General features: G+C 39.9%; 3 long non-coding RNA genes across 3 annotated transcripts; 2 read left to right on the top strand and 1 right to left on the bottom strand.

Annotated features, from left to right (window-relative positions):
• Nucleotides 1-18,683: 18,683 nt before the first annotated feature.
• On the bottom strand, nucleotides 18,684-32,212 carry LOC103098488 (uncharacterized). Its single transcript, XR_472189.2, has 3 exons — nucleotides 32,165-32,212; nucleotides 24,047-24,217; nucleotides 18,684-19,713 (listed from the first exon to the last, which is right to left on the bottom strand). It is a non-coding gene; the product is annotated as an uncharacterized LOC103098488 (long non-coding RNA).
• Nucleotides 32,213-57,543: 25,331 nt separating this feature from the next.
• LOC103098708 (uncharacterized) lies at nucleotides 57,544-60,296 on the top strand. Its single transcript, XR_472192.3, has 3 exons — nucleotides 57,544-57,658; nucleotides 59,365-59,450; nucleotides 59,905-60,296. It is a non-coding gene; the product is annotated as an uncharacterized LOC103098708 (long non-coding RNA).
• A 78,103-nt stretch (nucleotides 60,297-138,399) lies between these two features.
• LOC103098891 (uncharacterized) lies at nucleotides 138,400-262,885 on the top strand. The gene is made up of 4 exons (XR_472194.2): nucleotides 138,400-138,511; nucleotides 172,855-172,928; nucleotides 257,048-257,302; nucleotides 261,213-262,885. It is a non-coding gene; the product is annotated as an uncharacterized LOC103098891 (long non-coding RNA).
• The last annotated feature ends 25,473 nt before the right edge of the window (nucleotides 262,886-288,358 follow it).

Raw genomic sequence — 288,358 nt, 5'->3', positions numbered from 1 at the left:
CACAGTTTATTAAATGCAAAACACTTATTTTATTATTAGAAAATTTGGATAGGAAATAGGGAGGAAAGTGAAAATAATTTACTAATAGTTTATATCTCTACCCAAGATCCCAATCTTAACTAAAATTTTCTAAAAAAAAAAACCCTAAATCCATCTGCCTCAGAGGGCAGTATCTTCTGTTAGGGTGAAGCCCTCACCTACTCTCCTACTCTTTCTATCTAATAATATAATCACTATCTATCTACCTATCTATCCAAGTTCATGATCAATAAGGCTGATAAGGCCTTAAATTCCATTTCTCTGTCTCCAACTAGGGGGATCAAGTCACATACTACTCTCCCCAGGAGACCCAGAGACAAAAACCCCTTCCAACAGTCTGCAATTTACCAAATCACACTCAGCCACACCCTTCTAACTGTCACCAACTGTCAACCTGCACAGAAGAGGGTCTTCTACTGAAAAAACTTATTACTCATAAATATAAAAAGTAGAAATTAATAAAAACTATCCTATCAATGACATGTAAAACCCAGGGAAATGCTCATTTGCTATGGGATGGGGGAAAAGGGGGAAAGAACATGAATCATGTAACCATGATTCTAAATTAATTAGATAAAATTTTTCAATAAAAAATAAAAAGTATCTTAACACAATATGTACACAAGTAAGGAAATACAAGCTAATTTGAAGATAGCAAAGAGAAGTGGCGTTGCCTTCAAGAAGAAAAGTCTTTCTCCCTTTCCCCTGGACTCTGTGTAGACAATGTGGGAAGGCAAAATTAACCCTGGCTACTGAGTCAGTGTTTCTAAACTTGGCCTCATACTGTAGAGCTGATGATGCTGATTGGAAGGACAGTCAGGCAGCCCAAGAGCCAGGACAAAGCACAGCGGATCTGGGGAGATCAAGTTCCCCAAATGGCTTTCTTTGGAGATTTGTATCCACATTCCCTTCCACTGTTTGGGTCTATGAAGTGTATCTCATTCAATAGACTATTCTGTTTCATTTATTTTAAAAATGTAAGTTTAAATGAATTTTTATTTATTTCTAGATTTAAATTTACTTATTTATTTATCTTAAAATACCTAGGTAACTCCTTTCTCCCTTCCTCCTCTCCCCCCAGTAAAGAAGGCATCATTTGGCAAAAAGATGTCTATAAAAAACTCTGGCTTGCTTATTTATATTCATCAGTTCTTTCTCTGGAGGTGGTCTGAGATTTTAGAGATCCTAAGTTACAGAAACCCAAGAGCTGGGCAAGAATGCCTGTGTGTCACAGGGGCAACAAGGAGGTCCAATATGACCATGTCAATAGGAAGGAGCTTGTAGGGGGGAGATCAGGAGACTTGGGTCCATATACTGATTCTGTCATCCAGTAACTGTAATATTAGGTTAACTAATTTGCCTTTCTGGATTTTGATTTTCTAATCTGTTAAATGGGAACTTTATTTTGAATGATTGATAAAGTCTCTTGGATCTCTTTGGAAAGGATCCCCTATTCTCCAGAGCTTTCCTATGTGAAGGGTCACAAGAACCCTTAAAGTCAGAGATCCTGGGAACTTGATACCAGCTTTGTCAAAATTAAAAAAAATCTTTCTAAAAAATAAAAAAAAGCCAAAAGTCAGGGATTACTAGGCTCAGAATGAAGGAAAAAGCAAGAGGTCTTTTTCAAAAGGAATTTTCAATCAGGGTTGAGTAAATTCATAGGAACCAGCTGGTACCAGTTGGATGCTTAGGTGCACATAGAAACATGCAGTTCCAGTGATTAAGGGAGAAAAAAAATGAGTCATGCCCTGAGGCAGCCCAGTGAAGTAGAAAGAATGAAGGAGACTGTGTTTAGTAATCAGTGAAGTGCTCTACAGATGGGAGCTAATATTATTTTGGTGATGTGTCCTTTACAGAACATGTCAACAAACTTAGCAGGACTTCTCCCTTCTTATTTCAGCAGAAAAAGGTGGGAAGTGAGGAATTTTATGATTGTACCCCCCATTCCCAATAAACATTCGAATGGAAAGCTCTGACCTTTAAAGAGTTAGGCCACTGGTCTGATAGAGACAAAGGGAGGCCATGGCATAAGGTGTTTTCCTCTAGCACTCTCAATATACCTCCCTATGGGACTTAGGAGAAAGAATGCTATCCACATCCAGAGAAAGAACTGTGGGAGCAGAAACTCAGAAGAAAACCAACTGCTTGATCACATGGGTTGATGGAGATATGATTGGGGATGTAGACTAAATGATCACCCTAGTGCAAATATCAATAATATGGAAATAGGTAACAAAGCATGTAAAACTCAGTGGAATTGTGTGTTGTATGTAGGAGGGGGAGGAGGAGAGGGAAAGAACATGAATCATATAACCATGAAAAATTTTCTTAATCAATAAAAATTAAAAAAATACATCTCCCTATCTTCAGAGGAATTCTTGAGCTTCTACAAGGTCCATCACCATGGCCCCTGCTCAAAGTCCATTGAGCATTCCAGAGCTTTTTCCACCCTTAAGCTAGGCTTTGACACCACTGAGGCTCAGCCATCTTGATTCCTGGAGCCCCTGCTCTGCATCCACTCAGCTTCCTTTCTTGAAGCTTTGGACTCCCCCGCCCCCCCAATGGCTCTCTCAATCTCCATGAGACACATTTTAGTGATATTTTAGTATAGCAAATTACAGGTTCAGTGTTCTTGGACTATCTGGAATGCTATCACATGGAAGACAGATTAGGAATATTTTCCTTGGCTTCAGAGGTCCAAACTAGGAAACATTGGTTGATGTTATAGAGAGGTAGATTTTGACTTCACATAAGGAGACATTTCCTAACAATTGGAACAGTCTCAAAGTGGAATGGACTGCCTGGGGAAGGGGCTAGTAATGGACCTCCACTAGCAATAATTAGGTGCTGTCCCTGGGTAAATTTAATTGAACAGGGTAGGAAATAGGCATCTGAAGTCTGACCACTCTTATGTGTGGCTTAAGTAGCTCATGGAAGTTGAGAAGGTAGAGATTAAACTATAGGAGAAAACTATGAGTCAGGTACTGAACTATTTGGTATGGGGTAGAGAAATTGATTTGAAGGCCAACAGATGATAGGAACAAGGAACTATACAGAGCGGAGGGAAATTTTTTTTTGAGGTTGCAACTGCTTTATTTTTTAAAAAATTTAATTTTATTGATTAATTAAGAAATTTCCATGGTTACATGATTCATGTTCTTTCCCTCCCTTCCTCCTACCCCCTCCCATAGCCAACACACAATTAGAGTGGAGGGAATTTGAAGGAAAAGAGGTGGTGGTTACCAGAAGGTAATAGGAGAACCTGAAAGTGGTAGTAGAGAGCAAGGGTTATGCCCTTTCCTGTTCCTGGTGCTGAAAGTACATGAAGGTATGTGGTTATAATTTTTTTCTAATTTAATAAAAAAGTTTCTTGGTAGTTTTGTTAAAATTGAAATTATGGATAGGTATGGCACTGAATAAATAAATTAATTTGGGTAGGAGTATCATTTTTATTATGTTAGCTCATCTTACCCATGAGCAATTAATTTTTTCCAATTATTTAGATCTAGTTTTAATTGTGTGGAAAGTGGTTTGTAGTTGTGTTCATGTAATTCCTCTGTTTGTCTTGGAAAATAGATTCCTAAGTATTTTATGTTGTCTAGGGTGATTTTAAATGGAATTTCTCTTTCTAACTCTTGCTGCTGAGATGTGTTAGAGATATATAGAAATGCTGATGACTTATGTGGGTTTATTTTGTATCCTGCAACTTTGCTAACTTTGTTGATTATTTCTACTAGCTTTTTAGTTGATTCTCTAGGATTCTTTAAGTAGAACATCATATCATCTGCAAAGAGTGATAGTTTAGTCTCTTCTTCATGAAGGTATGTGGGAAAGGAGAAGCCAATCCTTGTAGAAGGTGACAAGAGATGGGATGGGTTTAGAAGAAAAAGTTCAGTGATCTTTAGAAGATGTTCATTGATTATAGGTGAACTTGAGAAGGAGGAAGGAATGGAGTAATTCAGTCAGAAAGGTTGTTCTCCAGGGTCCTGATTAAAATTTGAAGGATTCTTGTGTGCTTCTTCCACCATTACACTTGCCTCTTCCTGCTCCTTGTTTGTCAAAATTTCTTGTGTTACTCTTGGTCAAAAGACATCAAAAGCTCATTGAGGGCAGGCACTTTGTCTTTTTTTCCCTTTATCAAGGCACTCTGGGCCCAGTTCAGCAAAGGAGCTTTAGAACAACTATGAATTAGCTTCTCTGTGCTTCTAAGAACTTACACCTCAGGATTGTTTAAGGGTTCACAGTTTACAAGGCACCTTCACAAACAATACTCATTTACTTCTCACAACAGCTAACAGTTAAGGTAGAAAATAAAGATGTCAGAAATAAAGAATCAAAAGCAAAAGAGGTGGAAAGAGCTATAAAGGCACCTAGACCAGATTCTACACAATACAAGGATCCCTTTTATATAGCATCCCTCACAAGGATAGCCACCAGTCTCTTCTTGATTATGTCCAATGTTGGGAAACTTTCATTCCTCATCCTGTGGGCTGCCTTCCTCCCTACTTTCCTAGGCATCTAATTCCATTTTTGTATAGTTCTGTTTATTAAAAAGTTGTCTTTTTTGTTAAGCCCAAATCTGTCTTCCTATAATTGCCACCACTGTTCCTTGCCCTGGTCTTGGGGGCCAAGCAGAAGAAGGCTAATTCCTCCTCCATATAGTAGTCCTTCAAATACTTGGACAATTATCATGCTTCCTTCCAACCCAAGTTTTCTTTTCTCAACTAAATATGTCCAATTCTTTTACCTGAATGGCTCTAACTTTGTACATTTGAAGTTCTATATTCTATGCCCTCCCCCCACTCCAGCTCTGACATTTTATGCGCTGTGTCTCAGGTTCCACTCTGATACTCCATTTTCTATCATCTAATTATAATTTTAGATGAATAGTTGCTTCCATGTCAGGAAGTTACTCTGAAATGAGATGAGGGAGGGCAGCTGAGAGTTGGGGAGAAGAGTGGGACACTGAGGAACAAAGGGGCTGCTCTGCTGGGGAGGATATACAAATACTTTAGCAGTGCTGTTGCTGCTAATTAGAGATGATTGGTATTTCACAGGAAGTCCCCGGCAGGAAAATGCAGATCAGTAGAAGGCCTGGAGGGACACAATTTTTAGCAAACAACTGATTTCAGACAAGATTCTCTCCTGACACAGAATTTCTCTGTTTCACCTGGGGCCAGGAGCAAAGATACTTTTACCATGTGACCTTTGGCAGGATACCCCCCTTTCTGGGCCCCCATTCTTTCTTTTTACAATGAGGGAGGGCCTCACGTGTGATGATTTCTCAGATTTGAATTTCTATTTTCTAAGGGCTCTTTAATTTCTGGCATTCCCTATTCTAAGCCCCTCTGAGCTCTGGCATCTTATCACTTTATGAACACATTGGAACAGGACAAAAAAATGGATGTGCAATAGGATAGTATAATTAATGTTCAGCCAGATGTGGTCCCTGGCTGGTACCTTGAGTCCGATTCACCAGGTAATTGTGCCCTTCCAATGTCCTTGGGTGTCCTCCTGCCCTTTCTCTCTCCCCAACAGACCCTTCCTCTACCAGGAGCCATCACAACCTCAGACTAGTCCCATCTACCCTCTCCCAAGGACACTGGCTTTTAAGCTAGGGGGTTTTAGCCAAATAGAGGAAATCTCTGGTCCTTAAGAGGCCAGACATCCTTCACTTGCTCATTGGTGAGGATCAGGACCTGAAAAAGATCAGAGCACACCCCTTAAGGGGACATATATCATCTATATATGAGGAAAACCGAGTCACCTGATAAGGTATCCAAGGTAGAATGGGACAGAGGTAGAGATGAGGGTAAAGAGCCTGAAATCAGGAAAACTTGAATCCAGCTGCTAGAGCCAGACCCCCTCACTAGTCATTCCCCTTCCTCTTTTGTAAAATGAGGAACTTGGATTGATTTCCTTTTAGTTCTCTCCCAACTCTAGGACTCTCAAGACATCAAAATTCTCATGTATAGCTTGAAGTCAAAAAGCTCCCTTTAAGTTGGGGGCATCCAGGCAGACTTCCTGGAGGAGGTAGCACACACTACCTCTGTACTGTGGAAGTGGATAAATATTTATATAGGCACGATAAGGTAGGTGTGACTTTGAATCACTCTGTTGCCAGTCTCCAGACTCCTTATCAAGAGTTTTTGGCACCATTGGCTCTCAGTAGTCCTGAGAGAAATCCTTTTTGTCTGGAAGAGAGAACTAGAAATGTGAAGGGTCTGCTGGGGTCCATAGCCCAGGGAGACTTGGTAATCAGTCTAGAAGCAGCTCCTGGATAATGAGGATGGGCTCAGGGAGGTGTTACAAACTCTCCAAAATCCTCACTTAGGAATGATGTTGAAACTTCAATGAATCTGACCTGTCTAGGTGGAGGGGGCTGGGAGGTGGCAGCAGCCAGCCTGGATGGGGGAGGCAAAAAGGTCAGCTTCCTGTATCACCCCTTCATTTTTCAGAGCAGGAAATGAGTTGCTTCAGATCACACAGAATACTGATTCCCAAGTCTAATGATTTCTCCACCATAAAATATGGCCTCAGTTGATTGGAAAATAGCATCATGGGGATCACTTCCAGCTCTAACCTGAGATGCTTGATGAATGGACACACTGGAGACATCATGAAAAAGCTGTCTACACCTGTTACTTCCCTTTTACCATTCCCTCCCCAAATCTTAGCCAATTGTCCTGTGTAAAGGCACGTGATAAGTACGTGTAGCATCATCGCTCTGGGGCCACTCTCCTCTCTCAGATCTCTAAAAACCGTAGTTCTCCTCCCTAGATCCTGGTTTACCTCTATGATGCTTCTGCTGCCTTTGACTTCGGCTAACTGCTCCTACCAGACGGACACTGGCTTTCTCATGATACAGATGTTATTTGAAAATACATAATTCTCTCTTGGATAATCATCGAAATTCTTCCCAACAAAGAACACTGTGCTTTGAGGATCACTAGCTGAGGGCTTGCCTAGCAAGCTAAAGAGAGATTTCAAGCTGTGCTGGTGGAAAGAACTCCCCCACCTGAAGGTCTCCCAAGCTGATGAAAACTCAGCTCCCTGGCCTATTTGCATGCTCATACATTTACGACATGGCTCATTAAGTCATCCTATAAGAAAGGAGCTCGATGCTGTCTGTGGTCCAGTGTATGGCCACAAGAGGAGCTCCAGGGAGTGGCGCCACTATGTAAAAGGAAAGTGCATCAGGCAGGGTGAAGTGCTGACAAGAGAGTTGGATTTAGGCTTCCCATCCTGCCTCTTGTGGTCCAGTTTTTTGCTGTATTGCCTTTGGGGAGTCTCTGAATCTTGTTTTCTGTGTCTGTCAAATAGTTTTGGTGTAGAATTTTTTCTAAGCACAGGTAAGGAAATGATAAGCAAAATATCCAATATCCAAGCCATAAAGAAAGGGGTTTATTATGGGAAGTCCAATCCCACCACAAAGCTGGACCCCTGGGCATGACCCCGAGCACTGGGAGAGACCTTCCTTTATACCCCAAAGTACAAAAATACCAGTACAAACATAGTACAAAATAGTCATTTTTCCTGATGGGTGGGATGCGAGCCCACTGACTCAAAATGAAAAGACAAAAAGAAAAGAGATTACAAAGAAGCAAGCCTATTTCATTTCTCCTCCGGAAGAGGGCAAACACAAAGGAGAAGCAACTCAGTTGAGAGGCACCTGCTGAACTTGAAGCAGGTGTTTAAGTATAGTTTCAAGGGTGTGTGTGGGGGTTCTCTTTGTGCAGTGGAGGGGCTCCCAATCTAACAACCACTCCTGCCCTCCTCCTAGTGTGTGATCCTCCTCCTAAACCCAGTCCCCACTCTCTTACGTCCTCATGGACATCTGGTTCTGTTGCAGAGCAGACAGCCAGTGTGGCAGGGTAGGAGGGGGAGAAATAAGGATTGTACCCATTCTGTTAGGGACTTTCTGCCCTGTTCTAGCTAGCATGTGTCCCCTTCACTGGGGGGGGGGGGCATCAAACTTCATGAAGGCAGAAGAGAAGCTGATTAGAGACAGCATTTACCTCCTGGAGAAAGATAAACCAGATCTCCAAAAAAGTTGTGGTAAGGGAGACGAGCAACTGTTTTCTGGTCTCTCTGAATGGCTGACTTGATCTTGTCCCAAATTAAGTCCCTAGTTAAGTGTTTTCCTCCTGATGACTTCAGATGGGATTGAACTCTGCTCCAAATATTTGCATTTCTTTCTTTCTCTCTCTCTCTCTCTCTCTCTCTCTCTCTCTCTCTCTCTCTCTCTCTCTCTCTCTCTCTTCTCTGTCTCTTTCCCTTTCTTTCTTCCTCTTTCTTTTCTCTCTCTCTTCTCCTTTTCTCTCTTCTCTCTCTTTCCCTCTTTCTTTCTCCCACTCTCTCTTCTCCCTCCCTCTCTCTTCTCCTTTCTTCTCTCTCTCTTTCTGTCTCTCTCTGTCTCTCTCCCTCTCTCTTCTCCTTTTCTCTCTTCTCCCTCCCTCCCTTTCTCTTCTTTTCTCTCTTCTCTCTCTCTTTTTTCCCCTCTCTCTCCCCCCATCTGTCTCTCCATATATGTAGATATTTATTTCTATATGTATAAGCTATCTCCCTTACTGGGATGCTATTGCAGGGAGAGAACGTTTCTTTTTTCTTCCTAGAATGCCAAATATCTAGCATAGTGCCTGGCTTGTGGTAGATGCTTAATAAAGATGTGTTGATTGACTAAGTGATGACATTATTATTAACTAATATTTATATAGTGCTTACTATATGCCAGGCACTGTGCTAAAGCACTCTGCAATTATTATTTCATTAATGTCATAATAGGGAGAAAGTTCACAGATTGACAGCCAGCCTTGGATAAGACTTTGAAGAGAATTGTCTCCATTCAGCAAGATTAGGTGGCATCCCTCTGTTGGCATGTACTCTCCAAGAGACAGAAGAAATGCAATACAAAAAGACTTAGTCATTGGGCCTAGGTTTGAATCCCAAGTCTGCCCTTGACTGTGACCTGGGAGAAGTCACTTCCTCTTTCTCAATTTTCTTCTGTGAAATCAACAGTTTAGATGAGATGATCTCTAAGGCTTATGTGGGCCACTGAGTGATTAGTGGATAGAGCACCCAGCATGTAGTCAGGAAGACCCAAGTTCCTGAGTTCAAATCTGCCCTCAGACACTTAGCTGTGTGATCCAGGACAACTCAGTTTCCTCATCTGTAAAATGACCTAGAGAAGGGAATGACAAACCTCTTTAGGATCTTTTGCCAAGAAAACCCCAAATGGGGTCATGAAGAGTCGGACATAACTGAAATAACAACAAGGCTTATTCTAGTACTAAATCTCTGTTCCTCAGTTTCTTTTTGTAAATCAGATCATAATCCCTTCCTTTCCTGCCCCCTGGGGGTGTTATTGAAATAAGGAACTGGGGAGATGATGGATATAAAATAATACTTAAATATCAGCTGCTACCACCACCATCACCACCACACCATTATTTCACCAGAGGTAACTAACTTAAAAAAAACCCCAGAATTGATAAAAGTATCAGTTCCAAGGCAGAAGAGCAGTAAAGGCCAAGAAAGTGTCTGAGGCCAGATTTGATTCTGAGAACTCTTGTCTACAGAGTTGGTGCTGTATCCATGAAGCCACCTAGCTGCCCCCCCCCATCCTTTTAAATGTACCTGTTGTTGTTGCAAATGAAGGGGAAAATGATGAACACGTCCACTGGATTCTTTAAGACAAAGGGGAATACGTTTCTGAGCACTGCTGAGCTTTGAAAAAGATTCATTTTAATCAGAAAAAAACGCATAAGGCCTCTTGGATGTGCATTAGGAAGGCTGAGGCACGCAGGATGTGGTGGGAAGATTAGCACCCAGTTGTGAAGGACCTCATGGGACAGGCAGAAGAGTTGGATTTGTGACTTCTTTGATTCTGTCTATGTCTGAATGTGTATCTGTGGGTGAGTCACTCATCCTCTCTGTTCTGTGGTTTTTCCAATCCATAGGAATGAATTTCTGGCCTCCTCTTGTTCTGACTTTCTCATAGCAGGGACGTGAGGACAAAGAAACCCTAACTGAGCTTTCTTGGGAAAGATGAACCCTTCTTTCTTCAATACAGACTTATCTTAGTTCTCAGAAAGGCATCCAGTGTTGGGTAAAGGAGCAGGAAATGGGAAAACATCTGCCTAAAAAAGCCAGAGACAAATTCAATATTTGAGACTCCAGGCTGCTCAGACAGTTCAATGGGGACCCTGAGAAGCATGAGGGGGCTTAGAGGGAATCATTTGATCTTACCCACACCTGAGAAGGGGAAGGATCCCACCAAAGAATCCCTGAGGACTCCATACCTCAAGGACCTCAAACTCCATCTGTGTTGGAAAATATTCCAATGAGCAGCTCACTATCAACTTTAGAATTGGCCTGGTGCTATGAGAGGTGAAAGGACTTCTACATGATCTCATGGCTAGAAAGTACCTGAAGGAGATTTGAACTCAAACCTCCCTGACTCCAAGGCAAGTACCCTATCAGTCATGTTCTATTGCCTTTCCTCCTGGGCAAGGAATGAAAATGTTATTTTAGTTACTAAAAATGTCTTATTATCAACCACAGAGCCTAGCTGCTGTCATTGTCTCCTTAGAGCGCTCTTGGGAGGGCCAGGACAATCCCTGTGCCTAGAGTGTGGGGTTCAGAGTCAGAAGAGATGAGTTTGAAGCTCAGTTTGGCCATTGACCACCTGGATGATTTGGGACAAGATGCCTCCACTCTGGGGGGGGGGGGGCTTGGTTTCATCTATAAACTGCGGGAGTTGGGCAAGTTTCCCCTTTTGCATGTCCTCCCATTCCTCTACCATCCCCTGAATAACTCTAAATCTAGGATCCAAGAACCACGAGACACTGCTCATGGCCCTGTTGGGGGCTATGTTCTTTCATCCATCCATTCAGCACATTAAACATCTATTGGTGTGCCATGTTTTCTGCTCTGGCCAGCTGCTACAAAGAAACTGGATAAGACAATGATCATCTGCTCTTGGGCTGGAAGGACTCAGAGGTCATTTGAACAGGGAGCAATGAATGCAGCTCTACCTCCGGGATTAGAGGAAATGGGTTTATGTGCTTGCCTGGCTTCCTTTCTTGTTGGATCTGGAACACCTCAATTCATCCCAAACTGTCAAAGGAGAGGATTGGAGTAGGTGACCTCCCTGCTCCCTTGCAGCTTTAAATCAATGAGGATCCCATGCCAGTGATTATCCAGCTTTTGCTTCAAGATCCCTTTAGTCCAAAGCCTCTGGAGGAAGCTCATTCCACATCCCTCCCCTCAGGGAGCTTAGACTTTATTTTGAAGGTGATGGGGAACTACAGCAGGCTTTGGAGCAGGGAGATGACAAAAATGACTCTTGTAAGTGCAAAATAAAATGCGTTGCCTCCAGGCCTAGGGAGTCCCATATCACTGTTTGCCACCTGGAGACTGACCATTTGTTGGTAATGGCAAAGAGAGGACTCCTGCTTAAACACAGGGGAACCAGATGATTTCTGAGGTCCTTTCCACAACTGAAATTTAAGAGGTGAATGAAAGAAAGATTACCCATTAAAGCCTGTGTTCCTAAGACTGTGTTAGATGCTATGGATACAAATAGAAAAGCCCTGCTCTCAAGGAGCTCACATTCTAATAGGAGATAATACATATAGATTTGTAAGATTAAAAATTAATATCCAATTACATCAAGTATTATATTTAATAAGATTTATTAATAATAATAACTTGAAGAAAAGGAAAATAAAAGCTAGAACAAAGAGGGAGCTAACACAGCCATGGTCACAGGAAAACATCCAACTATATACAAAATATCAGCATGCCACGTGGTGGAGAGAGGAAAGGAATTCGGGGGAACGTAGTCCTGGGGTACAACATTCTAACTACACAGATTTCAGGGCTAAAGTCTTGTGGATGGGTCCCATAGACCATAGGGAGCAGCAGTAAAGGGAAGGACAAGGGAAGCAACACTGATAAACTGCCCACTATGTGCCAGAACCCTTGCTGAGTATTTTACAAATATATCTCATTGGATCCTCATAGTATTTGTATGAGGCATATGTTCTTGTTGTTCCCATTTTACAGTTGAGGAAACTGAGGAAAACAGAGGTCAAGTGAATTCATATGGTCACAGAACTACATAGTGTGATGCCTTAGGGGGGTGAGAAGTCAGCTCTTGGGGGAGAGGGAGGTGGCTGAGGCCTAAAAGCATTGAGAGACCCCTTTGGGAAGTAGAACTGGTGGCTCAGGCTAATTCTTTGGTTCCTAGGAGCCACGAGGAAGAATTTTGTCCAAGGTAAACATCTTTTCAGGAGCTGTCTATAAGACATACTTAAATAAAACAAATATTTTCACTGTAAGTAAAACCTCTAACACGTTGCTTAATAAATAGGCATTTAAGTCTCTAATGGTAACAGAAAATGTGACTCTCTTAGTCAAGTCTCAGCCATAATTCAGGCCCATCTCTGAACCTTGCATGCTGACAATTCTCCATGGATTCTGCTGGCATAATCTGTTCGCTCTACTTGTTAGGAGGGGTCTTTAAACCTGAGTTATTCCTGGAGAACTTGGGAAATGGGAGCTCTTCGTCTCGCCAATTATGAAATACTGTAGACACCGGGGCTCTTGGAGAGGGAGATTTATCACCCGAGATAACGGTGGGATGCCTCCTCCTCTCTCTCCCTACGATCCATCTTACAAGTTTTTCATCACTTTGCAAGTAACATTTGAGGAGGATTTAACTATCGAGTGTTGTAGGAAATGATGCTGATTGGGCTGGAGGTGTCCCTGAGGTGGCATTTCTCACCCTTAACTCAATGGAGAGGGTAGTCTTTATGTCGAGGATAGGGCACTGGGGTTGACCTTGAGGACTGCTTATATTTTAAATATTTTGCTTTTTTATTATAAATCTAATTGTTGACAAATGCATTTCAAAATACAAAGAATAAAAAAGCATTTTATTACATATGGTTTTAAAAATACATACTAAATTAAACAAAGTCGTAATAACATTGCCTTGTTTATGTTGTCTTCTAAACTTTTCATATTCTTCTGCATTTTTAACATGTTTGATTCTCCAGGTCTTTTCATTTGGGAAGAGAGGCCTTTTTATTTCAGTGGGATAGGAGAGATGGCTTGGATTCGGAGGACTGGCCTCCATGACTCTGAGCACCATGACTCTGAGCTGTGGTGCTAAGTTGTCCTACTTAAATACTCTATCTCTGAGCCTTCATTGGTCTATTATGTTATATATACCCCACCTCATCCCAGAGGTTATTCCCCCAATTTCCAATCCCACTGGCAGATTGGACCCCAGAAAATGGCTGGTTATTACTAGCACTATGTGTTCTAGGGGTTACTCTGAGGGGTTTGGTTTCTAGTATTGTCACTCACAAGTTTCTGCCCGTGTTTCCCATTAATTATCCACAAATCACCTCAACTAGTTTTTAAGAAAGGTATTTAATAAAAAGATAAAATGAGAACACTAGAAATTCTACTGGGTTCCTATGACATGGCCATATGTCTTGGTATATGATTTGATCTCAACCAATTACAAGATTTATCCTGGGTGGCATCTGCTTTTGATCCTTTGGTCCAAAGTACCAAGATCCTGTTATTAATTTCTCCCTTTTTTCCATATAGGAGGAAGAGGAACAATGAAATTTTTGAGTAAGAGACCCTCTGCTGTGTTGCTTGTTAGTGACATTTTGAAGGATGTGACCCAGGGGAGTTAGTCAGTTGGAGAGAGTTGCAAAGGGCGTTTTGTCTCTGGGTCTCCTGGGGAGAGGGTGTGCTGCTAACACTCTCTGGTTGGAGACAGAGAAACAAAATTTAGTTCTTAATAGCCTTATTGATTATTAATAACTTGAGTAGATAGGTAGATAGATAGATTATTAGATTAGATTAGATTAGTAGGAGAATAAGCTAGGATTTTGACCTAACAGAAGATATCTGAGGCAGATAGATTTAGGGCTTTTTAGAGAAATTTTAGTTAGGATTGGGGTTTTAGGTATAGTTATAAGCTATTATAAGATTACACTTTCCTCCTTCCTATTTCCTGTCCATATTTCCTAATAATAAACTAAGTGTTTTGCATTTAATAAACTATACACTGGCTTTTGTTCAAACTCCTACCTCCCAAATTTAACCCTTCACAATCCTTTCAGATTTGTTAAAGGCTTGTCCAAACATGGAGATAAGATTATGGCTAACTTACTTTTATCAAGATTGATTCAACTAAGGTGATTAGGCCTTTTTGATGACATGAATTAGGGTGTGGAGTGGGCAGAAGACCTCTATTTACATTGGGATTCATTGGATATTCTTAGATGTATTAGCATTTCCTAAATGAGACAGTTTTTAGAATGATTATGCGATTTCTTTAGAGTGGAAATACCCACTGACTAATATTCTCTTTCTTTTCAATACCCTCCCTTCTTCAAGATATGATATCCAGAACCGCATATAATATTTCAGATAGGATTAGACTAGGTTGAGGGTCAGGATGACCACCTCTCTGATCATAGTCATTCTTTCCTAATCTAGCCTAAGATCTTGCCACACTGTTGACTATTATTGAGAGTTCAGGTTTCTAAAACTTCCAAACTTTTTCACATGAATTGCTTAGGCAGTCGTGCTTCCCCTAATTTATAAAGGTGAAGCTGATTATTTGAGTCTTATTATATGTAGAGTTGGCATTTGTCTATTTTAAGGAGGCATACATTATATTGAATTACAGTGAATTTTGAATGAAAACTAGAAGAATCTAAACCTGATGATTAAAAGGTGCTGATCTTTGCCCTTATCTAAAGCTCCTGTGTTGACTGAAAGTCCATTCAGCTCAAGACTCCTTGAAAAAGCAACAGAATTCATATTTTAAAGTTGCTTGAACTTTAAAGTCCCATTTAGGAATTAATTGACTTTGTTCAACAGATTTTTATTTTTCTCCTCAGTGAGATCAAATGAGACATGTATAAAAACTTGTCAGTGTTACAGAGTGAACTTCCACAGGCTGGTGGGCTGGTGTGAAATTAATAGAAACCATTTGGTTTTGTGGGGAATAAAGCATCCATCTTCCAAGCATTTCCAAAGAATTAACAGAAGGAGCCAGATGATTTTTCTGGCTTAATGGGAAAGTCATGAATTAGAGGAAGAGAGGCCAAAAACACACTGTGAGAGGCAATTGGGTATAATAGGGAGAACAGTAGAGTCAGGAGATGTGGATTTGATTCCCTAAACCAGGATGACTTGGGCAAGTATTTCTACCTTCTTTAAGCCTCAGTTTTTTTCTCTGTAAATCAGAGATTCAATTCAATAAACCTTTATTAACGGCATGCTATATGCTAGGCACTGTGCTAAGCATCAGAGAAACCAAGTTAAAAAGCACTAATCCCTGTTCTCACAGAGTTCACAGTTTACTAGTTTACCTGATATTCATAAGAATTTTTGTTGTTCAGACATTTTAGTCATGGCTGACTCTTCATGATGCCATTTGGGACTTTCTTGGCAAAGATATGGGAGTAGTTTGCCATTTCCTTCTCAACCTCATTTTACAGATGAAGAAATGAAGGCAAATAGGGTTAAATAACTTGCCCAGGGTCACACAGCTAGTAAATGTTTGAGTCCAGATTTGAAATCAAGAAGATGAGCCTTCCTAATGCCAAGCCCAGTGTTCTATCCACTGTGTCACCTAGCTACCCAACATGAGAATAGCTGTAATTAATAAGTTAGATAATTCAAATATAGGAAAGTTCATATGAGCTCAGAAATTCAAAAGGAGAGAGGCCAAGAACACTTGCATTGTCTATTTCACAAATCTGTGCAATCTATGAGAAAAGGATGAGTTATAGTCACTGGCTTGATTCTATAGAATACCAGATCACCTGAAATCTCATCACCACAAAGAATGTCCATTTTTGATTCTCTATACTTTTTCATTTGGGCAGCTAGGTTGAATTTGGAGTCAAGAAGACTCATCTTCCTGAGTTAAATCTGGCCTCAGACATTTACTAGCTATGTAACCCTGGGTTAAACACTTAACTCTGCCTCAGTTTCTTTTTCTGTCAAATAAGCAGGAGAAGGAAATGGTAAACCACTCCAGGATCTTTACTGAGAAAACCTTAAAGGAGACATGATGAGTCAGATATAACTGAAAAAATTACTAAATGACAATAAATGTTTACTGAATTGAATTGAAAATCATAGCCTCAGAGGAAGCCAGTGTTAGGAATGCAATTTTCATTTGTCCATTGAAATAATTGAAAAGATTTTTATATGTCAGGTGACACTTCTACCTAGCCAAATAAACTTCATTTCTATAGCTGGAGTCCATGTCATAATTAGTTTGGAGTTCATTGATTAGTTTGGAGAAGAGAACTTGGATGATAATTGTCTATAATTATTGGAAGGGATATCAAGTGCAAAAGATATTAGATTTGTTGTTCTATTCGACCCTTAATGAGTAGAACTCTCTGCATTAGGAAGGGAAGAGGGTGTCACAAGGAAGCAATTTTAGCTTCCTTTAGCAAATTTCGCAAATTTCCTGATTTAACATCAGGAAAAGCTTCCTAACTATTAGAGATTCTCCAAAGGGAATTTGTTACCTCAAAAGGTGGTTTCCTTCTTTGGAGGTCTTCAAGCAGTGATTAGGCAACTTCTCTTCAAATACTATGGAAAGTACTAGTAGCTGCTGACATTCTTTTCAGTTCTCAACATCTAGGATTCTGAGGTCACCTCATGGCCACCACTCTCCTCGGTCAGACTGAACCTCTGGTGGCAGATGGTTAGTCACAAAGGACATCTATAAAGCTTTTTTCACTTGATAGGATCTGGCAGAAACTTCATGCCAATGATATGGCGCTTAAGAGCACAGGGTCACCCAAGATCATCAATGGAAGATTGTCATGTATTAGAGCTATTTCTATCTCCAACCTTCTCCAGCCACCCATGGCTAAGATCAGCTTCTCTACAGAGTCTATTTCAAAGTTCAAGGAGTGAACCACACACTCCATAAAAACCAAGTTCGACATTATGAGACCTAGAGACTCTAGATTCCTTGTTTCATGGGTGACGCTATTTAAATTGCCACTGATTTATCACTAACCCAATGAGCATTGTCATATTTAAGTCATTACAGAAAATATTGTAATCTGAGTGTTATTACATCAGGAGCACAATGACAAATAAATACTACTGCTGTAGGCAGGCAGGCAGCTGTGTACCGTAAATCGATAACACTAATTTTTAAAAGTGGAAATATGTTGAGAAGTCCTCAGACCCTGATTACTGTGTTCTGAGCATAAATTCTTCTTTATTAGGGATATAGTGAGGACCCCAGGGAGGTTGGTGGACTGAGTACAATCATATGAAGTTCTGTGGGGCTATGCACTGACACATGCTCCAATCAGCCATTGGCAATCAAGGATGGATTCAAGAGAAAAGATCCTAGTGCTTTCATTTTGAAATTAGAACAAGTGCTAAATTTAGAGACTTAGATTTGAATTCCATCTCTAGGGCAAATCCTTCTCTCTCTCTCTCTCTCTCTCTCTCTCTCTCTTTCTCTCTCTCTCTCTCTTTGGGCCTCAACTTCCCCATTTGTAAAATGAAGGGATTAGACTAAAATATCCAGAAGATCCCTCCTAGTTTGGACATTCAGTGATCATTCCTTCCCAGGTGATTCAGAAATCTCTGCTGGTGGCTACAGAGGAAAATACATAGGCATGAGAGTAGCTATGTTTTTTTAATGTTTGTTTATTCCCTGCTTGAGCTGTTGCTGGGAAGCTATCTTATCCTTTTGAAAGGAACTCTAACTGTCAAAATCAGTCCCCCAAACCCTTCGGTCTGGTTATACAAACTAGCTCCTTTCTCACCTACTGTGGATTGTTTGCGGATCTGTGCCCCTGAAGGAGAATGCAGTAGTGGAGGTCTGCTTTGGATGAGTTTGATTGTGGAATTTCCTTTACCTCCTCTGATTCTGGTGTCTAAAGTCTCTTCCTTTATAGTGTGAGTCCATATATTCTTTTCTGGGCCCGATTCCTGGGCACTAGACTAGGAGAGACCTGTCATATTTTTGAGTGTGCACGAATGAAGAACTTTTGCCTATTTGAGTGTATTTTTGAGGACGTTGAGAAATTTGGAAGTCAGACCTAGACCTTGGTTGCCTAAGTTACCAGGTTTCAATGGTTTGATATTGTGCTCTGTAGTCCCACCTGTGAGGGTACTATCTAACTTTGACCCAGGTATAACTGAAAGAATAGGGAAATCCACCTAACTTGTCAAGAACTCAGTTGTCACTGACTTTGTGATGGAATTATTGCTCAAACCCTTCAGGGTTCTCTGAGCCTAGGACCTCAGACATTTTACAGGATGGTCCAGAAAATAAGGCATCTCTAGGGTATATGAAGATGACAACAAGGGAATACAGAGAAGCATAGAGCAGACTAAAGATCTCAGGCCCCCTTGGATGCACTATTCATTTGCAGATATGTCTCACTGTCTTTCCTAGTTTTCAATACACATACTCTGCCACTTCTGTATAATGGGACCCCAAAGAACAAATACTAGCTAAGAGAATCAGAAAATTCCTGCCATAATTTTCTGCCTAGTCAGATTCATAATGACAGAGTGAGTGGTCTTTTCAGGGCTCCCTGAAGTTCATTTTCTCTTTCTCCCTGGTTATGTCCATATAATCTGGATCTGACAATCAAAGAAGCCAACCAGGAAAGAAATGAATGGATAGAAGCAGAAGATGAATGATTTATTGAAGAAGGGATAGGGGTGGGACCCTCTACTAAGATGGTAACAGTGGCAACATGGAGGATGGAATCAATATAAGATGTTCTGAAGCTGGATTGAAGTAGAGAACACTTGGTGAGAGAATGTTTCCTACTCTTAATTTCCTTTTCTTCTGAGTGCATCAACTTCCTCATGGTCATCTAGCCATGTGATATGCATCATCCTTGACTCCTTTTTCCTCACTACCCCTATCCTGTCCATTAATTGTTTAGTCCCATCTAATCTTTCATTCACTGTATCTTGAATGTATAGCCTCATGAAAGAAAAAAAAACACTGCAAGACTTACTTCTGTGATGAAAAATTTGCTAAGGATGTTTTGGCGTGAGGGTGGGGGATTCACATTTAGAGCAAGAACTAAAATGAATGACCAAAGAATGATTTATTCTGGTCACAGAAAATAGATACTTTTCTTTCTTCTCAACCCACACTTGAAGTCATCCAACAAATGAACTTTACTGAGACTATTTGAACTCTCAAAGATTTTCACCAAATGATCTTGGTCTGGGACTCGCCTCATGGTTGTTGTGTAATGGAAATACCATGTAATAAGGAGCCCAGCGACTTGTGAGCTTAGAGCTGGGGGGGGTACTTGAACTCAAACTAGTAAAGGATCTTGTGGAAAGATTGACCTCCAATATTTCAAGGACTGTGTGCAAAAAGGGAATGGAACTTCCTTGAAAGCTGGGATTGTTTCACTCTTTGTATTCTGAGCACCCAGTGTAGTGCTCAACACATGGTATTCCTTTAATGGATGCTTGAGGATTGATGTTTCTCCTGGAGTCCCAAGGGTGGAACTAGCAGCAAGGAGAAGTCACATGGGAGCCAGTTGTGAAAGAACCTCCTTTCCAGCAGAGATGTCCAACAATGGAATAAGCTGCAAACTTTTGTTTCCTTATCTGTGAATGAGAAGAATAGTGCATTGCTTATTGCAACTGTCCTAAAGGACCTGTGATTTCTCTCTTCACTTCCACCTTTTGGTACCTATGATTACCTTCACGGATCACCTTCCTGCAGGAGGCCTTACCTGTCCCTCACCAGCTCAGTGATGAGGGTCTCTCCCTCATCAAGATTATCTTTGTAATGAACACCTGAGGATGATATCCCCGTCTGCCCTTTACCTGGCATGTGGATACTTACTCTTTGAGTTGGCTGGCTTATTCCAACCCACCCTAGTACCACTTGGTTTGGGATTTCAAGAAGACCCACCATTACATGACTTCAATTTTCTTACAGTTCTAGAGAAAATCCTGTTGAGAGGAAATCCATTGTTCCCAAATGCCATTCTAGCTCTTGTGCCACTCATAGTAGTGCTACTTTGAGATACTTACTAAACAGCCAATTGCATGACAGTAAAGAAAATTATATGTGTTCATAAAGAGGCAAATATATAAATAATAGTGATAATCCATATGTAAACCTGGGTTACACTCTTGTACCTACTACTGTATTTAGTGTCTGTGGGAAAGAGTAGGTACACACTTAGAGAATCAAGCCAGGAATGCACAAGAGTGAGGACCAGCCCACTCCCCATCATTCACAAGCCCCTCATTCTAAACTTCAGGCTCTTCTTTTGGTCTCAGGGATCGCTCATCAATATTCATGGGTGACTAGAACGTCTGTGTTGAAGTGGAAACTTTAGGTGTTAAGCTGAGTTGATGCATACTGTGTTGACTAACACCTCACTGGGCAGGAGGTCTCTGCCAAACCAGCAGAGGTCTTGAATGACTTCTTTTTTCTGCTTCCAGTCTTTTCTCTGCTCAGCTAGACTTCTTCCTTGGCAGTCACCACAGAATCTGTTATTTCTAGCTTCCACTTTAGCTGCTATAATTTGGAAGTCCATCCTTTCCCTTCTTTTGATCTTCTCTTCTCTTTCCTGAGAGAGACACTAACCAGCTGTGCTATGTTGTCTCCAAATCCACCAGAGATCTGGGGTCTGAACCTTCCCAGTTCCAATGAACTTATTGCATTCAAAATCCATTCCAGACTCTCGTTCTCTGTTCCTGCCATTCAAGGTCATGGTTTATCTTAGAACTTTGAGAAGTCTTACCAAAATGACCCATATAGAAATATGTTGGACATGATAATACGTGTAAAACCCAGATCAAGTTGCTTGCCACCTCTGAGAGAGGAGAGGAAAGGGAGAGAGGGAGACAATTTGGAACATATAACTTCAGAAAACTTGTGGAAATTTGCTCTTACATGTGATTGGTAAAATAAAATAGCTTTGTAATTGGCAATAAATAAATACATTTAAAAATAAAATATCTTTAATAATAATAATAACTCCCTGTATCCAAGTTGTTTGTGTTTAGTATTGTAATGATTAGAGTGTGTGGTCGCCAAAGTTGTAATTAACCCTTAAGTCTGTTAATAGTTAGTAATAATTAGTAAGGAAAAGAAAATAAGAGAGAACTATAGAAAGGAGGTGAAGAATTTCCCAGCCTTATAATCTGGAGCCTAACAACTCAGCCTCAGAAAATACACCCCCTCCCCGCCCAGTCCAGATTCCTACTGGGTCTTATCTTATAAATCTTTACTACACTCTTACATCACTCCCCCAGGAACCAATCACAACTCCTCAATTAGCCTGGCACCACCCAGAGGGGCAGTGCCTGTGGGATCAATTCCCTGGTTGCTGGTTGACCCAAATTAAAAACAAATGGAAGGGAAGTCTAAATCCCTGATTGATCAAATCAAAATACAAATTCCCTTCTCACAGGATAGACCTATAGATGGACAAGTTGACTTCTCCACAGAAATAGAAAGTTCCTGGGTAGCCAGGTTACTCAGTGGACAGAGAGCCAGGCCTAGAAATGGGAGGTCTTGGGTTCAAACCTGGCCTCAGACATTTCCTAGATGTGTGATGCTGGGGAAGTCTGAAGTGACTTCCCCATTGCCTAGCCCTTTCTGATTTTCTGCCTTTGAATCTGTACTTAGTATTGATTCTAAGTTAGAAGGTAAGGATTCCTTTAAAAAAGGAGAGAAAAGAAACTTCCTGGGGCAGGGACTATTTGCACTTGTCTCTTTGTGCTTAGTACATGACAGGCACTCAATAAGTGCTTGTGGAATAGAATTTAAATAAAATTAATTTGAATTTAAATTAATTTAAATAAGTTAAGTTAAATGAGGGGTCAAGAGACTCATGTCTTGTCTTGGCATCCTATAGTAGGTACTGGGTAAAGACACTGATTTTATCAGCTTTGGAAAGCTATTTGACACTCCCTCCACTAATGTAGATTGTAACCCATCTATAATCTTGTCTATGGTAGGATCATATGGTCCGGGGATAGGACCATAGAGGCATCTAGTCCAACTCCTTCACTTTATCAGGGTAAGATCTGGTCCCTCAGAGGAAAGAGGCATCTTGTTTGGCTTCACAAAGGTGCTAAACGTGGGAGATGGGATCTGAATCCAGGTCTCAGGATTTCAAGCCCAGAAGTCTACCTATTTCACTGCATGGTAGCGCCTCATTACCTGCCTCAATTCGAGACACTTAATCAATGCTTTCTGTGTGCACAGAGCATTGGGCTAGGCATCAGTGGCGATATAATATTTCAGTAAGACCTCGTTCTCTGCCTTCATGGAATTAAATGTTGAAGGGAGATGAGACACGGGCACAGAAAAAGCGAATACTCAATATTATGTGATAATATTCATGACAAGTGCAAAATCCAGTGCTCTTCTGAGAGGTTTCGGGACAAAGGCTGTTTTGAGCTTCCAATGAGAGGCTGAGAATCTCTCCTTTGGAACCATAAACTGCTCAGTAAATTTGGCCTCTTCTTATTATTTTCTCTGAGGCAATCAATGCTCTTTCTCTTGCTGATGATAGTAAGGACTGTCCTTGGGGGCCCGTGGGAGAAATGGGAAAAGCATTGCCATGGTCAGCAGACCTTGAGGCTGGAGGACAGTCTGCCCTACTCCAGGGCTCTAAGGAAGGCAGGGAAGGGCCATCTTGGATGAGAGAACCACACAATCATGGAATACCAAGCAGGCTGGGGAAGAGGACACAGAGCTTAGGGAATCTTAACACAGGCAAGATTTATCTGTTTGTCACTCACCAAATGCACTTACAATAAAACTTGACATCACAAGAGTTTCTAGAACAAATATTTATTTGTTTGTGTCTTGGCTTTGGGGCCCATCCATCTCTAAGAGACACTGTGTGCATAGTAAGAGGTAAGTGACAACAGGCCAGGCCAGGGAGTGGGGAGTCTGAGGGAGTGGGTGGTGAAGGCCCATATGGTCCCACAAGAGAGGCTACATCACTCATGGCGTGCATTAGGCTGGCTTTACAGCACCCTGCTTCATACCTCAGTTGGACTACCTGCTTGCTGTCTGGTTTGGGGCAAGTCACTTTCTCTCTCTCTCAATTTCTGCAAATTTATGCTTCATGTTCTTTGAAGTCTGATTTTCGGTGCCTTATCTTCCAAGTCCCCTCCTTGCTCTGACATTCCACATTCTCTGTCCAAAGGCTTCTCCCTGCTCTGATATTCCATGTTTAAAAGTTCTTCACATTCTGTGCACAAAAGCCCCTCTCTGCTCAGATGTTCTGCTCTAAGATCCCTTCCAGGTCTGACATTCCCTGTCCTAAGGTTCTCCCTACATTGAAAGGTTTCTTCTAGCTCAGACCTTCTGTGTTCTAAGATTCCAGGCACAAGAGATAGATGTCTTCACATGTCTGAAGGACTGTTAGTTGGAGAGTCATCAGACTTGTTCAGGAAAAACCTCCTAACTTTGAGGACTACTCAAGTAGACTAGGCTAGAATCAAGAAGTGGTGGGTTCCCTTTGTGGGAAGTCTTTAAACAAGAAGGGCATACAGTCCATGCCAGGTGATCAAGTGGTTGCAAAATCTCTTGGCCCACTCCCTGGACATAGATCCCAAGGCATGCTCTGGCTTCACATCGCATCCAACCATCTCGTCATCTGCCAGGAGGCCCTGACTTCCTTCCTGCCTGGACCATCATCCGCCATCCCTCCTTCACACCCCGCTTTTGTTTCCTTAGAAAAAAACTCCTTTCCCAGGTCATCTCTCCCTAATGTTCATTGTGTTCCTCTGTTAAAATGTAGTCCTTTGAGCACAGGATTGTATCTTTTAAAATATTTGCATCTCCAGCACTTAGCACAGTCCCTGGCATAGAATAAACATTGAATCCATGCTCATCCATCCATCCATCCATCCATCCATCCATCCATCCATCCATCCATTGATTCTTTCACTTTTCAGATACCTTTTAGTGGAGACTCATTTCAAGGATGGGTTATTCTTGGGAGCCATGAAGGTCTGGTTCTGTGATTTCTCTTCAGCTGTGGCATTCTCTGTATGGATCATAGGATCTTGGGTCATAGCTTTAAAGCTAGCAGGGATCTGAAAGCCTATCTAGTCTGAAGTTCTCAGAGTACTGATGAGGAAACGGAGACAAAAGGGTTAGGTGGATTCCCCAGATCACATGGCCAATATGTGTTTCAACATTCACTATATAGCTTATTGTCTTTCTAAGTGAGATAGTTTCAGAAATACCATTGAAGTCCAAGTCTCCTTCCTTTATGATACCTTCCTATGATATTATGAAGATCCTCTCTTAGGGGGATGGTTTGGGCTCCTTGAAGAAAGAAGGGAAGGCTTGGACCAGCTGCTTCAGGGAGTGGGTTCAATGGTTAATCAGTGGAGAATAAATGGCTTGCCTGGAGCAGTGAGGGACCAGCCCAGGTACAATGAGATTATATCAGGTTGTAGTGGAGCAAACCTCCAGTCCTATTTAGTAGCTCCTGAGAAGGAATGGAGAAGATGGAAGATGAAGAAATCCCAGGGAAGGAGCATGACAAGGCACGAACAGCAGAGAGGATATGGGGTTGGAGGACCAGATAGAAGGAGACCTCTATTTTGGACTGGTTACCTGCAAGGTCAAGACTGGGCAGGCTGAACATTTAATTCCATTTAATTCAGCAAACATTTATTAAACAACTCCTCTTTGGAGAGGGTTAATGCTCTGAAATCTCTTCTAGCACAGTCAAATTAGGGCTTCATCCCTCGATGTTTTAGGGTGCTATGATTCTATGACTTTTTTTTTGTCATCAGTCATTCCAGACTGAATCTCCCAACAGAATCTACTATGTGCCAGATCCTGCAGAGAGAGATAAACAAAGAAACAAGTTCTGGCTTCAAGGGGTTTACATTTTGTGGGGAGAGAAAGAGAAAAAGGGCAAAATCTGTATAAAGTGAATAAGGTTACAGATTGAGGGGCAGAAGGGATCTCAGGCCATCCCGTTGGACCTTCTCATTTCACAGCTGAGGGAAGTTAATTTGAGGAGGTTTGTGGGGCACAATTGTTTTCAAGATGGGCTGGCAGAAATAATAGCAGAGAGAAGCTAGGAGAAGGCTGAAAGGAGGGCAAAGGCTAGAAGGGTAGAAGCATGGGATAATATGATCAGAGAGGGGGAATATCAGAATGTACTACCATGGAGTTAGAACAGTTCTGCTCATCCCAGACCCATTTACCCTAAGCTTTAATGCTACATTGACAATTATAGGATATCCAACAGGGTGATCAAAGACCTTAAGAATTGCTAATGGGGGGGGCAGCTGGGAGGCTCAGTGGATTGAGAGCCAGACCCAGAGATGGGAGGTCCTGGGTTCAAATCTGGCCTCAGACTGACCTTGGGTAAGTAACTGAACCCCAATGGCCTAGCCCTTACCACTCATGTGCCTTAGAAACAATACACAGTATTGATTCTAAGATGGAAGGTAAGGATTAAAAAAAAAAGAATCGCTATGTAGGGACAATGTGGTCATAATGGATTGAGAGTCAGATCTAGAATTGGGAGGTCTTGGGTTCAAATCTAAACTCAAACCTTTCCTCATTGTGTTACCCTGGGCAAACGACTTAATCCCAATTGCCTAGTCCTTACTGCTCTTCTGTCTTGGAACAATTTTAAGACAGAAAATATAGGTTTAAATAAAAAGAATATGCTGTGAATGGGCTCCTTCCTACCTCATGTGCTTGGGCTGCTCTCAGGACCAGTGGAAAGCTCATTCTGACCAAAGGGATTGTTTTTCCCTGGAGAACATGGTCTGTGGCATTGTGCTGGGGCTTGCTTTAGGCACCAAGAGATTTAGGTAGGAAGGGACCTTCACAGAGCTCCTCTAATCCAGTCTCACATTTTACAGATGAAGAAACTGAGGCCAAGAGAGCTGCTCAAAGTCATATGGCCAGCCAAAGGGATCTGAATGCAGGTCCTGACTCTAGTTCCCATACTTTCTCTTCCCTGCTATGCTTTGGAATGGGAAAGGCCATTAGTCACTATCTAGTCCTATCACATTATTTTAAAGAAGAAATGGAGACAGCCTCTGGGTCCCAAGTGGTTTTCCTGAAGTTGTAAGTCCCAGAGATTAAACCCAGGTCTTTAGACTCGCTTTGCTCCTTTGCACACGAGCAGTTATCTAGAGATTTCTGGGCCTTGTGCATCACATATCTCCAAGCTCTTTCTTCAGATGAGGACCAAAGCGGCTGCGGGTGAGGGAGAAATTTATAGCAGAGTGTTTTTTAATTAGGAGAGCTAGAAGTGCTGAATGACAAGGGAGCCTTTCTTGAATAATAGACCTCGGACTCTCTCCTGTTGGCTGGGTGTTGATTTATACAAGTACACTGAACTGATTTTTCAGTAAATTAAGTCCAGCAAGAAACCCAGAACTCCTTTAGCTGAGATGTAATAGATAGGACCAACCCAATGTGGCACAGTTTTATGTGGGATATTAGTATTTGTCTGGAAAATTGGGTTATGTAGACAGCCAAGCCAGGTAATTAATTACTGCCTCCACAAAGTAGAATATAAGGTACTCAGTTCCCTATCCATGAAGGTGTTTAAACAAAGGCCAGAATGACTGGTAGTGAGAGCCCCATCCCTGAGGATGTACCATTAAAGACATGAGCTCCACATCTGTGATGGTGAGAGACTGGATGACAACTTTTTAGGGATGTGGTTGAGAAGGTTCATGCTTTAGGTAGCTTAGATAACTTTGGAAGTCCTTTCAAACCCCAAGATTTTGTGACAATGATCCAAACACTGCCCATTTCTATATGGTTCACTGAAGACTTTCCTTACAATATTTCTGTGAGGTAGGGCATGTGAGGGGATCATATCTCCATTTTGCAGATGAGGAAGATGAAGCCTAGAGAAGGAGAGGGCCTAGCTAGCCCAAAGTAACCCAGGTGTGAGCTGGGACTTTTTTTTTTAAACTTTCTATCTTAGAATTAATAGTGTGTATTAGTTCCAAGGCAGAAGAGCTTTGAGGGCTAGGCAATGGAGGTTAAGTGACTTGCCCAGGGTCAAACAGCTAGGAAGTGTTGGAAGTCAGATTTGAGCCCAGGAATTCCCCTATCTCTAGACCTTGCTCTACAAAGGAGTTTAAAAACCACCTGCATAATAATGAAATAGGGAAATCCTGGAGAGATAGTATTTGCTTTGAAAAGAGAACAGAGGGTCTTAGGGCACTGCTAATTCAGCATATGCCAGCAGTGTAACATGGTGGGCAAATATAGCTCCTGAGATTTCAGGCTGCCTGAAAAGAAGATGGTGGCCAGGTGGCCGAAGTTCAAAGCCACTTTGATCACTTACTAACTGTGTGGAAAGTGATATAATCTTCCCTCAATTTTCCTCATCTGTAAAATGGGAATAATAGCACCTAGATCACATAGGATTTGTGAAAATCACACAAATGAAAATAAATGAAATGATTTGCAGACCTTATAGTGCTATTGAAATGGTGATGGTGAGGAGGATGCTGATGGTTATCATTGCTAATAATATCCAGAACAAGGAAGCTTTCAGGACCATCAGGAGGATTTTAATCAGTTCTGGGTATCTCACTGGAGGTAGTCTACTGACCACAGGTTAGGGGAGCAGCCAAGATAATAAATAAGATCATACCTCGTGACTACTGGGTGAGGGAACTGGGAAAATTTGGGAGGAGAAAAAGACTCAGTGTGTGCCATGAGAGCATCCTTTAAGTATCTGTGGGTTGCTCTGGAGAAGGTGGCTTCCTTGTGTCCCACTTATCTCAGAGGGAGGGGGGAGTTAATGTTACTCACAGAACTGCTAACTAGTGGCTGTCCTGTGATGGGCCACTTTAGGATGTCATGGCTTCCCTCTCATTGGAGACCAAGTGGAAGCTACTCAAACACCAGTCAAGGATGTCATGGAGGAGGACTTTGGTTTCCATGTGGGTTTGCCTCAGTGGAGCTCAAAATCCCCTTTAGCTTTTGGGATTCAGTTTTCTGTCTAAAAAAGAAAGATTTGGGCTCTATCAGAGTACCAGCAGCAGCCCCATCTGCAGTGACAAAGTTTTCTCTGGCGATAAACACTAGGAGAAAGTTTTTCTAAGTGATCGTACAGTGAACACTTGGCCATATACTGGCTTGGCTCATCAAGCTGAGGTTTTACAGCAGACAGATACAACTTGGCTGCTCAAATGGGCAGTTCTTAGATCGACTCCCCATAAAGGCCAAGGACATAAAGTGAAGTCGTAACACAGTGAGGCTATTCTTATGGAGCTGAAGATAATATGACCCAGGGACTTAGATGTCCCATTATCTAATAGCTTAAAGGGGCAGAGCTTGGGAGGACCTGCAGCAGTGAAGAGAGGTGGCTGAGGATAATAGAATAAGCAGCCAGTCTGGTATCAGGAGGTAGGCTTAGGTCCTGGCCCTGCCATTTACAGTGTGACTTTGGGTAAGTCATTTCCCTACCTCTGTACCTCAACTTCTTCATCTCTAAAATTATGATAGGAATTGTGACGTCACTTCAGAAGACTGTTGTACATTCAATATGCATTTATTAAACACATACTATGGGATGAGTGCTGATGAAACAGATAAAAATGAGAGTGTTCTCAACAATTTACTAGGGAAACAAAATGGGCACAGAAAAGCTGGAACTTCCTACCCCTTAAAATGAGGTTTTGAGAAGAGAAGTCATTAGCTAGAGAGCTGAGTAAGGAGTTGTAGAAGTCTGTGGCAGAAAGAAAAATATAATTTCTCTAAATATATGTTTTCCTCAATCCTCAGAGAGCCGAAACTCTTTGCACAGACCAGATCAAGTTGTCTCCTCAACATAGCCAATTAAAGTAGAGAATGCAAGCAGGGGACACAGGCGAGACCTGGAGAATACTTTGGGACAGGATCACATAAAAAGTTTATATCAGATTTGGGGCTAAAACCCAGGTCTCTTGACTATGAGTCAGCAAACATTCCATTCCAGTCCACTGCCTTTTCCTTTTTTCTAAAACCCTTATCTCCTGTTCTAGTATCAATTTTAGGAGAGAAGAGCAGCTAGAGGTAGGCAAATGGGATTAAATGAGTAGCCCAGGGTCACATAGCTAGGAAGTGTCTGAGGACAGATTTGAACCCAGGTCCTCTCTATTTCAGAATGGTATTTTATCCACCGAGTCACCTAGATGCCCCCACTTTATTGTCTTAATGGAGGAATAAAAGTGGCCAGGTTAAATTCTTGGGTTCCAACCAGTTAGGGGTGGACTGAGACTTGAATCCAGGTTTGCTCCTTTATCTAGGAAGGTAGGCTGTGGACCTGGAGACAGATATTCAGCTCCTATTGTAAATATCTGTCTAAGAAGTGACAAGCTTTTCTTAGCATTCTTCCCACCTACCCAAAAAAGATCTCTGTTACTTGCTGCCTGCCTGACCTTGGTCACATCATATTCTTTTTTGAGTGAAGGGTTTGCACTGGATGACCCTCAGGGTCTCCCTGGTTCTGAATCTAGAGTTCCCTGCCCCAGCAATGCCTCTTTCAGAAAGGGGATGGAATCTGATGATTTCTAAGTTCCTTTGAGCTCTAAGAGTCTATGATTCTTTGATCTCAGAGCAGCATTTAACCTTTTAAAATGTAATGGAGCAATTTTCCACGATGGTTAAATTCCAGAGATAGTGCCTAGTGGAAACAGGGAGAGGGACTGCATCAATTGGCAATATCTGAGGGCAGCTTCTCCCAGAGCACAGGGTGAAAAGAGAGGACACTCACCCAGAATCCCCAAGTAAGATTTCCCAGCTATGGGCTTGAAGGCAGGTCAGAGTGTATGTGTATTCAGTGTGCATGCATCCCCCTGCCATATCTTATTTCTTTAGCCTTTGATGATTTCCAAAGCATGTTCTTCACAATAGCACTGTGAGGCAGGGAGTTCAAATGATTATCATCTTGACTTTTCAGAAGAGGAATTTGATCGTTTAATAATTTGAAGTATGTTGTTGACAATGTGGTAGAAAGTACCAAGAGATTTAGACTTGGAATCAGAATTCCCACCTGTCGGTGGGAATATTGATTCTTCCATTCCATTCCAAGTTCACATGTGTGAACTTGAGTTAATCAATGCTTCCCTTCCCCTCTACTTAAATGACAAGGGTGGATTTTTTTTTAACCACCAGGTGGTGCTGCTTACCATTATCCTGATCCTCTTAATGTTTGGTAGGTTTTTTTTGTAATTGAAGAGGACCAAAATGATATCAGGTGATGTGTTTTGATTCACATATAAGTTGGATTTTAGTGAGGCAGAGTTACACAAAGGTATTGATTTTCTAGAATCAAGTCCAGTGGCAAAAGAAAAATAAAAAATCTGGTGATGGCTCAGGATGCAGTGGCTTCTTGAATGTCTAAGCAATCTCTACATGCTCTATAATGCCTGCCCCTTCTGTATCATCTTTACTCACTGATGGGTTGTTGATTACCCTCAATTTGGTTTAGCCAGGCTGCTGAGATGGTTTACCAGGGTGTGGATGATGTATGTGTTTTAACTTTTTGGAACCACTTGTGAGAGATGGTGGCAAAGGAAGAAAGCAGCCCTAAAAAGGTCTGGCATACCAGGGCTACTAATCTTTTCTGAATACTCCATAAGCCTATGACTCTGCCCCTAATCCTAAATTTAATAGAAAGGATCTGCAGCATCCTATGCTTATGTGGTGCTAGGGAGATGTTGACTTTTCCATGGTACTTAGAGAGTGAATGGCCTTCTATCTCTTAGTCTGTCTCTCTTCATGGGGCATATGCAACACTATCTGTATGTGGTATGTGTGTGTAAGTGAATGCACAAGCATATGGATCATTGTATATTTACCTAATCTGGATCAGTTCTTGAGCTGTTACCTATGGCAAATCTTACATCTTTCTAGAATATTCTTTGTTCAGTGAGCTTAGTCATTTGTCTTTGACTGAAAGGAGTTGACTCTCTATTGGGCATATATGATCAGGTCTTTCATATTCAATTTTACTCTAGCATAAAATCAAGAAAAGAATAAGATGATGCAAAATAGTGGCATAGCAATGAATAATAAAATATCTAAAGCTTGGCAATTCCCCTCCCTTTACCATAACTTTAGCTACTCTGAATTTGGGAATTTTAGGGAATATACAGCTTGATTTGCTTATACTTCATGGCTTCTCCTTCTTTGAGTTAGAGAAAAAAATATTTGGACATATACACATCTAGGAGGACCAGACATCAGGTGACATTTTAGGAACCATGTAGAAACTCTGAATCTGGTATCTTTCCCAGCTTTGGACAAGATGTTGAGATCTGGTCTGAATGATAACTTGGAAGTCAGTGCTTTTCCATTCAATTACCTATCTTTGGCAGGAATTTCCAATTTATAGTCTTGTCATGGAAACTCCTTTGCAGAAAAAATAAGTGGATTCTATGGCCAGACCTGGCAAGGGACAATTCTGATATTCCACCCATGAATTTCTCTGACCTTTTACTCTGAGATGCTCAGGTAGATGTCATGTCACTTCTTGTGCCACCCTTTTCCTAATTCCCTCTTCTTGATGCTGAATCCCTGCCACCTGATGCAGCAGGGGGATAGAGCCTATAGAAAAAGAAGTATTTGACATTCCCACAGAGAAAAGTTTTCCAATCCTTACAAATGAGAGGAGTACATGTGAATCGCTGTGGACATACAGCAATAAGCATCCTGACTTAGAATAGTCGAGTCTCTCAACTTCAAAGCAAAATGCATTCATTCAGGTGTCTAGTACATGATATTTACACTAGGATTACCTGAAGGACATTCAACTAATGTGAACAAATGCAAAGAGCATGCATAGAAACATACTATATCCACAAATAGCATGACATAACATAGAATACTCTCAGAAGTAGCAAAGAAACACATTACAGTGATGCTAAGATACTTCATAGTGTAAAAATTAAAATTAAATCTCAAATATAAAAATTGTATATTTTAAGGGATTAATGATCATTAGAAATCAAGGAATAAAGAGGATACAAATAAAGACCACATGCCCATGGCTGATTAGTCCATTTAAAATCCCAGAGCTTAGCTTACCACCACCGCCATGCTGGCTGCAAGCCCAAGAAAGAGGCCCAATAGGACTACCCACTCACTAATATCCTCTGTCTACAGGAAGTACATCATGACAGGAAGTCAGTGGGCTCCTGGGAAATGTAGTTCTTTTTTAGGGTAACAGAATTTCGATTATACAATAGCACATATAGATCTCATGTATTAGTCATAATAACATTTGTTACCATTGCACACAAAATATCCATTTTATCTACTACATTTCATTTTTATTAAATAATTTAGTTTATATTATATTTCTATATTAGTTTTTATTATTATGTAATCATTTATCATATTATTATGTCATATAAGAAAAATAAATTTTCACTCTTCACTCACTTCTCCTATGACTTTTAGATGCTTAATAAATGTCAGCTGATGGCTTCAGAGTCTGTTGATGGGCCAAGCTGATTCCTTAATACCCCACACCTAGAACCTCCAAACCAAAACCTGAGGTTAGCCAATGGATGGGCACCTCTTCTGGGAATTATTCTTTAGTCTTCCTTTCAAAAGAGAGTCTTCTCTCTTCCAACATTTTTTTTGCCTTCTCCTATGATCTCATCATTACATATCTCATTCTGCTTCTCCAGCCAGATTGTGATGGACAGGGACTATGTCTATTTTTAGCATTGTATCCTTCCCCTTGCCTTACCATATGTATGGAATGTAGGACCTCCTATAGAGCAGGTGATTAATAATTGTATGTTGAATTGAAATTGATTGAATAAATAGTACATAAGACCTTCAGCTGAAAAAGATCATAGAGAAAACCTGATCAGATTCTCATATCTTACAAATGAGGCAACTGAGGTCCTTGGAAGGGAAGAGATAATCGAATCCTCCTTCTGGAGCTCAAAGAAAGCTCAGGCACCATCTAGCCCAGCCCCTTCCTTTTACAGAGAAGGAAGCTAAGGTCCAAAAAGCATCTTGCTTCAGGCCATTGGGGAAGTGCAGGTGTACCAGGTCCTTTGCTGCCCAGAGCAGGCTTCTTTCTATTAGATTCCATTGCTTACTGAGCTTTCAGCCCAGTTCTGCTTCTGCCTTCCTGCCACTGCAGGTTTGTGCAGGGCAATGATGAGCCCAGCAGGGGAGAGACAGCAATCAGTTCAGTCTCCTGTTCTTTCCACTCTTGATAGAGGTGTGTGGTCTGACTTCCATTCCTTCTCGGCAGGGAGTGCGCTGCCAAGGCAAGCTTACACATCGCCTGGTAGATGCTTTGCAGACAGGAATGGCTTTTGCTGCAAAGGCAGAATTGGACTGAGTCACTTTGGGTCAACAGAATAAAATGGTTCCTTGCAGCTCAATTAGTCTTTTCTTAAACCTGGCTCAGGTTTCAGCTGTTGACATAAAACAGAAGTGATGCTAGACTTGTTAGACTCCCCTCCCCGTCACAATATGGAGTATTGTGCCTTGTTCTGGGCACCATATTTTAAGGAAGATGCTGACAAATTGGAGCACATCCAGAGTACGGTGGGGCAACAGGGGCAATAGCAAGGAGGCCCTGCCATCCAAGGAACTGTGGGCACTAAACTTGAAGAAAAGAAGACTAATGGGGTAGGAATAATAACTGTCTTGGGATATTTTAAATGTAATGGTTTTCCTCCTTGACCCCATAGCAATGGGTGAAGGTGATGGAGAGGTAGATTTTTGTTAGATGCATAGACAAACTCCCAATGATGCAGAGATCTCCAAAAGTGAGCCAACTGTCTTCTAGAGAGAGAAGGGGATCAGTTTTTTTTTCCATATCTAAAAACCAATGCTAGATGAACACTTTGGGGTTCTGCTGTAGCTGAGATTCCTGCTCAGTTATGAGGTGGATTAGATGGCTTCAAAGGTCCTTTTTGAGCTTTTAACATTTAATGTTAAAGAATTATGACAGCTTCCCTGTGTTCTGGATTGAGTAGCTAATAAAATGGATGCCTTTTAAGGTCTATAACTGTCATAGAATATGAGAAACAAAAGACACCTTAGAGATCATTTCTTTCAACTCCCTCATTTCACAGATGAGTTTAGGATCCAGAATATTAGAGTTGAAAGGGGAATTAGGGATCATTTAGTTACATAGTCATAGATTTAGAAGTGAATGGACTCTCAGAAGCTATCAAGGCCAAGTCCCTTCTTTTCCACACAGAGAAACTCAGGCCCAGGGAAGTTAAGAATACTAGAGATCACAAAGCAAGTTGGTAGCAAAGCCAACTCCTGATCCCAGGTCTTTCGCTTCTCAATTTAGGGCTTCATCCCCCATACCAGACTGCCTGTATGTCTCCATAGATACAGATGCAAAAACTACTCAATGCTGGTGGAGAGAATTAGTATCAATAAAAGCATTGTCCCCCCCCAACCATAAAAAAATATTTTTGATGTCTCCTAATTTTATATTACATTTATTTATAAATATATGCACTCTCCCTGTAGAGTATCATTCCCTGTGATCAAGAATAATTGTTATATCATTATATATTGATATAGTCTGACAGTATCAATCAATCAGTCCATATACATTTAAAAATACCTACTAAGTGCCAGGTGCCTGAGAATATAAAAACAAAAGTTAAATGTTACCTTTCCTTAAGAAACTTCCATTGTAGCCAGGGGGAGACATAATGCACAATGTACTTACAAAATAAATGGAAGATAATTTTAGGGAAAAGACTGGCACCTTGAGGAAGGAAGGAAAAGTTTCATATAAAAGAAAGCACTTGAGGTGATGTTTGAAGGAAATCAGGGCTTTCAGGAGTCATAGGTAAGGAAGGAAGTCTATGGGTTGGGAAATGGAAGCTAGAAGGTAGATTGCTGTGTCTGGAGAATAGTCAAGCTAGTAAGATTAGATCATAGTGTTTGAGGAGAGTCATGTGGGATAAGACTGGAGAAGTAGGTTGAGAGCAGCCTGAAAAGGACTTGAAGTACCAAATAGGATATGTAATACCACATAAAGAAGGTTGAGGGGGGAAGGTTTTCCCCCCAATCTCTTTTTTAAGCTTAAGCTTGGTAACCAAAATTACAGGGTACATTTACAGTGGATATGTAAGTTGTTTCCTTGCTTCTGTTTACTTAGCATTGGATCATATTTGTCTTTGCATGTCTCTCTGATTCTTCATATTTGCTAGCTTTGAAAGAAATAGAGATATATTTTGATTTCATATCACCTGATTTTCCTAACATATCTCATCCCTTCTCCATCCTAAAGAATCATCTTTTATGCTGAAGAACATAAAAGAGAAAAAAACCCTAGATTGGCAAAACTCACAATAAGAGCCACTACTGGTCTCTCTTTCCCTCGACTATGTGACTGAATTCACTCATCGTGCACATGTGCTGGGCTCAGCCCAAGATGATATTAACTCATAAGAAATCTCAGATGACTTTTCATATTTTTTGGCTTTTTATGCCCCAGATCCCTGGGAGAAATTACTTAAAGCTTTAGTTTGGGCTCATGTCTAGAGTGTCCCCAAAACAGAAGAGAATAGATATTTATTTGGAACTCATTATATACTGGGCAAAGTGCTTTACAGATATCTCATTTGAAAAAATTCTGTGAATTAGATGCTGTTATTATCCCAATTTTACATTTGAGGAAACTGAGACAACCAGAGGTTAAATGACTTGCCCAAGATCACACAGCTGGTAAGTTTCTGATGTCATATATGGAGTTTTGCTGACTCTAGGTCCACCATTCTATCCTTTGGTCCACTTAGCTGCTTCAGGGAGTAGGAAGAGACTCAGGATACATTTTATATCAGTTATTGAACAGCTATTTATTTCTTTACCCAAAAGAGATGCTGGACACAATTTTAGACTTCAGGTGGAGCCAAGAATGGAAAATCAGGGAAAGCTTTAACCACTTTGAGAATCCTCTCTAACCAACCTTAAAATAAGACTTAAAAACAAATATTAGAGTTACAGAACCAACAAAGGGTTGGAGTGAAGCAATTTTCTTGCAGAAAACAACTTGGAAGGCAAACTGAGAAAGTAAGAGCTGAGGGTAAGAGCAAGGAAAAACTGAAGTTTTCAAGTGCCTTCTCTACCCTCAGAACAGAGCCAATAAAAGTTGACAAAAAGGCTAGGAAAATGAATAATCATTTAAAAACCCCTAACCATAGAAAATTATTATAGAAAGAAAGAAGAGTAAGGCATTGACTGAGGAGGGGACAGTGAGATCAAAGCAGCTATGTGCAAAACTGCAAAGAAAACTGGGAATTGCTCTCAGGCTCTGGAATAGCCCAAAAAGGATTTCAAAAACTAAATAAAGGAGGCAGAAGAAAAATGATAGGAGAAATGAAAGCAATGACAAGCAGAATTGTCCAAATGGAAAAAAGGGTATAAAAATCTATTGAAAAAAAAAAGAATTTCTTAAAAGTAGAACTGACCAATTGGAAAAGTATGTTCAAAAGCTCATGGAAGAAAATAATTACTTAAAAATTAGAAATAGGCAAGTAGAAGTTAATGACTTCACAGGACATCCAGAAACAATAAAACAAAATGAAAAGAATGAAAAAAAAATAGAAGAAAACAAGCAATATCTTATTGAAAAAACAATGTATTTGGAAAATAGATCCAGGAGAGACAATTTAAAAAGTACTGGGCTTCCTAAAAGTCACGAACAGGGAAAAAAAAAAGCCTAGATATCATATTACAAGCAATTATCAAAGAAAACTGCCTTAATATTCTTGAACAAGAGTGTAAAATAGAAATTTAAGGAATTGATTGGCCACCTCCTGAAATAAATCATCACATGTCAACTCCAAGGAATATTATAGCCAAATTCCAAAGCTCTCAGACCAATGAGGAAATGCTGCCAACAGCCAGAAAGAAATAATTCAAATATCATGGGGCCATAGTCAGTATTACATAGGACTTAGTAGCTTCCACATTGAAGGACCAGAAGGCTTAGCATATGATGTTCCAGAAGGCAAAGAAACCCATCAAAACTGATTATATTCTTTCAGGGGGAAAATGATCATTTAATAAAACAAAATATAAGATTTCTAAGCATTCCTGATGAAAAGGCCAGACCTAAACAGAAAACTTGATATTCAAATACAAGACTCAAGAGAAGTACAAAAAGGTAAATAAGAAAAAGAAAATTTAACGAATTCAATAAGGTCAAACTGTTCATATTCTTACATGGAAAAATATTTATAAATTTCAAAATATTTACTAGGAGTGAGCAGTTAGAAGGAGTATACACAGACAGAGGGTGTTAGGAATGTGTTTATTAGCCTGACATGATATGCAAAAAAAAAATAAAGGAGTGAAAAAGAGGATTGCACCAAGAGAAAAGGAAAGGGGGATGTAGAAATCTAAAGAGGCGTGAAAAAACTGTTACAGTGGAGGGAAGGATGTGTGGAGATGGGCAATGCTTAAAATTTACTGTCATGGCTCTGAGAGGGAATAATAATCATTCATTTGGGAATAGAATCCTATCCTACCCAAAGAGAAGTAGGGGAGGAATAAAACATGGGGGAGGGCAATAGAAGGGAAGGGAAATGTGGGGATTAATTAAAAGCAAAATGTCCATGAGGAGGGACAGAATGAAAGGAGGAAGAGCAGTATCAAAAGGGGAAAAAAGACCAGAAGCGAGGTTGGGGTATATACAGTTGTTAATCATTACTGTAAATGTGAATGGGATGAACTCACCCATAAAATAGAAGTGGATATAAGAATGAATTAAAAACCAGAATCCTTTGATATGTTGTTTCAAAGATTCACATTTGAGGCAGGGTGACACACGCAGACAGAATAGAGGTAAGGGATTGGAGCAGAATTTATCGTGCATCATCTGAAGTAAAAAGAGCAGATATAGCAATCATGATCTCAGACAAAACTAAAGTATCCTTTTCAGAAAACAATGCAATAAAATTATAATCAATAAATATCTTTGGAAATACAAATTAAAAATAATTGAAAATTAAATAATATGATTCTAAAAAAGGGGTAGATCAAATAACAAATTATAGCATCAGTGAAAACAATGGACTTTAATGTAACATAGCACAAAAAAATTCCTTGACCTGGTTTCAGATTCTACATTGCAGCTAACCATTAAGAAACTCCCATTTGAGTTTTGGTGTAATATTAAGGAAGACTCTTTGCAAAAATCTGAAAAGACTTTTATAATATTCCTCCTTTTTCCAACTACATAACTGTGTGAGGCCAGATTTTATTCATGTACTTGGGAAAATTTTTTTATAGAAAATTTCTCTGATAAAGGGCTAATATCTCAAATATATAGAGAACTAAGTCAAATTTGTAAGAATACAAATCATTTCCCAGTTAACAAATGGTCAAATCATTTTTTCAGATGAAAAAAATTAAAGCTATAAATAATCAAATGAAAAAATGTTCTAAATCCCTCTTGCTTAGAGGAATGTAAATGAAAACGACTCCTAGGTAACTCCTCACACCAATCATAATGGCCAATATAATAGTAATTGAAAGTGATATATGTTAAAGGGGATGTGACAAAATTGGTACACTAATGCATTGTTGGTGGAGTTGTAAAATGATCCAACCATTTTTAAGGGCAATTTGGAACTATGTCCAAAGTGGTATAAAACTGTGCCCACCTTTTGATCCTGCAATACTACAGCTAGGTCTGCATCTCAACGAGATTTTAAAAAATGGGAAAAGGCCCCATTTGTATAAAAAATAGAAAGTTCTTTTTGTAATTGCAAACAATTGGAAATTAAAGGGATGCCCACTAGAGAATGGATGAACAAATTGTGGTATATGATGGTGATAGAATAGTATTGTCCCATAGGAAATGATGAACAAGATAATTTCAGAAAAAGCTGGAAAAGACCTACATGAATGGATACAAAGTAAAAGAAGCAGGACTAGGAGAACAATATACACAATATCAGCAATATTGTACAATGATCATCTGTGAAAGACTTAGCTACTGTTATCAATACTGATTATCTAGGACAATTCTGAAGGACATATGACAAAGAATGTTATCTGCTTCCAAAGAATGGTTGGAGTCAGAATGCAGATTAAAGCATATTATTTTTCATATTAGTTTATTTGTGTTTTTATTTCATAATTTTGGTTTTATATAAATATCCTTTTACCACAGTGACCAATATGGAAGTATGTTTTGCATGATAATAGATGTATATCACCCCCCTCCCCCCCAAGACATAAGGATTATAGTAGCATACTTGTTTTAATCTTTCAGGAGCCTGGGACTAATGACTTATTGTCTATCTTACTTATTGCATGCAAAAAAAGTCATTAACAGGAAACTAATATTTCTGAACAGATATTCTCTAACTACTGACATTTTCTTTATTTCTCTTTTTCCTATTTTTCCAAACATAAACTAAAATGAGCACTTCTATATACATAATATAACAGAAAGAGTTGTACATGAAGCTCTGGATCCCTATTATGTAAAAGCTTACTATCCTCAAGTTTATAATAAATTCAGCATGTTACTTTCAAAGTTGGTCTTGCTTGTTAGTAATCCCTTCTGGTCCTTCTGTTCTGTGCAAATGAAAAACATTTCAACAATACTTTTTCTTTCTTTCATTTTTTTTTGGCAACTACCTCATCCCTAGTTTCCTTTATGCTCCCTACTTACCACCCCCTTCCATTGGAAAAAAAAAGACAAACAAAACCTTTGTAACTCATTTGCTTGGTGAAAAGAACCAGATTCTCACACTGACTGTGCCCCCAAAAGCTGATTTGTTCTGCTACTTCGGTTCATCATTTCTGATCTTTTTTTTTTTGGGGGGGGGCGAGGTAAGTCTAGTATTTATATAGTTGGGCTAAAAGATATGTCCTAAAAGTTTAGGGCATATTTCCAAATTGCTTTCTGGAGTGTCTGGACCAACAGTGCATTTGTATGCTTGTTTTCCTTCAGCCTTTCCAACAACTAACATCCTTTTTTTTTTGTCATCTTTGACAATATGATAGGTGTGAGGTAGAACCTTGGCATGATTTAGGATTTATTTTTCTAATTATTACTTATTTGGGTAATATTTTTCATATAATCACTGAAAACTTGTTCCGCACCCATCACCCCACTAATAACTGCTTGTTCTTACCATTTGACCATTTATTTACTGCAGAATGTATTTTGTTCTCAGGTCCTTAATAAATGTTTGTCTGAAAACAAAAAGAATTTGAATCAGTTCCTTATATATTCTGGATATGAGGTTTTCATCAGAAAAACTTGTCTGGAAATATTTTTCCAATTTCCTGCTTTGCTTCTAATTTTAACTATATTCTTTTGTTTGTGCAAACATTTTAAATAGTCAATTTAGTTTTATATCCACATTGTCTTCCATGATTCTTTTCATTCTTTGGTCATGAACTCTTATCAATAGTTACAAGAGTTATATTTTAACTTGATCTTCTAATTTGGTGATGATGTGCCTCTTTATATCTAAGTTATATATCCACACAGAGGTAATTTTTGTATATGGTGTGTTAGTATTCAAAACACAACTTTTGCCAACCTGTTAATCAGTTTTTCAAATAGTTTTTGGCCAGTACTGAGTTTTTGAGTTGTGGTCTTTGAATTGATCCAATTTATGTTCGCTTCTGTATGTTAGGAACTAATCTGTTTCCCCGATCAACTTGTCTCTTTTAAAAGCAGTACTAACTAATTTTGATGATTGTTGCAGTCTTATATCATTTGAGATTCGTTATTGCCAGTCCTTTTCCCTAGCCATCTTTTTTTCCCCATAATTTTCTTGATGGTCTTTACTTTTTGTTCTTTTGGATCAGTTTTAGCATTGTTTATAACTTTAAAACAAACCCTCAGTCATTTGTTTGCTGTGGCATGAATAAATAATTTAAACAGCATGCAAATTTTAAAGAATCTTGATTCTATCTAACAATATCAAATGACAATTCCTCCAATTTTTGAGAATTCTGCTTTTGTTTTTCTGAAGATTTTAGTGGAGTATGCATAAAATCCCTGTGCAAGTCCTGGAAGGAAGATTCTCAAATATTTTATACTTTCCAGAGTTATTTATGCCAAATTTCACTCTTTTCTTGCTGAGTTTTATTGCCAAGATATAAAAATGCTAATGATTTATGTTGGCTTGTTTTATATTTCACAACTTTGAAAAATATATTTATAGAATATAATAATAACATTTATTTAATATTTTAATTAATTTTAGTTGACTGTGTTGGGTTTCCTACATAGACCCTTATCATCTGCACAAAAAGTATGATTTGGTTTTTTCTTTTTCTCTGCTTATTCCCTTAATTTATTTTTCTTATTGTATTGATATAGCCAACATTTCAGAACTATTTAAAATAATAGTTATGATAATAGACATCTTAGTTTATGATTGGCCATAGTGGGCCTTTATTTCAGGTAATGTTAACCTAACAGTTTTATATGGATACTACTTATACTAAATGAGGAACAATATATAAAGTTCTATGCTTTCTAGAATTTTTGACAGAATCTCGGATTGGGTTTTTGGGATAATAGCAGTTTTATGATTTTTGTTTTTAATATGATCTACTGTGCTTATTATTTTCCTATGATCTAAACTGGTCATCGTGTATAATCATTATATATATGCTATTGTAAACTCTTTGATAATATTTTCTTTATTTTTTTTTGCAGCAATGTATATTCAGGAAATCAATCAATAGTGGGGGAGGAGGAATCTGAATTTTTTTTTTTAATGCATCATGGACTCTTCCACAGAAAAGTGAAGCCTAATGGTATCTTCTCACAATAATACTTTTAAATACTTAAGCTAAAATACCAAATGTTACAAATGACATTTTATATTGTAACACATATATCAAAATATTAAACTAATGAACAAATCAAGTTCATGGCCACTAAATTAAGAACACTTAGTCTATAGTTTTCTTTCTCTGCTTTTTTGCTTCCTGACTTTGGTATCAAGACAATATTTTAGTCATAGAGTTTAGAAGTATCTCTTCTCTTATTTTTGCAAATAGTTTATGTAGTGTAAGAATTATTCGTTCTTTGAATGTTTGACAAAATTCACTTGTTCACATGGTCCAGAATTTTTTTCCTTCAGGAATTCATCTTCCACATCTATTTTTAAACTGGGTTATTTAAATAATTTATTCTTATTTTGTAAATATGATTTTCAAAATAAAAATTTCATTTCAATTTATAACAAAAAGTTCATTTCCATATAAAAATATTTATCTTTGGGCAAAAAAAAGTTTCAGATTAAAAAAAAATTTAAACCCTTACCTTCTGTCTTGGAATCAATACTGTGTATTGGTTCCAAGGCAGAGAGTGATAAGGGCTAGGCAATGGGGGTTAAGTGACTTGCCCAGGGTCACATAACTGGGAAGGGTCTGAGGCCAGATTTGAATGTAGAACCTCCCCTCTCTAGGCCTGACTTTCAATCCACTGAGCTACCTAGCTGCCCCCATCAGATTTAAAAAAAATCATATTCAATTTTTTGATTTTTCCTTTCCCATTTTAACACAATTTGGCTTTCCTCTCTTTTATAAACAAGACTATTATTGTCAATTTTATTATTTTTAAAAAGCTGTTTAATTTTTTGGCTTTTAATTTTGTTCATCTCTTTTTGATTTTCAAAATATTTATTTTGGAAGTCAGTTAGTATTTGTTTCATTTGTTGTTTTTCTAGCTTTTCAAACTACACTTCCAATTCATTGATATATACTTTCTAAATTTTATTGAGGAATACATTTTAAAATATGTTTCTTCAAGAACTTTTTTAGCTATGTGCAGGACTTGATCATGTGTGAGACTCAAGGTTGTGGCTGTTTAACATGTGTTAAATGCAGGACTTCCTTATACCATACTCTTTATCAAGTATATAACATCGATTGTTTTGGCTCTATTATCCTTAAAACCAAACAACAGGGTCAAACCAGGGAATGCTATTTCCCATTTGTTTTGAGACCTAGTCTTTTTTTTTTCTATTTTCTTTCATGAAGTGACAACTTACTATAGTCCAGACTGCTAAATTGAGTTAGTGATTGATTGTCATTTCAGGCTTATGAGACATGGATTGCTACAAGAACCTAATTATCAATTCCTTATCTGCCACTTCTGTGGAAAGAAAGGTCACATAATGAAAAATCATAGGAATTTCTTTCAAGCAATTAGAAATAACATTCAATGGAACAATAGATACAGAAACAATTATTGAAATAATAATTACAAACATGATTTTAGGAATCAAAACTTTAGAATTGATTCATAAGCCTTATGACTTGACCATATATCCCTGTATGATCCCTATGTGTATCCCTGCTTCCTTTTCAGGAGGGGAATGTGTTGCTATCTTCCTCAGGAAGGTATGTGTTTTTATTTTGTAATGAAAAGTTTTAAGTTCCTTTTGAGAAATTTTTTAAAGGATAATAAATTTTTTGCCTCCTGGAATTCAGAGATTGAATTCCTTGTGGAAGATGCCATGGAGAGCCAGCGGAGAGTACATTACTGTTCCAGGAGTTCCTGAGCAAAACTGAATGCGCAGAATTAAACTTTGGGGGGTTGAATACATTTGTTTATATGTAATTTGTTGTACCAAAGGGGTCTGCTCCCTAATTGATTTTCTTATTGATTCCTTTTTGTCTCCTTCTTCCCAAGTTGTTATATTTTCCCTGTGTAAAATTTTATGTACCTTAGTTAATTATGTTAAAAATGATTCATTAGGGAGACTAGTCTCCCAAAGGATCACAGGGGCTTTGTGCAGTTTTGCACATTTGCCACATCTGAATGACATTCCCAGCCTCCTTTTAAATTGTATCTTCATTTTACATAAGGGGGCTTGGGAGATAAATCTGGTTGACTCATGTTGTAGGACTTGTAAACCTTAAAATTCTCAGACCCTACTTCAGAACGCTTGGTTAAGACCATTCCCCATTTTAAACAATGAAGGAACTTAGATCAGGAATGTGAGACCTCTACTCCACCCCTACTTAAGCATGCTTTAGGGGAAGAAACTTCTTGCTGAACAATGAAAAATACTTAAACCCATACTTATAGTAAGGCAAAAGTTCTTAAGCTGTGCCTATTTTTAGATCTAATACAAAAGGGTGCTAAGTACCTATAAAGGTCAGGCAACTTGTGAATTTACAAGGAGCAAAGAGGTGAGAACTTACTCAGAGGTTTTTCAGGTGTGAACTTAATCAAAAGTTTAAGTCTACTTAGGTGTGAATTAAGAATGGTCTGTCCTTTGGAGAATGTCTACTGTGATTGGTAGATGTGAGAACTTAGGGGAGGTGACATAGGAGAAAATTCCCTTTAAAAGGAGATGAAAAGCTGAGAGAAGGGACTGTCTCAGAAGAACTCTCTCTGGAGAGATTCAGCTGGGAAAAGCTGAATTGGAGGAGGCAGCTGGTGTCTCTCTGAACACTAGAATCTTGCTTGGACAAATCTTGTGGTGAGTGGATAAAAGACTGACTGATCTCTCTCTTAGGGTTTTCAGCCTAGGCTGGTCTAGCCTCTTTTCTCATTACTTCCTTTCTCTCTCTCTCTCTCTCTCTCTCTCTCTCTCTCTCATTAATTCCTCATTTGTATTAATTAAAATCTCTATAAAACTCAGCTGACTTGGGTATATTTAATATTTGGGAATTTTTCCCTGGTGACCACCTTATATTTGATTCAAAACAAGACATTGTCTTGAAACCATATTTTCTGTGGTCACAATTTAAGCCAAACACTCTTTTATCTGTAACAGTTTATGACTCCCACTATTTTAATCATCACAGCTTTTTTTGGGAGAGCTTGTGCTTTTGGTAAAGTGTTGCAGGTGTGAGTCTCTGACTCTTTTTGTTTTGCTCACTTGATTGAAAGAACCCATTTTCTTTTTTCTTCTCTTGTGACTTATTATTAAAAAATTCTATATTTTTAAATACTAGGAGTATTTATTCATTTTTACTCCTATAGCTACATCCCAAAAGTTTAGGTAGATATTTCATTGGCATTTTGTTTGATGCAATTTTCTGTTGTTTCTATGATTTTCTCTTACACTTAGCAATTCTTTAAAGTTAGTTTCCAATTAATTTTAATACTTTCTCCAAAAGTTCCTTATTGACTGCAATTTTTTGAACATTATGGCCAGTAAATGATATGTGATATTTTTGTTTTTCCTTATTTTTTTGTGATATTTTTATGTGTCTTTGTAAAGAAGAAAAGAGAAGAAAATAGTGCAAGAATTAAGTAATTGCACAGAATTAAGGAAATATACAACTAATCATAGCTGAATGTGAATGGAATGAAACCACTCACTAAATAGAAGAAGAGAACAGACTGGATAAGAATCTAAATATACATCAATAAATATTAAGTGCCTACTATGGAGCAGGTACTGTGTTAAGTGTTAAGTTAAATTAACCCTTGAAACAAAAAGATTCCCATAAAGTTAGAATAAATGCTTAGCAAATAGTCATTTGCTTGTATAGATAGTCAGTTTTCATAAAGATATCAAGCCCAGTTGAGAAATATGTTTTTGTCTGCCAGGCAAATAATATACTTCTACCTTTATTATATTTTTTTTCATTAAAAATTCTTGGAAACTTTATTTTATTAAAAAGCAGTGACTATCCTTTCTATTCCCCTACTCTAACCCTGGATCATACTCAGTTTTGCCAAGGAAGTTATTTATCTTTTGCCATTTGGAATATTATAATTTAAGCTCTCTTTAGAGGAGTAGCTGCCAACTCTTGTGTGATTTTGACTGTGGCTCTTCAGTTCTTTTCCTCGCCTCTCACTTTTTCCCCCTTTTTCCCTCTTTCCTTCTCTTTCTCCCTTTCTTCCTATTCCTCTTTCCCTTTGTATACTTTCCTTTCTCCCTTCACTATCTTCTTCTTTCTTTCTCCATTCCTCCCTCCCTCTTTCTCTTAGTCTCATAATTTGAGAGCTAGATATGCTATTTTAACCTCCATTCCTATTTTTATTTCTTATGGTTCCTCTTGAGGTGCAATATCTTTTGTTCCTTTAAACAAGTTGATTTTTTTTATAGCTCTATTAAATATCAGTTTCATGGTTTATTGCTATAGCACTGTCTGTAAATCAAGTTTGGTAGTATCATTTTAAAAATTGTTGAGATGATACAACCATGAACAAATCATTTTTTTCAATTATTTAAGTTGTTCACCTAGGCAGTGGAATGAATAGAATGCTGACTTGGAGTCGGGGGGACCTTATTTCAAATACTTCCTCTAAGGAATGATAACTTATTATCTATGAGATCCTGGGCAAATAAATCCATTAACCTTTTTCACACTCAGTTTGTTAATCTGTAAAATTAAAATAAATATTTAAGAGTCATTGTGATGATAGTAGTAGTGATAGTAGTAGTCTCTCGGTAACCGAGGATGATGATTGTTTTTGTGCATTTTTATCTATGGTGTATAGATGAGTGTGCACAAAGACACTTTTGCGTGAAGGAGATTTAAGTGGAAGAGTCGATACACAGAGACAGTCCCACTCTCTCGGCGTTGGAAGCCTGGGTCCAGTGGCACAAAAAGTCGTTACACCTGTAGACTTCCTCAGCTGCATTGGATGGCCGTGTTGTCTTTTGTTCTCCAACATGCCCTAAGCACTCCACAGTGCTTTGCTGCGTCGCCCTCTCAGCTGTTGAACCGTCTTGTTGGTTTCTTCCACCTGTTCTGCCGAAGCAGTCTTCACATGCTGGGTGAGCAAAGCCCTAGTTCACCAGGGGTCCACGACGACCCGATGGCTACCCTCACAAGGTTTAGCCGGCCTGTCGAAGCCGTTGCCTGGGGTGTGGCTGCTGCCACATGCTAGCAGCTATTAAAATTATATATGCAAAACATTTGTACACCTTAAAAATAATGTATAAATGTTGACTATTACATCTTATTTCTATAAAGAGTATTTTGTAATTGTACTTCAGTCTTGATTACATTATAGTGATTGACTTAAAGATATTTTGCGAATTTTTAGTTTTATCAAATGAGACATCCCTAGTTATTATTTCCTCCTGAATTTTGTACTGTTGTTAAACCAAATATTGTTAATTTGTGTGGATTTATTTTGATTTTTGATGCTGCACTAAAATTATTTATTGTCTCACTTTCTCACTGGGGTTTTCTAAACATCCATCATGTCACTAGCAAATAAGGATAATTTTGTTTCCTCTTTGCCCATGATTATGCCTTGAGCTCATTTTTACTGCCATATTACTATTGATTGCATTTCTAGAAATACAGGAAATTTTCAAAGGTGCTAGGAGAGATCAATTTAGAACACCCTTGGTATGGAAATTTTCAGCTGCAAACCACTATGGTACAGTCAGCAGGGCCTTCAGTTTGGAGCATGATGATGGACAAACCATCTCTCCTCTCTGGACCTCAGTTTATACATGCACCAAGTGGGAATACCATATTGGATGATTGGTAAGGTGCCTTCTGGCTCTGATTTATATTCCAAAAACTCTTCCTTCTCTGAAATTTTACATTGTATTTCATTTGTAAAATGATAAGGATGAAAAAGATGATTCTAGAAGATTCTGCCAGCTTGTATACATTATGGTTCCATGTTTATGAGCTACATTGCTCAGCTTCCTAAAACTTAGAGCCACAAAAAGGAACTCAGAAGTCTTATTCAACCCATATATGTGTAGAAATCTTTTGCTTTGGATAAAAAACAGTTCCTATCAGTGGCAGTGAGGTGGTTTCTTGGTGGATAGAGAGCCAGGCCTAGAAATTGGAGGTCCTAGGTCCAAATCTGGCCTCAGACACTTCCTAGTTGTGTGACTCTGGGCAAGTCACTTAACCCCATTGCCTAGCCCTTACTGCTCTTGTGCCTTAGAACAAATACATTGTGTTTATTCTAAGATGGAAGGTAAGTGTTATAAAAATAGAATTCCTTTCCAGATATTATATTTACTTATGTGAGTCTGGCTGTTATCCTTTACAGCTTACTCCCACACCCTTTGTCTATATATACTTCTTTTACTACTATGATAAGGATAAATGTTTTAAGAATTACGAATATCTTTCCATGTAGGAATATAGACAATTTGATCTTAAGTCCCTTAAATTTTCTCTTTCTTATTTACCTTTTTACGCTTCTCTTGAATCTTGGATTTGGACATCAGAATTTCTTTTTAGGTCTGGTCTTTTAATCCAGAATGCTTAGAAATCTTCTATTTTATTAAATGATCATTTTCCCTTCTGAAAAAATATAGTCATTCTTGGTTGTAAACTCAGTTCCCTTGTCTTCCAGAATATCAAATTCCAAGGCTCCCAATCCTTTATTGTCGAAGCTACCAAATCCTGTGTAATCCTGACTGTGGCACCATGATAACTGAATTGTGTTTTTGGCTGCTTGCAGTATTTTCTTTTTGACTTGGGAGCTCTTGAATTTGGTTATAATATTCCTGGGAATTGTCATTTGGGGATTTATTGCAGGAGGTGATCAGAGGGTTCTTTTTCTATTTTACCTTCTTATTCAAGCATACAAGGGGAGTTTTCTTTGATATGTCTTGTGTATTAGCAAGGGGGACTTTGAAAAGGAGGAAATCAAAGTTTAGCTGTTTGGGGATTGAATATTACATGGCACTTTCTACCTCCCCTCCCCCATCCCCAAGCTGAGATGTTACCAATGGAGTCAGTCAGGCTAGACTAAAGAGTAAGTCAGATTTTCCTTCATCCTCCTTATTGTAATGATGGAATTTGAAGCTCCCTTCCTAACACATAGACTCTGATTAAACTTCTATTATAAATCATATTTAATTTATTTGGACATAAAAGATTGAAAAAAGTAATGAAAGGGGGGATGGAGTCAAGATGGCAGCTTAGAAGCAGCAAAAGTTCAGACCTCTGAAAACCCTTCCTTACCAATCACAAACTGAATGCTCCTAGGGCACTGAAATTCAAACTGAACAATGGGACAGAGGCGGGGAACCCTCCTTCTGGACTCAAATCGAAAGGTACACCCCCAAAAAACCAGAATCTGAGAACACTCAGGTTTAAGGGGAAGGCAGAGGGAAGGTCTCAGGACCCCTCCCCCCCAACCCAGAGGGCTGAGCCCCCAGCAGCAGCGGGAACCTCTGGGCGGGCAAAGGTGCTGGTTTGGAGGGTCTACCTTGTGAGCAGTGGGGCACCAGGCTCAGAGCATCCAGCGTGGACAGTGGGGAGGAAGCCAGGGAGAGACAGGCCCGTGGCTGGATCCTTCCATCTGGCTCCAGTCTCACTATTGCCTCGGGGCACATCCAGACCAATCCAGTTGAACATAATCCCATCAGGACTCCTCAGAGCTCAGGGAAGCCAGGACCCCTCCCCTACCTAGAGTGCATGGCCTCAGGCAAGGACAGGAACCTGGGGTGGGCAAAGGCACTGGGGAACCTTGTGGACAGCGGAGAAGCAGCTAGAGAGAACTGGAGAGAGCCTGGGTGGCCCAGCCTTCCAGGAGTCTTTGTCCTCAGAGCACATACAGCCCAACCCAGTTGAACTTAATCTGATCAAAAGCCTCCAGAGGACAGGAAAGCTACCATTCCTCCCCTAGAGACTGTACCAAGAGATCTGACAAAGCTCCAACAGGAGAGACTGACAGCCCCCAAACCAAAAAAAAATGAGAGGAGCAAGAGCACAGACAAATATGGGGAGCAAAGAAGTGGTAAAGTCAAGCAAACAACAGAAAAAGAATAAAGAAATTACAATAGGCAGCTTCTGCACAGGTAATGAGCAAAGAGCAAACGAAACAGAGGGGGAGAGATCAGCAAAGGAAAAATCAGAAATCCCAGTGAATTGGATACAGGCTTTGGAAGAATTCAAAATGCAATTCAAAACACAATTAAGAGAGGCTGAAGACAATTGGGAAAAGAACTTAAAAACTAAGATAAGTCATCTGGAAACAGAGGCACTTGAATTAAAACATAACAAACTTCACTTGGAAGAACAAAAGATCAAGGATATCCAGGGAAATCATGAAAAAAAATGCAAAGGAAGGAGGACTTGCAGTCCCAGATCTCAAACTATACTATGAAGCAGTGGTTATCAAAACAATTTGGTACTGGCTAAGAGACAGAAAGGAGGATCAGTGGAATAGACTTGGTGTAAATGATCTCAGCAAGACAGTTTATGACAAAACCAAAGACACCAGATTTTGGGACAAAAATCCATTATTTGATAAAAACTTCTGGGAAAATTGGAAGACAGTGTGGGAGAGATTAGGTTTGGATCAACACCTCACACCCTACACCAAGATAAATTCAGAATGGGTGAATGACTTGAACATAAAGAAGGAAACTATAAGTAAATTAGGTGAACACAGAATAGTATACATGCCAGACCTTTGGGAAGGGAAAGATTTTAAAACCAAGCAAGACCTAGAAAGAATCACAAAATGTAAAATAAATAATTTTGACTACAGCAAATTAAAAAGTTTTTGTACAAATAAAACCAATGTAACTAAAATCAGAAGGGAAGCAACAAATTGGGAAAAAATCTTCATAAAAACCTCTGACAAAAGTTTAATTACTCAAATTTACAAAAAGCTAAATCAATTGTACAAAAAATCAAGCCATTCTCCAATTGATAAATGGGCAAGGGACATGAACAGGCAGTTTTCAGCCAAAGAAACCAAAACTATTAATAAGCACATGAAAAAGTGTTCTAAATCTCTGATAATCAGAGAGATGCAAATCAAAACAACTCTGAGGTATCCCTTCACACCTAGAACATTGGCTAACATGACAGCTATGGAAAGTAATGAATGCTGGAGGGGATGCAGCAAAGTAGGGATTCATTGCTGGTGGAGTTGTGAATTGATCCAATCATTCTGAAGGGCAATTTGGAACTATGCCCAAAGGGCGATGAAAGACTGTCTGCCCTTTGATCCAGCCATAGCACTGTTGGGTTTGTACCCCAAAGAGATAATAAGGAAAAAGACTTGTACAAGAATATTCATAGCTGCACTCTTTGTGGTGGCCAAAAATTGGAAAATGAGGGGATGCCCTTCAATTGGGGAATGGCTGAACAAATTGTGGTATATGTTGGTGATGGAATACTATAGTGCTAAAAGGAATAATAAAGTAGAGGAATTCCATGGAGTCTGGAACAACCTCCAGGAAGTGATGCAGAGCGAAAGGAGTAGAACCAGGAAATCATTATACACAGAGACTGATACACTGTGGTACAATCGAAGGTAATGGACTTCTCCATTAGGGTCAATGCAATGTCCTTGAATAATCTGCAGGGACCTAAAAACACTATCCACAAGCAGAGGATAAACTGTGGGAGTAAAAACACTGATGAAAAGCAACTGCTTGACTACAGGGGTTGAGGGAATATGACTGTGGAGAGACTCTAAATGAACACTCTAATGCAAATGCCAACAATATGGAATTGGGTTTGAATCAAGAACACATGTGATACCCAGTGGAATCGCGCGTCAGCTATGGGAGAGGTGGTGGTGGTGGGGGAGAAAAAGAAAATGATCTTTGTGTCCAATGTTTGGAAATGACCAAATAAAATAATGTTTAAAAAAAAATAAAATAAACCTCTTCAAGTAAAAAAAAAAGTAATAAAAGGACAGAAGAAAGAGGAAGTCCCTAAGATTTCTTTCCTATACAGATTTTGAGGGTTTGACCTAGGTAATCTTTTTCAGGAATAAGCTCTGGGTTCCCCTAAGGGGAAAAGAGTCTTTATCCCAAAGATTGTCTAAAGGTGAGAATTGAGATCTTCCTCTGTTCAAGCAAAGGATTTAGAGATTTGTATATATCCCCAGCCAAGTAGTTCTCCCTCCCAGCTCCAATGAGTCTAAGATCAGAAGAACTTTGGTTTTCTCCTCCAACTGCTTTTGAGCCTGGATATAATTCCATCCCATCCCTCCAGGTTTTGTTGAGGTTCCATCTGCTCCTCTTCTGATGCATTTCTTAAAATTTTCAAATTTTCTTGTTTCTGGTCATTCTCTTGTACACACTTGTCATATGATTTTTAGACTACTTTTTTATCATAACATTCAGGAAGTCCAATAATTCTTAAATTGTCTTTCCTGGACTTATTTTCCAGGTGAGTTGTTTTTGTTTAATGAAATATTTCATGCTTTTTTCTATTTTTTCATTCTTTTGACATTGTTTTATTGTTTCTTTTGTTTTCTCATGGAGTAATTAGCTTCAATTTGCCCAATTATAATTTTAAAAGAATTTTCTTCCATGAGCTTTTGAACTTTTCCATTTGGTTAATTCTACTTTTCACAGAATTCTTTTCTTCATTGGATTTTATTTACCTTTTTTTTCTAGTTGGTTAATTCTACATTTTTGAGGGATTCTTTTCTTCATTTTTTGTGTGCTTCTTTTTCCATTTGACTAATTCCGCTTATACTATTTCCTTTCCTTTTTTGCATTACTTTAATTTCTTTCCCCCATTTTTCTTCCACCTCACTCATTTGATTTTTTAATTTCTTTTTGAGCTCTTCCAGTGCCTGAGACCAATTTCCATTTTCTTTTAAGTTATCCATGGGTCTGATTTCATCTCATTGTCCCCTACTGAATCCGTGCCTTGCTCTTTGTCTCTATAAAATATTTGTATGGTCATATATTTCTTTTGCTGTTTTCTCATTTTCCCAATCTTTTTTTTACTCTAATTTAATGGTGGGTTTTGTTTTTAGAGTATAGAGTCCACTATCTTAAACTTGAGTTTTTCCTTGATGCTAACCTCAGCTCTAGTTCTAGATTTCTGCAAGTTTTAGTTCTTTCATGGTGGAATGTTGGTCTGTGGTCTGAGAGCTCTGGAAGCTCCTGATTCAAATCCCTGTAGGAACTTCTGGTTGTTGCAGGCCTCAGAGCTCTGTGACTTACTTTGTTCTGGGGCTAGGGACTTCACTACAGGTTTGAAAGGGACAAGAAACATGGACTTGTGGGCCTTGGTATAGGCTTGTGCCATAGTTTTGGACTTCAAGAGGTAGATGTGAGGTACTCTGCTGCTGACTTAGGCAGGGTCCTGGGATCTCAAAGTTGGCTTGTGCCCAGATTTGGAACCTGGCACAGTAGGAGAGGGGTGGTGGGTTATACTCCTCTGTGTGCAGTTTTACTTCCAGTTCACCTCTTTAACCCATGAAATAGACCCTTTCTGCCTACCTTTCAAGTTGTTTTCTTCAGGAGAATTACTTTACTCTGTCCCCATATTGGTTCTCTGACTCAAGTATTTGCTTTGACGTGCTACTTAAAGGTTGATTTGAGAGGATTCACAAAGTGATTTTAGCTTTCTGTGTTCCTCCACCATTTTGGCCTGTTGTGTGGTTTTGGGAAATTTACTTCCTCTCCTTGGTAAAATGGAGGTGATGGTATCTCATTTGACCCTCACAACACCCTTGGAAGTAGGAACTATTGTTATTCCCATTTGGAGACAAGAAAACTGAGGTACAGAGTTTAAGAGACTGGTCTACAGTCACACAGCTAGCAATATGTTAATTATATGATTAAAGCTGAAAAAAATGCCCAAAGTTGGGCTCAAAGTCAGTTCCTACTGACCCTAAGTTCAGTACTCTAGCTAATGTATCACCTACCTGCCTCTAAATCACAGCATTATATAACTAGCACTTTAAGGTTTGCAAATGCTAGTATATAATGTCATCTCATTTGATGCTTACAACAACTCTAGAAGGTGGGTGATATTATGAAACCCATTTCACATATGAGAAAACTGAGTCAGGCATTATTGACTTGCTCAATGTCACCCACATGGCAGAATTTGAATTTGTGCTCAAGTCCCATGACAGCATCCAATGTTTTTACTACTACTTGATATTTTGGATCTCCAAATCCAATTTTCTCATTTTTGAGATGAGAAAACATAGGCAGAGAGAAGGGACTTTTTGATGATCACACAGGAAATATGTCATTGACTTAGGATATAAACATCCATTTCCTCTGACTCCAAGTCTAATTGTCTTTACTATGTACTAAAAATCCCTCTGCTAAGCCAGAAACATAGCCAGGCAGCAGCTTGATCCTTGGGATGCTAATACATGTTGAAGCCTCTGGGAAGTCAGCTGGGACTGGATAAAAATGGAATCTGTGATCTAAGAGCTCTTCCTCACCTTGCCTGATTGGCTCATTGCTCTGAAGGTTAGGAATCTATTGGGATTCCTGGACTCCAACCCTGTTATTAAGATATTTATCACATCACAGTCCCTGCCATACCTTTTAACTCTTCCTAATGAGTATAATATGGGTCTTCTCTTTCAAGGGACCTGGAATCCCAGACTGTGTATGATCATGGCAGAGAGAAAATGTCTTTACAAACATAAGAAAGAATCAAGGGAGATTAGCATCAGCATGGCTTAATGATTAAAAAGACATTCTCAGATACAGGAAACCTAGATTTCAAGTCTTACTTCTAACATGTACTAGCTCTGTGATCCTGGGTGAGTCACTGGTGCCTGGGGCCCTACTTTGCTAAGACTAACTTACAGAAAAGGTCTTGGTCTGCATTGGGAGATGGTTCCCTCAATTAGTGCTCCTATATACCTAGACCCTCCTTGTCCCAAAGTCCAGAGATGATGTCAAGGGAAAACTGTGATGGATTTCCGTAATGGCAGTGGTCTTCAGGGTGGGTATTATTGTATAATGGTTAGAGTCAGCTAAGACATGAGTCAAGTCCTACCTGGGGTGCATGGGATCTTGGGCAAGTCATTTGCCTTCTGAGTGATCTAGGCAGCTCTTTGAGACTACTATCAATTACAGATTTGTTGTTGACCTATTTCAGTGTTGCATACTGCTTGGCACATAGTAGGTGCTTAATAATTGCTTGTGGCCTGACTAAATGCAGGCAGGGACTTTCCTCACTGATTTAGTCACAAATATGGAGAAAGGTTTCACATTTATTTAGCACTTTAAGACATAGTAGAAAATGAGCATAGTAGGAAAAAAAGCATTAAAAAATGAGAACAGAGGCACAGGAAATCTAGTATTAAGTTCTATTTCTGATACTAATGAACTGGGTATCTTTGGGCAAGTCATTTCAAATTTCCAATCCTCAGCTTCCTTAACTGCAAAATGGATACAATAAGGCTTTCTTTACCTACTTCACAAGAGCACGATAAAGAATTCACTTTGAAGCCTAGAGATGTAAGCTCTCTTCTGATCTTTCAGATGGGACTGCCTGGAAGGATCAAACTCCTTAAGAATGAGAGCTGTTTAAAAATGGAAAATCCCATCCCCCTCCAGAGGTAGGTAGGGAGATGCTCCATCCCTGGAAGTCTCCAAGCACTTCTTTTATTTTTTTTACTTTTTAAAAAAAATTATTTAATTGATTAAGAAAAATTTCCCATGGATACATGATATGATTCATATTCTTTCCCTGCCCTCCCCCCACCCTCTTCCCATAGCTAATGAGCAATTCCACTAGGTTTTACATTTGTCGTTGATCAAGACTTATTTCCATATTAATGATATTTGCACTAGGGTGATCACTTAGAGTCTACATCCCCAATCCTATCCCCATTGACTCATGTGATCAGGCAGTTGTTTTTCTTCTGTGTTTCCACTCCCACAGTTCTTTCTCTGGATCAGGAAAGCATTCTTTCTCATAGGTCCCTCATACTTGTCCTGGATCATTGCATTGCTGCTAGTAGAGAAGTCCATTACATTCGATTGTGCCACAGTGTATCAGTCTCTGTGTACAATGTTCTCCTGGTTTTGCTCCTTTCACTTTGCATCAATTCCTGAAAGCTGTTCTAGTTCACATGGAATCCCTCCAGTTCATTATTCCTTTGAGCACAATAGTATTCCATCATCAACGGATACCACAATTAGTTCAGTCATTCCCCAATTGGAGGGTATCCCCTCATTTCTCCAAGCACTTCTTGCAGATGCTGGGGAAGGACTGATTCTCAGGTACAGGCTAAACTAGATTCCTAATGAGGTTACAGTGAAGTCTTCTGTGGGATCTATGATCCTGCTCTGACTCTGTGAAGCCTGGACTTGAAAAGATCCCTACTCTGGTACTGCAGATAAGGAAACTGAAGCCCAGACAGGCAAACAGGAGAGAGGAGCAGACATACAACCTCCATGTTCAGAATAACAATAACAACTAGAATGTGAAATCCAGAGCAAGTGGCCCTTCCTATTCAATTACCGGCAGGAATGAACTAAGCCCTGTAGATGCTAAGAAACAGACCTGGGCTTTTACTCAGCCAATATTTTACAACTTTGGTCATTTTTCAGGTCTTAAAGTGATAGGGATGCACAACTCACAAAACATATTTTTAATACTGTCTACTCTCCCCACGTTGGGCTTGGGAGAAATACAATCAAAGGATCCCATATGCAGAGCTAGAAGTAGCCTCAGAGATTGCCTTGTCTAAGCCCCTGGTTTTATATAAGGGGAAATCGAGGCCCAGAGTCGAGATGTGATTTGCTGGAGGTTAGTCATCCAGGAAATGGGAATTAAAGGTAGGATTTGAATCCATATTTTCTGATTCCAGAACCAGTATCCTTCTGGATGTTTGGTAACAAGAGATCCATCACTGTCCTTTATGCACACACATACTCCTCACATACCTTACATGCATTTGTATGTATATATATATGCATATATATATAATGTATGTGTAATGTACATGCATAAACATCTGTTTACTATTAAGAACTAATATGTCTCACATTGTCCAGTTTTATTTTTCACATCATTCTCTACTACTGGACTCTCCCTCTCATCAGCAGCTGCTAAATGTTTGCATATTTTTAAAAGCCTTGATCAAATTCTGCCTCCTGGGTGGTTCCAACCCTTACCATTTCCCTCCTCATGAAATATCTCTTGACCAGTCAAAATCTGGGTCCAGCTGGAGTTTTCATTGGCACTCTGAATGGGAAGGTAAAAGATTGACTTGACAAATTAATTAGGTGAATGATTAACTTAGGTACATCTTCCAGGAAGTTCTCTGTGATCATCGTAGGTGAAACAGCCATATTCTTGACCTACCTCATTGCCCATTCTACTCACTTGACATATCTTTTTTGTTATTTATCTTTAACTCAACATAATGTTCATTAAGGGCTTACCAGATGGTAGGACCTTGTGCGTAACATTTTGATGATCAATAGATAGGGGAAGTTACCCCTGAGAGTGTACCCTCCTCTCCCAGCCCATCTTGTCCAAGAAAGAATATGCTTCAAACTCTTGCAGCCATTACTCAGGTTCTTTGGATAGCTCTTCTCTGAGAGGGGGTATTTCACATCTGCTACCATCAATTAATGTAACTAACCAGATGCTCTCCTGCCCCCACTTTATTATGTGAGAAAACTTGAATTAGATAAGAAAACCAATTATTCAAAAGTTAAAACAGGTGTGAACACTTCTTAGCCATCTTGATTGGATCAATCAATCAGTCAATAAATCAAAGGTATAAATTGGGTATAAACAACCTGGTTAATCCAGATGGGGGAAGGAGTAAAGACTTTCAAGGACCATTAGATGCAATTTGATGAAAAAATGTATTTGAATTGATTGGAAGAATTAGACTCACCTCCCTGATTCTACATAGATCAGAGAAATACATTTCAACAGGTGTGTTCTTTTTAACCCTTACCTTCTGTCTTAGAATCAATATTGTGTAGGGTGAGGGCTAGGGAATGGGGGTTAAGTGACTTGCCTAGGGTCACACAACTAGGAAATGGCTGAGGTAAGATTTGAACTCAGGACCTCATGTCTCTAGACCTGGCTCTCCATCCACTGAGTCACCCCAGCTGCCCCTAACAGGTGCATTTTCAAGCAGTTGTTTCAGGAGTCAGGCTTTGGGAGAGCTTTGAGATGCCAGACCTCTTGTGCCTGCACTATGGGGCTGTGGGAATGGGTAGAGAGAGCCAAGATGTAGTGTTGTGTTTCCACACATAGACCCCCAACCACTGTCTCTGACCTTGTCTTTGGAGAGGTTGGATCAGTAATGATTAATTTATCAAGCCTGAATCTGAGAGAGAATTAACTAAACGTACTTTCAGAGAGGGTGGCCTCTTCAGGTCAGAGAAGAGCAGAATTTCAGGATTCCACTAGGCTCCCAACTATAAAGGACTAGCAGAAAACTTTCCATACCTCAGGGGAATTTCACGAGGTCTTCAGGAAGGGAGAAAAAGCCTGCAGTCTGACTAAAAGCATCACCCCCTTGTCTCATGAGCTTGCTGGACTCTAAACCTTCTTATTACTTAGCAAAAGGTTGATAGTGCCAAACCTGAAGTCAGGAAGACCTGAGTTCAAATCTAGCCTGGCTCAGATTCAGAAAGCAAAGGAATCAGAGTGCAAGCCCATCCTAAGCCTCCGGTGGGCCAGAATATTTTGGGCTCTCTGGTACTAGATGGAAGAAGACTGAACTTGTTCTGAAGCAAAGAGCCTGCTTCTTCCTGTACACACAGAACAGTGTGCTTGCTTACGTGATGCAGTATGGGTACGAGCAAGCTTAAGAAAGAAGTTCCAGTGGGAAGATGTGTCTTTACTCTGGAAGAAAGAAGAAAGATTATATTGCTCAAAAGAAGTCGAGCTTTTAGGTGGCAGTCCAGTGCCAGTGACAGAGCACTAAACCAAGACAGCGGGCAATTTTCTATGAAGATTTTCAGACCAAGATGATCAAATTGTTGAAGCAGCCTCCGTTACAAATACGAGTTTTCCAGGGGCCCCTCAGACCTAAGGCCTTGGGTAGGCTGCTCAGGGCAGCAATGAGGCAAGAAATAATCGAGGAAATAAACAGCATTAAAATAGCATTTATATAGCACTTACTGTGTGTCAGGCATTGTGCTAAGTGCTTTATAGTTATGATCTCATTTGATCCTCACCACAGCCCTGGAAGGTATTATCCTCATTTTACAGGTGAGGAAACGGAAGCAAATAAGTGAAGTGATTTGCCCAGAGTTACACAGTATCTCAGGCTTGATTTGAACTCAGGTCTTCCTGAAATCAGGCCTACCACTGTATCCATGACACTATCAACCTTAGTTATAAGGAAATCCTAGACTCTAGCAAACATAGGAAAATGTGGTAGTGCCCTGTTGAGAGAAACCTCAGAGCTCTCCAAACCAAACTGTTCCCAAGCAACAATCCCCTCATCATCTGTGGGAAGTGGCCCTCCAGTTTCTGCTTGAAAGGCCCCCTAATCTTGGGAATTCTCACTTATGCTATCTCATTCCACTTTGGGATGGTTGATTGCTAGCAAAATTTCCTTTTGTTTAGCTGAAATCTGTCTCCTTGTAATAGTTTTTTCCCTTTCCTCTATTCCCTGCTTCTAGTTCTGGAAAGATGTCAAGAAAGCAGATTTTAGCTTAACAAAAGGAAAAACTAACTGGAGAAGCCCTTGATGACCATGGAGTTTCAGGTAAATTCCTGCTTTGTCCTTGGGCAATTAGCTGAGGCTTGATGGCTGCAGACAGACTTTATACTCTTGCTTCTGCTTTGGTCAAAGCCCCAAATGCCAGGCAGGCATCCTTTAGCTGAAGAGGAGCCATGGCGGATGGAATTGAAGAAGACTTCATGGAAGAAGGGACACCTGAGCTGAAATCAGAAGGAAAATGCTGATTCTGAGCTCATGGTGCAGCTAGATAGTGCAGTGAAGAGAGTGTTACTGAACTTGGAGTCAGCAAAACTTGAGTTCCAATTCAGTCTTCCCTTCATACTTAGTGTGATAACCAGGTCCATCATATTGCACCCACTTCCTTGGGTTATGGGAATCAAATTGAATAATTAACATATGTAAAGTGCTTTATAAACCTTAAAGTGCTATCTAAATTATTATTACTCAAATTATTATTTTTATTATCATTCAAATGTAGATTGAGATGAGTCTTCCAAGAGCCACACACAAGACAAGAGAGACTCTCTTCAGATACATTTTTTAAAAGATGTTCCTCAGGGATGATGATTTTCTTCTGGTCCTCGGTCACAATGGGAAAGAGGCAGACTTCAGTCACCTACTGAGTCCCCTCTACTTGTGTAGGGGCCAAGTGGGGTTCAGTGCTACATGCCAAGGAAGTGACTGGAAACAATAAGATGCAACAGACCCCACCCCCCTTTGCCGCCAAAACTTTCAGTCTAACTGGGGTGATAAGACAAAGACACAGATGAGAGGATGTCTTGAGAGCGCATTCTAGGTCACCAAGGGGAGTTCTTGCCACACTCAAGTCTCTTTGCATGTATAAATCTAATAAAGGACTTGACTTGTTAGCCTTCATGCATATTTTCTGAATGGATATTGAATGGGGGAGTGAATATCAGATGAATCAATGGGGCAAGAGAAATATTTGTTGATGGGAGGGTCCTTTAAATCATAATGTCTGGACAACTTCTTAATGCATTCAGGCACGGGTCCAGCCCTTACCAATATGGTAGCGAAACTGGCAGAGACCATAGGGTGAATGCTACTAATAAGAAAAGTTCTCCTTTCCATAATGTTTTACCCACTGATGAAATGTCTTCCTCCTAAATGGCTCTGAAACTTAGGCAGGGTGGGTCTAAGACACTCACCATTTTTCAGGAAATAAAGGCTCTGGAAATAAAGTGGTTTCACCAAGGTCACACATCTAACACATTATCAGAGCTCTGACTCAGTGTCAAGTCTTTTGACTTCAAGTCCCATATCACACTTCAGAACAGTGGGTAGATGTGGCTTTACTTTGTGAAGTGTGAAGTGGTATATGCACAAGGAAGGATCTCTTATCATGAGGAGATTTTTTCCCCCAATGATTAAGATGTGTTAATTTATTTCAGCAATATGAACTAAAATTTACTGCAGAAAGACTAGATATTCTGGCAGAGTTCTGAGGACCTATTGTAGGTAAACATGGTCTATAAATGAAAAATGAATAATATTCTTTGACATTTTAAGTCTGGAAAATTGCTTTACATATATCTCTGATTTTCAGCCCTGTAAGAGAGTTACTATAGGAATTTGTCCCTATTTTATAGATTAAAAAAATGTCTGAGAGAGGCTGTGACTTTCCCATATTTACATAATTTTTTGTTATCAGAGGCAGGATTCAAAAACATATCTTCCTTCCAAATCTGTTACTCCATCTAACTCAACTTCTTTCTTCTTGAATAGCAAGTGAACTCAGGTGTAGGTCCGCCCTGGCTGCCGACTCTTACTGACATGATTATTATTTCTGGCCCATTCTCAGAGTCACCTGGTGTTTAGGACCTGGGTTTGAATCCTCACTCAACCAGTAACTACAATATGAAGATAGGTCAGTCACTTTGCCTCTAAAGGCATTAGTTTCCTCATTTATTTTTTAAAAAGGATTGTTCTAAGATTCCTTTCAATCCGAAATGCTACAATCTTTCCTTCCTTCATTAAACATTTCTTATGTGAAAAGCCCCTATTTTGACCTTTGAAGTTGGGCTGGGGAGCTGTTCAAAGAGCCATGGTGCTGAAGGAAAGTGGTGCTGCTAGACATTGGATGCCCTTTGTCCAATACAGACCCTCTCTGATGTGGGTTGCCTGTTCCCAATCTGTACCATTTCTACTTCAGGGGGCTAGACAACCTACCCCACCACCATGGTAACATCTCTTAGAAAAGTAATTAGTGCACAGGTGTGTACTTTAGATGCGTGGTATTTGGAAGGTATTTATAACTATAAAAGCAATTAGTTCACATAATGAACTAATTGCTTGCAAAATTTGCTTTTTTTATCCCCAAGATTTTATGTTCCACTTATATACCCAGAAACTTCAGCTTTCTAAATGCTTTTAATTGAATAGCATCTAATTTGATTTCAATTAAATTAAAGCAAAACTTATTGAAAAAAACAGCTTGGAAATTATACTGTCTTCTCATTGGTACAAAAAAAGGGAGCCACCTAAATGTTTCTTGGCATGAATATTTATCTTTTTCTTTTGATAAACTTTATTAAAATCATAGATTTTATTGCTTCCATTTGACAGTTGTAGAAACTGAGGTCTAGAGAATTGAAGGCAAACAGGATAATGAAGTTACTTGTGAGATGGAAACTAAATTTTCCATAGCAGTTTGTCTGAAGAAGGGTTCTGAAATCCTGAGTGCAAAGTCAGGAGAACCTAATTACAAGGGACTTTAAGGAATTCACTTTACCTTTCTGTGACTCAACTTCCTCCTTATAAAACTGAGGGTAATGAAACTTTTACCTCATGGAATTGCTGGGGATGAAAGTGCTTTGTCAATGGAGTGCTAGAGAAATACAACTATGAGTAGGAAATACAAGAGTACTAGAGTTTGGTTCTATTTTTGTTATATTAGCTCTTCTTTTAAAAAACAAAAGTTGAACACAGTGCCTCGCCCATAATAAAACTATGCAAATGTTACTTATTAATGGTTATTATTATTCTAACATGGCTCTATTACATTAATTTGAAACTTTACTTAAAGAGCATCTAGATTTCCATCCATTTTAACTTTCATAGAGGAGGAACTTGAGTCCAGAGAGGTTAACCTTTGTATAGGCAATTAGAGAAGATCCAGAGTTCAAACTCAGCTCTTCTAACTTTAGAAGCCACACTGCACTGTTTATCCATGCCTTGAACCAAGCCTCAGAAGCTGTGCTTACTAAATCTATACATAGGAAATTGGGAGAGAATGAGAACATATTGAATGACAAGATTTGCATTTAAAAACATCAAAAAAAAACTCCCTAAAAATTAGACCAATCTGTCCCTGGTAACTTTGGGCAATTAGTGAAATATCTACCATGGTAGAAAATGGATAATCCATTGTTAGATCAAGTAAATAATGAACTAATGAGCTTCTGAAATCCCATCTTGTTCTGCAGAAACTATGGAATTCTGTTACTCTGCTTTTTTCCCCCTTAAGAATATCATTGTTGTTGAGGCATTTTAGTCATGTCTGATGCTTCGTGACCCCATTTGGAGTTTCTTGGCAAAGATACTGAAGTGATTTGCAATTTTCTTCTCCAGCTCATTTTAGATGAGGAAATTGAGGCAAGGTTAAGTGACTTGTCCAGGGTCACATAGATAACAAGTGTCTGAGGCCAGATTTGAACTCAAGAAGTTGAGTCTTTCTGACTCCAGGGCTGGCACCCTATCCACTATGCTACCTAGCTGCCAATGCTTAAAAATATAGCTGTCCCTTTAAGTCTTGCCAAGAATTAAGCATTAAATGAGAAATAACTTATTTGTTCAATAATCTGGGTTCCCCTTGGAGAAATAGTATCATCGTTTCCATTTGTGAAAAGTGAGAGCTTGGGAAGTGGTAGGATCTTTAGAGTGTGCATTTTCCTATGTTCATGTGGTTTCACATATATGACATTATTAGATTTTTACAATGACCCTGTTGGTCAGACATTCAAGAATCACTTAGTAATGACCATACTATGTGCTTCTCACTGTGCTCTGTGCTAGGAATATAAAGACAAAACCTCGACAATCCCAACCCTCAAGGAACTTATATGATTGATGTTTTCTACTTCTCTCTTCCTCCACTAAGTAGAATCCTGAAAGTATAGGGTGGATGGCCACTTTCCAAGAATATTTTCTAGCTCAATTTTGGGCAGATCTCATCTGAAATCTCTTCCAGCTCAGGGATGCTGTGGTTTTGTATCTTAACATATGTGTAAGGAAGGCAGCATAGCCCTCAAAATCTTCCTCCATCATAAAAACATGGAATATCAAAATTGGGAGGGACCTTAGAGGGTCTTTTTATTTAACCATTGGTTGGAATAAATGAGTTTTTAATAATTTAAGTTTATAAATGCAAATGAAAAAACTGGAAAGCGATCAAATTAAAAACCCCCAGCAGAAAACCAAATTAGAAATCCTAAAAATTAAGGGAGAAATTAATAAAATCGAAAGTGATAGAACTATTGATTTAATAAATGAGACAAGAAGCTGGTACTTTGAAAAAACAAACAAAATAGACAAGGTACTGGTCAATCTAATTAAAAAAAGGAAGGAAAGCAAATTCACAGCATTAAAGATGAAAAGGGGGACAGCACCTCCGATGAAGAGGAAATTAAGGCAATCATTAGAAATTACTTTGCCCAATTATATGGCAATAAATACACCAATTTAGGAGAAATGGATGAATATATACAAAAATACAAACTGCCTAGACTAACAGAAGAGGAAATAGAATTCCTAAATAATCCCATATCAGAAATTGAAATCCAACAAGCCATCAAAGAACTTCCTAAGAAAAAATCCCCAGGGCCTGATGGATTCACCTGTGAATTCTATCAAACATTCAGAGAACAGTTAATCCCAATACTATACAAACTATTTGACATAATAAGCAAAGAGGGAGTTCTACCAAACTCCTTTTACGACACAAACATGGTACTGATTCCAAAACCAGGCAGGTCAAAAACAGAGAAAGAAAACTATAGGCCAATCTCCCTAATGAATATAGATGCAAAAATCTTAAATAGGATACTAGCAAAAAGACTCCAGCAAGTGATCAGAAGGATCATTCACCATGATCAAGTAGGATTCATACCAGGGATGCAGGGCTGGTTCAACATTAGGAAAACCATCCACATAATTGACCACATCAACAAGCAAACTAGCAAGAACCACATGATTATTTCAATAGATGCAGAAAAAGCCTTTGATAAAATACAACACCCATTCCTATTAAAAACACTAGAAAGCATAGGAATAGAAGGGTCATTCCTAAAAATAATAAACAGTATATATCTAAAACCAACAGCTAATATCATTTGCAATGGGGATAAACTAGATGCATTCCCAATAAGATCAGGAGTGAAACAAGGATGCCCATTATCACCTCTACTATTTGACATTGTACTAGAAACACTAGCAGTAGCAATTAGAGAATATAAAGGAATTGAAGGCATCAAAATAGGCAAGGAGGAGACCAAGTTATCACTCTTTGCGGATGACATGATGGTCTACTTAAAGAATCCTAGAGATTCAACCAAAAAGCTAATTGAAATAATCAACAACTTTAGCAAAGTTGCAGGATACAAAATAAACCCACATAAATCATCAGCTTTTCTATATATCTCCAACACAGCTCAGCAGCAAGAACTAGAAAGAGAAATCCCATTCAAAATCACCTTAGACAAAATAAAATACCTAGGAATCTACCTCCCAAGACAAACACAGGAACTATATGAACACAACTACAAAACACTCGCCACACAACTAAAACTAGACTTGAACAAATGGAAAAACATTAACTGCTCATGGATAGGACGAGCCAATATAATAAAAATGACCATCCTACCCAAACTTATTTATCTATTTAGTGCCATACCCATTGAACTACCAAAATACTTCTTCACTGATTTAGAAAAAACCATAACAAAGTTCATTTGGAAGAACAAAAGATCAAGGATATCCAGGGAAATAATGAAAAAAAAACACATATGATGGGGGCCTTGCAGTCCCTGACCTAAAACTATATTACAAAGCAGCAGTCATCAAAACAATTTGGTACTGGCTAAGAAACAGAAAGGAAGATCAGTGGAATAGACTGGGGGAAAGCGACCTCAGCAAGACAGTATACGATAAACCCAAAGATCCCAGCTTTTGGGACAAAAATCCACTATTCGATAAAAACTGCTGGGAAAATTGGAAGACAGTGTGGGAGAGACTAGGAATAGATCAACACCTCACACCCTACACCAAGATAAATTCAAAATGGGTGAAAGACTTAAACATAAAGAAGGAAACCATAAGCAAATTGGGTAAACACAGAATAGTATACATGTCAGACCTTTGGGAGAGGAAAGGCTTTAAAACCAAGCAAGATATAGAAAGAATCACAAAATGTAAAATAAATAATTTTGACTACATCAAACTAAAAAGCTTTTGTACAAACAAAACCAATATAACTAAAATCAGAAGGGAAACAACAAATTGGGAAAAAATCTTCATAGAAACCTCTGACAAAGGTTTAATTACTCATATTTATAATGAGCTAAATCAATTGTACAAAAAATCAAGCCATTCTCCAATTGATAAATGGGCAAGGGAAATGGATAGGCAGTTCTCAGATAAAGAAATCAAAACTATTAACAAGCACATGAAGAAGTGTTCTACATCTCTTATAATCAGAGAGATGCAAATCAAAACAACTCTGAGGTATCACCTCACACCTAGCAGATTGGCTAACATAACAGCAAAGGAAAGTAATGAATGCTGGAGGGGATGTGGCAAAGTAGGGACATTAATTCATTGCTGGTGGAGTTGTGAACTGATCCAACCATTCTGGAGGGCAATTTGGAACTATGCCCAAAGGGCGACAAAAGAATATCTACCCTTTGACCCAGCCATAGCACTGCTGGGTCTGTACCCCAAAGAGATAATGGACACAAAGACTTGTACAAAAATATTCATAGCTGCGCTCTTTGTGGTGGCCAAAAACTGGAAAACGAGGGGATGCCCATCAATTGGGGAATGGCTGAACAAACTGTGGTATATGTTGGTGATGGAGTACTATTGTGCTAAAAGGAATAATAAAGTGGAGAAGTTCCATGGAGACTGGAACAACCTCCAGGAAGTGATGCAGAGCGAGAGGAGCAGAACCAGGAGAACATTGTACACAGAGACTAATACACTGTGGTATAAGCGAACGTAATGGACTTCTCCATTAGTGGCGGTGTAATGTCCCTGAACAACTTGCAGGGATCCAGGAGAAAAAAACACCATTCATAAGCAAAGGATAAACTATGGGAGTGGAAATACCGAGAAAAAGCAACTGCCTGAATACAGAGGTTGAGGGGACATGACAGAGGATAGACTCTAAATGAACACTCTAATGCAAATACTATCAACAAAGCAATGGGTTCAAATCAAGAAAACATCTAATGCCCAGTGGACTTACGTGTCGGCTATGGGGGGTGGGGGGGGGAGGAAAAGAAAATGATCTATGTCTTTAACGAATAATGCTTGGAAATGATCAAATAAAATATATTTAAAAAAATAATTTAAGTTTATTTATTTTGTTAATTAATTTAGAATATTTTTCCATGGTTAAATGAATCATGTTCTTTCTCTCCCCTACTCCTACCCCTCCTCCCATACCCAATGAGCAATTCTACTGGGAATAAATGACTTTTTATATCCTTTTCAATTTTTTGTACACATTTGTTGATATGATTTGTTGTACACATTTTTGATATGGAAAAGTGTAGGCTTAGGGAGGTAGAAGTATTTGTCCAAGATGACTCAACTAATCAGTGGCAAAGCAGGATTTCTCCATCCTCCAAGTATGGTACTTCACTTCACTAAGAAGGAAAAAAATTTAGGGTCACATCTTCAGGAAAACTCAGTGAAAAGTCTCTTAAAGGCTCATGAGGTAGTTTCCTACCTACAAAGGTTTATAAATGTTTCTCCTCAAGATCAATCCAACTCTAATATCCTCCTGCTTTCATTGTTTTTTTTCATATCTTTATCCTGAATGCCTTTTGGAATGATAGTTTGTGAAAACACTATCTGAAGATTAGTAGGTGGACATTCTTGACTGAATTTTGTGGGTAGGACCTTGGTAGGGAAAAGGTCATTTCATAGCTATTTTTCACTATGACTCCAAAATTCCATCCTTTGAGTGGTAGAACCAACATGTGCATTCAGAGGTCAAAATAAATTTATTTTTAAAGAAAGAAAATACATATTAAATTTACAAGTATCTTGAATAGTTTAAAATTTAATTTCCCTATTCATGAATGTTACAGAAGTTATGATACCTATTTCCTTTGGAAAAGTTCTTAGTACAACCCATGTCATACAAAGAACATAGAGTTTCAAAACTGGAAGAACCTTAGAACAAAGAACATAGAATGTTTAATCTGAGAGAGACCTTAGGGCAGAGAATAGAGTATAGAGTTTGGAAAGACTAATGGATTTTAGAACATGGAATATTAAAGCTTGGAGGGACTTTAGAATATAGCATGTCAGAGTTGGAAAATACCTTATAATAAAATCCTAACATTTGAAAGTTTCTGATTAAGAGTAGGAAAAAAGAGCCAGACCTAGAGACAGGAAGTCAAATCTGGCCTCAGATACTTTCTAGCTGTGTGACCCTGGGCAAGTCACTTACCTCCCATTGCCTAGCTTAGTAAGAGCTCTTCTACCTTGGAACCAATACACAGTATTGATTCTAAGATGGAAGGTAAGAGTTTAAACAAACAAATAAATAAGCAAAGAGTGGGAAAACTCTAAATGCCAATGAGGGGACTTAATTTTATTTTGGAGGTTGTAAGGAACTACTAAAATTTATTAAGTGTGTTTGGGGGAGTCAATCAGGTAGATTTATACTTCAGGAAAATCACTTTGGCAATTAAATGGAGAATAAAATGGAGTAAAAAAAGATGAGGCAAATTGGAGCCCATTTAGTGGGCTAGGGAGGCAATCCAGATGATGTTATCTGAACCATGGTGGCTGCTGTGTCAATGGAGAGAATGTAAAGGTAGAAAGATTTGGTGACAGATTGATTATGTTGAATTTAGTGAGTAGAGGATGCCACCAAGGGTCTGAGTCTGGGCGACTAATAAAATGGCTTTCTCCATTTCTCCAAAAATAGGGAAGTTTGAAAGAGAGCAGTGATTTTTGGGGAAAGGAATGAATTCTGTTTTGAACATGTTGAGTTGGAGATAGAATGTTCATTGATATCTGAGGTAGGTGGAGATGGAGCTCAGGAGGGCTAGGTTTATAGCTCTAGACTTCTGTATTTAGAGGATAATTGAAACATTGAGTGTTAATAAGACTACCAAGTGGCATACTAGAGAAGAAGAGGAGAAAGTCTAGAATAGAGCTTTAGGGGATACTCATGGCCACCTAATGGACATGAATGGAAATTGTGAAGTCAACAGATAGGAGAAACAAGAGAGAGTTATCACAAAAATTTAGAGAGGGGAGAGCCTCTAGGAGGTGGTCAATAGTACAATGCTGCAGAGAGGTCAAGTGGTTTGAGGATTTAGAAAAGACCACTTGTTTTTTATTTTTATTTTTACATATTTTTGGATTACATATATTTTTTCCATTTTCAAAATTATATTTTTATTTTTCCATTTTAAAATTATATACTTAGTAGCTGTCATCATCACCACCATAAAACATTTAAATAAATACCTAAAATTATGTGTTAAACCATAAACTGAATTATTTACAATTTATTTAAAAATATGTAAATCATATAAGTGTGCTAATATCAACATCCTCAGTTTTTGCGTTCCTTTGGATTTGTTTTATTTTGATAAATGGCATTTTCTCTTGATTTTGTGACTGTTATTTTTTAAATGTAATCATAGTATATATTATTCTTGTTCTCTTTTCATCATATATTTCCCTTATTTTCAATAGTTGTCATTTCTAATAGCATAATATAATCCATTACATTCCAATAATACAATCAATTCAGCATTTCTTTCAATTGATGCATTTGTATTATCTCCAATAATTTTGTCATTACAAAGTTTCCCTCAATACTTTTATACATACATAGCTTTTTATCCTCTCAATAATGCCCTTAGGGCCTAATCCTAGCAATGTGATCCCTAGGCCAATGAATATGAACAGCTTTATAGCTCTTAATGTATATTTCCATCATGTTTTCTAAACAACATTTCACAATTACTCTAGCATATAATGTTAGTCCTGTTTCTCCAAGTTCCTATCAGTATTTAATTTGTTCAATTTAATCTGTATGGTTATCATTTCAATCAGTGCCCTATTTAGCTAGATTGGTACTTAAGCAGTAGACACAATCTGTTCCCATATGCTTTCCCAAACCAAATCTTTCCAGCTTGGTCATACCCAGTGGAATTTTTATTTCAATGCTAGAACCCCTGTTTGATCACCTCCATAGTATGATGACTAGTAAAGTAAGACTTTTGTGGAATATTTATGCTCTCAAAACCATTATTATCCCACCAGAAACTGTGTTTGGATGATGTGTATTGGAAGAAAAAACTCTTCTTACAGATATTATACCAGGGTGAAAGGGGGGGAGAGGCATAGATGGGTACCTCAAGCATTAGCATACTTGAGGATACAGAGAACCTTCTCCCCCAAGAAATCCTTTCTCCCTTCAGGCCCCCTCACCCTTACAAAGATGATCTGACTGCATTTAATTAACTAAAGATGATTTAATAACAAATTCAAATTGGGAAAGGGTAGAGGGAATAGGGATTTGCCCAATAATTTAGCACAGATTGGTCTTCAAGTCTCTCAGCTTTTGAGCTGAACCTCAGCTTCACAGGCTTGTGGAGGGTTTCTTTTATTCGTATTTTATACTATATCTATGCTAGCTTTCTTACGCTCAAAGTCTTTAGGAGTAGGCGGCAAAAGGAAAAGAGATTCTGACCTTCAGAGCTGGTTGGCCTGTCTCTTCAGACTAACACCTCTAAAGACTGGTTCAAGCAGCTCCCCTTAAATCCTTTTATTTGATGGCAAGATCTACAGGAATCCAGGTAGAGCAAACAGTTGGGAAAAACCCAGGAATAGAGGTAGTTTCTATCCTGAGAGGCAGGGGGAGCTCCTTCCCATCCCCAGGTCCAGAATGAGTTCCACTCAAGAGTAATTAATTGTCACTCTCCAGTCTTCCCCCTCCAACTGCTTTTGCTGCCAATAAATCCTCACTCCAACATTCCAAACCCTTTATGTGCAATTTTCCCCATAGTACATTCAGGCTTAAATCTATTACTAGATTCATGCAGGTGTGAGGAGGCTCTCCAGATAGCTATCATATTTAATTTACCTAAAATTCTATTCTATTCTCTAACTTCTTTCTTCTTTTTACAGGGTTAGATTTATCTAGTTCTGAGAGGGGGAAATTAATGACTATTATTATTTTGTTATCTATTTCCATATGTAACTCAGTTTTTCTTTTAAAAATCTAGAAGCTAATATTGGATGATGATTATCTGTGACAACTTGGTTATTCTCAGCAATGCACTGATCTGGGATAATCCTGAAAGACTTATGATGGGGAATAGTTTCCATCTCCAGAGAAATAACTGTTGGATTCATCTTTCACATCAGTTTATTTGTGGTTTTATATTGGGGTTTTGGTTATGTTTGAATTTGCTCTTTTAACAATAACCAATATCGAATTGTGTTTTGTATGACAATAAAACATGAAAAAAATCTAGATGCTATAAAACTTGACCAATAGTGATAATGCTTCATTATCCATAGTATCCCCAGACATAAGTTATCCTATTTATCCCTTTAAATTTTATTTATTTTAGCCCCAACTCTGTCAGAGATCATGATTACTATCCCTGCCTTCTCTGGATCAGCTGAGGCATGGTATATTCTGCTGTAGCTCCTCTCCTTCATTCTATGTGTGTCTCTCATTTTCAGTTTGTTTCTTATAATGTCAGATCCTGGTTTTCGATCCTTTCTGTTATCCATGGGTGATTTCATCCCATTTCCATTTAATGTTCCTAGCTATGCATTTCCCTCTAATCCATTCCTACTCACTTCGTCTCCCTCTTCTTCATGACCTTATTTAGGGTTTTTATGGCAAAGATTGGCAAAGAGTGGTTAGCCAAAATGAGGAAACAAGGAAACAAAGTTAAGTTACTTGCCCAGGATCACACAGGTAGTAAATGTCTGAAGCCAGATTTGAACTCAGGAATATGAGTTTTCCTGATTCCAGGGCTGGCACTCTATCCACAGCACCATCTAGATGCCCCTGGGATTACTTTAGACATCAGAAAATGAACCAGTGTATAAGGCAATCTCAAAGATAAGAGAGGACGCTAATGGGGGCATTTGATGAGAAGTTATCCTCCTTCTGGAAGAAGGAATTAAGGGCATGTGTAAAAGGGTTTGTCTTGTCAAAGAGAAGAGCCACTTCTTCTTTGGAGACTGAAGTGAAGGAGGAGATAGGGGAATCTGACTATATTGTATAAGAAAGGAAGAAAAGGGAATTTTCAGTGAATAACCTTAGTTAAAATGAGGATGTGTGTAGAGAGGACCTTCATGATCCGTCCTAGCTCTGGATTAGTGAGTTCATTTCTATGTTGTAAGTAGAACTTTTACCAGAAATGTTGTCTTCAGGTCAGCCACTACAAACTAAGGCAATTGCTGAATGGAACAGAGTGGGCAGAGAGGTGTTCCCATCATCCCATCTGGTAGTTTCTCAGTTTAACTATTCTTGCCAACTGGTGATTGGGCTTGATACCATGATGCAAAAATATTGAAAGTGCCCTCTATGCTCTCTTAATTTAGTCTTCATGATCTTCCCAAGTCTTAAGGTCCCTTTCAGCTTTGCTCTTCTGTGATTCTTCTTTAAGCTGCTATTTTGCCCTCTCCTCTTCCCTTCCCTCACTCATTTCTGCCCCATCCCCATTTCTTTCATTCCTCAAAGCATTTGAATGATTTTCCATAATTAATAAATAATATGTCGAACCCCTACCTTTACTTCCTGCCATAGACATCAACTCCATAATTGTCCACCAGCAGTTTGTTCTGGGCTGTATCAGGACTGTCTTTGTGATACAATCAATGCATTTTCTTATGGTAATAAAGTAATAAAAATTCAATGAATAAAATAGTGAACTCAGCCAGTAAAATTTAATGTCTACATAGAAAGAAGTCATCAATTGAATATATGCGGTATTTGTGCAGTATTCCCTGGACATAGCTAAGTGGGTCTAGATTAGCCTGTGGAATGATGGGCAAGTTTATCTGCAGAAGCCTTCCTGCAGCCAGATGGCCCCTGGTGTTCCATCACAGAATCTCACTGATGACTTCAGCTCTTGCTAGTTATCCCCATTGAGGAGCATTGCAGCTTTTTAGGGTCTGGCCCCGTCACTGACAATAAAGGGAGAAGAAGGGATATTTCAATGAGATAACTCAGGAACATTTAATTTTCTTCTATTTGGGATGGGCTATCTTATTACAGCCATTCAGTTATCTAATAAATGTCCAATCCTGTTCAATCTTTGGAGCGACCAGAGATTCCATGCTTTAAATAATTGGATAGGGCATCTGGGCCAGACTTTGTTCAAGAGTCTGCTAAGTGATTCAGGGATTGAAGCATCTACTTGAGTTGTAGAAATCTTCCAAATCCTATCCCTTCCTGTTCCCTTCCCTTTACAATCTCTCTCTCTCTCTCTCTCTCTCTCTCTCTCTCTCTCTCTCTCTCTCTCTCTCTCTCTCTCTCTCTCTCTCTCTCTCTCTCTCTCCACTTTCCCCATTTACCTAAAAGAGAAGGCTATAAGAATGGAATAGAGGATATCAGAATAGACAAAAGTAGCCAAGACTGAACTAGACAAGAAGAGAAGAGAACAGGAAAGAACAGAACGTCAGAGCTAGGAAGAGCTTTAGAACAAAGTCTGCCAAATCTAGGAGAGACCTTAGAATATAGAAAGTCAGGGCCTAGTAGGTCCTTAGAACAAAGAATGTTAGAGCTGAAGGGAACCTTAGAACAAATCTGTCAAATTTGGGAGTTGCCAGTATAAACAGAACCAAATTAAAACATAATTTGGAAATATTAAACAAAATAAATCAAAATACAAGAAAATATAGATACCATTACATCTAGAAACTGTTTATGTGTGATTGGCAGGGATCTTTAGGTATAGATTAGTGATCCCCATTGTTTGAACTCAATGCTTTAGAACATAGAATGGCAGAACTGGAGAAGTCATCTTAGACTATAGAACCATAATGTCAGAGCTGAAAGGAACACAGGACATGGAATATCAAATCTCAGAGTTGGAAGAAATTTTGGAGCATAGAATATAGGAAATCAGAACCTGGAGGGAGGTTATTTCTAACCTAATTGAATATTAGGGTCAGAAGAAATATTAAGTCATAGAATATGGCTATTCAAAAGGATCTTAGATAGAATTTAGCTTGACATATTTTCCCTCCTGCCACCCATTTTACAGGGAGATAAACTGAGACCAAGAAGGGAAGTCCATTGCTGAATGGCACACAGAAAATGGGGAATAGAGCCAGGAGTGGCCAAGTGTTGCCTGCCAGTATAATCTTTCCACAACAGTGCACAGTCTCTTGTGTGGGATAAAATGCCAAGGAATGGAGTGGATTTGATTGTCAAGTCATAAATAAATTTTCAGCCTGGGAGAATGGCACGTGTGCAGAAGTGCGAGACCATTATCTGCTGTGACTGGCCAGGCATGGAGGGGCTTCATCACTGCCTTCTGACAAGAAATCAATATCAGGCTGGACTCAGTGAGGAGTGACTCCTGAGCCCTTGGCTATGCCTATCTACCTGGGAAGAGGGAAGAGATTCCCTTTGATGTGGGAGATGTTAATGAAAAGAAGAGCTCTTCCTTTTTCATAGGAAAGAGACCAGAGATTTATTTCCCTCCCCCCACTTCCTTTAGGATATATTAGCCTAGGCTTTGGGGACCTGGTGTATATGGGTGCTTGAAAGGTGAAATTTTTGTTGGTTTTGGTTGCCTCTGGGAGACAAGTAGAGGTTAGTGGTAGGAGCACTGGGGATAGAGTCAGACCTGACTCTGAAATCCAACTCCATCATTTCTTTACTACCCATGTGACCCTGGACAAGTCACTCTTCTCTTTAAATGAGACAATGAGATTAGGTAATTTCTAAGGTCTTGTCAAGTCTATGATGAGTCCATGAAAGCTAAGAGCCAAGGCAAGAATTCAGTCTGGGTACATTCTAAAATATTAATATAATATATAATGTATATAATAATAACAATATATAGTGAGGCTCTTTAGACTGCATCTTCTACTGGTATGGGAGCACAGCTATTAGTATTTGATCTTGCAGCCTTAGAAATGGAGCTAAGTAAGGAACTGACCTGGACCTAAACTTGGAGCTGGAAGGGAATTTAGAAGTTATTGAGTCTTCTTCAATTGCTTTAGAGATGAGGAAACTGAGGTCCTTATAGGGCAAATGAGTTGCTCAGGGCTCTAGATGCTCTGTAAAGGAATATAAAGTACAGCAGGCTTCATGGCTCAGTCTTCATATCATGGAGTATTTGACACCCCCCTCTTAGGCCATCTCAGTGCATCAGGAAATGCTTTTAAAAATTTCAGTAATTTACCAAAAAAAAAAAGGGAGTTTAGTAGATAGAGGGCTGGCCTTAGAGTCAACAAAGTCCAGGTTCAAGTTCTACCTCAGACATGGCTAGCTGTGCAGTTGTTGACAAGTCCCTTCACCCTTCAATATCCTAGGCAACTTGCTAAGAGTGGCTTATAAATCAATGTCTGACCTGAATCTAGGTCAGTAGTTTCTATCCTAGAAGTTAGATCTAGGACAAAAACAAAGCAACTAACCAAATGAACACCAAACAAAAATACTTCCAAACGCACAAAAACTGTCTAATAAAGCAAGGAATAATTAGGTTTGGGTCTGAGGAAGAAGGGCAACTAGGTAGTGCAGTGGATAGAAGCCTGGACCTGGAGCCAGAAAAATTAATCTTGAGTTCAAATCTGGCCTCAGACATTTACTAGCTGTGTGACCCTGGGCAAGTCCCTTAACCTTGTTTGCCTCAGCTTTCTCATCTGTTAAATATTTAGAGAATATTTAGAGAAGGAAATGGCAAAGCACTCCAGGATCTCTGCTAAGAAAACCTCAAATGGGATGATGAAGAGTCAGACATAACTGAAAATGACTCAACAACAACAAAAGGAAGGAACCACAAGGAAAAAGGAACAGATTCTTGAAAATACCTTGTATGACTCTGGGGAAGTCATTTAACATTTCTGAACCTTAGGTTTTTCAAGCAGCTAGGTGCCACACAGTGCCAGAGAACTAAGATTGGAGACAGGGGGATCAATACTCAAATCCTGCCTCACTCATTTACTAGGTATGTGCTATGGGCAAGTCTCAGTTTCCTCATCTATATATATATGCCTCAGTTTCCTCATCTATAAAGCATCTATAAATCCCTTTACTTCCCAGGATCTTTGTGACAAACAAATGCAATAATAAATGTAGACTCTTTGCCAACTTGGGAGCATTTTATGAATACAGGGTATCATCATCATCATCATCATCATTGTCATTTCCAGAACATTAAAACCAAAGCCCTTACACTATTTTTCTTCTTGAGTTTGGGCTGTGGACAATGCTTTGTAGCCCTTCACGTACTGGAGACTCATGTTGCCATTTGCTCCTCCTCTTCTCTTTCATCATTGTCTTTCCCAAAGCCCAGGGGCATCCTTTCCCAAGAAGGGAAGCCCCTCCCTTGCAGAGCTGAGCTGGGGAGTTTTCTTAGTCACAGACCATGTGATGAAGTGGTGAAATCTCTTTGCCCCTCAGAACATCCCACTGGGCTCTTCTTGCTGAGAGCCCCATGTTCCCTGCTGTTGTTTTGCTGTGTGGTTGTGTCCACATGGAGACCGTTTTCATCAGTCTTGCTTGCTTTGGAACATTAACTCTCAATTCCATTTTACAGGCAAAATGGAACAAAATGTAATCGTCCTGAGACATATTGATTTTAATGAAAGGGAGTGAGTGGCCCTGAGCTGGGAGGATGGAGGAGCTCAGAGACCCAGAAGAAGGCTAGGTATGTTAGGGATTCTGTAGTTTCCAAGGAGAAAAAAGTCTGGAGAAAAGCTTTCAGGAAAGGTTAGGGGAAGGAAGAAGGGAGGAAGGAAGAATGAAGATGAGAGGAAGGAGGGAAAGGAGGAGGATGAAATGAAGGGAAGGAAAGACAAAGGAAGGAGGAAACAAAAATAGAAGGGAGGAAGATCAAAGTTGGGAGGGATAAAGGAAATAAAAAAGGAAGGAAGTGAAGGAGGAAAGAAGGGGAGGAGGAAGGGTAGAGATGGTTTTTCTTAAGGATAAAAAATCGTGAAACCAAATGAGAAGTTACACCAAGGGGCCCCCGTATAAACTTGGCTTGTGACTGCTCTGAAGGAAGCTACTGGTGCCCTCCTTGGACCCCTAGAACCATATGCACACACATATCATATATATATATATATACACACATATATATAAATATTTTTATATGTATCTGTATACATACATACTTTTTGGTGTATATTATCACTTATATAGATAGATAATATGCACATAAAATACACATGTTCCTATGTGGGTGTATGAGTGATTTTGTCTGGGGATGTATGTGTGTGTTTTGGGTATACTTCCTGCATGTCTGATGGAGCTTTGGTGCCTATTGAGACAGCCTAAGATGAAGGCACCCATGTAGGAGACTCTAGGAATCTGCTTCTATGAAAAAAGATGCTTAGCACATGAGTATACCATCTATTTCCTACCAGATGGTTGGGGCAGTCTCCTTCTATTGGCTTGGCAGCCAGATTGTGTGGGTCTTTCCATCTCTATGACAGAGGCATAGTGTCTCACTGTCTTTCCTCTGGTGTCCAATGTTGAAAAATCTAATAGCATGTAAGAACCTGTAGAAGGAAGGGTCTGAGGTTCACCTTCTCCTCCCACAGCCCTATGACTCTGAGAAATGGGATTAGGGTTTTGGTCTGTTTTATTTGCCATTTTCAGTTCCAAATATGGTGAATGGAGTTTTGGATTTGGGAGCTTAAACCTTGGGGACCTGAGAGCTCAGGATTCCAGACCAGATGTTGCCAGTAGCCTAGTAGGGAAAGCCTGAGAAGCTGGGATCCTGGACACAAGCCCAGGGGAGGCTTTGGGCTTGGAATTCAGTGTGAGTAATACTATGGAGGAAATAAGTCGTTGTATACCCAGTCTATCTCCTCTTTCCAGAGCCTGAAGGCATATAAAGGGCCAATTATGCCCTTTATTGGGGGGACTCTTTTATGTTTGTTCTTGTTAGAATTCTAAAGAAAACATTTCTTTGTAAAAGTTAATCTAGATGAAGTGGTTAAGTGGAATTGGGGTGCTTAGAACCCTAAAGTTGGAGGACATAATTGGTGAGGACTTGAGCCAGTGGCAGAAATGAGAGCTCCCCATCCCAATCCCCTCAAAGACATTGGAGAAACTTGGGGAAGGGATATTACATAAAACAGCTGGCCCTCAGGCTGAAGACACATGCACGCAATGATTGTCTCTGTGTGGATCTGAGTGTGTATGTGATGGTGTTAAAGCACAAACACATGTACTTCGGGGCATATGCAGGAACACATGTATGAAATTAGGTGTATGCATACCTGTTTGAAGATTCCCATATATACATATGGGTATACATATTTGTCTATGTGGAGAAGCCCCTTTGTGGAAGGGAGTGGGCATGAATCACATAGTCCGTGGTCTGTGATTTCCTGGCTGTTTTTATTTTTTAAATCAACCTTAACCTTCTGTTTCAGGATCAATGCTAAGTATTGATTCCAAGGCAGAAGAATGGTAAAGGCAATAGGGGTTAAGTGACTTGCCCAGGACACGCAGCTTAAGGAAGTGTCTCAGCCTGGATTCGAACCCACAAGCTCCTGTCTCTAGGCCTGAAGCTCTATCTGTTGAGCCACTCAGCTGCCTCTCACTGTTTGCTCATCTGAAGCCAAACTCCTCTTCTCCCTCTCTTGCAATTTTTGTCTTGTGTTTGTGCTTTAACACCATCACATACACACTCAGATACACACAGAGACAATCATTGTGTGCATGTGTCTTCAGCCTGAGGGCCAGCTGTTTTATGTAATATCCCTTCCCCAAGTTTCTCCAATGTCTTTGAGGGGATTGGGATGGGGAGCTCTCATTTCTGCCACTGGTTCAAGTCCTCACCAATTATGTCTCCAATTTTAGGGTTCTAAGCACCCTAGTTCCACTTAACCACTTCATCAGCAGAGGTGCTAACGTCTCAGTGAATTCTCCCCAATTCCCTTGCTGATGCTTTCTTCTGTCTCACATTGCTGTGGATTTGCTGATCTCTAAACATTATAACCTCCCAGCAGAATGTAAACTTCTTGTGGACAGTCAAGAACTGTTTCATTTTTATCTTTGTGCTCAGCACAGAACTCTGCAAAGACTTGGATTCTCTCAAGGATTTCAGGGGATGTAAAGATGCTCTCCAACAATATAGGTAGCAGCCCATCCATGTCTATTTATCCCAGTGGACTCATCTGTGTCTTGAAAATGCCCTAGGACGTCTGTCCATGGTGCTGAGTGTCATTCTGCAGATCCCTAGACTTTGCAGGGCTTTCAGTGGAGCAGTCTGTTATTCTTCTCATTGGCTCTGCCTGCTTTCTTCTGGGTCCTCTTTTCTCTGGTGATATCCTTTACCTGACCTCTCCTTGCTTGTCCTAGGCTGTGGCTATGCTCATCATGTTCTCTACATGGTCCTTTGGGTGCTGCTCAGCTTCAGACCACTGGGAACTGGCAGGCAGCTTGATTCACAGCCATTCAGAAACGCTTTTCCCGGTGTTGATGCTAAATGGATTGGCTTTCATTTTAAGGAGTCCCTTTGGGGGAAAGGGTCATTGAAGTTAAATAACTGCTCAATTCAGGAACTATTGTCCATTTAGAGTGTCTGTCCCAGACGCACACACATGCACATGCATATAAAATCTGCCTGTTAGACTTTCTTTCTTTTCTTATTTTTCCTCTTTGAATAGTGATTATGAATCTCTTTAAGGAGATTCCTCAGTGGTCTTGGCCTTAATGTGATCAGAACAATGCCATCCACAAACAGAAGCAGCTGGAGGACCTCATTGTCCTTGTCTGTAGGAATTCCTCTTTACCTTGGATGTTCCTTGGGAGGTCCTCTAGGACAGAGGGGAATACCTTTTGTCACCTGGATCTTCTCCTTGCTTGCTATTCATGATCACACCGTCATTGAATGAGGTTTCTTTCAGAGGATCTTGTATAATGTTGACATATGCATGACAGAAGCCTTTAGGAGGTGGGCAGGCTCTTCCAAACCCTTTTTTTTTTTTTGCAAACCCCAAGCACAGAGGGATTCTCTATATTCTCTGTTGTTTATTCATGTAGCTGGGGCTTAGGGAATGGTTACTGAATTGAATTGACTCTTGAAAGATTAAAAATCCAAAGCATATTGTCTTAACATTTAGTTAATCAGACAACAATGAAACACAACTACCCATGGCCCCCAATTTTTCATTAAACTCAAGTTTTATTGTGATACAAACCATGCATACACAAGCAGTAACAGAATGCAGAATAATAGCAGAAATTTACATAATAACTCACATTGCTCTGGAGCAGGGGTTCTTAACCACAAATCTATGCACTTAAATTTTTAAATATTTGGATAACAATATGTCAATACCATTGGTTTCCTTTGTAATCTTGTATATTTATCCATTTTAAAACATGACTCGGAGAAGTGTTTTTGTACCTGTGGGCTTTTTCAGCCTGCCTCCCAAGGGGTTGAGACACAGAAAAAATTCAGAATCCCTGCTCTCACTCTTTCAGGATTACAAAGCACTTTCCTCGAGCAATCCCATAAGGTCAGGAGCAGAAAGTATTGTTTTGATTTTATAAATAGGAAAGGCATTTGATTTTATGAAAGTTTGTTTCTATTCCAGGGTTATTCAGTTAGAAAAGAGTTGGGATCAAGGTCTAGGGATCACAGATCTGGAAGAGACCTCAGTGTCCATCTAGTTCAACATCCTTATTTATAGATTAGGAAACTGAGGCCCAGGGAAGTAGTAGTGACTGACTTGACCAAGGTCACACAGTGGGTAGATATATAGAAGTAGTTGGAGTGAGGGGAGCACAATGGAGAGAATGCTTGGCTTGGAGTCAGGAAGACCCGAGTTCAAATTTGGCCTTAGACATAGTAGTATGACTGAACAAATCGCTTATCTTTTGTTTCTCACCTTCCTTAACTATTAAAAAAATAGCATAAGAGTGGGGGGAAATGGTGATAGCTAGGTGACTCAGTGGATTGAAAGCCAGGTCTAGAGACAGGAGATCCTGGGTTCAAATCTAACCCCAGACACTTCCTAGCTGTGGGACCCTGGGCATGCCACTTAACTCCTATTGCCTAGCTCTTACCACTCTTCTGCCTTGGAACCAATATATCGTATTGATTCCATGATGAAAGGTAAAGGTTTAAAAAAAATAGCACATACCTCCCAGCATTCTGGTGAGGATTAAATAAGGTAATATTTGAAAAGAACTTAACAGAGTGCCTAGTACATGTATAAATGTTTAATTCCTTTCCTTCATCTTCCTTTAGATATAAAAAATGAGTTTGAACCCAAGATCTTTGATTTTAAAGTCAGTGCCTACATAGTATCAGGTTGCTTCAATTCAAGCTTAGTTCTCCTGATTCAGAGCTGCAGAATGGAGTTAGGTTAGTAAAATAACAATATTAATTTTGAGGGGATTTCGGATGGAAAACATATAAATATTTTGCTTTTATTTCACAGAGATTAGAAGTTTGGTAAAGGACGGAGGAGGTAGGAATGAGGTAGAGGGAGATCTGACAGCTTAACCCCTATTTTAAGCCACTATCTAATAATCCCATCTTAAGTACAATACATTTCTAAGGGCCAGTCCAACAGAAAGTTCAGAGATCTTATATATAGAGTCTTTTGGCAAGGAGAGGCTGGAGTCCAGATGAGGAATCCCAGAGGGTCCAGAGAGTGGCTGAAGCTCCCAATATTGTCCCTTAGTCCACCTAAGGGTATTGAAAAACCTCCTATCCTCTCCTGCTTCAGAGGGCTGCTTGTAATATGATCCAAAGATATCCTCAGGAGCACAGATTAGCTACCTCCAGCTTCTTTGGTAGCTGCCATGCTTATGTACTAAGCATTGCATTGCAACATTAATCAGGGAAGACTTCCTAGAGGAGGTGAGTTAGCAATTCTCAAAACTACTTAGGACCTTTGGAGAATATATGATGCATCACCTGGCAGTAATTAGGTTGGGCCAGGTCACTGATGATTACTGTAACCTGGCCCATCCCCAACATGGCTACCAGAATGAGGCATGTATGTGGATCAACACCCATAGCAGAGACACGGGGTAGAAGTCTTAAATTTTTGGGTTAGTTTTTCCAATAACCACCCCAAGGAAACAACCTGGCACATTAAGCAGAAATCAATGGATTACAGCCCCGCAAAGAGGATGCTTAATGTCCCATCATAATTCATGCTCTCCACTCGGGCTGAGAGAGAGATGGCTTTATTTCCCCAATAACTCTCAGTAACACAATTGTATTGTTTACACGGGGGGACCAACTTTCTGTCATTAATCATCTCAGGAGAGAAATGAGTCAGTCAGTAGGTCTGAGGCTTAGGCTCGAAGCCTCCATGGTTGTCAATAATACTCCCTCTAATGCCGTATTTTAAGAGGTGAGGAGGTTTCACTAAGTTCTGACGATACGCTCTTTCCTTTGGGGATTTTTCCTCATCTGCTACTAACATGTGGGCAGGAGCGGGCTGTTTCTGCCATGTCTAATAGTTGGAGAGGTAACCCAGTAAGAACTTCTATCCATGCCACTTTGGAAGCAACTTGATGACTATTTCTATGTAAGTCAGATTATAAGTATCCAAAAGGTACTTGGAATCTCACATCTGTAAGGACACAACTTTATTTAAATCACATTTTCCCCAGATCATAGGCAATGCAATTTTTAACATCATTTTTCTGACATTTTGCTCTCTCTGCTCTTTCTCTCTCCCTCCTAGCTCTCCCACTCCCCAAGAAGGTAGATGATGTGGCTAGATTGTACATATATTATCATTGCATCCATACTTTCCTGTTTGTCATGTGAAATGACACATATTACTCACATTAGAGAGAAAAATTCACAGAGGAAATAAAATGAAGAATGATATGTTTTAACCTGCATTCAGACTGTCTATTCCTTCTATGGGGTGGATGACCTTTTTGGTCATGAGTCTCTTGGAGCTGTCCTGGATCCTTGACTTGTTGTTATAGTCTACATTTACTTTTACAGTTGATCCTCACAAAGTAGTGTAATTGTGTGCAACATTCTCTGGCTCTGTTCACTTCATTTTGTGTCACTTCATAGAAAGCTTTTCAGGTTTTTTGGTGATCATCTTGTTTGTCATTTCTTATAGCACAATAGTGTTCTGTTACAGTTATATACATAACTTCTCAAGCGTTCAGAGCACCTCTAGAATATTGCGGTTAATTCTAGGCATCACATATTAGGAAGGATTGCTGATGAAATGGAATGACTCAGAAGGATAGGGACCAGGCTATGGAAGGACCACACCATGTAGGGACTAGATGTTTAGCTTGGAGAAAAGAAATCTTCAAAAGCATACACATAAATATAAAGCAACCTTCCTAACAATGACAGATGTCCAGAGGTAGAAAGGGCTGCCTTGAAAATTAGTAGGCAGGCTCCCTCCTTCCAATGGAGATCTTCAAAGAAAAGCTGGCAGGATGACCAATCCCTTGATTTCTAACCATTAGAGTTAAATGGATTGGAGTTAAGCGGAGGCTGGCTAGAGTGTATATTGTTGGGGACATGGTTGAGTCGGACTAGATGGTTTCCAAGGCTCTGTCCAACATTTAGAATGCTTCCATGGATTCACAATTAGTCTAATCCTTATTTCACCTGACAATCCTCTCAGCACCTTAAAGGAATGATCATATTTGTATGGTCTCCTCTTCTTCGGTCTCAATATCAATATCTACTATTTAAGCCCATCTTTATATGGTATGGCTTCAAGTCCCCTCCTCGACACACTTTGGTTTATCTATGTCTCTTACTCTAAAACATGACACTGTCAACTTAATACAGGGCTCCTGCTGGGTCTGATTGGAGAGAGGACAGAGGGATTCTTACCTCATTTTTTTACCCATGATGTTTCTAGGTACCTTGCCTTAATCTCTGTCACACAGTGCTGGAGCTGCTAATCAAACCTAGACTTCCAGTATCCCAGACCAGGACTCTGTCCACTATCCACATGTTCTATTTGGGGAGGAGGAAAGTGAAAGGCTGACCCTTTCCCTTTATTTTTTGTTGGCTTTCATGCCCTAGAAGCCCCTGAGCATCTGACACCTTGCCTCAGCTCTCAGGGTTTGAACTGAGAAATCGCAAATCAAGTCTAGAAAATGAAATGCTGAAGCAAAGAGTGCGGAAGATCAATGAGGCTGAAAGCCTCAAGCAAGTCAAGGTCTTGGTTCTCTTTATAAGCCAGGTTTGCTCTGATAGTCACTGAATTACTTGAATAGTTGAATATTTTATGCAAATCCATTTAAATTTAGAGCATCCTTCTTCCTATCTGACTTGTCTGATGTCAGCTCACAAAGTTTGGAGTTGTTTCTTTCTGAACAGTTGGAATTTGTTTTGATGCCAGAGAAAAAATCAAAGGAAATTTATTTTCTTAAATGAGGTGTTGCTTCATGGAGCTCCATGGAAGGATGGTTCAATATTTGCATGCAGTAGCCTCTCAACAATGTTTACTGAATAGAGAGATGGATGAAAGGGTTTGTAGAGTTAAGAGGGAGAACTGTTGACCAGTGTGAGCTGACCCCATTTCTTAGTCATTCATCCCTTCATTCAGTAAATGTCTGATTTTTTAAACATCTACTAGATTTGATGCATTATGCTTGGGATTGAGGCAGACAAGTAAAGAGGACATGGTCCCTGCCCTCATGGAGCTCACATTCTACTGGGAGGATAGGGCGTGGGCACAAGTATGATACCTACAATACAAAGAAGAATATAGGTTCAAGGGCACAAAGCAAGGGAGATAAGATTGATTGTTTGGGAGAATTAGAGAAAACCTAAAGGAGGAGGTGGCTTAGGTGAGTGGGACACTTAGAGCTGCATAACTAGTCAGAGATGGAGGGATGAGACATCCCAGACAGTGAGCAGTACTGATAAAGATGCAGTCAGAAAGCAAGAGACTGAGGAACCCAGGTTCATTGAAGTCTTAAAATGGGTCTTAAAATTCCAGAAGAATTAGCTGTAAAAGTTATATATTTTTAAATTGAGCATTCATTAGGGGGGAGTTGCCCTCTGGAGGTTTTGAATTTTTTTATTAAAAAAAAATGAAGGCAAGCCTAGAGAAGTAGGTCCTGGGTTCAAATTTGACCTCACTTTCCAGCTGTGACCCTGGGCAAGTCACTTATCCCCCATTGCCTAGCCTTTACCATTCTTCTGCCTTAGAACCAATATATAGTATTGATTCCAGGATGGAAGATAAGGGTTTAAAAAAATGATGGACAAACAAGAAAACCAGTTTCCTCATAATGCCTATAGTGCATTCAGACATTTATAAGATAACTTGTGTATTGAGTGAGGAGCCAATTAAAATTAAATAATAATTGAGTTAGAACTGGAAATTAGTGAACCTAAGGGATTAAAACTGAGGTTCATTGTGCTGACACATGCCTGTAGTCCCTGCTTCTAAGAAGGCTGAGACTGGTGGATCACTTTGGTTTGAGAGAGCTGAGATAGACTTGATGGGCTAATGTAAATGAAGTATTAGCAACAAACCTGGTACCAGGGCGATCAACCACCCGGAATGGAGGACCAGCAGGCTACCTTAAGAAGGGCAAACTGAATGGTATTGGAGAAGGGAGCAGGTTAAAGCTTCTGAACTACACTTAACCCTAGTTGAATAGGAAATTCCAGGATACAGAGAAGAAGAAGAAAAGGAGCAGAAACAACAGGATTTTGGCACTAATTGAATATGAGAAATGAGGTGGAGGGGAGGGGAGTTTCAAATATGGGTAACTGGAAGAATGATGGTGACTTTGACTTATAAATATCATATCTTGGGAATCTACTTATATCACTAAACTGAAAGATATTGGCATCCACACATAGCTCCAGGGAGGAGAAAATTAAATTGTAAATAATTTATTATATATATTATATCTATAGAAAATATTTAAAAAATATATTGTAAGTAGATTTCTCTTCTGAATTCCAATGGATTATGTGAGACCATAATATTTGGAAGTTTTAACCCCCCCCCCAATTCAATGATGAAAAGAAAGAGAGAAAGCAAAGGGCCTTCCTCTACTGACCCCATCCATCCAAAAAAACCAAATCAAAACAAAACTCACATCAGGGAGTGAAACAAAGTAGATTCAATCTGCAAGCCTGGGCGAATGGAGGTCCCAGAGAGGCCACTAGGGAAAATATCAGCTAGATTATCTGCTCAAAGATTTTCAGTGGCTCCCAAATGTCTTCTAGGTACAGTTAAACTCATTTCACCTGATCTTTAGACTTCCCACCATCTCACAACCTATTGCTGTCAAAGTGCTTCCCTTCCTTTTTGTGTTTGCGTGCCGCCAATCTATTTGATGGCTCTGGTTCCTTATTCATCCTATGCTTTGGCATTTCCTGCTTCTCTTTGTCTTGGTTCCAGTGCCTAGAATGTTTGGACTCCACATTTTCTACCTTTCTCTTTTTATATTTTCTTTTTCAGTATGAACTTGGGCATGAACTAACGACTAACAAGCATGAACACTAAAATATGCAAAGATGAACAGAAAAAGGAATATTATTTATGAAACTATGAACTTCTGTTATGCAGAATTTACTTTTTAAGTGGATATTAAGTCTAGACATGAGAGCAACAAAATGTCCCTGCATGTATATCTTTTTATGAACTTTCTTTTACTCTCTTCTGAGTACTTTTAAATGATTCACTTGTGCCCTTTTCTTCTCTCTCTTTTTGCATCGCTAACACCACGACTTCTCCCACACCAAATAGAAACCTTCCCTTATAGCAAATGAATATAGACAAGCAAAGCAGATATCCACACCTTGGTCAGATTTTAAAATACAGAACTCATTTTGCCGTCCTAGTTTTGCATTTCTAATCTTCCTCTCTCTTCTAATTTATTATTGATCTTTTGCATTTACTTCATGAACCAACTAGAACTTATCATGCCATGTGCTACAAGATATTGGTCTAAACCTAATCTCTGCCAGACTGCTTTCCAGTTTTCTTAGTAATTGCTGTCTTGGGATCTACCAAATACTACTCTGTTTAATTGCTTTTTGGCCTGATTTACCTAATTTGTTTCATTTATCCCATGTCCCCATTCTTTCTTTTTCTTAAACCCTTAACTTTAGTCTTAGAATCAATACTGGGTATTGGTTCCAAGGCAGAAAAGTGGCAAGGGCTAAGCAATGGGGGTTAAGTGATTTGTTCAGGGTCACACAGCTAGGAAGTGTCTGAAGCGAAATTTGAACTCAGAACCTCCTATCTCTAGGCTTTGCTGCTCTATACACTGTGCTAACTAGCTGCCCTTGGTCCCCCATCCTTTCAAATATAAATAAAGTGAAACTTCTTCCATCACCCCTATTGTTAACCTTAAATCTCATACTATTTTATATCTCTCTAATATAGGTGCTATGTAATATTTTGGGTTACAGTTTCTCACTGTGGAGTATGTGGACATTATTATGGTTTAGTTAAATAAACTCAGAATGGTTTGAATAAGTGGAAACAAAATATAGTGATAGATTGATGTCAATTGTTTTAGAAACTTCTTTAGTTGAGTACTTTAGCATTTATCCTTGTTGTGGACTGTCTAACGTTCTCATCAATGAATGTGAAGTAAAGATAGCCTTGTTGAAAAAATATTTATATGAGATAATATGTTGCATGACAGTGTTGAAATCCAAAAATATCCCAGGAGATTAGAAACAAAGGCTGAATTTAATGAAGAAATTTAACAAAGAGAAATGTAAAATTCTGTCCTCAGATTCCAAAGGCTTGTTCCGGTTGGTCCCAAAGCCAGACAAGGAGGGACAGGTGAAAATTGTTTAGAGCTAGATTATAGGTAAGGAAAAACTTCCTACTGAGTAGAGTTCTCAATGACTCTGGAGACAGCACATTCCTCCTCCTCCTCCTCCATCTTCAAGCTTGATGACCGCATAGGGAATTGCTCAGCCTGGATTAGATGGCTTATGATGGGCCTGTGATTCTATAAAACCTTCTAACTGGAGACAAGGAGGAAGAAAGGACAGATCTTTGGGAGAGTCCTATATTCTCCTTTTTACTTCCAAAATGGCCAGAGGTCAGATATCAGAAAAATCAGAAGTGACGGCTCTCAGTTAGTGATTCTCTGGTTTGCTCTGGCTTCATCTCAAAGACTAGGAGGGACTCTGTGCTGTCCATATCCTGAGCTGGTCCCCATCTCTGTGACATTGAAGTCTTTCTCTTCAGTGTAGCAGTGAAATGTTCTCTTCTCTACTGTGTTTCCTCCAATTCAGAAGTCATATTTTCATCTCTCATTGTGACATTTAGGGAGAACCTGTACCCTTTCTTTTAATCCTATATTCTGTTAAGAGAGTTTTCATTTTTATATTTAAGAGGAAAAGGAACAATCATATTTTTCAGTGAGAGACCCTCTGCTATGCCGTTTGTCAGTTAGTGACAATTAGAAGGGTATGACTGAGAGTTAGTTACAGATGGCGGTTGGAAAGAGGTTTTTTTGGTCTCTGGGTCTCTTGAGGAGAGGTTTGCTGCTAGCACTCTCTGTGGTTGGAGATAGAGAATGGAATTAAGGCCTCAATAGCCTTATTGATTATTAATAACTTGGGTAGATAAGGTAGATAGATAATGGTTATATCATTAGATAGTAAGAGTAGGAGAGTAGGTGAGGGCTTTGACCTAGCAGAAGATATTGCCCTTTGAAGCAGATAGATTTAGTTTTTTTTTTTTTAGAGAAATTTAGTTAGGATTGGGATCTGGGGTATAGTTATAATCTATTATGATTACTTTTAATTTCCTCCTTTCTATTTCTAATCCATATTTCCTAATAATAAACCAAATGTTTTGTGTTTAATAAACTGCTCACTGGCTTTTGCTCAAACTCCTACACCCAAAATTTAACTCTTCACATTCTTGGAGTATGCTAAATTATTGCTACATAACTAAAGGGATAAGCTTACTGAGCCCACAGTTGTTTCCCTATTCAACCAAGGAGCATTGTCATTGACTTAGGGTTATAGAGAGTAAGAATACTTGAGCTCAAGAGACAGACCAAATGGAAAAATGAATAGAGGTATGTAATGGCACCTCATCCTACAAAAAGTAACCAATGGAATAAGTGCCTAAGTTGGTATAGGCTAAAAATAATCATGACTCTTAAAGATTTAGATAGGCTTGTGGATGGCAGACTGCAAATGTATTTTGAATGGAAACTGAGGTTTTAGAGAATGGAACCTAAATATTTGAAAGCGATAGTAAGGAGGACAATTAGACCTTCATCTTACATTTCTATGTGCCTTTATTCAACAAGTAATCTTATGGGTACATCACAACAACCCTTTGAGGTGTTGAGTGCAAAATGCCATTATGTACATTTTACAGATGAGGAGACTGAGGTTCTAAGAAGTGAGATGATAGAGTTGGTAGTCTTTCTGTGCTCTGCCTTGGGCAAACATCTTATCAGATTTATTAATTTTTGGTGCTACATTTAAATATATTGAAAAAATGGGGAGCACTTAGAAGAGGGTAGCTAAATTGAAGATGATGCCAGAGAACACAAATTATGAGAATTGATTGAAGGAACTGGGGATACTTAGCCTGGAAAAGAAAAGATTGGTGTGATATAGTGCACTAAAGTTAAATTTGAACCCAGGACCTCTGTCTCTAGGCCTGGTGGTATATTCACTGTGTTACCTAGTTGCTCCTGGTCCCCCATCCTTTCAAGTATAACTAAAGTGAAACTTCTTCTATCTCCCCTATTGTTAACCTTATATCTCAAACTAAAGAAGTGATACATGGAAGATAGAAAAGCTTGTTCTACTTGGGTTTGAAAGGCTGAATTTGGTGCAATGGGAGAAAATTTTCAGAGAGAAGCAGATTTTGGATGGATGGAAGCAGTATTTTTCCTAGTCAAAAGTGGAGTAGACTGTCTTGAGTGTGGACAACAAGTTGTGAGTTTCTTATCAACTGAGGTCTTCAAGTACTGGGTGAAGCTATATTTCCAAGCATCATTGCAGACAGGCTTCTCAGTCAATTGATTGATTTGATGACTATGGAGTTTCCATGCCATTATAACATTCTATGGTTCTCTGTTTTGTCCAGATCAACTGGCTGTTATTGGGTAGAGTGAGCCTCAAACCAAAGTTTTTGTACTCCAAGGCAAGAATTTAGGCATGGATCCTACTGTGGTAGGATCACTGAATTGGAGGTGAGAGGACTTCGATTTGCATTCTAGCCCAGCTACTCTACTTCCTATGTGGTTTTGGGTAAATGAAAACTTCTGAGCCTTAGTTTCCTTACCTGTTAAATGAGGGTATTGGGTTAGATAGCCTTTTAAGAATATCACTAGCCCCCAAATTATGATCCTGTGATTTTCTCACATGCCAAAAATAATTCCTTCCTCCACATAAAAGCTCCCTTCTCCCTTTTCTTGCTGTCTACCCAGAAACCTTCCTTCCTCTACCTTTTCACCTTTTATGTGCTGGAAAATTCCTGCACAAAAAGTCAATTTTTTCAATAAAGCCTCCATCATATGGCAATTCTTATCCATCTCCCCCTCTTCCTAAATATCACAAACCCACTCAGCAGGTGTTTGGGGAGAAGATTCAACATAAATTAAGCTCTATATTTGCAAGCCTAGGGAAATTCTCCCTTTAATAAGCCTAGTGATAATGGAGAATGTTGGTAATTACAGCCTAAAGTCATAAAAAACCCATCAATTAAGACAATGAATTTGGAAGGCCCAGATAAGGAATCCCAAATAGGCCTAGATGGCTGGAGACAAGGGAATTCATGAAGAAGTAGAGCACTGAGACTGCCTCTAGCTTTGCCAGGGATGTGCAAGAATGATCCATGGAATTTGTTTATCGTTCATGACCCTGATTTGCATTTTCAGAGTTTAGTGCAAACCATTCAAAGAAATATCCACCTAATGGAGTTGGGCATCACCCTGTTTGCCTCCTACATTCATTAACCGAATGGGGAATAAAGGACTTCCCAAGTAGAAAAAGGAATGGAATGTGGGAAGAACCATTAGGTGCTCTGGATAGGAGGAGGATCATGGTTTTCAGAGCTAGAAGAGAATTTGGGGACCATCTAGTAATGGGATCATAGATTCAAAGCAGAGCTGGAAGGAACCTTAGAGGTCAACAGATCCAACCTATTAATTTTATAGGGGAAGAAATTGAGGCAGAGAGAGAGAAAGTGACTTGCCCAAGGTCCCATGAGGAAGAAGTCAAAAGAGTCAGGACTAAAACTCAGGTGCTTTCACTCAACATCCAGAGTTCTTTCTACCATACCAATGGGGATAATTAGGTTTTCCCCAGAATCAGATTAAGACATTCTTAGAATCCCAATTTTCTTTCAAAGATCAGCTAAAGTACCATCTCCTACAGGGGTCTTTCATTATTCCTACAACTTTTAGGGTCTTTCTTCCCAAACAACAATGACATTATATTGGTTTTGAACATTTTTTTGTATACTTTTATGCCCGTCCATATTGTTTACCCACTAACAATGATCCTTGATGGCAAGGGCTGCTTTGCTGTTGTCTTTCTGTCCCCAGCCTTCAACATAATACCTGGCACAGAGCAATACCTAATTAATGCTCATTAAAAGATGGATTGGAATCCTACAGCATAGAGATTTGGGGAACTACTTTTTCTTTTAAAAAATCTTTTTTAAACTTTATTTAATTAATTAATTTAGAGTATTTTTCCAGGATTAGAAAAATCATGTTCTTTTCCTCCCCTCCCCTCAACCTCCTCCCATAGCTGACGCACAGTTCCACTGGTTTTTACATGTGTCATTGGTCAAGACCTATTTCCATATTACTGATATTTGCACTAGGGTGATCATTTAGGGTGTATAACTCCAATCATATCCTCATTGACCCATGTGATAAAGCAGTTGTTTTCCTTTGTGTTTCTACTCTCACAGATCTTCCTCTGAATGTGGAGAGTATCTTTCTCATAAGTCCTTCAGAATTGTCCTGGATCATTGCATTGGTATTCATAGAGAAGTCCATTGCATTCAATTGTACCACAGTGTATCAGTCTCTGTGTACAATGTTCTCCTGGTTCTGCTCCTCTCACTCTGCATCAATTCCTGGAGGTCATTCCAGTTCACGTGGAATTCCTCCAGGAACTACTTTTTCTTGCATTAAAAAGAGAATGGTATTTCACTAAATACCTCTTTTTTCAAGGGGATGGTCCTGGGTTTTTGAAGATGAGGGAAGGTGGAGGGCAAGCCTGGTAAAGTCCTAGTGAGATAGAAAGAAAGAGCAGATCCAGAAGTGGATGAATTCTGTGCTTGTCTTCTACAGAGAAGTCTGGGTCTGGGAGAAGAGGCCCGTGGCCTGGTTAGCTACCAGAGGATGACGTTTGGATATTTTCTGCTACAGACACATTGACTAAGGCATGGAACAGGGGGCTTCCCTGTATGAATTAAAAGAAGGGAATGGGGGAAAGCATTTACATAGTGCTTGCTATGTGCAAGCATAGCACCTTGCTAAGGATAGTTAAAGACCCCTGCAAAGGATAGTTGCTACTTTTATATTTTATAAGTGAGGAAACTAAGGCAAACTGAGGTTAAATGACTTACTGGGTCAAAGTCATATAACTAGTAAGTGGCTGCATCTGTAGTTGAACTCAAATATTCCTGAGTCCAGGCCTACCATTTAATCCATTGGGCGACCTTGTTGCCTACTTCTATGTCTAAAAGACATTCTAGAATTCATGAGTCTCTGAGACTTTCTCCAACCTGAATTTGACCAAGGCGCCTCCTGCTGATGTTCCCACTAGGGCTGACATACAGCAAGAACTTGAAGCCCTTTATGTAAAGGAAACCCTCTATCTTTAAGGTCAGCCCATTCCACTTTTGAATAGCTCTGATTGTTAGGAATTATTTTCCTTATATCACGCAAAATCTTCCTCTCTGCAACTTCCTTCCACTTTGTATTCTGTCTTCTAGGGCCATGCAGAATAAGCAGGATCTCCTTTCCATTTTCCAGCTCCACAAATACTGACAGTTCTCACATCTTTGCTAGGGTAAACAAATCCAATTCCTTCAAATGACCAGCACATGGCTTGTTTTTGAGGCCCTCCACCACTCTATACATCTACTGGGGGATGCTCTTTAGCTTTTCAATTTCCTTTCTAAAATGCCACCCCCTAAAAAACCCCACAGAGCTCCATATGTGGTTTATTCAAGGGAGTATGCAGCGGGACTATTCCTTCATTCCAGACCTCATGCCTCTCTTGATGTAGCCTAAGATCTCATTTGCTTTCATTAGAGAGGAAATAGGTGCTGGAGGACAGAGGAAAGATATAGATGTAAGACAAGACAGATTAAAGCCAAGAAATAAGAACAAAATAATCAAGGGGTGCTGAGTTGCATTTTTAATAAAAACATCACTGCCAGAGATGATGAAAGGCATGTTTAAGCAGCCATTCATATGTGTCGAGGCAATAGGTAGCACCTCAGCACATATTTATCATAGTTTATGGCTGCTGGATAAAACCATTGGCGTTATTTATTTTTTTGTTTATTTTTCTTCCGTTTTAAATTATCCCAATGGAGAAACCAAGTTGCTGTTCTGTCATATGACTATGAATGAGATCCCCTGAGATGGCTGATGAGAATCCAATAACAAAAATACCTTTCAAGTTTACTCTTAACTCTTCCCAGTAACAGGGCACTTGGATTCAAATGAAGACAAATATAGTGTTTGTACTATCCATATCCTGTTCATTCTCTTCCTCTTACCCATGTGTGAAAATATCTTCTAGCCATGTATTTAGATCATTCAAGAGTTCTTGATTGATGCAATCATAGGAAATCTTTGATGAACTTCTGATTATTAACATCAAATGAGAAACAAATCAGGAAACTATATTGTGCTTACCACACTGCTCTCATGAAAAATGTTCACTAAATGTTCATTGAAATGAAATGGGGTTCTTCCATCATAGATGGCAAAGTCCTCCAACTGCTCCTGTTTCCAGAAGATATTATATTGACTGTTTTTAGCCCTGCTATAACTCCTATATGATATCTATGACAACTCAAAAAAATTTGGCCTATCAATTCCCTTGGGAAAAAAACCAAATCAATGAATGATAAATGTTTATTGCTCATAATGCCTATGGCATTTAGATGGCTGGACAGCCAATTGAGCTAGTCCATCAGTATGGACATCTTAGATAGACATTAATCCTATGTCCAGAATATAATAATATAATGTAATAATAATATGATAAAATAGTTATAATAATAGAATGTATTACATTTGAGGAATAGCATGGCATTTTTATGATTCTAAGCTACTCTCTGAAACAGATCTACTTTTTAAACATCAATGTTCTTTTGGTGATGTCCTATGATTGCATGTCATAGAACACCATTGTTTACAGAGTCAAAATTATGGGCAATTCAAGAGCAATAGAGAGACATATGGAATATGGGGTAATAGAGAATAGTAGAATGTCAGGATTATTATTTGTGTTATGCATTATGTATGAATTATATTTGCATGATATATAATTCATATAATATATATTGTACATAGAATTATTTATGCAAAAGAAGTATTGGAAAAATCCAGGGGATGAAGGATGGGAAAATGATGTGGGCTTTATCAGGTGCTGTGAATTAGTGCTCTAGTTGTCCTACAATTATAGGAAAATACCTAGAAGAGGGGAATAGAAGATTGGGTAGACTTTCTTAGGGTGGTTAATGTTGGGAGACATTGAGAAGAGTTATCTTGGATGGAAAAGGGTGAATGGGCTGTAGTCTACTTAAGTATATGAAGTATCTATGTTCATAAGAAATCCCAGATCCAGTAAAGCCCTGAAACAGTGTGTGTGTGTGTGTGTGTGTGTGTGTGTGTGTGTGTGTGTGTGAATATGGAGATTTTCCTATAGATATCACTGAACCCAGATGACTACTGAGATTCTATGAAGTTTGATAATGAGGAGAAAAAAGTCATTCAGTTGAAGAGGGAGGAAAGGCCTCAAGATAAGGGAAGAGAAAAAATCTTGGGAGAAAAGCAATGTCCTAGGACTATGTTGGCATACCTATGGCATGCGTGCTGGAGGGGACTGCTTTCTTCCCCCTCTCCACACATACCTGAGTAAATTTCTCACATCACCTGCACCTTTGCCCAGAAGTCCAATGGGAGTGCTTCTTCCCTCCTCTATCTGGGGTAAGGTGGTGGTAGGGGCTCACATGCTGATGTGAGGGTTGCAGTTTGGGCACCTGGTCTCTAGAAGGTTCACTATCACTGTTCTAGGACATGACAATAGGTCTGGGGATAGTAGTAGTCTCTCAGTAACCGAGGATGATGATTGTCTTTGTGTGTTTTCATCTGTGATAGATGAGTGTGCACAAAGACACTTGTGCATGAAGGAGATCTGAGCTATCAGGATCTCAAGGGTTAACTGAATCAGCAGGGGGAGGAGGCTCTCAGAGCTCTCAGCCCTTAGGCCATCACATCATCTTCAAGGAACTGAAACATGTAAAAACCCAGAAAATAAGCTAAGAATAGCATCAAGGAAGGACTGAAGCTTAAGAAGGTACCCCAACCTCCCAGAAAACAGAGCCTGCCTATAATAAGGTAGGAAAAATGAGTATACAACAAAAAAAAGCATGCAACTCTAAAGAATTTTTATGGAGACAAAGAGCAAGGTACAGACAAGCAAAGAAAACATGTATAAAGTCCAAAAGAAAAATATGGATTGGACACAAATTCTGGAAGAGCTAAAAAAAGACTTCAAAAATCAATTAAGAGATGCAGAGGGAAAGTGGGGAAGAGAATTGAAAACAATGTGAGAAGAAATGGGCCAATTGAAAGGGGAACCAAAAACTGAAAGAGGAAAATCAGGTAATGAGTGGTACATAGAACACAACAATGGCAGAGCTGAGAGGTGACTTAGAACACTGAGTATAGACTGCCAGATTTGGGAATGTCTTCAGAATAGGAAATATTAGTATTGGGAGAGCCCTTAGAACATGCAAAGACAAAATTGGGCCAGATCTTAGAATGTAGAATGTCAAACTTGGAAGAAATCTTAGAACAATGAATGTAAGATCTGGAGCATTCCTTAAGACAAAAAATATTAGAGTTGAGGGAATCCTGAGAACAGGAAATATTAGAATTAGAATTGAACATAGAGATCTCCAGATCCAATCCCTTTATGATGTTAATTTTTTAATTCTAGAAATATTTTATGTCTATAACACAACCCCTTTCCAATAAATCCTCTATCCCTCTAGTGCCTTCCTTATCAGTAGGAAAACAAAAACAACTCCCATCAATACCCAACAATAGTTAAACAAAATAATGTAATACCCAAGTGATATCAGATTTAACTTTACATGCCTGTGGGCCACTGCTTCTCTAGGGAGAAAAAGGCAATCCTGGCATTTTACAAGTGGGAGGATAGAGTCAGAGAGCTGAAGAGATTGGTTCCATGTCTCATGACATGTAGAGGCAGAGCCAATTGTCAAGGCTAGGCTTCCTTGTTCCCTACCCTGTACTGTTCCATATGATGTTGCTTTACTCTATTCCCTCTTTTTTTTAAACAGGCCCTTATGGTGATGATGCCCCCAGGCAAACTCATTTCTAGAGCTGCAAGTCTCCCCTGGGTCCATGTTTCTTCCTGAGGTCCCTGAGTGTCCCATGAATGCATGGCTCATTAGGTCACTCAGTGGGATGGCCTACCTTGGTCCTGCCTCTGAAAAAGGTCCTGCCTCCCTCCCTGAGCCAGCTATGGACCTGGTGCTGTTGTCAACAGGCTGAGACAAGTTGAAAGGAAGAGGGAGTGATAAAAATGGGTAATCAATTTCAATAATAAGGTAAGTGCATTTGCCTTTGTTTCAAGAAACCCTCCTGCCAGGCTGGGAATTTTTAATGATTCCTGGGTAGAGTTTTTCTTCTGAGTTTGGGCATCCAACTGTTTCTGAACTAATTGAGTATAGAATATGAATAAACATGGTGGGAAAAGTCTATTCTTCCACACTTCTTAGGCAGACAGCAGTTGGTAACAGTTCTCCATACTTCTAGGGTGTCTGTTAGTGTGAGATTGAGAAAGAAGCTCCATAGGGCAAATTATTGAGAAAATATGAAAGAGGGAATCTATTACAGGAGGAGCACTGAGTGACTTAAGGCTAGGGTGAATTTGCTAAAAAAGGAGAAGGAGCTGGGCTGTGATCTTAGAGTGAGCTTTACGTAAACATACAAAGAATGTTGTTCCAGATGATCGGTGTTCTGGAAAGGATGCTGATGCTCCGAATTTATTACTATGTCACAGAGCTGGAAGGGGATGAGAACTAGGAATGTCAGAATGCCTTAGAAGAAGGAAGGTCAGAGATTGGGGACGGGGCTTATAATAGGGAATGTCAGAGCTGGGGACGACCTAGAACAGGGAATGTCAGAACTGGGAGGAGACTTGGTACATTGAACACAAAAGGTTAGTACTAGAAGCCCTTAAGTTCACTTCACGCAACCCTTTCATAAAGGAAGACTAAAACCTAGAAAAGGTTCTCAGTGCTCCCGGTACCATTGAGTTGATGGCAAAGCCTGACCCCTAGTTTCCAAGGACATTCCATTCTGGCTCATTTCCTCTCTTATTTCTTGCCATTGGAAAAATCCAAGGGCCATGCACCTCCCAAAAGCAGGTATGTGGAAGGGATGCCAGAATTCCAAATCATCCTTGATCAGAGGAGAGGGACTTAGGAACATCTTGTGCTTTGGGGATGCTTCTTCCCAGACAAAATCCGCAGGACTTGATTTACCCTGGACAGACCCAGGCAATATTTCTATCACCTTCAGCCCGTTGTGACTTTATGTCTTTGGTCTATTCTTATTGAGATGAGTATGACATACTTTCTTTATAAAGAAGAGGTATAACCTTTAACAGTCCATGGTGTTTGCATGGATTAAATGATAAATTTCACCATAATACTTACTTTAATTCCCTTGTAAAATTGATATTTCCTGATGCTTGTTCATTGACACATGCTCTGACTGTGATAGTTATAAATCTTAGAATTTGGTCCCTTAAGACTCATACCAAACAACTATTAAAACTGATCTAGTTGAAAGCTGTAATAAGGAGTGATCTGATGAGTCACTAGTTAGTAATAGAGAGAGCCCCTTGGGGAAGCTCTTGGCTTGTATCTACATTCTCCTGTCTGTATCTTTCTTTGCCCTGATGCTATTTTTGGGATTCTCAGACTTGCCCTGATGTTGGGGGATGAGGGGAGTCTCAGGCCCTGGAATCACATTACCCCCAGATAATGGCAAAGTACCAAATCTGGTCACAGCTGACTGATATTCTTAGGGATGCAGGTATCAAATAAATGATAACAATGGACATGTTTTTACAGTTGGATACAGGCAGGAGAAACATACCTCAACCGATTAAGTTTTAATCGATTAGGGATTTCAAACCATGCATTTGAGACCTTCCCAAATTTACCTTTGAGTCTCTTGTTCTGCCCCACCACTTTCTCTTCCCTTTGGAGTGTTCAGTATACATACCAGTGTCTCCTCAACTCCTACCCTTTCTACTTCATCATCCCCCCTATATCTGCCTTGGCTCTACTTACTCATATCCTTGATCTCTCTATCACGCACAAAGGCTTTTCTTCCACAAAAGAAAAATCTGAAACAATTTGACCATTATTTCCTCTCTCCTCAGCTCTGCAGACCCCCCCCCCACCTAAATCCTCGGAGGAGTGGCTCAACTTCCAATCCCTCTTCTGCCACTTGCTTTCATGGACATCTTTATTCTTCTGGCCTCCTTTTCCTTTTTTTGTAGTCTTGATGCATTTATTCAGGTCAGCTTTAAACTTTTTGATACGCTGAATTCCTTGTTTCCTTGTCCAATTAGGGTTCCCTCCTTTCCTGGATTATTCCATTCTGGCTCTTTTCCTCTATTATTTCTTGCCATTGGAAAATCCCAAGGGTTATGCTTTGTTTTGGCACCTTCCAAAGGCAAGTCCCACTATATGACACTCATTTCCCACTTGTGGGTGTGTGTGCATGTGCTGATGAATTGCCCTGGATCACCCAATTCTACTGATTGGACCAACTCTATAAATTACTGTTATTTAATGTCAGCTAGATTGTTACTCAACATTTTTCCTTTCCCTGATTCCTTTTTTCCCATGCCTCTCCCTCAGCCCCCCATCATACTCTCTAGCAGATCCTGACGAAACCTTCTCTGCTTTCTCCACAGTCCCTACATATCTAAAGATTTAAAGCTCCCGTTTCTTCCTTAGCAGAGGAATTACCTCTGAATTTATCAAAAGAAAAAAAACAGACTCTACATTGTAGGTTCCTTCTTCTCTCTAAATCCCCACTTTTAATTTCCTCTTTAGGACCCCTTGACTTCTCCTCTGCACCTGTATTAGAGGATGAACTGGTACTTTAAGTTGCCAAAACCAGCTCCATTATTCTGGTCCTTGCTCTTATCTCTTCCCATTTCTTCCAAGAGTTAGCTCCCTTTGTCATTCACCCTTTTTCTAATCTTCGATCTATTTTCTGGCTCCTGACAAAGGATCCCATATTCTTCTCATCCCCAACAGTCTTTGCTTTCCCCTCCCATATCCTTAAGCTGCCATTTTATGTCTCTTTTCCCTTTCATAGCCCAAGAAAGAGTTATCACACTCATTGCTCCCTACTTTTGCCCCTAGCAGCTTTTACTTTTTAACCCTTTTCCACCTGCTCTCTATTTGATTGAAACTGCTCTCTTTCAGGTTCCCAATTATTTTTTCCAATGGCCTTTTCCTAGACCTCATTATTCTTGATCTCTGTGTAACATTTGGCATGGTTGACTAAGCCAGTACATCCTATATTTCCTATATTCTACATGTCTCCTGGACCCCCTAAGGTGGCTGGATTTTGTGACACTTTGTCCTGATTCTCCTCTCCCTTGAATCATTAGTCTCTATGGAAATATCTGTGTCCTCCTTCTTATGACAGGATGTTTCCAATGATTCTGTCCAGGGCTCTTTCATCTTCTTTCTGAACATTTCCACTCTGCCTCATTTCTACCTCTCTTATTTTTGGTTCCCATTTCCAAGCACATAACTTAGTCGGCTAAGGGAAAAAAGGGGGTTTGAGGTCTAGAGATGTATAGGGGGCTGGAGGAGAGTAAAGAAGATTAAGTCAGCCACTGTTTTAGGGAATTTCTTTCTCATGGCCTCTCCTGAGCTTTAGTTTCATATCATAAGTTGCCTGTTAGATTTCTCCACCTGAATATTTCACAGACACCTCAAATGCATCCAAATGGGTGTTCCTATAATATAATTCTGAATTTTCTGTTCTGGATTTTGTATGATTCTAGATTCCTGTTCTGAATGTCAAGAGAATTACTGTCTTTTTGGTCACCTAAGTTTATAGCACCAATCATATTCAATTCTGTTACTCTAAATTAGAGATTATTTATTTATTTTTAACGTTTATTTAAAATTCTTCTGAGTTCTGAATTCTTCCTCCCACCTTCTTTCACCCATTGTATAAGCAAGAAATTTGGTATCAATTATACATGTGAAATCATGCAAACTATATTTACATATTAGTCATGTTGTAAAAAAGCAAGAAAAATAAAGAAAATGAAAAAATTTTGCTTTAGTCTGCTTTTAGATTCTATCAGTTCCTTCTCTGAAGGTGGATAGCATTTTTCATCACAAGTCCTTCAGAACTGTCTTGGAGCATTGCATTGCTGAAAATAGCTAAAATATTCACAGTTGATCGTCATACAATGTTATTGTTTCTGCTTTCCTTACTTTCTTTTACTTTCTCTGTTTTGCTTGGTTCTAAATTCTTCCCTATCCATTGGTATGACAGAGACACTATTCCTTGCTCTCCTAATTTGCTTATATAACCCTTTATTTCTAAACCATGTGTACATTTTGGCCATATCATGTTATACTATGCAAGATGATGGTCTAGACTTAGATTCTGCTGAAATGTTTTCCTATTTTCCCAGCAATTTTTGTCAAGTAGTGAGTTCCTGTCCTCAAAGCGAGGATCTTGGGTTTATCAAACACTAGATTACTATGCTCACTTGTTACTGGGTATTATTGTGTACCTAATCTATTCCACTGATCTGCGACTCTTATTTCTTAACCAGGACCAGATTGTTTTAATGATTACTGCTTTGTAATACAATCTGAAATCTGAAAAATGTTAGGCATGCTCAATTCTTCAATCAATTTCCAAGTCTTGTCAATTCTCTCTACAGGAAATCTCTCACTTTCTTCATTATCAGTCACTTTCCTCCCTTCCCTAACTTGACCATCTATAATTAATCAGTCCAAAGTAATGCTGTCCTTTACTTTCAAATTCCTTGATGACTTGTAATATCATTATGTCTGCTTCTCCATAATTCAACCCTGGATTACTTCTACCATTCATTCATTTTCTCTACTTCCGGGCCTATGCTTCTGAACAGAACTGGAGGAAGCCAGAAAACTAATAACTATGATGATGATATTACTTATCTTATCTAATTTCAACTGGATGCTCATTGCAGGGAGGCAGGACTTTTATTCTTTCATAACTGATTCTCTATCACTCTCATCACAAACTGTTCCAAACCTTTTCTTCTCTCCTAACACCTTTCAATCCTCCCTATCCTCCCATTCTCTCTCCTATAAGATTTTACTTTAATAATTGACTAAAAAACAGAACCTATTAATCACGAGTTCTTCCCTTTTTTAAAAATATAAATAACATTTTTATTTATTTTATTTTAGATTTTAAACATTATTTTTATTTGGTCAATTTCAAACATTATTCATTGAATACAAAAGTAATTTTCTTTTCCTCCATCCCCTCCTGCCACCCCTCCCATAGCCGATGAGCAATTCCACTGGATATCACGTCTGTCCTTGATTCGAACCCATTTCTATGTTGTTGGTATTTGCGCTAGGATGTTTATTTAGAGTCTACATCCCCAATCATATCCCCTTGGCCACTATAGTCAAGCAGTTGCCTTTCTTCGATGTTTTTGTTCCCACAGTTTTTCCTCTGAATGTGGATAGCAATTTTTCTCATAGATCTCTGTAGATTGTTCAGGGACATTGCATTGTCACTAATGGGGAAGTCCATTACATTCTCTTGTACCACAATGTGTCGGTCTCTGTGTACAATGTTCTCCTGGTTCTGCTCCTTTCGCTCTGCATCACTTCCTGGAGGTTGTTCCAGTTCCCATGGAATTCCTCCACTTTATTATTCCTTTTAGCACAATAGTATTCCATCACCAACATATACCACCACAGTTTGTTCAGCCATTCCCCAATTGAAGGGCATCCCCTCATTTTCCAGTTTTTGGCCACCACAAAGAGTGCAGCTATGAATATTCTTGTACAAGTCTTTTTCCTTATTATTTCTTTGGGGTACAAACCCAACAGTGCTATGGCTGGATCAAAGGGCAGACAGTCTTTTAGCGCCCTTTGGGTATAGTTCCAAACTGCCCTCCAGAATGGTTGGATCAATTCACAACTCAACCAGCAATGAATTAATGTCCCCACTTTGCCACTTTCCATAGCTGTAAGTCAATCTTCTAGGTGTGAGGTGATACCTCAGAGTTGTTTTGATTTGCATCTCTCTGATTATCAGAGATTTAGAACACTTTTTCATGTGCTTATTAATAGTTTTGGTTTCTTTAACTGAAAACTGCCTATCCATGTCCCTTGCCCATTTATCTATTGGAGAATGGCTTGATTTTTTTGTGCAATTGATTTAGCTCTTTGTAAATTTGAGTAATTAAAGCTTTGTCAGAGGTTTTTGTTATGAAGATTGTTTCCCAGTTTGTTGCTTCCCTTCTGATTTTGGTTACATTGGTTTTGTTTGTACAAAAACTTTTAATTTGATATAGTCAAAATAATTTATTTTACATTTTGTGGCTCTTTATAAGTCATGTTTGGTTTTAAAATCTTTCTCTTCCCAAAGGTCTGACATGTATACTATTCTGTGTTCACATAATTTACTTATTGTTTCCTTCTTTACATTCAAATCATTCACCCATTCTGAGTTTATCTTGGTGTAGGGTGTGAGGTGTTGATCCAAACCTCATCTCTCCCACACTGTCTTCCAGTTTTCCCAGCAGTTTTTATCAAATAGTGAATTTCCCCCTAAAAGCTGGGGTCTTTGGGTTTGTCATAGACTGTCTTGCTGAGGTCACTTACCCCCAGTCTATTCCACTGAGCCTCCTTTCTGTATCTTAGCCAGTACCAAATTGTTTTGATGACCACTGCTTTGTAATATAGTTTTAGATCTGGGACTGCAAGGCCACCTTCCTTTGTATTTTTTTTTTCATGATTTCCCTGGATATCCTTGATCTTTTGTTCTTCCAAATGAACTTTGTTAGGGTTTTTTCTAGTTCAGTAAAAAAGTTTTTTGGAAGTTCAATGGGCATAGCACAGATAGATTAGTTTGGGTAAGATGGTCATTTTAGCTCATCCTATCCATGAGCAGTTAATGTTTTTCCAATTGTTTAGATCTAGTTTTAATTGTGTGGAGAGTGTTTTGTAGTTGTGTTCATATAGTTCCTGTGTTTGTCTTGGCAGATATATTCCTAAGTATTTTATATTGTTTAAGGTAAAATTTTTATTTTAAAAGCTACTTTTTCCACAAATAGCATTGTTTTACATATTTTCTGGAATCTATAATTATTTTGTTTAATAAAGGAATACTGGTTATTCATATATGCTTCTTCACTTAATCTGATGCAATCTGTTGTTTTGGTTGAAATATATGAAAAAATCTGTCCTTGCACAGATTTGTAAATGGAAAAGGAGGAGTATTTTAATTAGCAAGTATACGAATATTATTGTGAACATTGTTTTGACTTTGTGGACCCCCTGAAAGGGTCACATGGACATTGAAGGATTCTTAGACCACACTTAGAGAAGCATTTGATCTAGTTAACCATTCATTTTAAAGTTGAGGCCAAGAGACATGAATCCATCCAAAATCACATCAGTTGTAAAGAATTGAGTTGGAAATAAAACCTAGATATTCTGACTCAAAATTTTGATTTTATACCAAAATTCCTTTAAAAATTTTTGAAGAACATATAGCAGGCAGCTTAGAAAGATAATCTATGTGAGTGGAGTTAATTGAGAGACTACTGAACTCCCAAATCTTTTGAGATATTAGGTCTAATCAACAAGTATTTTAAAGCATTTCCTATATACCAGACACTGTACCAATTGCTGGGTTAACAAAGAAAGATAAAATCATGACCTTGCCTGCAAGGAGCTCACAGTCTAACAAGGGAGACAAGCCATGAGCTCCTTCTTTCCCTCTATTCCACATCTAAGCATACCTTGAAACCATTGCACACCTTTCCTCCTTTCCATTCTCTTCTCTTAGAGCAGATTGCTCCTGTAGCCATAATCATCCCTCTTCATTTTTCCATCTTTCCATATATACTAGATTCTTTTTTATTGCCTACAAATATATTCATATCTTCCCCATCATTAAAAATCCTTACTTGAGTATATCATACTTTCAAATGATCACCTTCCACTTCTTTTCACTTTCGCAGCCAAATTCCCAAGAAAAACTTTATATAAATTCAACCCTTTAAACTCTAGATTTTGATGTCATCACTCAAATAAAACTTATTTCCAAAAAGTTAGCATGATTTTTTTTATTGCCAAAATCCTATGAGGCTTTAAAAATTCTTATCCATCTTGGCCATTCTGCTGCATTTGACACTATTGATCACTTTCTCCTCCTACATATTCTTTCCTCTCTCTAAGGTTTCATGACATTCTAATATCTTAGATTTATTTCTTTCCTGTTTGACCACTCTTTCTCAGCCTCCTTTGCTGGGTCATCACCTCTACCTTTCTTTTAATGGTTAGGGTTCCCCCACGCCTCCCAAATCCTGGGACCTCTTCTTTCTCTCTACTCGCTCAGTGAACTTACCACTCTTCATGGAATCAACTATCATCTCTTCACTGATGGGTCACCTAACTATATATCCAGCCCTACTCTTTCTCTTGAGCTCTAGGCAAAGTAGGTGGCCCATAGGTGTCTCCAACTAAATGTGGCCAAAAGAGAACTGGTTATATTTTCTCCCAAACCCTTTAATCTTCTGAATTTTCCTATTCTGTTAAGAGCACCATTGTCCGTCCAGTCCTATGTTGTTGTTTTTTTTTATAATCACAGAGTCACCATGAGCTCCTTAATGTCTATATCCCCACATATCCAATTGGGAGCCAAGCCTTATCAGCTTTGTCTCCACAACATCTCACATCCATCCCTTCTGATTGCCTCTGACACATATGGTTATTACCCTACATCAAACCCTTATTGCTTCTTGAACAGTCAATCCCAATAACTGCCTCACTGACCTCCCTGTCTCAGATCTTTCTCCAATATATCCCAAAGAGCTGCTAACATGATATTAATAAAGCATAGGTATGACAATAACCCTATTCAATCAACTTCTGTGGCTTCTTATTACCTCTCAAAGATAAAAAGAAGTCTTCTGTTTAGCATTTAAAGCTCTTTGCTTAGCCCCAACATAACTCTCCAGATTTATTATATATTGTTCTACTTTACACACTGCAGTCAGTCAAACTAGACTTTTGATTTTTTCTCACACATGGCATTCAAATGTGTAAATATTTGTGGAAGGTTAACACATATAACTAATTCAAATTAATTGTCCATGGTCCTTAGTTCAGTTTTTTTCTGGCATGGAATAAAAGTAGGAAGGGCATCTGAGTGTACTTTAAAGCCTCAAGAGGAGAGGACCCTGGAAAGGGGGTTTCGAGAGTCTTGAAAATTCCCTGCCCAGTCTTGCCTATGCTAGTCTGGGCCTGGGTTGCTTTGTTGTGTGGCTCAGCATTAAAGTTGTGGATATAAAAGGCTGATCCATGAGAATTACCCTTAATAGCAAAGGGAAATCAAGCTTTCAACTCATGTGTCCCAGGTCTGCACATCTTGGCCAAGTCTGCAGCGTTGAGTCTCATTATACCTATAATGTTTTATTTAGTTTTTGAAATGACTCCCATCAGCCCAAGACTAAGCAAGAGAGTTTGTAAAGCGAAGGGGTTGGACTAGATGATCTCTAAGGTCCCTTCTAACTCTAACCTTCTATGATCGATGAGCTATGTGGTGGTCGCCATGGATGCAGGGAAATAAAGAGGTCAAACATTGTCTCTTCCTCCTGCTTATGATGTGGTCAGACAAAAATCACAGTACCAAAGCGACCACGTGAGGTCAGCAGCTGTTCTTAGCTCTGCTGCTCATTCCTGTCTGAGCTAACTTGGTCTGTGACTTCGCTTAGATCAATGTCACTGGAGGATGTAGCATCTTCCTGCAGATTAGAAAATGAGTCACTTTTGAACACTACCAGCATTGAGTGATAGAGTATATAAACAATTTATTAACTTTGACTTGTAAATTAAAACAGCCAGGGAAGAGCAGAGGGAAAATAAGACCTACCTTTCTTTTTCTTCAGTCTCAAATCAAAACTCCAGACAACTACTCCTAATAAGATTTGGAAAAATTTAGTGAATAATCAGATGATTTCTCATTTTCTGGCCTCTCTGACCTTTAGTTCTGAATCAAACACAAAAAGTATCAACTTTTATCCAGAAGGGGTTTTCTAATAAAATCTGAGTGTAAAGTACAGACTGGATGTCTAAGATACAATAGGAAATTTTGCTTGCAAGACTGATTTTATCTATCTTTGCATAATTGTTGTGGTGATGACTATAATTAGAAGTTATTGTCTGATGTTGATTAGTACATCTGAAGCATGCTGCCTGCAATTCTGATGATTGTCTCTAGGAGGCAATAGTGTCCCCTTTTTATTATCCCCATTTTTTTCAGAGGAAAAAACTGAGACATATAGAGGTTGAGTAAATTATTTAGGGTCCCACAGTTAATAAGTGGTGGAGTCTGGATTTGAATCCAAACTTTTCTGACTTCAGGTCTAGTACTCTATTTACTGTGCCACCTAGCTAATTGTTCAAACTTTTGAATTTCTAAGGCTGAAACATCACACTGCTATTGTACAGATGATTCTTTCAGAAGAAGGGAGAAAGAGAGAGAACTGGACAAACAAATCATAGTTCTGCATTCCACTATTTCTGACTATCTTTTCCTGTGTATCTTCCTGTTAACTTATATGGTATGTGTGTATGTCCTTGGATAAGTCTTATATGTCTGCTCATGTGACAAATTGCCTCTTGTGGTGGAACGCAGAGATTAATAACTGGATTGGGGATTGATGGTTGTGGTTTTCATTAAGGAAAGGCTCATGGTAGAGCAGGCATTCTGTGTCACAAGTAGAGTGGCAGCTGTATTCTGGACAAAGCCTCCTGATCTCTCTCCTGTACGGAATGTTCCTTGATGATAGAATTCATACAGTCAGAGGCTATTTGATTTTACTATATTGCTGTTCATTTGTTTCAGTTGTGTCTGACTCTTCGCGACCCCATTTGGGGTTTTCTTGGCAAAGATATTGGAGTTGTTTGCCATTTTCCTCTCCAGCTCAGGCTAACAGGGTTAAATGACTTGCCCAGGGTCACACAGTAAGCTAGATTTGAATTCAGGAAGAATGGCCTTCCTGACTCTATCCACTGTGTCCCCTAGCTGCCCATTAATGACATGTAAATGAATATTTGGATTATAGATTGATTACTTAATTTAATATTAAGTGACAAAATTGCTCTGATTAATAGCTTAGATTTGGAGGCCATGAGTGGAATATGGGATTCTCTTCCAACTCTTCAGCATGGTTTGGTATGATCTTTGCACTGGACTTTGCACTGGACTTCTCAGCCAAGGTTTGCTCACCATGCCCCATGGATGATGTAGAAGGACTTCATGTGTTACATAGAGGATGGAATCAGGAGATGACCTTGGATGTCCCTTCCAGCTTGGTTATTCTAGGATCCTCTGATTCCAGCATGCCATGATGCTCAGCCTTTGATTTTGTAAGATTCCACAGTTCTGAGACTCTCAGTCTTCAGTCTGTTTTGTTCTGCAGCAGTGTCAGCAGCCCTCCTATGTGTTTGCCTTCATAAAGTCATGGAATGGCAGAGTTGAGAAGGTATCCTATCAGAAGGCAGGCACACACACCCTGCTGCTGGTTTTAATTACTTGTCCAGGATTCCCAGCCCTCAGCATGCAGTGCCTTGCTCCCTGACTGGGCTTTCAAATTGTCCCTCCAGCCATGGGATTTTCTTTGTGTCAGAACAAAAAATGTGGAGAAAAGATCAGGCAGAGTCTTGCTCCCTGCTTGTTTAAACTACTCATCAACTCTTTTTTTTCCCAGTGAGAATTCCTCAAGGTATCTGATGGTTGTGTTGTCTGTACTACTTACACTCTTTGGCATTTTCCATATTTTGAGAAAACTGGAACCAACAAAGGTGAATTAATTCAATTCTGTGACTCCTAGAATTTTCTTTAAATAAGGCTTATAAGAATAAATGTAGGAAATGAATTATGGAATTTTAGAATTAAGAAGGGATCATAAAGACCTCCAACCTAATGCTAGAACCCCTGGCCAGCAGTGTGGTCCACAGAAAAGATGCTGGATTTGGAATGAGGAGGTGTGAGTTGAGAATCCTAGCTCTCTGCCACTTATTAGTTGTTTTGTTTTTCCTATCTGGGCTTCAGTTTTTTAATGTGTAAAAAGAGGTCATTAGTCATGATGATCTCTAAGGTTGCTTCTGAATCTATGATACTAAGAACAATCATTGCATACAATATGAAAATCTACAGTGATGTTTTGCTCACCACCTCTCAAGTCAACTCATTCTACTATTGGACAGCTCCTACTTTTCTAAGTTTTCTATTGCAGCTGAGGGCACCAGCACCTTCCCAATCCCCTGACCTCACAAATTTGATGTCATCTTCAACTTCTCACCCTCTATGTACAATCTGCTGCCAAGGGTTATTGATTTTATGTTTGTAACATCTCTCACGTATTTTGCCTTCTCTATGGTAAACACCCTGGTCTTCACCACATCACCTCACATCTGGACTTTTGCAATAGCCTGCTGCTTTTTCCTACTTGCCACAAATCTTTTTCCACTTTAGTCCATCTTCCTCTCAGTTGTGTTCCTAAAGAACAGGCCTGACCATGTCATCCTCCTACTTTTTAGACTATAGAGTATATATCTTCTCTAGAATCAAATATGTAATCCTTTAATAGGTATTCAAAACTTTTGCATAATTTGACTCTCCCACTTTTCCAGTCCTCTCATAATTTACATTGCCCTCCCCCATCCCCTTAATATTCTGTGAATCAGGGACATTGGCCTCCTTGCTGTCTTTTCAACATGTTCCTAATTCTGGGCATTTTCACTGGGCTGCCCTGAATGCATGAGATGCTTCCTCTTCCTATTTCCACCTCCTGGCTTCCTTCAAGTCCCAACTAAAACCTCACCTTCTACATAAAGTCTTTCCCTATCTCCCTAAATTTTAATGCATCCTTCCTATTTATCATTTCCAACTTATCTGACATATATATAATTTGTATTATGTATTTGATTGCATGCTACATCCCCCATTTGATTGTGAGCACCTAGAGAACAGAGATTTTTTACCTTTTTTGTATTCTCAGTATCTATCACATAGTAGATGTTTAGTAAATGTTTATTCTCTGACTGATTCTTCTTGGGAAATTTTCTGCAGATTGAGCTAAAATTGGCTTCCCTATAACATTTACCTATTACTCTTAATTCAGCCCCTTGGGACATAGTGAGACATTTTTAATTTCCTTCACAGTTATCAGTCCTTTTGATATTTAAAGGCAGTCAGTATCATTTTCCTCATCTATAACAGTGTTGATAAAAAAAGACAAGTTCATTATTACACACGCTGTTTTAAGAATGTGATAGTATTTAGGATGATGGTCCCATTGCTCTCTGTGCTAGTAAGATTACTTCTGAAGAATTGTTTTCAGTTTGGGGCACTATATTTAAGGAAAGACTTAGCTGGGCTAGAGGATATCCAGGTAGCAGAGTGAAAGGACTGAGGAATATGAAATATGACGATTAGTTGAATTTGTCATTTTTTATCTATAGAAGAAAATGACCGAAGACAAGAGTTACCTTTAATTTCTGAAGGTTTGTCATGTGGAACATGGCTTTACTTCCTTCTGCTTGGCTCCTCTAGGACAAACCAGGAACAAGTTGCAAATAAGTTAATTTGGTCTGGATGTCAGCACAATGTAAGAAGGACAGAATTGGCTGTCTGGATAATAGGAATTAGATGCTGCTTCACTGGGGTTCTTTGAGCTAAGACTGAGTAGAAACTTCTTGGATGTTTCTTGGATGTAGAATGAAGTTTGTACCAGAGGGTCACTGAGATCCTTTTCATCCTTTATTGTCTTTGGTTGCTTTTCAGGAGATTGCAAAGAAAATGTGGAAGCCTTTTAGACATGTGAGCTATTATGGCTCTCAGTGGGTCCTCACCACCTTTGGGACAGATAAAAAAGATGCTTTCCAAACCATTTTACAGATGAATAAACTGAAGCTTAGAGAGTTGCAGTTGCTTGTTTAATGTTGTAGAGTTCATCAGTGCTGGAGTCAGGGCTCTAACCTAGGAATTCTGACTCTTGTTTTTGGATTCAGTTTCCTTCTTAGAGGGAGCTTCTGGACTGATGGGCAGCACTTCATGCCCCTTCCTTGACCACCTGGTATAGTATAAAGTGGATGCACTGGCTCTGTATACTGTCTCTGCTGCCTCCCATTCGTTTCTTCTTTCATAGGTCACTTCCAATAGAATTATATGCATTATGCTAAGCAAGCCACTTTCATTTCCCAGACCCCAGTTTCCTCATAGGGGGCTTTGCTAGATGATCACTCTCTAAGGACTCTTTCAGTTCTGAATCCAATGAAAGCTTGTGAAACCAGCAGAGAGAGTGGCCCCCTTTTAGCTGTCATGCCCTTTTAAAAAATGCCAACTTTTTGAGAGATGTAATTGTGTCTTTATCTCTATTCTGCAGGTCCCACTCTACCTTGAGCTTTTAATGAGGGTAAATCACAACCATCAATCACTGTGTTACTCAGAGTACCTCCCCCTCCAGAGACATTTAGGAGGAAGTTAATGAAAGCAGGCTTTCACTTCTCTGGGATACTCTCCAGGTTCCTGCCCCACTAGCCTCAGACTGGAGATGTGAATATTTGCTAAGAGTCAGGGCTTTAGCCTCAGCTAACCAAAATAGAGCTTAGGGACAGAAGATGAATTCTTCCAGAGGTCAGTAGTGACAATTATTTGTGTGGCTACTTCTACCTGCTCTTTGTATATTGAAGTCCAAGAGGGCGCACTAATAGCCCACTACCCCCCAGAAATCCCTATTAATTTGACATCCAAGGAACCTGGAGTGTAATAGAAGAAGCCTACATAACTGGAGACTAGTTGTCTATTCCCAGCTCCTCCACCAGCTTGCTGGATAACTTTGGAACTGTCCCTTTCCTCATCTAGGTCTCAGATTATATTCCTTTATAGATACTTTCCTCCTTTCCCTTAGTCTAGTTCTACTGCTTTTTCATAATCTTTAGCTTGTTAAATATTCCATTTAAAGCTCCCAGAATACTACAGGTGTTAGGTTATGATGAAGATATGAAGATATGACTCTATATGTAAAGGAAAAAATATAATTTAAATTGCTACTGTCTTTGGGTGTATTAATTCTAAGAGATTATTCTACTAGGTCCCATCAGGTCAAAAAGAAGAGAAATGAGATAGGGGCATGCTCCAGAAAAGCTACAGTCAGAACAAACATTGGCATCACAGAATAACAGAAGATTGAAGCTGGAAGGTATATCAGAAGCCATCAATCTAAACCAGTACAGGAGCATGATCTCCACTGCAATTCCTCTGACAATTCATCATACCATGAACATAGATAAGCACAATATGGTGTATAATGCAATGGAGACAAAAAACAAAATCCAAACAAGAAGATTCTAGGAAGGTATGTGAGGGTGAGCACTGGAGAGATTGGGGAAACCTTCCTTCATTAGGCTTCCCTGAACTGATCTTTGAGGCTATAAACAGAGACATTTGGGAGAGTTTTTTCAGCATGGGAGCTGGAATGGAAAGTCAGGTGGGGATCAAGTTTGTCTGAAACATGGAACATGTGAAGAAGAACAAAGTGAAAAAAAACCTGGCAAAGTTGGGGGAGGCTTCAAAGCCAAGTTTCAGATTTTATGCTGTGGGCAATATGGTTGGTGAACATGGAGAATGACATGGCACTTTAATACAAGCTTTTATTAACTCCTAAAAAGAAAAGATCAAAGTATAGAGAACTGAATTAGAGTCTCTATGCCTTGGTCATTCCTGAGTGGTATGGAAGAACTAGGATAGTCAGCCTGAATCACTCACATCCTTGGAACCTTTCAGGAAGTAGGTGATAGTCAGGGCATAAGTCTTACCTCATGACATCTTGCCCTTTTCTGAGGGAGAGGATTTCCCCCAAGAAGTGGAAATAGAGGGGAAGATGGAGTTCTTAGGCCTGACCACAAGATGTCTGTAGACAACTACTCCCCAGTTCTGGGAGAGACATACAGGAAACCCCTAGAGAATTCTGGGAGATGCCCAACAAAGAATGTTGGCAGATCTTGTAGAAATTGCTTCTCTTCCCAGCACAGTGATAGTATTTCCTCACTTTGAAAGACTCTTGTGGGGAAAGAAGATCAGATTTATGTTGTGGGGGTCAAAAGGGAAGAGAAAGAGCAGTAGGCAGAAGGATGAAAACTTCCCATTAATCAGACCTACCTCAAAGTGGCATAGGCATGGTAGTGGAATTCCCATTATTGGAGATCTTTAAGAAAAGACTGGATGACCATTGGTTGGGCATACTATAGAGTGATTCTTATTTGGGTATAAGAATTGGCAGAGAGACAGCTTTCAATTCCACATGAGGATGTAATTCCCAACATATGGAGCTGTCCAAAACTGGCATGGTATACCTGGATAGGCAATGACGTAGTATCATTGAAATCTTCAAGTAGAGCTGGCTGACCTTTTGTGGTGGATGTTATAGTGACCATTCTTCTGCAGCTGGGGTCAGGCACACCTCACATGGTCCTTTCTAGCTTGGAGATCTTATGGTTTATAATTTCTAGAGTCCTCTAGATTTTAAAACATGCTTCTATATCAATTTAATGCACAGGTTCTTAACCCATGAACTTGTTTCTTCTGTTAAAATGTATTTTAATAACGATATCTCAATGTTCTTGGGTTTCTTTGTAGTTGATGTATTTTATGAATTTGTAAACAGGATTCTGAGAAGGGACCCCTATTTTTTACCAGATGGTCTAAAGGGATCCAGGGTTCTCAAAAGCTTGGAAACACCTGACCTAGCAGAATGCAAGGTCATCAAGAGCAGGAACTCTCATTTGGGTTTGCTTTCCCAGTGCCTGGTGTCTGGCATCCAGGAGATATTTATTACAGACGTCTTCTTGGATTATTTCAGTTATCTTTGGAAGAATTCTGTAAACACATCTCTGTAGGAGATGCTTCTGTCTCCTAGGTTTGGACTTGTATATTATCTCCTCTTTAGAATATAAATTCCCTGAAGTCAAAGACTGATTTGCTTCCCCCCCACCCACCCATATTCCCCCTAGCTTAGCACAGCGTGTGGTACATAGTAAATGCATAATGAATGATTGTTGACTGACTGAAGTAAGTAAAATAAATTTCAGAGATTCCATTTTATAGAGTGGGAGGCTGAGGTCCAGAAAGGAAATGACTAGTTCAAGGTCACAGAGGCTACAAATCCAGGTTTTCTGCCTCTTTCCCCTTTTCCCTATCAGCTTTTGGCTAATTGTTTCCTCAAAATGGCAGGAGAGATTGACAGCAGAAGCCAAGGGGTGCTTTTTTTTTTGGCCTTTCTATCTCATTTCTTCTGGCCCCCTCTTGCTTTCTTTTGGGCCCTCATTGAGACAGACTCATAAACCTCCCAGGAATTATAGATCTGGGTGTGAGAATAGCGACTAATCAGAAAGTTGGAAGTTTTCCCAGACTTTTCAAGCGACTTCATGCTTCACAGGGAATGGCCCCCCTTTTTATTCTTATATATTCTTACATGTCTTTAGATGATTAAAACTGGAGTTAGCCTGATTGTATCTGGCTGGGGTCCTTGTGGAAGCAAAATATTCAGCATATTCTGAAATTTCTTGGCTGATGGGTGGTGAGGGCAGAGGTGAAGTGGATCTTATTAACTAAGCTGAAAGAAAGGGGACCAGACTGATGCCGAGTAACCCATAAGTGGCCACAAATAATACTTTGTTGCTATGGTAGGCTTCTTTGTTAAGAAGGGGTCACATGCGCATGTGCATGTACAGACTCTTTTTGTGATGGTATTTGGGAAGAAATCATTCCAGTGCATAAAGGGCAGGCTTCCACTCTGTGCTGGAAGGGACCTTTGAGCTTATTGGACCCAACCTCCAAACTGGTGGAGGAAGGTCCTCTAAGGCATCTCTGACCAGCCTAGTCTCTGTCCAGAGCTCCAGCAGCTGCCACCACTCAGAAGCCAGTGCGAACTTGAAAGTTAGCAAAAGGGGGGAATAAAGGGGGAGTCTGAACCAAGATGGAGAGGATGTCTGAAACTCCATGCTCTTTGGTTTACAGGACTCATCTTCATAATCTCACTTGCCATCGGAGTTGGAGCACTGAAAAGGACCTCAGAAAACATCTAAAACAACCACCTCATTTTTCAAAAGAGGAAACTGAGGCAAAGGGCTTTAAGTGATTTGTCCAGTGCATCCCAGGCAATGACCAAGGTGGGTTTTGGACCCAAGTCCTTGGACTCTGAAGCTCACACTCTTTTTACTTTTCCATGTAGCCCTTACCTAAATCACTAGGTATAAAATAAGGATGATGGCTAGACACTGATATTGGGAGTACTCTCATCTGTTTGACAATCTTGCCTTATATTGCCTTCTTGTAACTTGTACTCATTGATTTTAGGATTCCAAGATCCAAATATCCAGAGCTGGGAGAGGTACCTTAAATATCTAATTCATCTCCTTCCTCTTACAGAGGAGGAAACTGATGCCTGAAGAGGGAAAATAATCTACTCAAAGTTTCACAGGGAATTGATAATATCAGAATTTGAACTAAGAGCTGATGCTGCCAAGACTAGTGCTCCTTTCACAGCCTCATGCTGTCTGAATTCAATTCAACAACCACTTATTAAGGCAGTTCTAAATGCATAGACCCTTCAAATGGAAACCTTCCAATATTAGTGGAAAATAGACTTCTCCACAGGTGCAGATTTTCTATTCAACAGATGATTCTACTTTTAAGTACTGATTTTTAAAAAAAGTGAGTTTGGAACCAGTTGTAAAATGCATCCCATTTGTATCCCAAAATATATTGCCTTCTCAGTTTGAGCCACATTTAGCACTATTCTCCTGGGCTGTAGGGATACCTTTGAGCTGCTCGTAGTGTGTTTAGGGCTTCTTTTTTTTTATGGTGGTTGCAAGATTGCTTGTCTTTTCTAAAGGACCTTTTAGAATATAGACAACAAGGCGTTTCAATAGAATGCACCCTAGCCCCTCAATTATAAACACATATTTTGTTTTTATTGAATGCTTAGAGGGATATTTATCAAAGGTGCAAAATTAAAATATACCTGGAAGACATTAATTCAAAAACAAATGTGACTTTCCACCAAAATGCCTGGGGAACTTGCTCTGAACATAGAGATGAGTACTGGAGTTGTGAGCTCATTGCAATCAAGTCCTTTTACATACAATCTTCCTCTACTGATTCAGGTTAGTACCTTTTCTTCAATTTAATCTTAGAAGGTTTCCTAGAATAGTGATGTCAAACTCAAATAGGAATGAGGCTGTTAATCTATACAATGTAATGCTATCTATGTTGTTTTGTCTTTTTATTTAGTTTGTCAAATGTTTCCCAACTACTTCTTCCTCTAGTTCAGCTGGAATGTCCTCACCCTTACCACTCTTCTACCTTGGAATCAATGAACAGTATTGATTCTAAGATAGAAGGTATGGTTTTTTTTTAATCTAGTTGTTCATAACCTTTATACAACAAAATAAAAAATTAATTAACTACTCCTAAAAAATGTGGATGCTAATTCCCTAACTCCAAATTCAAGGGCCCTACTAGGGCTTGCATGGGCCACCATCTGTGCTCAAACATCATAGCGTGTGTTCTACCTCTTGAGCAATGTCCCTCACTCCCCTCCTTTCCCAGAAATTTTCCTGTTTGGAGACAGAGTAGAGAAAGACTCCCTTTTCTTGTCCTCTCCACTCACTTTCTAGATTAATCCAAGTTCATGATTCTCCCTACCAGCTTTGAACTCAGTTCTTCTATTTCTCCAGATTTCTAGCCCCTTTCTTCCCAATGGTCCACTGAGTTTTCCTCTCTAGCTTTTGGTCCATATTCAAATCTAAGTTCTATTCTGATGCGCACTGACCAAGGTCAGTCAGGCAGAATAGAGAAGCTGCCCTATGGGATTCATAAAATGTTGCCTTTCTTCTCCAAGCACATTCTCTAAGTACCTAAAGTCCAGGACTCTTGTTCCATCAGAACCTCTTTGCCTTGCTGAACTGTATGCAGGGATCGATCCTTTTCTTGTTAGATATGCACGAGATTCACTGTTAGACATTGATGGCCCAGGATTCTTTTCCTTTATTCTTCTCAGTTCCTCTACTGCTCATCTTCCCCCTTCCTGACTGTTGATATCATTTTTCAGTGCTATTGTCATGTCCCCTTTTTTTGGACTAATCTTCCCCATGATTTTGTGCCCAATAAATTGTGTGAAGGCCTAGGAGTTGACTCTATCAAGCAAATGCATGAGTTTTGTGACTTTTCCCCCTTGTCTCAGTAAATTAAAAAAAAAAAACCCAACAAATTTGTACGTTTGTGGCTTGGGTTTTAGATTGTGAAAGTTCCTGGAAGTTTGACTTCTGCATAAATGGGGAATCATTCTTCTTCCTTAGCATCTTGCAAAATGGTTAACTAACTTAAAGACACTTTGGGGAAGCTCAGAGACTTCCTGCTCTTCTATCCTTCTATATCTATATATATCTATATCTTCTATTCTAAAGGGCATCTTCTCTCATTCCATATCAAGTTGACATACTTCCATTTCTATGACCCTTTGTGTTTATGAAACATATTCTTTCAATTACCCTTTGAATTAGGCAGTAGAAAGATTGTTACCCCTGTTTTATAAAGAAAGAATCTGAGGGTCAGAGATAAGTCAAGAAAGCACCTCCAGATCCAGGGGCATTAAGCTAATAAGTATCAAAGGTCCCAGGTCTTCTGCCTCCCAAATATCCTTCCTGAACTGTACTATATAAGCCCTATATTCCTCATCTGCTTCTCTGCCTAGTTTCCAACATGGTCATCTCCCTGGATTGTGACTGTATGTATCTAGATTAAAAAATACAAATTGAAATAAAATCAGAGGTAAGTGGTGAGTACAAATGCCTGAGCTTGCTTTATTCTGGGGAGACCACTGAAATATGTGTCAAACTTGAAAGGGAACATCCTCAGAAATGAATGACAGATCCTCTCCCAGGGAACAGATGAAGCCCCAAATCAAAGAGACACATGGAAAAGAGGATAAAATAGTGATTGCTGCTCAGGCTGGGAGGAGAATGTATCTATCACTCCCATCTGCTGGCTCTTGCCCGACCATTCTCATAAGGAGTCCAATTCCTTTAGTAGACACTCAGCATGGGCCAATTATCCCCTTCCCTTTCCCATCTTCCAATTATAGAATCAGTCAACAATTACTTTAGTATCTATGATGCACCCAAGATAGAGAACATTATCTTTACTGAGCCTGAGACCTTAGAACCCAGACAGCTAATGGATCCTTGTGGTGTTTGGTCTTTTGCTATCATTATAAAAACAACCATGGCAGGCCCCCAGCTCACATCCCTCTTCTGGTTTATGACTTAAAAAGCTTCCTCCTCTGATTTTCCCACATGAGTCAAGAAATGTAGATGATGGCCCTGCCTATAGAGATCAAGTGACTAACTCAAGATTATAAAGCTAGTACTGACAAAGGAACTAAGGTCACAGGCTTTGAAGATGGAGTGGATGTTGGGAGTCATCTAGTCAAAACTCTTCATGTTGCAGAGGAGGAAATGGAGACCTAGAGAGATGTGATGACTTGTTCAAGGTTACCCAGGGGATAAGTATGAGGGGATGGGATTTGAGCCTAGTTCTATGAATCTGAATTTGCCTTTCCCTTCTTTCTGATAGAAATCTTTCCCCACGTTTACTTGCATGTTTTGTTCTATTATTATTATTATAAAGACATGGAAATGAAGAAATGGAGCAACCAAGATGCTGGAATCATTTTTTCCTTTGATTTATAAAAAATATTTCCATTTGGTGGCTTTTCAAAGTTTACAGGCTAAAATGTAATTTATTTAGCTTGGCATTCAGGCCCTCCCGCCCATCTCTTAGCTGGTCTGGGGATAATCAACTGTTCTTTTACATTTTCACCTCCCACCCTTTGCTCATTTATTTCCCCCCTTTAGAAAGTCCTCTCCCATCTCCTGTTGCCTACCCAGATTCTTTGCTTAAACATTACCTTTTCTACGAAGTCTTTTTAGCCAGATAACATCAATCTTTTATTGTGGTACAATGGGGGGAAAGACCTTGGTTATCATCCTAGCCCTGCTATTGGTCACTTATGTGATTGTAGGCAAGTCACAATACTTCTCTGAGGTTCAATGGATGTTTCATATTGTGCTTCTGGGACTTTTTCTATCCCCAGAGCCCAGAATTCACTCCTTGTCATCTTCTCTTCCTCTCATAATGCGTATCTCATCTGTAAGTCAGTCAGTCAATTAGCATTTATTGTGTATTTATTACATGCTGAGTATGGTGTTAAATGCTGTGGATGCAAAGAAAGGTAAAAGACAACATGCAAACAATTGTGTACAAACAAGCTACATTCAGGGTAAATAATTGGAAATAATTGACAGAGGGAATACTCTAGAATGAAGGGTGATCAGGAAAGGGTCCCTGTGGAATGTGAGGTTTTAGCTGGGACTTGAGGAAGAGATGAGGAGAGAAAGCATTTCATGTAGGAGGAACCTGAGCAAAGATATCCATTGTCTTGTTGGGAGAAAAGCAAGGGGGTTACTCAAAAGTCTCTAATGGGTGGTCTTTCTTCTTCCTCAAATACCATGATAAAAGGTCTTCTTTTATCTTCTTAGTTGTCTTCCTCAGTAGAATGCAAGCTCCTTTAGGATGAGGACTGTTGGTGGGTTTTTTAAAATCATATTTCTAGCACCTACTGTAACCCAACTGAATATGGGTTAGACATGATGAATTTAGACCATTCCTTTTTTATGCTTAGTAGTATTCCTCCCTTCCTTGTACTAGGTGTCCAAGTAACCTGAGTGGACTCTCTGTATCCAGCTTTTGTACATTCCTTCCTCATATCCTCTTATAAAATACCTTCCTTTTCTTCAGGGCTTAGCTCAGGTGAAATGTTCCCTGGGAAACGTTGGGCTATTTCTCCAGAAATGAAAATGTTCTCTCTTTGCTCATATTTTTTGAGATTGACTCTCTACTGTAGGGGCAAGAACTCTTGAAAGTTTTGTCTAAGTGCCTCCAGCTCAGAGGAAAGTGCCTTTAGGACGAAGGTTTGGCACTCAATATGTTTTTGTTGAAACTGAATTCAATTCAAAAGTACAAGTACCATGATGCCCATTTTGCTGATGAATAAGTCAAGGAGTCATGGATTTGAGGTCCAGAAGATGCGCATGAGCATCTGGTCTTCATTTCTTATGTGATTTTGAGCCAAATTATTTGGCCTCAGTTTCCTTTTTGGTAAAATGAGGCTTTGGGGATAGATCCATTGTCCCTTTCATCTCTAAATTTTGTAATGTCAAGAGCTGGAGCTGAGATTTGAAGCCAGTCAGGTCTTCTGATTTCATCCCTAGGAAGGACTCTGATGGAGCTGCTTTAATCTAGAGTTGTTGATTGATTGATTGAGTGTTTAATCACACATCCCATTTAGTGATAGCTTGTAGTTCTCTTTGCTCATTGTTCCCATTACACCCTTATGTGCATGATGGTGGGAGATTGATGAAGTTGCCTCCTGGTCACTGGCCTTGAGATTTTCTGAAAGGCCCCCTAGGCCCACGTGCTGTGCATTATGTTTTTCCTGAGGCTGTGGACCAATCGATTTCTCCTGCTGAAAGTGAATTTGTTTCTGGATCTCTTCCCTGGCTCTTTCATAATAACAGCCATGAATCACCTTGTTCTTTTGCTTCAGTTTCACATCCTGGAGGGCCTGCGCCATAGACGAGATGTGTACTCCATCCATCTGGCCCTGACAGGGGAGGGTAGCTACCTAGATCATCATCATCATTCACATTTCCGTGGTGCTGGAAGGTTCCTAAAAAAAGGGATTCTCCCACCATAGTCCTGGGAGACTGTCAGAAACATCATTGTTCAAGAGAAAGAGAATTGATTGCCTTTGGAGGCAGAGGACCTGGGTTTGAATTCCAGCTCTGCTACTTCCTTGGATTCTTCTTTTAAGACTCAGTTAGGTTTCATCTCCTCCAAGAAGTCTTCCTACTTTTTACCTTCCTCTTTCACCCAGTGATCTTGGATCAATTCCTTAGTTTTGGGTGCCTTAGGTTCTTCACTTGCAGAATGAGAAATTCAGCTCCTATGATTCATTCCAACTTTATAATTATATAAAGAATATTATTCTGGGGGCAGCTAGGTGACTCAGTGGATTGAGAGCCAGGTCTAGAGATGAGAGGTCCAAGGTTCAAATCTGACCTTAGACACTTCGTAGCTGTGTGACCTTGGGCAAGTCATTTGACCCCAATTGCCTAGCCCTAACCAGTATTGGTTCTAAGACAGAAGGTAAGGGTTAAAAACAATGATTATTATGCTCATTTTGAGCTTAGTGAAATTAAGGAACATTTCCCCAGAGCACACATCTACTTACTATTAGAGCCACCCCCAAAACTCTTCACAGTACCCCACTGCTGACCCAACCCTGCCAGGGAAAATGAATCCTGTGTATAGATAGAAAGGGACAACAGTTCATAGTTAAAGGCCCATCAGTATTAGAGATGTGCTAGAGCTTCCAGTGAATTCTCCATGAGGCAGAGATGTTCCAGTGTTTGAAGGAATTATGGGATGCAGGTAAATTCATTAGATTCCAACTACCCCCACCCCCACCACTCCTGCTCCCCCAATACCCACTCCCTATGCCAATATAGAACCAGTCTGACTGTTTCATGTATGGCCTGTGTACACGCTCACCCTGAGGTTTGCCATAAATATTTAATCAATTGCTTTTAATTATGTGTATCTTGTACACTTTCTGTTATAAGAGCAGCTCAATAAAATGTCCCAGGACAAATTGCAGCATGAGCATGAGTCAATAGCTTGGAATTGAACACTGGTGATATCTGAGCTGGCCTTGGAGATTTCCTCCATGTTTCATGTGTAAATGAGTTTGAGACAGGTAATATTCCCTTATTGCAAGTGGCTTCCTCTCCCTTTATGGTCTCCTTCTGGTGCCTGTATGTGGTAAACTGTTCAGAAATGCTGGTGTTGCTTTTGAGTTTATTAATTCCAAAACAAGCCAGAACGATGCCTCGAAGAGGGTGCTGGGATGGGAGGTAGGACAACAATTGGGCAGAGAAGGAATTAAAACCCTTTGACCTTTGTCTTGATTCTCTGTCCTATGATGGGTTTGACCATTTCTGAGACCCCTCCCAGGTCTGGCTTTCCCTGTTCTAAGGTTCCTTCTAAGTCTGACTTTTGTTCTATTCAAACTCCTCATGAATCAACATTGAGCAACAAGAATAGCCCACCAGTAAGCAAGAAAAAACGTCATCTTCCAGCCTTGGGGAGGGAACTCACGGCCATGCCAGTTACTTCCAACCCTTGCTTAGCTGTGATAAATGGGTTGCGTGATGCTGGTGAGTCTTGAGATGCACAGAATCACATCCTAAAAACAAGCTTTTTTTTTTTTTTCAGAAGCTGAGATCAAGTTTGATCCAAATTTCAGCTCTGTAATCCTTCCTTCCTTAGACATCATCCTACCATCTACCTCCTCTAGAAACATGATTCCATTTCACTCCCCATAGCTCCCTGGCCCCTGGCACAATGTGGGGTGAAATCCCATTTTCCATTTCCCTCAATATAAATGGAATTAAAACTATATGGATGCTATAATGCCCTTTGCATTCCATCCCCTTCTCTCCGGAGTCCAGATTTTCTTTGTCCATTAGCAGTATTTTTCATTCTTCCTTTTATTCCTATTATTCCTCTTCCCCCCCCCCCCCCCAAGGCTTTCATAGTTAGCCTGTGTGGGTCAACTAGTATATACTAGTAACATTATTCCCATTTTAAAGATGATGAAATTGGTACTCAGGGGTAAAGAGACTTCACCAAGTTCATATAGCCAATGAGTAGCAAAGGTTTTTCAATTCCATGCTTGAGCAGGAAACCACTCAGCATCACTTCCCCAGTTTAGTATGATAGATTGGAACCAGAATTTAATTTCAAATTGCTTTATTCTTCTGTAGTTCCGTGAACTGTGTTGTCAAATACATCCCACCGAGGCTATTTCAGCAATGGAATGGTCCACGTTCAGAGTCCCAACTATTTTGTTGTTGCCTGAGTTTCTTTCAGCTAGTGCTAAGAGTGGGGGAAACCTTCCCATAGATGGAGGATTCATGCCTGAGGAGCCAGTGAGCAGATCACTGGCTGGTTTCAATCTATCTGCAGCAGGGTGGCTCTTGATAGTCTAGGGACCTCTGTACTAGGGGTCTCCCCAGGTGTCTCCTGCTCAAACCTTCCAGAGGGGCTCAAGAACTGGGGCAAGATTTAGTCCCTTTGTTGGGCAACTCAAGTCACAGAGGTGATCAACCTGATCTCTGAAATGTCAGAGAAAGGAATTAGAAAAAAATCACCACTCCCATTTTAAAGCTTTTCAGGGAATAAAATATTTTTCTCTCAGTAGCCCAACCAGAGAGCTAGGACCAGTTTTGTTATCCCAGAACAGGGCTGTAATTCCCTCAATGTTACACAGTGAGTGAATATCAGATCATTGTTATGGTTGGTTAGTGGCATTGATTGGAAATTATTGTATTACTCAATTTCTTCTTGTTACCTTTGAATTCATATCATGGTTATTGTTTATTAATTGAAATTATAAGTGTTGAGGGTGGGCCAGTTTCCCCGGAAATCAGATGATAGAAAGCTCAATGACCATTGGGTCTAACTTGGAACAGAGGGGAGTTCCTTAATAGATTGGATAATAAGATGTTCTCTAGGCTCTTCTTCCAGACCACCCTCCCCCCTCCCCACCCCGTCATGCTCATGCATGCAAGGATAGCCCATTGCTTTGGAAGAGAGCTCAGATACTTGCAAAGACTTTCTTGGTATGGAGTAGAAATCTGTATTCTTATTGCTTTCCCAAACATTGGTCATCTTTCTGCCCTCCAAAGACAAGCATGATCCTTCTACCATCCACACAGTGTCACAAGTACTTGAAAGTATCATTCCTGGTCCCCCTCAGCCCCCCCCCCCAAGTCTTCCTTTCTCTGAGCTAGACATTAGTTCCTTCAGCAAATCCTTATCGTATAGTCTTCAGACCCTTCTCTGCCTGCCTCCTGGACACCTTCCTCTGGACTCAGTCCGGCTTGACCATATCTTTTCTTTTATTCCACATTATTTAATTTATTTTTTTGAATATTTTCCCACGGTTACATGATTCATGTTCTCTCTCTCCCCTCTTCCCCTCCACCAGAGGTGACAAGCAATTCCACTGCTTTAGACATGTCTTATTACTCAAAACCTATTTCCATATTATTCATATTTGTAATAAAGTCATCTTTCAAAAGCCACAACCCCAAATCATATACCTATATAACCAAGTGATAAATCATGTTTTTCTTCTGCATTTCTACTCCCATAGTTCTTTCTCTAGATGTGGATAGCATCTTTCTCATAAGTTCCATGGGACTGTTCTTAACCATTGCATTGCTATTAGTAGTAGAGTCTAATACACTTGATCATCCTACAGTGTCTCCTGGTTCTGCTCATTTCACTCCACTTTAGTTCATAGAGGTCTTCCCAGTTCTTATAAAAATCAAGCATATATTCCTTATAGCACAATAGTATTCCATCACCAACAGATACCACGATTTTTCCAGTCATTCCCCAATCAAGGGACAACCCCCTTCATTTTCCAATTTTTTGCCACCACAAAGAGCACAACTATAAATATTTTTGTACCAACATTTAAAAAAAATCTCTTTAGGAAAAAAAAAACCCAGTAGTGGCATAGCTGGATTAAAGGTCATGCAATCTTTTAAATCCCTTTGGGCATAATTCCAAATTAGCCACATCTTTTCTGAAATGTTTCTGTTTTGCTCATTTATACACACCTTGTTCCTGGAAACCTAGAAGGATAAAATGTCATTCATAGAGTAGCTAAGAGCTAAACCATGACACCAATAATAATAGCATTTACATGTGCTTTAAGATCTGCAAAGTGCTGAATGCAGGTTACCTTATTTGATCTTCACAACAGCCTTGGGAAGTAGATGCTATTATTATCCCCATTTCACAGTTGAAGAAACAGAGGCAGATAGTGTCTTACTTAGAGTCACATGATTAGAACATGTTTGAGACTGGATCTGAATTCATTTTTCCAACTCTCAAACTGGTCCTCAGGTAGCAACTTAACTAATATTATTGCCATTATAACAACATTTCTAGGCTTTGGCTTCCTCATTAGTAAAATGCTAGTACAAATCTTTGAATTACCCACTTCATCCTAGAATTATTGTGAAGTCACTGGGTTTTACTTCTTAGAAACGTTATAGAAATGTGAGTGATTATGATGATCTTAGTCGTTATTATTGAAAGATCACTCTTCTTGTCTTGTCTGATAGAGTGTAGAGAGGAAGCAGCATGAGACCAAATACTTAGGATATTTAGTCATTGCTGTTTACATTTTTATAATTATGTGGATGCCATTTGTCCACAGAGGGTCACCTTTCAATTAAATGGGAGAGAAACAATGGCTCACTTATCAGAGAATTCCAGATTCATAACATTTTAGAAACTTACAGTTATAAGATTTTCAGAATGTTGAAATGTTAAGATGTTTAAAAATCATTCAATTTGAGAATCATAGAAAATTAGATTCTATGAATCATAGAATCTTTAGTTCTTGGATTCTTAGAATCCTATTCTTAAAATATTGACACTATCGTATAATATTCTTAGAATCTAGAATCTTATAACAATCTAATTATAGTATTATTTGAATCCCAACAAATCAGATTATTTGAGTCATCGAATCTTAGAATTGGAATGAACCATAAAGGTAATTTCCAATAAAGCCATCTTTTGTATAATTTTAATTAGAATGGAATTGTAAAAGTAGCAGAAAAAATAACTTTTCTATTTTAATGTTTTCTCTTTTTCATTTAAAAAACTTTGCTCAGAATAAAACCCTATGGGTAACCTCAAAGGGTTCCTGGAATATGTAAAATGCTGTGGAGTATGCTAGGGAGAAGTACTGAATTTTGAGTTCAAAGACCTGATTTTGCATCCTTGCCCAGAGAAAGCCTGTAAATTCCCTGGGCCTCCATTTTCTGATCTATAAATTAGGCCTAATGTACCTTAGTTGTGTCTCTGTTAAATGAGGACTTTAGGAAGATTTTTTTATAATGTCCTTGCTGTCTTTGAAGTCCCTAAGCTGGGCCATGGTCAGGGGAAAGTGACCAGGATAGTGAGGGTCCTGGAGGTTACTCTCCCAAGAGATTCCTTGTATAAACTGGGGGCTGGTTAGCCTGGAGAAAAGATGACTTGGAGGCCCCAGTATTTTTTTAATATTGCTATTAGATTATGAACCTGACAGTCATCAACAAACACAAGTACTCCAATGTACAAAGGACAAAAAGGAGGCTTGTACAAGAAGTGGGGAGTTTCTGGTAGATGCAGCTGGCTTAAAAACATGTCTTAAAGTGAACAGAGAGTAGTGGCAAAATTGCACTTTTCTACGTGTTTTTCAAAATATTTTATTGATACCTTCTTTTCTGTATCTGAAATAAATGCAGGTGGAATTAGAATGGAAATGATTGAGGAAAATATCAGATATTTTATCTGAGAGTTATCACCCATTTTTCTGTATTCAAGCATTTGAAAGGCTGCCATGTGGAAGATGGATTAAACTTGCTCTTCGTGGCCTTGAAGGGGGAAACTAGAAGCGATGGGGAAAAGGGATGGTGTAGTGAGAGGAATGAGAATTTGATGGAGACATGGATCTGGAAGAGATAAGAACACCTTTTCCTAACTATCAATCATGGCTGTCCAGCAGTGAAATGGGATATATTTTGGGGGGAAACATTCCTGTAAATGTTCTAGCGGAGGTCCTGTGACCCAACACCCTTCTAGAACATCCTGCAGTCTGGGTATTTGTGGATGCTGGGCGAGGTGCCCCTTGGAGTCACTCAGCCCGAGTCGGCTTTCAGGAATAGACGTGGGTGAATTTCTTTGCAGATTTCCAAAGGTCTCGGAGTATGTTGGCAGCCCTGCTCCAATGAAGGCGCTGATGGACCATCAGAGGCTCCCCTCAGAGGATTCATTTCCTCCCTGCCTCATTGGTTTCACTTTTTAAATTTGTTTAAACTCTTACCTTCCACCTTAGAACCGATGGCAGAAGAGTGCTCAGGGCTAGGCAATGGGGCTTCAGTGACTTGGCCTTGCTGCTTTTGGAGCCTCCCTTGTGGATTCTTCATGGGGGGAAGAGAGGAGACTTGTGTGGCAGGTTCCAAATCCTGGAAGCTCCTTCCCCCACCCCTCCCAGAGGCAGCTGGGCCCAGGGAAGAGGGATGGTCGGTGCACACCAGACATGCTGACTAGTTTAAACACATGCTGCTCCCGATGTATGCTTTTCAATAAACACAGATACCAGCCAGTGCATTACAGGAGAAGAATCAATTGGGGACTGCGGGAGCAGAGAGCCTGGCTCTCTGTATGCTGATTTATTTATTTATGCGTTTCAGGTTGGAAGGACTGCAATGAGATGTTAAATTCATTCCTTATGCCTGCCTTCCAGGCCCAACTCTGAATTCCAGTGACCCGCATTTGTGTGTAAGGGAAGCTGTGCAAGAGAGGATAAGCTCTAAGACTGTCTTCTCTAAGCCAGTGGGAAGGACCTTCAAGGCCTTTCACTCCAAACCTATGCAGGCAGGAAGCCCTCGACTGCATCCCTCCACGAGGTTAGGCGAGCTCCTCTTGAAGATGACAAGTGACAGGGAGTTCCTAACCCGCAGCCACCTCCTCAACAGAAGGGTGCACCAAGTGGCCTGTCAGATGGGCTACTGGCCTTGGAGCTGGGAACACTTGCGTAGGAGTCTCCCTCCTTGACTCCCTGGGTGACCCTGGGCAAGTCACCCAACCTCTGTTAGCCTCAGCTTCCCCATTTACAAAATGAGAAGGACAATAGTTCTTGTGGGGACCAGATGAAATAGCAAGAGCTTTGCACCATCTACAGGGGTTAAAGGAAATGCTAGTTAGGATGGTGGCTGCTGCTGGGGTAAAGTTTCCCTCCTGCCATCCTTGCATTAGGGGCTTCCTCCCGACATGAAGAGCATGGGGCCCCTTTGGGGGATTTCTCCCTTCTGGGACTCAGTGCGCCCACTCAGACAGTCTGAGGCTCGGCGGCCCACATTCTCCACCCAGGTAGAGTCCCGAATTCTCTGCACGAATGTCCAGACTCCAAGCACAGACCAATCTAAAAGTAAAAGAAGGCAGAGCTCGTTTGGATGGCCTGGGAGAAGCTGAACGACTTCTTTTCAGAACGATATTTTTAAATGCGTAAATACAGACAGAGGGTTAAAAAGGAAACCAGAGAGTGAAACCAGCGACCCATCTAGACATCCCCGTGGGTATCTGTGTGCGTCTAAGTACACAACATGCAGAATATAAGCGTATGTCCACGTACAGAGACCGGCCCCTGTAGGATAATGTAGAATGTCCCTGGAACAAGCTCCTGGATCTCTGAACCAGATGGCTCTTAGTGACCATCCCCCTCCGCTTTCTTATCTCAGAAGTGGAAAAACTGATGCCCAGAGAGGACGGGACCTACTGAGGGTCACAGAGTGAGATGGAGTGAGCCAGAGCTCATCCTTCAATTGCCCACTTCCTAGTCTCAGGCCTCTTGAGTCTGCCTTGTATGTCCTCATAGAGGTCCCTTTTGGACAGCTCCTCTGAGAGAATGCAGATTCCTTGAAAAGAGGAATTATGTTCTATGGATCTAGCATGGTCCTTGGCACATCGTAGGGGCTTAAAAATCAGAGCTGAGGGATTCACCAGGCCAAATGCCCATCTCTTCTTTCTCTGTTAGGATCCCACCCATGCTGTCCGCTCTAGGAAGCATGTCCTCCGAGTCCCTAGTCCACTGGGAGTCTCCCTTGTCTGGGCTCCCTCACTGCTGTCTCTTTTGGGTGGCAAGATTATATCAACCTCATATTTGGCGTCCTCTAGGATCCCTGATTTCATCCCTGTGCTCATCCCTTCCACGCACCCAGGCTTCCATTTTTATTATTTGCTAGACAGTCTTTGTGAATTGCGGGGCTGAAAATATTCTGCAGCTGGTGGTCCGGTCTCTAGAGAGGAGCAGCCCATCCAGGTGGGTCTTGTGTGAGGAAGGGCCCATGCCACATCCATTCACTGCCCCTCATCTCCAGCCTCTCCAGCTTGGCAGGATCTATCCCTTTGCCTGGGGCATCCTCTGGGAATGGGAGGTCATTTTCAGGGCACTAGAAAGCATCCAGAGAGGACTCAGGGGCCCTTTGGAGAAATGTGTGGTGACAAGGGGAACTTATGAGTGCCGCATCAATGGGGTTATTGATACAGACACGGAGCTACTGACTCTGAATCGTGGGGGAGGTGGGCACTCCATCAGCTCCTCTGTGATGTATTTAGCCCCACGAAGCCCTTACTAGGGGATGACAAACATTTGTTTTACAGATTGAGCCCAGAGGACCTGCCTAGCCAAGAGAAATCAGATGATTAGTGCGCCGACAATGGAGTTTACACAAACTTTTACTTCCAGTTATTAAGAAAGGCTCAGGATTTATATGCAGGCCATGTATCCATGCTCCCTAGGAAGCAAAAGGCGCCGCTGTTGTGATGCCTGGCCTGTGCCGAGAGCTTGAAAGATGCCCCAGCCTCGTTGAACACTGTCATCTGGCCCCGATGCCTCTTCCCACAATAATGATGAGACTCTCAGGCTTGTGCCTCCCCTTTGCTATTGGCCCCAAATGAAGCTTCCCCAAAGACCTGCAGGTGTAATGGCTTCATCTTGAAAACAATCTCCTTCCCTTGCCAGACTGCCTGCAGTGCTCTGGGCTCACAAGATTTGTATTGGGATTCTTCATTCAGGGGGCCTTCCTGTGGCCTCCGAGACCCTCACTCTTCCAGAGCTGTCAAGGAGACTCATCAGAGATCCTGGAGTCGCCCTCATTTCCCTGCAGCTTGCCTCACTCCCACTCTCACAGTGGCCCTCCTCAGCGGTCCATTACAGAAGTTCCCAACACAGGTCTTAGAAACCATCTCACTCAACCCACTTATTCATGAAGGAGTGAACTGAGGTCTAGACACAAACAGTGACTTTCCCACAGGCTGGCGTGGAGCCAAGCAGGGTCAAAATCTAAACATGGGTGGCTAGGCTTCAAGTTCTTTCATTGAAGCTTAATGAACGCCAGGGGCTGACCTTGTTCTGTCAGATCAAAATTCCTGTGTGGTATAACCTCACCGTCCTGGGTGTTGTCGACGTGACTCCTCCTTGTGCATTCTCTGGTTGGCTTGGTCTGTCTCCATGCCTTTCCACACATTGTTCCTCCTGCCTAGAGTTCCTTTTCTCCTTATTAGAAAGGTGCTTCCTTCACAGCTCAGCTCCTACCTGAAGCCTTTCCTGATTCCCATCTACCCTGACCCCAGTATCCTTCCCAATGACCTTAGATTTATTCTACATGTTCTCATGAGGCTCCTTGGTATCTCTCTCTTCATCCTTGGAATGTCAGAGTTAACAAAGTAATTAATTATTTATTAATTGATGAAGTGATTACTCTATGGCAACCACTGGGTCTCATAAATGTTTGCTGATTGCTTCAGGAAACATTTATTAAACATCTACTGTATTCTAAGGACTGGGGCTAAAAAATGAAAATGAATAAATTCTTGTTCTGAAAGAGCATCCCTTTTCCTGGGAGAGGCACCAGGGAGAGGTATCCAGATAAGGAAATCTGAAATGATACAAAGAAAATACCTGGTGATTTCATTAGGAAGAAACATGAATAATTTGGGGGGTGGGGTGAGAAATCAGATAGACCTCACATAGGAGGTGTTCTGTCATCTAAGATTCTTCTTGCTATGTTGATCTCATGGAATTATTAGTGTGTTCTTGTGGATGAAGTGCTGGACCTGGTATCAGGAAGACCTGAGTTCAAATTTGATTACAGATCATTTAACCTGTCTGCCTCAGTTTGTAAACTAAAATGGGTGCTAAAAATAACACCCATCCAGAATTATTTTGATGATAAAATAAGATAATATTTGGGGAGTCCTTCACAAACCTTAAAACACCCTATAAAATGCTTATATTTTCATTACTTATTATTGCTTAACAAATACTTATTGAATTATATTGATTTAATAAGACTTTGAAGCCAGATTAAACAAACTACATGAATACAAGTCAGCAGGCAGAATGCTGAACTATACATTCTATGGGAGATAAAATTAATTAGACCTCAAGACTATATTTGGGAGGGCTCTGGGGGGAGTAAATTATTATGCAGATTTATAGACCTCAGCCCATCAATGGAAATTCAAAGATTCTTCCCAGGAGTTTCCACTGATTTCATTGATGTCTTCAAAGGTGACTAAGTCAGGTCAAATAGGCATCAGACTTGGCTCTGGTGCCTCCAAAAAGGGGCAAAGAATGTAAGGGTTTCTATGGCAACTCAGCAGCCCCATGTCATGTTTAGTAAATGTGGGGATGAACAGAAGCGGTCATGAGCAGAACGTTGCTAATGAGTATGGCTGTCAATGTTGGATCAGGGAGCTATTATTTTTTTTAACCAAGGTTTATATTTGAGCTTTCTCCTGCTCAGTCAGAACAATGGAATTCAAATGACATAGCTTCCCAGGAATGGGTGTCAAGGGACTCTGAGCTCTGGGCTGTCTTGTTCACTGGGTATGAGTGATGAGGGAAATAATTCATCATTACTAAGGTAATTCAATGAGACAAGGATTTCTTGAGTTCCTACTGTGTGTAGCTCCCTGAATTGGGACACAGGCTACATATTCAATCAAAGTGAATTCAATGATCATTTATTAAGCACCTATGTACTCTGAGCACTAGGACTATGAAGATTTTTTAAAAGGAAATAATTGGATGAGAGGGAGGGGAAAAAGAATGAGATGTAGATTTTTGGACATAGCTAATATGAGAATTTGTTTCTCTTGGATAAGCATATTTATTAGAAGTTATTACAAACATGTATATTATCTTATTGTTATATTACATATTACATTAGGTTTCATATATAGATATATAAATGAATGATAACTCAAAAAAAACCTAAAAAAATACTTCTTACCTTCAAGGTGCATACAATAGCAGGGAAACACCACGAATACACAATCAAACATGACCTTTGTTCAAAGAAAATATGAATTAACTTTGACAGTAAGGAGAATGTTAATAACAGATGGTGAGGGTGGCTTAGGAAAGGCCTCAGTATCTCCCATAAATTCTAATATAGGGGAACTAACAAATCATAAAATCATAGAGTCACAGAATCTGAGAGTTGGAAGGGACCTCACCAACCTCCAGTCCAATCCTAAACAAGAAAGGGATCCCTATGAGAACATATCCAGTGAGTGTTTAGATAACCTTTTATTGAAGATCTCCAATGATGAGGAAGCCACTGCCCTTGAGATGGCCTGTCTCACTCTGGGACAGCTCTAATTGTTAGAAAATATTTCTTGACATTGAGTATAAATTGGTGTCTTTGTGACTTCCCCCTATTATTCCTAGATTTATCCCCTGAGGACAGAAAGAACAAGTCTATCCTCTCTTCTCCTAAGAGCCCATCATTTACTTGAAGACATCTCTCATGTCTTTTATGAGTCTTTTGTTCTTTAGAGTCAATGACCCCCAATTCTTTCAACTGGTCCTAAAATATATAGACTCAAGGACTTTATCCATCTTGTTCCCTTTCTTTGGACATTCTGTAGCTTGGTAGTGAGAGCAATATATTATCTTATTCTTTTGAAGTTATGCCTCTCTTAATATAGCTCAAGATTCAATAACTTTGCACATTCAGTGATGTGCTACCAAATGTTTTGGGGTATATGGAGTGTTTGGAGAGCTCTGGCACCTCTGGAGTGTAAGGGATCGTCAAGCTCTTTCCAAGGTTGGTCATCCATCTTTGGTGTCCACCTCTCACCAAGAAGCTCCAAGAAGCTGTAGCATGTGTAGTAGTCATATCTCAATAAAAACCACCTTGGTTAAACCAAGTTGAGAGTAACCAAATAGGTCTCAAATCCTTTGGTAAGTTAGTTGGGTTAAATGTGTTCAGACTTCCCCTGGTAGAATGAGTGGATGAGAACAATTTGTTTTAACAGCTATGAAGGCAGCTGAAGCAGGATCTGTGGAGCTCTTAGAGCTTGGTTAGTTATCAAAGATGCCAAGTTCATTTATTTTATCCTGGTCCATTGCCAGTCATCCAGACTTTTATCTTGAACTTTGATGACTCTGGAAGAGAGAACGAGGCTGATGATTTTGTGCAACTCTGCCTCACAAATCCAATTCACTCAAGATTCAAGACACCACTTCATAATATCATAGATCATCTTCAAAACAAAGCACAACAATTAAACATTTAACCACTGGCTCCCTGGAAAAACAACAGCAAAAGCCCATAAACTGCATGCACAACACATTTTAAGTTAAATTTGCATCATTACTATTTTCACCATCACTTTTAAAGTCTAGGCAATGAACAAAACAAGAAATCAACTCGTTTGTAGTGTTGACTGATTTCTAAGGTGAGAATTGAGCTGGCTCCAGTATGCCCCTTAGCACAATTCACTGCTGACATCACTGAACTTGTAGTTCACTACACACTTCAGATAAACTCCTTCTAATAATATCACTCTTGTCTTATACTTGTGGGGTTGGCTTTTTAAATCCAAATATATAATCTAATGCAGAGAATTTGTATTTAGGAATTTTATTTACAGTCCTTTCAATTTCATTTACTTTGTTTTAGCTCATTTCTTTAGCCTGTCATTATCCTTTTAGATCTTGACTCTGTTATCCACCATGTTAGCCATCTTTCCCAGCTTTATATCATCTGAAAATTTGATGTGCATGCCATTTATGCAGTTATTAGTATCATTGATAAAAATATGAAACTGCACAGGATCAAGTATGGATCCCTAGGGTACCTCACTGGATACTTTCTGCCATGTTGAGTACAGAATTATTAATATGCTTTGACTTTGGTTTTCCAACAAAATCTGTAGCATGTAATTCTATTATCATCTAGTTCATGTCTCCCTATCCATGTGTACACATGGAAAAAATATGATATGAAGTAGAAAGTGATAAGTACAAAGGATAGAACCAAAATATTCTAGGGCTCTTAAAAATTATACAACATATTATTTGCCTATATTTTGTATATACTCATATGTTTATATATTATCTCCTGTGATAGAATGTAATCTCAAGATCAGGGATTAGGTCATTTATCGCCATGTATCCCCATTGCCTAGTACATATAAATTATTATATAATTAATATAAGTTATATATTATGCATAACATATAATAATATAAGTTAAACTCTTGTCACGTAAATTCTAGTCAACCAATTGTTATGTTTAAAAAAGGATTTTTCCCTATGTATTTGCTTTGATTCTCACCTGACCTTCTAATCCAACCAAACCGCTTTGAGATTCATCTTCCATGTGCATAACTCTTATCCTGATACTCCTTCCCTCAAAAACCTCCAATGGCCTCCAAGGGCCAGCTGAGTAAAGTTCACACTCCTTTTTCTGCTTTTAAGATACTTCTCAATCTTTACTTCACAGCCTAATCTCATCCCATTTCTCTTCATATACACTGAAGCCAAATTGGATTTTTCCTATTTTGGAATTGATCTTCAGGCATGTGTCTCTCCTCTGATTGGCCCCTCCCAGAATCTCCAGTTAAATCTTCAATTAAAACAACTTCAAATGTATAAAACTGGAAGGTCTTATTAAAGAGCAGATTTTCTGAAAAAGATCTATGGTGTTTAGAGAACTACAAGCTCAGTGGCCACACCTAGGCCAGTCTTTTCCATCTCTACATTCCTTTCCAGGCTGCAACCCTGACTCTCCCAGACTTGTTTCAATGCCTCGACCCCCATATCGTTTCTTTCTTCCCCCCAATAGCACCCTTTTGTGTATCATTTTACTGCATTAGAAAGTAAGCTACTTGCAGGCAGACGACTGTCTTTCTGTTGTATTTCCAGTTCTTAGTCCTACTTAGCATAGTCTAATCCTCTCCCTCCACCTACATCCTTCATCCAATGAGAAAGTAGAAAAACAAAACTTATTAAAAATATATTTTAGGGGGCAGCTGGGTAGCTCAGTGGATTGAGAGCCAGTCCTAGAGATGGGAGGTCCTAGGTTCAAATCTGGCCTCAGACCCTTCCCAGCTGTGTGACCCTGGGCAAGTCACTTGACCCCCATTGCCTAGCCTTACCACTCTTCTGCCTTGGAGCCAATACACAGTATTGACTCCAAGACGGAAGGTAGGGGTTTAAAAAAAATCTCTCTCTCTCTATATATATATTTTAATATGTGCAGTTATGAAAAACAAATTTTCACATTAGCCAAGGACATTCAGTTTAAAATGTCCCATAGATAGTTATTGTTTGAGACTGAAGCTCAGGGGAGAGACTAGTGATGGATATGTAGCCCTAGGTGTCCTCTGTATCAGAGGAGAGGCATAGAAAGAGGAGAGGGGAGGACCAAGGATAGAACCTTGGAGAATACCCATGGGGAGAAGTGTAATGTGACTGATGAAATTGTAATATCTAGTTTCCCCTTGTATGCATTAAAAATACACACTACAATAAAAGACTAGTTATTCATAGATATTTTTTCTTTCTGATTCTTTGTGAAACACCTTCTCAGTCTAATGCTGTTAAGAATTGAGACAGCAACTTCTATACTCATTTCTCTGTTTCTCTCTATTAGTATCAGAACAGGCCCATCCATTGGCCCACCAGCAAAGATTTTAAGTACTATTTTTTGCTAGGCACTAAATTCTTGGGATGCAAAGGGGAAAATCAAACAATTTATGACTTAAAGCAGTTTATATTCTATTAAGGGGCTATAACACATTTTGAGAAGTAAGGGGGCCAGTGTTTTGAAATGGACAAGGGGGCCTGAATGGACCCCTTAGGCAGTAGACCACTGTGCCCTTTTCATCTACACTACAAACCAAGGACCACCAAGTCTTTCCATCTGTCCTGAAGCTGAGCCTTCCTATAGAAATATTCTACCCCTCCCCCAACTAAAATTCAACTAGGAGACTCTATGAGGGCAAGAATTATCTCATTTCCCTTTGAAGCCCTAGCATTCAGCATAGTATATGGCACATAATACAAGCTTAATAAATTATTAAAAAATATTTTCATTCTTTACTTACACAGTAGCAATGGCAGCAGGGGTGAGGGTGGAAACTTTGAACAATTTGCTGACGCCCTTGACTTTGGTTCCAAATTATTAAGGGGATTTAAGTTTATGAGCATTGAGAAAGGAATATGGTGATTGCTTAGAGTCTGCCTGAATTCATCAAGAACAAGTCATGCCAGACTAAGCTTGCGTCTTTTTAAAATTTAATTTAATTTTTCAATTAACAAAAATCTATTTCCTTTTTCTCCTTCCCTCAACAGGGAAAAAAAAGAAAAACAAAACCCGATACAAAACATGCATAGTTAAGCAAAACCAATTTCTGTATTAGTCTTGTCCAAAAAGTGGCTTTCTCTTTTTTTCTACACTCTGAGGCCGTCGCCCTTCTCTTAGGAAGCAGGCAATATGTTTCATCATGAGTCCATTGGAATCCTGGTTGGTCATGATATTGAACATCATTCTCAAGTCTTTTAAAGTTGTTTGACTTTATAATTATGTTGTTACGGTATAAATTGTCCTCCTACTTGTGCTCACTTGGTGTTTCATCAGTTCAGATAAATCTTCCCAGTTTTCCTGGGCACTGTCCCCTAAACCATTTTGAAATAGCCTATTCATATTTCATCATACTACTATGCCATTACTTGCTCAGTCATTCCCCAACTGATGGGCATCTTTTTGGTTTCTAACCCTTTGCTTCCAAGTAAATCATTGCCATGAATATTTTTTTGGTACTCATGTATTCTTTCTCTCCTTTGATTTCCTTGACATACAGATATAGCAGTAGTATAACTGGGTCAAAGAATGTGCACAGTTTGGAGATGTTTTGGTAAACTTTCTAGGAGGACAGACAATTACTAGCAGGTCAGGATAGTGGATGCCACTGCTGACCGTAACAGGCTGGAATTCAAGGCTTTTCATGATCAAGTGTCTTCTGGATTATGGAACTTAGTGAATGAGTGTAGAAAGAGTAAAGATCAATGTCAAAATAACTAATACCAGTTAGCAATTATATAATGCTATTTCTTACAAGTCTATTACTTACAAATGGTATCTCATTTGATATTTGTAGCAGCACTAGGAGATTGGTATTATTATTATTATTATCCCCATTTTATAGATAAGGAAACTGAAGCTAACTGAGTTAAGTGACTTACCCAAGGTCACACAGTTAGTACGCCTCTAAGATAGGATTTGAATTCAGGTATTGTATTAACTAGTTGCCTAAATGGGACATGAATGCATAAAGAGTGGGAACATCTCAAGTCTGCTTGTTCCCACAGGACAGAACTAGGATCAATGGGTTTCCAAAGGTGCCAAGAACCAAATTTAGCTAACCAATTGTGGAGTGAGCTCCTCTCTTTCTCTCTCTCTCTCTCTCTCTCTCTCACTCTCTCTCTCACTCTCTCTCTCTCTCTCTCTCTCTCTCTCTCTCTCTCTCTCTCTCTCTCTCTCTCTCTCTCTCTCTGTATTTGGAAGGAGGTTGGGGCTCTGTGCACATCCTTTCTCAGGTGAGAAGTGGATTTCCTACCTGCTGGGGTCACTTTTGACCTGGAGAATGTGTGATTCTGTAACTTTGGAGACTTTCCTTTCTCTTAAGTGCCTTTGAGATCAAAAGCTTTTGAGCATTTAGCATGCTCAAAATGCCCTCAGGGTCCCAGGAAAAGATCAGGACCCCAAATATGCAACTTGTAGCGCAACATTTCATCTATGATAAAGTAGCCCTTTTCTGCTGTCCAGGGTGCCTGATTTCCTGGGCTCAAGTCCTATCCTTACTATTGGGCAAAGTTTATTATGGGAGTCCAATCTCATTTCTGTTCACAGTCTTCTTCTGTTGGTTGGGCTGTGACATAGGCAGACCTTGCTGGGGAACGGGACATGAAGGGTGGAGAAGGATCACTTTCTTGAATTTCTGAAAGGTTCTGATTCAGGCGTGACTGAGACAGAACAAAAGGTTGAAAGGCCATTTAAATCATATTCTTTGAACACTTGTCAATTGGGGAATGGCTTAGTTCCCTATATATATTGACTTAGTTCTCTATATATTTGAGAAATGAGACTTTTATCAAAGAAATTTATCATAAAATTTCCCCCCCCCCGTTGTTGTTTCCCTTCTAATCTTGGTTATATTAGTTTTATTTGTATAAAACCTTTTTAATTTAATATAATCAAAATTATTCATTTTACATCTGACAATGTTCTCTATCTTTTGTTTGGTCATAAATTCTTCCCTTGTCTATGGATATGACAAGTAAATTATTCTATGTTCTCCTAATTTACTGATAATACCATTCTTTATGTGTAAATATACCCATTTGACTTTACCTTCGTATAAGGTGTGAGATACTGGTCTAAATCTAGTTTCTGCTATACTCTTCTTCAGTTTTCCCAGGAATTTTTTTTTTCCAAATAGTGAGTTCTTATCCCCCAAACTGGGATCTTTGGGTATATTAAACACTAGATTGCTGAGGTCATTGCCCTCTCACTCCCCTCTCTGCCTACTTTTCCAGTTGTTTCTGGAGGAGAGTTACTTCAGTCTGTCCCTTTGTTGGTTCTGAAATTCCAGTATTCATTTTGAAGTGCTATTTTAAGGTTGGTTTGAGAGGATTCTCAGAGCAGTTCCAGCTTGCCGATCTGCTACTTCACCATGTTGGCTCCCCCTCCAGGAAAGTCCTTTTTCCTTCTTTAATAAACTACAGATGTGAGAGTCATCATCATCACCATCATCATCATCATCATCATCATCATCATCATCATCATCATCATCACCATCATTGTTCTTGATTATCCCTTTATGAGCCTGGGAGTGCCTGTGGGATGAGGGATGAGAGTTACTCATTTCTATATTCTACCCCCTTCCTTCTATGCCTGTCTCCAAGATCTTGAAAAGGGCCCTGCCTCTAGTCGGAGCTGGATACGTTTTTGTTGAATAAAGGATTGAGGTAGGTCTGTTCTCAAATGCATGGAGGAAGTAGAAAGAGAGTTAAAAATCTCTCACTGTTTAATAAGATTCCATTTAGTTTCTTGAGTAAACAAAAGTCTATCATCCCATATGGGGCATAAGGCAAGGGGGAAAAACACACCAAGAAAGTCACCTTCTGGTGACAGAAACAGGCTGGAATTTGTATTGTTGCTATTTCTGGACACAGCCAACTGGCTGACTTTAACTCCTGTTACTGCAACATTAGGAACTTTGACTAAAATCCTACTGGGTGCAGCCTCTGAGGATGAACAAAGGAGAAAAACAAGGGAAAGCACTTGCTCTATCAGAACCTCTTTCTATCTTGTATGGAAACTAAGAGGGCAAATGCTCTAAAGGTTAATGAGGGAAAAGATCCTCTGTACCAACCTCGAAGAATCTCCAAGGAAGATTTGGGTCATTGGGCAGATATGTGTGCTCCGGTTTTGATTATTCTTCCACTGGCTGCAATTTCAAAACATCCCCTCTAGGAGAGATATTAGAACATAGAACACAAAATTTCAGAGCTGGTGGGGAGCTTAGAATAGGGAATGTGGAGCTGGGAGGGGCCTGAGAACAGTAATGTCAAATTCAAATAGAAAGGGGTTCCTTGCAGAAGGAAAACATTTCACTTGGTTTGATGGGGATACGATTGGGGTTTTGGCATTAGAAGATCGGTTTTGAACAATGATAATCCAGTGGAATTGCTTGTCAGCTTGGAGATGGGGGAGGGAAGAGGGGTGGGAAAAATCATGAATCATGTAATCATGGAAAAATAGTCTAAATAAATAAATAAATTGGGGAAAAAAGAAAGGGATTCCTGTACGACTCCTAGTGTCTGAGAAAACCACAAATGAGCATGTTTTGTGTTGTATTGTTATTTATTCTGGTAAACATTTTCCAATTGCATGTTATTGCGGTTCACCACTCTGAGGGGTGTGCTGTTAGTTTGAAACCCCTAGTTTAGAATATAAAATAGAAAAGCTGTGAGTGGCCTTAGAACAAGGAATATCAATGTTGTAAAGAAGAACCTCAGAAGAGAGAATGTTGGTGTTGGGGGAAGTTTTTTAGACCACCTGTTCCAAGCCTTTATTTTATCAAAGCAGAAGTCTGATAGTAGAAAGGACTTGACAATTCTCCTTTGCTCTTCTGTTGCTCTTAGCCCAGATCAGTTGCTAGTGAAGCTTCCCTGATCCCAGTGCTGATTGGAGGAAAAAGGTCCTGAGGCTTTGTCTCAAGTAGCCCATGTTTAAGAGCATGAACATTTATGGAGAGTGAACACTCTGTTGTGTCCTGGTCCTCCATGGTGGGTGGCCTTTCAGTTTCTTAGTGTTTGCTCTACAGGGGCTGATGTTGAGAGCATACTTGAGTTCTGCTTGCCCACTTTTTTTAGTGGGCTTGCTTAGTTGCCCCAAATGCCTGGTATGTTGTGTGTCACAACCTCTCATGGCCTGATTCCATGGCACGGGACCTTTGATATTGAGTCAACTCATCCCTCCTCAGCCTACCTGGTACCACTCTTCTCTTGGGGGTTCATCCTATTGGTTTGGGTTGTAGTGAGGATACCCCATCAGCTCCTAACTCAGGTGATTCACCAGTTTCAGTCCCCCCAGTAACAGGGACTCCAGGTGTATTCCACTGCCATGCTTGGCCCAAGAATCACTTGCCTCAGTGTGGCCTTCCTGCATTCCATATATGACCTTTCCGTTCATGTGTTTCTCACGGAAGTGTTTGTACCTTTTCTAAGAACTCGTCTCAGTGCTGGTGCACATTAGGCACTTCATAATACTCATCTCATTCCATGTACTGTACCTGTTACTTCTCTGCCATCTTTGTCCATTGTAAGCTTTTTGAGGACAGGGAGACATTTTTAATTATTCTTCTTTAGTTATTCTCTAACAGTTCTTGACGGTGACTTAAGGGACTTTGCAGAAAATTTAGGTGGGTCAGTCAGTGTTGAAAGCCATGATCTCCTTGATCTGATGTTTTTAAAAGGACTATACTGAGGATGAAGGAGGAAAACCCAGGAAAGGCACCGGTTAGTCTGGTGAACCCCTCTTTGCCCTGGGACCCAGATGGATCCCTCTCCCATCTACCCTGTCCCCCTGGGGATGAGACTGAAGCATTCAATGTAGATACTTCTGGAGCAGGCCTGGGCTGGGCTAGGGCGGAGCACCAAGCATCCTCTAGCAAAATTGGTCTTCAAGCCATGGAAGAGAATCCAAAATACTCTGTGACTCCTGTGTCCCTGGTTCAAGGCAGCTCAGGAAACTTGGGCATCATGGCTTCTCTGGTGTTTATCTGGGGAGAGAAAACATCCTTATCACTTGTTCCCACCTCTGAGGTCATAGGAGAGAAGCTGAGCTGCCCATGAGCTGGGAAATAGGGCATTTCCAGACTAGAATTCTCCAGGTTTACAAATTTCTGAATGTGGGACAGGGGCTTGCCAGAGAGCCCTAAGGCCAAAGTTAGCCTTTTGACAAGGACAGCAGCATGGACCAGAAAAGCCAGAAGGTTGTGTGGAGTGAGTGTAACTGCTGTCAGAAGATGTCAGTTTGAGCCCCAGCTCTGATCCTTGTTGGGTGACCTTTGGTAAATCATCTGATGTGCCTTGCTAGGTGTAACATAGAGATTATTGCAGTGGCTCCTCTCCTCTTCCTTCTCCTCTTGTGCTCTTCCCTGCCTTCTCTCTAATGTTCCCCCTCTCTCTTCCTCACCCTTTTTTTCTGTGTCTCCCTCCAACCCCCCTCCTATAGGAGACCTCAAAACATTCAGAGCAGAGTAATGTACTTATTATTCATGCCTCCAGCTTCCTCTGTTTCCTTCTAGTCTGTGTTGAATTGTCTTCATTCGACCAGTCGCCTTTAACTATGAGGTGGGTGTAGCCCAGAAAAACAAGGAAAATTAGTTTCTAGCCAAAGTCAGAAACCGTTCAAAAGAGATTCATTTAAAAATTAAGAAAACAATATGAGTGTATTCTCTGCAAACTCAAGAAGCCTGAATGTTCCTCTGTAGAAGGCTGAAAGGGGCATTTACTCAGCAATCAATCAGTGCTTTTTCAGGGTCTACTGTGTGCCAGGCCCTGTGCTAGGCACTGGATACATTATATAGCCTGTTGGTACCAGGAGACCATTAAAGCCTCTGAACAGAAATTCAGTAACTTTTTTCTCCTGTAAGCTCAGGGAAGGAGGGAGGTACTCTGTGGAATGGCATTCCCATTTCACAGAGGAGAAAACTAAGGCTGACAAATGTAATATGATCCATCTGACAGCAATATAGTATAAGCATAGTAGGGGAGATCCAAAAGCAGGTCTTGTCTGGCCTTCTCTCCTGTCTGCTCTCTGTACTTGGCTTCCTTTCCCAAGAGAGAAAAAGACATGGTCCTGAAGTTGGGCTATATATGTCCTCATTGCAGAGCCAGGAGAGACCCTTTCTCCCTTCTTCAATCCCTCTTCAACATGGCTGACAAAATCATTTTCCTAAAGCACATAATGGATCATTGATCTCTCTTGCTCCAGAATCTTCTGTGGCTCCCATTTGCTTCCAGTATAGACTACAAACTCCTTAGTTTGGCATTTAGTCACAATCATTCCTACTCTGGTATCTTGCTGTTCTCTTCTAGTCCTTGGCACCATGTCTAGAAAAAGTAGATGTCTAATAAGTGCTTCTTCAGTGATCATTAATGATGAGCAGTCCTGGCAGAGCAATGCATTTGAGGTAATCATAGGGAGGAGAGCTTACTGAAGCCTGGGCTCTGGTCAGGTAAGGCTTCATGAAGGAGGTGGGTTAGAAGCCTTTAGCATGTGAGATCAGAGTAAGTGCCTAGAAGTAGATCTGGGGGAGGGAGGTTTTCTAGGTAAGAGAATATCTTCCCCAAAGAAATATCTCTCTCTCTCTCTCTCTCTCTCTCTCTCTCTCTCTCTCTCTCTCTCTCTCTCTCTCTCTCTCTCTCTCTCTCTCTCTCTCTCTCTCTCTCTCCCCCTCTCCCTTTCTCCCATCTCTCTCCCTCCCCTTCTCTCCCCCCTCTCTCTCCCTCCCCCTCTCTCTCCCTCTCTCCCCCCTCTCTCTCCCTTTCTCCCCCTTCTCTCTCTCTCCCTCTCTCCCCCTCTCTTTCCCTCTCTCTCTCCCTCTCTCTCTTCCCCCTCTTTTTCTCTCCCCATCTTTCTCTTCCCCTCCTTTCTTCTTACTTTTCCTCCCTCCATCTCTCTCTCTAGCTGTCTCTCTCTCTCCTTCTCTCCCTCCTCTGTCTCTATCTCTCTTTCTCCTCTCTCTCTCCCTTCTTCCTCTCTCCCTTTCTCTCTCCCTCTCTCTCCTTTTGTCTCTCTGTCTTGGACTCTCTCCCTCCTTCCTCCCCACTGCTGAATTCCATCTCCTCTTTTAAATTCAGCTTAGAGGTGACCTTGCCCAAGAAGGCTCACAGTTAAGCTCTGGCCTGAAGCACTTTAGCCTTCGTCTCTCTGGTACCTTAATGCATCTTGTTGTCCAGATAGTTCTGGATTAGTAAAAATAATGAAAGTCCCTAAATGGTCATGTGTATTGGAATCTGCTTTATTTGAAGTTACAGTTATGGAAACAGAGGATTCCAGCTGCAGGGAGGATGGGAATGATGGGACCTCCCTCTCAGAGGTCTAGCTGGACTATATCCTGGAGGTCTCTGGTCTTATATCAACCATCAATTAACAAGTGTTCATTTATTGATCACAAGAAGGTTCTTGGCACAGATTTACCTTCAGGAAGATTGAGGTTCAAATCTCACCTTAGCCTCCATCTGGCCGTGCCTTGGGCAGACCCCTTTAGGGCTATGTCCTTCAGTTTCCTTCTAGCTTGAAATCTATGATCCTGGGACCCTGCCCTGTGACTTATTCAACTCTTCCTCTGTGCTAGGCAGGGCAGACCAAGCCCAGATGGGAAGGGATCCTGCCCTCAGGCAGCTTTCAGGCTCTGTCTCCTCCCACCATAAGACTATGAGGTCCAAGAGGATGGGGATCCCGTGTGGTCCAAACTTTGAACCTCTCACAGGTCCAGCTCAGGCTTCTGGAGGAAGTGCTTGCACGTGTTCCATTTGCCTTATTTCTTCCAGTGGCCTGTGAGTTGCGTCCATTTGGAGGAAGTGACTTCTCCATTTTCTCCCCTCCCTGAATATGTGGAGTTATCTTTTGCTCTTGGGCCTCCCAGGCTAACAAGCTGTCCGTGTGTGTGTGTGTGTGTGTGTGTGTGTGTGTGTGTGTGTGTGTGTGCTCAGAATTTAGATGGCAAATCAGGACAAAATAGCACTTCCCCAAGTGTTTGTTCAACAGGCCGGAGCAGTTGGATCAGCTTGTTAGCGGGGCCTGGGGAGGGCAGGTGTGCATCCTGAGACCTGGTCATGGCCGTAATGTGCAGAGGCCTGGCCTAGCTCCGGGGGCCCTCATTGCAGGCACAGGAGCAGCAGGTAGAGGTGAGAGCTGATGATTTTCAATTATGAATCAAACTGAGTCAATTCTCAGCTCTCTTAATAAAGGCTGTAAAAGCACTCGTGTGGGCAGTCTTCTGCTGGGGAAGAAAAGGAACTGAATTGGTAAGTGAGCCTTAAAAAAAAAACAAAACCAAAATTTATTGACTTATTTGGCAGGTCCTATTGAGCTTTGGAGGGCTGATGGGAGCTTGTGCGCCTGTTGTCAGAGGGCCAGCCTAGCAGAGGCTTGTTGTCACTGTTCATCCACGAGGAGAGGAAGACTTTGACTCTATCAATTCCAGAAATTCCTCTGCTAATATCTGAAGGGATTGCAGTCCTTGTCGGAGGAGACCATGGAGCTGACATCTTCATCTTTGGAAATTCTTCCCATTCTTTATAGGCTAGCTCAAATGCCTCCTACTTCAGGAAGCCTTCCTGGTTTTGCCCCAGTAAAAGATGCCCTCGCTCTTCAGACCTCTGCACTTGATTTGGATTTTGGCTATGCTCCCATCACATGATATTGTGTGTTAGAAGTCTATAGTTTATATGCAGCGTGCATTCATGATGCTCCTACTATGTACTGGGCAAGATCTGTGATGGGCACTAAGCAGAGGAAGGTGCTGATCAAAGTTATTGCCCTCCAGAGCTTATGTTTTTCTGGTGCTATAGAACATATCTACAAGAAACCGAAGCATGAATGGACACATGCTCAAGAAGAGTTTATTAAGATATGCTGAGTTCCAGCCTTTGTACTGTCACTTCAGGAGGGATAGATGCTAATTATGGAGGGATTCAGGGAAGGCCATGGAGAAGATGACAGCTGACCTAGGCTTTGGAGGAAATTCAGTATTCTGTGGGGTAGAAGTAGGGAGGGTGAGACTCAAAGGCAATGGATGATTGAGTCCTGGGACCAGGTTGTCCATCTGTTCTGAAGAAGTGGTGAGAGGTTCTTCCCTCATGCCTGTGTGGAGATTGAATGGATGGATAGAGAGATGATCCTCAAGGAATATTACATTATAATTTGGGGGAGAGAGGGGTAGCCTTAGAGGAGGAGCTGCTTTCTCTGGAAAGTCACAGGGATTCTGGGTGGAGTCATAGGGCTATGGTCTCACCTTGTCCTGAGGCCATGGCCATGTTGTATGTGTGGTGGAGAGAATTACACATGAGGAATCAGACACGGATCCAGGGATCTCAGAACTAAATTGCTCAGATCTTCTTGGGGATGGATGTGATCTATAGAGGCTGGTTTGGAGGATAAAACAGTAAAAGAGTCACAGTGAGGAAAGGACAAGTAGGAGCAAATCAGAGGAGTTTGATGGCCAAAGCAACATACCTTGTAGTTATCTGTGTAGCTGCATAGCACCATGTCCCGAAGAGACCGAGTTTTTTCAAAGCAAGAGCTCTGTGTCATCTAAATTCAATCCTTGAAATATTAACATATTTGTTCTTTTAAAAATTAACTTATCTCTCTCTATATCATCTGCCTATCCATCTTACATCAGCATCTATCATCTATCCTGTCTACCCATCTATTTATCTCTCATCTAGATGTATCTATGTATCTATTATCTGTCTGTCTATCATCTGTCTGTCTATATAACCATCTCTTTATCTATTGTCATATATCTCCTTATTATCTATTTGTCTGCCTGCGACTCTTTTTATCCATTCACACCTCTATTGGTTATATATGGATGTATTTGATGTTTGGAAGAAAAATTTAAAATATATTCACTAACATTCAGCAATAGTGAGCTGTGGTTAATTACATTAGCACCGACAAGCAGAGTGATAAGATATCCTGCTGATGAATTGGAGACTTCATTCATCTTAGCAAAGCTACTGAACAGACAGTTAAGTGATGGAGGAATGACTGTTTGGGGGTTGTATAATGAGGGTCTTGAGAGAATGTGTTCTCATAGTAGAGAAAAGGGGGAAAGACTCTTCAACCATATGAAGTGGTGGTGGGAACTATAGGGATTTCAGATGAATAGGGTGGGCATCACTCCCTACCCCAAACTTTCCTTGGCTCTCTGTTCCTTATCCTTGACTTATCTGTGGTCTCCTTTTCAAATCTCTCTTCCATGACTTCTGTTGGCTTCATCTCCCTCTCCACTGTTTTACTAATCCTGGGTTTAGCACCACAATCATAAGGATCAGAGCCAGGATTTGAAGTTGAATCCTCTGACTTGCAGAAGCAAGGGATGGTCTCTGCTCTTTGTCCCATGCCACTACTCATCCCCATTGAATAAAACCACCCAGACTTACTTGGGTACCTCAAATACTGCACTAAGCACAAGAGTTATACAAGGAGGCAAAAGATAGTCCCTGTCATCAAGGAGTTCATAATCAAATGGAAATATTCACAACTGTACTATAGGAAGATGAATGGAGGGTGGACTAGAGAGAGGAAAGACTTGAGGCTGGGACCAACTCAAAGGTTAACCTGGGTCATGCAGATTCTCTGGGCCACACAGAACATTAGTAGACTGTTTTTTGGAGAATTCAGAGTTTCCTTCACTGGTAACAGGCATTGGGTATCATGCCCCTGGCTCAAGGAGATGAGGGAAAGCACAAGGTGTGAAAGAAGTAGGGAAGGTCACATCTGGACATGAAGTCTAGGACAAAGCTGGTGTAGATCAGGCATGGGGGCTCCACTCCCTGGTCCACCCTGGACACTCTTCTCTGGGGTCTCTTATATCACAATGGCAGGAATATTTCTCTGTCCTATGGATCACAGAATTATGGTCCTCCTCTTGGATGTTCTTTTTGCCTCTCTCACTGTGGGCTCAGAGGGCACATGAATGCAGCTAGCTGTGTGAACCAGTTAACCTTTCTGCACTTCATGCCTGGGAAGACTGGCCTGCTCTGGGCTAGAGTGTGGATGCTGCTGACTAGTCTTCAGTTGATGATGACAAATCCTGATCCCCTCCTTCATCATGGTATCGACTACTTCTCTTTATCTAAACAGAATCCTCAGTCAGCCCCTTAACTTTGCCCAGACTGTCAGAGTCAGAGTCTCATCCCATCCCAGTCCCAGATTTCATATTTCCTGACAAAATTATTTATAGAGAGAATAGTTATATTGACCAGGGAGGATCTGTCTGAATTTAGCTGGGGAAGTTGACAAAGAAAGAAGAGAGACCTTCCTTCATCTCTGAGCATTTGGCAAATTCTTAGGAGAATTAGAACATTCCAAACTGCCCTCTTATTGATTTGGAAAGCAGTGTAATCTAATGAGGTTCCTCAGTGACTAAAGGGAGAATGAAGGATTTCTGGCTTCCTTGTTTCTCATACATGATACTGTACATACGATTTAAGTGTGTGTGCATCTATATATGAGAGACAGACACACCTAGACAAAGACAAATGAATGGACAGAAGCAGAGATAATGGATTGCATCTTCTCCAGGCTCTGGAATTCTGGGATTCTCTGAAAGTTTTCCAAAGGAAAAGAAGACTTTTTCATGAAGTAGTGAACTCGCTGTCACAGCAGGTTTTCCAGCAAAGGGTAAATGACCACTTGCCAGGGATGTTCCCGAGGCCAATTTCTTTTAGACTCAAAGGTCTCTGAGGTTCCATACATCCTAGGTCTAGCCACTTCCCAACTCAATTATTCTTTTTTATTTTTAAACCCTTACCTTCTGTCTTAGAATCAATACTATATATTGGTTCCAAGGCAGAATTGTGGTAAGGGTTAGGCAATGGGGGTTAAGTGACTTGTCCAGGGTCACACAGTTAGGGAATGTCTGAGGCCAGATTTGAACCCAGGATGTCCTGTTTCCACACCTATTTCTCTATCCCCTGAGCTACCTAGCTGCCTCTTCAAATATCTTTTCTATTTCTATTATATTTACAAGGTCCAGAATACTGGATTTGGGGTCAAATACAGGCATTCCATGTGTATATGCTCTATGCCTTCCATGACACTGCTTCTGGCATGTAGAAAGTGGTTAATTAACGTTTGCCAAGGTTTGAGTGGAATCCTGGCTTTTCCACATACTTTCTACCTATAGCTTTACTTTTAAGAAATCACTTGTATCCTCAGCCTCGGTTTCCTTATTTATAAATTGAGAAGAGTGGGAATAAATGGTCTCTAAGGTGCCTTCCAGTTCTTGCCCAGATGGTCCTTTTGGAGTGGGTGATCTAGATGGGGATAAACTGACAGGAACATCTGTCAGAAAAGAACAACAAAGAAAGCAAAAATTAGATTTAAAATGGAAGGAAACACCCACACAAACTCACTGATGGTTTCTGCATTTTGTTCCCTTTGCTAGATTTTTTTTTTTGATGTGCTGGCTCAAGAAATGTACATTGAGGCTGTTGAGCAGAAACTGCTTACAATGAGGCTTGTCAGTTCTGTATGGGGTCACTAATATGGAGGGGGCTTCAAGAATTCTCATTGGATGATGCCTGGTGTGTGGGAGAGGCCACTCACTGGGGAGGTGGGTGAGTAAGAGTATGGGGTGGGGAAAGGGTCCCAGGAAAATCCCATTTTCCACCTGTTCTGTGATGGTTTGAAGCTGCAAATCTGTCAGAATGCCAGCAGCTGCTGTCACAGTGAGGACTTGGAAATATCTTCTTGGCACCAGACCTTTTGTCACTTTCCTCTCTACTCTGTTATTACTTTTTGTCGTGTAAGAACTTTTTGAGCCGGAGTCAGGATGTTTCCAATATCCAGCCAGGTACTTTTGCCACTGCCCTGTGGGCTTTCCCTGGGGAGAGAGGAAGGAAAAGAAGAGACTGGGTTTTCCCTATCTCTACTTCCAGGAACATGGAGTGCCTACAAGCTGTGCTTATAAACGAAATCGAGGTGATTTTTTCCTCCCCTCTCTTACTCATCATTTACACCAAAGGGCAGAAAAGGAAGAGAGTTCTGGATCTTCCCTTCTCCTTTCTTTTTCTTTGTGTATAGATTCGTTATTTCACTGGTGGAAAGAACTAGTGAGGATACTCTCCCTATGAATGTATGTGAACCCCATTCTTCCAATGGGATTCTTGAGAGTGTCTGGGTCACACACAAGTCCCAAGCCTTGCCCAGGCTCACAGTCAGAATGGGTCAGTGGAAGAGCTTGAATACCTGTCTTCTTGATTCTGAGTCTACCTTTCTCTTGACCATAAAATGGGATTAATTTGTCAATGGTATCAGGAGAACTTTCCAGATCCCATGGAAGCTTGACTCGCTTAATCTTTTCTTTGCTTCTATTTTAATTTTTTAACATAATTATTTTATTTTATTTTAAATATTTTTCATTGGTTGAAAGATTCTTGTTCTCTCCCTCCCCCCTCTGGGAGCTTATATTTAAAAAAAATTTGTTTGTTATATTAAAATACCTAATTAACTCTCTCCTTTCATCCCTTTTATTTATTTATTTATTCATTTATTTATTCATTTATTTATTTATTTATTCATTTATTCATTCATTCATTCATTCATTTATTTATTTACTTGTTTGTTTGTTTGTTTATTTATTTATGTATTCATTCATTTATTTATTTTTAAGCCCTTACCTTCCATCCAATACTGTGTATTGGTTCCAAGGCAGAAGAGTAGTAAGGGATAGGCAATGGGGGGGGGCTGTTAAGTGACTTGCCCAGGGTCACACAGCTGGGAAGTGTCTGAGGCCAGATTTGAACCTTTCATCCCTTTAAAGGGCATTAAAGAAGGCATCATTTGACAAAAAGATAGATGAATTTGTAAAAGTATGTCATTATTATTTATCAGTTCTTTATCTGGAATCTGGAATTTAAGTTCCTTGGAAGCTAGGCAGGATTGTGCCATCAAAATGGTAGGAGCAGGTGCTCCCCAGAAGCTTTGCAGCCTAGGAAAGCATCTTTCCTTCACTCAGGAAAACCTTAGGCATCATAGTCTGGGATTAGGCTACGAGTGCTGTTTTGATTTCTGTGTAGAGGCTTGGATGGGTGGCAAGGATGCTTAATTCACATGATTTATCTTTAAACTTCTATAGCCACAATATGGATCTAGGATTACCCAGCCAAAAGTGATAGTAGGAATCAGTTCTTCAAGGTCCCTTTAAGGTTAGATGGAAACCAAGAACTACCTGACTTTTGAATGGGAAAGAACCTGAAGGGTTATCTAATTCAACTTGCTCTTAGTACTACTGAGAAAAAAAGTCCATTTTGGAGTTCTGAAGAAAAAAAAGGAGATGGCAGAAGTAGCTGGAGGAGATGAATTTGAAGTGAATAAGAAATTGTGGGGGAAACTAAGGTCAACAGATGTTAAGGGACTATAAAATCAGTATAAGCCAACAACTGTAATATGGCAGCCAAAAAACCCCAAAGCAGTAACACCATTACAACTAATATATTCAGGTTGCATTAAGAGAAGCTTAGCTCCCAGGCATACTGAAGGAGGGATAGTTGCTCTGTCCACCTCCTTTGCCAGAAGGATGTGATTATTTCTGAGCACCATATTTTAAGGATGACATTGACAAGCTGGAGTATCTCCAAAGAAGAGCAATGGTGAAAAATGAGAGAGGGTGCCATAGGAAGAAGTGGGGATGTTCAACCCAGAGAAGGGAACACTGGGTTTCAGAGGAGGAAATGATTGCTGTCTCCTGTATTTGGCAGGTTTTCAGGCAGAAGAAGGATTAGTATTGTTCTGTCTGGCCCTGGAGGGCAATAGAAGTAGGAGCAATGGGAGGAGGAGAGTGGCAAAGAGACTGATTTAGACTGGATGTCGGGAAAACCTTTCTAACAATGACAGCTGCTCAAAAATGGAGTAGGCTTCTTGGGAATAAGTGGGAGCCTTCAGACTTGGGCCATATAGCCACTGGTCAGGTAGAGAGGAGAGGGGATTCCTGTTCAGGATCTCGATCTCTGAGCTCCCCTCAGATTCAGAGTTTGAGGGGTGCAACTGACTAACCAACCGTGTTGCTTGGGCTTCTAAGAGTCTCTCCAAAGTCGTAATGGGACTATTTGGTTCCATCCCTGATGGCATAATTGCAAAAGATGGAACATAAAAGATGACACATGGAAACACGAGACTCACTCAACACTTCCCACCCCAGACCCTACAAAGGCCTACAGCCTACTTCTAGTGCTCATTATCCTTTGATCTTCCTCATAACGTATTTCTTTCCTAGGTAATAGGTTTTCATCATTCTTGATGCCTATTGATTCAGATTCTTTTCCTGGGTGTCTGAGAGAGGAGATAGAATAAGGGATAAAATAACTCACGCATCTGATTGTATTTCAAAAGATTTGGCTTTGTGAGGCTCTTCTGAGCACAGGATCCAGGCAGAAGTTGTAAAAGAAGCTAGATCAACAATGCTTCTTACCTTTTCTCATCTGTTCCCTCCCCAAATAATCCCAGTGTTGGAACGAACGACAGAAATTCTCTCTTCATGTTTTGACAAGAATCTTGCAGGCACCATTCCTGAACAAGAGCAATCTCATTTCTATCTGGAGGCAGTCTCCAAAGACTCTCAGCGATGAGGAACTCACTACCTCCCAAGTTAGTCCAGCTAATTTGGGGATTGTTATTATGGTTAGAATGTTTTTCTCTGTTCTCTTCCACATTCTCTCACTGGTCCATACTGCCCTTTGGGGTAAAATGGAACAAATCGGCTCCTTCCTCCATACACCGGTTTTCAGATGCCTCAAAGACAACTATCATACAGCACCTTCGTTTCTTCTTCGCTGGACTAAACCACCCCTAATTCCTTATCACCTCACGATCATTTTACAACATGGCTTTGGGTCCACGAGACCTGGTCTGCTTCACATGGACACATTCCAGTCACTCGGTGCTTCTTTTGTTGCTGAAAAGGAAAACTGGGAGGAGCTGATGTCTCCGAAGTTGGCTATTTTAATTCCTTTAAAAGCTCCTTTTGTGTGCCTGTGTGTTTATGTGTGTATAAGGGGCTATTGTGTCTGGGGGGAATTTCCCAGCTAACACTGTTTCAATGTTAATTTGCGTTTATCTCAGGACAAAAAAAAAAGGGGCTCAGCCCAGCCTTGGATATGTTTGAGCATCCGAGTGGAGAGAGGGTTTCCCTCTGCCCCTTGTGTGTTAAAGGCATATTGATTCTTTATTCTCATCCGTCTTTCTCTATACCATTAGGCTGCACAAGCAACTCGCCCCAGGAGAATGGATGGGGAGAGGCTGTCTGAGCTGAGATTCGAGTCTGTTCTTGATGTTTCTTGCTCTTTCTGTTGTAGATGCTTGTTCTCAGATCAACGGCAAGGAGTCCCTCCAGCTGGTGTTTTATCTTTCCATCTGTCCAAGGATCTGTGGGTTAGGTGGCAGCAGGGACTGATCAGTGGGAAGAGGGCTAGCCTGGGCGTCAGGTAACCAGCATTCTAGGCTTAGCTGGGCCAGTGTGCTGCCCGGTAAGTGCAAAGTAAGTGTATCCCAGTCCTCTTGCATTGGTGGGCTGCTCCTCTCTGAAGCCCTCCGTATTCCCAATACTAAGTAAGCCTTGGGGTTCTCAGCCCGGAAAAGAGAAGTTGAGGTCCATTTTCAAGAACACCAGGCTTGGCACTGAGGTACGCTGGAGGAAGAATCAGAGACAGTCACCGTCTGTTTTTCAAAAGCTATTCAGATACCATCCTGCCTCAGATTCATCCACATTTTATTCGAAGGTGGGAAACCTGAGCATTACTCTGGACTTCTAAGTACTTAATGGAATAAGGATCCTGGAATTGTTACAAGCCACTATAGACTCCTCCACCCTCCTAAAAAAAGAGCTTTCCAAAATACCCTTTAAACATACCTTTTATAGCTTTCTGCCCATTTTATACCAACCATATGTCTCCTTGCCTTACATTTTCCAATTAACCTGATGACTGAAACAACTGGATAAATTAGCAGATATTTTAGCCCATTTTTTCTTTGAGTATTGAATTTCCAATGATTTTCCTCCTTTTCCCTTTGGAGACAACCATCTGTGTGTGTTGGATTGGGGTGGGGACTCCCAGCAACAAAAATGATGATTCATTAGAAGGACTCAGTATGGCTGGAGAGGAATCCTGTCTGAGATTATGGAAATAGATAAATGAATCCCTTGCAAAGTAGCCTGCCTTCTTTATATAGAGATATTTGACCACCAGGGCAGCGAGGTGGCCTAGGCAGAGAGTCAGGTCTGGAGGCAGGAAGACCCGAGCTTGAATCTGGATTAACTCGATTTGCCACTGGGAGAAGGACATGGCAAACTTCTCCAGGATCCCTTTGCCAAGAAAACCCCAGACTGGGTCACAAAGAGGCAAAGGCAACTGAAAAGACTTACACAACAACTTTGCCATCTGTATGACTGTGAATTGGAAACATCCATGTGGCACCAAGAAAACCCTTCTTTCTTTCTTATTAGAATACCGAATCTTTGGGGGCCATGACGGTCTCTCTTTTTGGCCTCCTATCCTCACCCCAGTGCTTAGTCTGGTGCATACATAGTAACACTAAATAATTTAAAAATATATTCATTCAACTACACCTATACAAATGCAAATATAGTCATGGATGCATGAATGCTGGGGTTCTTGGTTTCTTTTAAAAGACTCTCTCTGTCCCTTTGTTCCTCCTTAACCTTGACTTCCTCATGCCCAGGAATCTTGCCCTGTCCACAAAAGTTCAAGGGTGTCAATTCAGGTAGTCATCATGGAGAATCATTCTTGAGGCGCCATGTTGGAGGCAGAGCCAATGACTGAATGACTTCACAAGGAGGCTACCAGAGGAGGGAGGCCACAGGTTTCATTGCTCCACTGCTTCTTCATCCTCAGTTCATTATTCTCAAAGAGGCAAAAGTATAGTTTTGAAGGGGGTGACAGATAACGCGTCATCTGCCCACCAAGGAAAATGCTGGAAAGTCCAAAATAGGCTGAAGAATTAGGCAAAGTAGTTAGGAATGTGGTAGGCTATTTGGGGAACTGAAGTTTCTCCGATATTCGAGGAAGGGTCAAAGGTAAAGTGAAGTCAATAATCATTGATCAAGTGCCTGCTCTGTGCTAAGCACTGTGCCAAGTGCTGTGCACCTCTTCTTATTTATTCTTCCTAATAACCCTGGAGATATTATTTCCTCAATTTTAAAGATGAGGAAATTGAGGCAGACAAGTTAAGTGACTTGTTCAGGGTCACATAGCAAAAAGTATTTGAGATAGGATTTGAACTTAGTTCCTTCTGACTCCAAATCCAGTGTTCTCCCCCCTAGACTTTCTAGTTATTTGAAATAGAACTTGGCTTATGTCAAATGTATGAATTCGTGCCCTGAGAACTTTTGATTTTTAATTATTGTCATTTAATGGCACCTGTGTTGTACTGTAGATATAGCATTGGGTTGGAATCAGGATAATCTGAGTTCAAACATAGCCTCAGATATTTGCTAGCTGTGTGACTCTGGGCAAGTCACTTTAACTCTGTTTGCCTCAGTTTCCATATCTGTAAAATTGAGATGATAATAGCACCTACCTCTAAGGGCTTTTATGAGGTTCAAATGAGATAATTATTGTAAAGTGCTTAAAATGGTGCCTGTCACATAATAGGTACCATATAAATGTTAATATTATTATTAATGATTCATGTATTTGTCTTACTACTAATTTATAAACTCTTTGAAGAAAGAAACCACATTTTATTTACCTGCACATCTCCCCTAATTCTTAGCACTAGATCCTGAATATAGTTATTTATGTGTGTGTAATCAGTACATGTATACACACATGTGTGTAATCAGTGCATAAATATAAATATCTGTACACATGTGTTTATGTATCAAAGCCAGTATGTATCAAAGGTTCAGTTTGAATTCAGACCTTCCTGACTAGGCGGATGGCTGGGTGATAGCATCTGTTGATTCATACTAGTTGAATAAAGTCCTTGAGACTGGCATCAATTTACAAAAAAATGCAATGTTTGCTCCTAGTTTGCACTTAGATGAGTCTAGATTCTGGTCCCCCACTATCCTCCGAAACGTGTGCACTGGGACAGAGAATTCATTCCTGCAGAGAGAGTACAAGGACACTGCTTGGCTAGTGCCTTCCATGGTCCCAGGCCACCATCCATCAACTTCAGCAGTTCGATGAAACCACTGCAAATATGATCAATCATCTTTTTTTTTATTGAATTAAGACAAATGGTTGGTTATTAATAGGATAAGACTCTATTAGGTGAATTTATAATGCAGTGTGATGGAAGACAGAGCAGCATCAACTATAGATTTCTGGCACTTTGGGGAATTAACTTTCAACCCTTTTAATAAGACAGAAAAAAGTACGTGAAAGACAGAGAGATGTGGGGTGGAAAGCCTGATGCCAGGTACCTTTTGTTTGGACCAATGTTTCTAGGCAATTTGGGTCTGTTGCTTTTAAAGAGAGAAATGTGTATGGTGGAGCCAAGCTGTTCTGCGAGTCAAATTCCTCTTGTTTGGCCAAAAATGATCCACACTGTCTCTCCTTTGAGAGGTCACTGGAGCATCCAGGAAGGGAGTAGCTCAAGGTCAAGCAGAAGCAGAAACAGAGATGGGTTGGGCGTTCAGGTCAATGACATTTCATTCACGTCACTTCACCAATAACAATGGAATTTCCTAAAAGAACAAAGCATCTACTATGTGTGAAAACTCTGTGTTGGACCTTAGAAATATAAAGACTTAAAGGAACATTTCCCAAATGGTCTCTCTCAGTCTCTCTTTTTATGGAAGAGAGGATTCAGAGAAATGAGAGGGTCATATAGAAAAAAGAGCTCCCTCAACTTGGAAGCAGAAGCCTACCATGGGGAGAACCCTGCCTTTCTTTGGACCTCAAACTCATCGTCTATAAAATGAGGGAAGGTGGTTAGGGCAGATGATCCCTAGGGTGTCTCGATGTTGTGTTGTTCTTCAATACGTCAAGGATCAGTGATTTATTTGGTGGGGGTTTCCTTCCACTAATGCGAACCCCAACTCCTTGTGAGCCTAGGGGATGATCTTCAAAAGTTGCTGTACCTGATAATTGTTTCCTCTTATAGACCACCTGTTGGTAAGACTTTCCCAAACTTAGCATTAGGCTTTGAACAGCAGATGCAGATGCTCTCACTTAACCCATACTCAAAGACTTCCAGCTTGGTAGAGTTGGCCAGGGCATGTGGTCCAAGGTGATTCCCATGTCACAAAGATGCCTGAGAGCAGAGCTTTAGCAGAAGGTCATGCTATCATAAGATCCTGTATTTAGAGCTGGATGGTGCCTTAGAGGCCATCTTGTCCATTTTCCTTATTTTACAGATGAAGAAACAGAAACCCAGAGAGTTGTATTGACTTGTCCAAGGTCACATAGACAGTAAGTGGCAGAGCTAGGACTTGAGCCATGTCCTCTGAGTCTAGATGCAGTTCCCTTTCCAGCATACCATGCTGCTACTTCTAGGATAGGACATGATCATGAAGCATGTGAAGCACAAATCCCTTCTAATGTATCACCCAACCAAGAGGCTTGAGGAAGAATAGAGAGGAAAGTCTTTCAGACTTCTCATTAGGGATGAGAGAGAACCTGGTCTTCTTAGTAATAATATCATTTGTAAACATCTTACTAGGTCTTAATTATATGATGATTGGGTCCATGGCACAATGCCCCATTAAAACCATTCTGCCTCACACAAAACCAGAACACACTTTTCTTCCTATGTAAAAAAGGCCTTTGTTAAAACTTCTGACAAGGGATCAGAAACAGTCTTTGGAGAGATGAGAATAGTGTTTAAGCATCATTTACTTTCAGCTTTCTGTATATAACCAACATATCAGAGAGAAGAGAAGGTAGGTGTAGGACACAAACCATTAGATATCTAACACATCAGGAGTATTTGTTGAGTAATCAAGACAAAAGACTAGATTGCTCATTTATTCATATATCTAACCACTCATTACTCTGTCCATCCATCCATTTACCCATTTTTCACCTACCATTATACTATTCACCATTCCCATAAGCTATTCAGCATCCTGAGTTAAGAGTGGAGAGAGCCATGAATAAAGCCTAGAGCCTATCTTCTTACTGCTTGCAGTCTACTAAAACCATCATTATCACTTCATCCTTCTCATTGTCATCATCAATATTCTTACCTCTGACACATATTGACTAAATCTAGAAATTGAAGAGTTGTTAATCAGCAGTGGTGAATAAAATTTCCACACTAGGGGTTCCCTAGACTAAGGAAATCATAAATATGGACCTCCCCACTGAAATTCCAGATTGGTTCAAAAAAGAAAACAACATATGCTTTATGTAATTGTTTTGAAGAAAGCCTTCTCAATTCTTAAACTGTTGTATCAAATGAAGGGCTATTATTAAAAATTAGAGCTATTGAATAATAGGATATAGTACCTTAGGCAGAGGAGAAAAGAAGGAAAAAGTGTTTACTAAGTACTTACTGAGTGCCAAGTACTGTGCTAAAAACTTTACCAATATCTCACATCACAAGGATGTTTAGAGGTAAGTACTGTTATTATCTCCATTTTATAGTTGGGGAAACTGAGCGAGAGAGCGTTGTACTGGTCCAGGGTCACACAGATACTACATATCTGAGACTGGATTTGAACGCAGGATTCCTTGACTCCAGACCCAGTAATTTATCTATTGTATCTACCTAGTATCTACCTAGACACTCCTTCAAGGGGTGGTTGGTGAATTCTCTATTGCATATATGTTTAAATAGATAATAAAAGATCTCTTTTTGGGATGTTAGAGAGGGGATCTTTCCATGGGTATAGACTGAACTGGAATTTCTCTGGTCTCCCTTCCAATTATGGAATACTATATTTCTAAATGTCTTTCCAGAGTCCAGTAGTATTAAGTTCAGTCATACATTTCCTGCAAAATATTGACTTCTCCTTCCTCTGACAGTACCAAGGGCATGTGTTTGTTCTGTCGGCCTAAACTTTGTTCCCTCTGCCATTTGGGTGGTTTATGGGGGCTTCTGCCCATGGGTGACCTCTTTTCCTGAGGCTGAATCCCTCCAAAATATAGGCATATAGAATCTTGACTTTTTCCTCTATCCCATACCCTGGTGTGACGCCCATGGCCAGTAACCCCTTGTTCTTCCCAGCTTTGCTTACTGTTCTGGTCTATGCTTTTGATTTTTCTAAGCTTCCCAATTAAAGATAGGCAGCAGATGATGGCTTGAGAGAAGCTATTTCAAAACATGAGCACTGCTATTTAAAAATCCACTAACAAGCATTGTTAGCGGTATGGGGAGCCTAACCAAATGGCGCTCTCATCGGCAACTTGTCCATTTGAGACCTGCTCAGAGACAGATAAAAAGACACAGTAACACTTAAAACCAGAGTGATCTGGAGGCTGTTTTAGAACACCACTGGTATTTAATTAGCTTTTACTCTATGTTTGCAAGGCCGGATGAAGATGGGTACCATTTATATCCCCAGATCGCTACTTTTCTCTGCTTTACCTTCCACTATTTACTCTGACCTTGATTCCTAGTAAGATTATTCAAACAGCTCCAGGAATGGCAATAACCTAGCTGATAAACCTCTAAGGTAGAGTGGGCTTTGAGAATAATTTTGGAAACACCCAGAGAACACCACCGAATCCACTTTCTCATTATTCCAGGAACTGAATCAATGATTCTGTCCAGTTCTTTTAAAATGATTCATGGCAACTTGTCAACATTTGGATGGAAGGAGTTCTTTGGAGATGATGGTGCCATGATTGTGCGTCAAATGGAAACACAGAGATAATGCTTCTTATTTTTGTGGTTCTTCTTTCTCTGGTTAACTACACATTTAGAATGATAGAGTCATAGAATCTCATCATTAGAGGAGACTTCAGCGGCCACCCAGTCCAATCCATCTCTGGTATTAAGATTCCCTCAGAAAACATACCTGACCAGTCATCATCTGGCCTTGGCTGAAAGAATTCTGCTGAAGTGGGACCCCAGCTTACTGAGGAAATCCATTCTATTTTAGGACCATTCTGATTGTTAGAAAGTCTGTAATTATATCAAGATGAAATCTTCCCTCTGCAACTTTGCCTGGAAGTAATAGGTAATATGTGGCAGTCAGAAAAATCCTGAATTTCTACTCATGGTATGTCAAAACTGGAAACAGCCCAAGAATATAGACCATAGAACATAGGATGTCAGAACTGGACAGAATCTCAGAAATCATTTAATTCAACTACTTCATCCAAACCATATACCTACCAGCCCCTGTCTTTCTCTCAAGGTCTTTCCAAGGAACCCAGAGTCAGTCTCAGATTCAGACCTCACAGCTTATTTCTTCATCCCAGATCCTTCTCCAGGGAATTGGAGGCTATCCTTGGACCAGACACATGTTGAACTGCCAGATCTTACCCAGATTCCCCTAAGCAATACCTTTTTATGCTCTTGCTGGGCCTCATGGGTCTCATAGGTCACCACATCACTATCTACCATTAGGTAGGATTTCAAGGGAGACAGTAAAGCAGTCTAATCATCTGCTTTCCTCAAGGGAACTATCTCCAGTTACTGATATTCTGCCATAACTCATTCCTAAATAGAATACTCCTACTTTGTTATTTTCTTCATATCCTTGACTATTTTTTTTTTCAAAATCCTTACCTTAAATCTTAGGTTCCAAGGCAAAAAAAGCAGTAAGAGTTAGGCAATGGAGATTGGTTTGGTAGTCGTCTCTCGGTAATCGAGGATGACGATTGTCTTTGTGAGTTTTTGTGCACAAAGACACTTGTACGTGAAGGAGATTTAAGTGGAAAAGTCGATGCACAGAGACAGTCCCACTCTCTCAGCATTGGAAGCCTGGGTCCAGTGGCACAAAAAGTCGTTACACCTGGAGATTTCCTCAGCTGCATTGGACGGCCATGTTGTCTTTTATGCTCCAACACGCCCTAAGCACTCCACAGTGCCTTGCTGCGTTGCCATCTCAGCCGTTGAACCTTCTTGTTGGTTTCTTCCGCCTGTTCCGCTGAAGCAGTCTTTTTTTTTTCTTTTAAATATTATTTTATTTGGTAGTTTTCATACATTATTCACTGGAAACAAAGATCGTTTTCTTTTCCTCCCCTCCCCTTCCCCCCCCCACCTTTCCCTCTCCCATAGCCGACGCATGATTCCACTGATTATCACATGTGTTCTTGACTCGAACCTATTTCCCTGTTGTTGGAATTTGCATTATAGTGTTCATTTAGAGTCTCTCCTCAGTCTTATCTCCTCCAACCCTGTAGTCAAGCAGTTGCTTTTCACGCTGAAGCAGTCTTCACATGCTGGGTGAGCAAAGCCCTGGTTCACCAGGGGTCGACGACCCGATGGCTACCCTCACAAGGTTTAGCCGGCCTGTCGACGCCGTTGCCCGGGGTGTGGCCACTGCCGCATGCTAGCAGCTACTGGGAACCACAAGTGAGAGCTGGGTGTCAGGTGGGGGTCAGAGGCTGGAGAGCTGCCCTAGGAGGGCACGACAAGCCCTCAATACCAGAGATACTACCCCTCCCTGAGCACCCCATATACCCCTTTTAGGCAATGGAGATTAAGTGATTTCCTAAGGTCACACAGCTAGGAAGTTTCTGAGGCCAGATTTGAACCTAGAACCTCCTGCATCTATGACTGGCTTTTAACCCACTCAGCCATCTAGCTTCACCCATTGTTGACTCTTGTTATACAAATCCTGCTCTTCCTCCCTGACTCTTAGCCCCCTTACTCCCACCCTCCTTAGCTCTATCTACCCAAATCCCTCTCCATATCTACCCTCCTTCCCCACTGTGACCTCTAGAATACCTACTCTATAAGGAATTAATTCACTTTAATCTTAAGCCTTTTTCTTTAGTCATACCCTTTAACCTTCTCACCTTCATTGAGTCCAGGGTTAACTACTGAGGACACAATTTTCCTGGCCACCCTTTCAGCAAGGGTTGGATTTTCACTTATACTTTGACTCTGTGGTGGGGTAGTCAGAATATTCCTTGCTTCCCATTGCCACTTTCAGACTTACCATCATCCCTTGGTAAATTCTCCTCCTTCAATTTTCATTTAATCTAAATTTATCACCCAATCAATATTCTGATCACTATTATCTGCCAACCCACAGAACTTACTCATCCTAACTCATCCTCATTGAGTTCAGTGTTCTGACTCTCTCCCACTTAAATCCCTGTCTTTAAGCTAAGGGACTTCAACACATATATTGATACTCTCTTAAACATCCTTATGCATCATTTCCTCAATTTTACTCATCTCCTATGATCTCCTCCTTCAAACCACCTGAGCTAAACATAGAAGTCTTCATTCCCCTAATATTGCCATCAGCTAAGCGAAACCTTTCATTGAAATTTACATTTATTAAGCAACTTAGAAGTCATAATGCTCAATTTTGATCATACAAAGGCAGATACAGACTCTCAAGGCAGGAGAGGACAAGCACATAAATGAATATGGTACAAAGGAGAGGACCTGTAAAAATGCTTAGGGATATTTGAATAGATGAAAGAAAGCTTCATTGAATAAGTAGCACCTGAGCTGATAAAGAAGGGGAAGAGTAGTGAGGTTTGTATGGAATGGATGAGGAAAAGTATACCCATGGAAGATAGCATGCTGAGAGCAGCTCTGCTGAGGTGAACAATAACTAACTAAGGGGTTTCTTATAACAGAAAAGAAATGTGAGATAAGGTTGAACAGATAGGTTGGAGTCAGTTGAGGAGAGCTTGCATACTGGAATGAGAAGTTTTTACTTTAAGTAGCAAACAGGATAGAAATTCTAAAGACTTTTGACTAGAGGAGTAATGTGATCAGAGCAGTCAGAGCATTAGGAAGTTGATTTTGTCAACTATATAGAATATGGATTGCACTCCAACACAGCTCAGCAGCAAAAACTAGAAAGAGAAATCCCATTCAAAATCACCTTAGACAAAATAAAATACCTAGGAATCTACCTCCCAAGACAAACACAGGAACTATATAAACACAACTACAAAACACTCGCCACACAACCAAAACTAGACTTGAGCAATTGGAAAAACATTAACTGCTCATGGGTAGGACGAGCCAACATAATAAAAATGACTATCCTGCCCAAACTTATTTATCTATTTAGTGCCATACCCATGGAACTCCCAAAAAATTTCTTTACTGATTTGGAAAAAAGCATAACAAAGTTCATTTGGAATAACAAAAGATCAAGGATATCCAGGGAAATAATGAAAAAAAAACACTAATGAGGGGGGCCTAGCAGTCCCAGACCTCAAACTATATTACAAAGCAGCAGTCATCAAAACAATTTGGTACTGGCTAAGAGACAGAAAGGAGGATCAGTGGAATAGACTGGGGGAAAGCGACCTCAGCCAGATAGTATACGATAAACCCAAAGATCCCAGGTCTTGGGACAAAAATTCACTATTTGATAGGAACTGCTGGGAAAATTGGAAGACAGTGTGGGAGAGATGAGGTTTGGATCAACACCTCACACCCTACACCAAGATAAATTCAAAATGGGTGAAAGACTTAAACATAAAGAAGGAAACCATAAGTAAATTGGGTAAACACAGAATAGTATACATGTCAGACCTTTGGGAAGGGAAAGACTTTAAAACCAAGCAAGACATAGAGAGAATCACAAAATGTAAAATAAATAATTTTGACTACATCAAATTAAAAGGCTTTTGTACAAACAAAAGCAATGTAACTAAAATCAGAAGGAAAACAACAAGTTGGGAAAAAATCTTCATAAAAACCTCTGACAAAGGTTTAATTACTCAAATTTATAAAGAGCTAAATCAATTGTACAAAAAATCAAGCCATTCCCCAATTGATAAATGGGCAAGGGACATGGATAGACAGTTTTCAGATAAAGAAATCAAAACTATTAATAAGCACATGAAGAAGTGCTCCACATCTCTTATAATCAGAGAGATGCAAATCAAAACAACTCTGAGGTATCACCTCACACCTAGCAGATTGGCTAACATGACAGTTATGGAAAGTAATGAATGCTGGAGGGGATGTGGCAAAGTAGGGACATTAATTCATTGCTGGTGGAGTTGTGAACTGATCCAGCCATTCTGGAGGGCAATTTGGAACTATGCACAAAGGGCGATAAAAGAATGTCTACCCTTTGATCCAGCCATAGCACTGCTGGGTTTGTACCCCAAAGAGATAATGGACAAAAAGACTTGTACAAAAATATTCATAGCTGCGCTCTTTGTGGTGGCCAAAAATTGGAAAATGAGGGGATGCCCATCAATTGGGGAATGGCTGAACAAACTGTGGTATATGTTGGTGATGGAATACTATTGTGCTCAAAGGAATAATAAAGTGGAGGATTTCCATGTGAACTGGAACAACCTCCAGGAAGTGATGCAGAGCGAGAGGAGCAGAACCAGGAGAACATTGTACACAGAGACAAACACACTGTGGTATAATCGAATATAATGGACTTCTCCATTAGTGGTGGTGTAATGTCCCTGCACAATCTGCAGGGATCAAGGAGAAAAAAACACTATCCAAAAGCAGAGGACAAACTGAGGGAATAGAAACACCGAGGAAAAGCAACTGCCTGACTACAATGGCTGAGGGGACATGACAGAGGAAAGACTCTGAGCGAACACTCTGACGCAAATACTAACAACATGGCAATGGGTTCAAGTCAAGAACACATATGATACCAGTGGAATCACGCGTCGGCCACGGGGGGGTGGGAGGGAGGAAAAGAAAATGATCTTTGTCTTTAATGAAAAATGCATGGAAATGAACAAATAAAATACTATAAAATTAAAAAATAAATAAAAAAAATAAAAAAAAATAGAATATGGATTGCAGAGGGAATGTGTGGCCAATTGGGAGGCCACTGCCATAACTCAGACTGGAAGAAATGTAGGTATGACTTAGGGTGGTGGCTATCTGAGAGTTGAGAAGGAAATGCAAGAGAGGCTATAGAGGCATAATTGAGATACAATCTGACATCTTATTGGATTGGGGTGGGGGCAAGAGAAGAGTGAAAGATGGCTGAGGTCACCATGACTTTTCATTTTATTTAACTATATCGATTCATGAACATTCTAAAATTCATTGGAGGATTAGAATGTGGATCTGTACAGGAAATACCAACACTGAAGAAATCACAATATTTCAAAGTCCTAAAGTATGTACACACATACATACAAACACAATCCTGGAAAGGACTTCAGAAATGATGTGGTCATGTGGCTAACCTCTCAAACTTAGAGGTCATGAAACATTTTGTTGGTATCTATTCTTTGTAATTATTTCATGACACCTCACAATCATCTTTCTAAAATGCTTTTCTGTGACCAAGAAGTGAGCTTGGTAAGGTCTTAACAATTTGAGAAGTCTTTGTATGTAAGCCATTGTACACCATCTGAAGAACAGTCCAGTGCAGTGTGGAATAGCTCATCCCCACTGATTTGTTTCCAAGGATGGATTTGCATTGATGGAATGAGTGGGAGAAGTCAGCTATGAAGGATCAAATTCTGGAGATGATGATGGTGATGAAGAAGATAATTGTGGAAGTGATATTGGGAACTTGGTCATGATAATTTAGATGCTGATAATACATTCAATTCAGCAAAAGTGTCTATTGTGTATATGTGTTATGTACTGGGACTTTAAATAAGAACTAATCCTTGCCCTCAAAGAGCTAACATTCTTCTGAGAGATTCAGTATCTACAGAGAGAATCAAATTCAAGGTAATTTGTCATGAGAGAGAAAACTCTAGAAAATGACAGTAACATGATGACTTAACAATCTCCACCTTCTGTCTGAAGTTCTGCTGGGAACATGATACCCTCTTGTGGTCTCCCTTCCCAGATTCCCTTTTCTTATTTGAATCCCTAGTGCTTAGCACAGTGCCTGGCATCATCATCATCATCATCATCATCATCATCATCATCATCATCATCATCTTCTTCTACTTCTAGTTCTTTCTCCATTGCCACTAATAATAATTACTAACATTTCTATAGCATTTCCACTATTTGCCAGGCACTGTGATAAGTATTTTATAATTATTATCTCATTTGATCCTTTCAACATCCCTGGGAGGTAGGTATTATTATTGTTATCATTTTATAGATGAGGAAACTGAGGCAAACTGAAGTTTGCCCAGGGTCATAAAGTTAGTAAGTATCTGAGGCTAGCTTTGAACTCATGTATTCCTGATAACTGGGCTCTATCCAAACATAGGCCATCTAACTGCTCACTAGTAGGGGCTTAGTAAATGTTTATTTAATGGAATTAATAATGAGTGGCCATATATATGTATATACCATTCAGAGTTGAATAAAGAAATACCCAAAAGATCTTTTGCTTAAAGAGAAGGAATGTTAGTGATTTCTCTAAATTCACCCCCCAGACCCCCAGGAAGTAAGAACCTCTGAATTCTGTCACATCTGGTCTTGCCTTTGATTTACATAATGGGATTAAATCTGAGTTGGCCAAGGCATGGGTGGCATAAAGGGAGACCATTCATTTACTGGGTTTCATCGGTTTCTTTGGTATGGCTCCCACCCCTTATACTGGAGTCACTTCCCTTAATGGAAATCTCTGAGAAGAGAAAGCAACTCTAATACCCAGTGACCCCTAAATGAATAGTCATTTATTCTCTAAACATCATATATGCACTTCATTTCTTCCTCCCAGGCTTAATTTCGGGAATTGAGCTTGGCTCGAGGGCCTTGTGGCTACTCAAAGTGAGGGATCTGACAACTTTGACTGGAGTCAGCTAAGAGATGAGCTGATTTCTTTTCTTGCACTAAATTTCCAAGTCATTTGACTGAGTGATAGTTCCGGCATTCTGTAGACATTGTTACTTCCAGAATGCAGTTTAACATAAATTATGTGAGAGATATTTTGGTAAAATAAAGGCAATATTACATCAATTATCTATCTCCTGGCATACTGGGCTTCCCATCACAGTGGTCTTCTAGTAGACTGGCTGACCACTTGTCAGGGATGTAGAACAGTATACTATGATGGAAAGAGGATCCCCTTTGGAGACATAAGAAGGACCTGAATTTAGACCTTGATTCTACTGTTGTTAACTGAGTAACCTTGGGGAAGTCACTCAGTTTCTTCAGATCTTAGTTTCCTCATTAGTGAAATGTGAAAGTTGGCCTCCAACATTCCTTTCCATGGCCTTTCAATCTCATGAATTGGCCAAGTATGGGTAGGACTTGTAGGCTCCTGTTTAGCTCTAAGATGCTAAGGTGCTTTGTTTCCAAGATCCTAATTCCAACATAAGGGAAAGAAACAATTTAGCAAAAGACCCTGGATGGAGGAGAGGACAGAGTATTTCTGGTGTATTGGTAAAAACAGCATACTGGGAGTCAAGAAACATGTGTTCCAGTCTCTTCTCTGTCATCAACAAGCTCTATGGCTTTGAAGAAATCATCCTTCTTCAATCCCTACCTTGGGCCTCAGTTTAGAAATCATCAGGTCCAACCTCCTTAGTTTATAGAGAAGGAAGCTCAAGAAGGGAGCTCACTCAAAGTTACAGTTCTTCCGTTGCCAAGTTTTTACAGTCCTGAGGGGCACCTTCTGGCTAGCCTTGAGTGGGGCCATTCATCCCCTAGTGGCTTCCTGCATGGAACTTCTATCCAGGCAACATCTGTTGGTAGGACCTGAGAATTATTAATGTTACCATTTTGTAGATATTGAAATTGAGACTCTGGGACCAGAGACGAGGTCATTTGCCTAAAGTCATTGGATAAGTCAATGAATGGGGCTTCAACCCACATTTTCTACCCTTCAGCCATCCTAGGGTTCCTGCACCTGTGGTGTACTAGAGTTTATTTGAACATTATCAGGAAACATCTCCCTTGGAGCCTCCCTCTAGGTCATCTCAGGATATGTATGGGTTTTTCATTTCCTATCTGTCATCCCTCCATTCTCATCCATTTCTCATCATTTCTTGGAAGTGCCAAAAATGGGTGTTTGCTCTGACTTAGCCATAAGGACTAATTTATTTCCTTGGATTATCCATTTGCTGTCCTGGCTAACAACTCAGCTCTGAAGCTTGTGCTCTGGCCCTTTTTAATCTCTCTTTCTGCCTTTTGGGATTCTTTGGGCCTAGATGTTAATTAAATTCAATGGATATGAGGCCATGGCTTTTCAGGCTGCACTCTCTAGTGATTCATGTCCTGGAGTATGACTTCAGAGTGTGGATGGGGAAATTTGGTAATGGGAAGAAGAGGGCATCCAGCAGTCATTCTTTCCAGTAAAGGCAGAATTATGGAATCATGTTCTATCAGAGCTGGCTTCCTGATAGTTTAGGCTGGTCACATGCATTTTATAGTGGGGAACTGAGGCCTAGAAAGTAGAAGTGACTTGCTCATGGTCACACAACTAATTAGACCATCAATGTCCCCAAATTGGAAGAAATGTGAAATTAACTTAACTGTGAAATTGGGACATATTTTGGTAAGTGTTGGTATCCTGGAAAAACTACCAAAGAGATAGCTAGAATCTCAGAATGTCAGAACTTAAGGGGACTTTGGAGGCTACCTAGGGTAGCCCACACTTGAGCATGAATCCATTCTATTAATCCATCATTCCATCATCCTGCCTTTACAGATAGACATTCAATGGCAGGATATACCTACTTCCCAAGATGGTCCATTTCATTCTTAGACAGTGTTCATCATTATTAATCTTTGTATTTCATCAAATTAAAATCTCTTTCCCAATAAGCTCTTCTCAACAGTCCTAATTCAGTGTTTAGGGACCCAAGAGAATGAGTCTGTTGACATTTTCATCTTCTTGCTTTTCATATCCTAGAAAACAAAAACATTCCCTCCTCCAAATCCTACCTTATTTCCCCTTCTTTCAGTCCCAAATTCCTTTATGATCTTGGTCTGACCATTGATTTAAACATTGTTTTGTTGCCTCCTCACCTTCCATTGGTGTGATCCATTCCTAAAATGCCATTCTTAGAAATTGAATAATCTTCATGATGGAAAGCAATGCTTTCCCTCAATGATATTAACCGACCTTACAATCCTCTCTCTAAACATTTCAAAGCTATTCAGCACTCTCAGTTGTTGGCATATCCTAGACAAAAATGAACTACAAAGGAGATATATGTGTAGAGTTTTGCACTTAGGCATAAAAAGATCCCTTGCAGATAGTTGGGATTGTATGTCTTAGGAAAGCTTTCTGCTCTTCAAAGTGAAAACAGTAGAGCAAGTAACTTCAAGTAAGTCTTGTTACATACCTGGTACCATGCTAAGTGCTGGGGATACAAAGAAGGTTTATAAAGACTGTCTTCAAGGAGCTCATTTTCAAATGGAGGAAGCAACATGTGAACATTGAAGTACATCAAGATAATTAGGTATATAAAAAGCTAATCTGAAAGGGGAAGGTACTAGCAGCTGGGGGTAAATGAAGAGCCTTTTGCAGAAAATAACATTTAAGTTGTCTTGAAGGAAGCCAGGGAAACTAAGAGAGGGGAAAGGGAGCAGAGCATTCCACGGATGGATGATAATGAAAGGTATTGACATAAGAGATGAAGAGGGAAATGTAAATAGGCCAGGGTATTTGGGTCATAGAGTACATGAAGAGAAATAAGATCCAAAAATTCTGGAAAAGTAGAGAGGGGCCAGGCCATGAAGAGCTTTAAATATCAAATATTAGAACATGAGATGGAGTGAGTTGAGATTTGTGATAGGGAGACCAATTATAAGGCTACTATATTAATCCAAGTGAGAGAGGATGAGTTAGAGGGATAGTTGTAAGAGAAGGAAAAAAGGAGGCATACAAGGGATGTTTCCTAGGTAGACCTAATGAGACTTCATCACTCATTGGATATAGGAGTACAAGAGAGTAAGGAATCAAGGATGACATCAAGGTTTTGGGCCTGGGTGATTGAGGGAAAGAGGGTGCCTTTAGCAGTTACAGGGAAGTTTGTAAAGAACAAATTTGAGTGGAAAAGACAAATTCCATTTTGGATATGTTGAATTTGAAATTATAGTCCTTCATAGTCCAGGTGGGATGTCTCAGATCCATGCCTTTAATCCTTACTTCCAGGAATTCTGAGGTCCTTTCCAGTTCCAAATCTCTGATCCTGTCATCTCTAGTCTTCAAATCCAATGGGATTATCACTGTACTATCCTGCCTCTTTCTCTAATGTAGGGATGAATCTATTGTTTCACCTCCAGAAGAACTGATTCTTTTTTTCCCCAGCCAAAAGAGGAGATTTGGGCTATAAGTGCTCTGTTTTTTCAACAAGTTCTCTTTGTGGCCAATGACTTTTGCTTGTGAGCTTGCTGACCTTGGATAAGCTAAAGAAACAGAGAAAGATGACTGGGATGTCCTCCCTCATGGATCCATTCATCAATATGGCCTCATTCATGACGTGCTAACCCATGGAAAATATTTTTGTTGAAAGACTCAAAAATAGAACAATCTTCTTGGGCTAGAAAATGTTGGAAAGGTAGAGGGTCAGGGGCAGATCATGAAGAGCTCTATCCCATTCTCCCATCTTGAGACCACATCAGGAAGACTTTGTTATCTGAGCTGACAAGTGTGGTTGAGGTGAGCTAGTATCACAGGAGAAGATTGGTTGAATAAAAGTTGGAAAATCACACATTTCAGATAACAATTGTAAAATTGAGGCTGCTCTTAAACTTCATCTGGGGCATGAAGGCCAGAAAAATAATACTAAGGCATCTCTTTCCCTCTCAACTAGCTCTTTGACTTCCATAGTTCAGCTTTTGGTCACTTTCCAGATTAGAAGAGACCACATTCCCTCCCTCATTGGCCTTGATTACATTGGGATAAAAGATTTCTTTCTAAGATATTCACCTGAAAATGAATCTTTGTGGTGAGAAAATGTGGTGAGTTAGAGTAGGTTGGGATGAAATCTCAGTAAAAACATCCTCCTTTGGAGCAATAGTTAAAAACATTTTTTTTCTCATCCTGTCTGCTATGAAATACTTCCTAGCTTCTGGATATGTGCTAAATATACCTTAGTATCTTTAACTCAGGAAATTTTAATATTGGGGATGTGACATTAAAAATATTAACTATTTTAAAATAATTTATTTTTTTGTAAATATATGTATTTTACTTTATAGATTTAGGATATTTTTAAAGGAGATTCATAAATTTCACTCTCAAAGTGGTCCACCACACACACACACACACACACACACACACACACAATAAAAAAAAACACTTTGTAAGTGATCCTAATACAGTCTAGTCTGGGATGTTGTAGCTGTTGTTAGTGATATCTATGTCACCTCACTCCCCTCTTCCAGAGACACATAGCAATAACTTTGAGAGGAGGAACTGAAAAATGAGTGATTATATATTGCAATTGTATGTAATAAGATATGCCTGGGATATAAGTAAGGGGATATATGGAGATATATATGGGATATAGGGAGAACTGGTACTTCTGGGGTGAGGACTTTCCAAGTCATTTTCAGGGATGCTGATCTATTTTTGGTATCTACCTGTCACCCAACTCTCACTTGCAGCTCCAAGAAGCTGTAGTATGTGTAGCAGTCACACTCTGATAAGCCTATCTTGGCACTGAGCATAACCGACAGACCTTAAACCCATAGGTTAGTTAGGAGGATGTCTACCCAAGCATGTAAAGACTTCCCCTGGTGGAATGAATGGAAAACAACAATTTGTTCCAATGGCCATGAAGGCAGCTTTAGGAGTGCTTGTGGAAGGCTTAGACCTTGGTTAGACATCAAGGATGCCAAGGTCACCCACTACATCCTGGGCCACTGCCAGTCATCCCAAATATAGCTTCGCCACTGGACTTCAATGATTGTGGAGAAAAGAATGAGATTGATGGCTTTGTGCAACTCTGTCTCACGTAAATACAATTCATGTTCAAGTCAAGATATCACCCCATAATGTCATTAGTCCCCTTCAAAAAAGCTAATGAACAACAATGAGATATGGCATCTGATGGTTAAAGATCACAAATGAGAAAGGGGCAGAGGAGGTAAAATGAAATTTTTAATGCAGTTTCTTTCTGCATTTGGCCTGTCCTGGTGTTTACTTCCCTGGCTCCATTTTTGATGAACTAACCTACATTGTACTTTCCGTGATTGATGGATTAGAAGCAGTTGAAAATCCCTCCTAATGACAGAACACTTGAACAAAAAGGACCAGTTCTAGGAACATGTTTCTTCTCTAGAGTCCATGCTCCAAGTCAAGAAGTTGGGTTCTGAATTCCTAAGAACTCATCTAGTAATTAGTCCTCATTATGTGAGTTGGAACACCATTTGGCAATCATTTGTGTTGCTATATTACTTCTTACACCTAGGGCTGGTATAGCTCTGGGCACTGAACAAACTGATTAATTCCTTTCCTAAAATTTCTGGATTCAGAGCAGCTAGTATATTTTTGGGGGAGTTGTTAGGACATAAATGAGCAGACATTTGGTAAATATTTCATAATGGATTTTTTCAGGTCTTTCATTTTTTCTGGTGCTAAGTATAAACATTGTTGACAACATAAAAGCATGCTAGTCCATTTCTGTTGGGAGTCACATAAATTATGATTATATATGTATAATATAGCAAGTTCAGGAAAGAGGAAGGATTTTCTAAGGGTAAGGATTCAAGGATCAATTTCTTTTTTAAATTTTATTTATTTAATTAATTAATTTAGAATATATTTCCATAGTTACATAAATCATGTTCTTTCCTTCCCCTCCTCCCACCTCCCTCCCATAGCCAATGAGCAATTCCACTGGGTTTTACATGTGTCATTGATCAAGACCTATTTCCATATTATTGATAGTGCAATCGCTAGGGTGATTGTTTGCAGTCTACATCACCAATCATATCCCCATCGAACCATGTGATCAAGCAGTTGTTTTTCTTCTGTATTTCTACTCCCATAGTTCTTTCTCTGGATGTGAGTAGTGTTCTTTCTCATAAGTCCATCAGAATTGTCCTGGGTCATTGCGTTGCTGCTAGTAGAGAAGTCCATTACATTCGATTGTACCACCGTGTATAATGTTCTGGTTCTGCTCCTTTCACTCTGCACAAGAATCAATTTCTGATTGGGTAAATCCACAATAGTTTTGGCTTTGAGCATACCTGTGTACATAAATGCACACTCACATGTGTGTATACACACACACACACACACACACACACACACACACACACCCTGAAAATAAGTCAGCACTTGACTGCAGAAAGGACCAAAGAGACAAGGGATGGGAGGTTATTGACTTTTTGAGAACTAGAAAGTTCAAAACTTTCTCAATATTTCTTCTCTGGTTTACTGAAATACATAACTATCAAAATGAGTTTACAATGCCTAGTACCTGATTTCTTTTGTTGAACAAGACCAACATAATGGCCATCCATGACCCCTGCTGGTTAAAATCAGACTGGTTGACCTTAAGTCCTCCTTTGTTTCCTTTTGATATTCTAAATTTCAGATTTTTTTAATTTTTAAAAAATTTTAACTGGCATAATAGGTCCTGGCCTATAAACCCAGTAGACAGTAAGCTTCTTGAGAACAAACTTCTTTATGCTCATATCTCTAGTGCTGACCACACCATGGATGATTGCTATTAATGAAGGATGTCATGCTTGGTCAGATGGTCTTAGGGCTAGTTACAATGGACCAGTTGCTGCTCCTACCTGTGACAGGTCCTTTTTTTCTGACTTTAGGAAGCTGAGATTCCTTCATACAAAAGAAAATACTTTTATGAGAGGCTGGCCATATCCATTTAGCAGCATAGATGTTTTCCCCTTGATTCCTTCCTTCAGTCCAGTTACAAAAGGAGACAGATGAGAAGTACATTTCTCACCCTGGCCAGCCTGGCACTGGGGACATCAGATAATCACATTGTTAACACAATTAAGTGGATCCATTTCCCAAGTGTATTTGTCTAATAATGGTAACAATAACAATAAATACGATTAATTCAAAGCAATCCTCCTGTGGATAATGGACCATTTCCCCTTAATTTTCTAGATCAGAAAAAAAGAAACACAACAGGATGATTTCCATCAAGAGCTGCTGCTTTTGAGCAGCTGTCAGCTTCTAAAGTGAGTGTGTTTTTTGACCCTAGTAAAGGTTGCAGAACCAAGCCTAAAATTGATTCCTCATCCCCAGTTAGAAGCTAAGAGGCAACATTAGCTGCAGGCATTAAAATGGAGGCACTTAAGGGCTTAGTATGGCTCAGCAAAGCAGATGTGTTAATGAGGACTAATTAGCCATACTGAGGAGGAAAAAAAAAACCATCACATTTTTTAAAGCCAGGAATTGGGTTACAATTCCTACTTCTTTCCCACCTCTAAGTCAGGACAATGTGAATATTTTGGGGTGCCTAGATAAGAGGTTTTTAACCCAAAGTTAGCGCTTTGGGTGCAATTGATTATAAGATCATAGACCTGGAGCTGGAAAGGGCTTTAGAGGTCATCTAGTCCAATCCTCTAATTTTACAGATGAGGCAACTGAGGCCTAATAAGGTTAAATGTTGTACCTGAGGTCACAAAGGGAATAAGGGGCAGAGGTGGGATATCAACCCAGGTCTTCTGATTCTGAATACACTGCAGAGAGACAATCTAGGGAAGTGATAGCCCCACTGCACAATGCTCATGTCAGCCCAAATCTAGAGGAGTTCTTTAGCAAGTGAGCTCCTCAAAGTCTAGGATATTTCTCTTAGTAAAGTGCCACACACAGACTAGGGGCTTAATAAATGCTCTTTTGATTATGAACACCACAGTTGAGATAGACATTTTTTACCTATACAGTTTTATTTCATTTTTCAAGCAGGATTAAAAAAAATTAATCTGGACTCCTATTATACTTCCCTCCCCATTGAGCAAATTGGAAAAAAATCAAACCAAAACAAAAACCCCTAAATCCTTCAATTCAGAGATACATTGTTTGGCAAATAAATTCCTATATTATATCCACTTGCTTAAAGTTAATCACATCTCTGTCAATCAAGTGAATATATTTATTCTTTTGGTTTATCATTATATTGATCAGAGCTCTAAAATCATTCAAGGCTGTTTTCTCTATAATGTTGTTATTGCTGTTTAAACATTTATCCTACTTCTATTCACTTTCCTTTGCATCAGTTCATTAAGGTTTTCCCAGTTCCTTTGCAATTGACCATTTCATAATTTCTTATGGGCCAATGCTATTCCATTACATTCACATTCCCAATTAATTTAGGCATTTTCTAAGATGAGAATACCTCTTAGTTTCCAATTTATAATTATTTCATTTTATCCTCACAACAACACTGGGAGATAGATGTTATCCCCATTATTCCCAGATGAGAAAACTGAAGCAGACATAGGTTGTTACTTGGTCAGAGTCACACAGCTAGTAAGTGTCTGAGTTAGTATTTCAACACAGATTTCCCATATTCCAAGTCACTTTTGTCTACTACACCAGTTGCTAGAATTATTTTGGTAAGTATAAGTCCATTTACTCTTGGGGGATATGTCTAGCAAAAGTAAACTGGAATCAAAGGGTATACAAAGTTTAGTAACTTTGGGGGGATAGTTCCAAATTATTTTCTAGAATGACTGGACTGCCACAGCTCTACCAACAATGGACTAATCTTTTCTTTTCCACATTCTTACATTTGCTGTTTCCCTCTTATGTCATCTCTGTCTATCTCAGTTGCTTTAATTTGCATTTATGTAATTATTAGTCATTTAGATTTTTCCTATTTGATTACTGATATTGTAGAATAGTTCTTAGTCTTATAAATTTGAATGAGTTCCTATAGTATCTTGAGAATGATAGCTTTATCAGCGAAAACTTGTTGCAAAGATTTTTCCCAGTTATGTTTCTTTTCTAACTTTTACTACATTTGATTTGTTTATGATATTTAAATAGACACAGAATTTGTTAAATACTTGCTATGTGCCAGGAACTGTGGTAAGTACAAGCAAAAAGATTTGGCTCATTATTACATTACATTGAGCTTAACATTCTAATAAGGGAAAACAATAACTAAAAAGGGGCTGAAAAGTCTGGGTGGGGGAAACCATAGTGGGACAAGTCTACCGAGGCATGAATGGAGCCTGAGAGAGGAATAAGCATGGTTAGCTTGGACATTCCTCCAAGTAGAGTTTCTGGGGAGAAACCCATCAATCAGAGGAATGGATCTAAGGGTACAGACAACTTTTAGGGTGAGAAGATTTCTGGACTTGAAGTTGAGAAGTCTTGGAGTGCTAGGGGCTAAGCTTGAGAATGGAATTATCATGCTTGACATGGGAACTTCTCCTCAAATAAAGATTCTAGGGAGGACTATACCAGTTAACAAAAAGAACTCAGGGAAAGAAGTTTCTTCCAGAATCAGAAGGCCAAAGGGGCAGAGGTAAAGTCTGGTGATTCAGAAGCAGAGCTAGAGTGAGTCATTAGCTAGAGCCAATGACAAATTGGAACAACTTTAGAGTAGAGCAATCAGTATGGTGAAAACTGTGGGCTACGGGAATCCAGGACTTTCAAGGATTCAGTGAAGGACCTGGAGATGTTCCTTCTAGAGAAGACTTAGGAAGCGTCATGACAGTGGTCTTCAGATACATGAAGGACGCTTATGTGAAAAAAAAGGACTTTTCTTGCTCAACTCTTGGGTAGGACTAGGTCCAATGGGATGAAGTTGCAGAGAGGAATATTTTCACTCAATATATAACAATAGCAGCTGCAGTAACAATAGCCCTTTCTGATGAGCCGTTTTATCTCTAAAGAGAATGATCTCTTTAGGGAAACAGTCAGTTCCTCATCTTTCGAAGTCTTCAGCAGAGAATGGATGTCCACTTGTCTGGCATGTCATTTAAGGCACTCTTTTTTAACTATGGGTTGTGCCATATCCCTTCAGAGAACCCTTCCTACTCTGACTCTTCCCTCTCCTTCCATTAAAGCCCAACTGTGGGTGGCAGAAGGCAAGGAAGGGGCTCACTATTCTCTGGTAACTGATATGAAGACTGACAGATGGGACCAGATTGGGATTGTGAGGGACACATTTTGACCTTCTAATATCAGAGCACTGTAGAATGTTATTGTTTGGTTACTTCCCAAAATGACCAATATGCTTAGCTGGTGCCATTTTAAGAAATCTGGCCCCATGCAGGTAGAACAGGGGATCAAATGGGTTGGGTAATAAGGTAACAGATGCTTAGAATTTGAACTCAGGTCTTCCTGACCCTAACCAAGTTCAGTACTTTATCTACTGTACCATCTAGGTACTTGACCTTAGATATTACTGAGTCCAACCCTCTTATTTTAAGGATGAGACCTAAGGGGGAAGTGACTTGCCCAATTACACATAAATAGTGAATCTCAGAGCCAAGAATCCAGATTTCTGAGTCCAAATCCAGGGCTTTACAACACAAAGTTTCTCCCTCCTTGGGGGAGTTTAACTTTTGTACATTACTATTTTAAAGCACTATTTCCAATTAATGATAAAGGGACCGAAGCAGATGTCATATCAGATCACTCTTAGAAGCGAGTAAGCACTCTAGGATGTGTCTTCTGCTGGGAAGTCACTGCTTATAAATTAGCAAACTTGATCTGTGATAACTAAAAAAGGAAAGTTCATTAATTGAAGAGTGAAACTGAAAATCCCTGTCAAATCTGATCCCAGAATATTCTTGAAAAGTATGTTCAAGGGCAGAAAAAGCTGCAAGAAGGCACCTAGAGAGAGAAGACTCTTCAGAAAGTCTTGGGGCTCCCCCACCCATTGGAGTCTGGATATGGACATAAACACTGCAGGGTAGACTGAGAAGGACATATAAGATAATTAGGGAAAGAACCTCACCAAAGCAGCATAATGAAACCTGGGGAAGGGGAGAATATCCAGAGGAATGGGGAGGTCAACAGATGACTAACTCAAATAACCAAAAATGAAGATTCCTAGCATTTGGAATGCAAATACACTTGGAAGTACACCCAGGTGTAGTGGGTTTCCAAATAACAACTGTGCAGGTATAGAATAAGGCAGAGGTGAGGGAAAGATATATCTAGAAAACAGTTAATCTGGAAAAGATTTGGGTGAGATTCTACTGCTAGGCTTATGTCCCAAGGAAGTTAGTGAGAAAAAGAAAGCTCCCAGAAACATACAAATATTGATTGAAGCACTTTTTGAACTAATAAAGAAGTGAAACAAAACAGTGGTCCACTAAATAGGGCAGAGAACTTTCATATAAATTTCTTTGATCCTCACAAAATTCCTGTGAGGTAGGTAGAGCAGTAGTAGTCATTATGTCTCCATCTTATTGTTGAAGAAATTGTGGTGCAGAAGGATGAATTAATTTTTTGGAGGAAAGAGAATTTAGAAGAATTTGAATCTAGTTTAGCTATTGAACTCTTGGTCCAGTACTCCATCCACCACACTTGAAGGTAGAAAGAGGCCCAGGTGTTACTATAGTTGGCATAGCATTAACTAGGGAGGTAGAACTGTGGCTTTGCTCTAGGGCACTGAAATTTAGAGGACAATGAAAGCAATACTCAGGGACATACTTCCCCTCTCCTGGCAGATAAATCCAAAATGAACACCTTCTTCTCTGGTTTCATCTTCAGCAGCAATGGTCTAAGTTCAGCTATATTATGCTTTCTTCTCTAGTAGTCATGATTCCTCAGCCCAGGTGAGCTCCCATCCTTTGACTCACGTTTGCCTCCAAAGTGTAAAAAAAAAACCAAAAAACCAGCTGCACCTTTGGTATCTGTAGCTGTTAACAAAATCAACCCTGGCAACCCCTAGAGTCTCTCATGTACCTACAATGTAAATGTGTATGAGGGACTTCTGTCCTCTTTTGGTCAGTCAGATGCTTGGGACCCTGGAGATTTGGCTTCAGCTAACTTCCAGAAGAATTAAGCAGAGTCTTGATTAAAAATCACAAAAGATTCCACAAATGATAAACATCAGCTAGAAAGGTAAAATTTGGTTTGGGGTTTATTTTCTTAGCTCTTCACTTCATCAGACTCCTATTGGACTCCTCCACCTAGATATTCCAGAGGCACCAAAACATTTTTGAGAAATAACTCATTTTTTCACTCCCAAACTTTCCTCTCTTCCTAACCTTCCTATTTCTGTAGATGGTTTGATCCCCCTTCTAGTTGTCCTGGGCCATAAGCTCTGAGTCATCCTTTATTCTTCCCTTCCCATCTCTCCCATATTGAATCAGTTGACAATAAAGTTGTTTCTATTTTCACAACACTTCTCTGCACATCTCCTGTCTTCTCTCCACTGAGTTTATCACCACAATAATTCAGGGATGGATCACCTTGCATTTGTAATGTCACACTAGTCTCCTCATTGAACTTCCAGCTTCCAATATCTTCCACCTCCAATTCATCTTGCACATTGCTGCCAGTATAAGATTAACCACATCTGTTGAAAATGCCCTGTTCAGTATTCTTCAGTGTATCCTGATTGTTTCTAGAATTATAAAAGAAATTCCTCCATGTGGCATTTAAAGCCCTTCACCATTTGGTATCAGTTTATCTTTCCAAGATTTAATGTCACTTCATTCTCTTTCACATACTCAACATTCCAGACAGACTGGCCTCTTTATGCTCACAAAAGGAAGTCAGAATTCTTTGTCCTACCTTTGTGTCTCTGGACAAATTTTTCCCCATTCCTGGAATGCTCCTTCTCCTCATCCTCAGTCCCTAGAATCCCTGGCATCCATCAGGGTCCATTTCATGTGCATCCTGACAGAGTAGGCTGCTCCCAACACTCTGACTTGTAGCTTTCTCCCTCCTCTGTCTGTCTATCCATTTTTCAGTTCTCCCAAAGGAATGTAAGCTCTTTGAGAATAGAAGCTGGTTTTTGGCTTTTTGTTTTATCTTTATATCCCTGGCACCCAGAAAAATGCTTTGACAATGGTAGATAATAGTAAATGCCTTTCGGATTGGGTTAATTTCTTTGCTTTAATCAGGAAGCCTCCAGAGACACTCCCCATCTGGTGGTACTCTCCCTTCATAGATTTCCTGGAACACTTTGTCTGAATCTTGTCTTTTATCTCTATCACGATTTTTCTTAAATTATATTTATTTATGGACAACTTGAATGCCCCAATGTACTAAAATTTCTTGAAAGCAAGAGTTCACAATGACAAGCCCAGTACCAGCCACATAATAAGCATGTATTTGTTAAATTTGAGGTGTATTCTTTTGCAACACAGAATTGTTTAAGTTACTCCAGTCTCCTGGATAAGCCAATCACTACCCTCCTCTCCTCTCCCCTCTCCCCTCCCCTCCTCTCCCCTCTCCTCTCCTCTCCTCTCCCCTCTCCTCTCCTGTCCTCTCCTGTCCTCTCCTGTCCTGTCCTGTCCTCTCCTGTCCTGTCCTGTCCTGTCCTCTCCTCTCCCCTCTCCTCTCCTGTCCTCTCCTGTCCTCTCCTGTCCTGTCCTGTCCTCTCCTCTCCTCTCCTCTCCTCTCCTGTCCTCTCCTGTCCTCTCCTCTCCTCTCCTGTCCTCTCCTCTCCTGTCCTCTCCTCTCCTGTCCTGTCCTGTCCTGTCCTGTCCTGTCCTGTCCTGTCCTGTCCTGTCCTGTCCTCTCCTGTCCTGTCCTGTCCTGTCCTGTCCTGTCCTGTCCTGTCCTGTCCTCTCCTCTCCTCTCCTCTCCTCTCCTCTCCTGTCCTCTCCTGTCCTCTCTCCACTCCTCTCTCCTCTCCTCTCCTCTCCTCTCCTCTCCTCTCCTCCCCTCTCCTCTCTCCTGTCCTGTCCTGTCCTGTCCTGTCCTGTCCTGTCCTCTACTCTCCTCTCCTCTCCTGTCCTCTCCTGTCCCTCTCCTCTCCTCTCCTGTCCTCTCCTCTCCTGTCCTCTCCTCTCCTCTCCTCTCCTGTCCTCTCCTCTCCACTCCTCTCTCCTCTCCTCTCCTCTCCTCTCCCCTCTCCTCTCCTCTCCTCTCCTCTCCTCTCCCCTCTCCTCTCCTGTCCTCTCCTGTCCTCTCCTGTCCTGTCCTGTCCTCTCCTGTCCTGTCCTGTCCTGTCCTCTCCTCTCCCCTCTCCTCTCCTGTCCTCTCCTCTCCTCTCCTCTCCTCTCTCCACTCCTCTCTCCTCTCCTCTCCTCTCCTCTCCTCTCCCCTCTCCTCTCCTCTCCTCTCCTCTCCCCTCTCCTCTCCTGTCCTCTCCTGTCCTCTCCTGTCCTGTCCTGTCCTCTCCTGTCCTGTCCTGTCCTCTCCTCTCCTCTCCCCTCCTCTCCTCTCCTCTCCTCTCCTCTCCTCTCCTCTCCTGTCCTGTCCTCTCCTGTCCTCTCCTCTCCTGTCTTCTCCTCTCCTGTCCTGTCCTCTCCTCAGAGGATTGCTGTGAAGATGAAGTAAGATAAAGTATGTTCTGAATAGGACTTCGAGATAGGAGATACTTTCCTAAATGGTTGAATTTATGAATTGACTGCTTTGATTGATTCATGATTGTCCCCAAGCTACACAATCTCCCTGGCATTCACTTTATTATTGTAGATAGAGACTAAAAGCATAGTAGAAGTCCTCTATTCTATTCTATTCTATTCTAACCCTTTCACTTACCAGAGAAGCAACTTTAGGTGAAAAAGCAATGAAACAGCAGATACAGGGCTTGGCCCCTTCTATCTCTAAAATCCTGTGAATCTTTGACTCATTTTTTTCTCCTGGATATGGGGCAAGCTGGGAGAGCAGCAAATTGTTTTCCTACAGTCTCCTTATCCTGCTTTTCCACTAGCTCTATGGCTCATTGATGTTGGATTTTGCCTCCAATGAAGGAGATGACAGCCCTCCATGCCCCTCCTGTTCATGTCATTTTATAACTTTACCACACACAGGGTGATTCATCCAACATGCTGGGGCCCTCCTTTGTGATAAGAATACAAATAGAACATATTGGTTGCACAGTGATTCTTCCTCATTCTTACTATGCGACTGGCCTATTTCCTCTTTCTTGTCACTTATTTCTTTGGTGGGTGTCCTTTACACAAAGTAATCTGAATAATTCATCATTGATCATATGCTGCATCCTGCTCAGATTCACTATTCTCCCTCTCCTTTCCCCCCTTCCTCCTCCACTTCCTCTTCTCTTTCCTTTCTAACCTCTTTCTTCCCCTTTCCACACACATATATTTAATGACCTTTGGTTTTCATTCTACTTTAATTTTCCAGAGACTGATGTGTTCTCTGACTTGCAGCAAAATCACCAGAAGAATATTGGTATAAAAAAGATTGACTTGCATTTCCAGCAGAAGGTTAGGGTGGCCAAGACTTCTTAATGGACCTTTAAAATCAAAGATCCTTTCTATTTTCTGTGTCATTTTCAGAGCACAGATTCAAAGCTTATCTATTGAGATACAGGTTTTTAGAGGATCAAGAGTCTGAAAGGGAAGTCAGGTCAAGGGGCTGATACCATTTAGTTGAGCATGGGCCATCTTGGATTTATGGTACTAGTCTCTCAATGAGGGCCAGAGGTTCTGTTGACAATCAACATATAAAGTAAGAGCCCTGGATTCATATGCCCAACCCTAGCCACATTGAAACTTTCCTGTTCTAAAGCAACCTAACCAGATTTCTGATTTTTCAGGCCCCAGGGGAAAGAAGCCCCTTTTCTCTCTTAGCTTACCTTAGAAAAAAATTAGGCTTTCCCACAGGAACATTGCTAAAAAGAAACACAAAATTTTAAGGGAAACTGAGGAAAAAAGAGTCAGAGGAGCACTAGAAACCTTTCTGACCCAGGTTTCATCAACTTTAAGAAGCTATAGAACTGTGGTCTGTTTGGGGTCCCACGACTACCTGCTTTTTGGTCAGACCTCATCTGCAGGATTTTCTCTGTTTTGGGGATGGCTTTTCAAGAAGGTTGTGATAGGTCAAAATGTATCAATGAGTGGCCTGGAGATCCTGCCTTAGAGGATCAGTGAAGGAATTTGGGAGATTAAACCTATGTTATAAGCCTCATTATAAGCCTATGTCACTGTTTCTCAAGAAACTTTCCATTTTAGATATCATTTTTTTCCTTTCTTCTCACTCAGTTCTAAAACTCTAGTAATCAAGCTTTTAACTCCATCATTCAGCTGAACTCGCCATGTTCAAATGACTGGTTCAAAATCTCTTAATTATAAAATCCAATGGACTTTTCTCCATCTTGTTCCTTCTTTTGCCCTCTGAGTCTTTGACATGTTGAGCACCTGATTCTTCTGGATACTATCTACTAGTATCCTCAACATTGCTCTCTCCTGGTCCTCTTCCTGTCTGTCCAATTGCTCCTTCTCAAGCTTTTATTTTGGCCAGTTTTTCTTCTGTGCCATGCCCACTAAGTTCTGTCCTGGGCCCTTTTCCTTTCTTCTCTGAATTATCTTGTGTGGTGATCTTATAAGTTTTCATGAGTTCAATTATCCTCTATATAACAATCATTTCCAGATCCATAATACCCAGATGTAGTTACTTTTTGGAGCTTCATCCCCATGTTACCAATTCCTTTTGGATATCTCTAATGGGATATCCTATAGGTATCTTAAACTCAATATGTCTATAACCAAACTCATTATCTTTCCTTCTGAATCCTCCCTTCTTCTGAATTTTCCTATTTTTGAGGGTACCACCATCCTCTTCATCACCTGGAACCACAATCTTGGTATTCTTGTATCTTAGACTTCTCACTCTCAATATTCCCAAACTTGGCATTTCTATTTTCATTGCATCTCACATATAGTTCCCCTTCTATCCAGACACATGATCCCTACTCTTTTAAAGCCCTCATTTGTGGTATTGCAATAGACTTTTTGCTGACCTCCTTTCTTCAGGCTTCTCCTCATTTCACTTGACCCTCTACTCAGCTGCCATTGTAATTCTCTAACCATGTTGCTTCCCCAAGATCAAAGATACACTCATTCATTTGACATTTAAGCTCTCCATAACCTGGTCTCCTTTATACCTTTCCAGTCTTAGATTTTACGCTTCTTTACCCACTCTCCACTCCAGAAACACTGTCTTCCTTGCTGTTTCTTATCAGTGGAAGCTCTTTTCTGTCTTTGCATTCTCTGCTGGAGTGCTCTAATCCCTCACCACTGCCTCTCAACTTCTCTAATTTCTTTCAGACCCAGCTCAAATTCCCTTTATTTCAGGAGGCCATTCCCTAGTCAACCAGCCATTAGGGCAGTGATGGCAAACCTTTTAGAGATTAAGTGCCCAAACTGCACCCTCATGCTGCATTTGAGTCACCTCCTTCCCCAACAGGGGAAGGAGGAAGCTCTCCCTTTGGGCTGCTGGGCAGAGGGGTGGGTTATGTCCTCAGGAGAGGGGAAAGGGATCAGTGCCCTCTGACAATGTACCATATGTTCACCAACATGGCACTAGGACCCTTCTCTTTCAGAGGACCTTCTGGTTATTCTGTATATAGTTACACATCTACCTAATTGTTTATGTGATAGAATTTCATAGAATTATATTTTAGAAATGAAATCCCTCAAGGGCAGGGCCTGTACTTTTGCCTTTCTTTGTATCCCACTGCTTGGTTCAGTGCCCAGCAAAGAATGAGTGCTTAATGAATGCTTGTTGACTTGACTACATGAGAGTAGACTGAAGTGGGACTGGAGAGGGGGACATATCAGTCACAAAGAAGACATGGGACAGTGGTTAGAAGTAATAAAAACTTTAACTCTGGATTATGAAAAAATACCTTTCAATTTATTAGTTACCCAAACTGGAATGGCTCTTCTTGAGAGGGAGGGAATTTCCCATACCTAGAGTTCTTCAAATAAAGTCTGCCTGACCACTCATTATGAAAGTTCTAGATATCCATTGGGAATTGAGGAGTAAAAGATATCTAAAGTCTTTTGTAGCTTTGGTATTTTTATATAATAGTTTGAAATTTGAAAATTGGAAATGGAGTCTAAGAAAAATGAAATTATTAAACTTAGTCATCCACGCTTATTAGTGAAATACCAGAAGCATCACATATTGTGACCATTAGATGGTCTTGTCTTGTCTAGCTCTCTTTCTCTTTTCCTCTTTCATGAGCATCCAAATAACTGACTGGAACCCTCAAGAATCTAGCTTTTCTGGTTTTATCTGATGCCTATAGAAGCTGGTGCCCTCCTCAAAGCTCTTGGCAGAAGCTACTGCCTTCCAATATTCACATTTCAGAACTGAGTAACTCTGGAGTATGACACATAACAAAATGTCTGCAATCAGAAGAGATAGGTTGGAATAATAGACCTTCTATTTCCTGGATAGATGGGTGACTCTTGTTCAAATTACTTTACTTCCTCACATCTTCATTTCCTCCTCTATAAAGGAGGCATAATAATATTTGCACAAACAACCTCCCAGAGCTATTGGGAAGCAAGTGCTCTGTAAACTTTAACACACTGTAGAAGAAATGAGAATTGTTTGCATTTTTGAATGTGCTAAAACACCCAGTGTTATAATCCCCACCCAGAAAGTGAGAACAACACATATGTTCTTTCATTAAGGTTAGGGCAGGCATGTTTTACTCAACAGTTTCCCATGATAATATATGCATCAGGGGAAGAGAAACTGGTACTCATTCAGTTTATGATGAAAAGAGCCAATGATGGGGGAGGATGGAGTAAATGGAGATGTCAGGAGCAATTCAGGAAGGGATGGAGGGAAGATTGCTTCTTGCACCAAGAGGTATTGACTAGATCATGCAAGCAAGAATGACCAATAACCAATAGACTGTCTTACTAACTCATTGAGTAGGTCCCATAGGACCACGTGTGACCAATTGGGAGGCCAGAAGGTTGATAGAAAAAGTGGTTAATTCAGGGTCATGAGGACTTGTGAATGGTTACATTCTACCTTGTATTATGATGAGCAAAGGTACTTCTAAATGAGAATGTGAAGTCTCACTAGGAGTCAGGAGATAGTGACAATGGAAATGTTGAAAGCTTACATTTCTTTAGCTCTTAATAGTTTATGAAACAGCAACTTTTAATGGAGGCTACATGTATTTTGGAAAGAACTCTGTATTTGGAGTCAGTATGACTCTGGGTAAGTCCTTTCCTCTTTATGTATCAATCTCCTCTGCTATAAAATAGACACCTTTACATTCCAAATCCCAGTATTTCTATTTTACAGACAAGGAATGTGAGACTTAAAGAAAGCTAAGACTTTGCCTAGCTTTCTAAGTGTCAGAGCAGAACTTGATCTCAGGGTTTCTGGCTAGATCCACACTCATTCTAGTCTATGAACCTATGTGCTCATAAGTTACAGCAAGGAGACAATACATGAATCCACATGTCAAAGTACATTTTTTCACAGAGTACTAGATACTACTTCCCTACCTCTACAACTTAAAGTCCCAAGATTCCACTGGAGATCAGTCCAAATGAAACATGTTACATAAGGTCATTCCTGATTGCCCCATCCTCTCTTTTGCTAGGTCCCTACTCAACTCTGAAAATGCGATTTGTGGCTGTTTTTCTGTGACATATTCTATGATGCAATGGAACATGAACTACTTGAGAGCAGAGATTGTTTATTTTTTGTCTCTCTTCCTAGTGCAGGGCATATAGTAGATGCTCAATAAATCCTTGTTGAATAAATGAATCATGAAGATTTTTATGTGAAAAGGGGATTGTTTTATTTGAATAGGTTGGAAACCATCAACCTATCTTACATGACCTGCCAAAGCATAAGGCTTACAATTCCCATGTATGCTTTTTATGAATTATTTTCATCATATTTATTTGTGGAAAATAGACAGTTCCATGTCCAGAATAACACCTGGAGCTGGATCATTGAGTTTGTCAATTAGAATTCAGCACCTACTATGTGCCAGGCACTGGGATAGGAATTAGGGTTGGAAATACCTCAAGTCTCTACCATCAAGTGACTTAGATTCTCTTGGAAGAAATTACTAATATGCAATCTACTAATAAAATACTTATTAATATTTGATTATACTAACAAATACTTATTAGCATCTTATCCAAGTACAAAGGAGTATTCCCAACTAGCAAGGAGCTTCATTCAAATGAGAGTGACAACAAGGACACATATAAATGTGTATCACATCAACATGGAGTCTGTAAGTACAAGAATAAACCAAACAATTTGATTCAAGGTCATTTGGGAGGGAGGATGATCACTAACAATTGGGAAATCAGGAAAATTCTCATGTAGAAGGTCATGCAAGAGGCAATCAATGAAAGAAACATGGGATGGAGACCGTGAAGTAACTCAGTGGATAGAGTTCCAGGTCTGGAGATGAGAGGTCCTGGGTTCAAGTGTGACTTCAGATACTTCCAAGTTGTGTTAACTTGGCCAAGTCACTTAATACCCTTTGCCTAATATACACATACTGATCTGTCTTGGAACTAAGTATTAGTATTGGTATTATAAATTGGTATTATATATACCAAGGACCAGGAGATCTGACTCAATTCCATTTAGGAGAACAGTTTGTTGTGTGGCCATTTCAGTTGTGTATGACTCTACTTGGCAAAGATACCAGAGTGGTTTTCCATTTACTTCTCCAGCTCTTTTTACAGGTAAGGAATATGAGGTAAACAGGCTTAAGTGACTTACCCTAGGTCACACAACTCAGAAGTGTTGGAGGCCAGATTTGACTTCAGGTAGATGAGTCTTCCTGACTTCAGGCCCAGCTTTCTATGCACCCCTCCACCTGTTTACCTTAGGAGACCAATAGACACTCCTCCCTGGTTTAAAAGTTCAAATGAATTATAAATAATTTTTCTTTAAAATTTTTAAAGATTTAGATTAAAGATTAATTAAAGATTAAATTTTGAATTCTAAATTTCTTCCTTCCCTCCAGTTCCTTCTGCTCCCATTGAGAAGACAAACAATATGATGTCCATTAAATATGTAAAGTCATACAAAACATTTTCACACTAACCATGTTGCCAAAAACCCAAAGAAAAAAGAGAAAAAAATCTGCTTTCATCTGTATTCAGAGTTCATCAGTTCTGTCTCTTGAGGTGGATAATCTTTTTCATCATGGTATCCTTTGGAATGGTCAAGGATCAATGATCAGAGTAGCCAAGTTTTTCATAGTTGATCATCAGATCATCATTATAACATTGCTGTTTTTGTACCATGTTCTCATTTTGCTCAATTTACTTTACATGAATTCATATAGGTCTTTCCAGGTTTTTCTGAAACCATGTCTTATAACATGATAATATTCCATCACAATCATATACCACAACTTGTTCAGCTTTTCAACATTTTTTACACCAACATTCTTCCTCTGATGTTCCATGGCTAGGAATCATATCATACAAGAGTTCCTGAAGAACTTCAATGGTAGGTGACCCAAGGTCATTGGAGTAATGCCCATTGGTGGGGTTGGGGTAGATAGTAAAGAGGAAGTAATCTTGGGTTTGAGAATTGGTATTAAAGACTTAATTTATGTAAATGTGAAAGGACAGGAGCCAGGCAGAGAGTTAGAATAAGGGCTCCAGATAGGCAACCAAAATGCAATGCCTGCCAGTTCCTGAAAGTTACTTAAAGAAACTGATGAAGGACCTTCTAGGCATTTTGCATGTCCTCAATGGAGGACCAGGGAGAGACTAGCATCCCTCAGGACCACCAGGCACAGGGGGCTTGTGATCTCCATCGACAGTGGAAACATGAGTCCACTAGAGTGGAATATCTCTGCCCCTGTCATATGCTCAAATAGACTGTCAGCTTTGTGGCTCTTAGCAGGGCCAAGTTTCAATGATGTTTTTACTTTGTTTAGCAGACAATTCAGAACATACTACCTTTATAAGAGGCTTTCATCAAGGCCCATTGTACGACCAAGTGACTCACACACACTGCATTGGATCCAGTTCTCCTATTTTAAGTAGGCAGGTCTTTAGAGAAGATGCCATCTTTATTTATGCTTGAGAAGTAAGGTTCTAATTGCAATTCACACACCAAATAGTTCATTCTTGCTAGGCCTATGACCCTAGGTTCTCTTTGTCAGACTCCAGAGTATTTCACTGCTGGAATTTTGGGACTTAGAGAACACTCCTAGTACTTTTGGAGCAATCACAGAGCTTCTGAAAGGGTCTGTGTGTGTGTGTGTGTGTGTGTGTGTGTGTGTGTGCAAAAAAATAAAGTCAGAAAAATAAAGGAAAAAAAAGAGTGGAAAGAGATAAAGATAAAAGCAAAAATAAGGAGGGGAAGGAAGAGACAGGCAAAATGAGGAAGGAAAGGGATGGGGACAGAAGGAAATAGGAGAATGGAGAAAAAGGGAGAGAAAGAAATTGGGACAATAAGAGAGAGGGAGAGGCAGAATGAAGCAGAGAGACAGAGGGTGAAGAAGATCAGCATTCCTGAACCTTCTTTGCTGCTTCTATAAAATGAGCAGGAGATGAATAGGGGAAATTAATAGAAAATGAAAACACCAGATTTAATGAGCAGATGGCTTGAACTATTTAGATTATACCATTCCACTGCCTGATGCGATATGAAAACATTAAAAAAGAGAGAGGGCTTAATTAGCAAATTAACAATAAATCGAATTGCCAGGCTACATTGTCAATTTCCATTTCTGATATTAATAGAGAAAAATAGGGGAGAAGAAATTGTCCCTCAATTCTGAAAATGGCCCAATATTGACTCCATAGCTCCTCTGGGCTGTGTGGTGGGGGCTGGAATGGCAGCATCTAATTTCTAGAAATAATTGGACTGATTTTAAATAAATGAATATTCTAAGGTTGACAACCTCCATAAAGGGAAGAAGGAGAAAAATCACTTCTGGGGAAGGAATTCCAGTTATAGGAGGTTGATAACTTTTCTCAGCTAATGTGTTCTTTATCGAACATCACAGTTCCAAGGCCCAATCCATTTTCCAGTCTGACAACTGATGAAAATTTGCCAATCACATTATATGAGAATTATGTTGGACAGAGAGTTGCTTTGAGAGGTAGCATAGAGTGTATAGTGGAAAGCATTTAGCAGAAGGCAAGAGATCAAGTTTCTATTTCCTGCTCTGTCACTGACTCCACGTGTGACTTCAGATAATAGACCATTTGGCTTCTAAGGGCTCAGTTTCTTTATCTGTGATGTTGGTGTAATAATCACTGCCTTTTCTAGCCCATGGGCCTTAGCAAGGAGAGCATTAGAAAATGTGGCTGAAATTGAGTAGATGCTGTTGAGTGGAACAGAGATTGAGAGGAATTCACCACCTCTCCCAAACAGGGAAGTTTCAAGATTTCTAGTCATCAAAGGCTGCTAGTTTGTTTTTGGCTAACATTCCACACTGAACACAGCACTTGGGTGCACATTGTGTTTACTGGGCTGACAACAGAGGAAAATTTGCCAATTGGACTTGCCAATCTCACTATAAAAATGTCCCTATTTAGGTGATGTGTGAATTTGATGCTATTTTCATATTATGAAATGAGAGAACTTCAGAGTTAGAAGGGGGAGGGTATTTAGTTCCAAGTAGGAATCCTGTCTGTGAAATCTGCAATATGTGGTCATCAGACTTTATTTGGACACAGGCAGGGATAGGGTACTCCTTTCCTCTGGAAGCAGATCATTCTGCATTTGGACAGCTTTCATTAAAAGCTTTCTTTTTGTATTATGCCTAAATCTTCTTCTTAGGAAAACTCAAAACATCACTCTTACTTCTGTCCTCAGTCCCAGCCAACATGACAGCTTTCATGGAGTCCTTATTTCCATGGGAGGTATAATCTTAAAAACAACCAAGCCTAGATTAAATGACTTTTAAATAACCTTAGCATTCTGGTTACACTTCCATGGACATAATTTATCTTAACAATGTTGTTTCTCAATTTGATTTTCCAGAATATGATATCTGAATATCTGATATGACTCTTCCTGAAATCTAAACTAGAGTCAAAGGGATTCAGTTTGTTCCATTTATTTTAGCTTGTTGAGATTTTTTTGGTCCCTAATTCTGATCCCCTGACCTAGCTTTCTCCATGAGATTCCAGTTACCTGCTAATTTCATACTCACGTCATTCCAAGCATGTCACTGAATGATGTCAAAGGATACAGCCCAAGGGCACTGCATTAGATGCTGCTTTGCAAAGTATTTTAAAATAAGGAATTATCAGCCTTCGTGTTTGGCCATTCCATTGGTTTGGAATCTACTTAACTGTATTCTCATCTAACTCACAAGCTTTCTCCATCTTGTTCACAAGAGTATGATGACTTTGCCAAATGTCTTCCAGTGCACATAGTAGCCACCAGGTAAATATTGATTATATGGAAACCTAAATCTACAGTATTATGTATATGACAATCCTCTGCTCTACTAGTCTTGTAATTCTGTCAGAAAAGGAAATGAGGCTGGGTTGAAATATTTGGATTTTCTTTGTTCTTCACTTGCTATGTTCCATTTTAAAGTTGTGTTTTTATTGAAATTTTTATTTTAAATCACCTTAATTTCCAAAGCAATCTCTTTTTCTTTCCCTTCCTGATGAGGCATAAATTATATTTTAGCTTAAAAAATAGACCTTTATTGATATCTTGATGTCACATTGCCTGCATATCCCCTTGTATCTTTCCCTTCACCCCCAAAAGATCCATCCCTTATATGATAAACTTTTTTAACATTAAAAAGAAAAAATCAGAAAAACCAATCAACATTGAAAAAAATGATTTTCCAGTATTCCACTCTGCAAGGGCTATTTTCTTATCATTTTTCCCTGAGGCCAACATTGATCTCTATTACTTCACAAGATTGACTTTTGCTGTTTGTTCTATTTCACTTCTTGCCTTCTGCATTTATGAACAACTTGTTTACTTTCTTGTTTTGCCTACCTAACAATCCTTCTCCTGTCTCACTGCCTTTGTATAGTTCCACATGCTTGAAATACATTCCTTCTTTAACCCTTTAAAGACTCATTACATGCCACCTTTTCAGGGAGCTTTTCTGAGTCCTTCAAGTTACTGGTGTACTTTCTTCCTTACCTACCTTTTATAACACCCCCTCACAGTTCTTTCTCTACTACTCAAATTTTTGGTCAACTATCCCTTCAGTATTTTATGGGACTAAGAACTGGTGTTTCTAATGCTATTGTTTCTTTAAAAAAAACCCTTACCTTCCATCTTAGAATCACTACTGTGTATTGGTTCTAAGGTAGAAGAACTGTAAGGACTAGGCAATGGAAGTTAAGTGACTTGTCCAGGGTCACACAGCTATGAAGTGTCTGAGGCCAGATTTGAACCTACAACCTCTCATCTCTAGGCCTGATTATCAATCCACTGAGCCACCCAGCTGCCCTAATGCTATTGTTTCTAAGCCACTGCCAATATTCTCTGTTAATTATGTCTTATTTAATTATCTTTGAGAAAGATGCATTAACATTGCAGATATAACAAGGAAAATTGTCATGAAAACAATTCCCTTCAAAAATCTGGGACACACTCTTGCACAGTTACAGATAAATTCTCAGGGGAAAAATGGGTTCAGTCTTAAAAAGCACATGGGCAAAGGGGTAACACAGTTTATGGTTGTAAGAAGTTTTACAATTTTGCTTCCTAGAATCATCATGAAATTCCCCTCAAGGGAAATTCTTTTGACAACTACTAGGCTGTCATTTGTTGAAATTCTCACTTCCAAACTGGGATTCTATGCCCTTCCTAGGGCTGAAAAATATATGATTCTTTTCCCACTATAGTTCATTTGTCTCATTCAAATGAACTATAGTTCATTTGAAATCATTTACTGATTTCATTCAATGATAACTAGATGTATTTCATTAACTGTAAATTGATTAAGCACTTATTTACAGGTAGTTTATGCTTTAATTGATTCAAGAGAGAGTCAAGAGAGAGTCAAGAGAGAGAGAGAGAGAGAGAGAGAGAGAGAGAGAGAGAGAGAGAGAGAGAGAGAGAAAGAGAGGGAGAGAGAGGGAGAGAGAGAGAGAGGGAGAGAGAGAGAGAGAGAGAGAGAAAGAGAGAGAGAGAGAGAGAGAGAGAGAGAGAGAGAGAGAGAGAGAGAGAGAGAGAGAGAGAGAGAGAGAGAGAGAGATGTTTACTCCTTTAGTTACATTAACTGGATTTGGGGTATAGAACTCCCCTTTAAAATCCTGTCATATTGGCTCTTCAATTAGAATATCTAACACTTAGAAAGTACTAAATAAATTCTTTATGTATTTAGGCAAAAGTTAAGGAGAACTTGTTAGGTGTCTACTATGTAGGTATCTTGAGGACAGAGACCGCTTTATATTCACTTTATATATGCTCAGTGCCTACTTACTGGAGTTCCTGACACAGTAGTTAATAAATGCTTCTCAACTGACTTTATTGCCATTGCATTCTTTTCTCTAGCTATTTCATAGGATGCAATGTTTCAGGGAAACGTCTTCCTCCTGTCTCCTCTCTTTACTCCATTCCTTTCTCTACTCATTCACATTTAGAAAGCATATCGTCTTTCTGAGGCCTCAAGGCACATGGTGTCCAAAGTTATTTCCAGTGGTCTTATCAATCTCATTCACCCCTATGATTCCACTTACCATCATCAAAGGACTCCACAATCTGGTACTATTCTGCTTTCCAGTCTTGTCGATACTTCTGCTCTCCATGTGCAATTAATTCTAGGGACCATCTCATGGCTTCTAGTTCCAGGGTTTGCTCACTTTATTCCACATTCTTAGAAAGTTCTGCTTGCTGATTTACTAGTCAATGTAAGTAGGAATCTTTTCCTTATCTACCAGGTAGCAATCAAATTTTTGCTTTCAGAGCACTTCATTTTGCCCATAACTAACAAAATGATCATGTTGGGTAGTACATTGGTATCTTATTCTCTTATAGTTCAAGCTCCAGGATTTTGGGGACTGTGTCTTATCTAAAGCTCTCAAGTGCAATATTCTGTACACAGGAGATGCTGAATAAATATGGGCACTTAAATTAATCTTTATGGTTCCATGCTTCTGAAAAATACCATCTACATAGCCAGTTGCTTACCCCTCTTAGATCAGATGATATGGCTATTGATGGAAGGCTTAGTCCTGGGACACAGTATATTTAGGAAATTCTCCAGTTCTTTCCCATAAGCATGGTTTTGAAGAAAGCATCAAGGGTAATCAAATATGACAGGTGACACAAAATCAGGTCTCTTACTATAACTTTCTATCCTGCAGCACCAATATTATATCTATAATGTATATATCTAGGTCACCATGTTTTATATATCATTTTATTGACCTGATATATATATATATATATATATATACATATATATATATATATGCATGTATTCACTTGTTTTTTCATTTAACCAGTCAATAAACATTGATGGAGGACTCAGTTTATATCGTTTCTATGCTTTGGAAATTTTCTTCTTTAGGTTCTACACAATGTTTTGTTTCTCTCTTATGACGTTAGCTTATTGTTCTCTGCATTTCAGTTATTATAATACATCTGTTTATGTAGGCAATAATCTCTGTTTGCTTCATGAGGGCAAGTAACAAGTAACCTATCTTGTCCAATTTTTGTAGCTTCTTTAGGTCCCAGCTTTACACTCTTGGTAAATGGGTATTAAAGAATGAATAACCAAATTAATTAAAGTAGTACTAGACACTAAAGGATATATAATGTTGATTAAGACATATTCCCTGCCTTCAAGGAAGTCATAGTCTGAATACCATAAAAGATGAGAACAAATAATTAGAATACAAATTATAGCACTCTCCTCATATATGAAAAGTCCTTTAAGATCACCCAAGGGAAGATTAGTTCTAGATGGGAGTGTCCTGAGGAGCAACCTGGATGAGGGGGATTTGAAATTTATTTTTGCAATGAGAAACATGTCAATCAATAGTCAGGGATCTTGTCTGGCTGGTTTTTGTATATATTATTCAAAGAATATCAGAATGACATCATTGGTGATATCTTTTGACTTGAACATAAATTGTATTTAAATGAGGCAGAGTCACAAGACATTTCCCACAGTCTTTTTTTCTGCAGTCATTGAAGTCCAATGGCAAGACAAAAATCAAGAGACTGATGATGACTTGGGATGCTTTTGCAGTGTCTAACCAACTTCTAATTACTCCACAGTGCCCATTTCTAGCACTTTCATGGCCATTGGAACACATTTTTCTCATTTATTCCACCATTGGAAGAAGTCTTCACATGTCTGGGGTAGGTGTCCCCTACTCCATCCCAACCTGTACAGATCTGGATACCTAACATTTGATACATAAAGTTGTATTTCTGTGACTTCTCAATGAAGGATCATGGATACTGTGGGATTGTCCAACTGTTATCTTCTAGAGATGACTCTTTCATCTCATTGTTTGGGCTGGATGTTCCTTTTAACTGGATATACAATTAGCCTTAAGTGTTTCTAATTGTACTACTTTTATTTGGTTCTTCTTAAATATGGGATGGTGTCTAATGAAGGAGACTTCTAAATGACTCCAGGACTGCTTCAGTTTTCATCAGAGATTCTATTATTCATGTTAACTCTCCTTCATATTAGTCTAGTATTCCAATTTCAATGAAAAGATGCATCAGAAGACCATCAGTGTTCAATATAAATTAGTAAGATTAGGTACCATAATGCAAAAATTAATGCTGCATTTCTAGTGCTTGCTTTCCAAATTAGGCCAATGCTGGTTGGATAATCTAAACATTGTTCACAAGCCAGGAACATTTATTTGATTTCAGAGTCAAGCACTTTCATATGGCACATCTTACCCAAGGGACAGTCTCATTACAGAACATAATACTAATACTTATATAAAACATTGCTCAATAAATATTATTAAATGAACACATGGATGAATTAAACGAATAGATGTTCCTCTGGGACATTATTAGAGCATTTAGTCATTACATGTTATGCTGAATATCCTCTAAAACATACTATAACTTGTTTAAAAGAAACATTGATGATATTAGCACATCCAGGGAGGCAGGGCAACTGATCTTTCTAATAATGGCTCAATTTTTTTCTCTCACAATGATGTTATCTACAAGCAGCAAACAAAAAAAAAAACACAGAAATCCCATGTCTGTATGATATGTGGATGTGTGTGGATGGGATATAAGAGTCTTAATCTCTCTTCTGAATCACACTTCTCTACCATCAATTGCCAATTAGACAACTAATCATTCTATAGGCATCACAAATCAATCCATTTAAAAGAGAACTTTTTTATCTTTTCCCTTAAACCTTCATCTTTTCTGAAATTCCCTGTTACTATTTAGTTCACTAACTGATGCTATTTACAACTATAGAACTACATGCATATACTTACTTACAGTCTGTACATCTAATCCTTAGTAAAATGTTATTTCCACATTCATAGCCTCTTGTATGCATCCCATTCCCTCAAAGCACAGCCTTCACCCCAATTCAGTCCTTCATCACCTCTCTCCTGGTTATTGCAAACATCTCTTCTAATCAGGTTCCTTAATTTAACTATCTTTATTTCACTATATCCTCCATTCCAATTTAAAAAGTGATCTTCTATGTGTTCCCCTAGTCAATAAACTCATTTGTCTCCCTGTTACCTCTAGGGTCAACAAAAAATCTTTTTGGCATTTGAAACTTATAACAACCTGACTCCTTCTTCCCTTTTCCAGTTTTCTTATATTTTACTTCTTTGTACTTACTCTATGCTCCAATTTAATGGCTATTCCTTGCATACAGCATTCTATATTCTGCCTCTGCTTTTACATTCATCGTCCCCCGTGCTTGGGATAATCCCCCATAATCTTTGCCTCTTTAAATCTCTGCATTCAAGAATAAGCTCAAATTCCATTTTGTACAGGAAAATTTTTCCCTTACTTCCAACTATTTGAATCTTACCCTCTAAAGTTATAGAATATCTTCTCTGTCTATATCTTGTAAGTACCCAATTAATTGTCTTCCCCATTGAAGAGCACCATGGAATAGTAGCTAGAAATCTGATCTTGGAGGCACCATCTCATCTTTACTTTGTAGATTTAGTTGCCTGGGCTACTAAGAGACCAAGTGAAAATTTACCTAGGGTCACATAACTGATATGTGTCAGAGGCAGGACTTGAGCCATTTTTACTCTATCTTCATATAATCTGCCTATCTAGCTGTCATCTATCTTCATTATCATCATCTTTATCACATCAACAAGTCAGGTTAACAAGCTGTTTATACTTACTGTGTGTTAGGCACAGTGCAAAGTGCTGGGAATACAAATAGAAAGAAAATTTCTGCTCTTTAAGAGCTTATATTCAAATAGATAAAAATAACAGATAAAAGAGATTAAAGTTAGGGTTAGGGTTAAAGGTATCTAGTGGGACTAATAAAGTCCTATGGAGACTTGAGTATGGCCTGTAGAAAAATAAGACATGGTTGTGTCTTTCTTGAGCTGGAGGTTCTGGGAGAAACCATCCAATCAGAAGAAGAGGCTGAGGGAGTGGAGTGGAAAGCATTTCCAATATGAGTAGTCTAGGGATATGTTAAATTATGATAATGTTTACTATTATCTCAAAGGGTCAGGAAAACAGTGAGGGGTGGTGGTGGTGGTGACGGCAGCAGATGAACATGTCAGAGTTGCATTCAAGCAAATTTCAAAGATCCAAGAACTCCAAAGAAGTCATTGTCTTAGAGATCAATGTGGTCTCCAGCCTCTCAGTACCATTTTTTTGGAATCCCCTCATATATTCATACCTACTCCCTCATCTCCTTTCTCCTCATGCCTGTAGAACGTTTTGGAGGTCAAGTGGATTCTCATTTAACAAAGGAACTTCCCATTAACTGAAAAGCACACACAGGCTCATTTAAAGGCTTCTTGGTTCTCCAATGGCTCATCCCCAAAGAGCACTTTGAGTCAAGTGGTAAATGAAAAAATAAATTCAGTCAAACTTCATTCTCATAAAACTACAGCTTTGCTTTTAGGGTAGCCCAGACTTTGTCACACATTCTGGGAGGTCCCAGTCCTGGACATTAAATATTGCAGATACTTAAGAAATATCTGTTGAATGAATTAATAGATAAATGTGGGACAGCTCTCACTCACTTGAACACTGAAAGTATAAGTCATCATAGAACCATGAAGCCATACCAGAATAGAATTTCCATTTCGAAAGGACCTCTAAGGTCATCTGTTCTAATTATCAACCCACAAAAGTATTCCTTCTTCAGCATGCTGGTCAGGAAGTTATCCCACTTTTGTTTAGACTCTTCCAGGGAGAAAACTCCTTCTTTTAGAGGGCAAGATATTCCACAGACAGACCTACCCAAGTTTTTCTCACATTCCAGTCTTTTAAATGCTTTAAGACCTTGATCTTATCTTTGTCATCCCCCCTCACCCCTGACCAATCACAGCCCAAGCCTTCTTTTCTCTAGGCTAAGTTTCCTAAGTTAATTTAGCCAGATTCCTTATACTCACCAATTCTCTCACCTTCCTGGCTGTCTCCTCTTGGGCATGTTCCAGTATGTCCAGGCCCTTTCCATTAATACATTTCTGTTTCCTTAACTGGGTTTAGAACCCTTCTTGCTTGACTGCCTAGGGCTATGATAGATGGAAGAATGGGCTTCATTTTTTGCCCAAAGTTTCATTTCCCGACTCAGACATTGGAAATTGAAGTTGGTTCAACACATTCAATCCCTGCAAGAGACAGAGAAAACTGTTCTATATGTAAAACACCAGTTGAGAACACACCCCACAGACCATAGCCCAGAATTAAATAAAGATAAGTATAAAAGAGAGAATCAGGAAGGGAAAATATTTCCCACATTTTATATTCATGCCAAGCCCCAAAGTAGGTCTGTGCCTGTATCACTGACAGTGGGGGAATGCATAAGTTTTCCAGTGACAGCTAAAACTAATGGGGGTCGGAGGAAGGACGGAAAAGTGGTTCTCAGGGATTGCATTTGAAGAAGCTGGTGTGAAATGGGTTAGGCTGTTCTCTTTTAAAGAAAAATGAAAAGTGTGTTCAGCACATATTGAAGGAAGATGATTAAATTATTCATGATTAAGGAAATTCTGTACAATTAATTAAAAATACACACCTAAAAGTCTTTGAACTCTGCAAATTGCTAGTGTATTTGGAAATGGAAAATCATTACCAGCCAGTCAAACTCAATGTGTTATAGGACTGCAAAAATTAATCTAGAAATGAAGAAAATCTCATGTTCTTTAGCTGAAATTCAATACCTTTATTCCTCCGACAAATCCTCATGTCACTTGTCATAGTCAGCTTGGAGCTGTTTGTGAACTCCAAATTTCCACCCCAGATGAGACAATGGTCCCACAATGCACTGGGCAATTGAAGAGTACCTTTGTTTACAGCTGAGGTAAGCTCGAGTGACAGCTCCTGAAACTTACAAAATTCTGAACCTGGGAACAAAGGCTTTCGCAGATATTAACGAGATAAGCGTTCTGACACCATACGCAGTTCTGAGATGCACAAGTTGGATTGTTTCCCAGAGTGGGAACATGGAAAGTTACTTTTCTTGGTCAGGACCAACCCATGGGAATAATAATAAAAATAAATAAATTTCCTGCTACTCATGTATGTTAACAGACTGTAAGTGCAGTACCAGATCTGCACATGGTTAAATTCTCACATTCTCTTTCTCTCTTCATCTTTATTCTTTTTTTTTTGTGGGAGAGAATCAGATCACAGGTAGAGAGAGAAGGAACTTGATGGTTCATTAAAGATTTAATCAAACGATTTGCATGATCAGAGAGCTTCAAACATATGGGACAAAATTCAACTGCTTCAAATCTGAACACAACCTGGTGTTGGAGGTAATATGGTAAGGAGGTTATTTGGCCACCAAGAGAAAAAAAGGAGAGGGAGAAATGATATAGTTATCCATACAAATAATTATTTTTCTCATAAACACATTAGGAAAATGAACTGAAAGCCCAATAATCAAATGGACTTTCCTTCACAGTGAATTGCTACCTCATATTTGTGAGTGTTATTAAGCAGTAGCAAGGAATTTTTGCTTTCTTTTTGGGGTGAGGAGAGATTTAGTGTATAGAGGGAACAACAGCTCACCCATTTGAGTCCACTGTGGGGAGAAAGCACATCCCAAAATCTTCATGACTTCTCTATCCTGCTGGGAATTTCTTGGAAGGTCGGGAGTAGCAGGGGTGTGAACGTGTGACTGTATTTGTGACTGGGAAGCTGGGATGAAGCTGCTGTTCTGAGAGGGGAATGGGGATTTGGGGCTCAGTTGATGCATGACAGTTGGGAGGGATGAGGATCACCTTATGGGAAGGTGCTTTCAGTACTCTAACCTGTACTGAAAGAACCTCCTAGGTGAACCTCAGTAACTTGGTTACACCCTGAAACTTGAAAAAGACTCTGGATTTGGAATTTTAAATCTTAGCTACTATCTTGTGATCTTGGGGAAACTGTTGAATTTTTTGGAACAGTTTTCTTAACTGTTAAGTAAGTAGAGTGGGTAAGATTATTTTGAGATAACTTCTGGCGATATATTCAATGCTTCTAGTGAGCCTATGATCCCATATGTCTTATTGCTTGACCACAAAAAGCATCATAGGGCTAGTCATTTTTTCTGTCATCTAAAAGTGAAAGCCAGGGTCAGCTAGGTAGCTCAGAGATTAGAGAGCCAGATCCTGAGTCAGGTGGCCTTGCATGCAAATCTGCCTTAAGATATTTCCTAGATGTGTGACCCTGGGCAAGTCACTTAACTCCAATTGCTAACTTTTACTGCTCTTTCTTCTTCTGCCTTGGAACTAATACCTAGTAACAATTCTACAATGGAAGATAAGGGTTTTTAAAAAAAAAAGAACTTTAGTTTTGACAGCTACTTCCCTTTTTCCTGGATTATCAGGAAAACCTCCTAAACTCATTTTCTTGTTTCTAGGTGTTTTTTTTTTATACCAACCTATCCTCCACTTAGTCAAAGCAAATTTTCCTATAGTATAGCTTTAGTCCTTTCTATACTCAAAACCTTCAAAGACTCCCCATTGCTGATAGGAAAAAATGGAAACCCCTTTGGCCTTGAAGGGCTTCTACAAGTTGACTTCCATTTCTCTTTCCAGCCATATTAATACTACTTTCATGTGTACGTTCTATACTCTGACTGGACTAGTTGACCAGTGAATATGACACTCTAACTCCTTTGTGCACTTGCACAATCAACAGAAGGAGGCAAAGGGAGAGGGAGAACATTCTAGGTATTGGGGACAGCTGGTTCATAGAGATAGGAAAGAGCCTGAGGAAATGAGGAAATGAAATAAGGTTTCTATGGGGGATCATCTTGTGTTTGTAGCAGATTACGTGGGAAATTATTAGAAAGGTAGAAAGGGACTAGAAAATGAAGAAACAAAGCCAAACACCCCTCTAGGCCTGTGGTCATCTTCCATGGACCATCTATGCAAAGACTTGAACTACACCCTAATTCCCCCCTGTTCCTACTTCTTTCTCCCTGTTCACTGCCTGTTTGGGCATCAGGGAACTCAAAAACAGAGGATACTTATATTAACATATGTATATAATTCACATGTTTTAAAAGCAAAATTTAAACAACGTGGAGTTCATGGTTTTGAATACAATTTTATGCATTTGTCTATTTAAATGTTTTTGTTGTTGGCAGTTGTTATTATATATATATGTATATATAATTTAAAAATTAAAAAAAAGGTAACTTGGCCATGCGGACTCAGAGGAATTTGATGGAAAACATCCCTGATTTGAAGTCAAAAGGACACAGTTGTCACCCCAGCCCTGTTATATTTGTTACCTAGGTGATTAGACATAATAGTCAAACTCCCTCAGATTCACTTTCTTCACATGTAAAATGAAGGGTTGGAATGAAATGATCTTTAAAGTCCCTCCCAGCTTTGACATCTCCTATGTTGTAAGGCTTCTTTTAGCTCTGACATTCTCTGTTAGGTTCCCATCCAGTTCTGACATGACCCTCAATTTTCTGTTATAAGTCCTCATCCAGATTACAAAGTTTACATGAGAAATTCTAATGTTTTCTCCAGCTCTGATATTCCATGTTCTGAGATACTTTCCATCTCAGACATTCTTTGTTCCATGTTCTTTGCTAGTTCTGCCATCTTCTCTTCTATGTTCCCTCTTAGATATGACATTCTATTTTATAAGACCCCATTTATCTTTGATACTCTTTTTTTGGGTTGTCATTCTAATGTCTCTTCCAACTCTTGGAAGATTCCTTCCAGGTCTATCAATTTTTTTCAATTTTTTCATGTTTTCAGGTTCTTCCAGTTTCTGACATCACAGCATCTCTGTTTTCTGATCCATTCTCGCTCTGACATTTTCAGTCTGATACTTCGGCTCTTTCCATTTCTGAGATAAAGAACACTGGTTTTTGAATCAGAGGAACTGGGTTCATATGTCACCTTTGATGTCTACTACATGTGGGATTTTAAGACACTTATTCTTCCTGAGCCTCAGTCTCTTCTAATGTAAAATGAAGGAGGTCACAGAGATCTGTGATCCTTTGAGTCTTTGTTGTAAAGTCCATTCGAATTCTTAATATTCAATCGTCATTAAATTGATTTGAACCTCAAAGTTCCTTCCTTGACAAAACTGTGACTAGTTTTACTGAATCACTGATATGCATCAGATTATTCCCTTATTATTATTGTTATGCCCTTGTCTCTGATGCCACCTGAATGCAGGGGACACTCAGAATGTTTTTTCTAATGCTTTGTGGACATAAAAGTGCTTTGGTTAAGTGATAGAGCAGAGGGTAAAGGGGGAAGCACAGGGCATCCCTAGGGAATGGGTACACCTCAGCAACTAAGTGAGCATTCCTATACACACCAGAATTAGATTTTTTTTTCTTGTCCAAGTATTGCTTCATCAATCAGCCACCCCCAGAGGCCAGTTCCAGCTGCTATATCCAGAAATCCATCTTGGGGCCTGGCGATGTTTTATCATTAGACTGGCTCATGATTATGTTGACAGGATAATTTGAAGGAAAACTTATTGACAGCATAGTCACATTTGTCAAATAAACAATTGCAATCTGTCGGATTTCACTCAGCCACTGAATATACCTGCCCACAGCCTTTACAGGATTGTTCCCCAATTCCTTTTTTTCCTCATCTCTCCCCACAGACATCAGTGAACATGGATGTCAAAGAGTCAGACCAGGGCTGTTCACAAGCACATGGCTAAATCATTCATTTGAAATCAAGGTAAATCAATTCAGCCAAAATTAATCAAGCCTGTTCCAGGCCTTGGAATTAATATTGTTAGAGGAAGAGGCACGCAAGAAGCAGTGTGTCAATAAAACATAGAGAGGACCAGTTCTTATCAAGTTTCTAGTACAACAGGGTGACAAAAACATGCATAGCTAAGGAATCTAATGTACTCCAGCTTTTTATCTGTCCCTTCTTCAAAGCACTTCCACTCACAAATGTCAAAGCAATTTTCTCAAGTGTACAGTTGTGAACATCTCACTCCTCTTCTCAGAAAGCTTCAGTGGCTCCCTATGGTTCATAGGAAATAATACAAACTCCTCAACTCAGTATCTAAAGCCCTTAAAAATGGACACCCAGAGAAAGATCTGTTAGAGTTGGAATGCAGATCAAAGCATATGATTTTTCACTTTAATTTACTTGGATTTTTATTTTGGGGTTTTAAAAGAATGATATGGAAATATGTTTTTCATGTATAACCCAGATCAAATTGCTTGGGAAGGGGGGGGAGAGGAAGGGAGGCAATTAAATCATATAATTTCAGAAAACTTATGTAGAAAATTATAATTACATATAAGTGATGAAATAAAATATCTTAAAAAAATAATGGCACCCCCAGTCTACCTGTGTAAGTTTATTCTATCTTAATCTACTTCATACATTCTTGGCATGTATACAGCCAGACTGAGCTAGCTTAGTACACCATAGGCTGACTTGGAGCTTTTCATACCTCTACACCTTAGCATCTTTGGCTTCCTTTGTGTTTCAACTCATGGACCATTTCTTCTGAGAAGACTTTTTTTATTCCTGTAGTTTTCCCCTCCTCTTCAAATGATGCCATGTTGGATCCTCAATGAGAATTTCAGCTCCTTGATTGAATTGTTTCCTTTATCCTCTTTTGCACCTTTTTAAAAACTAATCTGTCCTATGCTCTATCTCTCCAGCCCTCTTATCTCTGTTGTGGATAAAGGGAATCAGGTACATAACAAGGGTCATACACTAGCTATTTGGGATTTATAAACTGGAAAGAAAATCACTGATTCTAAGGGCTGAGAAACTCATCAGTGACCATTTAGACAAACCTACACATTGAAAGGAATCCTTTTGATGATGTCATTGACAAGTAGTCATTTTACTACCTCCTGATGACCTCCAGTGATGGTGAACTTTGCACTCTCCAAAACAACTCATTGTACTTTTGTACATTATTTTCCAAGAATATTTTCCTTCTATCCATGCCAAATTTGCCTCCCTGTAGCTTCCACCCATGCTGTTAATTCAGCCTTCTAGGTTCAAGCAGAACTAATCTCACCACTATTCCCTGTGACTCAAAGGGAGGGAAAAATGAATTACCAATGGGTATGGAGTCCAATTGCTAGTGGAGTTGACTCATATTACAGGACTGACTCTCCCTTTAACTTGTTATGCATCCTCAGATTATACTTTGCTTCCTCTTTAAAAAATTAAAAAGGCTAGTGGCCTTTGCTCTGCCTCCTTTTAGGTTTTTTTGTGCATCACATATGATTAAGACTAGGATAGAACTTTGTGAACTGGAAAACCCTTCACAGCTATCCAAGAGAGAATGAGTTCTGGATTTCTGATTAGAAGAAAAATCTTCCCTATTTTCATAGGATTGTAGGACCAAATGATTCTAAAGTGAGAAGGGACCTTAGAGGCCATCTAATTCAATATATCATAATACAGTAGATGAGACTGGGAACTTGAGTGACTAAATGATTTGTCCAAGGTTGCACAGATATCAAGTACAAGAAGACTGATATGAACTCAGGTCCTAGGCTCAAAGACTTTCCAATGGACTAAATTTAACATCTTTCCCTCTCTCCCCCCACCCATTTTTCATCCTTCACTTCTTCTCTGCAATATTGGAGGCTTTTTGCTATCCTCTTTCATTTAGATACTATCTCATCTATTGACTATGATGCTCTGCTCTCTTCTCCTCTTCCTATCAGTTTCCTTTGCTGAAATATCATCCATATATCCCACCCCCTAATTCTGTATGCAATACGAGATCCTGTCTGGAGCTTGCTTCTGTCTTCATCCTTTATCTTTCTGGGTCTCCTTTTCTTCCTCTGTCTTTCAGTCTTTAACATCAATAGCTCAGATCAGTTAATTTTTCCCTCAATACAAATGACTCCCAAACCTACAGACCAAGCACTAATCTCTCTCCTGATCCCTAGTCTTGGCAGCTCCAATCACCCCCTGAACATCTCTACTTGCATGGTCCACAGACATATGCTACACGCCAGAAACAGAAATCATTATCTTCTACATTAACCCTAATCCTCTCCTAAATTTCCTAATATCTGTTGGGAAGACAAGGGAATAATCCTGAAGTAGTGGACTGTGCACTTTTTACAAATATCATGTCATTTGGTGGAGTTGCCATCATCTATCCTTCACCCAGGCTTCCAGTTTCAGTGTCATCCTCAACTCCAGCACAAAGTAGGTACTTAATAAATGTTTATTGTTTATTGATTCATTCATTGACTTAATAGCATATATTTTCGCTCAGTTGATAAGTCTTGCCAATTTTACAGCCACAAAATGATTTTTGTTCAAATTCTATCCTCTCTAAATCACCCATTTCACCAGTCTTTTAATCACTCTTCTTGCCTTTAGACTTTTCCCTAATCAGGTCATTCATTCTCCACACAACTGCCAAGTTGATATTTCTAAAGCTTAGGTCTCACTTTGTCACTTCACTACTCAAGAAGTCACTCTCCATTGTGTCTATGATGATATGCAGACTGCTTGGTTTTGCATTAAAACCCTGCACAATTTGGGTCCAACTTAGCTATGCAGAGTTTTCACACAATCACCTTCCTACATTAATTGTCTCAATCTCATTAACTTGTTTACTTTTCTCTGTATATGATATTCCACTTCCTGCCTCCTTGTCTGTGTCCAGCTTTATCTCTCATGCTTGGAACATTCTCCTAATTCCCTTTATTGCTCAGCTCAATTATTCTTCCTATATAGGGTCTTTCATGATGCCCCAGTTGGGAGATTTTCTTTATTCTCCATCTAATTTGTATTTATTTTTCATGTATTTTATATTTACTTATTTTCATACATATTGTCTTCCCCTTCCACCAAATGTCAGTCCCTTGAGGGAAGGAACTTAAAAATTTTTGATACTGTATTCTTAATACCTGACAAAGTACCTGGAAAATTCATGAACACTTATTGATTTGAATTGAATGGAGCTTGGACAAGTGCAAGGCAATTGTAGTATGGGGATTTAGAGTTTCATCTCAAGTCAACCCGTGTTTCTATTTCTTATCTTTTCCTTTTAAATGCTGGTGAGAATTAATCATGTTTATCTATCACTTGGATAAAGAAATAGATGGCAGACTTGTCATGCTTTCAGCTGACATAAAGCTCGTATATTTACTAGTATATTTACCACATTAGATGACAAATTGAGTATCAAGGGGCTGTGATAAGATGAAATTTAATAGGGAAAGATATACCTAATCAAGATTTCATGTAGGGAAACACAAATTTATTCCTGCCTCCCCATCCTACAAGTTAAATATGAGTCACCTGTGTGATATTGCTGCCCAAAATGCATAGGTTGTTCAGGACTGGAAAGATTGTGCCTCTGTCCTTGGTACCGATTAGACCCCCTTGAGGATGCGATGATTTTCAATCTTGGGTGCTGGGATGGAGAGAGGTTGTAGGGTTTAAACAAGAATACTGATGGGGAGAGGAGGAAAGAATAGAGAAGTCTTGGAGCTTGAATCCAGAAGTTTTATGTTCTAAGATACTTTGTAGTTACAAAAATATTTATTCCAAGTTCTGCCATTATGCAATTCTAACTTGCTTTAAATTCTAATTTCTGTATTTTAAAAACTCTTCTAGCTCTGCTAGTCCACATTCTAAAATTTTAAGTACTGAATTCCCTGATAGTTATAATAGTCTATGTTCTAACATAATCTATTATTCTAAGATCATCCAAAAGATTAATAGATTTAGAGTTGGAAAGAACATCAAGTTCCATCTAGTTCACTTCTTTCAACTCCTAGATGAAACATTTGAGGTCCAGGGAAGATATAGGCCTAAGGTACCATAGTTAATTGTACTAGAGGTAGTACTTTGGTCCAGGTGCTCTGACTCCAGAGGCATATATCTTTCCACCTTACCATGATTCCATCACTACCATTGTACTCCTATTTTCCTAACTTTACTACTTTGTTTTCTTCTTTAAAAAACCCTTACCTTCTGTCTTGGAATCAATACTATAATTGGTTTCAAAGCAGAAGTGTGGTAAAGGCTAGGCAATGGGGGTTAAGTGGCCCAGGGTCACAAAATTAGGAAGTATCTGAGGCCACATATGAACCCAGGACTTCTCATCTCTAGGCCTGGCTCTCAATCCACTGAGCCACATATCTGCCCTTCTGTTTTATTCAGGGTATATTCTGTATTCATTTTTATGTGTTCACATGCCCCCTCTCCTCTACCTAAGAATATAAGCTCTCTGAGGGCAGGAAGTCTGAGAGTTCTATAATGGATAGTTAGTCATTGTGGAGTGAATTAAAGAAAGAATGAATCATCCTTGAGTCCCTCATAATGGAAAGTTTCACCATGTTAACTGATCCCTTCCCTGGAGGCATCATAGTCTTACATTTCACATAAATCTTATTTTTCCTTTCTATGATCCTTCCATGGAGTGATTTCTCTAATCTGAGTTACATTTCATAATGGGCACTCTTAGGAAATCCTACTTCACTTAGGTTTGGTCTATAGGACTTCCAAATCTGAGCTTCTGTGATTTCAAAGTAAATGACTGCATTGATGGTGAAACAGCTAAACATGATTATAATTCATTACTTCTGTGCTCTAAGAAATGATCATTATAATGACCAAGGTTGGCCCTTCCCCAAGAAAAGATATGAGAGGGCCTCTTCCCTCATGCTTGGCAGAGATCAGGGACTATGGGAATGGAACACTATATATAATGTTAGACTCTTTCAATGTGTTGATTAATTTTGTTTAGTGATCTTTTAAATGTTTTAAAAATATTTTTGTAAAAAAAGGATGGCTCTCTAGCTTGGGAGAGAGTGAGATATATTTGGAAATATGAAAATAAACTCCTAAAAATGGAAAAGTAAAGAAAAGAATAGAATATTCTAGGTCAAAGCTGATGCACTTTCTCTTGTTATTCTGGACAATCAAGATAAAGTGAGTTTGAATATATAATTCCATGGTGTGTGTGTGTGTGTGTGTGCATGCATGTGTGTGCATGTGAAATCACACATATACCCACATGTGTGTTTGTGATCTGTGAAAAAGGGCAGTGATAGAACTCCTCTTACCTCTGAAGAAATGCAAATGCCAACCCTGCTGTGATGCCTTTCTCAGGAAAGTATGGATTCCATTTTAAATTAATGCCATTTATGGAACAAATTAATGATATGAAAAATACCACATGGAAGCAACAAATAGATTATATTGACCATATGCTCTGGAATTATTTGCCTCTTCAATCATCATTAATCATCATGTAAATCCATTCACCTCAAACAGCTTTCCCCCTCATCTAGGGATCCTTTTGTGCCCACTATGTGTTTACCTTCATAGACTATATAAAATGCTACTTCTGCCATCATCTTTCAGTATCTCAGTCTTCTCATCTGTCAAATGGGGAAAACTGTTAGGGATATAATGAATGCAATTTAGGCAGAATCTAATTATTTTGGTAACACAAATTAAATCAGTCCTTGCTGCTTCTGCCTTCAAGGAGTTTACATACTCATGTTGAGGGAATAGTTTATAAACATGTAAGTATGTGAAAAAAAGTTACAAAAGAAATCTAAGGCAAATTGGGTCAGGGCAGGTCAAGGAACTACAGAAATTAGGGAAGAGCTCTGTAGGAAATGGTCCTTGAACTGAGCTTTGAAGGAAAATAGAGATTTTAAGAAGCAAGGGGGAAGAAAACAGCTAGTTTACATGGACCAATATGAAAGGGAGTAGTGAATAATAATATAGTCTGAAGCCAGAATGTGGGCAATATTTTAAAATTCTCAATATAGGACTTTATGTATGATCAAAGAAGCAATAAAAAAGAATTGAGGAAAGTTAGACATATGACTAAAATGTGCATAGCCTTTGACTCCTACTTGACTGCTTTGCATATACCTCAAAAATGACACAGATACAGATAGAAAGAAAGATCATGTCTTCATTGAAATATTTCACCACCATGTTTTGTAGTAGTAAAGAATTGGAAATAATGTTGTTGCTCAGTGGCTGAGAATTGTTAAATAAACTATAATATGTAAATGATGAGCATCATAAATACAGAGAGGTATGGAAGGTAAATGAATGATGGGGACTGTAGTATGCAGAACCAGGAAAGCAGCCCCCACCCCCAACCCAATGACTACAACAAAGGAAATTGAGAGGACAAAAACAAAACAAAATGTAATACTTTGTAATTATCATTAACAAGCTTGTCTCTGAAGAAGTTAGAAAATATATCTCCCTCCTTTCTTCACAGAGGTGGGAGACTATGGGTAAGGAGCATCACATATCTATATTGCCAGAATCAGGTAGTTTGGCTGAACTTCTTCCCCTCACCCTTTTTTATTCTGTTTTCACAAGGTATAGGTAGGGAAAAATGAGGGATAACTTCTGATATCAAAGTGACATAAAAGAACAGATCAAAGCACTTTAAAAATGGTCATAAAAAGTACTGTAGTTTATTGATTAGATCATTGACATATTTTGGAGGTTTTGGAAAATAACTTTGGTCATTCTGCACAGTGGTTGGGAGGGAGACTTGAAGAAACACAGAAACTAATTTGGAACCTATTGCCTTTATCTAGAGAAGAGATGATGATGGCTTAAAATGTTGTTATCTTCCTGTGAATGGAAAGAAGGGGATGGATGCAAGAGATATTATGGAAGGAGAATTGTCAAGATCAGGCTTGTGATTGTATGTAAAGGATGGCTAAGTGGGAGGGTGATTGTACCTTCAACAAAAATAGGGATATTACGGAGGGAGTATAGTTTGGAGGAAAATATGTGTTCTTTTTAAGGTATGTTGTGTTTGAGATGCCCATTAAATTTCCCATTTGAAAAGTTCAATAATCAGTTGGTGAGATGGGGCTACATTTTTGATTCATCTAAAGAGCAATGGTGATTAAACCCAAAGAAACAGATGACATCATCAGGAGTACATAGAAAGAAAGGAAGTGGCTTCAGGAAAAAAGCCTGAAGAAATACTCACCTTCAGAGGGTAATATATAGATGATAATAATAATAATAATAATAATAATAAGGCAGAAGATACTGAAAAAAGAGTGATCAGACAGGAAGGATTAGAGGTAAGAGAAAACAATGTTATGGAAACCTAGAGAGAAAAGGTTATTCAGGAGGAAAGCATAATCCACAGTATCAATTGTTTCAATTCCACCTTGTTGTTTTGTGCATCTCCCCACCAGGACCAACAACTTTCACACTAGATCTGGCCCTCCAAAGTCCCCTGGACCCAGGGAAAATTTATCATCTTTGGAACTGACACTTTGGGGCCCAACCTTCTTGATGGGTGACTTAATGGAAAACAACCTCCTTTGAACATTATATCAAGTAGTGGGGCTCAGACACCAGACCAAATTTCATTTTTACATCCTCACCATCCATCCAGCTATCCATTCTTTCATCCATTTTGACATGCTATTTCCCAACCCCCACTCCAACTCATTCCCAATTCTGGCTTTCTAGCTTTTGATAACAGTTATCAAGTCAAAACTACTATTGTTTCTGGAAGAAACACCATATGAATCATCATTATCTCTGTGACTCCAGACCAACATTCCCTTCTCTGGCCATCATGTCTCTATGTTGGCTATCTCCCACTGTAATTATTTTGTTCTTTTTTTCTCTTTTGAAAGGGAAAAATTGTTTATTGAAAGAAACAATTTTAAACACTCCACTCCAACCCTGCCACTCCAAGAATTGTTCATTGTTGGTAGGGACTGTCTTTCTTTGTGTATTCCTATCTCTGGCTCTTAGCCTAACACATTGTGAGTGCTTAATATTTTTTTTAATTAGGATGGATTTAAGATTACCTAATAATTGGTCCTGATGGCCAAGATCATTGAATGCTTTATCTCTAGCTCTTCTCTCTCGATTGTACTGCCACTCTTTTGCTGGTTCAAAGATCTTGGTCAGTATAGGATGAAGAGAGAAAGGAGGCTTCTCAGCACATAGGCTTTTCTCTACACAGTTTTCTTCTTTTTCTGGAGGGCACATCTTGGAAATCATCTCCAACACTTTCAAACAGCCCTTTTCATTTCTGCATCATTACAGAGAACTCTGATTCTTCTCCACCCATGGCTCCTAGGTTAAGAAAATAGGATATGCATTCCCAATTTTTTCTCACATTGACCAAGAGACTTTGTTTGGTGGCTTTCAAACCTTCTGAAACTCAAGGAACTCTGAGGGCCCTTTTAGTCTCTTCTGTTTTGGAAGGCTTTTTTCATCTTGTCTGTGGTGATTTTCTTCATCACACAAGACAGTGTTTCAGATGGACAAAATCAAACCCGTATTGTGCTTAATGTAAGGTTAATTACATGCAACATTTCAAAGGGAGCCATCTAATTAATTTTGATTCACTTCTAATGATATTAAATCAGATGTTGTAAGACTGGCCCCATTACCATGGATCTACTCAGTGGAGACAAACACCCTTCTGGTATGTTCAAATGGGCATTATTGATGTTGGGGTGTGAGTAGTTGACAGAGTTGCTCCTGAGTGCCTCATCCACTGATAAAGGCTATTTGGCAGGAAAACAGAAATGGGGCTCAGAGAGAGGTCTGGACCTGGGAAAGGATGTATGTGATTTTGTGGAGAGTGGGAATGGAAGGGAACAAGCCCAATGTCATGGAAATCAAATCTGCACAGGGAAGACAAACTTTGGCCCTGAGATCAGAAGAGCTGGGTTGGACTTCTTTTATGATTGCTAACTAGCTGCAGGATCTGAAAAGGCATACTCCTCTTCTTTGAGATTTCTAGTATTACCCAATCTAGGTGCTTCATAAGAACACTGGAAGGAAAACACCTAATAAAGTTGAGGGATCCCTGCCAACCTTCAGTCTGAAAGAGATCTTAGAAAGCATGACTCCCTATCACCCCATGTGAAGGTCCACCTCTAATAGCACTTTGCAAAGTGAATTGCTCTAGTTATTTTGTCTCCTTTGGATGGTATACAGATACAAAAGGCCCTAGGAGAAATTACTATCCTATATTTAATTTAATGCTCAATGGACCATTGTGAGGGTAAATAAAATATGACTTTTTGTAGGTGAGTGAAAGTATTAAGACATAATCTATTTTATTATCATTATTTAATTATAACAATATTATTAGTATAATTGAGATTCAAAAGAATTGGAGGTGGAAGACTTTTCACCATTAGCCTTCCTAAATCCCAAATGAACATTGTAGTAATCAGAGATCTGAAAGTCTTCCATTTTTATCTTTACATTTTCCTAGTCATATTGTGAAGTGGTCCCCTGCTTCGGATTACTGAATTCTGTGCCATTTTATATGCCTTCCCAAGTTTCTTTAACTTCTTCATATTTCTATTTGCTAACAACATATTACTGTTCTATAACCATCATGTACCATGACTTATTCAGCCATTCCTCAGTCACTGGGAACTCATTTTTCCTTTTGGTTCTTTCCTTTTATTTAAAATGCTATTAATATTTTTGGATACAGGAGGTCTTTCCTTCTGCCTTTGACCTCCTTAAGGACATATACTAGTAGTAGTAGTAGTAACCATGGGTTAAAGGGTACATAAGATTCAGGGACTTTTCTAGTATAATTTCACATTTGTGACTTGGAAAAATTTTTTTTGTAGTTCTCAATGATTCTTCTCCCCCATAACACTTGTTTGTTCCTAGTCTTTGACTATTTACTTATTAGGGAATGGCTCATATGTTTCTGTCATTTTTCATACACTTTATTTATTTGTTTGTTTATTTTTTCTTTTGAAAAATTTTATTTAATTAATTTAGACTATTTTTCCATGATTACAAGATTCATGTTCTTTCCCTCTCCTCTCCCACCCCTCCCATAGCCAATGCACAATTCCACTGGGTTTTACATGTGTCTGCATACATTTTAGATAGTTCTTTTTTTTTTAATTTTACCAGCAATATTTGATACAATGATTTCTCCAACTCAGTGATTTTTCTAGATGCATTGATTTTATTTATGAATAAACTTCTAAAAATTGCATATGCTAGAAAAGTCTGTTTTATTTTTTATCATGCTTAGTATCATTAAGTTAAGAATTTTCTTCCTGGCTATAGTTGTAAAGAGTACCTCCTTCTATTCTCCTCTAATTTTTTTTTTTACGATACCAAATCACATATTTAATATCCTTTCCTGCTTGTCCAATTCCTTTACCTTACTCAATACTATTGCTATTAGATTTATGCAGGGATGCCTACTCCCTCCCATGCTATCACCAGAGAAACATTTTTGAAGGGAAAATAGATTCACAAATGATCATTTCCTAAGAGACATCTATCAGTAAGATGTCCTCTAAAAAGCTGAAACATCATAAAAACATCCACGTGCAGACTTGGCAATGGAGAGAGAACCATATTTCAGGGGAGGACCTTGCGCAGATGGAATACAAGTGATTTTTCCATGATAAATTAGACTCTAGTTTACACTGTTACCTGCTTGTTGGAAAGAGTGAAATAGCCATTCAATCAAAATTCCAGCTTCTGGAAAGGTATGTACAGAATCCTGGACAATAATTCATTGGTCTAGTGGCTGAGGAATGCTCCTCGACGAAGAGCTGAGGCCCATGATTGGAACACAATGAGATAGAAATGTAGGAAAGAAAAATGCCAGGAAGACAGATGGTAGACTGGAATAAGGGGAGCCAATATTTTCTTCTACTTTCAGGGGAAAAGGTGATGCCATAGAGCCATCTTTGATGGCTCCACCAGGTGGTCAAATGGCAGGAATATGAAATGTAACTTGATTGCTGTCAAATGTCAGTGGTGATTGCTCCACACAGAAGCAGCATTGAAGGAAAGCTGAGCATTTGGGTCAGAGTTATAGGATCTGGCTTCAGGTGCCAGTTCTGCCATGAATTGTCTAGAGGAATAAATGCCCCCAACTTTCTGATTTGAACTTTTAACCTATAAAATAGGAATGAGAATAACTACCCTTAGTCTCTCAGAGGGTTCTGGTGAGGGTTAAATGAAAAGACTTTTGTCAAATTCTTTGTAAAACACAGATCACCATGTAGATTACCATGCCAACTATTGTCATCATGGCTCCCTTTAAAGTCCTCTTAAAATGTTTCCTCTTGAAGGCAGTCTTCTCTCATCATCCTGGCAGTACTGACTGCTTTCCTCTCCGATCCACTTAGTACTTGCTGTTGTATATGATTGTTGTTCATATCAATATCTCAGCTGCCAAATCAATTGTGAGGTTGGGGACTATTTTCTTAAAGAAAAAGATAAGATTTATCTCCTTTTCCCTTTCTTTCATATTTACCTTTTCATGTTTCTCTTGCTTTCTGTGCTTGGATATCAAACTTTCCACAGAGCTCTGGTCTTTTCTTAGCAAATGCTTGGAAATCTTCTATTTTGTTGAATGCCCATACTTTCCCCTGGAAGTATATAGTCAGTTTTGCTGGGTAGTTGATTCTTGGTTGGAGACCCAGCTCTCTTGCCTTTCTAAATATTGTGTTCCATGCTTTGTGGTCTCTTAGTGTGTTAGCCGCTAAGTCGTGTGTGATCCTTATGGGAGCCCCCTTATATCTGAAGCTCCTCTTCTTGACTTCTTGTAGGATTTTCTCCTTTTCTTGGAAGCTCTTGAATTTGGCAATTACATTCCTAGGGGTTGTCTTTTGGGGATTTAGTATAGAAGGTGTTCTATGAATCCTTTCTATTTCTATTTTGCCCCCTTGCTCCAGAACGTGAGGACAATTTTCTTTTATAATCTCCTGTAGAATAATATCGAGTTTATTGTTTATCTCTGGTTTTTCTGGGAGACCGATAATTCAGAGGTTTTCTCTTCTCCCTCTGTTTTCGAGATCTGTGACCTTCTCAGTGAGATATTTTACGTTTTCTTCTAATTCATTAATTTTTTGGGTTTGCCTTATTGATTCTTGCTGTTTTATCATCTCGCTTTCTTTGAGGTGCTTAATTCTGGTCGTTAGGGACTGGTTTTGCTTTTCAGCCTTGTCTGCCCTTCTATTGGATGCTTCTAGTTCTTTTTCCAATTGAGCAGTCTTATCTGTCAGACTGCTGATCTCTTTCTCCCATTTTTCTTTCCAGGTTTCCATCTTTTGGATAAGTTCCAGTTTGAGATCTTCCAGAGCTTGTTGATAGTTTCCATTTTGGGAGACATGTTCTGATTTTTTTTGGATTTCCTCCTCATTCTCCTCTTTTCCTTGGGTACTTACGCCATAAAAGTTTTCAATAGTCACTTTTTTCCCTTTCTTCCTGGAGGCTTGATTTTGGGCCATGTGAGCCATCCCTTTGGTGGTTTTATTCCCCTTTCCTTTTTGGTCTGGGGTCTGGGTTATATGGGCGGTTTTTCTGTGAATTTAGGTTGCTTCAGACTAGTTCTTCCTAGCCTCCGAGGTTTCTTAGAGCGCTGGGTCCCTGATCACAGCCACACTGCCCAGGTGTTCAGCTCCGCCCAGATAATCAACGCGTAGTCCGCCCCTGGTGTTTAGCTCCAGGGGATGTTCAGAGCAGCTGCCCCAAGTACAGCTCCGCTGACCCCCGTAATCAGCGCCGGATTCTCCAGTGAATCCACCCTGAGATGTTTTTTCCTGGCAGTCCCCAGATCCCAAGGAGCCTGGAGTGCCCCCCCCCCCCAGACAGAGACGTTCCCCACTCACTCGCTGTCCCGGTGAGTGCTCAGGTAGCTCACTCTGGTTTGGTGGGGGAGGTGGGGTGGGGGAAGGGCGGCTCAGTTCACTTTTCTGTGCAAGCTTTTCCTCCTTCTTGTTATAGTGTGGAAATGTTCAAGCCCCACGTACGTTTGCCTCTGTGGAGTACTGGGAGTACTGGGGTGTCCTTCTGTTCCTCCAAAGGTGATTTTTATGCTCCTTTGATGTAGTCTATTTCGTTCGGTGCCGGGGAGAGGAAGCATGTGGCGTCTAGATTCCAGCCATGATTACTCGGAAGTCTCGGGACTATTTTCTTAATTGATATCCTCCCCCCCCCGCCCCAGGCCCAAGCAATAGGATTTATAAATATTTGTGAACTTAAATGAACTTAATTTTGGAGGTCAATCTGGCAGTCATTAAACATGCATTAAGTGCCTACTATGTGCCAGATGCACTGTGATAAGCACAGAAGATACAAAGAAAAATAAAATTTTTTAAAGTCCTTGCTTTCAAGGAGCTCAGTCTAATTGGGGAGAAACATGCAAACAATTATGTACAAACAAGCTACATACAGGATAAATTGGAAATAATAGGCAGAATGAACTAAAATTGAGGGGGTTGAGGAAAGTCTTACTATAGAAGGTACAGTTTTAGTTGGAACTTGAGGGAGCCAGAGAGAAGAGGAGGGATGTTATGAAGCTAAAACCAACAGGTCTTGGCAACAGATTGGATGTGGGGACATTGAGAAAGAGTGAGAAGTTGAAGATGAATCCTCAATATAAGCTTAGATGACAACCCTCAATTGTAATAAAGAAATTAGGATGAGGGTTGGCTTTGGGGAAAAAAAAGATAATGAGTCCAATTTTGGATTTGTTGAGTTCAAGATGTCTATGGAACATTCAGTTTGAATTGTCCAAGAGGCAGTTCAAGACATAAATTTGGAGGTCAGCAGAGAGATTAGGATGGATTTAAGTAGATTTGAAAATCATCAACATTGAGATCATAATTGAATCCAGGGGAGCTCATTAGACCACCAAATGAAACAATAAAGGGAAGATGGAGAGGACCAAGAATAGAGAGCTATGAGATACCCATGTTGAGTAGCTATGATTTCAATAGTAATTATTAATAATTAGTAATAATAATAAAATTTATACAGAACTTTAAATATTTCAAATTCTTTCCATTATTACTTCATTTGATTCTCACAACAAGGCTTTTATGTAGAAGGTATTATTCTTATTCTTATTTTATTGATGGTGAAATAGAGACAAAGTGAGGTTAAACGGTCAGCCCTGGGCCACATGCGAGGAAATGGCTGAGGAGGGATTTGAACTCAGGTCTTCCTGACTTCAAGTTCAGCATTCTATACATTCTATCACCTTGTTATAATAGAGAGGATTTAATCATAGAGATCAAAAGGAGTTTATTGAAGACAATAGGTGACATAGTCAGACCTGGACTTCCCAGATTTTGTCTCTGGAAGTAGGTAGAATCTTAGGACTTGGAGACATCTTCATTTGGTGGAAAACTAAAGTTCAGAGAGGTCAAGGAACTAACATAACTAGGAAATGCCAGAACCAGAAACTGACCTAGGTTTCCTAAACACTAGGTTCCCTCTACTCCATCACAGATGCTTCTCCAGAGAATACAGTAAGTCTGGCTTCCAGAAAGGGTATGAGGGACGGCGGATTGCTGCTTTGAAATACTTTCTTTGTTTAAAACTGTACCTCTCCCTTTATTATGCCAAGATCACAAGCATCCTGTCACTGGGGTTTTCAAAGCTGATGGCAACTTGCCAACGTCACTATAGAAGGGATTGCTGCTCAGATACTGGCCATATTAGATGGTGTCTGATGTTCTAGCCAACTCAGAAAAAGTCTGCAATTCAGTCTCTTGGCTTTGTCTCGATGAGGGAATTCATACTTGAATATCTGCTCTCATCTCAGACCCTGTAAGGGCTTCATAAACATCAATTAGATTTTGATTGATAAATTAATGCACTTGGCTCTGAAAGTAACCTCAGGGACAACAACAGCACCTTATTATTGTATAAAATGAACTCTTGAGGCTTATTGATCTCCTATAAAATAAAGAAGGGGAAGAACTAGGACAAGAGGAAATTTATTTTGCCCTCAAAAAATTAGTCTATGGCAACTGTGGATTTTAATCAAAATGGAAATTGGAGATCTGAGTTCTAATCCTGACTCAAACTGTCCTACTGTGTGACCTTGAACAAGTCATCTAACCCTTTGATGCTCAGTTTTCTTTTCAGTAAAATGAATAATATGGATCAGATACCCTCTGCGGTCACTCCCAGCTCTACCATTCCAGGTTCTGACCTTTATAGCCCTAAACTGCTATAAATGCACTTCTTCAGACCACTGGTTTCTATTTTATTATGACATAGGTGCATTTTTTAATTCTCTTTTAACATCAAGGGAGTTGATAGGATTGCCAATTTGAGTTGCCCAAGATGGCATTGGAAGTGAGTTGACAGGACAAGGTGAGCATATAGGTTCAAGGATTAGAGATGAAGTTCTCTAATGTAATCCTCTCATTTTGCAAATGAGGAAACAATGTACATCCAGAGAGGGGATGTGAAATACTCAAGGTCACACAGTGACAGAAGTAGACTGTGAACCCAGCTCTTTTGCACCAATTCATTTAGTTTTTCACTGTATCATATAAATATGAAGCATTTTAGAAACCTTAGTGTTTCATGGCTACTGATGATCTTGTTATTAACAGTATCTTTGATAGGAGTAATAATAACTATTATATTTGTAGCCTGGAAAGGGTTACAAAGCCCTCTCCTTACAACAATTCTCCAAGCTGAGTAGTATAAATATGATACCCATTTTACAGGGGAGGAAACTGAAGCTTAGAGATCTTTTGCAAATTGCCTATAGTCATCGAGGAGCCTTCTCTCCACATCCTCATCTACTTCTCTCCGGAAAGGGCCATTTTAGGAAAGACAGAAAAAAATGACCAAGGTGGATAGGGGAACCAAAGCTCCCGCCATAGGAGGATCAGCTGGTTGGAAGGACTAGGAGAGTTTGGTCAGGAGAAAAGACTCTAGGGAGATAGTGCCTACATCCTTTAAATAGCTGAAGGACCATCCTTAGGAAAGGCAATTGGACTGGTTCTGTTTGGTCCCAGGGGATAGACTAAGAAATAGTGGGCATGGCAGTGGAGAATTACAAGGAGTCAGTTTTCTGCTTGACAGAAGGATAAAACAACAAACCCCTACCTTCTCCCCCCAGCCAATAGCTATCCAAAGGGAGCTGTCCAGAAGAGAAATGGATTTCCTTAAGAAGTGGTGAAGGATCCAATCCTGAGGGTATTCATGCATAGGCGCGATTCCCATTGGTTAGTCATTTAAACATCAGAACGGATTTACACTACTGGACTGGGGGGGGGGTGTTCTAGCACTGAAGTATTGTGATTCCAACCCACATGGATCTGAAATCATGGCACTCAGGCACACACTCATGGACACACAGACCAAATGTCTACAGGAATACCTGGGCTATGCAGGCGATCAGTCAGTCAGTCAACTAACATTGATTAAGGGTCAGTGTGTTCCAAGCAATATACTAAGCATGCAGAAGTATAGATAACCTCAGATTCAGGCACATATCTGGCATACACCAAGACTCAGGCCCACACTGAAACACACACACACACACACACACACACACACACACACACACACACCCTGCTTGAAGTTGAAAACACATTTTCAAGTGGGCACCAAGTTCATACCACAAACCTGCCTTCTCCCAATTATCTCCTTCAGAGAACAATGAGTTGCTATTTGCCTGCACATTTTGTTTTGCACAGGAATAATGAGCTCGCTGTTTTTTAAAGCACTTTCTTACCATTCTCTGACAGAAAGAAAATGCATGTCCCTACAGGCTCCCAGAACATCCCCCACCCCTAGACCTAGCAGCCCTTCCTCTGATCCATGAGTCACCTACAGTGTTTCCCTGACTTTCAAAAAAAGGTGGAAAAATGCAGTGATTCATCGCTTCTGTGTCCATGGTTTGTTGTTTTTCAAAACATTCTTTGTCATCGCTATTAAAAATTGGACCTGATTGGTCATCAGGAGAAAGTTTTGATCAAATTGCTGAATGAGCACATTGGGAGACAAAACTCCATCCATCTTTTCAGAATTGCTAGCAGTCATCAGCCATGTCATCAGTTAGCCTATCTGTCCATCTGTCTGTCTAGGATGAGGAGGCACTTGTTGGAGGCCAGACATGCCTGCTCTTGGCAGCTAGACTGGGAAGACTCTTGAGGGGATTAGGGAAAGGAATAAGACTATGAGACTCCTCACACAGATTTGGAACAGGGCTTTTTCCTTTTAGCAATTATTTGAATGTACAGCATAAAATGAGAAGTCTATTATATTTGTGATCTCTTTGACAGCAGGGCTTCTCTTTTGTCTTCTTTGCATTTTCAGGGCTTAACACTGTGCTTGGAAAACAGTAGGTACTTAATAAGTGATAACTGATATCGAGGGAAGGAACAACAGTGCTGTGGGAGAATAGTTATATGAGAGAAGGTTATTCTTGATGTGGAGATTATGGGAGGTTTCCTGGAAGAGGGAACATTTGACTTCAGTTTTATCAGAGAGGGAGTAATTCAGTTCAGTTCTGATTGGTTCATTAATATTTTTTAAGTACCTATTGTGTTTCAGGGGAGAGTCATCATGTCCTAATGGACACAGAACTGACTGATCTCAGAATCTGAAATCCTTGGGTTCAAATGCTGCTTCTAACAGAAACTGATTGTGATCTCAGGCAAGTCTCAGATTCCCAGGCAACTCTATAACATCATAAGTCACACTGAGCCACACTATCTGCCTTGCATTTGGCTCTGAGATCCCATAAGCCTTGTCACCCAACTTGTGGATGTACCCTAAAGACCAACCAGTCATGCCAATAACTGAGGCTTAACTCTCCTTCACATATTATCTGTCCCAATTAGAATACGAGCTGCCTAAGAGTATGGACTTTTTGTTTTTGTATTTGTATCTGAAGTGCTTCACATTGTGCCCAACAAATTCCAAGAACCTAAATACCTGTATCATTCATTGACTCATTCATTGCAAAACAGTTATAGTTACCGCAAAGGAATTTCCCTGTATTAAGAAAATCATAGACCTAGACCATTCCCCATCTCCCCAAAAGTTCAGAGTGCTATACTCCTCTTGTATGTTCAAGATACAAGAATGAAAAAGAAACGTCTCTGTCCTCAGGAGACTTACATTCTTTGGGAAGGCAGCTTACGACCTGGAGCCAATGATATAAATGCCAAGTGATAGGAAGGGATCAGAAGGAAGAAAGCCAAGAAGTGACTGGGCACTGGGTGGCCACTGGGTCCAGAAAAGCTTCCTGTAGGAGGCAGCATCTGAGCTGTACTTGAAAGGAAATCAGGAGTTAAAGAGGCCCAGGGAGAAGTGCATTCCTGGCATAGGAGCATGGTCTAGGTAGAAAAGCTTCAAATGAGGAAAGTCTTACTCAGGGAATAGCTCATAGATCAGTGTAGTAGGAATGGAACTTGTGTGAAGGAGAGAAAAGGAAAAGAAGGCTGAAATGCTCTTGTTTTAAATCCCCTTCTGGCTAGGACTCTCCAGTACACCAAAGATGCCTCCTTATCCTGCTGGTCCTGGGCCAGATGGGCTCTTCTTGTTGCCTCCCTGGTGGTTTACCTAGAACAGAGGAAATGTGATGGCTTAGTACAGGGTCCCAAGGCTTCTCCCTGGGATGGGCTTTCCCTTGGAGCTCATCAATGTTCATGTCCTTTCCAAAGAAAGCCTCTCAGAGGATGCTAGTATATGCTAAAGGGAAGGCAAACACAATTTGGCTTTAGGGATTTTCCATTCCTCTCTTACAAAAGTAAAACAAAAATAAAATGGGATGGAAAAGTTGCAAGCAGGTGCATCTCATGTCATGGCGGGGTAGCTGTATGTTGGATGTTCAAAGCTGCCACTTTACATGTGGGTTTTCTCCTCTTTGCCATGTTGTATTCTAGCTTGAGATCTCATGTCTCTGAAGCTTCCACAGGCAACTATACTCTGAGCCTTGGAAGATAGTCCAAAGAAGTGACTTTGTGAAAGAGAGTAAATCATTTTCCTGCTGCAATAGGAACCCTGGAACTGAAAGTCTAGGAACATGTGAAGAGTGAGGAGCAGAGTCACATTTTGGGGGCTAGAACTGGGCCTGGATATTTTTCCTATATGCTAAATGAAAAGGCAAAACAATCTGGTCCTGGAGACTTGATGGTAAACTTAGCAGTATAAGGTTGTAGAACTGGAGGTAAGGATCATTCCACACTTGCATATAAGTCCTGCACTGTGACCCTGGATAAGGCATTTCTCTCTGAGCTTCTTACAAAAATAGATGATAGGTACTATGTACCATATAGGGCAGTGGGAAAAAAATGATTTGTGTACAAAGTCTTGTGGAATTGGGAATTCAGAAGAAGGATGGATTGAAGGAAGGAAAGAAGAAAGGAAAATGGAAGGAAAGAAAGGAAAGAAAGAATGAAAAAATCAAAGATGGAAAGAAGGAAGGAGAGAGAAGGAAATAAGGAAGGAGGAAGAAGGAGAGGGAGGGAAGGAAAGAAAAATGGAAAGAAGGACGGTTGAGAAATAATTCAGTGTTTAGATCTAAGAAGGCTTTCCTAGAAAGATTATGAATTTACAGGGTGTTCAGGGTGGATTAGCACCTCTGGTGTGAGGACTTTCCCAGTCCTTTTCAAGACTGCTCATCTATCTTTCAGATATATTTTTCACTCAACTCCCACTTGTGACTCCAAGAAACTGTAGCATATGCAGTGGTGACAGCCCAATAAAACCTTCTTGGCAGACAGGCTAATCCAGGTAGAGAGTAACTGAAGAGAGAATAAGGATAACAACTTTAATTCTCTCTTACTTAAATATCAATTCACTTGCAAATCAGTGAATGTCATTGGTGATGTCATTGGTCCTCTGAAAATGAAGGGTGAACAAAAATGGGATTTGGAATCAGGAGTCTGGGATGTGACTCACAGCTCCACTATTTATTGATAATATATGTACTAATAATTTTATGGTATTGTTTAAAGAAAGTGCTTTGTAAACCCCAAAGTCCTGTATTAGTGGGAATTATTTTCTTAGTTATTTGTATTGATGCCTTCTCTTCCTTTAGACTGAAGCATTCTTGAGGGCAGGGACTATATCTCATTTATTTCTAAATATCCTCATCACTAAGAACAATGCCTTAGTGATGGGGATCACTAAGGCATTGTTCCATCTATCCATTCCATCAGTGATGGAATGGATAGGATAGATGGATGGATGAACAATTATGAATGCATTTGAATTCCCACAGAACTCATCTTATGCATTATTATGGTTTGGAGTTGACTTTGGCTTCCAAAGAATAATCTGGCCAATCCTACCAAACTGAAAAACAAATACAAAAACTTGGTATACAGGTCCCTTGTCTTCCTTCTGAGGACCAGGTGAACTAAGGAGAAGCTTATCACTAGAGGATCCATCACTAGGGAGTGACTTTTGCTAATCCTTCCAGTTCATGAAAATTTCTTTTAAGGGGCGGAGGTGACAAACCACATCAGTGGAGGGAAAACTCATCCCAATGAAATTATGAGTTTTCAAAGTCTTAAAGGAAGTAAGTACTCAAAGAAGAGAGAAGACTACAATGGAAAGTGTCCCAAACTTGGTTATCTGACATCTTGAGTTGGAATATCGACAAAGTTTATTAGGTATTTTGCTGTGGGCAAGTCACTTTAAGTTTGTTTGTGCCCTAATTTCCCCTTCTGTAAAATGTTCATAATAACATATGCATGACTTCCTCATAGGGCTATTGAGGGTAAAGTCTAGGGAAATGGCAACAATTATTGTAAAGTATGCCAGTACCATTTTAAATGGTACATAGACAGTCAGGTAACAAGAAAAAATTTTCTTATCTTCAGATGTCAGCTCTATCACTATGGAAATGACCTTGCAACCTAATATGGGGGGGGGGTACTCTGTGAAACTTGAAACAACCATAGCCATTCCTGCTTGTGTATTCATCTTAGTCTTAAGAGGCCTCTCGTGTCACATATTTTATTCATGCCATCCATGCAGATGATATGGGGCAGTATCTTGAATGACTTGGTGAGATTTATTTTATTTTGGGCAATGGCTCGGGATTAATGCAATAACCTGTTATCTTTAAATGTGAATAGAGCCCTTGCCTGGCTCTATTTAGAAAATCACTGGGATGAGTTGGCTCCAAGTCAGGCTTATTAAGCTAATTCAAGAATTGATATTTTGGGCAGTTTCCCTCAAGGAGGATGAGATCAGGGATGGGGGAGGGATAGCAGACAAAACAATACTACTGACTTTTCAACAAAAGCAAATAAGAGACAGTAAGAAGATAGAGGGCTTATTCTGAGGACGAAGGGACTTTGTCCCTACCCAAACATTGAACAAGCTGCCCTAGTAGATGGTAGATGTATTTGAGGGAAGGCTACTGAAATTCTCTAGAAATCCTCCTTCTTCCCAGCATGATTTATGAATCGTCTGCTCTGTGATGTTTTCCCTGATATCCTGAACTAGAAAATGTCCCTTCCTTCTTCTCTTTCTTTCCCTTCTTCCTTTCCTCCCCTGCTTTTCTCCCTCATTTTCACTCCTATCTTTCTTTCCTCCTTTAACCTCAGGGAAGTTGATTTGACATCTTCCTATCTTAGCTTATATCCTCTTTATCTGTGTTAATGTGGTAACCTCCCATTAGCTGTTAGCTTCTTGTGTACAAGGGTGGCACCCAGTTTCAAGCACAGTTGCTTACACATTAATAAAAGTTTACTGAATTGAATTGGTCTGAACTGGAAGACTGTTCATTGGGAAGTTGTGGATTGGATTCTAGCTAAAGTCAGGGGTGCTCTCTGAGGTCCCTCTAGCTCTGAGACTCCATTTTTCTGTGATATATGATATGTTTATTCTTTATTCTTTTCCTTAGGTGACATTTCAAAATGGATCTCAGGAATTCTTTTGCCTTTGGATGAGTAATGATCAACCCTTCACAAACCACCCAAATGTCAATCATTTTTTAGCTATTGTTGTTTAGTCATTTTCAGGCATGTCTGAGTCTTTGTGAGCACTTTGGGGATCTTCTTGGTAAAGGTACTAGAGTGGTTTGCCATTTCGTTCTCCAGATCATTTTATAGATTTTATAGATGAGAAAACTGAAGCAACAAGGCTAAGTGATTTGCCCAGGGTATCACAGCTAGTAAATGATTGAGGCTATATTTGAACTCAGGGAGTCTTCTGTTCTCTACACCTGGCACTCTGTTCACTTCCTCTTCCTCTCCTTGGCTGCTTTATTCACTTATAAAACTTTGAACAGAATATCTAGCCTGGCAGATCAGAAGGCTACTAAAAAGATAGTATATGTGGATTTCAACAAAGAATTAGACAAATTCTCCCCTGCAATTCTTGTGAATATGATGGAAACTTGTAATGGATGTGATGTGATGGATAGATTTGGAGACTAGTCCAGTCATTAGTGTTCAATGTCAGGTTGGAGGTTTGGCCTTTGTGGAGTGCTTCAGCAATATGTCTTTGGATCTATTTTGTTCACTAAGCTTTATCAATAACTTAAAGAAATAGATGATATATGGATCAAATCTGGGCTATTGTTGGAGGTTTGGCTCCAACAAGAACTTGACAGCCTAGAAAAGTGGATCAGAAATATTAAGAATAAATATAATGAATATTAGTAAAGACTGAAAGCCCAAAGTTGAATAGAATGAAGAGACTGAATTGTACTTCATGTGTCAATTGTGTGATTAATAAACATTTAAGTGACTATTATGTGCCAAGCATTTGCCTGGAGATGCAAAGAAAGGCAGAAAAGAGTCTTCGCTTTCAAGAAGCTCAGACTCTCATAGGAGAGGCAACATGCAAATAGTTATACACAAATAAGTTATTTACAGGATAAAATGAAGATAACAGTAGAGGAAAGGCACTAGTGTTATGAAGAATCATGAAAGGCTTTCTGATGAAAGTGGGATTTAGGGATTAGAGCCTATTTTTCAAGACCAGTATTTTCTTGATGTTATTATTTAGATGTGAAGTGGGGAGCCTCATTATCACAGAAGAATTATAGATATCCTAAATTGTGAAAAATAATAATGGTGGGGATAAGCTGGTTTCAGTGTGTAACCAATGTTGACTTACACGAAAGAAATATCACTGAAAATATCAAGATTCTCTGACCAGAGAAAGACAAAATCAAATAACAAAGGAACCATGCAGAGAGCTTCCCTGGAACCCAGACACTGATAAAAGGCTTTAAAGCCTTCAGCATATTGGATAGGTTCTTTATTGGGGACCTGTGGGAGAATAGGGACAACAATTCTTTCAATGTCTAAAAGATTAAAAAATAATTGATTGACATCTGACCTGGGATGGGGTGCCCTTGCTGAAAAGATCCATCAAAATATTGAATTTTAAATGTCAAGTCTGACTCTTGGGTCCAAAAAATCAAGGTGGGTCTGGTGGGAGAGAAGCTATGACTCCTCAACTATATGCCTTTCAAGAAGATCAGAGGGTATCAGAGGACAAAAAGTTTGACCTTTTTATTGAATCAACAGGGCAGCATAGTATTGGATTTTAGGTTGCAGTAGGAGATTATTTAAGATTTTAGAGGTAGTAATCTCAGCTGTTTCCTACCACCATCAGACTAAATCTGGAATATTGCACTTGCTAAAATATTGAGAGTCCCCGAAGAGGGCAACCAGGATGGCAAATGGACTGACCTGGGTAGGACATTGTGGGTAGATTGGTTGAAGGGACATTGGTATTTAGGCAGAAGATTGAGGGGAAATATATTTGCCTTTAAGAATTTAAAGGGCTATAATTGGGAAGATAAATGGGATTCAGTTTGTTCAATTTGGCCCCAGAGAGCACAAAACTGTGGGTGGGAGCTACAAATAGGCATATTTTGGGTCTGTGGTAAGAAAAAGGACACCAGTAATCAAATCACCTTCCTAATAGAAAAATGCTAAAGAACAACAGGGCAGTACCCCTCTAGCTTGGGAGATGATAGGTTTCTTTTCCTTATTAGCCTTCAAATAAAGGTTGGATGACTATTTGCTGGGAATTCTGAAAAAGAAAATGGTGCTGAATTCCAAATTGAAGCAGAAATTCTCAAATTTGAGCCAGATCTCGTATTCTCAGCAGAGCTGATCCTACCGCAATAGCAGTTAGACTGTCATCAAAGACCATTATTATTATTATTCTTAAAAAATAAAACTCTTATCTTCTGCCTTAGAATCAATACTGTGTATTGATCCCCAAGCAGAAGAGCGATAAGGCCTAGGCAATGTGAGTTAAGTGTCTTGCCTAGGGTCACACAGCGAGGAAGAATCTGTGGCTATATTTGAACCCCAGACCTCTCAATCCGCTGAGTTACCTGAGATGACATTTTTTGGGTTTGTAAAATTTCCCCCCAAAATGGGTTCAGGAAACATGTAATGTTATGAGAAGAAAGAGAAAAAGTAAAAAACACAATGTCTAAGCTTTGTAGTAAGAGAAGCTGAGCTTACATCCCAGCTCTCTTGTTTTTACCTCTGTGATCTCAGTCTCCTCTATAAAATGTAGGGTTGAATAAATGAATTCCTAAGATCACTTCCAGATCTAAAAGCCTAACTGTATAATGAAAATGGGCCGTTCAGTCTCATCTTTAGTCCAAGAGCTGAGCTCCATGGATGTTCCCTAGTTTGGTTTTTTTGGTTGTTTGTTTTTTGTTTGTTTGTGTCATTCAGCAATTCTCCTTTAAGCTTGTATCTGACTCAATTTTATCCCATAGATGAGGCGACCTTATTTACAAGGGGTATTTATTTTCACCTAGATGACACCATTTTGGAGTTTCTAGGAAAGGCCATTCTGCTCAGGAATATCTATCACAGTCTAGCCATATGGACAATGCTGCCTGAAATCCCACCATTAGTGAGCCCATGCCTTTGCAATCATACCATAAAGGTTCAATATCTTCAGTCCTTTCAGTACATCTTTGTATGGTATATCTTCTATTCTTCTCCCCTCCTACCTTCTAAAGTGTGGTGCTCCTTAAAAAAATACAGTCCTGGGGGACAGCTGGGGGACAGCTGGGTAGCTCAGTGGATTGAGAGCCAGGCCTAGAGATGGGAGGTCCTGGGTTCAAATAAGGGCTCAGACACTTCCCAGCTGTGTGACCCTGGGCAAGTCACTTGTCCCCCATTGCCTAGCCCTCACCACTCTTCTGCCTTGGAGCCAATACACAGTATTGACTCCAAGATGGAAGGTAAGGGTTTTAAAAAAATAGAGTCCTGGTATAGTCCAACCAGGACAGGGGACAGGGAAGCTCTCAAGTCCCCTGTTCCAGATGCTGTCATTCCCTTGAAGCAATCGCTGAGGCTGCATGAAGTCTTTAAGCAGCTGCGTCACACTGAGGTTCAAAGAACTGTAGCTTTGAGATTCAATTGGTCAGATCAGGAGTGGAAAGCAGAGCTTGGATCCTTGAGTCAGTCTATTGTCTGCAATCTGGATGGGAAAGGGAAGAGGAGGTGGCTGGTGCTGGCATCCATAGGCACATATACCGTTAAGTACTGACACTCATGGCTGATGTGGCTAATGACATTTGTGGGAGGTCAGCTAAGAGGGACCCTTGACCCAATGATACATGACTGGAGAGATGAATGACAAACTGAACCTGAAATCTGAGATGAGGCTGGATAGGGAAAGATTCAGAGTGATGATGATGAGGATAATGAAAGCTTACCTTGATGTAGTTCTGTTCTCTACATCATATGAAAGGGAATTTCTTCTCATCTGATTATTATAATAATCCCATGAGGGAGGGAAGAAAATTCAAGATGGTTATCCCCAAACTGATGACAAAATTATTAGGGATAACTTCAATAGACATAACTGTTCAACAAACTTTTATGAAATATCTACTCTCACTTTTCACTGAGAGATCTCACTGCCAGACACGTACCCCAAGAAAGTCAATAACAAAAGAAGATCCATTTTACACCAACATATTTATAGAGCTACCTTTGTGGTGGCAAAGAACTGGTGATAAAGATGATGCCCATTGACTGAGGAAGGCCTAAAGAAATTGTAATTCATGAATGCAATCCATATTATTGTGCTTGAAGAAACAATGAATTTGATGACAAAGTAGAATGGGGAGATTTCTTTGAATTGATGCAGAATAAAGTAATAGATCTAACGATTACATGCACTAGTGATTCTATTCCATCCCATCTTCTACAGAATATTGCTCCCTCTATCATTTCTACTCTCACTTACCCTCAATCCATCTCCTGACTGCTTCTCTACTTCCTACAATTATGACCATGTCTTCCAGATCCTAAAAAAAATCTCACAATCTATATGTCCCTTCTAGCTGTTGTCTTGTATTTCTCCTTTCTTCTATGGCTAAACTTCTTGAGAAGGTCATCTTCAAAATGTGCCTCTGCTTCCTTCCCTCTCATTCTCTTCTTAACTCTCCACAACCTGGCTTCTGATATTCAAAAGAAACTTCTCTTTTCTTAGTTTCCAAATCTCAGTCCTCATCCTTTTTGACCTCTCTGTAGCTTTTGATGCTATTGATTACCTTCTTTTCCTCGATACTCTATTTTTTTAGGCTTTTATGACGTTGCTCTCGCTTTGTTTCTTTTTATCTGTCTAATCACTTTCTCTCACTCTCCTTTGCTGATTCTGTTTCAAGATCCACTAACCATGGACTCTCTCCAGGAACTTCTCTTCTTCCTTTATATTATTTTACTTGGTAATCTCATCAGCTCCATGGATTCAATGATCATCTCTATGCTGATGGTACTCAAAACTACTTAGCCATCCCTATCATCTCTAGGCTTACATTTACTATCTCTTTATTGCCCCAAGTAGGATATCCCATAGACTTCTTAAACTTAACAGATCAAAAGCGTGAATTCATAATCTTTCCTCCCAATCTTTCTCTATTCCTAAATTCCCTTTTCCTGTGGAGGGTCCTACAATGCTCTCCATCACTTAGGCTCTACTATCCTCAGTGCCTCACTCTCTCATACCCCTTCCACACTCAATCTGTTACCCAGGTCAGTTGATTTTTACCTTTGTATCATTTCCAATACATGCCACCATTTCTCCTCTGACATCATCATCACCCCAGTGCAGCACCATCACTTCATACCCAGACTACTGATTGGTCTCCCTACCATAAGTGTCTCCCTACTCCAGTTCATCCTATGCAGTTCAGTTAGCTCCAGTGGCTTCCTATCACCTCCAGGATCCAAAAGGAAATGTTCTATTTAGTATTCAATGCTCTTCATGACCTCCTCCCATTTCCTACCTTTCCAGGCTGCTCTGCTTATACTTTACAACAACCTGTACATACCCTGCAATCTCCTGGCTGTTCCTTGAACCAGATACACCATCTTTAGACATTTCCCCTGATTCCCCTATTCTCCATGCCTAAAATACTCTGCCCCTTTATCTCTAGATTTTGCTTTCTTCAAAATCCCTTCTTTCCATATCCTTCTTGTTCTAGTGACTTCTATTGATTTACTTACATTTATTCTGTATGTAGCCTGTTTATACATAGCAATTTATGTTTTTTTCCTTATTGGACTGTGAGCTTTTCAGTACCTGGACTGCTGGTCCTGTACTTCACCTTTCTTTGTACCCCCAATATTTACCATAGTGCTTAGAACTTAGCAGGAGCTTAATAAACATGTGCTGACTGACTGATAGAGAAATTAAGGGACTCATCCACAGTATTATCTAGTAAATAACACGTTATGGATTTGAATGCAGGTTTCATAATCACAAGTCCTGGCCTCTCTTCCACATGCCTTCTATTATGAATAATACTACAAAGCACAAAATTTATTTGAGGAGCAGTTTATATCCTGTTATTGGATTTCTGTCTTAGTTTTCAGTGTTAGGCATCAAACTGCTCTGGTTCACTAAAGGTGACCATCTCTTAAGGACCTGATCTAGGTCCTCCTCTCTTGGCTACTTTGACTCTCTCCTCATGAGCTCTTTTGCCATCATGAATTCATCTCACTTCTATGCAGAGAGCTCCCAAATATACACATACATACATACATATATGCATGTATGCACAATATATTATGCATCTAGTTCATGTCCCTCCAGAAAATCAACCCTACATTTCCAGTGGACATCTCCACTTCCATAGTCCTTGGATACCTCCAACATAACTTATCCAAAAAAACCCTCGTTACTTTCATGTCCCTCCAACTCATCTCTCCTTTCAGCTTCCAAACAGTTACCCAGGTTTGCCACCTCCAAGTCACTCTTGATATCTTCTTCTCCCTCAACCTTCCATGTTGAATTAGTTACTAAGCGTTGCCAACTCTCAGGTCACAATATTCCTCACTTATGTCCCTTTCTCTTTAGTCACACTGTGGCTATCTCCCTAATTCAGGCCCTTATAACTTCATGTCTACATTATTTCAGTAGTCTGCTCATTGGTCTTTTTTGTACTCACCTTCCAATCCCTACCCCGACTGCCAAATTACTTTACTTAACACACATACACACATCTGCCATCTCCCCATTTCAAGGATAAAATACAACATTGTTAGTTTGGCCTTTTAAACCCCTTACAATATGGCTTCCACCTGCCTTTCCAACTTTGTTTTGTATTTATTCCTCTCCTTAACACTGTTTCAGGTCTAATAGTCTTCAGACTTTTCCCTATTCATGGCTCTTCCTCATTCTGGTTTTTTTTTTTTTTTTTTTTTTTTTTTTTTTTTTTTTGCTGACCTTCCCCAGGTTTGCCATGAAATCTTCTCTTTTCTCTAATCTACCTCTTGGACTTTCTAGCTTCCTTCCACTGGGAGTAGCAGTCTGGACAACCTTGGGGGAAAGAGGCTGGAAGTTCATGTGTTATATTCTCTTGATGTTCTTAGTCCTCTCTCCTTGAGATGCTTCTGCTCTCTTCTCCTCCCACATCCCCTTGTGAGCACAAGTTTCTGGACGTCAAAGATGCTCCATTTTACTCTCTGTGTTCTAGGATCCTAGTGTAGTGCTTGGCACGTAGTAAGTCTTTTGAAAATATTTGTTGAATTCAATTGTATAGCCTTTTTCCATGGACTCATTATGCTAATAAGTTTTCTGTGGTTTTGCATTTTCCAGGCCTGACACAATAACCATGTAACTCACAAAAGCACAGAATCTCAGAGTGGAGAGGAAACTCATTGGCCATCTGCGGACTAATTAATTCCCTTTGATTGAATCTTTATTTCTTCATCTGCAAAATGGTCCTAGTAATATCTGCACAATCTCATTCACTGTGCTGTTGAAAGGAAAGGGCTTTGTAAGCCTTGGAAGGCCATGTATACTATTCTCTTTATTTTCTGATGATGAATTAGCGTTTTTCCTTTTTAGTCTGATGCCTCATTTTGTCAGTAGAGAGATCGTGCTAAAGATCTCGCCCCCCCCCCCCAACCATTCAAACGTCCTGACAACTCCTTATCAACTTAGAATCTTGTAGAATTTTCTGGTGACACAGATTGAGTGGTTAAGAATGCTGCCCAGGGTCAGTTACAGAGACAAGCTCTGACCCCAGGCCTGACCTCTGTTCACTATGTCATGCTTCCTTTCAATACTCATTATACGTACTCTGATCTTTTTCTTTTTTTGAGTGGCAATTAGAGAAAAAAGGAACTGGAAAGCAATGCTGTCATTAAAGTTCAATCATTCAGAAGAAGCTATTTCAACTTCTCCCCTTGGAATTTTGGGGAAATATAGCATCTTTTCTAAATTCTCTCTGGAGTCTTGGTTCAAATCCAGCCTCCAGTGTGTTCTTTTGGGTCCTTCTAGCACTTCTCAGTGTTGACATGTTACCATGTTATTCCAAGGCTCCTTTTTGTTCTTTTTCCTCTTTCAAAGGAGCTTTCCCATCTGGAAATTGAATTGGCTTCAAAAAGCTTAGCAGGGAAAGAAGAGGCTATAAGCATTGAAATCTGGAGGGAAAAGATTTCCACAAGTTCCTGAACCTTTCTGTGGGCAAAGGAGAGAGCCTAGTGGCTTGGGGAGATTGGGAAGACACCCTTTCCAAGGCTCAGTCAGAACTGTCCATGTTGTTGGATGTTTCTCAAGTAGAAATGGAGAGCTTCAATGAACTGGAACTGGCCTCACAGTCACCCTGGACAGTTATTGATTGGTGGCAACTTGACAGATCAAACCAAGCAGCCAGAGATATTTCCTAGTCTTCCCTTGTATTTTTCTAATATTTCTTTTTTTGTTGTTGTTATTGTTGTTGAGCAGTGAAAGGATGAGGAAGTTGAGTGGAATCTGGAATGGTGCATGTATGTGTATTTATGTGTGCACACATGTGTGTTTGTATCTTCTATGATCATAGCTTAAATAGCACTTTAAGACATATAGAGATTTTTCCATGAAATAATTATATGAATACTTTCTGCTACCAACACCTTAACCCCAAAGAGATCTCAATTTGGGGACAGAGAACCTGGTTTCAAACCTTTTCTCTGCTGTTTTCTTCTTAAGTGACCAGGTATAAATCACTTCATCCAATGGATGAGTCAGTTTTAAAACTAGGAATTTATGAATAAGAGCCCCAAGAGGTAGGTAGTAAACATGTTGCCATCCCCAGTTTATAGGAAAGGAGAGACCACATCTGAGTGACTTGTTGAACTTCAGATCCCTAATTCAATTCAATTAATTTGACAGAATCATGGAATTTCTAGTTGAAAGTGACCTGAGCATTGCTCATAGATTTCTAGTCCAAACCTTACCAGAAAATGTCCTTTCCAAGGCTAAGTGTTACAGAGGACTCATTAACCATGGCGGCCCATTCTATTTGGGGTCACAGAGAGCCATTCATGATTGAAAAGTGACCGAACAACAATGAATTATTAGAACAGCTTGCTTTCCCCCCTGATATCCTATAAAATTGTGTTTTCAAACTCTTCCCATTTCTCCCAGCTTTCCTTCATGGGGTTAAAATGTCTAATTCCTTTTTCATCTTGTCACAGCAGGATGAAAGCTATTTTGTCACAGGGAATCTCAGTTTGAACTTAACCTCTTTCCTTGGGTGATCTTGGGCAATTCAGTGGACTTCCTCTCAGTTTCTTCATCCGTAAAATAAGAGGGGGTAGATTAGATAACCTCGGAGGTCCTTTCCACATATAAATTGGTGATCTTAAGTTCTTACTGTATGAAAAGGCCGAGAAGTGATTTTAAGGGTTATAAATTACAAAGAGAAGACAAGGTAGTTTCTTAGAATCCATACCTCCTTTAAGGGTGATTAAGGCAACAAAGAGAGAGCAGCTATAGACTGTCCTATGAAGGATAATAGCCCACACATGCTCTGAAGGAAGGAAAAGGGGGAAGGATAAGATTTTTTGAAATCTGGGGGCTGTGGGTAAAGACCATTTAAAGGGATGGGGTGAGGGAAGGATGTTGAACCACACACTTAGGCTCAGGAAGAAGTATCCTTTTAAAAAGAATACCAGTCAGAGTATGATAAAAAGGTCCAGGACGAGGAAATGGAATGCGTTTCTGGGTCTAGAGATACTTTAAGCAAAATGAGGTACAAAAATCTAAAACTGATTTCCTGTCCTTCTTCATTCCCTGTCTTAAGGGGCGGAGGTAGAGTGAGGAGAGAGACAGATAGACAGATGGACAGAAAGACAGACAGAAAGATAGAGACAAGAAGGTTTAGGAGATAGATGTCCTGAGTGACGAGCCTGGAATAATAATTATTTCAAGGAAACCAAGCTGTAGTTACCCACTGTTGATTTTTAAAATCGAATAGAATATGATTTGATAGGGGAGAAAATAAATTTAACAACTATAACTCTGAATGTTAATTGTGACTACAGAATGGATTAGAAAAGAGAATCCAACAATTTGCTGCACATGTGAAACACACCTCAAATGTAAAGACAGAGTTAAAAAGAAGTAAATTTGTCACTTTACCTGGAAGAATAAGGTAGTAGAACTGTTCTTTCATCTTTTGACAGTATCTTCATTTAATTTCACCTTGTCTGAAACGAGGTTTATAAATTCAGTAAAGTGATAATGAGCCAATACAAATATTAAGCACTGCTTAGCATAGTAACTAAACACTTAAGAAATTAAGAAAACTGAATCTTAAAAAGACCCGAAGAGAAAGATAGCAATTGCTGGTGATTCAACATGCATCTTTCAGACATTAATATATCTGACAGAAAGATAGATAAGAAGAAAATTGTGAATCTGAACAGAATGTTGGAAAAAAGAGACATAATAGCACTTTGGTGATTGTTGAATGGTATTATTAAAGTTTATATTTATTTTTCAGCATCATATAGAACCTTTACAAAAAAGAACATTCACATGCTAGATTACAAAAAACTCACAAATAAATGCAGAAAGACAAAAATTAAGCATGTTCTTTTCAAACAATATTGTAATAAACATTATAATCATAATGGAATGCATTAATATGCATAAATAAATCAAGACAAAAGCTAATGATATTCTAAAAATGAGTAATTGTTCAGTCACTTCAGTTCTATTTGACACTTCATGACCCCATTTGTGGTTTTCTTGGCAAGGATACTGGAGGGGTTTGCCATTTCCTTCTCCAGCTCATTTTCCAGATGAAAAACTAGGGCAAACAGGGTTAACTGACTTGCACAGGTTAACACAGCTAGTTAGTGTCTGGGGCCAAATTTGAACTCGACTCTTCCTAGCTCCAGCCCTGGGCCTCTATCCATTGTACCACCTAATTGCCCATAAAAATGAGTAAATAAATATAGAAAATGAAGAAATTGGGTTATTTTTTTGCCAGGGTCCCTTGGACTCTATTCTGTAAATGAATATTAGAACATCTCTGATCTCTCCCATCTCTGGACATCCATGTAGGCTGCCCGTCCCCAGCACCCATGCCTGGAAGGTATTCTTTTACCCTCTTTACCTGGTGAAATTCTCAAGTTTCTTCAAAATCCTGCTCAGGTGCCACCTCCTCTTTGAGAGAAGGACCATTGAGTCCTATTCATTCAACCTCTTTCTTTAGCCTTTCCTATGTCCTTCTCCCCTTTTAACTTGCATTATGTCAATTTGCACATCTATCAATTCTTCTCATACCTCCCAGAATACTGTGAGTTTTTAGGGAATGGGCAGTTTGTCATATTTTACCTTTTTCTCCCCAAGGCATAGAACCTTGTATAGAAAAAGGGCTGAAAAGATGCCTATTGAAACCAATAAAGTTCTGTGTATAGGAAAGCAGTGACTTGTAGCTAAAGGCTACAAGGAAAAGGTCCCTGCCCTCAGGGAGCTTCTCCTCTTGGGGAATGTCAGGGAGTGCTGAAAGCAACAAGGGAAGCCATGGAGATAATGGAAAGAGTGAGGATCTGGCCACAAAGACCATCTCTCCTATGATGCCCAAGTGACTTTGGCTTCTGTTTTCTCTTCTGTGAAAGGAGAAGTTGAACTACTTCTTCTGGCTCAAGAGCTCTGTTCTCACATATAAATAGAATTAGGTAAAAAGTTTAATACAAAAGCATTTTAAGAGGTAAAGATACTTGAGGGGTGCGGAAAGAGCTGGTGGACAGATCAGAAAATGACTCTCTACATGGTTGGAGTGAATAAATTTCAATATCTTCATTAGATGGGGATAGAGGGCCAGGCTTGGAGCTTGGAAGATCTGAGTTCAAATCTGTCTTCGGACACTTACTTACAGAGTGTGACCCTCTCACTCAACCCTGTTTGCCTCAGTTTCTTCATTTATAAAACAAGATGGAGAGGAAATGGCAAACCCTTCTGGGATCTTTGCCAAGAAAAACCCAAATGAGGTTGTAAAGAGTCAGACACGGGAAATAGGTTTTGATCAAGGACATATGTAATCCCCAGTGGAATTGTGAGTCGGCTACGGGAAAGGTGGGGGGAGGGAAGGGAGGGAAAGAATATGATTCTTGTAATCAAGGAATAATGTTCTAAATTGACTCAATAAATAAACTAATTAAAAAAGAGTCAGACACAACTAAAATGATCGAATAAATTTTAATAAGACAGAAATAAGCTTATCAACTTTACATTAACCGATTCCATTAAATTTTAAGCCTCTCTTTTGTGTCTGAGCTGTTTTGAGTAAGTTGTTTTAGAAATTGTTTTTCAATCATAAGAAAGTATCTGTATGGCATGACACAAGTAAGCAACATGTGTATTCTTTTACAGCTGCTAAACAAACATGGACCCCCTGAAAAGGTGGACCCTAATGAAAAAATAGCACAAGCAGCTTTATCAGTAAATTTGAGGGAAACTACCAATACAATTTTGTGGCAAACAAGTCAGGAATGTGCATAGCTAGTTTCATTTCAAAGCTAGTTGAGGTTTCAGCTATTAGCTGGTTTCTGGACCAAAGGGGCTGGCTCCAGAGCCCCCCGCACCTGGGACTGAAGCAGCTGGTATTGGCTTTTCCGTAGTCATGCTGATTGACCACAACTTGCCAGATGACCATCTAGAAGGTAGCCTCAGATAGTAAGGGCAGGCAGGGAAGGAAGCTTGTCTCCCTGTTAGCTCCTGCTACACACACACACACACACACATACACACACACACATGCATTTACACATGGGTGTGCAATATGCATGCATGTATATAAACCAAATTTATGGCTCTGCCCATTGAAAGCTTCTTATTCTAACTCATCATCACTGCTGACAGTCCTTGGGGCACACAGTCCCTTGCTCTGGCTCTCCTCCTTTCTTTCAGCTTTGACATGACAGCCTCAGCCTTTGTAATCATGCCTTGCAGAAAGCCTGACACCAAAGGCAAAGCCAACAAAGAGCGTGGAAGGGAAGGAGAAGCCCAGGCTGGCCACAGCTTCATCCAGTCAACGCTGGAGTGTGTTTGCATGTTGGGCGATGTCTTTTCTCTAAAGCAGGAGCTCTCTAGTTTGATGCAACCTAAAAATAGTCGAGCGTCTCACGGGGATGTCTTGGGAGTAAGTGTTGGCCTCTTGGCTGTTGAAGCTACAAAAGGCAATATGCTTTTTGGAAAGGTATCAGCTGGTGTTTTGTTCTGCTAGAGGGTTCTCAAATTGTCTCTCTTGGAAAAAATACAGGCTGGCTTTTGCCAAGTTCCCTGCCGAGAATGGGAAAAGAAGCCATCAAGGAAAGATCAAAGAGGAATGTGTTCACCTAAGGACACATTGGCGAGCCAGTGTGGGCATGCTCCAGCATATGCACATTCACACATGTGTGTGTAGATCAGTGCAGACACGAACTGCACTAATGGACACCAGGGGGCACTGTGGTGCAGTGATAGTGATTTGGGGTTTTTTTGTTTGTTTTTTGTTTTTTTTCATACCCAGCAGTGTCCTTGAATCCAGGCTTTCCTTTCTCTAACCCATTCTCCACCCACAGGCAGGATGCTTGTTCCTAATGCCCACGTCAGACCAAAACCTTCAGTGTCTTCCTATTTGCTTCTGTTGCATCCACATGCATAAGCATCACACACATGTATGTACATGTGCATGCATGTAAGTAAATAAAATCTGCAGCATATTGTCACCCACTCTCAGGGGGGTAGGGAACTGAATACTTTAATCAAAACTTTTTATTGTGTGCATATAATGTTGCTGTTCAGTCTCAGTCGTGTCTGACTCTGCAACCTCATTTGGGGTTTTCTTGGTAGAGAGACTGGAGAGGCTAACCATTTCCTTCTCCAGCTCATTTTACAAATGAGGAAACTGAGGCAAACAGGGTGACATGACTTGCCCAGGGTCACACAGTTTGTAAATTTTAGAGACCAAATTTGAACACCTCTTCCTGATTCCAGGCTCAGCACCCTGTGCACTATGGGGCTGTCTACCTGCCCCTAATCTAATTCATTCAGCACCTTTGTTTGCCAGGATCTCTGCTAAGCCCTGGAGATGCAAAGAAAGATGAGAGACAGTGTCTGCCCTCGAGATGGCTCACAGACTAGTGGGGAGATGACATGCAAATGACAATGTAAAAAGAAGATACAGGCATGATGAATTAGACATGAACAACTGAAAGAAGGCACTGGAATAACTAGAGATGGGGCAAAGGCTTCCTGTAGAAAGGATGTTTTAACTGATATCTGAAGGAATTCAGAGAAGCCAGGAGGTAGAGATAAGGAGAGAGAGCAGTCCAGGGCAAGGCGAATGGCCAGGGAAAAGATTTGGACGGGGGGAGGATATTGTATTTGAAAAGCAGCAAGGAAACCAGTGTCACTGGGGCAGAATAATGCACAGAGGGGAACAAAGTCCCAATCAGTGGCACATTTCTAAATTCCTAGGTGATGCAGTAGATAAAGCTCTGAGACTGGGGTCAGAAAGATTCATCTCCTTGAGTTCACATTTGGTCTCAAGCACTTCCTAACTGTGTGAGCATGGGCAAGCCACTTAACCCTGTTTCCTCAGTTTCATCACCTGTAAAATAGACTGGAGACAACACCAAACACAGTCATGAAGAGTCAAACATGGCTGAAAAGAACAATGACAATGTGAATTCTTCCTATTAAAAATAACGTGACCACTCCATAGGATTCATTATCAGGACCTAGCTGAAATTTTGCCTAAGGCAAAATCCCCAGACCTAGCTTTATTTACTTCAGGAAGTTTATAACCATCAATCAATACTATTTTTCTCTTATGTGCCTCCTGAGTCTCTATCCAGATTGACCAACGATGTATTTACAAAGAATGAGACATAACTCAAAAGCCAAATGTTTGGTGAAATTTTTATCTAGAGGAATTAGGGACAGTTTACAGAACAAAGTATCCGCTTGTAATCTCATTTCCTGGAGAGACTGGGACTAGACAACCTTTTGAGCTTGGGCTTTCTGAAGTGCAGGGAGCTGTATTGTTTAGGTGTCCACATTTTATTGGGCATCAATAGAGTAAGGGCCATCCAAGATTGGGGGAGTGAAGGGGATCTTGTGAAAGGACCAAGAGGCCTGAGTGAACCAGAGCAGAGCAGAAGCAGAGCCAGTCAAATCTGTGCTATTTAGGAGTGAAATTGGGTCCATTAGGAGACCCTGCACTTCTAGCCTGGGTAAGATAGGCAATGATTATTCTGTCATTCATTTGTGTCTAATTCTTCATGACTCTGTGGGCCATAATTTGGGGTTTTCTTGGTAGAGATACTGGAATGGTTTGCTATTTCCTTCTCTACTAGAGTAAGACAAACAGAGGTGAAAGCTCATTTCTCTATCCACTCAGTCATCTAGATGCTTCAATGGAGGCCTTTAAGGCTGGGAAGATCCAGTCTTAAAAACAAAAGTGAAGACAAAATCTTCTAAGACTTTTGGCTAGTAATTTAGGAGGGGATGTAGCAAAATTTGGACATTAATACATTGCTGGTGGAGTTGTGAATTGATACAGCCATTCTGGAAGGCGATTTGGAACTATGCCCAAAGGGTGCTGAAAGATTGCCTATGTATCCCAAAGAGATAATAAGGAAAAAGACTTGTATGAGAATACTCATAGCTGCGCTCTTTGTGGTGGCAAAAAATTGGAAAATGAGATCATATCCCTCCTATTGGGGAATGGCTGAACAAATTGTGGTATATATTGGTGATGGAATACTATTGTGCTCAAAGGAATAATGAACTGGAGGGATTCCATGTGAACTGGAACAACCTCCAGGAAGTGATGCAGAGTGAAAGGAGCAGAACCAGGAGAATGTTGTACACAGAGATGAGTACACTGTGGTACAATAGAATGTAATGGACTTCTCTACTGGCAGCAATTCAATGACCCAGGACAATTTTGAGGGACTTATGAGAAAGAATGCTATCTACAATCAGAGGAAGAACTGTGGGAATAGAGACAGAAGAAAAACAACTGCTCGATCACAAGGGTTGATGGGGATATGATTGGGGATATAGACTCTAAATGATCACCTTAGTGCAAATATTAATGGTATAGAAATAGGTCTTGATCAATGACACATGTAAAACCCAGAGGAATTGTGCATTGGCTACAGGAGGGGGATAGAGAGAGGGCAGGGAAAGAACATGAATCTCATAGCCATGGGAAAATATTCTAAATTAATTAAATAAAACTTAAAAAAAAAGACTTTTGGCTTAACTTTTGTCAAACTTTCGGGAGGCTATGGACAAGTGTGGCATAATATAGGTAGGTGTTTGGGGAGACTGTAGCCTCTATATTTGGATAGACCTCCAAAACTGGTGAGACCATAGATCTCTGGAGATATTTCCGAGGTGAATAGGGACAGTGGTGATGAGTGGATTGGTGATAGGAAGAACTTCTCATTTAGAGTTACTAGAGGTTTCCAGTTTGTAGGAGTCATTTTGTTAGAGCCTTTGAACAACCAAGGTATCCTGAAGATCCCACTGAGTTGGTAAACTATATCCCTAGGTGCTCATTACTTGTAGAACTAGTCAAATCCTTCAGTTCTCCCTTTGCTTCCAAGTGCACAGGTGGGCAGCTCTATGATTGGTAAGTGACAGGCATCTTTAAGGTCTGTGATCTCTCTATCTCGTGATAAGTCATCTGATGTTCTTGGCTTTAAGCAGTTAGCCCCAAATACTTCAGAATTAGTAATTTTAAACCCCAGTAGCTGATGTGTACCACTCAGCTTCAGATCTCTCTCTAAGCCTGAATGAGAAGAAAGTGATATATGGAATTGAGGGGTAGACAACAGCTCACTGATGAAGAATTGCAGAGGAGAGGTTTTTGGGTAAAAGATGCCTTCAAGAAAGATGTAAGATAAGAAGTTGGCTGGTCACATAGGAACACAGTAAGGGCAAGAGAACAGGTGGACAAGCCCAGGTGATGGGGAGTCAGGATAAGGAGTGCAAGGAGAAAAATTATCAATGGGCTCCTATGGGAGGCAAGGCCAGTATCAGTGAGATAAAGGTTCCATTGGGTAGAAAAATATAACCTTCCTTACTGAGAGAAGTGGTGTTGCATAGTGGTTAGGGGACTTCATGTGGTATCGGATGACCTGAATTTGCCCTCTGTCAGTAGTTGAGTGACCCTGGGCCAGTCACTTCACATTCCTAAGTCTGCTTCCTCAGCTGTGAAATGGTGATAACAACAGCCTCTACCTCCCAGGGTGATGTGAGGATTAAATGAGGTAAAGTCTTTAAAAGCTTTAAAGTGCTGGGTCTCTAAGGAGTATTTTTATTGCAGCCCAAGATCTGCCCTGGGAAGGGACTTTTCACCCTTCTCATGTTCATTCCCAGTCACTGTGGCATCCTTCACCATGTTCTTGGGTTATGGGAAGTTTCTCCTTCTATCATCCTCCATCTTGATTTCCTCTAGAGTCCTTTGCACTCATATTCTCTCCCCTCTCCCTGTGTTAAGCAGAACAAGGCTCATCCTTATACCCCAGCCTTTCAGAGACTTGTTATTACAGTCATTCTCATGTTCCCACTTAAACAAGCCCAGCCCATTCCATGGAGAAGGAGATAGCTCAGTCTATTTTGTTTTTCCCAGTCTGACTCTCTCTATAGTATCCTTGGTGGGAGGGAAGGGTTTTTATCATGGGGCAGGGCTAATCAGAGGAGGAGAGGGGAGACCGCATACAGGCAGGAAGACATGACTTCAAATCCTGCCTCTGACATGACACTAAGTAGGTATGGGACTCTGGTCAAATCACTGGCCCTTTTGGAGCCTCATTTCTTCTTCAGTATAATGGGCATGATAGTGCCCACAGCACCTTCTTGTCAGAACTGTTATGAAGCTCAAATGAGAACATGCCTACAAAGTACAATGTTGTAAACTCCAAGGCTCAGCACAAATGGCATTTGTTGTTATTGTGCCAGTGTGTGTGTGTGTGTGTGTGTGTGTGTGTGTGTGTGTGTGTGTAGGGGGGGTATTGTTATTTAGCTAGTTCTGCTGCTCTCACATGCAGGGCTGTTTTTTTTTTCCTATGGGAAACTTGCTCCTTATCCTTTCCTATATGATTCAGCAGCTATTTGTGAGGCTCTTACCAGGCAGGACTCCCATCCTGGACTGTATCCAGACCTATGGTATGCATTCAAATGTAATCCATCAGGGCCATTGAGCCCTGGTCTAAGGCCTTAATTGTGTTAGCATCTCCCTTTTGTCTCTCTTGACAATTAATTTCCTTGCTTTCTGCTAATCAGTTTGGGCTAAGTATAGAGAGGGAGTGCTAGAGGAAGAAAGAACCTCTTCTCTGCAGTGCCCTTCCCCTAGCCACCTGGCAGTATCTGAGCTCTCCCTCCCCCAACCCTCAGGTGAAGGGCATCACTCCTCTGAACCATCAGTATTGGCCCTGAAGCTCTTATCATGATTGACTCTGGCTCGCCTAAGAGGCACCTTCTTCAAGGTGGTGAGCATCTCTGAGGCTGGGATTCAGTGGAAACTGATGATCTGATGAAGACCACCTCTCCCAGATCTTCAGGCAGTTATGTTCCATGATGGCCATTATATGAATATACTTGCCCTCTAGTGCCTCTGTCCAAATTCACTTGTGGATGAATTCTTTGGCAAGTCTAAGAATAAAGAGAATGTTGAAAGAGGTTTCAAAAATCTACCAAAATGTAGACACTGAGAATAATCTCAAGAACTGAGAGGTGAAATGAACTTGAGAGGTCCTTAATTGGATAGGGATTGCCTCTACAGTGTTCTTTATTGTTTCTTGATTTCTCATGAATCATTTAGTTTCTAGATGGTCAATTCTGATTTTTAAAGCCTGATTTTCCTCTGTCAGGTTTTGGTTCTCCGTTTTCAATTGGTCTATTTCTTCTTACATCACTTCATTTCTCTTTCCCACTTTTCCTCTGCCTCTCTTAATTGGTTTTTGAACTCCTTTTTTGAGCTCTTCCAGAATCTGTGTCCAATTCATATTTTTATTTTGAATTTTGCATGTGTTTCCTTTGTTTTTACTGTTCTCTTGCTCTTTGTCTCCATAAAAATTCTTTAGTTAGGCACTTTTTTTGTTGTTTGGTCTTTTTTTCCTATCTAATTATAGGTAGACTCTGTTTTCTGGGAAGTTGGGGCACCCTCTAAAACTTTAGTCCTTCTCAGCTTATTTTCCGGGTTGTTACTACTTTACCAGATGGAGCAAAAAGATTGGGGGTGATGGTGGATTGTGAACTGGGTCCTCACCCCAAACTGTGGATTATGCCCTTATTCTAGGTCCACACAGATCAACCTGCTTCAGCCCATATTGCCCTGGGCCAGGACTCTAGACTACTCCACAGGTTTGAAATTTTAAGGCGTGTGTGTTGGTGTGGACCACTATTTGCCCAGGCAGGATCTTAGGATCTAAATGTTGGCTGGACTTGGGTTTGGAACCTGGAACAGCAGATGTGGGGTTGTGGTGTGTGGCTTACTCTTGGCTTGCTCTTCCCTCCTTGCTATAGTCTCTTGCTGGCTCTGCTTTCCTCTCACCCCAGTTCCCCAGATGTTGTCTGCCTATCTTTTGGGTTTTTCTTTTCTTGAAAGTTGTTTCACTGTTTCCTTGTTTGTTCTTTCACTCCTGTATATGTTTTGTGGCAATATTTTAATCTTGGTCAGAGCGAATTCTCCTGGTGACACAGAGCAGCTCTGGTTCATTCCTCCATCTTGGCTCCATCCCTGGAAGCCAGCTCATTATTCCTTACAGCCCAGTAGTATTCTATCACTGTCATATACCACAATTCATTCAGCCATTCCCCAATCAACCCTTCATTTTCCAGTTTTTTGTCACCACAAAGAGCGTGGCTATGAATATTTTTATACAAACTTTTTTCATTATTATTTTCATTCATGTAATGTTATCATTTTCATTCTTATCTCTTTATAGTATAAACCTAGTAGAGGTATTTCTGGATCAAAGAATTCTTTTAGAGCCCTTTGGGTATACTTCCAAATTGTCTTACAGAATGGTTGGATCAATTCACAATTCCATCACCAATGCATTAGTTTCCCACTAATTTTTGTGGTGACATGGAGCTGCTTCTCTAGTTACTCCTCTATCTTGACTCCACCCCTAGAAGTCCTTTCCCCTCTATAGCAACTTAGGAAGTGGGCACAATTCTTAGTATTGATTCTAAGACAGAGGGTAAGGCTTTTTTAAGAAAGTACTTAGTATATTGCCTACATATAGTAGGTGTTCTATCAATGTTTATTCCCTTCCCTTCCTTGTTATCTTGTTGGTTTGTCATAATGACTAAAGTCTTTGAAAGGGCTTGGAAAGGGGGCACACATAGCTGTGTGACCCTGGTCTAGTCCTTATTGTTATTCTGTCTTGAATCAATACACAGTATTGATTTTAAGACAGAAAGTAAGGGCTTTAAAACAAAACAAAACAAAACAAAGGGCTTGGAGTACATTGTGCAGCTCATAAGGAGACAACAGTGGACCAAGGAAATCACTGATATTGAAACTCCCTTCATCCCTTCATATCACAAACCATCTGTGTCTTTTGTATACCTTTGGTTCATGTTTTTACAGAGATTTTTCCCAGAAGATATACTTAGTGTATTGGCGGTCTTTGCAAGTATCTTGAACATTCTGTGGGTGTCCAGACAGTTCTCAGGGCATCAATGATCCTCCTTGTCAGCTGGTGTGATTGACCAATCTCTGTTTCTGCTCATTCTTTGCCCCAATGATAGCTTTGATTCAATTTCTTTGATACTGGCTTTCCTCCATCTTTTTGCATGTACCATGTATCTTCCTATCATCACTCTTTGGGTCAGTAACAACTTTGAGGAGTCAAGGAGACAGTGGGGATGAGGAAGAAACCTTTTCCCTGAAAAGACTAGGATTCAAGCTCATATAATTCTGCATTTAACCACTGGGGATTAGATCTCCACTGATCTTCACTGTTGCAGTGATAACATTGATTTAATTATCAATCTGTGAGCAAGAGATAGAAAGGAAAAATGGCAAGCTTATGGTGGCAAATTCCTGATTTCTCATCAAGGTGGTGGGCAATGGATTTCTGGAGCACAGATGGTTCTATGGGGGAGGTGAAACTTTTTTACCTTTATTTGCACCTTCCAGCCCTCAGCGAGGTCAGCTTTGTCCCAGGGAATGCTGGCTAGATTGATAGGGAAGTTCTTGGAAGATCTTTAATGTGGGACTGGTGACCAAAGTAGAGAAAGATTGCACGTAGATAGTAGTAGGTAGGAAACTCAGACACCTGCCATCAACCCTGTCATTTTGATAGAGAGTGAGGCTGAGACCCAGAGAGGAAATGAGCCCCACTCAATGTCTCACCCAAATCCAAACCATTCTCCCTTTAGTACTAGGTCTTTGTGAATAGCCAGGATTCCTAGGTGACAGACTTGTCTGTACTTAGCTAAGATGGTCCTTAGAGATCTGGCTAATGCCTGAAACTGGACTGGAATCTGTTCAGCTCCATAAGGCTGCCCAGAGCTTGTGTTCTTATTGTAGCATTAGGATAAGAACCCAGAGTTACCCTGACACTTGCATGGGAAGGTGACCTTGGTGGATGGGGCTTGGAATACATAAAGAATTACCTAAAATTGGAGGGGGACCTTTGTGGGTGAGGGAAAGCTACAATTGCCAGAACAGTGTAAAACAAAAGCCTTTGCTTTCCTTAAATACTTTCTTGGCTATTCTAAGTACTTTTAAAAATATAAAAGCTGGCTACCAAAAGCCTTTAAGTGTCTTACATATGCTCTCCATGTTAGGCTTAAATATCTGTACTATCAATAGGTACTTAATAATCTCTGTCAGGCATTGAAGTCAGAAAAAACCCACAGACTGTCAGCAGGAACCTTTTCTCATTTCTTCTGCATTTATCTAAAAATAACAATATGTCCTGAGCCTGCTCTGGCTTTAGACTCCCCAGTGTTTTGGGCATGGAAGCAGAAGAAGTGAAGGAGATCTGTGCAAAGAGCGTTTCCATTGATGAGATCTTAGCTGAGATCTCAGACCAGGGGTGAATGTGTGCACCACATGGGGCTTTACTGGGGTGACAGTAAGACCAGCACCTCCCTCCTTCTGGGGACTGAGAGCAATCAAACATGGAATTCCTTTTCTCTTGGTGGTTATGGAACAGTCCTGATTCATCACCTTTCCTCTGGATCATGGCACTCACCTACTCTGTGTCCCTGGCAATCCATTCAGCTGTATGCTACCCAGGTGACTTTTGGGGGGTTGAAGTATGACCACCATACGATTCCTCCAAACACTCTTAAACTCTACTGGCTCTCTATTAGCTCCAAGACCCTTAATTATTCAATTACACTCACCTGTTGGCTGTTGCTTCTACAAGACACTGACATCTCTGAGTCTGTGCACGGGTTGACCCCTGGGCCTGCAATGCTGCCCCTCCTCATCTCTGCCTCAGTTTCTCTGACTTCCCTCAAGACTCAGCTCATAGTCTATATTCTGCAGGAGGCCTTTGTGGGTCTCCTTGCCCACTCCAGGGGTTAGTGCTTTCTGCCCTGAGATCCCCTTCCCTGTGACAGGCACACATGGTGTGTGTAACTAGTTATTTATACTTTCTCATATTTACACATGAGCTCTTGAGGAGCAGGCAGTGGACTTTGTTGTCCTTGAAAACTTGTGCCCTGTTTAGCATAGTGCCTGGCCAATAGTGCCCACTCTGGAAAAGCTTATTGACTAACCGACTGAACTTTCCACAGACGAAATCCCTCAGATCTTTTCTCTAATGCATGCCTTGAGGTTGACTCAGTAGTCCTAAGGCCAGGACACTCTATGTGCCTTTTACCACTGTTGGCTGTACCTGTAGTTTCTTTTTTAAATTTTAAACCTTTACCTTCCATCTTGGAATCAATACTGATTATTGGTTCCAAGGCAGAAGAGTGGTAAGGGCTAGGCAATGGGGGTTAAGTGACTTGCCCAGGGTCACACAGCTGGGAAGTGTCTGAGGCCAGATTTGATCCAGGGCTTCTCCTCTTTTCTCCATTTAACATCAATACTGGGTATTGGTTCCAAGGCAGAAGAGTGGTAAGAGCTAGGCAATGGGGGCTAAGTGACTTGCCCAGGGTCACCCAGCTGGGAAGTGTCTGAGGCCATATTTGAACCCAGGACCTCCCCTCTCTAGGCCTGGATCTCCATCCATTGAGCTACCCAGCTACCCCCTGCACCTGTAGTTTCTTCACTGAAGTAACTGAGCTCCCTGTGAGTCTCACAGCTATAGAGGGCTGTGTAGGGACTGACTTACAGGCTCCGGTGGCCTGACTACAATGCATCTTTTTTGTCCTGTGGATCTTTCCCGCTGGAGCCAGTCTTTCTGCTCTCCTGTCGCCCATCTCCATCCCCCCCCCCCACTGCAAGCTCCAGGAGGGCAGGACCAGATGGTACTTGAAATGTGTGCCATTGCCAGCATCCGCTATGCACAAGGAAGAGCTCAGGCAATGCATATCGAACGGAGTGGACTAGAACGGGACTGACCCTGGCTGAAGAGTTTCCTATCAGGTCCGGGCTGTTGGGCTTCATCCAAGGCTCTGGAGGGCACGCAATGAAGGATGGCGTCTCTCTGAGAGGCTCTGCCAGCAGCCTCTGCTCTAGCCTTCATTGGGAGCTAAGAGCACTTTAGGCAAGTCACATGGATGGGCTGTTTGACCAAACAGCTGGGGATGTGGATGGGAATTGGATTGCTCTCTTGGTGGGAAGTGTTTACACATTAGCAGAGAACTAGGGCTGGCTTCGGGGAGGGGGGGGGATTCCCAGACTTGCAGGGAAGAGCCCCTGGCCCGAGGCTTGCTTCAGCCCTCTCCTCCCTGGGCACCTCTGGAGCGCCTCTTCCCTTTCAGGGATCTTCTCTGCTTCTCTGCAGAGGGGGGTTCATGGCACTGTTGCTCCCCCATGCCAGGGATGCTGGGGAACCAGAGCAGGTCAGAGGCAGAAAGGCTTCCACAAATCCTCTCCAACTCTCTAAATGTCAGTGATTACAGAGTGGGGACAATGCCTGGAGGACTGATTGATTTCTTTAATAATGGCTGACATTTATGTAGCACTTGGAGGTTTGCAAAGCACTTTCCATCCATTATCCTTTTTAAACCTAAGAAGCCACTAGAGGAAGGTGCTCCAGGCATTTTCTCCCCCATTTTGCAGACGAGGAAACTGTGAAACGTCTAATACAGGGTCCCACAACTGGGAACAGCTGGGTCTGAGATAGGAGGTAGACTCAGCCACTCCTGGCCCTCTTCTTGCTTCATTAACCTGGAGCCAGTAGGGACCGCAGAGATCCTCTGGCCAGTCCACCCTTGTTTATTGATAGTGAAGCTGAGGTCTGTGGAAGAGAAGAAACTTCCCCCATCTAGGGATGGGATGGCACAGTCAGGACTGAAGCTCTGGAGCATGCATGGCTCTAAGTTCCTCACTTGTGCTAGCTTGTCTCCCATTGACCATGCAACCTCTTTAGGGGAAGTCATATACAGAACTGAGCTAGGAATACACTAGCCCAGATAATACTTCAGTGAGGAACTGAGGGGAAGATATTTCATCTCCATTTTGCACATGGTGGAACTGAAGCCCAGATTTCTGGGCTCAAAGCCCCCCGCTAGTCAATAGTCGCTGTTGAATTTGAACCTCAATAAGAAACAGAGTAGGGTGGTGGCAGGAGCTCTCTCCTTGGAGATAGGATACTTGGGTTAAATGGTTCAGTGAGCTTAAGGCTTTCTTCTCTCTGGGCCTCAGTTTCCCCATCTATAAAATGATGGGGCTAGGATAAATTGATCTTATAAGGTAACCCCCCCCCCCGCTTCAATTTTCTCCTCTGCAAAGTTTGTAGGGGATAGGGGTACTCATCCTTGAAAGATACCTTTTCCAAGAGGCTTGTCAGTGGCTGTGTTTGGGGAACTGAAACATGAGCTGTTCAGAATCAAATCTTCTGACTTCCCATCCAAGTATTTCCTGAGCACTTAGACTTTATGGGTTGATTTGAGGAATTCACTCACTGAAGCCCAGTTTCCCTTTGGCACAGCCCTGGGATTCTTCTTTCCTCTTATTTTTTTTTTTAAATGATGAGCAAAACTCAGTGTTCTGTAGAATGAGGTAATCTTCATTCTCCAATTCACAATGGCTGAGTCATGTTTCGCTGGTGATTGTCAGCCCATTGCTTGAACTCTATCAGATCCACGGCTATCCCTGCTCTGGGGCCATAAAAACCCAGCTCAATGATCTTCCATCTTCACCTATGTCCCATGCATTCTGATAGATCCTGTCTTGAGGCCCAGAGAATGCAGTGCACATTCAATTCCTGCAGCTGGTGAAGTGCCTGCATAGAAGCAGTTTGGACTTTTATAATCCTGCTTATTGGGACTGAGCTCGACTCATTTCTCTGTAATGGGGAATAGTTCAAGTGAAAAAAACAAAACAAAAACAACAACACTTATTTTAGTTCAAGTAGGAGAATAAGGATTAAGAAAGAGGCAACATTGCTCGAGATCCCCTAGTGATGATTCATTGATTTATTCAATCATTCATTTAGCAGTTGTAGAGTACTTAGCACTTGGACTCCACAGTTCCTAGGACCCCAATCTTTTTTCTTTCTTTCTCCTATTATTTTATTTTATTTTTAATTAATTAAGACCATTTTTATGGTTACATGATTCATATTCTTTCCCTCCCCTCTTCCCTTTCCCCTCCCAGAGCTGATGAGCAATTCCATTGGGTTATATATGTACCATTGCTCAAAACCTATTTTCATATTATTCATATTTGAAATAGAGTGATCATTTAAAGTCAACATCCTCAATCATACACTCATCGGACCATGTGACCAATCATATGTTATTCTTCTACAGTTCTACTCCCACAGTTCTTTCTCTGGATGTGGAGAATGTTCTTTCTCATAAGTCCCACTGGATTGTCCTGAATCATTGCATTGCTGCTAGTGGAAAAATTCAATTGTCCCATAATGTATCAGTCTCTGTGTACAATATTCTCCTGGTTCTGCTCCTTTCACTATGCATCAATTCCTGGAGGTCTTGCCAGTTCACATGGAATTCCTCCAGGACTCCAATCTTGCTATCATGGAACTCTCAGGCTATGTAAGCACAGATGTAGGAAATGGTGATGCAGGTAAGAACATTTGTATATGCTTCTAGGTCACTTTAATTTTTATAAATTTCTGTAGATACAGGTATTACCCAAGGCTCTGTCTTGGACACTCTTGTCTTCTCTTGATTCTCTCCTTTAATAATATATATGTATATATATATATATATATAGATAGATAGATATAGTATGTATATATATATATATTCACATACATATAGTGTTATTATTTCTCTGCAGATGACTCTATAGTCAATTTATGCAGCCCTAATCTTGCTCCTGAGCTCCCCAAATGCCAACTACATGCTAGACAGCTCCATCTAAGTCCCTTAGTCACCTTACATGCAACAAAATACTTATTATATTTAACTTTAAGCCAATCATGCCTCCTCTGTTTATATTAGAACCACAATCTTATAATTCAGCTAACTCTAGCTAACGAGTCATCCTTGTTTAACCTGGAGAAGTGAAGACTTTGCTGGAAGCATGTGAAGGTCTTTTAATAAGCATTTCAACAAGTCAATAAGCATTTACGATGTGCTTATGTTATTTAGGCACTACAATTAGCACCAAGATTACAAAAATATAAGCAAAAGGAATGCTAGAATCTGCTCTCAAGGTGTTTCCACTCCAATCAGAGAAGACAACACATAAAGATGGTGCTGGGTGCCTGGTGAATTCCAGAGTTAGGCTCAGAGCATGGAGAATGAAAGAATGAACATGACTGCTGAGTAGACTTCTTTTGGAAGGCCACCTATTGGAGGAAGAGGCAACAGGAGAATCTCCCAAGGTAAGAAGACCGCCATGGTGGAATTATCTTTCAGCGTGAGAATGCTGTCATATTGAAGAGACATTGACCTCTAACCTTCACTGTGGAGTCAAAGGTCTTGAGTCAAAATTCCACCTGCCACTTACTACCTGTGTGTCCTTGGGCACATCAATGAATGTCCAGAGCTTCAGAATCCTCTTCTAGGTAATAAGGAGGTTGAACTCAATGTCTTCCAAGATCCCTTCCAGCCTATTCAGCATCCTAGAACTTGGTCATCTTGGTCCTAGAGGGCAGATAGAAGAGTAGTGGGTACAATTTGCAAAAAGGCAAATTTAGAATTCAATCAAGGAAAAGCTTCATGTGACCAGTAGAAGATGCTTCCTCAGGAGGTAATGAAATATTTTTCACTGGGGATTTTCTAGCAGAAGCAATATGGTCTCCTATTGGGTATATTGTAGAGAGAATGCCTATTTAGGTCCATTCTGACCAAGTTAGTCTCTGAGGTCTGATCCACCTGAGAGATTCTCTGACTTGCTATTGACAGAATCACTGATATTTGGAGGCACTGGAGTTCACCTTAATAACAGTCCCTTGCCCTGGTATAGCCATTTTCAACTCCATTTCACAGGTATTATTATATTTGAAATGCAAATGTCCTATGAGAGGTAGGCAAGAAAAGGATAGAATTGTTGTCCTCATTTGCCAGATTATGTATACTCACATTGAAAAGGCTCCCAGATGGCAGACAACCTAGTCATGCAGGGTAGATGCAAGGAAATCTCAAAGAGAAAGCAATGTATAGTGGCAGGAAGGAAGCATCTATAGAAGTCAGATTTGAGCTGGGTTTTGAAAGAAGCCAGGGGTAGAAGTGAGGAGGGATGGCTGTGCCAAGCTACAAGGTCAAGAGATGAAGTGCCATATGAGAAGACCATCAATTGGTCAGAGTAAAGACCACCAATTAGTTCCTCTACCCATCCTCTTAATTTTGTGATTTCAAGTCATGTTACATTCTGATTTCCCACATTTGTACACAACCCTTTGGTCACTTCCCTTCACAAAATTCAGTTCCCAGAACTGAACATTTTGCTGTGTAAGGCAAACAGGAGCTAGTATGGCTAGCATTTGCCTCCTGGAGCTTTTATGAATATTATAAGTACAAAGTCTTCAAACAAGCATTGAAAATCTTCTATAATTTGCTTCACAGCCTTTTCCCTTTCCCAACTTAACTCACACAGATACAATATATGTCCTTTATGTTCCAGCAATACTGGGCTACTAGCTGAGTCAGAACTGAATGAATGTATATAATGAATGAATGAATGAATGAGAATAATTTTTAAGTGCTTCTTATTTTTGAGACACCATACAAAGTGCTCAGGATATAAATACAAGAAGCAAGATGGCCTGCCTTCTAGGAACTTATAGTTTAAAAATGTTAGTGAAGAAACTGCATAGGTGGAGATGTGGTCAATGGAGTAGTGTTTTGATTTAGAAAATCCTAGGGATGGAGAGGAATCATAGGTTAATTGATTTGCACATTTTTCTGACAGCAATATTAGTGCTGATTTTCCTAGAGAAAGACTTGAAAAACATGGCAGGAAAATGGCTATTGAACACTTAATTAGAGGTAGGCCTGGCTAGATATGGGAATTCTCCCCAGACATGAGTGTCTGGTTCTAGGATGGGAGGTAGAGCAACTGGTCAGAGGCTGGGGGGGAAGGGGGGACTTGGAACATGACTTGCCTTGTTGTACACATAAGTTTTCTTAGGGTCACAGAATTATAGATTTTGAACTGGAAGAAACCTTAGAAGCCATACAATTTAATCCTTAATTTTGCAGATTAAGAAACTGAGGCTGGGAGTTTAAATAACTTGATTGGAGTCACACGAATAGTAACTTTTTGAGGTGGGATCTGAACCCTGGACTTCTTAACTTCTATTTAACTACCCTCTTCACTATATTTCTAAATCCCTCTACATTCTTTTCATCACTGCCTTTCAGATTTTTTCCCCTTAGGTCTTGACTCAAATAGCATGTCCTGATTGTCAATCTCTTTAGTTATCTTTTCTCTCTCCTCAAGTGAGTTTTCTAGGACCTTTTCCCCTGGCTTATTTCTCTCTTGGCTCCATGATTTCCCAATTTATTTTGACTTATCATGTAACCCTTCACCTCAGTTTCTTAGTAGAATGTAAGCCCTTTGACGATAGGGACTTCTTTTGGTTTTGCATCCCAGTACCAGAGTCTAGACTCAAACTTGGCTTCTGGAATTTCAGGGCTTAGTATTCTGTGCACTGTACCATGACATCACTCTTGAGAAGCCTAACTTATTCATCCTACAGAGAAGAGACAGAACAAAGAGTGCTGCGTCCTTTCTTTCAGTGGGCTCTCAGCTTGTCTCTTGTCAAGTTAATGCAAGTCATTCTTTGCAAGTTTTGGCAGAGCTATGAGAAAGCGGATCCAAATTCTTCTGAGAAGTTCTCATCAGCAGTTACCCAGTAGATGTTCTGAGAACTCAAACAGGGCAGATTAGAGGCTTCAGAAATGAATATTTCCCCTCTTCTTTTTGGGAGGACAGATTTCCAGGATCTATTTACAGATTGTCATCATTACCAACAGACAGAATATATGCCTATGAGGTTGAGCTTATCTCAGACCTTGGACAATTCTATTAGTTATTGACTGTGATTTCTTTAGAAATTGTTTTCTCCTGACATAAAATAGGAAAAAATGAGGAAATTGAGACTTTGTACTTCACTTCTTGATAAATATTAAGAGGTTCTATGGATAAAAAAAAGTCATAGTATCTTCAATCAAGAAAGTCATCTGGTTTGTTCCCTATCAAGATGGCAAATCCCATATCTTCACCATCCTTCCCAACAAGTAGTCCTTCAATTTACTTCCAAAGCAGGTTCCCAGCCAAGTACCTTTATTAACTTAGTAGACATCCCTTAGAATGTTGACTAAGACACAGAGAAATGAAGCTATTTTCCCTTAGTCATATTCAGCTACTAAGAGTCAGAGACATGATTGAAGCCAAGTCTTTCGGAATTCAAGTCTAGCAAACTGGTCACTACTCTCAGCTATCTATCCTATTAAAATATGAGAAAAAATAAATAATGACAAGGGAACTGTATCCAAGGAGAGAGTCCAAGGACAGAAGGATGGATTGGAGCTTCTCTAGGACTTGATGAAAATAGAAGAAAACAGTGGTTGGAGTGGGAGACAAAATTAGTAAAAGTCAGATTTCAATGGGTCAATCAGTCAATAAACATTGAATATTAATTCATTATTAATAATGCTTATTGATATTTGGTATCTACTTCATGTGAGTCAGTCTGCTAAACACTGAGGATAAAATAAAAAAGGGAAAAGACAGTCCCTGCCCTCCAGGAGCTCACAACCTAACCTAATGGGGAAGACAGCAAGCAAAGAATTATATACAAAGTACAAACAGGAGCCATGAAAATTGAGAGGTTGGGAAAAGCTTCCAAAAGAAGGTGGAATTTGCATTCAGGCTTGCAGGAAGCTAGGAAAGCCAAGAAGTGGAGATAAGATAAGGAGGAGTTCCCAACACTGACAAAATCCCAGGAATAGTTAAAACAAGGAAACAAACAGAAGCATCTATAATTTCTTAAGAGTCTCATTGGAAGCCACATTAGTTCAAGGAAGGTGAGTCTCAAAGAAATTGAGGCTCAGAGAATGGAAAATGACTTGTTCTTGGATACACAGCAGGTAAATGTAAAAGGCAGCACTGGAACTCAGGTATTCCTCACTCTCATGCCAGCTCTCTGACCACTCCATCAGGCTGCCTCTTAGAGAGCACTGGGATTGGATTCAGAGAATACTGAGGAATTTGGAGTCCTGACTCTGACTTGGCTCCTTCTCCTTTATAAGTCTCTGTCACCTTTAGCTGATAATGATGATGATGACGATGGTGATTCTATTCTTTCTCTAAGCCATCATTTATTGAAACCCTGCAGTGTGCTTGACAAGTTAGGCTTAGTGGTAGGGGCATATACTATGTGTGTAATAAATACTTGTTTATCGATTGAGATGGAGGGTTGGCTGAGATGATTCTAGAGTTCCCACCTCCTCTGGATCCTGACTTTCTTAATGCTTTGCAGCTGGTACATAAGCATCATCAGCCTCTGATGTGAGCTTAGCTCTTTTGAGTTGAGGTCTAGTGGGCTTTCTGCAACCTGGCAAACAAAAGACTTCAGAGGGCATGTCTGGAGGTTGGTGCATTACCCCTTGAGGCATGACCTAAAAAGAAAAGAGCAAAATGGTTTCCTAAATTTGATACTTCAGTCAAAGCAAGCCTTTGACTTTTGCTCTCTGGCTGGTCTCTATAGTGGATTCATCTGCTCAGTCTGGTGATCCAGGGACCCAAATCCAGCCCTGATATTCTGCTGGTAGCCCCGTCACCAAATGATTCTCCCTCTAATCTCTAAGCTCATAACACTCCTGTGCACACTCCCAGGGCAGACTTACAGAAGCTGGTTATCAAGGAAATCTAATTTAATTTCACTGTCTGATGAAGATTATGTCTAGAAAGGCTGTATATTCTCCACTGGTTTTATTGAACATACTTTAACGTTAAGTGTCTTTGAATATTACATTTTCAGGTATTTTAAGGGACTGATCTCTGCTGAGATGCCAAGATATGAATGTTAACTATGTATGCTATCTGCTAGGACTGCAAAGTCATCTGCTGGCCTCAGGCTTCTGGTTTGCACAATCCATTATAACAATAATATTAATAATAAAAGTAACTAAAACAATAGCTAGCTCTTATATAGTACTTTGAAGTTTGCAGAATATTTTGAAATAACTCATTTTATCCTCTCAACAACCCTGGGAGACAGATGCTATTATCATCTCTAATTCTCTCATTCCCAATCAAAGAAACTGAGGAAACCAGAGATCAAGTGACTTCCTCAGGGTGAATGTGAGGTCTTCTAACTTCTGGTCCATGGCTCTATCTCCTGTACCACGGAGCTGCCAAAGATAGATGAAAGACAATAAACATTTATTAGTTACTGACTGTTCAGTTCTAGAGATGAAAGTTCATCTCCAACATGGATTCTGTCCACATTGAATTCATAGTCTAAGAGAGAGGCAAGATGCCATAATGCATAGTATTGCTTGACAAGTGTCCAAGGAGGCACAAGAAAAGTGTGGCTTGAGGTCAGACAGTTTTCAACTCTTGTGAGCAGACAGGGAAGATCAGGTACGGCTTCTTAATGGGGATGACATTTGACTTTAACAATTTAACGGTTTGGTACAATGGATAGAGTGTTGGACTTTGAGAAGGGCAGATCTAGGCTTGAATCCTGACTCAGACACTTTACTAGCTGTGTGACTCTGGGCTAGTCATTTAATGTTTCTGTCCATTTTCCATTTCCTTATCTTTAAAAAAATGGATAATAATAGCACTACCTCCCAGAGTTATTATGAAGATTAAAAGATAAAACATGTAAAGCAACAGGCAAACATTAAAGAGCTATATAAAAGCAAGATAATTATTATTATTGGTGATAATGATAATAATTATAGTTGGATAGGAATTCAATATGGGAAGAGGTGGAAGGACTTTTTCTTCTATTTACCAAGAAAAAAATAATCTCTGTGAGAGAGGAAGGCTTCTTTCCCATTATTAGGTCAGATGATCCCTTAGGCCCAGCTTTGGATGATTCACCCTTCCTCACTCATTCAATTGGCAATCATTTACTGAGTCTTCTGTGCGCTTAGAAAGACCTGTTCTAGTGGGAAACAAGGTAGCTGCATGGGGTGTGATGCAGAAGTGGGGTGATCAGGGACACTTTTTCACATTCTCATACCGATGGACTGACCTGTTGTTAATATAATTCTCCCACTCCTACTCCCACTGCCATGGACATCACTCCCACCACCATCAAGAGCAAACTTGCTCTCTACAAGCCAATTCAAATAGAAATGCATATGTTAATCAGAAGAGAGATGGGTTCAGAAGAGGTGGTGGTGATGAGTAAGTCATTTCTGTTGGTCGATATATCTTTGTGTTGGCTCTCCAATCTGTTTTCTGCCATATTGTCTCTGCTCAGAATTTCCTCTCGTTTTACGGCTGTCAAACTGCATTCTGCTACCATTTTCTGGAAATGTATTCAGGGTCAGATGTTATCCTCCATTGCCATTTTTTATGGTACAGTGGCTAGAAAAAAAACCAACTCTCCCAGATTGGGAGAAGGCTCCCTTTGTTGTTGTATAATACCATTGCCTAGTAATGCCTAGCCACTTGCATAGCCAAGGGCCGCAGGCCACCACACAGGTGAGAGGCTATAGACTAGAGCTGATGAAGTGTCTGTGCCAAGATGCCCATTCCCGTCAGACCCAGGTCTGGGATCTCAGACCCCCAAAATAATTCTTTTCATCTTGCTTCTACTCTCTTACAGGCTGTGGCTCTAGTTCTCAAATTCCATGCTGGTGATTTGGACTTCCCAAAGCCCCCTGGTTGCCATGCAGATGATCAGAGGATCTTTGATCTGAAACTGGAAAGAACCCTGAAAATGAAGGTCCGGAGAGTAAGTGGATTGCCCAGGCAGAATTTAGCAGAACTGGGCTTTGAACCCAAGTCACAGGACTAAGTCAGGCTCCAAATGAAATCAGGACAAGAACAAATGAGTTCTTCACCTAACAGAAAATGCCAAGTGAGTCATTTTGCAGTGCCGGTCTCTATCTCGCCTTTAGCAGGAACCAGATTCAGCAACCCCAATTCATAACTGTTCATTTGTCTGTGTCTACCAGGGCCCCAAATGTAGGCTCTTTAAGTTGAGAAATAGCTCGTCATCCAATTTGGTGTGGAAAAATGAGGCTATGAAAATGACTAATGCAAAATGAAGCTCGCAACCACCACATCGAGCTACACTGGAGCCAGAGAGTTTAAGCAGTGGGTCGTGGAGCCGGCATGCCATCCTGGAGACAATGAGGGGCCACTCTAAGCTCTTGCGTGGCAAGAGTCTGATGTATAGAGGAAACAGATAATTTTGCAAGCTGCACGTAGGCTGGATCTGAAGGGAGAGAGTGGCTGGCCAGCGAGGAAGCTCTTGCAATAGTCCTGATGAGGAAGGTGGAGGGAAGGACATTGAAGCAGAAATTTTATGGAGGCAGAATTGATCTGCCTGGGCAACTTCCTTGATATGGATACACAGGGGAAGGGGAAAACCATTATTCAGGTAGTCTGTGCCAGAGCAATGATTTTCAACCCATTTCCAAGGCACACTACTGTATCTTCACTGTATAAACCCTCTGAAAGGAGCATGGAGAGAATGGGGATGAGGGAATCATAGACATAGGGCTGGGCCAGCGTCAGTTCTTGTAATTTAGCAGAACTGATTGTTAAATTTTGTGTGTGAATATTTGCATCTTGAGAATCATCCAATGGTATAAACTGAGACCTGATTTATTGTTCTGTTGGTTGTCCAGACTTAAGAAAATGATGGAGAGGGGACAGCTGGGTAGCTTAGTGGATTGAGAGCCAAGCCTAGAGATGGGAGGTCCTAGGTTCAAATCCGGCCTCAGACACTTCCTGGCTGTGTGACCCTGGGCAAGTCACTTGACCCCCATTGCCTAGCCCTTACCACTCTTCTGCCTTGGAGCCAATACACAGTATTGACTCCAAGATGGAAGGTAAGGGTTTAAAAAAAAAATGATGGAGAAAATGTTAATCATTCAGGTTCAACTTGAAAATATCCTGCATTTTAAGAGAGTCAGTTGTTAAACATTTCTCAGCACACCCCGGCATGGAAATCCAATTTCACCACAGTCTGAGGAGCTTATGGTTCATGAAGACAGTAGAAGCCTCAAACCCCTCTAGATTCCAGGACTATCAGAGCTGGAATGCATATCGGAGGCTGTTGAGTCCACCTTCATCATTTTTCAAAGGAATGAACCAGAGAGGGAAGATGACTTGGGGAAGGCTACACAGTGAATGGCAGGACTGGGATTCAAAGTCGGGTGTTCTAATTCAAAGAATGTCATTCTCTCCACCATCCTGGACTTGTGTCCTCCTCTAGGGAAAATCCTTTCAAAGTGCAGGTGATTTGCCTGAAGACAACCTGTCAGTAAACGTGTGCTGAAAAGTTTTAATTTTCAGGCTGATTAGGCGGAAATGATTTTCAAAAAGCCACCTCCTTAGAGAACTCAATAAGTAGGCAGGTAAGTCAAAAGGAGGCCAAAAGGGAGAGCAGCCAGGATGCCGCGAAAAGGTGATAACATTTTAGGAGGCTTCCAATTGATCACATTGGGCCATGGAGCTTCTGTGTTATCTTTCAGTATCCTAATGTGGTTTAATTATAAAAAGGGATTAACCTTCTCTCGGCTCAGCACCTTGAGCGGCTAATGAGCAGGCAGTCATAAACGGCCCTTTAAATCAATACACAGGAATGCCAAGATCTCTTGGTTGAGCTGGGCCCCATCTCTAATGAAACTATAAAACACTTGATTGATTGGGGACTGTTTTCTAAAGGTTAATTACTTTGCAGGAATTTTTGTTTGTTTAAATCATTGGTGTCGATCATATACTTGACGAAAGAATGACACTGACCATAGACTAGTAGACACTGTAGGGTTAGGAAAGACCACTGAGCTCATTTCATTCAACCCTTCTTGACCAAGAAACCCCCCATCTTCCACCCCAACAGTCAACCCATCAGCCTTTCCTCGATTACTTCATGGATGATGAACTCATTGTCTGCCAAGGCTACCATAGCTTTCTCTACAACCTACATCCATATCTAGTCCAACCCATAGCAGAACAAGAACCCTTTGGCAACATTCCAAACAAGGTCATTCAGCCTCTGCTTAAAGACCTTCAACATGGTGAGACTATTTTGCTTATAAGATTGCTCATTTAACTTTTGGACAGAACTTGGACTTGATGAGGCAGGAAATAGCCAATCATCATAGGATAGTAAACAGAGGAGTTATTAAAGTAAAATTTGAAGATCTTGAACAAAGAAGATGGAATGAAGAGGCAAAAGGAAGGAAAGCAGGTCAGGTGGAAGGCTATGGCTGTAATTTAATCATGAGGGTAGTCTCTTTAGGGAAAGATAAAGGTTGGAAGTGAAAAAAATGTTAAAGGAAAATACACAATATATAATAGGTAATTGAATATGGGAAGTCAAAGAGATGAATAAGTCAGTGAATCGTTCAAGTTTTGAGCCTCCTCGAGTGGGAATATACAATAAATTTCAGTATAGCAAACATTTCTTTAATATGATCTATAGATGTCTTTTGTCTTTATGTTATCAACACGAATGCATATAATCTTGTCTCCCTAAATTGAACTGCCCCCCCAGCCCATAAAAAACATAACCAACATATTTGGTTGAAAATCATTTCCCTGATTATTTTTGTCCATGGTTGACTATAACATGACTATAACATTTGACAGTTTATATACTATATTCTTCCGGAGCTGCCAGGAGGTGCAAGGTGAGTTCCATTGTCTATTCCCTGAGACCTTTACTGATTTTTCAGCTAAGCAGAGTTAGGCTTTCTTTTCAAGATTCTTTCATTTATTTTGTTGTAGTCATTATAGAAATCATTCTATATTCATTTTAATTTCCTCAGCATCAGTTTAGCCAAATCTTCCAATTCCCTGAATTCATCAGGTGCTAAACCCTTCTTCAGCAACTATTGAATACATGACTGGGGGATCAGTCTGGGAGGGGACAAAGAATTTCGTCCAGGCACTACCCCAACTCTTAGGGAACTGACAAGAGACAAGAGCCAGGAGACACGAGATCCAATAAATGTATACTTAAATCTTTCAAGATCTGTAATTTGGTTGGTGTTGCACAGATTGTCACCCTCTTGTTGGCCCTCACTGATGCCTATTGACGTTAGCTGTGCCCTTCAAGGATGCTGTGCTGCTTAAATAATATCAATGTCAACTGTGTGCTGGAACCCCAGGGTATGGATTCCGGGAGTCCAAGGGAAATCTGAAAGGTTTCTCACTAAGTTGGTTGCTTTGGAAAAGTCCTGTCTCCCAACCCATTAGTCTGTGAGCACTTTGTAGGCAAGGATTACTACATGAGACCAGAAGAGAGACCAAAATAGAAGCCTGGCAATAGGATCACAAGTGCACAGGACATGATGAGTTTGTACCTTGTCAAGAAATGCAATACTTTAGTGAGTTGCTAGTATTGGGAAGAAGTGCAATAGAGAAACAAATCTGGGCCATGAGTAAGATGCAACACATTACAGAGGACTCTTTGAGCAGGAAGACTAAATAATATATAGCATCAGTTTGGGTTTTCATTATTCCAGGGTATTACAACCTCTTCTTTGACTTGGTGGAAGGTTTTGTGAGAGTTACAGTGATCACTTGGGTCAATTTACAAGGCTAATCCTCAGATGCCATTTTCTCTTCTGTCTCCATTGGTTCCTTTGCTTAAGAGATTTTGAACATGTGACTTCAAGATGTACATTTTAGTGACATGGGTTCTTAGTCTGAGTGTGACATATATTTCTCATCATAGCTAGTCTTATGGCAATTTTTTGTAACTATTAAAATGCTAAATATTAATTCTCATGTTGTCCCTTTTTCCATTTCAGACCAGTTATAAAGGAAAACTCAAAAGCCTTGCCTAAAAAATTATGAAACTGATTGACAGGGACTCCTACATCAGTGCCTTGGCTGTCAGAAAAAATTGGCTCCTACCTTCCCTGCAGTCTTCTCATTCCCATGTAAATTCTTTAGATTAAACCATGGGTGTCCCTCACCAGCTGGAGTTCAGTCTACAATGAACCAGCAAAAAATTCCATTGTCTCATTCTCTGAAAGCTGTGCTTGGACTCTGAAGATAGAGGCAAGAAAATTCCCTTCTGTGTCAAAGCTGTCAAATTAGGCATCAGCGGGAAGATGTCAGGGGCCCCTAAAATCTCATTCTCCTTTAATTGCCAACTATGGGGGAGCAAACATTCAGCAGCCCAGCTTTGAGCTGGCCACCTGTTAGAGGTTTCAATAACTGACCCGCCTGGGAGAGATGCCAAATCTGGCTTCCTGAAGCCTTCATCTACACTTTTGACAAGGTGAAGGGGAGGTAACCATGATCCTGATACTGTGACATGTGAAAACCTGGGTATTTTCCTGGTCTCACTAGGGGAAAAGGCTTTTTTGAGTGACTACTCCCTTTACTGTTTGTCTCCACACTATAAATAAGAATGAGGAGGCGAACTCATCCCAGGCAATTTATTTACTGCAAGGTTAGCTGAGGGGAAAGAGTTACAGGAAGATGTGTCTCTGACTTTTAAGGACATTCTAAACATTGTTTCCTTTATATTCAGATTTTAAATAATTGATGGTTTTCACTTACAAATATTTGGTGCCAGAAAGTGCTTGATTCAGTTAAATTCAGTTAGAAAAATCTTTATTAAACACCTAATGCTTTTCATGAAGGGTCCTGAGCTCAGTCAACACAAGGGCAGATGCAATTACAGAATAACAAAATCTCCCAAGCCAAGAAAGGACTTCAGAGGGAAGATCTTCTTCCACATTCAAGGCATGTGGTCACTGAAGATCCCTCAAGAACAATTTACTACCTCCCTAGGCAAACCATTCCATTGTAGAACAGCTTCAGTTCTTAGGGACTGAATCTCTAAGTCTAGCCTGTCTCTCTTCTGGAATTTTCCTCTCTAATCTGATCATGTGGAGATAAGCAAAATAAATATAGCCTTTATTCCTCATAATAACTTTTTATTTAAAAAATAAAACAACTGTATCAACTTCCCCTCCCCTTAACTATCTCCTGAATCTTCTCTCCTCAAGACCAAACATCCCTAGTTCCTTCAAATACTGTTATATAATGAAGTGTTACAAATTATATAAACCATCATTGTTGTCTTGAGTCAGTACAATTTTGACCTTATCAATATTTTTCTTAAAAATTTTGCCCCCCCAAATGATTAAAATATTAGTCTTGCCTTCATGTATGTTACTGTCATCCAGAAGATTCAATGTGGAAGAAACCTCAGAAACCTTTTAATTTCATGCCCTGATTTTACAGATGACGAAACCAAATCCTAAAGAGGTAAAAGAACTTCCTCATGGCCACATAGAGTTAAGGATTAATAGGATCCATGTCTTTGGGCATCTTATTCACTTTAGCACATGACTTTCTTAGTTGAATAGATAAAACATGAACACATATGGCTACTGTACCACAAAATGTTGGTAAAAGCATCAAGGGAGAGGGGAAGTTAATGTTCTTCTGGTGGCATTGAGGAAGCTTTTAGGAGTGAAGCATCATTTGAGTTGAGCTTTAATGAGTGTCCAGGCTGAGGATGTTGCACCCCTCTGCCTCATTTAAATCCAACTCATGGTCAAGGCAAGACATCAGCCCAAGATGTCATCAGTTCTCTTAAAAAATTAAGGATGGGACTTCTGGTCAAGATGGCGGCTTAGAGGCAGCAAAAGTTCAGACCTCTGAAAACCCTTCCTTACCAATCACAAACTGAATGCTCCTAGGGCACCGAAATTCAAACTGAACAACAGGACAGAGCTGGGGAACCCTCCTTCTGGACTAGGATCAAAAGGTACACCCCCCCCCAAAAAAAAAACCATAATCCTAGATCACTCGGATCTAAGGAGAAGGCAGAAGGAAGGTCCCAGGACTCATCCCCCTCAAACCAGAGTGCTGAGCCTGTGGCAGGAGGGGGAACCTCAGGGCTGGCAAAAGGGCCTCAGGGCCGGCTGTTCTGAAGGGCAGATCTTGAAAGCAACCTGAGCCAGTCTCGGGGGTGCCCAACATGGATGGCAGGGAAACAGAGAGAGACAGGGGGAGCCTGTAACCCCCTGGCTGGGTCCTTCCATCTGAGTTTCACCAAAGGTTCCTGCTTCAGGAGCCCTTAGAGCTTCTTAAAGGACAGAAACCTCAAGGCTGGCAAAGGGGTTGCTCCAAAGGATGTACCTTGAAAGTAACCTGGGCCAGTTTCAGGGCATCCAACACAGACTGCAGTGGAGGTTTTTTGCTTCAGGCCACTTCCAGCCCAACCCAGCTGAGATTAATCCCATCAGGAGCCCTCAGAGCTCAGGGAGTCCAGGACCCCCCTCCCCCTTAGAGTACAGGGTCTTCTGAAAGAACAGAAACCTCAGGGCCAGCAAAGGCACTGAGGTACCTTGTGGACAGTGCTGTGTCAGGCTCAGAGCATGGAAGAAAGGCAGCGGAGAAGCAACTGGAGGGAACTGAGAGCAGTAACACCCAAAACTCAGTCAGACAGGGGAGGGCAGACCCTGGGCTTCCCAGGAAGACAGAGCAGCTGAGGAGAATGGACAATTTGCCTGGGATGATCTCACCCATAAAACGTAGATGAATAGCAGAATGGATTAGAATCCAAAACCCATTCTCCCTCAGAGCATCAGACAGATACAGTAAGAGCCAATCCTCCTCACTCAGATAGAGATGGCAAACAGCACAGAAGTACAAAAGCCTCCAAACACCAAGAAAAGCAAGAAGAAGGGGGTGACTTTGGACACATTTTATGGAGCAAAAATACAAAATACAGAGGAGATAGAAGAGGAAACACAAGCAAATGCCTTGAAACCTTCCAAAGGAAATGGAAACTCTCTACAAACTCTTGGAGAATTTAAATTGGAAATTATCAAAAAGATGGAAGCCTTCTGGCAGGAAAAGTGGGAAATAATTCAAAAGGAACTCAACAATCTGAAGCACGAAAAAATGCAACTACAGAAACAGCTTGACCAAACTGAAAAGGAAAACCAGGCTTTAAAGGTCAGAATCAGGCAAATGGAAGAAAATGATCTTGCAAAAGAGCAAGAATTAATAAAGCAAAGCCAAAAGACCAATAAATTAGAAGAGAATATAAAATATCTCACTGACAAGATGATAGACATGGAAAATAGAGGAAGGAGAGACATTCTGAGAATAATTGGCTTACCAGAAAAGCCAGAAATAAATAGTAATCTCGACATCATAATACAAGATATCATCAAAGAAAACTGCCCAGAGATTCTAGAACAAGGGGGCAATAAAGGCATTGAAAGAGTTTACAGAACACCCTCTACACTAAATCCCCAAAAGACAACTCCCAGGAATGTAATTGCCAAATTCCAAAGCTTTCAAGCAAAAGAAAAAATCTTACAAGAATCCAGAAAAAGACAATTTAGATATAAAGGAATGCCAATCAGGGTCACACAAGACCTTGCAATTTCCACTCTGAATATAAGGCATGGAACATGATTTTCAGAAAGGCAAGAGAGCTGGGTCTTCAACCAAGAATCAGCTATCCATAAAAACTGACTATATACTTCCAAGAGAAGGTATGGGCATTCAACAAAATAGAAGATTTCCAAGGTTTTGCAAAGAAAAGACCATAGCTCTGTGGGAAATTCGACATCCAAACACAAAGACCAAGGACTAACTGAAAAGGTAAATATGAAGGAAAGGGAAAAGGAGAAAAAGGTTTTTTTTCCTTTTATTCAAACTCTCTTCTATAAGGACTACATTTATATCAATTTATATATATTAATATATGGGGAAAATGTAATGTGTAACTCTCAAAAATTGTATGCATCATTAGAGTAGTAAGAAGAATCACGCATAGGAAATGTTTGGGGCATCAAGATAACATGGAGAAAGGGGGGGATAGAAAGAAAAAGGGAGGGGGAATCATTGATGGTACTAAGATATACTCCAAGAAATAGGGGGGAACTAAATAGAATAATCTTTCTCACACAAAGATACACATGGGAAGGGGAAGGGAAGAATTCTCCTATAAGAAGGAGAGGAAGAGAGTTTTTACTTAAACCTTACTCTCAGTGAAATCAACTCTGAGAGGGAAGAGCATCCAGATCCATTGGGATCTTGAATTCTATCTTATCCAACAGGGTAAGGGAGAAGGGAAAACCAAGGGGGGGTGTAGGGAGGAAGGGAACAGAAAAAGGGAGGGAAGGAGAGGGGGTAGGGGGAGGGAACAAAAAGGGAGGAGCTAGAAAGGGAAACATATCAAGGGAGGGGACAAGGGGGACTGATTTAAAGTAAATCACTGGCTTAAAAGGTTATAGCTAAAGAAGAAAGGTCAGAATTAGGGGAGGGTATCAAATTGCCAGGGAGTTCACAAGTGACAATCATAACTTTGAACGTGAATGGGATGAACTCACCCATAAAACGTAGATGAATAGCAGAATGGATTAGAATCCAAAACCCTACCATATGTTGTCATCAAGAAACACACATGAGGCGGGTAGACACTCACAAGGTCAGAATTAAAGGATGGAGTAAGACCTTCTGGGCCTCAACTGATAGAAAGAAGGCAGGAGTTGCAATCATGATATCTGACAAAGTCAAAGCAAAAATAGACCTGATTAAAAGGGATAGGGAAGGTAAATATATTTTGTTAAAAGGGACTTTAGATAATGAGGAAATATCACTAATCAACATGTATGCACCAAATAATATAGCTCCCAAATTTTTAATGGAGAAACTAGGAGAATTGAAGGAGGAAATAGACAGTAAAACCATATTAGTGGGAGATTTGAACCAACTACTATCAAATTTAGATAAATCAAATAAAAAAATAAATAAGAAAGAGGTAAAAGAAATGAATGGAATCTTAGAAAAATTAGAGTTAATAGACATATGGAGAAAAATAAATAGGGACAAAAAGGAATATACCTTCTTCTCAGCACCACATGGCACATTCACAAAGATTGACCATACGCTAGGTCACAGAAATATGGCACACAAATGTAGAAAAGCAGAAATAATAAATGCAGTCTTTTCAGATCACAAGGCAATAAAAATAATGATCAGTAAGGGTACATGGAGAACCAAATCAAAAATTAATTGGAAATTAAATAATATAATACTCCAAAATTGGTTAGTTAGAGAACAAATCATAGAAACAATAATTTCATCGAGGAAAATGACAATGGCGAGACGTTCTTTCAAACCTTATGGGATGCAGTCAAAGCAGTAATCAGAGGTAAATTCATATCCCTGAGTGCATATATTAACAAACTAGGGAGGGCAGAGATCAATGAATTGGAAATGCAAATAAAAAAACTTGAAAGTGAACAAATTAAAACCCCCCCAGAAGAAAACCAAACTAGAGATCCTAAAAATTAAGGGAGAAATTAATAAAATCGAAAGTGATAGAACTATTAAACTAATAAATAAGACTAGAAGCTGGTACTTTGAAAAAACAAACAAAATAGACAAAGTACTGGTCAATCTAATTAAAAAAAGGAAAGAAGAAAAGCAAATTAACAGCATCAAAGATGAAAAGGGGGACAGCACCTCCAATGAAGAGGAAATTAAGGCAATCATTAAAAATTACTTTGCCCAATTATATGGTAATAAATATACCAATCTAGGCGATATGGATGAATATATACAAAAATATAAACTGCCTAGACTAACAGAAGACGAAATAGAATTCTTAAATAATCCCATATCAGAAAATGAAATCCAACAGGCCATCAACGAACTTCCTAAGAAAAAAATCCCCATGGGATTCAAAAATGGATTCACAAGTGAATTCTATCAAACATTCAAAGAACAGCTAATCCCAATACTATACAAACTATTTGACATAATAAGCAAAGAGGGAGCTCTACCAAACTCCTTTTATGACACAAACATGGTACTGATTCCAAAACCAGGCTGGTCAAAAATAGAGAAAGAAAATTATAGACCAATCTCCCTAATGAATATATATGCAAAAATCTTAAATAGGATACTAGCAAAAAGACTCCAGCAAGTGATCAGAAGGGTCATCCACCATGATCAAGTAGGATTTATACCAGGGATGCAGGGCTGGTTCAATATTAGGAAAACCATCCACATAATTGACCATATCAACAAGCAAACCAACAAAAATCACATGATTATTTCAATAGACGCAGAAAAAGCCTTTGATAAAATACAACATCCATTCCTATTAAAAATAGTAGAAAGCATAAGAATAGAATGGTTGTTCCTAAAAATAATAAACAGTATATATCTAAAACCAACAGCTAATATCATCTGCAATGGGGATAAACTAGATGCATTCCCAATAAGATCAGGAGTGAAACAAGGATGCCCATTATCACCTCTACTATTTGACATTGTACTAGAAACACTAGCAGTAGCAATTAGAAGAAAAATAAATTGAAGGCATTAAAATAGGCAAGGAGGTGACCAAGTTATCAATCTTTGCAGATGACATGATGGTCTACTTAAAGAATCCTAGAGATTCAACCAAAAAGCTAATTGAAATAATCAACAACTTGAGCAAAGTTGCAGGATACAAAATAAACCTGCATAAGTCATCAGCATTTCTATATATCTCCAACACAGCTCAGCAGCAAAAACTAGAAAGAGAAATCCCATTCAAAATCACCTTAGACAAAATAAAATACCTAGGAATCTATCTCCCAAGACAAACACAGGAACTATATGAACACAACTACAAAACACTCTCCACACAACTAAAACTAAACTTGAGCAATTGGAAAAACATTAACTGCTCATGGGTAGGATGAGCCAATATAATAAAAATGAACATCCTACCCAAACGTATTTATCTATTTAGTGCCATACCCATTGAACTTCCAAAATTTTTTTTACTGATTTAGAAAAAACCATAACAAAGTTCATTTGGAAGAACAAAGGATCAAGGATATCCAGGAAAATAATGAAAAAAAAATACAAAGGAAGGGGGCCTTGCAGTCCCAAATCTCAAACTATATTACAAAGCAGTAGTCATCAAAACAATTTGGTACTGGCTAAGAGACAGAAAGGAGGATTAGTGGAATGGCAAGAGACCTCAGCAAGACAGCATATGATAAACCCAAATATCCCAGCTTTTGGGACAAAAATCCACTATTCGATAAAAACTGCTAGGAAAATTGGAAGTCAGTGTGGGAGAGATTAGGTTTGGTTCAACACCTCACACCCTACACCAAGATAAATTCAAAATGGGTGAATTACTTGAACATAAAGAAGGAAACTATAAATAAATTAGGCAAACACAGAATGGTATACATGTCAGACCTTTGGGAAGGGAAAGACTTTAAAACCAAGCAAGATGTAGAAAGAGTCACAAACTGTAAAATAAATAATTTTGACTATATCAAATTAAAAAGCTTTTGTACAAACAAAACCAATGTAACTAAAATCAGAAGGGAAGCAACAAATTGGGAAACAATCTTCATAAAAACCTCTGACAAAGGTTTAATCACTCAAATTTACAAAGAGCTAAATCAATTGTACAAAAAAACAAGCCATTCTCCAATTGATAAATGGGCAAGGGACATGGATAGGCAGTTTTCAGATAAAGAAATCAAAACTATTAATAAGCACATGAAGAAGTGTTTTAAATCTCTTATAATCAGAGAGATGCAAATCACAACAACTCTGAGGTATCACCTCACACCTAGCAGATTGGCTAACATGACAGCAATGGAAAGTAATGAATGCTGGAGGGGATGTGGCAAAGTTGGGATATTAAGGCATTTCTGGTAGAGTTGTGAACTGATCCAACCATTCTGGAGGGCAATTTGGAACTATGCCCAAAGGGCGCTAAAAGACTGTCTGCCCTTTGATCCAGCCATAGCACTGCTGGGTTTGTACCTCAAAGAGATAATGAGTTAAAAGACTTGTACAAGAATATTCATAGCTGCACTCTTTGTGGTGGCCAAAAATTGGAAAATGAGGGGATGCCCTTCAATTGGAGAATGGCTGAACAAATTGTGGTATATGTTGGTGATGGAATACTATTGTGCTAAAAGGAATAATCAAGTGCATGAATTCCATGGATACTGGAACAACCTCCAGGAAGTGATGCAGAGCGAAAGGAGCAGAACCAGGAAAACATTGTACACAGAGACTGATACACTGTGGTACAATCGAACGTAATGGACTTCTCCATTAGTGTCAATGCAGTGTCCCTGAACAATCTGTAGGGATCTAGGAGAAAAAACACTATCCACAAGCAGAGGACAAACGGTGGGAGTAAAAACACCGAGGAAAAGCAACTGCTTGACTACAGGGGTGGAGGGGACATGTCTGAGGAGAGACTCTAAATGAACACTAATGCAAATACCAACAACATGGAAATGGGTTCGAATCAAGAACTCATGTGAAACCCAGTGGAATCACGCGTCAGTTATGGGAGAGGTGGGGGGGGGGAGGAAAAGAAAATGATCTTTGTCTCCAATGAATAATGTTTTGAACTGACCAAATAAAATATTGTTTAAAAAAATTAAGGATGAACATAAATAGGTGCTGAGTACCTATGTCATAGTTAATTGGAGAATTGACCCTCTGACAATCACAAAAGTACCTTTTCCTCTGATCTCTCCTGCCTCTAAACACATATCACTGGGGGACTGCAAATTGTCTTTGCCAGTGATGGGCTATGATAGTATTGCTTCAGTCCACCATTTCTTCCTCACATACGGGGTGGAGGGTATATAAGCCAGAGTGAGTCTGGATTTGCTAAATGTGTCTAGTAGCTGGTCCCTTCCCCAGTCCAGGAACAAACTGAAGTGGAGTGACTTTAGAGATTAGACCAATGCATTGGGATGGGTGGTCCAGACTCTGGATGGACAAGAAGCATCTAATGAAGACTTGATAGAGATTAGAAGTGGGAAGATCTAGCAAAGGAAAAGTGAAGGGGTGGGGGAAATATTTATTAAGAATTTACTAAGTACCAGGCATCAAGTGCTTTTTACCACTATTGTCTCATTGATCTCCACAACTCTGCGTGGTATGTGTTATTACTACTCCTATTTTATAGAAACTGAAGGAGATAGAGATTGTTAGTCCAGGATCATATATCTAGTAAGTTTCTGAAACTGGTTTTGAACTTAGTTCTTTCTGACAGGGAAGGGATCAAAGCCTGAGGTTTATCCTTGGTTGTATCTGATTCTGGTCCCTGAAATCAAGAGGCTTCTGCCATCCATGCAACAACTCCTCGTAGGTTTTGAGGAACATGCAACTTTTAGATTTATAGAGGAAGGGAAAGAAAGCAAAGGGAGTATTTCTTAAGCATACCCTTTGTTCCAGACACTGTGCTAAATGCTTTATAAATACTGTTTTATTTGACCATTAGGCTTTTTGATCATTAGTTTTTATCTCTTCTCTGCTAAGGGGTAATAATTGTGTGGAACCTTGAAAAGGTCTCAAGTGCTCCTGCAGTAGGATGAGAGGCCAGCAAAATACCCCAGAGATCAACTTTCATTCATGGATAAAACAACTAGCTCCTTTCTGTGCCCTTGTCTCCAGCTGGCATGCATGGAAGTGAAGACAAGAGTCTAGTCCCTCCTGGAATAGGGATGTAATAGGAGGTACTTTGGGGATAGAGTGACCAGAGGCTTAATCCTTACTGTTTTCATTACAATTGTTTCTAAATGAATTATTCTTTTGCTACACTATAATGTAACATTACAGTTTTAATATAGAGGCAGCTAGGTGGCCAAGTGGATAGAGCACTAGAGTGAGGGAGATCGGAGTTCAAATCTAGATGTGGACAGCAGATTTGTGATTCTGAACAAATTACTTAATCTTTGTATGCCTTAGTTCCCTCATCTGTAAAATAAGAATAATAATAGCATCTATCTCCCAGGGTTGTTAGAAGAATCAATGAGATCGCATTAGAAAAGAACTTAATCTTTTTTTTTTAAATCCTTATTTTCCATCTTAGAATCAATACTAATATTTCTAAGGAAGAAGTGCTACGCCATTGGGGTTAAGTGATTTACACAGGGTCGCACAGCTAGAAAGTGTCTGAGACCAAGAACTTAGTTTTAAAGGATTAATTCAGGCATGTTGTTGGATTCATAGAAAGAAAATTGTAAATGGGATTGGAAACCAAAAATTCTATGAAGATATATGTAACACTTCCTGGCCAACAAGTAAGATTTAATAGCTTTTAACATAAGATGTCAGAATTTAGAGTAACCTCAGAGGAAGATCAACTCATCCACTTTCCTTTCAGAGCAGAAACTGAAACCCAGAGGCAGTAAGCAGTGAGGTCAAGATCACCGAGACTTTAGTTTTTGACTGAACACCAGTTAAGAAATGCCAGTTTCTTCTTACTTGAGAGCTTTCAGGAATGTTGAGGTGCCTAAGATTTCTTCATTTGAGCATGTCATTGACCATCAATCCCCATTCCCAGCCCCTTGCCAATCTCAGTATTTACTCAAAGTCTGGCCCACTCCCTCCTCATTCATCTTCCTCACTCATTTTTCCAATTTTCCTCTTAGTTCTAGATGCTTCAGAGTATCCACTAAAGCCATTGGCAATTGAATTGCATCCACTTCTTCCTTAGCGCCGTCCTGGTTTTCCCATCAGCCTTCTGACATGCTGTGATAAGTCTAATCTCTATCTTACAGTTGGGAGGGCATAGTTAGGTACAGCTTGATGATGGGGAAGAGAGAGAGCATGAGGATAAGGATAGGAATAGAGATGATAGGTATGGTATCCAGGAGACTCAGCAGATCCAGCCTCTGGTCCTTCCACTTTTCCCTGCCAACCCCCAGAGCTGTTAATTTGGTTCCACCCAGCTGCAACTTCAAACTGGAAGATGAAGAGAATGGAGGAGAAGGTAATAGGCACCCTGGACTTCTGGACCTGTGAGTCCTCAGCTGCTTTTTAGGCATTGTGCCAAATAAGGTCTGCCATTTGAGGGACTTCCACATTCTAACTTTTCATGACCTTTTCAGTGAAATTTCACATGATTCACCTTCACTCACAGTTTGTTCCAACCAAATTGGGCTGGTTGCTGCTTGCTGAAATCAACCTCCCTACATTTCCCCACATCCTTGATTATCATCTCATATTTTATCCTCCTTTGTGACTTTCAGAATAAGTACTTGTTTTTTAACCCAGCACAGCTCAGGGACTGTGTCTGAAGCCTTTCCCAATGACCTCAATTGCAAGAGGTCTCTCCTTGCCCAAATATTCCAATAACATTTTGTTTGAACACCACCTCCAGACCTATCACCCTCTTGAGGCATGCTTAATTGTATATGCATGCCATTTCCCTCAATTGATTGCATGATTCTTTTTTTTAAACCCTTACCTTCCATCTTGGAATCAATACTGTGTATTGGTTCCAAGGCAGAAGAGTGGTAAGGGCTAGGCAGTGGGGGTTAAGTGACTTGCCCAGGGTCACACAGCTGGGAAGTATCTGAGGCCAGATTTGAACCCAGGACCTCTCATCTCTAGACCTGGCTATGCAGCTGCCACCTGATTGCATGATTCTTGATTGCTGGAACTTGTTACCAAAACTCCCAGATTAAAAACCCACCTGTAAAGGAGAAAATAGGTGAGGCATTCAGGAAATAGGTCATCAAGTGGATGTCTAGGCATAACCTCCTAGAGATAGTAGTCCATCATTATCTAGACATCTGCTGGCATATTTTCTCTGCTGAGAGCACAATGGCTAATACAGTATTGGCTAGCCTTAATAAAAGCTAACAATTGTACAAAGCTAAAATTGGAGAGATGCTGGCTCTGTAATGGACTATTTAGTTCACTTTGGAATTGGTTGAATGGTTAGACTGAAAGAGTAGTCATTCATAGCTCAAAGTCAAGTTGGAATGAAGTACTTGGTGAATCTGCCCTGGGCCCTGTACCATTCCCCATTTTCATCAATGACTCGGACTAAATGGCATCAATGGCACGCTTATCCGAGTTGGGTGTAACACAAACATGAGCAGGATACTTACACAGCAGATGACAAGCAGGATCCCCTTAAATCTCCATGATCTACGATGATGGGCTGATATGAATGCAATGAAAATGAACAAGCATAAACATAAAATTGGACTTTTAAAAATTCAACTTGACTAATAGAATATGGCAGGGGCCTGACTGGCCAGTCATTGGTACCAACAAGAACTGGACCCATTCACTAGATTACAAGTTTGGCAAGAATTAAGAGGATGATATGGCAGGCAAGAAGGTAACTGTAAACTGAGGTTACCTTGGGGGACCTGTCTTAAAGGAAGGTGAGAATCTCATTGTATTCTTCTTTGATTATATTACTTTCAGAAAACTGGGGTCAGTTCTTGATTTAGGACAGACATGGGTAAAATGAGGCATATCCAGAGTGGGGTGGACAACTAGGAAATTAAGAGTCCTGGCATTCATGTCACCTGAGACTGACAAATGTGAATATTTTATCTAAGTTAGCCTACTCTGGGATTTCCAGACACAGACAAAAAAACCTTATTCTTAAAAGTTTCTTCTGCTACCCTTTTTTACCCCCTCCTATCCTATAGCCTCTGCCCTTGCTTGCCATTTACCCTTGCTATGACGTCAGGATTCTAGCCTTCGGAGGAGCTGACTGATCCTATAAACTTTCCTGGAGTTTCACATTTCAGTAGGGATGCCAGGCTTGGACCAGAGGCTGATAATGATCTGTGATGCTGTGGTGAGCTATGATGAAACTATGACTTTAGAAAATAGCACTGAGGGTATGGCAGAGGATGGTGGTTGGGAACACTTAGGGTGCTCCTAGACTGCCTGGAATCTGAAGATCTGGGCCCTGGTCAAGAACCTCATTTATACCAAAGGTAAACCTCAAAACCAAACTAATGATCAAAGAGGATTCAGAACAAGCCCTCTTTTTCATGCTCCTTATATCATCCCTGGGAGGCAGTGAATGGCACATTAGTATATTAATAAAGTGTATGACTTTGATGCCCATCACAAAATAGTGTCTTATATGGGGCTGATGAAAACTTTCACATGGTTGTTGGCTCCATTTGGGAAAAGAATGTCTCCTTTGTCTTTGTATACACATCATAAAGCCCAGTACTCTATACGTGGTGGCCATTTAATAAATGATCATTTAAGATGATTTTAAAATTAAATTGAGCCTTATGGAGTCATGCATACCTGTAGTCCTTGCTCATGTTCTTTGCCACCACAATAAGAGCTGCTATAATATTTTAGAACATATAGTTTCTTCTCCTTTTTCCATGTTCACCTTAGTAGATAAACCTAATAGTGGTATTCCTGGGTCAAAAGGTGTTGACAGGTTTATAACTTTTATTGCTCTTCAAAATGATTGGATCAGTTCACAGTTCCACCAACAATGTATTGGTATACCTAGTTTTCTACATCCCCTCCAACTCTTTTTGCCCTTTTATCATTAAGAATCTTAGACTCTTAAGAGTTATAATCTTAGAATATTACAGTAGGAAGGAAGCTGAGAGTATTTTTTCAGTGTGAAAAATACTAGACAGGAGACTTGTATTTGGATCTCCCACAAATCAACTATGTTATCTTGGTCAAGTCACTTATTTCTTTGAAAATTAATTTGATGCAAGGTCTTAGATATAGAACTGGAAGGGATCCTAGAGCTCATCCAGTCCAACCCCTCTCCCCCCCTCCCTTATTTACAGATAGAGAAATTGTGGCTGCGGTGGAAGTGAGAAATTGGGAATGGTTTGCAGCAGGAGCTGGGTAGCTGGGACTGATTACCTATCATTCAAATGAGAGAAGAAATGGTTGGAAAAAGGGGATCAGACTAACTGAAGTCTGAAGTCTTTGACTTGGAAGACAAAAAAGTCAGGACTCTCTTGACTTTGGAAACAGAAAGAAGTCTGTTGTCTCTTTAGCCTTGAAGACAGAAAGGAGAAGGGTCTCTTGGCTTGGGGACAGAAAGAAAGAAGGACAAAAGTCTAGCTCTCTCTGATTTCTCTGCTGTGATATAGTGACTGAACTTCCAGACCTATCAACCCATTTTCCCAAATTGAACTAGAATCCACCATCCTCCAACCTAAGACTTTATTAGTATTATTATTATTAAGTATTAAGTATTAGGGAAACCCCAAACCCTCTTTCCCTCCATTTCTTATCTTTCCTTTCTTTCCCAACAAACCCCTTACTTAATTTAGAGAAGAGAAAGAGTATTTTATTTGAGACATCATAAAACTCACCCTGAGTTAATTTAAAGAAACGAATAGAAGAATCATCAGGAAGGGGGAGGGAAGAAAGGAGAGGGAAGGGAGGAAAGAAGGGTGGAAGAGAGGAATAAGGGAGGACAGAAGAAGATGAACAGCCCTGATCTTTAGTTATCCTTTACCATTCATATAATCCCTTATTACACTGCCCAGAAAGTTGTGACTTGTGGTAGTTCACACGAGCCATGCATGAGAGAAGTTCAAACTCAAAGCCAAGTTTTCTGACTGAATACGATACTTTCCCCACTATTCTGTGCTGTTTCTCACCTCCTTTGTAAAATGAGGTATGGTTGGACCTCACTCTACAAGCTCTGGCATTTTCTGTTCTAAAGTCCTTCCCATCTTTAACCTTCTCTGTCCTATGAGCCTTTTTAGCTGTGCTATTCCCTGTTCTAAGGCTCCTACTAGCTTTAGCTTCAATATATCCAAGTCATGTCATGCAACCGAAAGCAAAGAGTGACAATAGAATTCCACTGTGTGAAGAAGCAAGTCTTTGGGGGAATGTATTGATTTTGATAGAGTTTATCAAGAGTAATTTCTGATCTTCCTCTTCTTATTAACGGTCAGCATAATAAACATACATTAGACATTTGCTCCAAGAGTGAATAGTTTTGTCAATGAGATTGCTTCTTTGGGTTAACTTACTGGATTTTATTGTATTGATTTTAATTTTAGAAAAAGGAAGACAAGGCACATAATGTTTAGGTCAAATGCCAAATTCCTAGGGAGGTGGCCAACTGCATGCTGATTTCCTGGCAGATCCAGGGGTTTTCAGTTCTGTCTGTTCTTTTAAGACACTTTTGGAAAGACTGATGTTCATGCTAATGAGTTAATGCTAATGTGAACAAAGAGAGGCTGGACTGGCAGAACAGCCAAGACTGCTGTGAATTGTAGGCCAAGGAAAGGAAAAAATGACAACTATATGAAAAACTTTCCAACATTAAGGAACAACTTTCTGAAAATTAGAGCTGTCCCCAAATGCCCTGGGTTGTTTCAGGTGGTGGTGAGCTCTCAATCATTGGAAAAGAATGAGCAAAGAGGAAGAGGAAGGAATAAGAATTTATTTTATATAGCAGTTACAATGTTTCAGGCACTGTTGCTAAAGGCTTTTTTTTTTTTACAAATGTTATCTCATATGATTTTTACAATTGCTTTGTAAGATAAATGATATTTTCTCCATTTTACAACAGAGAAAAAACTAAGGCAAACAGAAATTAAGTGATTTTCCCAGGGTCACACAGCTATTAAGTATTTCAAGTTGAATTTGAATTCAAAACTTCCTTACTTTAGATGTGGTATGCTATCTGTTGTACCACCAACTGCTTGCAGAGGCAGATTTATTGCTTAGGATATTATGGAGGGGTGGAACCAATGATGATCAGGATAAAGGAGGATCTTTTTTTTTTTTAACCCATACCTTTTATCTTAGAATCAATAATGTGTATTGGTTCTAAGGTAGAAAAGTGGTAAGGGCTGGGCAATGGGGGCTAAGTGACTTGCCCAGAGTCACACAGCTAGGAAGTGTCTGAGGCCAGATTTGAACCTAAGACCTCTCATCTCTAGGCCTGGTTTTCAATCCACTGAGCCACCCAGCTGCCCCCAGGAGCATATTAAATTTTTTTTATTTTAAAATTTTAAATTATTTATTAATTTAGAATATTTTTCCATGGTTACATGATTCATGTTCTTTCCCTCCCCTCTTACCTCCCAGAACCAATGAGCAATTCCACTGGGTTTTACATGTATCATTGTTCAAAACCCATTTCCCTATTATTAATATTTATAATAGAGTGATCATTTGAAGTCAGCATCCCCAATCATATCCCCATCAAACCATGTGATCATCATATGGTTTTCTTCTGGATTCTACAGTTCTTTCTCTGAATGTGGATAGCATTCTTTCTCAGAATTGTCCTGGATCACTGCATTGCTGCTAGTAGAGAAGTTCATTACATTTGATTGTACCACAGTGTATCCACCTCTGTGTACAATGTTCTGGTTCGGCTCCTTTCATTCTGCATCACTTCCTGGAGGTTGTTCCAGTTCACATAGAATTCCTCCAGTTCATTATTCCTTTGAGCACAATAGTATTCCATCACCAACATATACCACAATTTGTTCAGCCATTCCCCAATTGAAGGACATCCACTCATTTTCCAATTTTTTGCCACCACAAAGAGCGCAGCTATAAAGATTTTTGTACAAGTCTTTTTCTTTATTTTCTCTCTGGGGTACAAACCCAGCAGTGCTATAGCTGGATCAAAGGGCAGGCAGTCTTTTAAAGCCTTTTGGGCATAGTTCCAAATTGTCTTCCATGATAGTTGGATCAATTCATAATAAAGAAGCATCTTTTGAAGGATCTGGGATTGTTTATCTTGAAGATGAAAAGTCTGGATTCAGTGTGGTGAAAGGTCTGCCATGTGGAAGAGGGATTATCCTTGTTCTACTTGATCACAGGGAGCATCCTTAGGAGCAATGTGGGAGGGAAGGATGAGAATTGCAAAGGGGAAGTTCTAAATTTTACATAAGAAAATAAAATCTTACAGTTAGATTTACTCAAAGATCAAGTGGCCCCTTCCTCAGTGGAGGTCTTACAGCTAACTTCTTGTCAAGGATGAGACTGAGACCTGCTTTATCTTTGTCTGAATCCCCAGAGTCTAACTAACATGATGCTTGTGCACATACTGGGAACTTAATAAATATTTGGGGATTGTTTGGCTGAATGATTAATGCCATAGAAGGTATTCCTGCTTAAATATGGGGGAGGCTCTAGGACTCTTTTCAGAGAATTCTGAGCATGTAAGCACTTATGTAAGTATGTGACTATGTGAATTGGAACAGAGGTCAGACAATGAATGTCTACGTGTCTCTGTGTCTACAATTATGTATAGTCTAAAATGCTGTGAGGTGATCATATTGTGCTAATGGTATATGGATGGCATGAGATCAGTGAATCTCAGAACTCAGAAGGATATTAGAGAGTATCAACTGGTTTAAACACTTTATTTTACAGATGTAGAAACTGAGGCCCAAAGAAGGAAGGTAACTTGACTAAGGTTACAGCTATACTTTTACATGACTGCATAAATTTTTCTCATCTTTTTTCTGTTCGGATTTCTGCTCAGTTACTAACATTTTTGCCAGGGGAGGCAAGAGTAGAAACTCAGCTTAGGTGATTTAGTAAATGGTTATCACATCTAGAAAAGACAGAAGCAGTAATTTTTTTTGGAAGAAGACTGGATTTGAAGTCAGATTACTTGTTGAATACTTTCTGGATGTAAAGTCCTGCACCAAGCATAGTACCTAACCTCAAGGAGCTTTTATTCTGTAAAGGAATAAAGTATAGGCAATGTTTGCAAATTCTAAGAATTTACAAAGTAATATAAGGGAAACATTGATGATGGGGAAGATCAGGAAATGTTTCCTGTAGAAAATGGTCTTCACGATGAGGATTTAGGCAAGCTAAGGATCCTTAGAAGTGGAGATGAGAATAGATTACATTATAGGGATGGAGGACAACCTGTGTAAATGCACAGAGATAAGAGGTGTTTTGAGTTCTGAAGAAGAGCAAATAAACTAATTTGAGTCAAATGTAGCCTATAGTATATGAGGGGGAATGAAATTTAAGGAACCTGGAAAGCTCAACTGGAGTCAGGTTATGACTGGCTTTAGATGCTGAAGGACCAGCCCAGGAACCTATTTTCTCCCTGCCCCCCTGCCCCTAGAGCCCCTATAGTCAAGTTACCATACCATATCCTGTGTGAACATATGCCAGGAGCCATAATGACCCCAAACCCCAGTAGTTCCTGTCCCTCCCTCTCCTGACATATGCCAGAAACTGATAACACCCCTGACCCTAGGAGTTCCTGTTCACTCCCCCCACCCCAGGAATTCCTTTGCACTCCTAACTACCACAAAAGTGTATAAAAAGCCTGCAAACCCCAGACTCGGGGCCAGAAATTTTAGTGCTGTGCCCCAAACTGCAGTTTGGTTAATAAAATCCCTCTTGTGTGTTACATTGTTGGGTACCGTTTCATACTTGGGATCATAACCGGGCACTTCAATGCCACACAGCAGAATTAATATTGTATTATTTTTAGTTAATTAATTTATGTTATATTAATACCTGGAGGTATAAATCATTAGAATTGTATTAAGTTAGGGAGAGACTTAGTCAAACTCCTGCTTTAGGAAAATTGTGTTTTACAGCTATGTGTGAGATGGATTGGGGAGGAGACACGAACCAGGGAAGACTACTGATAAAGTCCAAGTGGCATGGAACCTTGTACCCCAAAATTATAGAAGTACTTCAAGTCAAACTGTAAATAGGAAAATTCCTTTGCTTCCTTGCATTCCTTGTTAATGCTGAGGAAATGGCAACCCTGGAATTTCAAAGGCTAATGATAAGACAGACCCTTGAGAGAATTATTGCCCTTGGTTCTCCCCTAGGTTTTGAGATGGATATAGATGTATGAATTCTGGTTATGTCCTGATATCATCGGGTTGTAATCTAGGCCTAGGCCCCTAAACTATGCCCAGCCAAATCCTCTGTCTTTGAGATATGACACCTCTCTGACCCCAGTCAGATGACCAACGCCCTACTTTTGCCTGAATTTGTACCCTCCTTGAGTCATGTAGCACCTGCTGTAAATAAAGTATAAAACCCCCAGAATTCATCCTTTCAAGGAGGCAGTTTTTCTCCATCTATGCTGTCCTCCCAACCAAATTCAACATGACTTCTAAATTAATAAAGTTTTGTTTTTATTTCTAAGTTATGGAGTCTTGCATTTTTGCAAAGGGTACCCATCCTGAACCCCAGGGTCTCACCTCTAGCCCCCCACAACACAATTAGGAGGTGGCAAGGTCCTGACCTAGGGTCATGAGTGGATGAGTGTAGAGGGTGGAGGGATGCAGAAGATATCAAGGTGGTAGAATTGACAGAACTTGGAAACTTATTGGATATGATCAGAAGAGAAAGAGGAGAGTAGCAGAAAATAGGTTGTAAGCATGAGTAACTAGAAGAATTTATGTGCTTTCAACAAAAATGGAGAAGCTAACAAATGGTGTATGTTTAGGAGGAGAAGAGCTAATGAATTCTATTTGGTTCATATCAAGATGCCTATGGAATATAAAGTTGACAATATCCAGCAGGTATATAGAACTGGAGTTTGGGCTGGCTATATGTATTGAACTCTTCCTCCTAGGCTTCCTTCTAGGGCCTAGGATAGAATCAGAGAAGAGGGACAAGCCTGAGTCTATAGGACTCTCTCACTCAGCCTCTCCTTTCAGGGACATGAACTTCTATCTTCCCTGGCTAAGCTTTTCTTTTCCAATTCTTTGTGACTTTACCTACAATGGAGACCCTAGACATGACCTCAATACTCTAGCTGTGGTCTCTATGGGGTAGCAGATAGCAGGACCCTCAAATACCCCTCATTCTTGATATATAAGGTTCACATTAATTTTTGGCTGTCATTGCAAGCAACTACTTCACTAAGGCCCCAGGGACCATTTATCCTTCATGAGCAGATACAAATCATGGTCACTGGGGAGGGGATAGTACAGCTAGTCTCAAAGGAGTCTTCTGGTCTTTGGCAGCCTACCATCTGCATGGTTTCCCTTTGTTCCTTCAGGTAGGCTTTTGTGAAAAATAGAGGACTTAGAAAGCAAGGAGATAAAAGGATTAAGGCAAAAATGGAGAAAAGTGTCTAGGATGTTAAGGTGATGCTCTGGATAACCCTCTGGGCAAATCTTTCCAATTAATTGTCTGTAAAGGGATTAGAACATCACCCTGGGAGAGATGCAGCCTTGACAACCAAAGGGAGTACAGTGCAAGTGCATTCAGAAAGAAAAGATAGAAGACTCAGGTAGACCTTGGGGATCCTACAAGGGAAAGAAACCCATTTACACACATACAGAAACCACCTTATCAGAATAAGGAAGACCCAGAGTGGGCCAGTGGGATTTAGAGTAATTAAAATTTCCTTTAATTGAAAGATTTCATAATGACTTCTCTGAGTTGCAATCACATCTTTCAACATGTCCATTCTAGCCTTTCCATTAGAGTAATAAGAATGGAACTGCTTAGTTATGTGTGTGCATGTGGGGGTACAATAGGGAAGGGGTGGGTGGCTTTTTCAAAATATCCAACTTTTTAAGATAGTGATTTCCCTATCAGTAGAGGTGTGCCAACAGTAGCAGGAGAATGACCTGTTGGGGACTTCAAATACAAACAAGCCTGCTCAGGGCTAGATAGACAATCTCTGAAGTCAGCAGGTCCTAGAATCAGAGATTTAAAGCTAGAAGGGATGTTATTGGTCTTTTTGTTCAGCATTCTCAATTTATAAATGAAGAAACCAGCATTACAAAGGTGAAACAAGTAGCAAGAGACAGGATTTGAATTTCATTCTGCTGAGTCAGAAATCAGTACCCCTTTTCCTATCCCATTGTCCCCTGTGCTGATATTCTATGAGTCTCTTTAAATGGACATACTGGAGTGGAACAAGCTGCCTCAGAATGTCACCAAGTGGATTATAACTATATCTATATGTGTTTTATATACCTTAAAGGGCTACAAGAAAGTTAAAAGGTGTGATGATGATGTTGATAATGAACAAATTCCCATCCATGGAAACCTTCAAGTAAAAATGAGGTAATCCTTTGTTGTGAAAGGTATATGTGTATGTTTATGAATGGATCAGAGCAGATGCCTTCTAAGATCTCTTCTAGATATAACATTCTCTGATTATGATAGTAGATATCATGATAAGAAGTTGAGTTCCACACAATTCACTGTCTTTAAGCAGAGGCTGCAGGACTTGTATCAGGGACTGCTATAGAAAGAATTCCTTTTTGGTAAGAGGTTGGACTGCACACCCTCTTTGGATCCCTTCTGGCTCTTGATTCATTGATTCTGAAACCAGTCAAGGTGTAGATTAGTTTAAATGGAAAAGTGAAGCATGAGAGGCAGTGTAGTATACTGGGAAAAATCCTGGATTTGGAGCCAGAGACTTGGGTCTTCTACTTGCTGTGTGACTTTGTCAAAGTCTTTTTATCTCCCTGGACCTCAGGATCCTCATCTGTAAAATGAGAAATTGCACTTGATAGATTTTGAGGTCCCTGACAGCTCTCCATCAATGATCCTACCCTGTAGAAATGTTTACTTTCATTTCATCGCATCAGGTATGTGTCTGGTAACCCATCATACTTTCAGATTGGGGATATTCTATCAATAAAAGAAATGTTTAAGGAAATAATAGTAGATAGGGATCTTGTTCCTTATAAATTAATCACACACATATACAGACAAACCACTTCAAAATTTCCATCTGGAAAGACAGGGACTCAGGCTGGAGCTTTATTCCTCTAAAACTAATCATCCCAAATACAGGTGATTATGAAGCTCATAAGATTGGTGAGAAGTTTTCTGCCACCATTCCTAGAAAATGTTATCATCTTGATTTGAATAAGTTTGGCCCTGGATAATAATTCAGAAGTGATTGCTCAGGAAAGCATAACACCTTTTCCACCCAAGATCTACATTGATTTAGAGGGTGGCAAAACCTTATCCTTCCAGCAAATGGATTCCTCCACCAGCTTCCCAACACTCAAACTTGCCTTTCTGATTTCATTTATTCTGCAGCTTGAAGCCCTCCTGCCCAGGCGCTTCAATTTGGCCACGAACCTCTCCTACCAGGCTCCACTGTTCCAATTTTTGCTTCATGCATTTTTTAAAGATCATTTTTAAAAAACTCATAGATTTGGTTATGTCATATCTCTGCTCACAACCCTTCAAAGATTTCTGGTCATCTTCTGAATAAAGTTCATTTTCTTCTGCCTGGCATTCAGGCTTTCCATGATCTGTAGACAACACCCCTTTCCAGTCCTCTCATACTTCTGTCTTTGTGCTCAAGCCAAACTGTACACATTTCAGTCCTTTCAACTTGCCTTGTGCTCTCCCACCACTGAGACTTCACACTATTCTTGACTCCTGGATGAGCTTAACTCTACTGGTTAAACACAATTGAGCTTTTGAGCTTCCTTCTGGAAATCTTTTCTAATACCCACTGTTGGGAACAAGCTGCCTCCTCAGCCCCACACACAATCCTTTGTTTCCACATTTCTGATATCCTTATCAAGCAGTGCATATTCCAGTTATTTTTATCTGGCTGTTATCTTCCAACTAGACTAGAGTTCCAAGAAGGCAGGAACTGTATCTTATTTGTACCTTTTCTTTCCTGGGCAGGGAGTACAGAGCTCTGAGTTTAGTAGTGGCAATAATTCAATTCAATTCAATCAACACCTATGAAGCCCCTGACATATGCCAAGTACTAGACTAGGAATGGAGGCTACAAAAAATAAAAAAATAATAATTGGTACTTCTAGAAATCTGAAATTCTACTGGAAAGGGTTGCAAGTACAAATTCAAGCATGTAAATACAAAGGAATACATAGTTCTTTTAAAAGGAAGAAAGGACTAATAACTGGGGGTGGGGATGAGTTTCAGGAAAGGTTTGCTGTAGGAGATGGCAACTGAGCCATACTTTGAAGGGATCAAGGAATTATGAGAGTGTTAACTTGGAAATAACACAGAACTACTAAGGTAGTCAGAAAAATCAAGTCTTTAATCAGGAAAGAGATAGGTTCAGTAATCATGTGAAGCATCAAAAACTACTCAGAGTCAACACTCTGGGGCTCTGGGAGAATGCACTTGGCTAGATGATTCTCCCTAGAACAAAAGAACTTGGGGAATTTATATATCTTTTGGGGAACTAAGGACAGGGAAATATGATTGATTGGCATTACCATGGCTACAAGGAAATAAGAAGTCCAAGACAGGATTATCAGGGAGAGGCTAATGCTTTACAATGGATACAAAAAGGAAGGGTCCAGCCAAGCAAGGGCTCTTCTGAGAGAGGACTTTAATACAATGGGAGAAATTACTAGAGCAAAAGGATACCTAACATCTGATTAGGTCTACTTATTAGGTCTCCTGTTCTGTCTGAAATAGGCAAATCTGAGACTTCCCTCAGAGTGGGTTCTCAGGGGACAGGGGCAGACTTGGGGTCTCCAGATGTCAAGTTGTTAGGAGGAAGAGGTGAAGAAAGAGTATAATGTAGACACCTCCTTTAAACAAGTAGGCACTGAAAGTGTTATACTTATTTGACTTGTCAACTTGAAATCTGGAAACCCCCAGTTTGCCCCTCTTCCCCCCAGAATAGATCCCAAGGGGAATCTCAGACTGCTAAGTTTCAAGCTGAACAATAGACCTTAAAGTACTTGAGTATCCCAGCTTAGGTGGGCCTAGCCTATCTAAGCAAATGCTAAGTACCCTTTTAGTCTTAGAAGTTTCCCCCATAGTATCATAGATTCATTCCCAGGAAGATACACACCTATGCAGGGACCATCCTTTTGGCATCTGTTGTAAGTAGGCCACTCCCTGATACCCCAGCCCCAAGCCTGTTTATATCTTGTTAGTATAGTTGGGACTTTGTGACTATAGTAATGTCAATCAATCATACTTCCATGTCCTTAGTTCCCCAAAAGGAATATAAATTCCCCAAGGATTCTGTAGTTATCCTCTCAGAGATACTGTTGCCAGAGTACCAGAGCCTTAGGCTTTGTGTGGTTTTAGGCACTTGATTAGGTGTGGCAGTGGAATATTGAGCACTATCTCTTTCCTGATTAAAGACTTGGTTTTCTGACTATTTTAGTAGTTCTGTGTTTTTTCCAAGGTAACAGATGATGTGGAAGCTGAATCCTCAGATGAATGTTAAATGAAAATCTAGTTAAGTGGGGGACCCAGGCCTCCAACTGATGGTTTCTATATCCAGGCCCAGAGTCCTTTGTGATTCAAAATGGAGCTTTGTAAATGTTTGGAAAATTGAATTGAATTCTCATGACTGTCATGTTGCATAATAAAAATGTTCCATTTCACAACACAGGTTTGTAAGAAAGGGAATCTGGCGCTATTTTGAACTTAGAAGCACCTTGTCCAAGGATTTTCACCCTTTAGGCCTCAGTTCCTTCCTTTCTACAATGAGAAGGTGGTGGTTAACAGCTCTCTTACATGCTTATAGGACTTAAAGTATGAATGAAAATAGACTGGAAGCAATATTCTAAGAATTGAGTGAGCAGAGGGGTCAGCACCAAGGACAGAGGCTTTCCAGGAATTTTATAAACTCTAATTACACCCTTTGAAACAAATCTCTATCTATTTGGAGAGGGAGAAAATATATGGAAGAAATCAAAGTTTCTTGACCTTACTAAAGTAACTAAATTATTTATTTCAATGAGTAGAATGTGATCTTTTTGAGGATGGGGATGGGGGTGGGTTGGCTATTTCATTTATGTCTTTTGATTCCTAGTGTTTTGCATGGTTAATGTGGGTTGAATTGAATTGGATTGAGTAGGAACATTGTGAAAGTAGCAGTGGAGGTGACCTTGATCTCTCAAAGGCTGAGCCAACAGAGCCCACATTCAGCAATTCATGTGGAGTTGGAAAATCTTGGAGTACCAGCCTAATGAAAAATTGTACCAACAAAGCTGGGTGAAGACAGACGAGAGGGCTCACCTCTAGGGAATGCATCTTTTAAAAATTCCACTATCACTTATTATACTGTCAACTAATATATGGAGAGATTCAGATTGATGTCAATGGATAAAGCACTTTAAATAGGGGAATGATGTCTTCTTTAATAACAGTGAGGCAGTCAGCCTTGAAACAAGAAAGAGCTAGGTTCAAATTATGCCTGATACCTACTGGTGGTATGTCATTGGGCAAGACAGTAACCCAGGGAACTGTGCAAGATTATAAATTGCAGAGAAAATGATGATCTGCATCAATAGTGTGAGATTTCTAATCTGGGAGTTCCCTGTGCCAGTGAAATTTCATGTATATGTGTTATTTATGTGGAATCTGAGACCCTCAAGTTTGATCTTGTCACATGAGAATTTTCCAGACTGAGAGTTTCAGACTAACAATAATCCTTAAAGCACTTTAGGTGGAACTAGCAGATTCAATCAGTTGTTAAGTACCCTTTTTATCCCAATAAGTTTTCCTGTTGTATCAAAAAGTCATTTCTCAGGTAGCCCAGCCCTTGATTGGATCTTTCCCTTTTGTGTTCATTTTAAGGCAACAGCCTCTCCCTGATAATCCTGTCTAGAACTCCTCATTTCTTTGTAGCCATTGTAAAACCTAAAAAAAAAAATTATACTTCTGTCAGTTTCCCAAGAGGTATATAAGCTCCCCAATTTTCATGGTTTCTTGAATGCAGTGGCACTCCCAGGGATCCGCAGCCAGAGTAGCCAGAGCCTTAAGCCCTGTGTGGGTTTTGAGCATGAAACTCTGTGTGGAGACCTTAGGATTGTACTGTATCCCTCTCCTGATTAAATATTATATACATATATAATATACACACATATTTTTATTATATGTGTATATGTTGACTTTGCTGATAGACTAAAATCTCTTTAAATTACTGTTTCACTTTTGGCTTTCAGTACTTAACAGAGGACCTGACACATAGTAGATGCTCAATGAGTATTATTTTGTAGAGTGATTGAATGCTTATAGACATTAATGGATAAGATATTGCCTTCTCTTTGCTTTAGACAGAAGCTTACATTATAATGGCATATAAGCCTGTTGTGGTGAGGAAGTGTTTCATTCCTGCTTTTATATCCCCAGTGCATAGAGCCTGGTTCATGCTAACAACAGATCCTAAACTGAAATCCTGAATTCACTGACTCAGCTTTTCTTTCTCTTTTGACATCATTGGACTCATCAAATAGAAAAGAGAGTGGCATGTATTCCAGACTGATGTGGTCTTGGGTTTTGAAGAATTTAGCTGAGGTAATCTACATATTTTAAAGGAACCTGTTTCAAAATGTTTACAAACTTGTTGACCCATCTCTAGCTCTCTGGAAATCACAGAATCAGAGACTTAGAACTAGGAGGGCTTGCTCAAGGTCAAACATGGAGTATGTGTGTTTGGGAGACGAACTCAGTTGTCTGACTCCAAATACAAAGTGCTTTCTATTCCAGCACTTGGGTTTTCCAAATCCAAGATGATTCAGGATGGTTGCCTGTGGGCACCCATTAGAGACCTCATCTCCCACATAAGATGTGTTGACAGAACCAAGGAAAGCTGATAACTCCAAAACACATTAGCAGCTGTGAGATGAACCTTTCAGACACAAAGACCTCATTTTCCTTTAAATGGTTTGGTGACACTGTGGGAAGAAGGCAGAATAGGCAGAATGAATTCCATTAGATTATCCTCCTAGGGAGGCTGGGGGCCTGAGAAGGGGTGTGTTGAGTGTGTGGGGGTATTGTTTACAGTGTTTTGAAAGACTTGCTAAGATGTTATTATTTCTTCTATTTTAACAGCAAGTATTCTTAAGGTTTTTCCTGCTGTTTTTGCTGCACTGTAAATTCAGTTTCTTTTATATACAAGGACATACTGAGTAGAAGGTGTTAGGAGCTGCCTGCTCAGCCATTCTTGGCAATATTACAATTCTCCTTTGTCACTGATGCTTTTTAGCCATCTAGATCAGGGAAAGAGGCTAATGACTCACTCCTCCCTGACTTCCCTCAAGCCAGGACAAGGAGTCTCTCCTGAGAAAAAAGTCCCAAAGAGTCTTGCATCTGAACTACCAGTGTTGTGGGGGTGAAGAGGTGTACCCCTGGGGGTCAGGAAGGATACCTTTTGCAAGAATGCAAGACTCCAAAACTTAGCTTAAAAATAAAAAGAGAGGGGGCAGCTGGGTAGTTCAGT

This window comes from Monodelphis domestica, chromosome 5 (genome assembly GCF_027887165.1).
Source record: "Monodelphis domestica isolate mMonDom1 chromosome 5, mMonDom1.pri, whole genome shotgun sequence".
Lineage (NCBI taxonomy): Eukaryota > Metazoa > Chordata > Mammalia > Didelphimorphia > Didelphidae > Monodelphis > Monodelphis domestica.
This window is presented reverse-complemented; position numbering and strand designations above follow the sequence as displayed.